The sequence below is a fragment of the Felis catus genome, chromosome A1 (genome assembly GCF_018350175.1).
Source record: "Felis catus isolate Fca126 chromosome A1, F.catus_Fca126_mat1.0, whole genome shotgun sequence".
Lineage (NCBI taxonomy): Eukaryota > Metazoa > Chordata > Mammalia > Carnivora > Felidae > Felis > Felis catus.
Window position 1 is genome coordinate 105,101,121 of NC_058368.1, and position 288,358 is coordinate 105,389,478.

General features: G+C 38.9%; 1 protein-coding gene across 4 annotated transcripts; it reads left to right on the plus strand.

Moving 5' to 3' along the window:
- Positions 1-22,232: 22,232 nt before the first annotated feature.
- Positions 22,233-233,947, plus strand: CCDC192 (coiled-coil domain containing 192). Of its 4 annotated transcripts, none has more exons than XM_019831645.3 (7): positions 22,233-22,372; positions 27,224-27,275; positions 56,840-56,947; positions 81,104-81,235; positions 82,357-82,413; positions 165,937-166,069; positions 233,620-233,947. In XM_019831645.3, exons 1-7 carry the CDS (start codon positions 22,269-22,271, stop codon positions 233,904-233,906), a joined length of 873 nt encoding a protein of 290 aa, XP_019687204.2. In that variant the 5' UTR covers positions 22,233-22,268; the 3' UTR covers positions 233,907-233,947. The 4 variants fall into 4 exon arrangements, with proteins under 4 accessions (XP_019687204.2, XP_044914516.1, XP_044914500.1 ...); XM_045058581.1 differs by lacking the exon at positions 233,620-233,947 and adding an exon at positions 217,699-218,515; XM_045058565.1 differs by lacking the exon at positions 233,620-233,947 and adding an exon at positions 171,622-172,252.
- Positions 233,948-288,358: the final 54,411 nt, after the last annotated feature.

Below are 288,358 nucleotides of genomic sequence, written 5' to 3' on the forward strand. Positions count from 1 at the left end.
GAAGGTGACCTTGCATGAAATAATCTATTCTTCATTAATAATTCCTTGTTCCACCTCCCTCTGCCTAGAAAAGTCTTCCATTTTGTGTAGTTCTTTGGAGCTCCTTCTGGTTAGACAGAGATGCTGCCCAACTCATGAATCACTGAATAAAGGCAATTAGGTCTTGAAATTTACTCGATTGGTTTTCAGGGATTTTTTTTTTAAGCATTGTATTTTTTCTCGTACAAGAAATATGTTACACGAATGTAGTGATCATGCCCTACACCGTGAAGTGTTTAGCATGGTGCTGGTACAGAGTTGATGCTAAATACTGATTCATTGTTCTACAATGGTTTAAAAAGAAACATGGAAGCCTAAGCACTGTTTGAAATTTTTTCCTAAGTTTTGACAACAGTTTGATTTCTGTTTCCTGGAGACATAACAGGCTTCTGAAAAACAGAAATGAATATTGCTAATTTTCTAAATTTTGACCACATGACTTATAACAAAATGATGATCACAGATGTGACAAGCTTTCAAAATTGCCAGGTAAACAGTCTGGTTGGCTTCTGTGTTTACTACTACTCTTTTTCAGCATGTTCAGCATGTTCACACTGTTTTCAGAGTCTGCTATCCTTGACATTTGCAAGTTCTCTTTATGAGATATAGGTATGAAAATATATTTTAAAAAGTAAAGAAAGGCCACTACAGCATTCATACGGAGACTTGTGCTAAGGAATAATTAGATACATTGCTGATACCAACCATAATAATTTTCCAGAATGTCTTTCTTTCAGATAAAGATAAATTCACTAAAAATACCACTGGGTAAATCAAAATTATGTTCAATTATAAAAAGAATTATATTAGAGGCGCCTGGGTGGCATAGTTAGTAAGGCATCCAACTTAGATCTTACCTCAGGCCATGATCTCACTGTTCATGAGTTCAAGCCTCACATCAGCTCTGTGCTGATGACACAGAGTCTGCTTGAGATTCTGTCTCTCCTTCTCTCTTCTCCCCCCTGGCTTGTGTTTTCCCTCTCTCTTTCTCAAAATAAACTTTAAAAAACTTTAAAAATGACTTATACTATTAATCTATAATTATTTGTACTTACTAATAAGATTTTGTCAATACTCTATTTATGCATCTAGCAAATGATTACTAATTACTACTTGCTAGGTATTGAGGTTATAGTGGTCTCTGTTCTCATAGAACTTACAAAGTTGAGTTTCTAATTCTATAGAATGACTTAATTTTCTATGTAAGAAAGGACTAGAATCAAATTAAGAATATTTTCAGGCATCTGAGAGACTCTCTCACTGGTTCTATTTGCGTAAACACTTTTTTTAAAAATCATTTTAAATAACAAAAAAACATTTTGTGAACGTGCTCAAAAGGGCATGGAACTTTAGAAATATATGAATATTTTTTATTTTGATTTTAAATATGTATTTGCATTTTCACTTGTGGCCACGAAGACACCTGGATTTGTGTTGAAAGACATAGCACAATGATTTATACTTTTTAAAGATAATTGCCTCTGAGATACTAGACGAGAAGAAATGATTCTCAGAAATCCCCTGGCTCACTCACTGTCATCTGAATTAAGAGCTTCATTTTAATATTAGCACTTGGAAGGTAAGCACCCGCAGCCTCCAAGGGAGGTGATGTTCCCTGGCTATCATATGACTCCAAGCGGGAGGTCAGAGAAACTGCTCAACTGTTGACAAGCAGAGGCAAGTAAACATTTCTGCCAGAAACATACAAACCTACCATTAGTAACATCACTTTTGCCTCTCTGCCCTGGTGGATAGCACACATTTAAAATTTTTTTTAACATTTGTTTATTTTTTGAGAGACAGAGAGAGACAGAACATGAGTGGGAGAGGGGCAGAGAGAGAGGGACACACAGAATCCGAAGCAGGCTCCAGGTTCTGAGCTGTCAGCACAGAGCCCGACGTGGTTGGGGGGCTCCAACGCATGAATCACGAGACCGTGACCTCAGCCAAAGTCAGAAGCTCAACCGACTGAGCCACCCAGGCACCCCAGGTAGTAGAAATTTTAGAGTCCTCCCAGAAAGATGCCATTTGTAGGATATAATTTCACTTTAAATAGCTTTCGGTAGGATGTCAAAAAGGATCTCTAGAAAGACAAACCAGATAGCTAATAATTCTTTGGGTGATTTAACAAAACCCCACCAAACATTCTTCATGGCCAAAGATGGTCATTTGACAAGGCTAGAATATTACCAGCATGTTTGTTCTTGGCACTGTGCTCTACTCTGCTAAGGTCTGCTGCACAGTGGTGCTCTGCTGACCTGGGAGAATATTACTAAATATTAGGAATGACTTGATATCCTATTTTGACAAATGAAACACAGTATGAGAGGGAAGAATGGGCCTTCTGTAGTTGCCTCTTCTGGGCAATTACCGAAGGCGTGGTGCACAAGATCCCGAAGACCTTCCCTTTCCCTGTGCTAGAAACAGCACATAAATTGCCAATCCATGTCCCTTGGAAAATTCAAAAGTGATCCCACAATTAAAATGTATCTCTGTTTAGACAGTGTTAGAGCCTAGCTGCTCGGCTTTTTTTTTTTTTTACTTCAAAGCCAAACAATGTATTTTCAAACAGCATTCTCGTTAAAGGAGATTTTTGTAAGCTTGCTTTGATGCTTTGCCTTTGATTCTTTGAATACTCAGTTGGGTCCTGGTGCGGATAGTTTGGTTTGCTTAGTAAAGCCCACATTATGGTTTTCTCAGTGCAGGTAAAGAGTTCTAGTAAATGAAACTGCATCCACGAATTGCTACCATCACACTTATTTTTGAGATGTGATATACTAATAATAGTTCCTTTTTAAAACCACATTAAATGGGTCATGAGTAAGTGCCAAACCATCTGAAACATGACTAAGTGAACGAGGAGAATATACTCTTGGAAAGGAGCTAATAAGTAGAGGGATTTTTCTTGAAGTGATAAATACTGGTTAGGTTCTATGGTGGGGAAGTATTAAAATATTAAGTTACAGGAGACTCAATGGGACCAACAATCTTTCTTTTACTGCAATCTTAGAAAGGCGGAGGTTCCTAATTCACATGGGGTAGTGTTCTGCATATCTCAGATGATCTGAACAGAACCACAGGTAGTTCTTTTCAATGAGATCTTCACGTTTGCCAGACATCTCAGAATGGGAGAAAACCACAGCGCAAGTCAGGGAAAAGGAAAAAGAGTGGAATGACCATTTTTGTATAAGTTGCTCTGAGCTTCTGTTTTTATAATAAATACCACATAATATAAAATGAATGGAAGAGAAATTACCAAACATCCCAGAAGCCCATCTCAGAAAATGTAAAATCAGAAAAAGTCTTTTGAAAACTCTCCTAATGTGTCTCTTAGGACTGAAAGAACTATAGCTATTTTAGCCTTGTCCTTCTGACCCTACTTTCCTTCTAGTGAGTCAACAGAATTCAGTAATCAAATGTTTCATGGGATGCCCAAAGGTCTGACATAATTCCCAGGCACAGTTGATGGAGTTACTACTGGTGAGAGGCAGAAACCCTAGGTACGTCTTTGTTGAGTCTAGGTCTGACTTAAAACCAGAGGAAAACCATAAAAGCATCAAGCCAAGAGGACAATTGTATGTTTGGCCTTCCTGTAGAGACAATGGTAGTACTATTAGACTTCCACATCATCTCAGAGCAAGTTTCTAGATTTCCTCTATCATAAATTCCCTTCCTGAGATTCTCAGAGCAGCCCATACTCAAGGACAAGGCGCCGTGCAAAAACAAGATTTAATTAGGGACCCAGGAGGTGGCAAGATTTAGCATTATGCAATCAAATTAAATATTCGTCTACAGCTTTTTGTTTTCTTAACAACTTAGCAAAGTTACTCAGAATATAATAAATCCAATGGAGAATAAAACCAAGTGATTAAATCAATGGTGGCAAACTCTATGACCTTTTCAGAGCGTTCTGAGTTTTCCATTTTTGTCTGAATCCATTCCAAGAACTAACTTCAGAAACAATGTGGAAAATTATTTGATCCAGTGTGCAAAATTCAGGGTTTTGCCAGAAAGAATCAAATTGTGCCTTTATGTCTGAGGATTTACTGAGAACTATTTCAGTGAGTTCTTTACCTTTAAAGGTTTTAGGTATCCACTGTGGAATAACTGGGAAAGTAATGGGATCTAGTTATGGCTTTATCATTAATTTGTTTATTCATTCATTCATTCATTCATTCACTCACTTGTTCATTCATTTGTTCACTCACTCACCCATTCTTTCCACAAATATTTGTTGATAACTACTGTGTACTGTGCCCTGTGCCAGGCACCAAGGACACCATGTTGATTAAAACCAAACAGCCAGGGGCACCTGGGTGGCTCAGTGGGTTAAACGTCTGAGTTCAGCTCAGGTCATGATCTCGCAGTTTGTGACTGAGCCCCACGTTGGGCTCTGTGCTGACAGCTCAGAGCCCGGAGCCTGCCTCAGATTCTGTGTCTCCCTCTCTCTCTGCCCCTTCTCCACTCACACTCTCTCTCTCCTTCAAAAATAAATAAACATTAAAAAATTTAAAAAAAAAAACAGCCTTTGTCCTCCAAAGCTTACTAGTCCAGTGAGGAGGAAACCTATGCTATCAAATAATAACTGCACTATAAACTTCTCTAAAGGGACATGATGCTATAGCAGGAGACCTTAACCAATCTGGGCACTAATGGAAGGTGTCCTTGAGGACAAGATTTAAGCTGAGACCTAAAGGATGATGAATGGGAAGAGTTCACTGTATGAGGAGGAAGGATGAGTATTCCAGATAGAGGGAATAACATGTACAAAAGCCTTGGGCAGGAGAGAGCATGGTGTTTTAGAAAAGTTAAAGAAAACACAACGTGATTGGAAGCAGCAACAACTCTAAAAATGGTGTGGCTCTTGTTTTTTAAATGTCATTCTTTACTAACAAAAACCAGGACTCCCTGGAAAAATGGCCGATTCCAGGGCTGGGGAAGGACAAGTACAAGAGGAGACCAGTAAGAAAGTGCTCAACAAATACACAGGACTTGTCAAAATTACACTGAAGCAAAGCCAGCTTTAAATAATGTGACCAAATTTCTGGCAATTTGAATATCAAAATAATGATAATAGTACATTATAAAACATTGAATGAAACAGGAAGCCATAAGCGCATAGTGATGTAATTACTATACATGGGTAAATTCAAAGTTTGGTGAAGAATGAGATATTTACATAGTCTCAAATTTGAGACCTTCTTACAAAATATTTCTCAATTAAAAAAGGAAAACAATTATGGAGAAACTTGGCAGATACTACCTTAAGGAATCAAAGTTAACATCATTAGTAATCATAAAAGTTGAAATAACGTGCTTTTTTCTAGCGATCAATCGGAAGAACACGATACCATTTCTGATTCTTGCGTGAACACACAGCCGTCATGAAGAAAAACCAGACCAATCCAAAGTGAGAAAGATTTTCCAAGATAATTAGTCTATAATCTCCAAATTTCAAGATGATAAAAGAATGAGAAATTGTTCCAAGTTGAAGGAGACTAAAGAGAGGTGATAACTAAACACAATGTGGAACTCCAAACAGGACCTTTGGCTATAAAGGATATTTTCTGAATATTGCAGAAAAATTGAATGGGACCCAAGAGATGAATTGAGATTTTGATGGTCGTCTTTTAAGTATGGAGGGAAATACCCTTGTTTATAAGAAATGCACTAAAGGTTTTGGGGGTAATGGAGCACCATATCAGAAATACACGCACCCCAATAATTACGGGGAAAAATTCTGTGTTCTGTACTTCCAACTTTTCTATAAGATCACTTTGACTGATTAAGATTGTTGCAAAATAAAAAAATAAATCAATTAATAAAAAAGAGAACAAAAGGCCAATATAGCTAGAAACCCTGGCCCTCAATTTCACCACCCAAACAATAGGGAAGGTATTTGAAACCCATATATTTCATTCAGCTCCATTTATACTACAGTGTGCTACCTAGTCTCCCAAAATGACATACAAAAGAAAAAGAGTATGTATTAGTTTTCTATTGTTGTGTAACAAATTACCACAAACTCGGTGGCTTAAAAATACTCATTCATTATCTTACGGTTCTGAAATCCCGAAGCCCAGAATGGCACGGCGGGATTCTCTGCCGAAGGCTGAAATCCAGATGGCAGCTCTCCAAATTTTCACTGTGTCCTCTTGGGGTGTCCTATTCCAAGCTCACTCCTGTTACTGGCAGAATTCAGTTCCTGGAGGTTACAGGACTGACGTTGCCACTTTCTGGCTGGGAATTGCTCTCAGCTGCTAGAGAACGTTCTCAGGTTCCTGTCCTGTGGGCCCCCTCTGTCTCAGCAATGGAGAAAGAGACTTCTGCACATCGACTCCCTCTCACAGTTTGAATCTCTTTGGCTTCCTCTTGTGTTACCATCTAGAGAAAACATTCTCCTTTTAAAGGGTTCATGTGACTATGTCAGGCCACCCTTATCATTTCTCTATCTTAAGATCACTTGATTGGTAATCTTCACTTCTGCAAAATCGCTTTCACCATAACACAATCAGGGGAATAATAATGGGGCGGGGGGTGGGGAGATTGTGGGGACCATCTTAGAACTCTGCCTGGCACAGGATGGAAGAGAGAAATATGTAGAGTCACTGTCAAACAATATGGGTAAAGAAGGAAGGGTAAGAATGTGCCTCTCGAGCGTGTGAATTGGGGGTTGGGGAATTCTGGACTAAAATATTTGAAACATAGTCAGCAGTGAAATGCTTTGATTTGTCTTTATTAGGCTGTGAAAACAGGCACTGTGTGTTTCTGATTTACTGTTGCATTCCCAGCACTCACCTTAATTCCTGGCACATAGTAGATAATCAGAAATGTTGAGGGTATGAAGAATAAACAATAAGTGAATGATTAGCTTTGACAACCAAAGATTTATTTTCTTATGTAACTAATCAAAGCCTTCAGTGCTGCTCCCTCAGTGACGTGTTCTTCCAGAATAGCCTTGTTAAGGGGAAACCTGACAGTTAATATTCAGTTCCCTTTTGATTGATGATATTTGTGTGTATATAAAAGTCCAGACTTCTTTTTTTTTAAGTGAGTATAATTTGCCAAGAAGACTTGGAATACATTCATTGATCAATAAAACCAGCTAATGCAGTCAGATTGAAAAAAATCTTATGATGCTATGTTTTAGTTAATGTATATTATGATGAAAGCTGAAAACATTCCCACATAGGAGTATAGGAGGAAATTATATTAAAGAATATTTTGGAAGTACTTTTATTGTTATTATTATAAAATGTGAATATGCTCAAAATACAAAAAATGAAAAATACAGAAGAGTAGGAAAAAGAAAATAAATATCACCCATAATCCCACAACTCAAAGATAATCACTATTAATATTTTTGATATATATCCTTTCAGATTTTTTTCCTCTGCAGCCCTGGGTAACAATATACCAGCACATACAGGCACAGTTCCTCGCAGATGATTTTATATAGAGTTTTTGCACTGTCTCTGTTGTTTAAAAGTATACCATGGACAGAGTTCTAGGACTATAAATGTACATACGAACCATTATTTTTAATAGCTGTAATATAGTTTTTTATGTGGTTGTAATAACATATTTTATTTAGTCAGCCCTTCCTGGTGGACTTTTAAATCATCTCCATTTTTCTAGAAGTATACATTTCATTGTAATACCACCACCTCCAGTCCCACCTCTACATAAATCTTTGTATTCTGTCTTCATTATTTCTGTAAAATAAGTATGTCCAAGTACTAGTGATAAATGAAAAAGCATGCCAAACTTGATATTACCAGGTTCTCCTCAGAAATAGTTAACCCACAAGCAGAATGATTATCAAGTACCTATTGACCCTCACCAACAATGGGTGTTAACAATTCAATATTTAAGCTTTTCCAACTTGACACGTAAAAAAATAATATGTTGTTTTAATTTGCCTGTGTTTTTAACATCTTTATTTTTCTGTTCAGCTTAAAAAAAAATTTAAAGCTGGCTCTTAGACATCATTATCTCTTATTCTTTTGCCAGAAAGTATATTTTTGACCTCTTATAAATATTTAAGTCATCATCTAAACAATTTCCAAAATGCATTAGTACGGTAAGCAGTGTGGCTCCCACTGATCTCAGCCCTCTGGTATTCACAACTTTCTGAAATCCCTCCCCTTAAGGGTGAGCTGGCCTTGTGACTCCCTTCTTTGTATTGCCAGTACAGTGTGGCAAAGGGGAGTAGACGTCACGTCTGTGATTAGGTTATGAGCTAACGTGACTTCTGTCTCGTGAGCAGTTCCTCCCTCCCTTGGCTGCTTGCTTTGATGAAGCAGCTGCATGCTGGAGAGGCAGTGTGACAAGGAACCAACAGGAGGCTCTGGCCAAGGGCAGCAAGGAACTGATGCTCTCGGTCCAACAGCCCTGGAGGAAGTGACTCCTACCAACAATCACGCAGGCTGGAAAGTGGATCTTTTCCCAGATACATCTTCAGATGCGACCTGAGGCTTGGCCAACGCTTTTGATTCCAGCCACAGCTATACCCGTGCCTTCTAACATACTGTCTCACAATGAGCTTCCCTCCGTGGCACGTTTTATCTCCCAAGTTTATAATGTGGACTTTCTGGTGCACAGAAATGTGACTTTAACATATTGTATCTTACAGTATCAGGATCAAATATTTATTTTGAAATTCCTATATAAACACGTTATCATAGACTATTATAACAATACGGCGATTTTAGAATAGCCAAAAGGAAATGTGGTCTGAGATTTATTTACTTTTCACAACAAATCTTGTGTTTGTGCCTGTTATTTTTGTTACAGGACTTATTGGATACCCTCTCAACATTTTGCTTTTCAGCTGTCGCTGGGATTCTTAATGACTCTCTTCTGCTTTGATTTCACAACAAAGATTGGAAAGTCTACACCAAATATATCTGCATGTACTTGTATTCATATAGGTTTGAACATGGACTTATATACGTCCAGACTTGTCTAGATTTTGTGAAAGATGAAAAAGGTAAATATCTTACTTCCTGATCCTGGGGTGATAATTCCTCTGGGAAATGTTTGTGGGAGCAACTAGATTGTATAAAGGCATACCCATTCTGTCTCCAAAGATTTTGAGGGCATCTCTGTTTTCTCCTATAGAATAACAATACTTGTCCCTCAACATTTCTATGTTAATGTGTGTGAAAGTGTTTAAAAACTTAAAGAGTTTTATTAATGTAAGGAATTTATCACAACTGTCTCATTCGGCCCTCTGTCTACGAGGCACGGTAAGGGATCTTGAAATTGTAACTTAGGCGGGGAAAGAGAAAGACTGTCCTCCCCTTCCACACTGTTTCCACCTCTCTTGACTCCTTGACTTCTGCCTTCACCACGTTAAAATGCCACTTCAAGGGATTCCTTTGTCATGGGGAAGGGTAACTATTTTTTTCTACTCCGTTAAATGTCTATTAATTATGAGAGTTAGAGGAAAATTTTAATAACACCTTATACGGACTATATTCACACATTCACTAAGTGAAAATCACAAAATGGCAAATTCAGCAGTGAACCAAACAAGTGTAAGTTTTTTTCTGCCAAGTATTTTTTTCTCATACAAAGGAAGGGGGCAACACATGAATTTGAAAGGTGAGAGCTACAGGTGGACTGATGTGGGCCAAGAGAAGAGTTCAGAAGGGAGAGGGATGAAGGGGGAACATATCACCTCATTCACAATTTTTATTTATGTATTTATTTTTAAAAGATTTTTTAAGTTTATTCATTTTTTTTTTTTTTGAGAGAGAGAGAGAGAGAGAGACAGAGACAGAGACAGAGACAGAGTGCAAGCAGGGGAGAGGCAGAGAAAGAGAGAGAGGGAGACACAGAATCCCGGCTCCAGGCTCTGAGCTGTCAGCAAAGAGCACCACACGGGGCTTGAACTCATGAACCGTGAGATCATGACCTCAGCCGAACTCGGACACTCAACCTACTGAGCCACCCAGGTGCCTCAACCTCATTCACAATTTTAACCCCAATCAAGCCATGTCTGAGTGACCACTATACATTCTGTTTTATTTTATTTTATTTTATTTTATTTTATTTTATTTTATTTTATTTTATTTTATTTTTAATTAATTAATTTATTTATATTTTAGAGAGAGAGAGAGAGAGAGCATGATGGGGGAAAGGGCAGAGGGAGGGAGAGAGAATCCCAAGCAGGCTGTATTCTGTCAGTGCACAGCTCGATGCTGGGCTCGAACCCGTGACGCTGGGATAGTGATCTGAGCCCAAATCGAGAGTCCGATGTTCAACCGACTGAGTCACCCAGGCGCCCGACTGTGTTTTAAACAAAACAGAGTGGTTGCTTCCTTTCTGCCCAAAGTCAGAGTCCTTCTTCTTCTTACCAACTTGTACCATCTTTTTTTGGTTTAACATCTTATTCTATTAAGAGAAGTCCAAAAGCCGGTGTTAGAGGCTAAAAGAGCTCTCAGCCTTGGCAAGTCAGAAGAAATAAAACCTATGATGCTTCCCATGGAAGAATGAAGAGATTAGTCTACTTGCAGATACGCCATAAGTACAAGGGGAAAGACTGGTGTCATAGGGAAGCTCAACAGAATACACATCTCAGAAGGAAGACGGGGAATGATCCACTAAGAGAGGCTGAGGTCCTCATTCATAGAGCACTTACAGAGTAAAGGATGGGCTTTCTGGGAATTTCCCTGAGGCGTCATTAATATCTAAGAAGGGACAAGTCAGGGTTTTACCTCTACTTTCTTCTTTTGAGGACTTTCAGAATGAACAGATCCGTCACGCAGGATGATGGAGACAGAAGACATAATTTGGAATCGAACACTTACATTTCACCCAGTATTTCCACCTCTGTGAGCAACTCATTAAATCTCTTGACACCTCAGTTTCCTCACCAGTAATAACGTCACCATGTTGTTTTGAAATCCATGGAGATAAAAAGTGTGAACTATCTTGTTCTCTACATTACACTTGCAGTTTTTATTGCTACGTGTGTATAAATTCCAGAACATTTTAAGAGAAGCAGCATGACTCAGTTGTCCAAACACAGATGCCGTGACAGAACTGTAACTCTGCCACTCATAGGCAGCAGGAAGGATTTGAATCTCCATTCCATTCCCTTAGGATACATCTAAAGATATGCCTGGCACAGAAGAGCCTTGCAAAGTTTTTTCACTTACCACACACACAACTAAAATAAGCCTGGCTAGATGTTTACATAAATGACAATCCTTTTTGATGACATGAGTCTTAGGAGAAACCAACCTTTGAATTAAGTGACCAAGTTTTTTGCATTCTACAGAAAGTAAACATAAAAAAAGGTTAAGTATGAGGGGAGACTAATATTTGTTCTGGAAAAGATGTGAGGCAGTCGGATGGGAGGGGAGGAGAATCTTGTCAGTTTCCCGAAGTATGTACTGAGACAGTCAGACCTTCTTATAAACACTCAGTGGATGAATTTGAGTACTCTATCTACTTCATGACCTACGATGTGCACATTATTTTGAGTGTGTGGTGGGCTAGAGGAAATGCACTATAGATTTTTGGTGAAAAGTATGGATTTTAGTTCCAGAAATGTACATGTTTGCTGCAGGATCTTTATTTCCTAGTTGTGAGATCTTGGGTAAAAGATTCGCGCAAGTCTTGGTTTCTTCATATGTGAAAGGGCAATAATCATAATGATTGTCAACCACAGAGTTTTAAGACTTAAAATGAAGTAATAATAAAAAGAACTAAGTCTGGCACAGTGTAAGATCTCAATAAATCATGGCTCTGCTTATATTGCTAATTTTGATGCACCTTTAATTGTTTAAAAATAGAAATCGTGGAATACATTTTAATGATATTTCTAAAGTTCTGATTCCATTCATTTTCATAATTAAGACACATACGTATTTCTCATTTTATGGCAGCATTTTCCTCTTTTGTGGATATATTCTCTCTTGCAAAACAAATCATTTTGATAATGAAGGCTGAGCATTACATTAAAGAAAGAGAATTTTTCAACTTTATTGAAACATAGAGTCTTTTGAAAATCTCATGATAGCTATGTGTCCTCTTTCCGACCCAAAGCATAAATCCTTATGTGCACAAAACTTTGTGTATAATTAAAGGGACACATGGACCTCCCCTAGCAAAGTTGAGATTTGTAATGAAATGAATAAACATTCAATATTGCAAATAAGTCAACCTTTAATTTTTCTGTTGTATAAACTCAAATTTTCAAAAAGTGAATTTTAGTGAAGTACCTTATATACACTATTGCTGTTTAATGGGGTCTGAAGCGAAGTTAATGTCACAACGTTTGCTAGATAAAATGATCTTAAACCCAGGCTTATTATTCATGCTGTACGGAGCAGATTTTTATCCAGTGAATACTCACTGGTATACTGTCAGTGTTACTGTCAGGGGCTACGATTGAAACACACAAGTTGATTAATACTTTCTGTTAATGCGTTTTCTATGCTAAAAAAGTGCAAAACACCGTGAAGTTTTTCTCTCAGAAGAGTTTTTTTTTGACTTTATATTTTCAGTAAGTATCTTCCAGAATTACAGTAAGGTATTTATTCTCCTAGCATATCAGTATCTCCTGGGAGTAATTGAACATTTGGATCTTAAAATCAATCAGTAAGGTGACAAGTTTACCACTAAATACTTGGCTTCGCTCCTGGACTGGATATCATATTAAAGTTAATGTAATCTGGTGGTTCAATATTTGAAAATAACAAATGGTTAATAGACTCTAAAGACTTCCCTGCCAGCAAAATTTGATACTCCTGCTAATAAAAACAAATCACAATGATACCTTTGAATATATGTCCAAAGCTATGTTCTGCAAGACATAAAAAAAATCTTGAGGCGATAGAGTTTAGCTATGAGGCAACTTTAAAATTTTCATTTCTGAAATCTTAAATTAGCCAGGGAAGTAATTTAAGGAGAGGTTCTCACCCTAGGATAACCTGAGTTATCATCTCATTTGTGATTTTGATCTCCTCTACATCTCCAAACGTCAACTAACGGAGTCTGATTGTTAGCTTCATTAAAAAAAAAAATTTTTTTTTTACATTTATTTCTTTTTGAGAGACAGAAAGAGACAGAGAGCAAGCAGGGGAGGGGCAGAGACAGAAGGAGACACAGAATTCAAAGCAGGCTCCAGGCTCTGAGCTGTCAGCACAGAGCCCAACATGGGGCTGGAGCCCACAAACTGTGAGATCATGACCTGAGCTGAAGTCAGACGCTTAACCCACTGAGCCACCAAGGTGCCCCCATTTCTTTTTTCATAAGCGATAGGAGTTAGATAATCCATATGATATTTACGGTGTTTTTGATTTTTTTGCTTTTAATGGCATTAGCTAAATCAAGAGGCAAATACAAGCAGTTCCGCAGCAGCAGAGAAATAACTCCACTGGCAGGAAGTTTGTTTGGTTGCTGACATTTTGCATCTGCCATGGTGAAATGACAGCAAGATCATTCAGGAAATTCGATACACCCGCAGAGAGCAGCCAAACATGACAGCTTATTTTGGGAACCATTCTATCATGAGGGTACTTTTGTTCTTGGAGTAGTCTCCAGAAAGCCTCCCTCTTATCAAACTGTGTTTTGATTAAAGGGACAGCTAATGTCTGCTACATAGAGAGGGGTCTTCAGTCGACAATGCTGTTTTATTATTGTCAATGTTTTCTATTGTAAAGAAGATACTTTACTGTTAAATATTTGATTGTTGTCTGTTTCCACCAGCACAGCTTGCAAGATGCTTCCTGGAAGGCTGGGCATAGTCAACTGATAAATTTTAAACAGTAAATCTTTGTAATAATGTATATGGCATTTTTATTTGTAAACAATATGCTTCTTTTATTTAAAAAGTTTATTTATTTATTTTGAGAGAGAAAGAGAGAGAGCATGAGCAGGTGAGGGGCATAGAGAGAAGGAGAGAGAATCCCAGGCAGGCTCTTCACTGTTAGCACAGAACTGGACATGGGCTCGAACTCAGGAACCGTGAGATCATGATCTGAGCCATGATCAAGAGTCCGGCGCTTAACCAACTGAGCCACCCAGGCTCCCCTACAATATGCTTCTGCAGAAGGATGCTTGGCAATATAACTGCTATTTCTCTACATATTTATTTGTGATCATTATACTTGTAGTAAAGTTTGCCAAAATTTATTTAGTAACTAAAATATAGAAATTAATTCAGAAGATACTGTGTTTTTACCAGAGCATTTACATGAAAGCAAATAATGTTAATTGTAGATAAAAATTAAGACTATGTGGCACCTAGGTGACTCAGTTGGTTAAGTGTCCGCCTTCAGCTCAGGTCTTGATCTCATGGTTTGTGAGTTTGAGCCTCACACCAAGCTCTCTGTTGTCTGTGCAGAGCTTGCTTCAGATCTTCTGTCCCCTTCTCTCTCTGTCCCCTCCCCCACTTGTGCGCGCACGCTCTCTCTCTCTAATAAATACCTAAAATTTTTTTTTAAAAAGAATGCACTTAATTATGCTTTTCATCTTCACTTCTCTTAAATTATCTTCTTTCTCTTATTTATAATTTCTACCCAATCTTCAGATTTACTATTCATGTAAGTTCTTTTGCTAATGCAAGTCAGAATGGCCCAAATAATCCTTCAACATATTGAAGGTGGGTAGGTAGCTCTATCTTACACACTTCTAAATTGCTGAATTGCTTTTAGATTTGGCAAGTATCTCACAAACCTTCTCATAGAATAATAAAATAATCATCAATGTCTTACAAGGACAAGCAATAATTCACTGGTTGAGATGTGTCTGGCAGACTGTGAGCTTTTTTTTCCCTGTGTGGTATAGGTTGAGTGCTCCTACTTAATGCTAAGAACAATGACAAAACTGATTTTTTTAGGTTGGACTATTTAAAAAATTCTTTTCTTGTTTCTGAACTGTCACACATTCAACATCTTGAGTTTCAAATTTTTTCTCTTTGGCTTAGATTGCAGTTAATAATTCTTTTCTTCCCCCAAATTAAAACCATAAATACATTTCTCAAGACTTTTTAGTCATTCAGGATTACCTGAACTTTTGAAAATTTTCCCAAGTTGTCTATGAATCAAATACTGCCTGATGCTGACTAAAATGAGCAGATTCTAAGAGGAATCATTTCTCCACCACTGTCATAGACTTTGGGTCTAAAGTTCTCTCTTGTGTAGCAAAAGAACGGGACTCAGGATGAGAAACGAGAGATGGTTAATGTCTGGGAAAAGACAAGAGCTCCAAATAAGGGTACTTGCCCGTTTTTGTTAGGATCAGAAGACTTACAAACATGGCAATGGATATGCACAAAGAGACAATGAATCTGTGAACATTAACCTGTGGACATGAGGGAAAGACGGTCTTAAAGATATTCGGGGTTAGGGGTTTGGGTTAATACAGAACAAAATCCTGATGCTGGGCAGTCTGAAAGAAGGTTGTTTACAGAAGACATGAGGCACCACACCTGTTTATCTTAGCTAGCCTAGGGGATGAAACAGGTAGGGGAAGTAACCTCAGAGTTAACAAGGCACCTTTCTTTTGTTAATCATCCCAGCTCTGGGCTGCTTCACCTGCAACTCAGTGGTCTATAGCCCAATTTACCTGTTTACCTAATTTGGTCCTTTCTTCCTGTTGAAAGCAGCTTTCTGCTATAGTACTAAATTGGGGGTGATTCCACCCTGAATATCTAATCTTGTTTGTTTCACATACCTATGTATTGGGCAGCTTTGCGCCCTTATTTTGGGGCCTTTGCCCCTCCCTCTCTATTGTGGGGGCTCTGTACCTTTCTATTTTTGGTGCCTTTGCACCTCAGTGTTCTTGGGGTGCCAATCCTGTTTACCCAAACTCAGGTGTGAGCATCCTATGGCTTTGAATTTCTTCATGCCTTGTTAATCCATTGGTATAAACTCAGGGAATTTCTAAGCTTATTCCCCACACACCACACTGATGTCTCATGTTGATTCCTACTTCTAGGAGAGCAAAATCTTCTGTCCCCTGCATTGAACAAGTACCAATGGAGCTGACTGTCTTTCCTACCTGTCATTTGCTTTTAACTCCCGTTCACATCAAGTTCCAAAGTGCTGTCTTCTTAGTGAAGGACAATGATGAAGATATGACCTACGGGTTAAAGATGTGACTTGTTTGTCAAGTTCAGACTCTGGTATATGGAGTTGAGAACTCTTTCCTGTTATTCAGTGGCCTAGTATTAGCACTTTGGTAAAGGAAATAGGTGAACTTTTATCACACGTCTGTTGTCTCCTGTCTTTATCCCAACTGAATCTTCTGACCTCTCCTTCAATGTTCTATGTACTTCAGAAAGGTTATAGAAACCTTTCAAAATCCTTGTCCATTTGTGCAAGCAACACACACACACACACCCAAATACACAAACACATACACACACACACACACACACACACACACACACACACACACAAATACATATTTAGTGCTGGGTGGAGAGCCTGGTGCAGAGGAAATACTCAAGTGAATGAATTCAGTGGATACTTGAAAAAATAAAGGAATAACTAATGAAATGAACTACACTGAAGTATGAAAGAATATGAAGGAAGATTTCAGTGAATTTTCAGGCTGATCAGGATGTTTTGATTTGTTATTGGTTTATGAAGGTAAACATGAATGTTCATCATTCTTTGGGATAGAGAGATTAAGACGGATGTCTCTTCTAAGTTAAATAAACACATTATTACATACAAAAATTTCAAAATAATTTCTAAGCCATAGCTACAAGGTGATTTGTAATTCTGTGAATGTACTTAGATTAGTGAGTACAAAGTATTTTAAATATAAATATATTCTAAAAATAAATTATATGTAAACCACCAGTTTGTATATAATTATATATAAATTATATATAAAAATTATATATACATACATTATATATAAATCACCAGTTAATATATATATAAATTATATATAAATCACCAGTAGGTGATTACTGCTAAACTTCATAGTTTTAAGACTGTGATTCTCCAATTATATTTCATATCAGAGTTTTAAGTATTTTCCTTACCTTTTCTTTAACACTTTGTTTCCCTTGCTGGTATATACTTTACCAAGAAATAGTAAAACTATACAGAAATAATGATCTTAAGTGTTATAATAGTAAATCAATCTTGCTGAATATTTTCCTAGTCTAGATCATATGAAAAACAATATGTGAAAAAGCACTTATATGGAAATACCCTATATTAGTAAGATGTGATTATTATTAATCCATCATAAAATAAGAAATACATTCTGAATTATATACCAATTATAGGCAAAGGTACACCTGAATTGAGTAGTGTTAGAAGCCCTCAAAAATCTACCACACTTCCCTACTATGTAGTACTCATGGCATCTGAAAGGCACTGATCCTACTCCCAGTTCTAAGGATGGGTTCTAAGAGATCTTTTTCCCACCGCGACAGTGCTTGGTTTGGGGGAGAACATAGAGTTTGTATTTAAGCTAATCAATATTTTCCCAGTGGCACCTGGGGAAAACAAAACCCCCAAACATTTCCCTAGCCATAGTGACCCAGCTATTTCAAATTTCCCAATGAGAAGAAAACATTGGACTTTTGTCACCTCAGCAGTGGACACAAAGTCACCTCAAGTCCTAGTCACTACTGGAGGCCGTTCTCTGCCCAAGAAGAAAACAAGCCCTCAGAAGAGGCCAAGGCAGTTAATAAAAGACTGGTGAGATGGAAACATACTGTGTGCTGATAACATCACTGATTGATCTTGAAGAACATTTAACCTCTGGACTTTCTAGTCACATGAGTGTGCAAATTCCCTTATGAGTTAACTCCTATGAGTTCCCTCTTCCGGTACGTGTAGCTGAAAGTATCCTGCAGAGTACAATATCCACCAAAACATGGCTATCCATTTGACTGTGAGCCAGGAGAAAATCCTGATGAAGATGGCTTTTCTGATACAAGCCTTCTTAGGTTTCCCTACTGTCACCTTGTTTGCTTTTACTGACTCGTGACTAAATTTTTTACGGGAAGTATAAGAAAATTATTAACTAAAGAAAATATAATGTTTGGATACATTATATTTACTTTTAGTGCTAACAAATCTCTAAGAAATTTTAATACAGACACAAAGGTCATGGATTCTACAGAGCCTAAAATAGCAAAGCATGAGAAAAACATGAAGGATTGTAAGGAAAGCAATGAATGTAAGCAAAAGAATAAATGAGGATTGTGCTGTAAGTTAAACAATTGGGTTTCCTAGGTAAAAATCCAAAAAAAAAAAAAAAAAAAAGAAAAGAAAAATGTAAATGCAAAGATTAGGTTTTTATTGGTTGGAAGCAATAGAAGCCAATTCTGGCTAAGAAAAGACAAAGGGAATGAATTGGTGTTTTACTAGGGCTCATGAAATCAGCCGAGGCTGCAGTTAGGGTTAGGAATGGGTAGCAATAAAGGGCCATTCCAGACACTAGGAAGCAGGACTCATACTAAGGACAATCCAAGTCAGAATGTAGCTATTTAAGGGAGGTGACAAGATGGAGGTGGGTGGTGACCTGAATGAAAGTCATTTCAGCGGAGACTATGAACCTTTGTTTGGAGGACATTAGAGAGGAATAGAAAAATAAGTGACTGTTTTTGATGAATTTTTCTATGAAGGGAAGCACAGAAAGATATTAGATCAAGAGAGGTTTTCTTATTTTTTAATGTTACTACTTAGTAAATTTCTATGATGATGAGACTAAACCATTGGCTAGAACACTCTACCCTGCAAGTGTCCCTAGGCTGGTTCCTTTTCCTCCTTTCTATCTCATTCTTACATTACTTCCTGCTCTTGATCATATTTTCTTGTTTCATCTTCTCTACACTGCTTGTCCCTATCTGAAAATATCTTCTTCATTTGTTTGGTTACCTTCACCAACTGAAATACGAAACTAAGAAGAACAGCAACTTTGTCTTTCTTAGTATTGTACCACCAGCATCTAGAAAAATGCCTGTCACAGAGCATACTCTCAGGACATCTTTGTGGGATAAATAAGTAAATCGATAACTAGAAATTCAGTGGTTTCTTTCATTCTGGTATCACCTGTTTGAGATTCAAAGTCTCAGGATCAAGTTGCCAAAGAGCCAATTGCAGACCCTTTGCCTGGACAGGGCCTGCCTTGTCTTGGGTTCTATGTTGGGGGCTGATTGCCTGAATTTACTGTCTTTTTACAACTGAATGTGAGAGGAGAAAGGCAATTCCACAGGGAAACCTGACACTATTTGGGATCCCCAAATGACAAATGCTTACTGCAGTACCTAACTGTAAGGAAGAAAAAGGAATGTTTACTTCCTGCCATAAAAAAAAAGCCATAAATGAAAAGTTTACACTCCTACTCACCATTGAACAGCTTTCAAATTTATTCCTGTGTTTCCTGAGGAAAGACTTTAGGACCAACTGGTAGGTGAGTCTTTCCGTTCACACAGATAAACTTTCCCCTCCATTAAAACAGGTTGGACGCCTAGAGATAATTAGACCCACTGTGTCAAGCAATCAGCAAACAGTGAAGAGGTCACAAAAAACAATGACAAGAGAGCTGGATAATTCTTGAGAGAAACAAAGGAAAGCCTTTGCAATCAGTAGAAAGATGCTTTGGTTGTTCTGGTTCATGGATTGATGTGTACTTGTTTCTGTGATGTTCCTTTGGTTTCTGTCTCATCTTCTCCCTCTCCCCTTGTCCTCTCCTAACAAAGACACACCCAGACTCTCAGACATGGGCACAGTCACCTTGAGTCCAACACCCAAGGTGAAAGCTTAGTGAACCTCCTTGGGTCAGCTCTGTGAGAGCGGTCATTTATCTCCACAGGATTGTATCACTGGAAGAGGAATAACTATGAGGTTTTTCTGTTTGCTTTCCTTTGTTTATTTACTTGGATACCTGGGATCTGTTCAGTCAGAAGAACCCTTTGGAAATCTAAGATCTGCTTCCTTTACTCTTTTCCCAATAGGACATTCATGCCTACTAGAACCATAACCTTGATAGAATGATCAGCTCCATGAGAACATGGACAGTATCAGTTTCATTTATGCCTAGAACCATTCCTAGCAGACAATGGGTTTTCAAAAAAAATATGTGGCAAACAAGTGAATAAACAGTTAAAAGTGAGGGGACTGATGAAGGCCAAAGGGCTATATCCCCAGCAGGGACTGTAAAGACCTCCATGGTGGCTTTCTTTCCGCTCTACAGCTGCACCACTTCTGTATCACTATCTGTTCGAGCTCTTTCCTCATTGCTATGTTTCCTCTTCTGCCCTCCTTTCTGGTCTTACTGGCACTTACTCATCAAAGCTGTAGAAGTCTTCCTGATAGGCGGTAGCACAAGAGCACATAAAGTATGTATAAGCATTAAGATGCCTTCTTGTTGTATGCGTATATATGATTTCTGATTCTAGGGAAAGATGCATTTTTGACGGATCACAAAGTGACTTTGAAAAAGGTCTGTAGTAGTCTATAAGAGCCCTGAGGAGCTTCTAGTTTTTTTTAGTTTAAAATATTGTTGCTGGTGGGAGCACGGATGATTTATATACATTTCTAGAAGTTTTGTTAAAACACTCCTTTTTTTCCTTGAAACTACAGGGCAAATCATAGTTTTTCTTAAAATTCAGTCCAGCTTTTAAAAATGAGACCATTTCAAGGACTTTCATGCATAGAGACTTTTCCTTAACTTAATCATAAAAACCAGGATCATTTTGTTGTTGTTGATATTTAGCTTGTTCACAAGAATTCTGCAGACCGATATGTCTTCAATAAACCTGCTAAGTTCTTCACCACCTCCTTCCGAAATCCTTCTCTGATAATATTCATTTACGGAGGATTAACAGTGGAAAAGTCACTTTGTTTTTCAAGGACTTTTCGAAAGACTGTTTTTGTACCAGCCATATCTCCCCACCTCTCTTTTTGATCAGTGAGATGTAAGATAAGATTAATAACCATTATAAATAATTAGTGCTTACACTGCCTTTCACCAGCCATCACTGAGATGACCTTCTTTTCATAAATTGGTATGAACCAACTACATGTTGAACATCTGCACATTCCTCTAAGGTGCACTTAAATATAATCCACCTTGTGGTTTTTTTTTTTTTAATAAGATAGGCTAAGGGAACATAACAGGACATTAGAGTTGGAAGGGATGACAGAAACAACTCACGTAAGTCCTCTGTAAATAAAAACCCCAAGGTGTAAAGAGAAAGGTAAGATTTTCTATATTCCACAGAGGCTATACACTGCATACAAAGCCAATACCCAATCTTTGTATTTCCACACCTACCTAGTTAGTGGTGATTTTTCCACCCAGAGCACCCATAGCTCCATAGTTTATAATTTTGCTCATAGTTACACTTTGTAGCTAGTTAAGTCCAACTATCTTCACTACTATTGCAATTATTTGATCCAATTTGCTCTATCTCTAGAAACAAATTCTGTGATTGGAAAAACCACAGTCTGTTATTTTGAGATGGGCTGTGTGATGAGGTTTGGGTAAGCCTAGGACATAAGGGATCCAAACCCCGGAGTGATTCTGATCATTAGACTGCCGAAGTCCTACATGTACTTCCTGCCAGAGCAGTAAGAGGAGTAAGTAAGAATACGGGCTAACCAGGGTCCACAAATACGTCCAAGGAGAGTTGTAACAACTGTCTGGGAGAAAATGGCTCTTGCCTTCAGACAAGCAAAGGAAAGAAGGAGGAGTGGTGCAGATGAGCTATGACAGTGAGCAGAATGCCAGCTAAGCAGGCACAATTTACCACCTCTGCCATCCTGCATCAGGAAAGAAGCCTTAGTTAGGAGGTGGCCAGGTGGGATCTTCTGTCTGGGGTCTATGGGTCCCAGGTAAAGAATATCATCACAAGCTGGGGGTAGTCTGTGCCAAAACTACTGCTAGCCTGTAAACCCATCCGTTTCTGTGTATGCACCCCTCTTAGACAAGCAGTGAGACCGTCAGCACTGATTCTAGATGCAAACAGGCCATGGCTTGAGCACAAAACCACTGCTTCTGGCCCACTTTGAATGCGTTTTCCAGAAATGATGAATATGTGGTGATTCCTCATGAATACTCATGCCTGGATCTGATTTGTGAAATGTTGTGAGGGGTTACTGTGGCTTTGTAATTGAGTTTTTTTTTTTCCTTTGGGAAGTTAACTGTTCTTCCCGCAGCCATTGTGGTTGCCTAGCAACAGGAAACAGTAGAGCAGTAACAGGGATTCTGAAACTAAGGCATGGAGATAGTTGATGTCTGTCCCATGGACAGGGTATCCCAGTGGCCCTGACGAGATGGGAGAATGTTACAGCAAGAAATCTGTGGCCCCAGGGTATGAAACCCCAGGGAGAAGCAGGTGAGTTCCCAGGTCCTTCTGTCCCAAAGAATTCTTGGAAATTTCTAGATAGAGTGGACTTTACTCAGTGCTTCAAAGGAAACCTTTCTTTAAAGCCTGGGGAAAAATATCAAACAGTCTTTTCACCTGTTCCAGGGAAATGACCCCTTTCTTTGAACGGTGCTTTCATAGGGCAGGGTCTGACATACAATAGGTATTCAATAAATATTTGTTGAATGAATAAAATGTCCCTTACTTGCTCTTCTCAGAATCACATACTCACCCCAACCATTTTATTGGCATTGAAGGGGAAGGCTGAGAACCACTGTAATGAAATGTCACCTTCACTGCTCCCTTGCCAGGAGATATCCACAAAAGAAGCTAGGTCATTCCAATGCTCCTCAAATAAAAACCCAAACCAACTCTGGCTACACATATGGAAGTAAAATTTACCTTTATAACTGATCTACAGTTAATCACTGGAAAATCTGCATGTTGGGACATTACTCATTTTCCCTTCAAATATAGAAATATCTTGTCAATTAGCATTTTCTTTTAAGCCTAGCATAGGAGATGACCACGCCTCCCCTGTAGAAAGAGGTGGACTGTGGAGGATGGTGTCCTGTGATATGTACACATGTAACTGTAGTACTGCTTAGGCTTTAAAACGTATTTTTATTGCATGAAAGGTGTGGGTCTTGTTTTTATTTGTTTTTAACCTTGGGTCTATGGACCACAGATGTTGTGGGATATTCACAAATCCCCCCAAACTTTACGTGAAATGTTTTTTCTAGGTGCAGAAGTTCTGTGACCTTCAAAAGATGAACAATCTTTGGGAGGAGGGAGTCTTTTGTCTGCTAAAGAAAATGAAATTTATCAAACACCTATGTTCTTTTAATTTCCCTGAACACAGCACCTAAAGAGATAATATGTCAATGTGCTGACAATAGGAGAGGTGAACATAATGTTACCAACTGAAGAGAAAATGCCCTGTGATTAACAACTTTGAAATGAACAGCCAAGTGTACAACCAGCAGGGAAACCAAGTAAAAAGCAGGACTTTGCTCTCACTGCAAATTATCATTGGTGTTTTTGTTCTCCTGGTATATGGAACTGAGTGTTCTGTGCAAGTAGAGAGCAGGGCTTTGATGTAGGACACAGCTGAGGACATGCTACCTTGGTTAACACTTAGATGGGTTCAGTCTAGCTTCTTCACTTCTAAGCAGGAGCAAAATGGTCACATGTGCCTGGTCGTCTGCCCTACTTTTCTCTCCCCTCTTCTTCTCAGGCCCTTGGGGGAAATCCTGTCTATAGTTTATAGACATCAAATGGGAATTTGCTCCTCTGCTTCTCTGAGAAAAGAAGGTTAGGCCTTGGATGCAATTAACCCAGGGACTAAAAAAAGGCATTTTCCCAGGAAATTCTTCCCCATAAGATTCGGCTGCTCAGTAGCTGTTTCCAAACCAGTTTTATCAACATCTGTTCATCACACGGACTAAGTGGTAACTGATCACTACTCCAACACAAACAAACAAACAGTGTACAAAGTTTGGACAACAGATAGATATTTCACTTAAAGGAAGGAAATACTTAACTTCTTATCAATTACTAAGAAAAAAAATTACTGTAAAGCCGAAATGTCATATTAATACTCCCTGCTGATAGAAATTTAAAGAATTTTCTCAGTTTTTCCATGAACCCTGAAGTAAAACAAAACCAGTGCAATAAAAACAAGCTTCATAAACACATTTGTTAATTCTAATTTGTTTTCTCTCAAGGCTAATAGGCTTTCTAAAGCTTTTTTCTCCTGAATTATGTTATAAACATGACTTGTGCTGTGTATGCCGAGTAGCTATGGTTACTCTGAGGCCATGACTCATGACCTTTAAATATTATTGTCAGGCAGCCAAAGCTCCTTCACTTTTAAATCAGTAGTTTTGCTTCAGGCATTATTAAAAGAAGGTGGTTTCAGTTGAACATTTGTTGTACATCTGAAGATGCACTTAAGGGTACTGTACCCACAATGTTTTGTTTGTTTGTTTTTGTTTTTGTTTTTATTTTTTTGGCTTCATTCAGTGACCAACTATTAATTTCTTGCTTGGTATATCATTGGGTGAATGAAAAATAAACAAGGATATTCCTTGTCCTCGAGGAGATGTCACTGAGATGTACAAAAACATAGGTAGACAAATAATTATTTACATGATTAAATGGCATCAGGGTTTGAAGAGACAGATATCCAAATACTGCTTGTGGACACAGGGGCAAGAAACAGTTTTGATTGGTAGGATCAAAGAAACGTCAGGAAGAGCCAGAATTTGAGTCATGGAATGAAGAACAGGTAAGATTTTCACAAACAGAGAAGAGAGTAAGAGCACTCTTGTCTGAGGAAACAACCAACGAAAAGGATAAACATATATTCTGGAAGTATTGAGGAGTACAGTTTGATGAAAGTGGCATTTTTGCAAGATCCACTGATAGATGATAAAATTAGATGGTAAGAGGGGGCAGTTTATTAAGGTCCTTCAAAACCATTTGTTGGTTTGCTCGGCAATATGATGGCAAAACTTTGTTTTCCATTTCGTGATAAAGAGATACTGTCAAGTACAAAGCACCAAAATACTGGTTTTTGCTGATTTGATATGATGTGAGAAGAGCAATTACATCTCTCAAAACCCCAGTGTGTCCTTCCACTGAGTGGGAATCTAATTAACTTTGTTCAATTGTCACTGATTACTTTGCGAACATTTTAAATGGTTTTATATGGTTTTGAAAAGTGAGAGACGTGCACAATAACATGGAAAAAAATAACACATTCGCGAGGGAGATAGTAGGACAGAAAATAATAAAAGTACCCTAGGATTTTAGAGTAAGGCTTATTGGTTGACAGCAGAAGAACAAGACTTATTAAGACTAGATATTTACTAAATCATCCATGGATTCATTCATTCATAAATAAATATTTATGGACCATTCTAGTCTTCTTCAAGATGCTAGAGAAAGGGTAACAAACTAGAAAAAAAATCTCTATCTTCAAGAGCTTTGTACTTTCAAGTGGGAGGAGGCACAATAAATATAATAAACAAACAAGTTCCACAGGATGCTAGAAGGTGGTAAGTACAGCAAAGAAAAATTAAACAAGGTGATGAGGATGGAGAGAAGGTGGAGAGGTCAATTTTAAAGGAGGCACATATGGGAGGCCTCAGCGAGAAAGCATATTTGCACAAAGACAAGAAGGGAGTGGAAAAGAGCCAAGCAGGCAAGTATGGAGTACGTGTTCCTGGCAGAAGGACTTGAAATGGGAGCCTAGATGAGAAGGTTGAGGAACAGCAAGGAAGCCAGCCTGACTGACTGAGGAGAGTATCAGATGAATTCAGAGAGGCAAAGGTGGACTTGTATGGGAAGGGGAAGGAGGGAGTAGGAAGTCCTACAGTACATGGGAAGGGTGGTTTGGTGAGACCTGTAGGGCCTCATACGCCATTGTACAGGTTTTGGCTTTTATTCTGAGTGAAATGAGATCCCGTACTTTGAGCAGAGGAGTGAAATGATGTTCGTTATTGTAGGTGTACTGAAAATAGAATGTAGACAGTACCATCTTGGAGGTTCATGCAGTAATCCAGGCAAGAGCTGACAGTAGCTTGAGGCTTGAACTAGGGTGTTAAGAGAAGATGGTAAGAGTTGGTCGGATACTGGATATAGTTTGATTGTAGAGCCAAGAGTGTCCTGTTAAAATTGCTTATGGGATCTGACACAGAAAGAGAGTCAAGGTGTCAGCCTGAGCAAGTGGAAGGATATTGTCATCATCAACTAAGATGGGGAAGAGTGTGAGCAGAAGATTGGGGGTAAGAATTAGGAGGTAGGTTAGAAAATGTTGAAACTTGAGATATCTATTAGGCATCCAGTGGAGATGTCAAGAAGGCAATTGCACGAATGAATCTGGAATTCGAGGGAGAAGTGTGGAAATGTGTCCTTGGCAGTGATCGGCATATTGATGAACTTAAAGCCATGAGGATGGGTGACATCGACAATGGAGCGGATATGGGTAGAGGAGAGAGGAAGCCTGGGAACATGCCGAAAGTGAGAGCTCAGAGAGAGACAAAGAACCATTGAAGCAAACTGAGAAGGAGCAGCAAGTGGGACAGGAAGAAAACCTGGGACCTTAGGAAGCCAAGTGAAAAGAGCATGTCAAGGAGGAAGTGATGAATCATGTCAAAACCTGTCATGTAATGTGAAATGTGACAAATGATCATAGCAGTAACAGCGATGTGGAGATCGCTGATGAACTAAGTGCAATTTATATGGGTGGTACTTAGGAGAATGTGAATGGAGCTGCAAGGAGGGAAGGAATTAGAGACAATGAGGATACAGCTTCGTTATAAAGGGGGTCAGAGTAATCAAGCAGAAAGAAAAGGGTTAAGAGACCTCGAGATGCAATAAATAACAGCATGTTTGTAAACTACTGGGAATGATCCCAGAAAGAGAGATTGATTGAGAAACAGTGTAGGAGACAAAGAATTCCCCAAGTCTGCTATTTTCACAGGACGGTATGCTTTCTTCCACTTTTTCTTTTTCTTTTTTTAGTTGAAAGAAGAGATTTTGCAGGTTTTCAGAACAGACTGTACTGTTCAGACTGCTTATTCTCAAGAGAACCTTTAAAGGCTATTTTATCTTCTTTGAGTGAAGTTTACATTCCATAGTTTTGATTTCCTTTAGAAATGTTCAGAAATTGACATTTGGAGGAAATACTTTAGAACAATTATCTTCAATGTCACAGTGTAGGGATCTATTTGATGTGGGGTGTGTATGTGTGTGTACAACTGTGTGCACTTCTGAAATAAAATTTTGGAATTCTAAACTCTTATTTTATTTCAGCACCACATCTGCAAGTTCAGAGTCAAATACACAACAAAGACACAGGACACTGGTAAGAAATGAAGTTTGCAGAAATTCTTTCTTGTTTCTTTGTTTTAAGCATTACAGTTAACAAAACTTTAACTTCCCTAATGAATGTTGAGATTTTCCTGACATAGTTTTGTTTTCACATTTCATTAGTAAAGATCTTAAAAACAAAACATGGAGTGTTCTTTATCTTGTAGAATGAGGCAAAGTGGGTAGAGTGCCAGCTAAGTGATATTACTGGGCAGTAGGGAAGTTAGGTGAGCAATGGTGTGGCCCCCCAATATCATGAACATCGTGGTTACCTCAAAGTATTCGCTTATACAGGAGGAAATTCTGGTATTCAAAAAAGGTACAGATTGGGTAAATCACATTATTTGGTTTATTTAGGCTAAGGGTTAAATCACAGTCTTTTCCAGATATTTCTAATTCACACCCTTACAAATCAGCAAATGACAGACCTAGCTCTGACCCTTGAGGTCCTGTCTCTTCTATGAGCTCTGTTACACCCTGGGATAGTCAGGTCCTTTTTACCTGAGCCTCAGTTAGTACCTGCCCAAGCCTCGGGTAGCCAAATTACAGGCTGTTGAGAAATGTTGAGGTTGGGTGATGGGGACATGGGAGTTCATTACACTAGTCCTCCACTTTTATGTTAATTTGAGGATTTCCCCTAAAGAAAAAAATAAGCTATCTGTGTACTCCTGACTCAGTTTTAGTAAGGGGATCCCCTAGACTCTACCATAGATGTTTCTAGAACAATCCTGAAACCCAGACAAGAACCCAGTCATAATGACCAAGTCATTTAAAGTCTCAGGATCTTATTTTTCATCCATGAAATGAGGATGATGAACTTTAATAGTCTACCTCAAATAAGACGTTTGGGATATGAAAATGGTGGGTGAAGTCACACAAGTAAATGGAAATAGAGTTATTCGGTAATGACAGCATTCAAATGGGCTCCCCTATGGGCTAGGGACCCCACTCTTTGGTTTCTCTATTTCTTTCCGGATTCACCAGTTCTACTCTACCACTCCCATCCCATCTCAGCATCCCCAGCTAAGAACAAATGATCTAGTGAACTGTATATCCAGAATCTCACTCCTGCAGTTATTTTTGTTCCACATTAACATCTCTTTTTTTTTATTTTATTTTTTATTTTTTAAAATTTACGTCCAAATTAGTTAGCATACAGCGAAACAACGGTTTCAGGAGTAGATTCCTTAATGCTCCTTACCCATTTAGCCCATCCCATCCCTCCTCCCACAACCCCTCCAGCAACCCTCAGTTTGTTCTCCATATTTATGAGTCTCTTCTGTTTTGTCCCTCCGTTTTTGTATTATTTTTAACATCTCTTTTCTAAGTCACGTTCATTTAACCTGACTCCCGACAGACTGAACTTGTCTCTCAAATCCATAATTATTTTCAGCAGGAGGGGTTTTGTTAAAGAAATAGAAGTCAAGGGAGACCAATCTAGATTGGTAGAATATGAACTTTATTACAAATCTTCTTTCTGAGTGTAGTTGTTATTTAATCTTATATTGTGTGTTTTCAGCTAGCAAAAAAAAAAAGCCTAATAATGAAGGTTTTTAAATGTATATATTGGAACTATTTATAATTCTGTTGCCCACAGAGAAAGTATCCCTCACTGGCACCGTGTAAAAACATTTTTTTCTCTGCTTGGAACCCTTGGGTTAGCAGTTAAATTGCAGTTTTGGAGAGACTTCAGCTCACCAATCTCTGTTGACTGCCTTTCCCTCTAACAAGGCTAATCAATTAGCACCCTAGAGGTAACCCTCTAGTTGGCTGCATATGACACTGAAAAGGACAAGGTGCCAATTACCACATTTAGGATTTCTGTTCAGGGCTCCCAATTAGCTTTGTGGAGTTCAGAATCTACTTCTTTCAATTTACATTTAATACAGTTGGGATCCCCAGGGTTGGAAGTAGTTGGTTCTGCTGTGTTCTGCTGTGTTTTTACATTTCTAAAAGAATACATTCAGCTGAAGGAGGTTAGAATTAGGGATCTCAAGGCCCTAAGATATCCGCAGTTAGGGCTGTCTCCTTATCAGACAATCCCTTTCAAATCTCGGAACTCTTGGACGGTCACTCAGCAGAACTGATTCTGCTATGTATCATGAGGAACCAAACTGCAAGTAGATCTCAGATGCCTCTTTAAAATTTATTTTGATGTTTACTTTTGAGAGAGAGAGACAGACAGACAGACAGACAGAGCACGAGTGGGGGAGGGGCAGAGAGAGAGGGAGACACAGAATCAGAAGCAGGCTGAACCAGGCTCTGAGCTGTCAGCACAGAGCCAGATGCGGGGCTTGAACCCACAAACTGTGAGATCATGGCCTGAGCTGAAGCTGGACGCTTAACCGACTGAGCTAGCCGGGTACCCCATCAGAAGCCTCTTTTAAAATAGCTGCAGTTTGCTGTAACAGAAGAGAAGGAAATTGAAGGATGAAACCTGTTTAATTCTGTGAAGATATCTTGACCACCCAAACGCAATGAAACCTGTGCTACCTATCTGAAAATGGTGGTTCCCTATTGGCCTTTACTACACTGTTCTCTGCGCCTTTAATTTTTGAACTCTTCTGGTAAACTGCATCCTTAGAGTATCAACTGGCCTTTGTTTATTCATCTCTGTGTCCCCAGGATAGAGTCTCTGCTGCCAAAATAGCACTCAGTCATTACTGTCTGAGTCCATTGGACTGAACAAATGGACTGAGCCCCAGGCATGGTATTAGGTGATGGACAGATGCTATCCCTCCAATTCCTACAGCACCAGATGGCCATGGTTTTCAGAATCATCACTATCATATTGATACCTTTCTTCTTATTATTAACACTGGAGAAATTAAGAAATTGTGATTTGGGGAGGTTGAGAAAGTTTTCAGATGTTGAATGACCAATGAATCTGTGTTCACCAGATAGGGGGAATATTATGGGATAATGCAGTGTTACTTTCTTTAGATCCACATCTCAGGTGCGAGGCTGTCCCTGTTTATCTGCACCTTATTCTTTTGGGCCCGTTGGAGGATTAGAATGTTATTTAAACTGTTGCCTTGCTGCATGTTAAGATCTTCTGGCAGAGAACAGCTAGTGCATATAAATAACCTCATTTGAAACTGTTTAGGAAACAGAAATTATATTGAAAGGAGGCTTGACCTGAGCCAGATACCTGGCTCCGAATTTCTCCCTCTGAACTATTCCTGACCCGCTGTGACACACAGAAATGAATTATGTAAAACACATGATGTCAGTGGTTATGTGGAGGGGCACATCCACAAGTGACGGTGTGGGTATGAATTCATTAATGCTAGAATATGTATGAAGTATTTCACTCATTGTGCAAAACTAAGCTTATTAGAAAACCTCAGAAACCATTTGGCTTTCAAGTCGTAATTTAGCGATGACTTCATTAAAGAATCATTATTCTAGGCGCCGAAACTATGAAAGCACTTTTTTATTTGTAATTGGTGAGGTCAAATTCATAGCACACTACAAAGAACGTCAGCTTTCCAAAACTAACTTAAAGGAGCTGAAATATTTTGCATCTGATAAATGCAGAAAGGCAAGCAATGCCTTAAATTGTGCCAAACTGTATAAATTCTGTTTTTCTTTTAGTACTTGGTATGATATAGTATTACATTCGCAGGAAGCATGTATTTGGTCTCATTATGATATTTCTAAATTTTTATATTCTAAAATGGCTTTCAGAAAATCCTTCGCATTGCAGAGAAAACTTTCAAATTATTTGTTAATATATCACGTGTGTTTGCAATGAAACTTTCAAGTTATTTAAAGGAAATCTTCCTATTTATTCTGAGAATAAGATCAATATAGAACTGCATCTCTATGCATATTTAAATATAAAGATTTGTGGATGTTCTAGAAAATGGAGTATTTAGGTATTTATTTTTCCCACTTTAATAGGTGAGAAATGATGTGTCAAAATTTTTGTTTTGGATTTCTTTCTTTCCTCTTCCTCTCTTTTTTCCTTCTCTCTTCCTTTGCTTGCTTCCTTTTCTTTCTTTCTTTCTTTCTTTCTTTCTTTCTTTCTTTCTTTCTTTCTTTCTTTCTTTCTTTCTTTCTTTCTTTCTTTCGTTCTCTCTAGTCTTTTACTGAAGCCAACTTGACAAATTTGAAATGTACAAGTTGAATTTGACATACACATACAAACCAGTCAAGAGAATGAAACTACCCATCACCCCCAGGAGTTTCTCAGGCTCCTCTCTAATCCCTACCACCCACTTCTCCACACCTGCCTATATACCATTCTCAAGGAAGCACTGATATGCCTTATGCCACTGTCTATAATTTTGCATTTCCTTGAGCTTTATATAAATGGAGTATGTGATATATTAATGCAGTTCTATATTGGTCTCATGATAAGAATAAATAGGAAGATTTCCTTTAAATCACTTGAAATGTTGATTTAAAGCATGAGTGATATATTAACATATCATACAGTATGTACCCCCTTTTACTGGCTTCTTTTACTTAGCAGAATTATTTTGAGATTCATCCATGTTGTAGTCTGTATCAATAATTCATTTTTATTGAATAGGACCCCACTGTATTGAACCCATCAGTTTGTCTATCCCTCTACCTGTTGACTGACATTTAGGTTATTTCCAGTGTTTGACTCTTACAAATAAAGCTGCTTTAAACATTCACGAACAAGTCTTTGTGTGGACCTATGCTTTCTTTTCCCTTGGGTGAATACCTAAGAGTGAAGTGATTGAATCATATGATAATTTAACTTTCTTAAAAACTGTCAAACAGTTTTTCCAAAGTGATAGCATCATTTTACATTTCCACCAGCAGTGTGTGAGAGTTTTAGTTGACCCACATTCTCTCCAACCTTGGTAGGGTTAGTCTTTTAAGTCTTAGCCTTTCTAATGTATTAGTAGTATCTCAGTGTGGTTTTAATTTGCATTTCCTTAATAGCTAATGGTGTCCAGTACCTTTTCATGTACTTATTTGCCATCTTTATGTCTTGTTTGGTGAAGGATCTACTGAAATCTTTAGTTTGTGTTTAAGTTGTTTTGTTTCTCATTATTGGATTAGAGCTCTTGATGTATTCTAGAGATAAGAAATTTTTCAGATATATGTTTTGAAACTATTTTCTCCAGCCTGTGGTTACTCTTAATCTTACGTGTCTTTAGAAGGGCAGGAGTTATTAATTTTTATGAAGTCTAACTTATCACTTGGTATTCTCATGGCTCATGCGTTCGCTATCTAAAAATTCTTTGCCCAAGGTCACAAATATTTTCTCCTGTTTTCTTCCTACAGTCTTAAAGTTTTAGGTTTTACATTTAGATCTAGGCTTTATTTTGAGTTCATCATGCTTGATGATGACTCAAAGCTTGAGTCTCTCTCAAGGAATCTCCCTCAGCTAAAGGAGCTCCAAGGCTCTAAGGCCATCCATCTTCATGGGATCAACCATTATCCAATGAATGGTTGTGGCAGGGCCTCAGGACCAGGTCCCCTTCTTTAGACAGAGGACAATTCTGAAAGGCCAGACCCCATCCACAGCCCCCATAGAATTTCTGAGGCTGCTGTTGCATTCTGCATCTCTTTTCCTTTAGAGGTGTTGCTCCCAAGAGCCGCCTCCAGTAAGCTGCTCCCCAGGGGCCCTAACCTAAAAAGTCAAAATAGGTCTAAGGGAACGAATAAGGTTTTGCAAATGGAAACTCATAAGAAATGCAAAACAGCTACTGTGCTGTCACTAAGGGCACGGCAAAAGATGTGAAGAGAAACTGTCACTGTGACTCTGATACCCTTTCAGAGAAGTCTTTCTTCATATAAGATTTAATGAATGTATGTTTGCAGACTTTAAGGAAGCAAAAGTTTGCATTTAATAAAGTACGATGCTGTCTATTTAGTCCATCTACAAAATTGGCTTTTTCCCACAAAAGAACACAAATAGTAAAGAAATTGAATGTTTACTTCTAGCAATATCTGCTAGTTATCTAGATGGTATCTAACATGACTCTGGAAGAGTGATGCTATCTCCCAGATGCTGGGATGTGAGATGTTAGTTGGAGTGTTTAGCCAGTGTTCAACCTCTCGTATAGCTTCTTTCATGTTGACATCTTGCAATATGGATATGCCGATCCATATCATGCTCTCCTGCTCCCATCCCCACTCTGTCCCTGGGCAATCAACTCTAGTTCATCTAACCTAAATCTATAGCCTAAATTCTATCACAGAAGCAACTTCAACAGAGATTTTGGGTCTAGCAGTACATAGAATGATGGTAATCATCATAGACCTATACCTGGTTAAAAAGGTATTTTTTCCTTTGGTTATTATCAAGAAAGATCAAAACTTCATTTTATTTGATGATCATTAAAATTTATGCATGTTATCAGTTGCAGTGGGCAAATGGCTTATTATTTTGTTTAGCTGAAGGATTTACTTCTTCACAACACTCTATTTGTCATAGTTATTAAGAGACCCTCTGGATGGAAGCTTCCCTCGGAATGCATTTCTTCGGTCTGGGCGGGCAGCAATGGAAGGAGGGGTAAATTGGAGTTTAGATGCACTACTTCCACTCCTATGCCATTAAGTCAAAGAAGACACAAGGCTTAAAACAGCTTCAAAAGCTGAGGAAGTAAAATCACATCATGAGCCTAGAAGAAGTTTCAAAAATGTTTTTTGATGGACAAAAATTATAGCACTATAAAACCAGATGTGAAAGAAAAAAGAATATGGGAGCCTGGGTGGCTCAGTGAGTTAGCATCTGACTTCGGCATCTGACGAAGCATCTGACTTCGGCTCAGGTCATGATCTAGCAGTTCATGGGTTCGAGCCCCACCTCGGGCCCTGTGCTGACAGCTCAGAGCCTGGAGCCTGCTTCGGATTCTGTGTCTCCCTCTCTCTGCCCCTCCCCAACTCGCACTCTGTCTCTGTCTGTCTCTCAAAAATGAATAAACATTAAAAAATAAAAAAAATAAAAAAAAAAGAATTAAACCTAAGGAAAATAAAAAGAAATGCTAGAGATAGATGCAAAAGAAAACATGAGTTCTAGAATTTCTTATTTTAATAATAAGCTCTATTTAACTTGAGAACAGAGGCCACGAAAAAGATGTTAGCAGTTCAAAATGAGGTTGGCCAAAGAACTAGGAAGTGTTCTTTAGAAAATGATCCTTCACAAGCAATTGGGCAGGATGACCTATTTCATTTTAATTTCTATGATAGAGTAAATGTATAAGAAACAAAAGGTCCTGTTTTCACATGCAAATGTGCTCCTTTGGTTTTTATAAATGTCAGCAGGCAAAGAAATTCAGAAAACATGTGGCACTGAAACAGATTGTTTACAGATAGGATGTTTTTCAGAATTTCCCCAAGAGGCATCAGTGGCGCAAAGGGCCTCTATAAACTAAAGCATTTGAATGTCTGCAAATTTGTTTCATCAAATGCCCATGACATTTTTTTTTCCCCTCCACTTGGCTCCTTTAAATGGCAAAAACTTTCAAACAACAGGCATTATTTGGGGAAAGCACGCCAATTTGTGCTGTGTAGTGCTGACACATTTTATTTTCTGTGAGGGTGGAAATGTTGAGAAGTTTGTATGTGTGGCAAGAAGGACGTTGTGAAATACCAAAAGGGGACAGAAGTTAAATGTATATATATTTAAATAGATACAAATTAAGTACATATACTTAATTTGCTTCCAGGTTTACCCTGAATTAATATTCTGAATAAACTCAAGTTTCACGTAAAATTTGCTCAACTTCCAAAACCTGAATGTTTAGATCAAAGGAAGACAGGCAAGGGGAAGTGTATTTTGGGACCATCTAATCAATGAGTCTGACTTTGAGAACACACTTCAGTTGCTGCAGGCTGAAGAGAAATACTTCTCACAACTTCAGATTTTCCCCAAGAGAGAATATCCTCCCAAAGGGCTAGGACAGCTACTCAATCTAGCCTTTCCCAAAGAAGTAAGTCTCCTTGGGACAGGGAGAGGGATCCGGGAGGAAGAAGCACAAAGGATTCAGGATCTCGGGGATTAAGCTTGGCCTCTGGCTGCCCTCAATCTCGTCAGGCAGATTAGATAACATTGGTTTAATTTGTTTTGATAACTGACATTTGCGGCTGGGAATAATAGCCCCAGGGCGTCATGTCAACAGCAGAGCTGTTTGTGTTAGATCAAGTATCAGAGTCAATTGGTTCTTTGAAAATATGTCTAATAATGTGAACCAATGTGATGTGCTATCTGTACTTAATGAGGCTTGGAGAAATCAAATATTTCTCCAAGTTTTGATTAGAGTTCGTTTCTTCAAAAAGTTGACTCTCCTTGGACAAATTTATGCATAATATGCAAAAATGAGAAGCTAATTTAGACTCTGAAAATTCTTTACCTTGTAAGAAAACTTACCACTTACCACTATTTCAATCCATTTATGAAGCATTTATAAATATTCAGAGTAAGTAATAGAAAATATTTGTCACATCTATTACAACATCCTTAAAATATTAAGGTCACATATAAATCAATGAGGAAAAAATTAGCCTTTAAAAAGAAATTGGACAAAGGACACATATCAAAATTTACAAAAGTCTTAAGACATACAGATATCTAATAAGCTGTCCAAACTTACAAATGTCAAATAATATGTCCAAATAATAGAAGGCAAACAAAGTAAAAATTTTAAAACTTAGATATCACATTTTATCTCTAAGTGTGACAGATACAAAGAGTATTTAGGAGGAAGGGGTCCAAGATGGAGGCATAGGAATATCCTGAATTCAGGCCCTCCTAAAGACACCCAATCTATAGCTACATATGGATCATTTCCCTCTGAAAAGATGTGAAAACTAGATGCACTGCTTTCTATAACAAAGCATCAAAGGACCACATGATGTGGATAGGAGAGGCAGAAACAGTCTCGTAAGCCCCGCACCCCTAGCCACAAACACAATAGGGAAGAATCTCACCAGACAGGAACATCTCCTAGAAGAGCAAGGTATTGGTGCCCCACATTGAGCACCCAAGCCCCTGGGATCTGCACTGGAAAGATGAGCTCCCAGTATATGTGGCTTGGAAAACCAACAGGGCAGACGTCCAGGAGTCCCAAAGCACCATGGGAAACTGAGGTTCTGCTTTTGGAGAGCTCACATGTGGTCTCACTCACCCCAAGACCCAATGAAAATATAGCTTGAAAAGTACCTAGCCTCTATCTGAGACAGATTCACTTGCTGACCTAGGGGCAGTGGCTGGAGGGGTAGGGGATGGCTGGGACGTCCCTCGGCGATGGAGGCACTGGGGGCACCATTGTTGCACTTACCACATGGCCCGCTAGTGCAGGTTTATTCTCCTATGCCCAGTGGTATAGGCAAGGGTGAGCAGTTGGGACATTTGCTGAGGCCAGAAAGCACAGTTGGTTGCAGGCTCCCTGACCTCTAGCTGGAGTAGGTAAGCACAAACAGTTGTACCGTTCTCTTACTCCCAGCCTAAAGGTAGCACACTCTCACAAACAAGGCACTCTCTTGCTGTATTGCTGAAGCCCATAAATGCATGCAGTTAAGACATTTTCCCATTGCCCTTCTGAAGCCCTGTCTACTACACTTTTGAGCAGCCATGCTAAAGCCTGAGAGTATGTGCAGTTCAGACAGGGGACACCTCTTGATCACCTGGGGCACATGAAGACTTATGCTCCAGAGCTCCAAGGGACTGTAACAATCAGAAAGACAGTGCTGGTCAGACACCATCCTCAGGGCACTGTACAAACAGCAGGTTGAAAGACAGCCCCAGTCGTCCCTGAAAAATGCCTATTTTCTTACTCTGGAGCTTCAGCCTGAAGAATAGACTTCGAGTTTCTCATCTAGAGCTAAGGAGGTATATCCAGGGAGTTTAAGCAAGGGGATACCATCCTTGGGTATCCCCTTGGCCTCACTACAGCTTGATAAGACTTCTCAGAAAGGGACTTAAATGCTTGTCTGGAGGCCTGAGTTTTGCAACTCTTGTCCAGGGGACACCTTTAGACCTCCTGGTCTGGAAGCCAGCAGAGTTTACAATTGCAGTCCCACAGGACTGTATATATTCGCATACTTTAAAACCTGCTGCTGAAGGGTCTGACTTCCAATCAACCCGAAACTAGGTGCTAAATAAGATTCCTCCCCTTGGATCACTGACAGGTCTTCATACACACCTAACATTGGGGGTGTGTCAAGAATAAATCAGGCAGTTAAGAGAATCAAAAGGTTCAAGAGACAACCAAGAGCTTGACAAGGTTGAAGGAGAAGGATCATCACCTTCACAGGGTCATCCCTTCAAGGCTGAGACATGTAGCTGTTTTGCGTCATACATAGAAATAAACACAAAGTGTAGGAGTGATTGGGTGGCTCAGTTAGTTAAGCATCAGAATCTTGGTTTTAGCTCAGGATCATGATCTCATGGGGTTCGAGCCTGATATTGGGCTCCATGCTGACAGTGCACAGCCTGCTTGGGATTCTCTCTCATCTTCTATCTCTGCCCCTCCCCTGCTCACGCTATCTCTCAAAATAAATAAATAAACATTAAAAAAAGAAACAAAAGGGTCAAACAAAATGAAGAAACAGGGAAATATGTTCCAAACAAAAGAAAAAGACCTTAATGAGAAGTAATCCACCTGATAAGGAATCCAAAGTAATGGTCATAAAGATGCTCAATGAACTCAGGAAAAGAATGGATGAATGCAGTGAGAGCTTCAACAAAGAAATAGAAAACATAGAGTACCAAATAGAAGTCACAGACCTGAAGAACACAATAATTGAATGGGAAAATACACTAGAGGAATTTGATAGCAGACTGGATAAAGGAGAAGAATGGATTAGTAAGCTATAAGAGAGGGTAGTGGACCTCACCTAAACAAAGCACCAAAAAGACAAAATAATTTTAAAAAATTAAAATAATTTAAGGTACCTTAACAACAACATAAAGAATAGCATTCCATTATAGAGGTCCCAGAAGGAGAAGAGAGAAAGGGACAGAAAACTTATTTGAAGAAATAGATGAAAACTTCCTTAAGCTAAGGAAGGAAACAGACATCCAGGTCCAGGAATTCCAGAGAGTTTCAGATTAAATGAACCCAAAGAGAGCCACACCAAAACACATTAAAATAAAAATGTCAATAGTTAAAGATGAAGACAGAATCTGAAAAAGTGTCAAGAGAAAAGGAAAACCCTATAAGGCTATCAGCAATTTTCTCAGCAGAAACTTTGCAAGCCAGAAGGAAATGGCTTACGACATCAAAGTGATGGGCAAACAAACAAACAAACAAAAAACTCCTCACCAAAAATATTCTACCCAGCAAAGCTATTATTCATATCTGAAGAAGAAATAGTTTTTTCCAACAGGCAAAAGGCAAAGGAGTTCATCATTATTAAACTGGCCTTGCAAGAAGTATTCAAGGGTCTACCATAAGCTAAAAAGAAAAGGCATTAATTAAAAACAAGAAAACATACAACAATGAAAAATCTCACTAGAAAAGGTAATATAGTGTCAAGGTAGTAGACTAACCACTTATAAAGCTGCTAAGAAGATTAAAACAAAAGTAGTAAAATTAATGAAAATTATAATTAGTTAAGCATTACATAAAAGAAAAAGCTGTGAAAAGTGACATCAAAAACATAAAATGTGGAGGAAGCAATAATATAAAGTTTTGGGATGTGCTTAAAATTAAATTGCTACTAATTTAAAATACACTGTTAGATACATAGGATGACATATGTGACACTCACAGTAACCAAAAAGCAAAAACTTATTTGTAAATCCACGAAAGAAAATGAAAACATAATCTAAAATAACACTAAAAATGTTATCAAACCAGAAGGGAAGAGAGAGAGAAAGAAGAAAGGAACACAGAGGAACTACAAAACATCCAGAAAACAACTGACAAAATGGCAGTAAGTACATATCTATCAATAATTACTTTAAATGTAAATGGACTAAATTCTCTAATCAAAAGACATAGAGGGGTTGAATGGGCAAATAACAAGACACATCTGTGTACTGCCTACAAGAGATTCACTTTAGACACAGAGAAACTGAAAATGAAAGGATGAAAAAATATATGTTGTGTTAATAAAAAAAGAAGGAAATCTGGTGTAGCTATACTCATATCAGACTAAGAAGACTTTTTAAAAGACTGTAATAAAAGACAAAGACAGGCACTACATAATGATAAATGGGTCAATTCAGTAAGAACATATAACATTTATGAATATATAGAAACATAGAAACACCAAAAAATATAAAGCAAATATTAACAGATCTAAAAGGAAAAATTTCCAGCAACACAATAATAGTAGGGGGTTTTAACACCCCACTTACATCAATGGATGGACCATCCAGACAGAAAATCAACAATAAACATCAGCCTTAAATGGCACATTAGACCAGATGGACTTAATATATAAATGTATAAAACAGTCCATCCAAAAGTAACAGGATACACATTTTTCTCAAGTGTACAAGGAACGTTTTCAGGATAGATCACATTTTAGGCCATAAAATAATTCTCAATAAATTCAAAAGGACTGAAATAATACCAAGAATTTTTTTTTTCATACCACAATGGCATGAACCTAGAAATCAATTATAAGAAAACTGGAATAACTACAAATACACGGGTATTAAACAACATGTTACTGAACAACTACCAGGTCATAGAAAAAAATCAAAGGATAAATAAAAAAACTACCTAGAGACAAATTAACACCAAAATCTGTGGGATAAAGCAAAAGCAGTTCTAAGAGGGAAGTGCATAGCAATACAATACAGGCCTACCTCAAGAAACAAAAGAAATCTCAAATTAACAATTTAACTTTATACCTAAAACAACTAGGAAAAGAAGAAGAAACAAACTCCAAAGTTAGTAGAAGGAAGAAAATAATAAAGATCAGAGTGGAAATAAATGAAATGGATACTAAAATGATAATAGAAAAGACTAATTAAACTAAGAGCTAGTTCTTTGAAAAGACAAACAAAAATGACAATCTACCTAGACTCACCAAGAAAAATTGAGAGATGGCTCAAATACATAAAATAAGAGATAAAGGAGAAGTTACAACTGATATCACAGAAATACAAAGAACATAAAGAGACCACTATGAACAATTAAATGCCAACAAATTAGACAACCTAGAACAAATGGATAAATTCCTAGAAATTTATAATCTTTCGAGACTGAATCATAAAGAAATAGAAAATGTGAAGAGGCCAATTACTAGTAAGGAGAGTGAATCCATAATCAAAAACCTCCCCAAAACAAAAGTCCAGGACCAGAGGGCGTCACTAGTGAGTTCTACTGATCATTCAAAGATTTAATACTTATCCGTTCTTAAACTCTCCAAAAAATTGAAGAGGTGGGAGAGCCTCCAAACTCCTTTTAGCAGGCCAGGATCACCCCAATACCCAAACCAGAGATTACACACACACACACACACACACACACACACACACACACACACACATTATAGGCCACTATCCCTGATAAACATAGATACAAAAATCCTTAGCAAAATTTTAGCAAAGCAAATTCAGCTATACATTAAAAGTATCATACATCATAATCAAGTGAGATTTATTCTAGCTAGGGATGCAAGAGTGGTTCCAATCCACAAACCAATTTGAATAAACGATAACAAAATGAAAGATAAAAATCATATGATCATTTCAATAGATGCAGAAAAAGCATTTGACAAAATTCAACATTCATTTATGATAAAAATTCTCTATGAAGTGGATATGGAGAATGTACCTTAACATAATAAAGGTCATTTATGACAAACCCAAAGCTCACATCGTACTCAACAGTAAAAAGCTGAAAGCTTTTCCTTTAAGATTAGGAACAAGACAAGGATGGTCACATTCCCAAAGTTACTCACAGAATATTGAAAGTCTTAGCCACAATAATTAGGCACAAAAAAGAAATAAAAGCTATGCAGATTGAAAAGGACTAAGTAAAACTATTTGTGGATGACATGATACACCCAAAGAGTCAACCAAAAAACTGTTAGAACCAGTAAATGAATTTAGTAAAGTTGCAGGATACAAAGTTAATATATAGAAATATGCTGCATTTCTACATACTAATAATGAACTATCAGACAGAGAAATCAAGAAAACAATCTGATTTACAATCATATCAAAAAGGGTAAAATAGCTAGGAATAAATTTAACTGAAGAAGCGAAAGATTTTTACACTAAAAGCTGTTAAGACACTGATGAAAGGAATTGAATATGACACAAAAAAATGGACATATTTCACACTCACAGATTGGAAGAGTTAATATTGTTAAAACGTTCCTATTACTCAAAGCAATCTATAGATTCAATGCAATCAAAATTACAATGACTTTTTTCACAGAACTAGAACAAAAAATTCTAAAATTTGTATGGAACCACAAAAGACCCCAAAAGGCCAAAACCATATTAAGAAAGCAGAACAAAGCTGGAGGTATCGTGGTCCCTGATTTTACACCGTTCCACAAAAATACAGTAATCAAAACAGTATGGTAATGGCATAAAAACAGACACAGAGATGAATGGAGCAGAATAGCAAGCCCTGAAATAATCCATATAAATATGGTCAGTTTATTTATAACAAAGAAGCAAGAATATAAAATGGGGGAAAGACAGTCTCTTCAATATATGGTATTGGGAAAAGTGGACAGCTATATGCAAAAGAATGAAACTGGGCTCTTATCTTACACAAAATACAAAAATCAACTCAAGGTAGATTAAAGATTTAAATCTAAGACCTAAAACCTTAGCACTTCTAGGAGAAATAAAGCGGGTAAGCTCCTTGCTATCATTCTTAGTGATTTTTTGGGGATCTGACTCCAAAGGCAAAGGAAATAAAAGCAAAAAATAAATAAATGGGATTACATCAAACTAGAAATCTTCTGCACAAGAAGACAAAATAAAAAGACAACCTACTGAGGAGGAAAAGATATTTGTGAAGTGTATATCTGATAAGGTTTTAATATCCAAAATATGTAAAGAACTCATAAGACTCAATTACAAAATAACTGATTAATAAATGGACAGAGAATGTGAATAAATATTTCTCCAAAGAAGAACAGAAACGTCCAATAGGCACATGATGATCATTAATCATCAGGGAAATGCAAATCAAAACCACAATGCAATATCATCTAATACCTGTTAGAATAGTTATTATAAAAAAGATAAAAACATCTGTTGCAAAGGATGTGGAGAAAAGGGAACTCTTGTGCTCTGTGTATGGGAATGTAAATAGGTGCGGCCACTATAGAAAATAGTATGAAGGTCTTCAAAAAATTACAAACAGAGGTGCCATATGATCCCACAATTCCACTACTGGGTATCTATCCACAGAAAATGAAAACACTAAATCAAAAAGATATATACCACCTCCATGTTCAGTGCAGCATTATTTGTAATAGCCAAGATATGGAAACAACCTAAGTGTCTATCAACAGATGAATGGGTAAAGAAAATGTGCTACATATATCCAATGGAATATTACTGAGCCACTAAAAAGAATGAAATCTTGCCATTTGGGCAACGCGGATGGATCTCAAGGCCATTATTCTAAGTGAAGTAAGGCAGAGAAAGACAAGTACCATTTGATTTCACTTATCTATGGGACCTAAAATAAACAATCAAAACAGGACCCAGACTCGTAGATAAAGAGAACAGATTGGTGGTTGCCATAGGGGATGAGGGCTGGGTGGTAGGTAAAATGGATGAAGAAGATTAATAAGTACGAGATTCCAGTTACAAAATAGATAAGTTATGGGGATGTAATGTACAGCATGGCGAATACAGTCAATAACATTGTATTAACTTTGTAAGGTGACAGATGGTGACTAGATTTATTGTGCTGACCAGCTGACAATGTATATAAATGTCAAATCACTTTATTGTACACATGAAACTAATATCATATGTCAATTATACCTCAAAAAAAGTATTGAAGATGTCATTATTGGCAAAGTTGTAAGAAGACTATGATTCTCATATACTCTTGGGGGGAGTGTTAATTTTGGAGATGTAATCAGAAATATGTATCAAGTATACACTCCTTAAAACCCAGTACCATTTCTATCAGTTATATTAAGAAAATAAAAAACAAATCCATAAAGATGTATAAATATGCTTAGTACAGGGTTCTCTAATAGCAGGGAAAACTATATGCACACAGTAAAATTTATTGTGACCTTGAAATATGTGGTCTTTTTAAATATTAGAAATTATGGAATATGGGGGCACCTGGCTGGCTCAGTCGATAGAGCATGTGACTCTTGTTCACAGGGTCGTGAGTTCAAGCCACATGTTGGCTGTAGAGCTTACTTAAAAAATATATGGAATATAACATCTATCATCGTTCAAGTATAGATTATACCTAGGACATAGTGTTAATTGCAAAAGATTCCAAATTAATCATGTCTAACCGTGTATAGCGTGAATCGATATTTTACACATTGTGCATATTACAGGTATACACACACAAGTCCAGAAAGTAATGCACCAAAAAAAAAAAAAAAAAAAGGAAAGGAATGTGCCAAATGTGGTCTTCATCTGCTTGGGCTGTCATAACAAAATACCACAGGCTGGGTGGCTTAAACAACATTCATCTCAGTGTTGTGGAGGCTGAGAAGTCAGAGACAGGTGCCAGCATGGTTAGATCCTGGCTTTGAAGATCACGGCCTCGTGGCTGTATTCTCCTACTGTTGGGGTGGGGAGAGGGAAGACGGCAGGGGGAGAGAAAGGAAGGAAGGAGAGGAGAGGGAGAGAGAAAAGGTACAAGAGGGACAGAGTATTCTGCTTTCTTCTTTTAAGGAGACTAATCCCATCATGAGGACTTCACCCTGATGACTATGTCTAAATCTTTTGACTTCCCAGAGGCCCCACCTATTAACACTATCACACTGGAAGTGAGTACTTCCACTTATGAATTTGACTGGGCAGGGGACACTTTCAATCCACAACATGCAGCAATCTCTGGGTTGTAAGAATCTGGATAATTTTCACTTTATTTTTATACCTTTTCTAATGTCTGAAGTTTTAGGACATAATATATAAAAAATCCATGGCAGAGATGATCTCAATACATGTCTTTTCTCCTTTCTCCTTTCTTATTCCATAAAATTGAACTCCACCTTCTCTCTCCTCCTTTTCTCACCCTCTATCACATGATGAGATCCTGCAGGGTAGGGAATTTGATTAACTCATCTTTATCCCCTGGGGTTGAGCTCTGGGTTCTACATAAAAGGAGCTCAATAAATATGTGAATGATTCTCATGTGTTTGTTATTGAAAAACTGGACATATAGTTTCTTTTTCACTTAGGGAAGAAAATGTTCCTGAATCATACACTCAATGCAAAGGAAAATTAAATTGTAAGATATTTTTAAACTAAATGTGGTTCAGAAACATTCTTTGGAAAGGAGTAAGCTCTGTTTTGCTTCCCTCAAATGCCTAAGGAAAATGCTATAAATTCTAGAACAGCCCGCTTTCCCTAGGGGCTATTTCTACTTGGAATCTTCCTTAAAATAGAAATATCTAGGTCCATGGTGACTATATTCTGAATCCTATTAATTTTTCTCCTTCTGAATAAAACAGCATTTGGGATTTTTGCTTTCAGATGTGTTCTGACATTCTTTTCTGATGATCATGTCTCTGAAAATCCAGAAAAAAAGCCTCCCATAATAACTTTCTTTGTGACTGCTTAACATGTAATGCTGAGACTCAAATGGTCCAATCTCAAAACTAATTTGTGGTTTAAAAGAAACAGTCTAGTACCCACAAGGTAACTTTCAAATTATTCAGGTTCCTAACCCTTAGTATACAAGGAAAATAGTCATCATCATTTACCATCTGGATCAAATAAACCCAACTAAATTTTTTTACTTTTAAAGTCATTTTTTAATATTTATTTACTTTTTGAGAGAGAGAGAGACAGAGTACAAGCTAGGGAGGGGCAGAAAGAGAGGGAGACACAGAATCTGAAGCAGGCTCCAGGCTTTGAACTGTCAGCACAGAACCTGAGTTCAAACTCACCAACTGAGAGATCGTGACCTGAACCAAAATCTGAGGCCCAGCTGACTGAGCCACCCAGGTGCCCCTAAAGTCATTTTTTGAAGAATTTACTGAAGAATAAAGAAATACTTAAAAAACTCATTAAAATTTTTGATAAAAATTTGAACATAGTCAATGCCTTTGTTATCCAGAAAAAATTTTGGCATGTAAAAATCATAAAAGAAAAATATGGTTGCACATATTTCTTAACAAAAAAGGAAAGTCCAAGTTGTCACAAGACATTGTGTGATATTACTCTGTCTTTTATGAGAATACTCTATTTCCTATTTTGTCCTCAGAAATGTGGTTTATCGTTCACTGATTCATGAGTTTGACGATATTCATCTGAGTCTCTAGAAATCACGACCAGACAACGTACAGTCTATTTCACTTACATGATTAATTCCATTGTCAACATTAGTGTCCAGAGCTACATTGTCCAATAGAAATATAGTGCAAGTTATCTATGTATTTTACATTTTCTAAGGGCTACATTAAAAACTTAAATTGGTGAAAGTAAATTTTAGTAATATTTCGTTTAACCTAACATATCCAAAATACCGTCATTTTAACACGTACTCAATTAAAAACTTCATTACGAGGGGCACCTGGGTGGCTCAGTCAGTGAAGCGTCCAACTTCGACTCGGGTCATGATCTCACTGTTTGTGAGTTCAAGCCCCGCGTCTGGTTCAGGGCTGACGGCTTGAAGCCTGCTTGGGATTCTGTGTCTCCCTCTCTCCATGCCGCTACCCTGCTCTCTTTCTGTCCTTCAAAAATAAATGAACATTAAAAAATTATTTTAAAAATGTATTGAGATATCTTACATTCTCATATATTGGGCTGGGTCTTCCAAGTCTTAGGTATATTTCACACTTACATCTCATTTCAAACTAACCGCATTTCAAGTACTCAAAAACCACGTAGTGTTAGTAGCTAGCGCAACGGACAGCGCTGATCAAGAGTGCCGCTCTTTATTTCATCTTCTAACTTGTCTCAGAACTAGGAAATGCACTCCTCTGTCAAGTTTCTTTTGTTTGGGCATTATGAATGGACAATGCAAAATTCAGCATTCTCAACCATGTTTAGTTGAAAGCCAAAAATAGGGGCGCCTGGGTGGCGCAGTCGGTTAAGCGTCCGACTTCAGCCAGGTCACGATCTCGCGGTCCGTGAGTTCGAGCCCCGCGTGGGGCTCTGGGCTGATGGCTCGGAGCCTGGAGCCTGTTTCCGATTCTGTGTCTCCCTCTCTCTCTGCCCCTCCCCCGTTCATGCTCTGTCTCTCTCTGTCCCAAAAATAAATAAACGTTGAAAAAAAAAATTTGAAAGCCAAAAATATAGAAATAGCATCTCTCCTTTCATGCCTTGAGAGATGATGCAATGATTTTGGCATCACAGTAAGAAATTGAAGGATGATTATTAATTCTACCATTGCATTGTACCTCCAGTTAATTCCACAATTCTTTGGCTTCCTTTTTTAGCCTTTTCTTTTTTTAAATCATAGTTGGAAGTAATTGATAAATGATGATAAAAAATAACTCCCACAATGATTCAGTAGCAATATGTTTAAAATGCAGGAAAAACAAGATCACTAAGATCACACAATATATGTTAGCTTTATAAAAGGCTCCAGTGGATGTGTTGATAATTGCCAGATATAATTTTATTATTTTAAAAATTAATGTACATATTCCCTTTGTTCTTTGTAAAAATCTCTAAAAATAGGATAAAAACCATGAAGTATAGATTTTTTAAGAATAGAAGAGCTCAAAAAAAGAAACTCAAAACTACTATTGGGTCTAATGAACTCTGATGGTATATTGAAAATGAAATTGCATTAATTAGTATATATGGAGAAATTTCACAGATAAATATATTTTTTAAATCTTTCTTTTTCCATAAGTTTCTATCTCACAAGACAGCTTGTCTCAAGTTTTGCCCCCAAAATTCCTTGAGGGGTGCCTGGGCTGGCTCAGTCAAAAGAGCATGTGACTCCTGATCTTGGGTTATGAGTTCAAGACCCACATTGGGTGTAGAAATTACTATAAAAGATAAACTTAAAAATAATCCTTGGAAAACTTTTTTGCATAGTCCTAGTCCATATTCTTGCTCTTCTTCTCTCTGCTTTTCATCTCAAAAGAGAAAAGGCTAGCAAGAAAGTCAAAAAAGAGAAGAAATGGAGACAGCCAAGTAAAAACCTGCTTTAGCAGGTGGAAGAGGGTATAGAGGCTGAGCCTTCTTCTACTACATTTTGAATTTTTGCTCTTACAGTATGCATACTGACTTATTTTTTCTAATGAGGAGTAATCAGGCTAGGTACAGTCATATAATAGGAAGACCAGTCAAGTTTCTAAGACTTTCTGGCCTTCATAATCAAACCTCAGCATCTTACCTAGGCTGCAAGCTCCCAGAAGCTACACAAAAGAAACATAAAAAACAAACAAACAAACAAACAAAACAAAACAAAAAAAACCCCAGAGATTAAAAAGGGGAAGATTTTTGAAAAAACCTTCTTCTATGGCTCAGGGGTTACACTAAGTATTTTTTCTGAATTACCACATTTAATTATCACAGCAGCCTCCACCAAGTTATCATTTTCTCCCCTTTTATGGATGAGGAAATGGAAGCTCAGAATAATTAACTTGCTCACTTAGTCATGCACACAGTAAGTAATAGATCCACATCTCACATCAACAAAGTCCATTCTAGTTAATGTTAAGTGGAAAATGAATTACTGAAGGATATTAGGTATTTCAACAGGTTGTCCATGAGAGTCAGAGAACTAGGTGTGGAAACCACGGTCAGTTAATCACACCAGATTCTGCTGAGGTACCTACTATTGCTGCCACTGGGCACAGGCCCCACCTCACCTGTCATTTCCCCTGAATATGAGATATTACTTCTAAGTCTTCTGTCACCTCAGCCTCTGAAAACAGGATGACCCTGTCTACCTGCCCAGACTCTGTTCTATTTGGCACCTTTTTCATACCACTCTCCTCTACGTTGAAGGCTCAGGCTGGTGCGTCTAATTGGTGGAGCCTAAGTCACACGCCTACATCTTGGATGCAAAGGATGTTTGGGAGGGCGTTCCTGGCTTTTACACTTTGGAGAGATGGGATTCGTGAGATGGGAAATTTTCCAAAAACAGAAGGACACTAGGCCATCGAGACAGCATGATAAATGGCTACCTCAGGGTGCAAGATGAATTAGCTATAATGGTCTTCTCATTTCATAGATGAGGAAGCTGGAGCCTACTGGGTAGCTAATGTTGGCCATGCTGTGCCCTCTTCTTAGATATTCTGGCCATGCTCCTTAGTCATATTTTGACTGAGAGGCCTTAAAAGAAGTGGAAATTCACAGCAAAAGAGAGCTCTCCCATCTGTCCTCTGCTTACCTTATCATGTTGGAATGTACTATGGAAACTGTTACTGAACTTTTATCTGATCTAAAAGGATCTGTGAGACATTTCTCCTTTAGATCTTGGTAAAGAGAGGAGTGTGTACAAATGTTGGGGGCAGGGGAAGGCTTCTCATGGAAAAGGTTTCTCATGGAACATCAAGTTCAGCTGAGGATTTTCTAGCTAGGTTCTGGAACAATATCATTAGACTACTGAAGTTCTGATCATTACAGTTACTTTTCTGGAATTTTTTTTAAAGTTTACTTATTTAGAACCTAAAATTCACCGGTGGAAAAAAAACTACCTTCACACCCAACACTTTCAATTGTGAGACAGTTGTTGTTTGTTTTACATGGTATGGCAATAATTTATTCACCAAACAGTGTGAAAAGCCACAATTAACTTGGGCAGTAAAAGGCTATCACCTCCCCTATAAGCTAACCCAAAAATCCTAACCAGAAGATGCAAGTGCATTTCCTAAAACACTGGGATAGAGTGGGGACATGAAAACGTTGTTGGTTAATATTTCAAAGTACTCAAAGTCTAAACCTACATCTGATGTGCGAAAAAATTAAATAATCCTGTTACAGAAAGACTCAATGATTCAAAACACTATCTTTACTGTTGGGAAAGGTATTTGTTTCATGTCCCACTTAACAAAAATTTTATTTAGAAACAAACAGTATCCCCTGAGCACTTTTTCTTAAAGAAATAAACATCCAAATTTTGTCATTTTGTTCTCCCAACAATCCTGTGAAGTAGGTAAACAACACTTGAGCCACTTTTAACATCAACTAATTTCTTTACTCCATTATTTATCTGTTTATACATTTGTTTTATACTATTTTTAACTGTGGTAAAATATGTATGACATAAAACGGACCATTTTAATGATGTGTAAAGTGTGCAGGGCGGTAGGGCAAAGCATGTTGAGATTTTTGTGCAACCAATCTCCAGAACGTTTTCATTTTGCAAAGCTGAAACTCTATATCCATTAAATAAGTCTCTATTTTTTCTCTCACTCATTTTTTTTAAGAAATCAAAATCCGTTTTTAATAGCAAATTACCTATGTTCTTTAAAATTTTTTATTGTGAGTGAAATACGATGTCATTATTAAACTTAAAATGTTCGGTAGGATAGGTGAACACTGGCTGCTGTGAGTCAGCAGTTGCCAGAACCAGGCCTCCGGGGAAGGTGTGCTTCCTGCTCTACCTTCCAGAAAGACAAACTAGGTTTTGAGTTTGGGGCATTTCCCTAGCCCTAGGAAAAAAAGATTATTATTTTTTTTTAATTTTTTTTAACGTTTATTTTTGAGACAGGGAGAGACAGAGCATGAACGGGGGAGGGTCAGAGAGAGAGAGGGAGACACAGAATCTGAAGCAGGCTCCAGGCTCTGAGCTGTCAGCACAGAACCGTGAGATCATGACCTGAGCCGAAGTCGGCTGCTTAACCGACTGAGCCACCCAGGCCCCCCATTAAAAAAAAAGATTATTTTTTTATTCACCTGTGTGATGTACAGTAGAGGCAGCAAGAACATAGTGATATTCTCATTCATTAAAATTTGGTATTTTATTTTAGAATAAAAATTAAAGGTAGCTAGAATATAAATCAATTCCTAAACAAGGAATCCCTAATTTGGGCTATAGGGATGGCATTGAGAATGTGGCTTCAACAGTCTACAATTACATGCAAAATGGTGGTCATGTGTGCTGTGTGTGTGTGTGTGTGTGTGTATGTGTGTGTGTGTGTGTGTGTGTTTGCGTGCACATGCATGCAAAACATGCATGTACACTTTTCTTTCTAATAAGAGAATTCATAGATATTATTAGGTTCTAAAAGAGGTTTGTGATGCTCTCATATCTAAGAAATTGTCCCATAAAATCAAAATGGTGGAGGTCACAGAACAAATTCTGTAACATAATATGAACTCAAATTTAGGTATCCTCATACCCAGTCCCTGCTTTCCGGCTAATTTTCCCTTAAACAATGGTAGATACACTGTTTACTAGGGACCTTTTCTCCTCTGATGGTAAGAAGCTATAAAGCAATGTGATTTCTGATGGATCTAGAATCTTTGAAAAAGGTTAGGACTGCCACTCACCTCCTTCTAACATCTATCAGAGTCCTCATCAAAGAGAAAAGAGCAAGTCCCCAAGGCAAAGAACTGTATATTATGAGTGAGCATAAAAATATTGAACTAACTACCAAACTTTTGACATTCTTTGATTTTTACATTAAAACTAAAATCCTTCAATTTTTGTATTGGAGAGAAATTCTAAGCCTAAGAAATCTGGTGAGGGTATTAATCCTGTCGGTCTTGTTACTACCAGTTTCTCCATTGCTTAGCATAGTATCCAGCAAATAGTGAGTCTTTAATAAATATTTTTTGAATTTAATGAATTGAAATGCTTTGAACTGAACTAAAATGACACTTTAGCTTGTTAAGAGTTTCAGGTAAGCCATTATTTAGTTATTTATGAAGCTATCAAATGTCACATGGTCATTTCTCTTTAACTTTCAGGGCAACAGTCTTTTTATAAGTTAATATCTGAGTCAACAATTCCTTTTGAATCCCTCTTCTTTTATTCTTTTTTCTATCAGTGATGCTATAGAAATGAAAAAATAGTGAAACCTTACACAGGAAGAAAGGTTGACCTTTAGAAATGTGTTTTTTTTTCTAGAAAAGTAGTATCCTGGAACTTTGCGATGGCAACTTGATCGACTGTACAGGTCCATGTTGGACTTAGACCTGGGGAATTCAGAGACCAAAGTTCAGGAAAGGCTGCCTTATAAAACATTCAATTCATAATTTAACAAAGATGACTTAGACAGAGGGTCTCTATACTTTTAGATTTCCTAAACCCACACAAATTTCCACCTCCAACATAATTGGGATTAGTTCTCATAGCACTGCCAACTTTTCAATTTTTCTGAAGAAAAAAACACTAAAAGAATAATTTCCATATATTATCACCATCATTTGTTAAAGAAACATGCTCTTAACACCAAAATATATAGAATGATCAAAATCTCAGAATAAAGGACAGTTCTTTAAATGGAATACATTTGGCTTCATGAAAAATTCATATTTTTTTAAAGAATTTTACTTCCGTCTTTTGCTTGCTCCTGGTGGAAATGTTATCACAAACCAATACTGATCAATGGGCTAGCATTTGGGAAGCGCTAATACAATTAAACTCATGTGGTCTGAGGTTTCTTCGTTTCCACTTCCAGATCTACTCTCCACCCTCCCCCCACTCTGCTCTTTTCTGGGGAAGCTGGTCTCTTTGAACTTGTCATTCAGGAGCTCTTGCCCTCTGGTTTTATGGTAGACTCAGCCCAACGGAGACAGAGAAGAGCACAGGGTGAGAGAAGGGGAGGTCAGGCTATTTATTCCACTGGTCCATCTACTATTATGACTAAGCACAGGTTGGCTGTGGTTCTATTTCTCTACCCAGGCTGTCAGCTCATAGACATGGCCCCCTGCTCAAGCTCTCTTTCTAGCTTCTCTAATAATATGCTGCCATTATCTCTTCAGGCTCTTGACTCCCTTCAGGTCAAGATGAGGCAAAGGTAATCTTTGGCACTTCTTGGGAGTGTCTCACCATCCTTTCTTCATGCCCTTAACTGTGCCCACATGTTTGTAAATAGTCCCTTCATTAAACTCCCCTTAATCGCTCCTTTGGAATGACTTTCTGTTTCCTGCTGAGATGTGCCCAACACATTTTTCATTTAAAAATGAAAAACTGAGGCCCCAAGAAGTAAAGCCCAGATGTCACACAGCTCAGGTCACGTGGTCAGGTCCAGAATATGGCCTTCCAGATTACAAACAGTGTTGTCCTTAGTCAGTGCTCATCTGTCATCCTCCCGATGGCTATTTTCTTCCCAGTCATACTGATAGGCACTTTCTGGAACCATCTTTTCACTGGACTTTGGCAATAACTGTAGTTTGTCCAAGTTTTAAATAAAAAAACCTCGTATTAGACTATTTCAGCAACTCGAAAACAGAGGAATACTGTTTCCATTAGAATGGATTGGAATCAGGAAAAACTGAGTTTTTTAAATTGCTGCTTAAGTAGAAATTGGCAAATGAGACTAAGAAACTATTGCAAAAGCTAAGCACAAAAGGACACAAGGATGATGAAATTTCCACTGTAAAATGAATGCTGATCACCGAAGATGGGGTTGGGATGACATAAACTGTCCAGAGTAAGGGGCTGAGGTGGGAGCCTACGGAAAAAGTTTCATCAGCATGAGAGATACGAGCAGGTTGTAGAAGGGTAAAGAAGTTTAGAGCCTCCAGTGCCTGTTAAGCAGGGGGGAAAGCAGTAGTAAATAGAAGAGACGTTGAGCGGAAGCTTGACCACTGAGAAATGTGTTGAAAGCATGTTTTATCGGGCATGAAGTTACTGCGTCACTGAGGAGAGGCCGCTGTTGGAACCCTGGACATTACAACTTTTAGACTGCTGGAAATATTTAATCGTCTTAACTGGACCCATGTCAAAAAGCTCTTCTGAGAAAGTGCTATTTGCTATAATCACACCTTTAATCAGCCATGTTACTTTTAAATAAACACACATGCACATATTTAACCTATTAACTTTGTTCTCGCCGCATACTTGAATTTCCCACTGTTATCATTCCATCATTTACTCTTACTTAAGTGTCTCTCTGAGGACATTCTCTTTATTAGGGTTTAAAAATAAGCTAGAAAGTTTTAATAGCACATGATTCTCTTTAAAGGAGTTGGGGCAGTGGAATGACCAATAATCACTTTAAGTGAGCGTTTCATCTGTCTAAGCTACCTGCTTTACCATATTTAGTCTGCACAAAAACCATCACCCAATTCCATGGCCATCTCCTTGCATTCTGCTACCCTAGCTTGTACCTGGCCTTTGGCAAACAGAATTTCCCCAGTGCTCTGATCCCTGTCAGCGTCCCAGACCAGATACATGGAGAATATTCCCCAAAGAAGCCACTGTTAGCAGAGAGGGCTGCCCCTCTGGTGTAACCACCAACTTTGCCTGCTGCGGCTTCATCAATGACTACTTACTGGGCTCCTACTAAATGCTCCGTGCTGTTTAGTCTGGTTTCTGCAGGCATGGGCCTTTCTACATATTGCACATGGATTCAGAGGCCGGGGAAGGATTTGGGTCAGAGACCTTGAACCAGTCCTGAGGAGGGGAAGGAGTGTGTATGGCTGAGGAAGAAGAGGGAGGTCATCCGAAGATAAAGAAATACTGACGTACTTAAAAGTAAGGAAGGGGATGATGAAAAGATACTGAGATGGCTTAGTGACATCGAGAAGTTTTAAAGTAGAAAAAAAAGAATAGATTTTCCTCTAGATCCTCAAGTGAGGAAACTCTACAACTAAACAAGAATTGACTGTTATAATTTTGTATAAGATTTGTCAATTAGAAGACTGTTAACTTGAACACACATGCATAATGCTCTAGTGTCTTTACTGTAATCACAGTTTAGTGGATTTTTAAATTTATGTTTTATTTAAAAATTTTTTTAAAGTTTACTCATTTTTCAGAGACAGAGAGACAGAGCATGGGCAGGGGAGGGGCCAAGAGAGAGGGAGACACAGAATCTGAAGCAGGCTCCAGGCTCAGGGCTGTCAGCACAGAGCCTGACGTGGGGCTCAAACTCAGGGACCGTGAGATCATGACCTGAGCTGAAGTCAGACGCTTAACCGACTGAGCCACCCAGGTGCCCCCAAAGTTTACTGGATTTTTAATCTGTCCCATTCTTTTAGTTTAATCATCTTGGTTATCTTAGTTCCATGTACTGAAATGACTGGTTTGATATTTAGGTAGACATTCTTAAGGCAAAAAGCTGAAGTTAAAAACTGGAACTCCCATTGAATTGCTGGAATTCACCACTTGAAAATCCACAGACAGGTTCAAAACCCAAACACCTGTATAAATCATACATGTGACAGCATTTAACAGACTTTTGACTTGTATAATTCACTCATCAATTACTTTAACCACCAAGACAGATTGCGTTCATAATAAACACAAATGGCTTTAGATGGGGTGTGCCCAGAAGTGCCTGAAGAATAAACTTAATGGTAGAAATCTCATCTGCTGGTCTTCTGCCCTTGTATCCTGCAAAACTAGGATAAGGACTAATGACACCTAACTTCTTTAGGGTCCTTGAAATGACACACACACCTCTAAAACATCTAACCCTACGTATGTGCTTATTCCTGAAATTATTCTTGATTGAATTTGTATTCCTTTGTTTAGTAAGTGGGGGTTGCCTTCCATTAAAGACTGCTTACCTTTATATAAACCATTTTTACCTCTGTGTAGAAACACTTATGGCTCTTTCCCTTAAGGGGGAAGTAGAATAGGAACGCAGGAGAGTGACAGCTTATACTGGAGTACGGATGCAGACGATAGACTGCCTTCTTCACAGTTTGCTCAGGACTGTCCCTACTTCACAACACATGGCAATTTCTTAAATCTATCTGCATAAAAAGTCCTATGATACTTAATAACAGTCTTCAATCAATTCTGTTTCATTTGGCCTTGACTTACAATGCTTTTATCTTACTGGAAATGATTGTCCTTTTTGGCTGGGGAAATTTGGGATGTTTGGAGAGAAAGACCCAGAGAAACAGATTAGTTTGATCTCACTTGATCTACTCACAAAAAATTTAAGAAACTACCTTTTGAGATCAAACGTTAGACAGGAAGAGTTTCCCTGGAAATGGCAACTAGATCTGGAAACCCCAATCTTTTTGGAATATTTGGGCCTCTTGAAATTTCCCCTTTCTGCATAAAATGTTTCACAGCATGAATTATCTACAGCTGTAGATATATAAGAATATTGTTTTGAGGCTAATTTTTCAAGATTTTTTTTCTGGACTGACTTTTGAAATGTATTGGAATCATTATGGGATGCTGAGGATCAATGATTCATTCCAAATATCATTGTTCTAGCCAAAGATGTTCATCCCCCAAAGTCTGATTGGTGCAGGGGGTGTGTGAGAGGGGGATTACGCAGCCGTGTGTGATCTAGGAACCAGGCTGTTTTGGAACATAGCACCATTTCTTTGCCCTGCATCCTATGGAGTTTCATTTTATCAAAGGCCCATGGCAGGGTCCTAGGGTTGAAAGTACTGTATGAACAATTGTACGATCTTTATGGCTGGTTCCATTTACCACCAGATGGCTCTATTGTATCATTAGGAAATGCACACACATATAAAAATGGTGGGATCCTAGACCAAAGGAAAAATACAAAGCACCAGTCCAAAAAAAAAAAAAAAAAAGAAAGAAAGAACACAGTTCTTTCTTTTTATAGGGTTAATTGGAGGCAGTTAGAGGAGCCTGCGCATTCATAAGGAATTCACAAGGAAGGTCACAATCCTAGCACATATGAGGCCTCCCCTTTCAAGTTTTCATATTGCTGTGTAATTATTAATTGTTGGGATAGCCAGAGTAGTTAGGAAGTGCTCTTGTCTGGGAAGGGCCTGTGACTGATACTTCCTTACCAATTGTGTATACTCTCCTGCTTGTGGATGAGAAAGGGCAACTTCAGAACAACTTGGAGAGGCAAAGTCTACATATACCTCTGCTGACTTGAATCCTATTAGCCATATTCTGGGCAAGAATGAGCCGATTCCAAACCCTGTGGTATCTTTGCTTGAATGAACCTTGGGATGGGAAGGTGGCAATCAGAGGAAGCAGGTTTCTCTGAGTTTACATGGTTCTATTCCTCAGGAGAGGTGAATGCTAAAAATAGAGGCACTCTAGGTGACATCTCTCACTAGGAATGTGAAATTTTGGTCTTAGCCTCTTGAAGAAAAGTTCTGTTTGTATCAAGAAAAAAAAAAAGCTGCAAACTAACCAAACTCCAGTGTGGATAATTTTAGTCTAACTTTCTAAAGCTGTTCATTGTCACAATTTAATAAGCATTTTTTTTACCCTCCTTTTAGACACTAAACTCTTGAGTAAGACCATTGTTTTTATAACATTTCACTCTTTTAAATTACTGTGTTGAAGAAAAAGAGATGATTTGTGTGAGTTTATTAACTCTATCCTTAGCCCATAAAGTTGTTTGAGATGCACTCAGGAAGCTATCCGTATCACAAAATAATATTTGATTATTGTTTTAAAGAAAGAGTCCCTGGAAACTGGACAGATGGCGTTTACTTTGGCGCAACTTGAGGCCTTGGAGATTTGCCTGAAGGAAGCAGAAGAAAAGGCTAAAACCTTATCTGAACAGGTAATACCTGTCGTTCACACTAGAAATATATGTTCCTTAAGGGTGCAGGAGAACAAATGTAAATCTAAATACTTGTTTAAAAAAAAAAACAGGAGAACAAACTGTTAATTCCCAAAATAAAGTTGGGGGGGGGGTGTTGCAAAATGGTACAAGCTTCCAGTTATAGAACAAATATGTCATGGAAAGAAAAGGCACAGCATAGGAAATAAAGTCAGTGATATGGTAATAGTGTGGTATGGTGACAGAAGCTAGCCATACTTATAGTGAGCACAGCATAATGTATAGAGATGGTGAATCACTATGTTGTACACCTGAAACTAATGGAACATTGTGTGTCAACTATACTCAAAGTAAATAAACAAATAAATAAATCTGTTAAAAAAAATTTTTTTATGTTTTATTTTGTATCTGAGAGAGAAAGAGAAAGAGCGTGAGCAGGGGAGGGGTAGAGAGAGAGGGAGACACCGAATCTGAAGCAGGCTCCAGGCTCCGAGCTGTCAGCACAGAGCCCGACGCGGGGCTCGAACTCAACGAATTGGCAGATCATGACCTGAGCTGAAGTCGGATGCTTAACCGACAGAGCCACCCAGGCGCCCCTAAATCAGTCTGTGTTTTGACCTCTGCCCCTATTGATGCACATACATGCATGCATACACACACCAACACACACACACAGAGGGCTTCATTCATTTTAGGTATAACAATAATTACTTCAGTCTTCATGGATTTTTCCGGCCTTTAAAACTCCTTTTACGTTTGTATTTTGATTTCCATTCACCCTAGCCCATGAGTTAGGCAAGCCATCTTTAAGCAAGTAGTTCTCCTGAATCAGTGAAGCGTATTTGCATTGCAAACATCAGATAAGTCCAGAGGTCAGATAAAACCTCCAGGGAGCACAGAGGAGCAATTTTCTCAAATTGTTGGAGGAAACAGAGATTTGGCTTCCCTCTTGGGTCTTTAAAACTCACAGGAGCGGTGGAGCCCAACCAGTAGTGGGCTGTACTCGACGCTCTAGAGATGACCTAGCAGGGCTTTCATGTCAGACACGGTGACTGTGGGAATCAGCAAAGCTCAGATCAGGGACTGGCCCATTTCCCAATATTATACTTTGTAAACAGTGTAGTGCACAGCACAAACTCCAATGTTAATTGTTGCCTCTCCTCCTGGGCAGTGGGGTTTGGCCCCTGAGAGCAAAGTCACTCCCGGAGATAGTGAGTAGAGGAAAAAGGACAGAAATGTTATCAACATTTATTGATTTATTGTGAATTGATACATTTTGTTATATAATTTTAGAAACTTTTGAAGAAGTTTTCAGTTTTTTTTGCGTACTAAGGTCTGTCTAGCAAAGTTTGCTTACATCAGAATTTTATAAGAATTTTTGTGGAAGGGCACCTGGGTGGCTCAGTAGGTTAAGCGTCTGACTCCTGGTTTCGGCTCAGGTCATGATCTCACAGTTTGGGAGTTCGAGCCCCACATCAGGCTCCTCGCTGATAGTGCAGAGCCTGCTTGGGATTCTTTCTCTCCCTCTCTCTCTGCCCCTCCCCTGCTCATGCGCCCACATGCGCACATTCTCTCTTTCTCTCATTCTTTCTTTGTTCTCTCTCAAAATAAATAAATAAATAAATAAATAAATAAATAAATAAATAAATAAGATTTTTTTGGAGAGACTAGGGTAGATGGTGCTTGTGTTATATATTACAAAAAGTATAATTAACATGTAATGTAATGACACACACAAATGGCCTCCATTTCTTTTTCCAATTTATCGAAAAAGTGCATCTCTTCCTTAGGGATGTGTTTATTATTTACTAAGTGTGGTTGATGTAAAAACTTGCGTCAGTTAATGAAAGGGTGTTGCCTTAGGCCCAGATCCATTTGGAAAAGTTTCTATGTCAGCCACATGCCATAACCCTGGCTTGCCAATGGGTCTTGCTTCTAAAACAAATAAAAACAAGTCTCAAAGTGTAGCAAAATTCTGAGTTATAAAGAATATAATGATGGACAAGAGCCTCCAAACCTGGAAGAAATTTTGAATGGCTAATGAAAAGAGGGCACCCTGGCCGGTATTAGGTTGCACGGAGAAGATATATATGTTTATTTTGTAACTGAAGGCCTTTTAATGTCTTCACATTTAAACCAATAAAATTTGATTCGCCCATAAAAGTAATCATTCCGTTTGTTCTTTATAAAATATTTTTATTTTACAATAAAAACAACCAGCCCCTAACACTGAAGATTGTTAGCTCCATGATCCTTTCTGTAATATCAAACAATTAGTTTCATTTTTTAAAGTATTTGCAGATTAAGTATATAAAATGCTAACTGGATTTTACTCAACTTCTCTGTACCTACAGTAAGTAAGATGCTACTTAGATGTTTGGGGAAGAAAGATATATAAACAGGGCTTCTGTACCCAAATAGCTCACAACCAAAAGAATCATTGAAAGAGGAAGTAAGGGGTGCCTGGGTGGCTCAGTTGGTTAAGCGTCAGCCTTTGGCTCAGATCATGATCTCTTGGTTCATGATTTTGAGCCCCGTGTCGGGCTCTGTGCTGACAGCTCAGAGTCTGGAGTCTGCTTCAGATACTGTGTCTCCCTCTCTCTCTGTCCCTCCTCCACTTGCACTGTGTCTCTCAAAAATAAATTTTGTTTTTCCAAAAATGAATAAACATTAAAAAAAAAAAGAAAAAGAAAGAGCAAGTGAGTGAAAATACGTACTTGTATAGCTCCAGATAAACTCTACAATAGCACTAAATTGCAGGGTCTGTGTGTATTCCTTTCCTGAAGTATTGCCTTTGGAGTTGCCAAATTTGTATAACCAAGTGAATTTCATTGAAAAAAAAAATAACCATATTACAGGCATTTTCAACACTACTTTTTTAATTGAGTATTTTATTAGATTTGGCTGTCTCTACTATTAGAGTTGAAGAGTTAATCAAATAGAGACACTGCTGAGAGGATTCAATCCTGAAAATTTTGCTTCTTCCAGTACTTTAGTTTTTAGTCTTATTCTTGAAAACATAAAAAATATGAGAACATTCCCCTCCCCCATATTTAAATTCAGTAGACAGTTTTAAAATGTGATGACAGAAGAATAGGGAAAGACAAGGGAAGTAAAAGACCTTCCGTGAGGCTGAGATAGGAAAATATTTCAGAATCGAACACCTGTGTCAAACAATCAAACATTTGTCCACTGGGTGCCACTGTCTTCCTTACCAGGCTATGCCACTGAGTGATTACAAAAACAGAAGTTGTCATTAGTATTCAAGACAATGATGTGTGTGTGGGGGGGGGGGGGGTGGCTATTTTCTCCTATATCCAAGTATGCCTATTAAAGCTTCTTTTAAATATCATTAATTTAGGACTTGTCATAAGGATAGTGGAAAATACTAGCCGGCTTTCACTGGTAGTCCAAATTATTTTTGTCAGTCCTATGGCTGAATATTGGCCAGACAGGCTGGTCTGGTGGCCCAGAAACAGGTTGAGGAAGCAGAGGTAATGGAGAGGACAAAGATTTGTGCTGGAACCAAGGAGTGGAAGCTCATGGTATTGTCAACTAATAGATCCTGCCTTTGAGAAAAGGGTGAATTTCACCGTTAGCCAAAGTGTTACCTCCTGGCTTTGCCTCTTAGAGAAGAACATAGAATTTGCTGAGAATGGAAAGTATAAATGCCTAGGGCTTCATCTACACGAAAGCATCTTTTGGTCCTGTGCCTCAGTTTACTTATAGTGAAACTTTCTAAGGTCCCTTCCAGCAGAGTTTCTACTGGTTCACTATGAAGAAGAAACCTACAAACAGTGACAAAATGAGAAGATTGTGTCCACTTCCTCTGTGACATCACACAGTAAACAGAATTCCTTGTTGGTTTCCCTCTAGCTAACAAGTTTTCTTTATTTCTCTGCAGTCATGTCTCTGTTATAAAAATAAAAGCAATATGAGATCAGGATAATCGGCGATTGAGATTTATAATCTGAGCTATTTACAGGTGTAAGAAGTTTGCAGCAACTCAGCTGGCCAGAGTGAGAAAGGGGCATGAGAATCAAACTTTTGTCCTAGGTAATACAGTAAATAACTCATCATTACCAAGTTTTGCTGAAGAAAATACTTGATTATATTTCCAGTAGGTTGAGATCAGTGGGAGGAAATGCCTGGAAATTGGGTAGTAGATAAAGGACCAAGAGGACCAAGTAGAAGCAAGGGAAAGTGTTAGGGACTAGAGACAAAGGAGTAAAAACGCTTCTGGAGGACCATAAAAAGCAGTTTTTGCATGTGTGCTGGTTTCTATCAGCAGTGCAGATGGGAGGGATGAAAAAAGGGGCTTGGGTGGGCTGCAATTTGTGACCACACACAAACAAATAGATCCCACAACTTTTGTGCTGAGGTCCAACTGTTTCCTGTGCAAAGGAAATGTCAGGAAAAGCCACAGTTTCACAATGGAACCCAGATCCAGAGGTCTCCCAGTGCAGAGCGACTCGGCAGGGCAGTTCCTGAGACACTTCCTCAGGCAACAGTTTTGGCCCATGTCTCTCCCATTCATCAGCAGCTTCTAGTTCCCAGCTCCTAGCAGCAGACCCAGAAGAGCCCAGGCTCCACTACTTGCTAGATTAATGACCTTGGGCAATTTATATAATCTCTCTGAGTCGCAGCTATCTTATCTAAAAGGGGGTAAACAAACTGGTATCATAGGGCACTTGTGAAGAGGAAATGAGACAAGTGTATCTGGCTCTTAGTAGTTTCCCAATAAAGATTCATTTATCTCCACTTTTAGTGGTCATAACAAAACTATATAGGGGCTCCTGGGTGGCTCAGTTGGTTAAGCCTCCTCTAACTCTTGACTCCTGATTTTGGTTCAGGTGATGATCTCTCTCCTTTTCCCTCCGCACCTCCCCACTACCTCTCAAAAGAAAACAAAACTGGGTGGTTCTCTGTGTCACATGTCATGGGCTAACGTGTGTGTGTGTGTGTGTGTGTGTGTGTGTGTGTGTGTGTATAAGGAGCTTCTTTTTTTACTGGTGTGTCTCAAAAAGTTCGAAAGACACCCAAGTTGCAACATAGCAGTTCTTCAGCATTCACCCTCTTAGAGTCTCTCAAGCAGGAAACCTCCCCTCCCACCCTAGTTCCCTTGTCCTAGCTTGGCTCTCTCAGGATTGAGCTTTCTCTTCCACTCTTTTCAAGGTATTCTTGTGGTAAAGGGACTTTAGTCCTTTAACCTTTTCCATCCTTTCTGCTTCATCTCTTGGGTCTTTTATTTCCGCCCATTCTCTGATTTTGCTCAGAGTGGGAGCTGAATGGGCAGTGGTGGTATGTGGTCATTGCAGGGTTTTATGGGGAAACTGAGGAATGGGGGAAATCTGTGATCATTCCTTCACCAGGGAGGTGAACCCACTAACAACTACATAGTCAGAATTAGCTTCAGGTGTCTTAGGGATACCATACCTAGAAAATATTGGTTGCATATGAAGTGTGCCATACACTCTAGCTAGTAAAGAGATGTGATTTGATGCAAGAGCTAGGAGGCTCATGACCTGAGCCAAAATCAGGAATTAGAAACTCAACTGACTCTGCTACCCAGGCACCCCATCATGGTTCCTAGTCATAAGAACATATGGTCATAAGCCAAAACCGTTTAAAAGACATTTCCTGGGGTGCCTCAGTTGGTTGAGCGTCTGACTCTTGATGTGGGCTCAGGTCACAACCCCAGGTTTGTGGGATCCAGCCCCAAGTTGGGCTCTGCACTGAGTGTGAGCAGGCTTAAGATTCTCTCTCTCTCTCTCTCTGCCCCTCTTCCCCACTTGCGCGCGCGCGCGCACACACACACACACACACACACACTCTCTCTCTCTCTCTCTAAAAAATAAAAAAAAAATTAGAAAATAAAAGAAGTTTCCTATTCAAGCAGCACTGAACAAAAACTTATCTCAGTTCCCAAACTGGAACCTGGAGAGCTCTAGCCAATTGCTGGGCACTACCCCCCAGAGTTTCTGATTCAGTAGATCTGGGGTGGGGCCAAGGATTTTCCTTTTTACAAATTCCCACTCTAAGCTGAAGTTCCAGGCCTCATCCAAATCTGCGGGCAAAGGGTTCTCTTCATCCCTGTCCCATGTCCCAGCAGCAAAGAAACTGATTGAATCAATTAGGATTAATCTTGGGTACATAAAACAAACAACCCCCCAAAAGAGTGGCCTAAACAAGACTCATAGAATATAAGTCTAGACACAAGCAGCCCAGGACAGGCCTGGTAGCTTCACAACCCTCAAAAGCCTGGGCTTAGTCTCTTCATGCATTCACAAACACGGCTTCCAACATCCAAGATGTACTTGCAGAGGCAGCCATTCTATACACAGGTCAGGCAATACGAAGAAGGAAAAAGCAAATGCAAAATAGGGCAGACAAGTGCCACCTGTGCAACCCCTTTTAAGAACTTTTCTCAAAAACTCAGTTAAAAAATTCTTATATCCCTAACCACTGCTATTTACCTGGGGCTAAGAAATATGAATATTTAGCTAGATGCATTGCCACCCTAGGAGTATGAGGATTCTTTTACTAAGAATGGGAGTATTGGAGATTAGGCAGGCAAATGGAGATCTCTGCCTTGCTCATCCAACCCCTTAACCATTCTGTTGCACATAGTGCTTTGTCCTGTTAACTTCAATGTTCTACATCTGGATATCAGGTTTTCCAGCGCCGTTTGTTGAAGAGCTGATTCTTTCTCCTCTGAGTGGCCTTGATAGCCTTGTCAAAATCAATTGTTCATAGATGTATGAGTCTGTAGACTCTCAGTTCTGTTCCACTGCTCTGTACCTCTGTGACTTTCAACAGGGACTCTGGTTGGAAACCCCAGGTAAATTTTTGAGTGGAAACTTAGATTCGGTCTTCTGGGTACTTTACCAAGATACTTTCTTATTGTGAGAAGGTAGTGGACCTCTCTTATTTATGCAATAGCTGGAGATGGAATGAATCGTCTAAGTGATCCTTCACCTTAAGCATTTAGTATAGCAAGCAGGCAAGCAAAGACAAAAGACTAGTATGTTTCACTCTAATAACCCAAAATAATTCATCATTTTATACCTAAGACTCTAAAATAAACTCCCATTATTTGCTTCTTAGTATTCAATCTATATTTTCTTTAACTTTGGGAATAGAAAAAGAATAGAGATCTTCAGCAAGTTTTTAGAGGCTAGATATGTGTTTGAATGGCTAAAAGTGATTCAATACATACTGAGACTGCTCTCCCAAAATGTTCTGGTTCTTTTTTCATTGTTGAAATGCAACAGTAGATCCCTTGATGTCAAGTTTATTTGAAATAAGTAATGTGCCCTTGGTAGGAGTATTCATTTCTGCAAATGCTCAGAAATTATGCTTGATGTGCCAATCTGAAATCATGAGTTTTTGTGAATGAGTTTTTGTTTCCTAATCTATTTAGAAGTCTACTTTAATGCCATAAAGTCACAAGCAGTCTGTTTAACCTGGAATGGGTTTCTTTACACCATGAAACCTAGTTACTGGAAATTTCATTTAACACTTCGCTTCTGGTTGATTTTACAGCAGAATTCCCTCTTAACACACAACCACATTCCCTCTTACTGAAGCAGATGCCAATTCCCCCCCACCGCCCGCTTATTGGATTGTTGGGCATTAAGTGAGAGCTTCAGAGAATGTAAGGGAAAAAATATGAGCTGGTGAAGAGATGTGTTGTTTTGAATAGAGTCAGGCACAATGAAAAATGGGCTTCTGTTACTATTGTTGTTACAGGCGGGACACAGGGACTGCTGGCCTGTTACATAACTAAAGACTTCCTTTTGCTTATAAATGTCAAGATCAAATAGAGGTCAGTTTTAAATAGCTGACCGGGCACTAATAAATGTGACTTTCTTGTCTAAGAAAAAGCAAAATGCCTTATCCCTTATGAGTCATGGCTCCGCTGATAAGAACAGGTGTTTTTTGTGTGGACATTTTCTTTATAAGGTTTCGCAGAGATGGTAAACTTTTACTTTCCTTAATCTTTATAAGAAAATTAGTAAATCAGGTATATGATTTTGGTAAATTATTCACTTAATGTTTACTAAGCCTGTACTGTGAGCAAAGCATTCTTCTAGGTACTCCCATGTATGTTAGCCAAAGGCCCTGGAAAGTCTTATCCCCATTTTTCAAATGATGAAAGCTCTTTTGTGGGACTGCAGTCCCTTACCTGCTCTTTCTATACATTTCTTCCTTGGTGACTTGCCCTAAAGCACACAATGTGCCAAGAAGAGCAACCTCCTCATCATTAGTCCTGATTTTCTTCATGATCCCAGACCTGACCATCCAACTGCCTACTGCATAGTGCCATGCAAGTTCTCATTCAACTCAAAATCTACCTGTTAATTAGCTTCCTGCTTCAAATTTGTTCCTTCTCTCAAATTTGTTCCTCCTTGTCCCTAAGCTGGGACAGGTGCCCCCAGCCACCCTGTGGTTCATATTAGAAATCTAGACAGCTTTGATTCTTTCCTTTTCCTCATTCCACACATCCAGTCAACTGCTAAGCATTATGAATGATGCCTCTCAAATAGTTCTTGAATACATCTTCTTTTCTCTATCTCTCCCATCATCGTCCTGGTTCAGGCCACCAACTGCAGAAACTTTCCTTATGGTCCTTGTTTCATTATGGTCCTCAGTACCACACCCAGAGGGAAGATTCCACAACGCATATTTCTCCTTGGCTTAAATCTTAAATTAGTCCCCTTACACCATCAAGGGCAAATCTATATTCCTTAACAGATCCTTCCATCATTAGTAGTCAGATACCCCCTACTTGTTTCTCCGGTTTAATCTTACACCACTCCCTGCATACCACGTTTGATTCCTTGTACATGCCATATTCTCCCTTACTTTTCTCATTTAAGAAGAAACAAAAGGCTTTGTTCCTCAGAGCCAAGTTTTATTTAATATATTCTTTTCCCTCTGCTTCTAACTATAATTGCTCCCGCTACTTCCTCTTACCCTCTTTCCCATTATCCACAAAATCCCAACAAACTCCTATTTTAAGATCTTCAATTAGATGCTCCTTCCTCAAAAATGCTTTTCTTCTTCCTTCAAGTTTGGGTTAGATGTCCTTCATAGGTTCTTTCATAGTCCATCACCCACTTCCCCACCACCACCAATTATAATTACCTTACTTTACCATATGCCTCATGGAACAAGTCCCGACAGTGACTTCCCTGAAGTCTCAAATCAAGTTACAATCCATCCACTTTATCTCTCTGATGTCAAAGCTCATGTCCTTCCCAATATAGCAATTTGAGTTGACTGATAGGCAATGGGGAACCTTTAAGTAGGGCATATTCATATTTGCACTTAAAAATTCTGAGAGTACTCATAAGGACAAATTTGTGAGGAGACCAGAGCCAGGCACATTGGTGTGTAGCTCTTGAAAAAATTCAATTTGGAAATGGTAAGTGCCCATCAGTGGTGAAGAGAAGATAGACTCAGGAAATACTTAAGAGTTGGATTTAGTGATTAACTAATGGAAAAGTAGTACCCAAGACAAATCTCAAGCTTTAGGTGACTGGGTGATCAACCGTTACCCCAACTACCTTAATATTTGAATCATTAAATATTAAAGGTGATTCATTTCCTTTGGAAGGGTCTATGTAAGCTCAATTTGCCCCACGTATGTTCTGGATTCTTCTCAAAGCTTTGTAATTTGGATTTCCTCACTTAGGTCTTATGAGTGTTGTAGTCCTTTAATATTACATCAGACCCTTGATCTATGTCTTTGAAATAGGTTTTTCTTCTCATTTGTCAGTTCCTGGGATTTTAAGGTGAAAATATCAGATGGCCATGTGGTTTGTGTATGAAGATCTTATTTATTAACCTCAGGAACAGTGTAACGTTTAAACTCCAAGTTGTATAAATGCAAGTCTCTTGCCATCATTGAATGGATGTATAGTCACAGGGCAGTTCTGGACATTCCTTAGAGGATGTTCAAAGTCAAAACTATGAGCATAATAATACTAACAGATTATTGGCATTTTCCATTATCGTTCTTTAACAACTAGATGTTTCCCAGATGTTACAAGAAAAGATTGAAAGCAGAGCAGGTATGTGAAACCAGCTGCCCTGTATTAAACTAGACATTGAGGAGGTCAGGGAAGAAAGGGAAACTCCTGAGAGAAACTCAATAATGGCAGAATGCGTTTCCCCCAAGCCAGAGAGCAGAGTCAACTCTGAGTCCGACCAGCAGGGGGAGTCTGAGCTCTGTTCCATGAAAGAACTCCAAGAATGTGCTGGAACTTGGACAGACTGGGGGTATCCTAGGAACGAGTCAGTCCTAGGCCACTACAGCTGTTGACTTTAATTTCTCAGAACCTGATATTATTGTTTTTTGACTTTTACATCCAAACATTTGACCTTTATACCCAAGTCAATGATTAATTGCCTCACTTTTTCCCATGTCTCATTTCTCTCTGATATTCTTATCCATTCATAAGACCCAGAGAGTTTTTTTGGAGATTAAAGAAATCTTAGGAATCTCTGTGCCTGCAACCCTAACTTTATATTTCAATTATTGATTGATCTTTGGCAAATATTTCTATTTTCACTCAGAGCTTAAACTTTCCTCTATTATTCAGAGTTTCTTTCCCCCCAAAACTTGGGGGTGTTAAAGGTTGAATTATGTCCCCTCCAGATTCAACTGTTGAAGTTCTAACTCCCAGGACCTCAGAACATGACCTTATCTGAAAGTAGCGTTGTTGCAGATGTAATTTGTTAAGATGAGAACATAGTGGAGTAAGATGGGCCCTGAATCCAATATGCCTGGTATCTTTATAAAAAGTAGAAATTTAGACACAGACATACCGGCAGAAAGTCACAGGAAGACAAAGGCAGAGACCAGGGTGATGCATCTACAAGCCAAGGAATACCAATGATTGCTAGCAAATCACCAGCAACTGAAGGAGAGGTGTACAAGAAGTTCCTCGGAAGGTTCCTTAGAAGGAACCAACCCTACTGACTTTTTAATCTTGGGCTTCTAGCCTCTAGAAATCTGAGATAATAAATTTATGATGTTTAAGCCACACAGTTTGTGGTACTCTTTTACAACAACCCTAGCAAATTTATATAGGGGTAACTATGCTTCTAAATTATAGGCCTTTGCAGATCTATTTTAAGATGTGCATGAACCTAGAAGTGGCTGGAAATAGATTTTTAAAGGCAGAAATATTAATAAATGTAAAAGTCTGTTTTGTCCAGGATGGAGGTAGGATGAGGAATGTGTTGTTTGTTTTCAGCTATAAAACTGAAACGAGACAAAACCAGTTTTGTGAACTAAGTGTATCTTCAGACATAGGGGTTCCTGCCCATTCCACAGGTAGAAGAGGTAATTTATAAAGTGCTTACATCTGTTATTTATTGCCAAAGAATTTCATAGTTTTTAGTACTAGTCCAAGTCAGCTTACAGAGCATTTAGCACAAGGGAAGCCTTTGTTTTTAAATGAAATCACTCCTCTCTCTGTAGTATGAGCTCTGCAAGATTTGTTGAGACTCAGTTTGTTTTTGAATGACCCTGGAAACCCATCCTGCAGTATTATTTGCTGTGTGTCTGTGTGTGGGTTGTGTCGGAGATCTAGGAGAAAAGACAATGAGAAGAGATAAAGATGAGAATTCAAATTAATTAATGGGGTGGTTTCCATAATTGCACTCTCTGATGGATTGGGTGGATGATGAGAGTAAGGGAAGTCTGGAATATATTTGTGGCTTACACATATAGATGGGTGATTCAAGACAGAAGTCTGGGGAACATATAAAATATGTGGACTTCATTTTGAATACATTAATTTTTAGATGACTAGTGTACATTCAGGTGCCAATATTAAGTAGGTTGTGGATATACATATACTTTAGCCTGAAGCTAAGTGGTTGTATGTAAAAAAAAAAAGGGGGGGGGGAGTAACCAACATGTTTAAACTATGGCACCTAGGGGTGCCTGGGTGGCTCAGTTGTTTGGTCAGTTAAGCAGCCAACTTTGGCTCAGATCTTGATCTTGCGGTTCGTGAGTTTGAGCCCCACGTTGGGCTCTGTGCTGACTGTGCAGAGCCTGGCGCCTGTTTTGGATTCTGTGTCTCCTTCTCTCTCTCGTCCCTCCCCCACTTGCACTCTGTCTCTCTCATAAATAAACATTAAAAATATTAAACTATGGCACCTAATGGCTAGTGTTTAAACCATAGCATCCAATGAGATCAGCTGGAGAATGAGCATAGATAAAGGAGGGAGTTGGGCCCAACAACCAAACTCTGAGGTTGCAATATTTAAAGAATTGAAAGGAAAAAAAAAAATGTTGCCAAGGAAACTGAGAATCAGGAAGAAATCCAGAGAATCATGTCCTGGAAACAGAAAGAGGAGAGTGTTTCAAGAAGTACTTAGATGGAGTACTAAGATGTGTAATATTTGACTGGGAGATTGAATGAGATGGCTAGAAATCTGTGCATTATGTTTGGTAAAATGAGGATCTAGGCAATCTGGACAAGATCAGTGTCAATAGCATAGTGGAGGGCAGAAGGCAATTTAAAAAGAGATTAGGAGAGAAATGTAATTCAGAGTAGTCTTCTTCCCAGCCCCTGGGGAAATTTTTTCCCTGTAGTTTGAGACAGAGAGAAAAAGAAAGAGAGAAAGAGAAGGCACGCCAAGGATGGTGAAGTGAGAGAATTCTGAGAATCTAACGTAAGACTCAAGAAGTGCCTCTACTTTCTAGTTAAAAAACCAATTAGTTCTCTTTTTAAGCCAATTTGCATTGGGTTTCTGTAACATAACCAAAAAGGTTCTGACAAATACAGGAATTTGGTGACATACTCGAAACACACACTCAGTACCACTCCCCACCAAAGCAACATCCTCTAGATGTTTTCTTGATTGTGGTCACGGAAGAAAAGGACAATGAACATTCCCAGGGGTCAGAAGCAGACACAAACACATCAGAAACGTTCACTCACTGCACGGCCAGGACAGGCCTTGTTACCTCTAGCCAGTACAAGGTGGTGTTTGCAGTGGCCAGTGACAACTAGACGTTGTTTCTCCTTTTCCATTTTTTTAAAAAGGAGAATTATATTGTAAATACCCTGTTTTTAGGGAGGGGATGTTTTCTATTTAATCTTTAGGTATCATATTATGATGTGTCTCATCTGCATGCGATTGAGGGAAAATGCACATAATTTGGAGATCTAAATGTGGAACAAATGAAGTAACTTGATATGACTCTGGGTTATCTCCTTTTGGTGGAGAGGTGAGTGCATTTTAGGATTCATGTAGAACAGATGCATCATATTATGCAGGTACATTTTGGGAAATGCATATGCTTCTGAGCATAATGGTATAATTGTGCTTACTTAACACCTACAGCATGGACTCGAACTGGCCTCTGTTTTTATGTCTCCCTTTTCTGGAGAAATGTTTTCCCTGGCTCCAATCTTATAATAATTCTGTGGTTGTCAATCATAGTATTCTTACCTACAGGAAATGATCATTAAGCACATGACCTACGTTCTAATCAATTATGGCACTCCATTTTCCTGGCCGTAAAGACTGACCCAGGGGAGGTCACATGAACTAAGATGGGCTAAACAGAGTCCTTTTTCAGTCTGTTGCTAGAGGAAAAATTGTCTTACTATTGAGGTCATGAACCTGGAAGGCTTTAGGTAACATTTCTTCCCACTGTGTGAAGAAAGATTGTCTGCACTGGGAAATAATGAGACCAACATAAAGGCACAGCACCAAGATACAGAGGTAAAAAGAGACAGAGTATGATTACCTCATCTGAGTTTGTGGATCTAGTTGTGAGTGAAACAAAAATCTACTTCTGTGTCCCCAGTTATATAAGCCAATAGTTTTTTTTTTTCCTTACAAAAATCGTTGGAATATTCTAAGAAAGTGACAACAGGGTAGGTAGGCAACTATTTTAAGAAAAGTCATTATTTTAAGCTATCAATGCACATCTTTTGTTCACGAGAATTACTATTAACATGTTTATATGCTAAAAAGGATCGACCAGAAAGGGTGAGATAGATAATGCAGAAATGAATGGGGGTGGGGGGGGGTGCGCAGTTCAGAAATTACAGGGGTCAAGGCTTTGTGATCTAGAAGATGGGCTTCAAAGCCAAGTGAAAGGGCTGGGCTTTGACAAAAGAATATCCTCTCCATTTGTTTAATAAGGATGCTTTTCCCAGTTAAAGTCGTATAATAAGGCCAGCACAGAAGAGCCGTGCAAAACATAAGTTTATGTGCAAAACATAGGTTTTGAGGTAGAACAGTTCCAAGTTGGTTAATTCAGTGGCTCAAGAAAGTCACCAAGAACAGGGGTGCTACCCTTTGCCCCATCATCCTTAGTGTTAACTGTGTCCTAATTCAAGAATTAAATGCAGTTAAAAGATACTGAAAAAAAGAGACATACTTCCTCCCATGGGTCTTTAAAAAAATCTGGTAAAACCCTTTTCCTGGGGCTCCAAGGGCCTCTCCTGGATGGCAGGCTCATGCTTAAAATAATCTTTCATACCTGGGAATGAGACCAACATGGCTGGTTTAGTTTAATTGTGATTCATTCCCTGGAGCTGGACAAGGCCAAGCTTCCCTAAACACATGGCTGCTAGCTAATCCAAATTGGGTGCCTGGTAGCAGGGGATAAATGGGTAAACAACTGTCGGGAAACAGATTAGCAGTGCCTGCTGCAGTAAGGTTCATAGAGTAAGGCTGGTGGGAAGGTGAGGAAGTAGCCATCTGGCAGCTTCTAGTTCTTCAGTAAATTATTGATGAGGTAGCCATTTGGGGTGAGGGGGGAGAGTGGAATTTTGAAGAGAGAGAAAGTAAGAAATGATATTTGAGGAAAGCATAGAGAATCACACTATCTCGGAAAAGAGGAAAGAAAATTTACTAAAAGAAAAATAGAATGATATTTTGATTTCAGGGGAGGGGTACTCAACACCGAGGTTTATGTTCACTACTTTAAAATGAAAACGGTCAATCCAATTTTGTTAGTTTTCTCTAATAGCATTCAAGGAAATGACATAATGCTAATAATTTCCTTGACCGCTGACAGCTAACTAGAAAGTCATTTTATTTTGTGAAAATCAGATAACATACAATTAACCATTTTGAAGGATGAAATTCAGTGGCATTTAATGGATTCACAATGTTGTGCAAACACTACCTCTCTCAAGTCTCAACACTTTTTCTTCACCCCAGAACACTTTGTACCTTTTAAATAACTGCTCCCCACAAACCCTCATCCTATCCTCTAACAACCATAAATTTCCTTTCTGTCTCTAAGGATATACCTCTATGGATATGGATATTCTTGATATTTTGTATGAAAAGGATCATACCGTAGGTGACCTTTTGTGTCTGGCCTCTCTCATCTAGCCTAATGCTTGTGCCGTTCATCCAAGGTATAGCAAGTATCAGTACCTCATTTCTTTTATGACTGAATAATATTCGTTATATGTCTACAACACAGTTTCTCTATTCCTTCATCTGTTAATGGACATTTGGTTTCCATCATTAAGCTAGTATGAATGATGTTGCTGTAAGCATTTGTATACAAGTTTATGGGTAGATGGATGCTCCCACTTCTCTCAGGTGCGTATCTAGAAGTGTAATTGTTAGGTCATATTGGTAATTCTCTAACTTTTTGGTAAACCACCAAACTGGTTCCCACCACAGCTGAATTATTTTATGCTCCCAAAAGCAATGTACAAGGTCCCTGTTTCCCCACATCTTCACCAGTACTTTCCATTTTCCATTTTTTAAATTATAGCCATCACAGTGGCTTTGAAGTGGAATCTCATTGCAGTTTTGACTTGCATTGAACAATGCCATGCTCTTGAACTTTTTCCTTTTCTTTCTTTTCTTTTCTTTTTTGGAATTAGGAAACATTTCCATGTTTTCCCACACAATTATTAACCAAAATTACAAAAGCAGATGTATAAAGTCACATATCAATAACAAAAAAGGAAGGAAATGAAACATATGACATCTTGAAAATTTCCACTGGCTAAAACTCTTACAGGTGAACTGTGGTTGCACAACAAGCTATATTCATTCCTGCATTTTCTCAGTAAGTTCTTCCTTATATTTGTTAGAATGATTCACTCTCTTGTTCATCAGTTGAGATTTCCCACTCTTTCTTGACTCAGTTTTGTTAATTTGTGTCTTTTTAAGAATTTTCCCATTTCATCTAGATAATCTAATTTGTTGGCATCCAACTGTTCACAGTACGTTCTCCTAAACTTTTAAATTTCTGTAAGGTTGGTAGAGATGTCCCTACTTTTACTTCTCTTTTTAGTTATTTTTGCCTTTTCTCTCTTTTTAAAAAAGTCAATATAGGTAAAGCTTTGTCAACTTTGTGGATCATTTCCAAGAACGAACTTTTGGTTTCATCAATTCTATTATTTTTCAATTCTCTGTTTTGTTTATCTCTTCTTAGTCTTTATCATTTGCTCCTTCTACTGGCTTTGGGTTTGGTCTGCTCTTTTTCTTTCAGGTGTGAAGTTAATTTGGTGATTGGATGTGTTTTTGTTTTGTTTTGTTTTGTTTTAATGAAGCTGTTTTCAGCTATACATTTCCCTCTGGTACTGACTTTGCTGCATCCCCCAAGTTTTGGTATGTTGTGCTTTTCTTTTCATTGGTCTCTAAGTATTTTCTAATTCATCTTTTGATTTCTTCTTTGACCTGTTTATTCTTTAAGAATGTGTTGTTTATTTCCTTTCATTTTCAAGGTTTCCAGTTTTCCTCTTGTTAGTGATTTCTACCTTCATTCCATTCTAGTTGGAGAAGGTACTTTGTATAATTTGAATCCTTTTAAATGTACTGTGAATTATTTTATGGTCTAAATGTGGTCTATCCCAGAGAATGTTCCATTTGCACTTGGGAAGAATGTGTATTCTGCTGTTGTTGGGTGAATTCTCGTGTATATGTCTATTAGGTCTTCTTAGATTGTAGTGTTGTTCAATTTGATTTCCTTAGATCTTCTGTCTAGACATTCTATCCATTATTAAAAGTGGGGTAGTGAAGTCTTGAACTACTCTATTACTGTTTATTACTAATATTTTCCCTTAAATTTTGTTAGTTTTTTTCATATATTTGGGAGATCTGCTGTTTGGTGAATGTATGTATATAATTTTGATTAAGTGGCACTTACCAATATACAATACCCTTCCTTGCATTTGGTAATAATTTTGATTCAGCATTTATTTTGTCTGCCACCCTAGCTCTCTTCTGGCTACTATCTGCATGGAATATCTTTTTTCATCCTTTCACTTAGAACCTATTTGTTTCTTCAAGTCTGAAGTTAGTCTCTTGTAAGCACTGTATAGATGGATCATGTTTATTATCCATTCCACAAATCTCTTTTAATTGGTGGGTCTAACCCATTTCCTTTTATTTTTTTTTCAATATATGAAGCTTATTGTCAAATTGGTTTCCATACAACACCCAGTGCTCATCCCAAAAGGTGCCCTCCTCAATACCCATCACCCACCCTCCCCTTTCTCCCACCCCCCATCAACCCTCAGTTTGTTCTCAGTTTTTAAGAGTCTCTTATGCTTTGGCTCTCTTCCACTCTAACCTCTTTTTTTTTTCCTTCCCCTCCCCCATGGGTTTCTGTTAAGTTTCTCAGGATCCACGTAAGAGTGAAACCATATGGTATCTGTCTTTCTCTGTATGGCTTATTTCACTTAGCATCACACTCTCCAGTTCCATCCATGTTGCTACAAAGGGCCATATTTCATTCTTTCTCATTGCCACGTAGTACTCCATTGTGTATATAAACCACAATTTTTTTATCCATTCGTCAGTTGATGGGCATTTAGGCTCTTTCCATAATTTGGCTATTGTTGAGAGTGCTGCTATAAACATTGGGGTACAAGTGCCCCTATGCATCAGTACTCCTGTATCCCTTGTAACCCATTTACTTTTAAAGTACTACTGATAATGAAGGATGCACTTCTGCCACTTTACTATTTGTTTTCTATATATCTTACTTCTTTCTTACTCTTAAATACTCCAATGATGCCTTCTTCTGTGTTTGATTTTTCCCAGTATATCATTTTTTTGGTTGTTGTTTTTTGTTTTTAAATGTTCATTTTTGAGACAGTGTAAGTGGGGGAGGTGGGGGGGAACAGAGGATCCAAAGCGTGCTCTGCACTGAAGGCCGTGTGCCCAATGCCGGGCTTGAACTCATGAACTGCGACATCATGACCTGAAATGAAGTCATACACTCAACTGACTGAGCCACCCGGATGCCCCCCTTTTATACCATTTTGATTCACTTTATTTTGTATCTTTTTAATTTATTCGCTCCTATAATGTGTGTGTTAATGTGTCTGGTAGTATCCCACAGGCCCCTTAGATCTCTTCATTTATCTTCCCACTTTTCTTTTCCTGCTCCACAGGCTGGGAAATTTCAGTTGGTCTACCTTCAAGTTTACTGATTCTATCATCTGCCGCTTCTATCTCCTGTTAAACTCTTCTAGCGAATTTTTCATTTTAACTATTTTTCTTTTCAACTTCAGAATTTCTAATTAGTTTCTTTTTATAATTTCTGTCCCTTTTATTCATATCTTCTCTCTGCTCATACATCACTCTTGATTTTCTTTACTTTTTCTCCTCATTTTTTCTTTCAGCTGTTTGAGCATATTTAACACAGTTAATTTAAAATGTTTGACCAGGGGCACCTGGGTGCCTCAGTTTGTTGAGGGCCCGACTTCAGCTCATGTCATGATCTCGCAGACCATGGATTCGAGCCCCCTGTTGGGTTCTGTGCTGACAGTTTAGAGCCTGGAGCCTATTTTGGATCCTGTCTCTCCCTCTCTCTCTATCCTTCCCCCACTCATGCTCTGCCTCTCTCTCAAAAAATAAAATAAACATTAAAAAGATTAAAATATTTGTCCAGTAAGTCCAAAATTTCAATGTCTGAGTTTCTTCAGGTACAGTTTTAATCGTTTTTAAATAAATGCACCATACTTAACTATGTGAGGTTTGCAATTTTTCATTGAGAACTAGACAAGTATTGTAATGTGGTAACTCTAGAAATCGGATTCTCCACCCACTCCTCTCTAAGAATTGCCATTGTTGCTTGTTGAAGACTGCAGTTGTATGTTTACTTAGTTTTCCTAATTAATTTTCCAAAGATTATATTTCTTTTCACATGTGGTCACCAAAGGCTCCTGTGCCATTATCTCTGCAGTTAGCCAGTGACCTGACAGAGATTTCTTTCAATGCCAGTCTCTTTCTTCCTCCAGTATTTTCCTGGATGCAGGTGTCCTACTAGACTCCAGAGTCCTGAACTGATTGGCTCTGACAGTTCTTGCCAGCTTAGTAGTTATTTACATGGAAGGACCACCATGCCATCTTCTGTGAAGTCCAAGTCATTTTGCTTTAACCACAATCTTGAATACAATTCTAAAATATATCAGTACCCTTTCTTGACTCCATCAATAAACTGTACAATGGATAAAATTTTACCTTTCTTTCACTTTTAGCTATATTACAATACTTTTATAATGCTTTTTTACTTAACTTTGGGGTAAATATTGAAAGTTGAATTTTTTTTTTTTAGTGGATTTACACAGCCTTGAAGATATGACATGGAAGTTGCTTCTTTGTTTTACCTAATTCTGAAGACAAATGTTGTTGTTCATACTTTTTAAGTCATTTCTTCCCTCCAAACTTTTTGACACTATTGGTAGAAGAGAAGGGGATCTGCTTGGCAAAAAGAGTCAGAGGTAGAAAATGAGGCTTCCAGCATCCTGTGAACCTATGTTCCAGCAAAAGTGGCTAACTAGGGGGCACCTGGGTGGCTCAATCGGTTGGACGTCCGACTTCAGCCCAGGTCACGATCTCATGGTTCATGGATTCGAGCCCCACGTTGGGCTCTGTGCTGACAGCTCAGAGCCTGGAGGCTGCTTTGAATTCTGTGTCTCCCTCTCTCTTTGCCCCTTCCCTACTCACACTCTGTCTCTCTCTGTCACTCAAAAATAAATAGACACTGAAAAAAAATTTTTTTAAAAAGTGGCTAGTTAGGATATATGAAGATTAGTCATTTCAAGAACAGATGTCCAGTATTTCTAATCTCTTTTTGTGAGTAGATACTAAGTTGGGCTAAACTTTTTTTCTATCCGTCCCCAAACAAGGTTCTACTCTATAAAACCAAGCCATTCTTATGAAAAAAGAGAAAAAAGAAAAAAAACAAGAAGAAGAAGCAATGACCAAGGTCCCCAGAGTTTTAAAATTCAATTATGGTATTTTTCAGGCTAACTTGGATTTCCTTTTACTTTGATGCCTTTTTTTTTCATCTCATAATTTGAATTTGGATTTAGGCAGCATTCCTAAAGGCTTCCTGAATTGAAAATTAGATATTAAAAAGTCCTAAAACATCCATCAAAACAATGGAGTGAAAAAAATGGCAACTAACATCTTGTGACTCAGCAATAGAGCACAATCTTTCAGACGGTGCTAAAATAGAATAATAAAAAAAAACTGATGTATAATTTTCATTTTATTTTATTTTCTTCTCATCTCTTTTCTCTTCTACCCTTTTGGATTATGAGTCCTATTTGATGGGTTATTTTCAAAGGGGACTCAGTATCACCTTATGCAAATAAATAGTTTCATCATTGTAAAATAAAATGCAACAAGAAATTACTAGATCTTGCCCCTAATGTATCCATATATGGAAGAAAGAATACGATCCCTGTATCAGGCTGCTGTGAGGTGATGATACATACATATGAGAATTAAGTTTATAAAATTAATAAGTGGAATGATCTTAGCAAAGATTGCTCTGGACCAGTTTGAGTGTGTCTTGTAAGTTTTGACAGAATTCTCCATTCCTCCTTCTGGGGAATTTACAGTCCAGTTTGAACACATATGACTGGAGAAATACTCTGTAAAAACATAGCAACATAGCATATAAAATCCTATTATGGGTACCAAGGTCCTAGGGTCCGTGAGTTGTAGAATTGAGACTAACACATAGATCCCTGACTCCAAGTCAAGATTTCTTAGAGGAAAGCTAAGCCTGAGGTAAATATATCTGAATCAAAGGGATATTGAGACAAAGACCTTTTATAAGAGGGCAAGAAAGAGATGGGGTTGATGTCTATATAAAAAGGAAGCAAGATGTTAGGACAGAATTCTTGAGTTTTAGGAAAAAAAGACAAAAATTTTCTTTCAGTTAAATAGGTAAACATGTGAGAAATAATGCTGAAGGCCATGTAGTTATTGGAGGGAAAAACCACAGACCTCATCTTTATAGGCAGCCTTAGAATTAGGGTTGGAAATAATGTAAGACCCAGAGTTGGAGGCAGTCCATTGAAGATCCAAAACCAACCTCTTCTTATTAGCTATGGGCAAGCTAATTCACTCCTAAAAGCATCTAGTTTCTTATTCTTTAAAGTGGTTATAATTAATAAAAAATATAAACCAAACTCCTTATAGAGTTTTGAGCATTGGACTAAGGTAGCTTGTGTACAGACAGCACCCAGAATGAGTGGTATGGTGTAACTACCAAATAAATGTTAATTACTGCTGTTTTTCCATAGAATTTACTTATTTGTGGTCAAGAGCATGGGCCTTTGGAATGTGACAGTACATCAGTAGAATGCTTATGGTAGTAAGTAACAGAAAATTCAATTTCTAGATAATAAGGAAACTTATTAGCTCACTATGTGTGAGTCCAAGGTAGGATGTGCTTCAAGATTTGTTGATACAGTATTTCAATAATGTTGGTCACTCTTCCATTCAGAGTGTAGCTTCATTATATACGGGTTTCCTGGATGTTTGTAGGATGGCTACATCAGCATTCACATCTGGTAGGTGAGACAGAATGCTTCCCCCAATCATCAAAATTCCTGCTGAGCAGTACGAGTGGATCACATATCCGCATTTATTAACTGTGGCCAAAGAAAAACCAGTCTCTGATTAAGACTTTGATTCTTGAACCAATGAGCAGAAAACAGGATGGGATTTTCATGATTCTCAGGTCCCACTTCAGGAGCTGGGGTCAAATTTGGGCTTTAGGGAATCAGACCCAGTGCCCACTAGTGAAAACCTGGGCTGTAACACATAACTCGCTATGTGCTTGGGCAAGTTACACAACTTTACTAAACTTAGTGAATTCCTTTATCTGCAAAAGGGGAATGAAGATGAATTCAGATACACAAATAATAATGAAAACAAAAGGTTCTGCAGAAGGCTTGGTGTATAGTAAATACCCAGTAAATTGTTAGGGTCATTACTATTATTCAACTGTATACTTTCATATTACATAATAGTTTTAAAATTCTCTGCCTTTCTGGGTAAAGTGCAAGCTTTTTGAGCATATAAGCAATGTCACTCTCATTTTTTACCTTTGAAGGCTTACTTTTAATAAATGCCCAACATATTTCTATAACAAATGAGTGAATAAATGAGTGTTGAATGAATGAATAAAAGCTTGAAAATAATAGAAGGCAGATATAAAAGAAAGACAACCAGATGGGAACTGGATGAGTTATAAGTCAGGTAGAATATGGGAACAAAATTGACCAATCTGAGAAAGACTGCATTTGAGAGAAAAAAAATGCCAGATGTAGAGAGGACTTTTCCCTAAACACTAGAGTGGTTGTAGGAAGTAAGTGAACCGAATACAGTTTGAGTTTAGGGTAACCAGCTCAAAGGTGTTGTGATGTCTTCAGACACTGTGTTTTATAGTTTGATAAATATTTGAATAAGACTTTTATCAATACTGTAATCTAGAGGAGGTAGAAGAAATAATAATAATAATAATAATAATAATAATAATAATAATAGTTACTAAGTACAGGAAATATTTCAAGCATTATTCTACATAAACTCATATAATCCTCAAAACAAACCTGTGAGTTAAGTACTATTCTTTTCATCCCCGTTCCCATTTACAGACTGGAAAATCAAGCCCGTAGAAACTGAGAAACTTGCCTCAATCACATAGTGTTTAGCCATTACACTCTGTACTGTGTAATAAAATAGAAGGGTGCCTGGAACAACCAGGCTACATCTCCAAGCTCTCATGTACTCGGTTGAAATTTGTCACTGTCCATGAGGAGCCCAACAGGTCTCCAAGGTCACTGAGAGCTGAGAGGCACAGCCAACAGTTTATGACATATGTGTTCCCTCTGGCTCTCACATTGTGCTTTTATAATCTCCAGAACATAACAGAATGGCTGCGAAGCACCAACTAAACAAATAATTGCAAGTGAATGATTGTGTGGATCAATGCCACTTTATATATGACGTTCCCGCTTTATTTCCGTGACGGAGCAACTTCTTTAGGCTTCCCCATTTGGTAAATTAGCTTTAAAAACTTACTGCGCTTTTCAAGATGAGACAGCATGCTTCGCAAGAATTTTTGGAATAGTATGAAAGAGATACTTAAAGGTAATTCATGCCTCCAAGGACACACTGGGAACTGGAATGAATACAAGGTGTGTGTCCCTTTCCAGAGACTCTCAGAATTGTTGCTGAGCTATAGAAAAAATGCACAATAAGCTGTCTGAATGAAAGGAAATGCTAGTCCAGGGGCTCTCCAAGGGAATTCAAGAATGAGACACTATCAAACTCCCCTTTCCTCAAGAGGAATCTACAAACAGTAAAACAAAGCTCATCATCCTTAGACATTTTCTAGTGATGGTTTAGCCTAGATCTGCCTCCAATCAGACTTTAACTTGAAATTCCTACATTTCCCTTCAGCTGCTTAAAGGGTGAACATGCAAGGGTGTCGGTATTCCTATTTTTTCTCAAGAGCTGTAGGTCCCCCAAGAGTTAAGTTCCAAGAACTATATACAAAAAAACAGTACAGAATGCACATGTAAAAACAAAGTACATTCTTGAAACATAAAAGGGTGAGCATTGAGGCTGTTGCATTAGAAATCTCTCTGCGTGTTGTAATTATGTAGTCTCATCTCTTGCCCAGAAAGATCTTTATTACTGAATATAAAGTCAACATTATTTTATTTTCTCTCTATACTAATCTTTTTCAGCTATGAGGAATATTCCAGAAGCCATTTTCATGTTTAATAGATATTGGTGGCAGGTAATTCATGTATCAATTAGACTTTTGAAAGGAGCTTTAAAAAAATCACTGTACTTACATGCCCTTACAAGAAATGTCTTTAGCTTGCAGCCTCTGAAGGAACAAAATCAAGACTGCTTGAGCAAGTTTCCTGGCTGGAGGAAAAACTAGGGGCTCTGGATCATAAGGAAGACAGTGGTGAGCCATATGAAAAAATGGTTCTTGCAAAAGACCAGGTAGGTTGGAGAAGAAAAAAATAATGTTTATCTCAAAAAGTTACCTAAACTTCTATGAAATGACAATTCTGCAGTCATTTCTGGCTAGGTTGGAAGTTCATATTTAAGTTCAAGATGGTAAATAATATTTGTGTCGGCTAAATAGAACTACTCCCTGATGAATATTCACATAAAATAATTAATTTTGTTAGTAACATCTTAAAAGTTTGTTTGATATGTATCCTTTGAATCATATTATATGAATATGCTATTTATTTTGTAAGTGGTATTAACTATGCAAATGTCTCCTCATTAAAAAAAATATTTCAATGTTTATTTATTTTTGAGAGACAGAGAGAGACAGAGGGTGAGTGGGGAGAGGCAGAGAGAGGGAGACACAGAACCCGAAGCAGGCTCCAGGCTCCTAGCGCTCAGCACAGAGCCTGACAGGGGGCTCGAACCCACAAACAGGAAATCATGACCTGAGCCAAAGTCGGACGCTTAACTGACTGAGCCACCCAGGTGCCCCCAAATGTCTCCTCGTTTTTAAGGTTGAACTTAGTCAAGGAATAGTTTCTTTCAGTGTAGTAAGATGAGTGGATCAAAAATTTGGCATATGCTTTAATCAATTATTTTATAAAACGTTATTAATCTCTGAATCTCTGGGCATTTACATAAATTTTTTTCTTGGTCAACTCAAATGGGTTTGTAACTACCTTTGAGATATCTATCTATCTATCTATCTATCTATCTATCTATCTATCTATCTATCTATCTATCCCTATATATATTCACATAAAAACATATGTATATGTTACAAAAACAGTATCAGACCCATCTGATACCATATAGATATGTATATATGTTATAAGATAAGTTGGCATTACCTTCCGTACATCAAGGAAACATTATTTTCCTACTCATTTCCTAAGTCTTAACATATTTGTGTTCTTTGTTGGTGGGCTCTTCATAGAATCAAAGGGAGATAGGGATGGGAGCGAAGATTTCTCAATGATGATTTCCAAAGCACCTAGCAGAGACAGTGCTGCCATTCACAGGATTTGAGAACTGGCATATATCTGAAATACTTTATATTAGACGAAGAGTTATACATTTTGTTTCTAAATGTGTCTCCTTTTCAGTGCATTGAGAAATTACAAGCTGAAGTGAAAGCTTCCCAGGAGCAACTTACAGCCCATGTAAGTGTTTTTCTCCTTTTTTTTTTAATCCCTGCATTTATACCACTGTTACCCTGGGAATGAAGGGTAATTCCTCAGAAGTTAAAACCATGGTCTTCTTGCTGCTAACCAAATCACCAGGCTAAAAATCAGTATTGTTATTGCCTCTACAAAGTTGCTTTTCCATAAGTAGAATTCTGATTTATGCTCAGGATAAAAATTACAAAACTTATCTCTCACATACAACCAGATGGTCTAATCGGGTACCATCAGGATAAGAGAACCAGAAACTAAGGGTAGAAAGACGTGGAAACCAGGCTAGTGGAGTGAGTGAAGAGAAGTGGAAATGACTGGCACATCGAATACACGCCTAGAAGAGTGCTTCTTAAACTTCAGTATATCAAGAATTACTTAGAAAACACTTAGAAACAAATCGCCTGGACATTCTGTTTTCTGCATGCCTAGGATATGACCTGAGAACTGACAATTCTAGACGATGCCACATTCAGGTAATGCTGATGCTGCCAATTTTGGACCATATTACAAGCAGCACTGCGTTACATGTATTCATTCTGCCCAAGTCTTGTGATTTTTAGGCAAATTACCATATAAACAAATCAGGTACACAACTGTTCATTTTCCTTGCAAGTACTCCCCTGAGGGAGACTCTATGAACTCCTAGGGTATATTTCACTGATATTTTAGCCTATCTTCATGCAGAGAGCAACTAATGAACATCTGCCACAATACCCTTGTGTGTTCACACACATAAACCACCTGTCACCCTGCCTCTTTCCTTTCCCAAGGATCTGAGCAATCCCGATGCCTCAAAGACTCGCTCACCTTCTTTTCAGCAATCTTCTCTATTTATCTTGGGTGCTAAGAGATGACTTATTTTGAGAGAGACAGAGAGAGTACAAGAGAGGATGGGGCAGAGAGAGAGGGAGAGAGAAAATCCCAAGCAGAGTCCTCAGGGTTCAGTGCACAGAACCTGTCACTGGGCTCCAACTCACGAACTGTGAGATCATGATCTGAGCTGAAATCAAGAGTCAGATGCTTAACAGACTGAGTCACCCAGGCGTCCCAGGGGGGATGACTTCTTGATCAAGAACATTGGCCAGCCAGGGGCGCCTGGGTGGTTCAGTCAGTTAAGCTTCTGACTTTGGCTCAGGTCATGATCTCACGGTTCATGGGTTCGGACCCTGCATTGGGCTCTGTGCTGACAGCTCAGACCCTGGAGTGTCCTTTGGATTCTGTGTCTCCCTCTCTCTCTGCCCCTGCCCCACTCACACTCTGTCTCTCTCTTTCCCAAAAATAAACATTAAAAAAAAAAAAAAAACAATGGCCAGTCATGTTAAATGGCCAATTTGAACCATAAACTTTTCAGACCCATTTGAGACCTGAGGGGCTACAGTCCAGAAGTCCTGCAGAAAAAGTCTGCAAAATAACAAATTCTGGTCACCATCCCTTTGAAATTTGAAATGAGCTAATCAGGATAAAATCACAGTAAATGCCTTTTTTTTTTTTCTGGGATAGACAAAAGCTAATCTGCTTTTAGCTCTGACCTCAGAATGTCTTTCGGCCTTGTATGTCCAACTGACCAATAGTAAAAATGATTAAAGCCTGCATTTGTGACATGGTGACATATTCAAACACAAGTATATCTCATTAGCTCAGTGTTCTGTTGCAGATGCCTCCCCCAGCTGACCCTGAGGGTGACAGATAATTACTATTGCCAGAGGATGTCTCCTCATGACAGATTGATACCTACAGCCATTCGCCCAGGGTGGGTTGAGTTCAGAAATTTTTTAAGGAGAGCAGATTGTTCAGTAAGGTTCTGATATTAGCTTCCAGCATCTCTTCATGAAAAGCTGATTAAAGAAACATAGTCACAGACGCCTTCAGGAAATTCCTGTGGTGTCTTCCTCCATTGCCTAGCTTCTGCAGATTCTATTCCTGTACCATGCTGTTCCTGGCCCAGGTTTGTCTGAGCTGGGATTTCTTTCTTGTATTAGGGTATTAACATCAACAACTGAGATCTCTTCTGTGTAAGTGCTCCATGTTCAGATTTTAGCAGTGTGATCACAGAAGCTTTGCTTCAACTCATCAAGAAGATTTAAATGAAAATATTAGTTAATAGTGTTTATGAGAGTAGATTATGTGTCTAACTGTGTGGTACATGCTTCACCTATTTTCTATTTTAAATCTTGACACAACCCAACAAGGTGGGCATTATTTTCAGGTAATAAAACTGAATAATCAAGCTTAGATCACTTGTCACACATGTCAGTTCTGAAACCCATGCTTTTGCTATTACAGTTTGCTGTCTTTCCAAATTATGTTCTCCACATGCCATTTCACATATCAAATGGTGTTTATAGAGGTTCTTTCTGCAATCTTCCTTCTCTCTCCATTCACTCTGAGTGATTCATCAGTTCATAATGCTTCAACTCTCACTTCCATGCAAATAAACAACCCCCACCACCCCCATCAAATTCTTTCTATCTTAATCATCCCCTAATTACACCTCCTTAGTGCTGTAATGAGCATTTCTTAAGACAGTGTTCCTGAAAATAACATTCCAAATGATGTTAAGAGGTATTCTGGAAAATAAATGGGAGAGACATTGGAAATGAAGTTAAATTAGATGGGTTTAGTTGTAAGACTTACCAGTGTATAATCAATCTTAAAGAAAGGGCAATAGTATGTTGTTTTCCAATGACCATAAATGCTGATTTAATCACACAAGTTTGGAGACTGCTAGCATATTGCATCAAATGAAAGCACTGTGCTTGCTAAATATGACTTGAATATCTTGCTGACACCCTAGGCTCAGCATATACAAAGTCAAATTTATCATCTTCTACTCCTATCTCTTAAATGTGCCCCTCTTTTTGAAAACCTAGTCACTGCAAATAATATCGTACGACTGTAATTTATTCTAGATCCAAACTACCAAACAGTATTAAAATCCTACCTTTCTCTGTCTTCATTCCACGTTTAGTTAGTCGTCAGGCTGTGAGTATGTTTCTAAAAGTTATCTCACTTTTGTGTCTGCTCTGCCATCAAACTGCCCTATCTCTAACTCTTCACGATCATCTTATATCTTACTGCTACTGACCCCACATTATGAACATATTCGAGTTCAGGACCTCCCACTGTTCCTCACCACAACCCAAATCACCACGTAGCCCTCTTGCTTTCACACCATCAAGTTCTGTTTGCAGAGGAGAGAAAGGATAAAATCCATGCGTGAGTCCGCGGGGTGGGGGCAGAAAACCAAACAGAGCCAAAGAGTAACACTGAAAGGGAGGATGAAACCATTTGGAGTACCAGAGAAGAGAACAGGGAGTGAAGGACCAAGGTGGTAGAATGGAACTCTGTAGATGGGGAAGGGTCCTTCTGGAATAGGACACTGGAAGTTTCTTGGAAGTTTTAATATTGAGAATACAGTATTATTAATACTAAGAATACATTATTCAAGTATGAACTTGAATCGCCCTGTTCAGGAGTCATGTGTAAAGTGTGGAATGTCTGTTCAGACCATACCTCCTAAACGTAACACTACTGTAGGATATGATCGTGTAGTAGTCCACTGGCTTCCCTGCCTCTACTCTGAAAGAGGTTTCCAAAGGACCATCCCTACCCCCTCGTCTCCCTCTTTCTTTCCCCAGCCTCTCTCTGCCTCCCACTGAATGAGCCAATAAAATGGCACTGCTGTCTCTCTTTACACATCCCATGTCAGTTGGTGCCCTGTGAGTTTGCTCTCTGTGTTGTCTTGGTTTTGGACTATCCTTCCCTCTGCTCTTTATCCAAATAATTCTTACCTTCTTGCAAGACTGATATCAGGGATTAAGCTCTCCCTTAGCCCCCAGAAAACCTTTTCTGGGCTCTGACAGCCTCTTGTATATACAACTATTTTAGCTCAAAATACTACTTTTTATTGACAGTATCTGTTGATATTTCTGTCTCCTACTAGACTTGAAGGTCACTGAGGGCACCATCAAGAATGGTTCTCTGCATCCATTATCTCAAGTAGAGGGCCAGGCACATTGCAGCCACTCAATACATTTGCCAAAGTGAATTGAATTTTTCTCTAATCATGTAATTTCCCCTATTCCAAAGCCTAGAGTAAGACAATGGTCGCCCATTACTCCAGAACAAAGTCCATCCTCCTGACCGTGGCATTTATCACACTGAAAATGAGAGCGTGTCCCCTTTTCCTTCCTGCTCTGTATCACACATCTATGACTCCCAGGAATGCCCATGCATTCCTGCCCTAGGGGTTCTGCTCATGGTTTCTCTCTGCCTGGAATGTCTGTCCCCACCAACAATTTTAATGAAGAATGACAGATTTTCCCCATTCTTCATCAAAATTTTTCCTTTCAGGAAGTTTCTCCTGACCATCAAACCAGAAGTAATCTCCCTTTCTTTGGCACTTTCATAGCACATCTCTACACTTCTTTTTTGTTACTTGTCACACTATGGCCCACAAGAGAATTGAGTGATGAGCTAGCTCTTCCCCAAGACTGTGAGCTCCTGGAGAACAGGGAGCAAGTCTGTTTATCTTTATGCTTTGCATAGTGTCTGGTTCAATGCCTTGTTCATATTTCACTGAAGTGAATTACTAAAATGGCTAAATTAAAAATAAAGTGATTTTTGCATTGATAGCCTGCTTTGAAATTGTATTTCTTAAAAAAATGCCAGTTACATAAGGTGCTACTGTAACCTGAAATTGATACTTTCAAGGTGTAACATGGATGGGACAAAAGGTAATGATATCTTAGAATGGAAATAGAATGAAAAAGCAGCAGCAAAAGTAAACACCATTCTGGGAAACCCCTATTTCAAAAGAAGTAAAAAGAACACCTAAAGGAAATGATGATCTTTACACGAAAAGTAACAACCTTGCGGCCTCCTTTTATTCAGAGTTCACTTGTCTAAAACCCAAGAGTTGAACTATATTTTTGTATAATTAAATTCATAGCTATAAAATGGAGAGAAGACAGAAGCCTAAACATTTCAGACTGAGTTGTCACTGCTAATATTTTGAAGGTTAAAATCTCATCGCGTTAACTTTATGTAGTTACAGCTTATACTTCTCAAAGATTACAAACTGTCATGAGTGCACACATAGGTACCTACTCAGAGGCACCCACAGGGCTAGTCTGACCAAGGTGTTTTTATCAATCCTTCCCACACGATTACTTATCTGTTTAGAAACCTACATAGGATTAACAAATATTTGAAGCAAATGTTTATAACTGTTCAAAGGTACTTGTTCATGTTAGGGCAATTTGAGCCAGGACTAGGTATCTTAAGGAAAAATATCCTTTTAAAATGAATGTCTTCCAAATTGTTGAATCTATTGCTTCACTATTTTTAGTATTTGAGAGTATAAGTAGTCATCCTTGTCTATCCACTCTGTCATTGATGCCCTGAATATCTGCAGTAACCCAGAGGTTTGCCCCTTTGCCTTACTTCCATCTCAATGGCCCGCCCATCTCCTGATCTGGTTACTCCCCAGCCCTGACCATGGCTAAAAGTTCTACAACATTCAATGGGATTATTTCGAAAAGAGAAATCTGGCTAACTGGGAAATAGGCACTTGAGTGTTATGTTATTTTTAATACTATCTTGTATGCTTGAAATATTTCCAATAAAGTAAAAGAGTTACGAACATCTAGAAGAAGGAGCCATTCCAATGAACTGTACAGCATGATTCAAGCTGTAGGTTAGATGAGTGTGTCTTTGAAAACAGAAGCTCCTGATCTATAGTTCCTGAGGACATACTTAAACCTGGAAGCAATGGTCGTGAAGCTCAGAGTCAGGAAAATAAAAGCATGGGGTGGGGGGGGGTGCCAACATGAGTGCTTAAGAGAATTTTCCTGAAGACTTTATTTCATTTCTTACTTTCCTCCAGTAAGGAAGCTATCAACTACTTTCTAAGAATCTACAAGAGTCCTCAGTTTAGATCAAGTGCAAACTCCTCTTCCCTAGAATTCCAGGCCCTCTGTTAATTGATCTTTTCCTACTGTGATAGAAGACATGGACTGTTTTCATTATTAATGTTGTTTCTTGGCTACATGAGCATACATTAACATCTCTGGAAACAGTACCCTGATATCCTTTTCAGCTGTGTCTCTTCCATGATGCACCGTCTTGGAACTGTAATTCAAAGTACCCTATCATCTAGTAGCTGAGGAGTGGGCATGTTCTCTAAGCCAATTGGATTCTGAATATTAATTCAGGTGAAGCAAGAGACGAAGAACATTTGGAAATGATAGATCCTACCAGAGATGCCCAGGCATCATGATGAAGGGGTTTGTGCTCTTGGGACCAGAATTGTTCTAGTTCCAGTCTACTTATGAATCTGATTCCTGTCCATTTTAGGAACCGTCCAACAATCCTAATTAGCTTAAAGGAAATTCCCTTTTCCTTTAAACTTGTGAGAATCAGATCAGGGTATTAGAGGCGAGAAGCTGTAATTCTTATGCTGTCCATGTAGTTCTCAAAGAGTGGTCCCTGGACTAGATTCATCAGACTCACTGGTACTTGTTTGAATTGCGAATTTTGAGGCCTCATCTCATACCACCAGAACCGGAAGCAATGGGAGTGTGATCCAGCAGTATGCATTTTTAAAGTCTTACCAGTAATTGTGATGATGGCTGATGTCTGAGAAGTGCTGTATTGTCCAGTAAAACCCCCACTTCCAGCCTAGACCCTCTGTTCTTACCAAAACCATGGGTCCTGACTAGCATCTTGCTGTTGGGGGTCAGCTTCTCTGTCCTCATGTTCCTGATTCTAAGAAACATCTCCAGGCCTGATTCTTAGTACAGCAAGCTGGGAATGTGGCACACTGGACATGTTTGTTCAAATGATGAGCCAAACAGAAACAGTCTCCCTGCTCTTCTCAACCAAAGCCCAGACTTCCATGTACTCTAAAAGTATCACTTCATTCCTGAAGTTTGTCATGACTAATGCTACGATAAAGTGACAGTAATGAATAACAGCTTCGAGTCATTTAACAATTTATAGTTTCCTAAATGCTCCCACCACATTATGTCCATTTATTTTTCACAACAATCCTGTGAAGCAGGCATTACTACTCTTCTATCAGATGAAGAAAGTGAGAGTCAAAGACAGTAAAAAGCCTGCTCACGGCCAACAGTTAGTAGGTAGTAAAGCAAACACTCAAATTATAGATATTTTGACTCTAGGACCCCTGTTTCATAAGTTTGATTCCACTATTGATTGATTGATCAATTGATTGAGAGAGAGAGAGAGAGAGAGAGAGAGACAGAGAGAGAGCGAGCACACACACACAAGTACATGAGCAGAGAAAGGCCAGAGGGAGAGGGAGACGGAGAATCCCAAGCAGGTTTCATGCTCTCAGTACGGAGCCCCACGCAGGGCTCAATATCATGAACTGTAAGGTCATGACTTGAGCTGAAATCAAGAGTCAGATACTTAACTGACTGAGCCACCCAAGCAGCCCTAATTTCACTTTTTTTCACTTTTAATTCAGAATTTTTGCTGAATACGTATGCACATACACATAAGCCAGTGTGTCAACAAATTGGTTTTTACGATCTTTTAACTTTATTGTACTCTATCGACCTCGTGGCTGTTAATCACCCTGAGGGAGTTTGGTAGTAGGATCTAATGGTGCCCTACCTGAAGCCAATGAGGAATGGGGAAATTCTTGCCCTATGAGCCATTCTTTTAGAGGCAGACATGTTTATCAAAATGGAAGATCCCTCAGTGATTATTTATGAACACAGCATGGCTCCATGTGTGATAAGTCTCAGGAATATTTTTATTGCATTAGTTGATTATATTTTACTCAACCCCTCTCTACAGTCTACCTTCTTTGGTTAGTTTGTCTGGAATGGATGACTATTTGGCCCCTCATCTGAACCCCGTATGTGGTTATTCCATGGTTCATCTCCTATATGCTTGATCTGGAGAGGTTAAAAGAAAAGAATAACAGAGGCTTTCAAATCCCATTGGTGAGAGTTACTGCCAAACTTCTCTGAGGACTTGGAAGAGGAAAGGGTTTGAGCTCTCATTTCATACCAGCAAGTTGCTCATAACTTAGAATTGGTGCTCTCTGAACTGTGAGCCATTTAGCAGACGTGGCCCAGTAAGATGTGGCTAAATAGCTAATTTCTAGCATACTGACAAAGCAATATTCAAAATAAAACTTTGGAACTCTATCAGGATGTTATTAAACTTATCTCTCTCTCTCTTTTTTAAATTTTGCCTAGAAATCCAAGGCACAATAAATTACTGTGGGAGGCACTAATCTTAGCTGTTGGATCTCCGAGTGAGGGCAGAGGCAGGCACGTAGACCTATGGCATGAATTTGGTCAATCACATCTTCCAAGCCTAGATTCTGGCCAACACCCAGGAGGTTCACTTTCTCCTCAACCAGATTTGCATGCTGTTTCTTCATTTTCTATAGATGATGACTAAGTTTAAGCTGAATAAACACCCAAACCACCCTCGCTCTTTAGGACCATTGCATGTGCCTGATCTTTGTCTAGCCACCTAACTGGACACAGAGTATAGTCCTTTCACTTTTTTGTGAATATTTATTAGTTACCTATGCATTTCTTCAAGTACTTATTTTGGTGCCTTACTTGATAATCACAGGCTTCTCACACCAACATTTTATTAAAGGAATGTACAAATTTTATAGTCCCAAATATTCTAGTACAGATCATTACTATAATCTCCATCTGCTTGTCAAAAAAATTAAATTAGAGTGGCACCTGGGTGGCTCAGGAAGTTAAGTGTCTGGCTCCTGATTTCAGCTCAGGTCATGATCCCAGGGTCATGGGATCAAGCCCTGTGTCAGGCTCCACTCAGAGTGTGGAGCCTGCTTAGGATTCTCTTTCTCCCTCTCTCTCTGCCTTTTCCCAACTCTCTCTCTCTCTCTCTCTCTCTCTCTCTCAAAACAAATACACATTTTAAAAACTTAAAAAAAAACAAATGAGAATAGTGCAAGATTATTCACAGTATTTCCCCCTTTTTGATTCTGAGCTGCATTAACCTAGCCATTAATGCTCACACAGAACTCATCCTATGCTATTGCTAAAAGAATCTGATACAAGTAATATTTTAATCATTTTTTTCTTAAGAATTAAAACCACTTAAGATTTAAGATGAGTATCATGCCCTCCCACTGTAGAGAAAAGAAAGATAAGCTATTATTATAGATCATGAGGGCAGTTTAAAAGGTCCTATTATCTGTTTCCTGCCAGAGACAAGGGTAGTAATGGAGAACTAGGCACTGGGCTTGAAGGACCTGACAAAGGTTCCACAAGTTCTGTTCTTCTTATTTGTGGTAAGAAGATAATAACATTACTTAGCTTCACAGGGTGCTTTAAGAAGGTATACAAATGTGTGAAGTGGGGTGATACACAAGAAATAGCAACGTGCCTGACACAAAGGTTCAAAAAACTTATTAAAAGTTATTACAAAATGAACTGTTTCAGTAAAACTGATCCACAATTTTTATAGGGTTGTGGTTAATAAACTTATGGAATAAAGTACCTCATATTAGCCTACATTCAGTTTATTTTATAGGAAGTTAAAGAGAAAATTACTTTCTGAAGACAATCTTATATCCTATCAACATTTATTCAGCTCATTTCTTCCCCTGGTGAATGTCTTTTTAAGCCTTTGGTAGAAACATCTCCTTGTAATTTTTCTGTTTCTCTGTCTTTATCCAACATGATAAATTTCTTAATAGTAGAGCCTGCATCTAATTCATGGTGTCTTCCTCATAGTATGTTCTCAATAAGTATGTGTTAAATGACTCAGTCAGTCAGTCAATGACTGAATGGATGAATGAAAGTGGCAGAAAGTGGCAGATACTTCTTTCAATTCAAACAGTAGCATTTCAGGGCCCGCAATTTCCAAAAGCAGATATCAGTTCTAGCCCCAGCCTACCTGGCCATTTCTACCAGAGAGCTCTGTGCTTAACTGTACTCTAGGGTCTAACCTGGAGTGTCACTCGATATTTCGCTTTAAAAAGCTTGGATGAGAGAAAGTATATCACAGGGTGGTACCTGAAATGTAGTTCATGTTTTCTTTTACAGAGCTACCCTAAAATTCTTCAAGTAAATGAGGTCAGCAGAGAGCCAATTCCCAGACTGTATCAAGTTGCTCTAGAATTGCTTTCATTGAATGTGGGAGAAGTGGTTTGACATGATGCTAATGACTTAGTTTTGGAATATTTATAAAATGTCCCATTCCATAGAGTATCACCAGAAACACAGGTAACACAATGGCACTAAATTCATATCTTTCATTAATCGCTATGAATGTAAATGGACTAAATGCTCTAATAAAAAGATATAGGTTGTCAGAATGGATAAAAAAACAAGATGCATCTATATGCTGACTATAAGAGACTCATTTTAGACCTAAAGACACCTGCAGATTGAAGGTGAGGGGTTGGAACACCATCTATCATGCTAATGGACATTAAAAGAAAGCTGGAGTAGCCATACTTCTATCAGACAAACTAGCTTTTATTTATTTTTATTTTTTTAATGTTTTATTTATTTTTGAGAGACAGAGAGACAGAGTGTGAGCAGGAGAGGATCAGAGAGAGAAGGAAACACAGAATCTGAAGTAGGCTGCAGGCTCTGAGTTTTTAGCACAGAGCCCAAAGCAGGGCTCAAACTAATGAACCACAAGATCATGATCTGTGCTGAAGTTGGGCACTTAACCGACTGAGCCACTTGGGTGCCCCAGACAAACTAGATTTTAAAACAAGGACTGTAGGTAGAGACGAAGAAGGGCATTGTATCATAATTAAGAGGTATATCCATCAAGAAGATATAACAATTGTATATATTTATGCCCCCAACCTGAGACACCCAAATACATAAATTAATTACTACAAACATAAACAAACTCATTGATAATAATACAATAATAGTAGGGGACTTTTACGCCCCACTTACAGCAACGGACAGGTCATCTAAGCAGAAAATCAACAAGAAAATAATGGCTTTGAATGACACAATGCCCATACACAAAAATAAATTCAAGATGGATGAAAGAACTAAATGTGAGACAGGAAACCATCAAAATCCTAGAGAACAAAGGCAGCAACCTTTTGACCTCAGCCACAGCAACCTCTTACTAGACACATCACCAAAGGCAAGGGAAACAAAAACAAACATGAACTATTAGGACTTCATCAAGATAAAAAGCTTCTGCACAGGGAAGGAAACAATCAACACAACTAAAAGGCAGACTATAGAATGGGAGAAGATATTTGCAAATGACATATCTGACAAAGGGTTAGTATCCAAAATCTATAAAGAACTTATCAAACTCAACACCCAAAAGACAAAAACAAATAGCCCAGTGAATAAATGGGCAGAAGACATGAACACTTTTCCAAAGAAGACATCCAGACGGCTACCAGACACATGAAAAGATGCTCAACATCACTCATCATCAAGGGAATACAGATCAAGACCATGATGAGATACATCCTCACACCTGTCAGAATGGCTAAAATTAACAACACAAGAAACAACAGGTGTTGGCAAGGATGCAGAGAAACAGGAACCCTCTTGCACTGTTGGTGGAGATGCAAACTGATGCAGTAACTCTGTAAAACAGTATGGAGTCTCCTCAAAAAACTAAAAATGTAACTACCCTGCGATCCAGCAATTGCACTATTAGGTATTTACTCAAAGGATACAGAATATAGATTTAAAGGGATACATGCACCCCAATGTTTATAGAAGCATTATCAACAACAGCCAAACTATGGAGAGAGCCCAAATATCCATAAACAGTAAGTGTAGAAAGAAGATGTGTGCGTGTGTGTGTGTATGTGTGTGTGTGTGTGTGTGTGTGTATAAAGTATTACTTGGCAGTCAAAAAGAATGAAATCTTTCTATTTACAATGATGTGGATAGAGCTAGAATGTATTGTGCTAAGTGAACAAGTCAATCAGAGAAAGGCAAATACCATACAATTTCAGTCATATGCGGAATTTAAGAAACAAAACAGATGAACATATGGGAAGGGTGGGGGAGGAAGAGAATAGAGGAAAACAAATCCCAAGAGACTTTTAATGATAGAGAACAAACTACAGGTTGACAGAAGGAGGTGGGTGGGAGATGGGATAAATGAGTGATGGGTACAAAGAAGGGCACCTGTTGTGATGAGCAGTGGGTATTGTATGTAAGTGATGAATCACTGAATTCTACTCCTGAAACCAATATTGCACTAGACGTTAGCCAAGTAAAATTTAAATTAAAAAAAAAAGAAAAATAAAGAAAATTGTCCTATCAAGTTTATTATTACTTGGTGTCAGACTGCTATTGAGGACATTTATTATTATATCAGAGAGGATGCCTTCTGCTGTATGAATATTGGTATCTTCACTAAGCACTGGGCTTGCTTTTACTCCATGGATCTTGTTTCCATAATGGTTATTTTAACTACCAAGAAAGTCTAGGGTCAAGTTATTTGTGCCTCATCTCTAACAAGTATTTAGGTAGGATGTCAGGACATGAACAATGTGAACCAAACTTCTCACTTGCCCCGTCTTATTTTCTTGCCGTTAAATTCATTTAACTACATCTTTCAAATTTATTTTAGTGGCCTCTAATTTAATATATTTACCTTTTCAAGCTATTCTACGTTTTTTCTGATATGCATAATTACCAAGTTAAATCAACGGATCATAAAGGAAGTTATCAGACTGATTCCAGAGTTGGCTCCATTGACTACACCGATCCAATAATATAAGTATTTTACTTAAATCTCTCAATGACTGCTTATTAACAGTAACAGGGTATTGGCCATCATGTCAAGAAAGGACATTGACCAGATCCCTACCACTTTTCTTTTGATGGTTTAACCTCCTGACCTTGTCCCCTGCCTTCTACTGACAATTGACATTCAGCAAGGACATGCTTTGAGGATCCGGGATTCACTCAAGATTCTCCTAGGTTCTAGGTTCCATCCCTTCCCAAGGTGGACCCTTCCCTGTGCTTCATCCACTGCATGCCTTTCAAAACCTGACGTGCGTCTCCCTCAAGTGACATGCTTCTCTTGACTCCTCAGGCAGAAACTGTCTTTTCTTCCAGTGCATATTCTACCCATCTTTTCTTTACTCTTTATTCCACTGTAATAGTTGAGTCCCCAAGTTCCGAGACTTGGCTTTAGTCTCACATAGTTCTTGATACAAAGTAAGTGTTCAGTAAATGCCTTGTTAAACAAATGACCAAGTAAATAAAAGAATCTATCTATGTGTATATGATAGTTGCTTCTCTATGTGCATTTTAGAAAACAAATGAAACAACAGCAAATTAAGTATGCTCCTCTAGTTGGCAGCAAATCATCTAGAAAAGATTCTAAGAAATTATTTATTAATATTACCCTATTTTCAAAAGCAAAGAAACAAAAACAAAAAAATGTATCTCAAATGGATATGAATATTAAACTTTATGTTCTCCTGATATAGTTTTATACTGTTATTAAACATTAACGATAATGTTTAATTTAACTATACTTATTTATTTATACTCTATTTAACTTCACAAAGAATTTGAGGTGGCCTATAATAAATGTATGTATGAAACAGATGAATTTTAAGTACACAACTAACTATAAATGAGAACAAACATATTGAAATAAAATAGCAATGAAAGGAGAAAAAGTAGAACCTGCAAGTTTAAGTCATAACTTTCCATAGAGTATACTTGAAAGAAATATAACTATGATGCTCTTAATGCTAAAGGCAAAATGGAGAAAATAACAGATGAGTAGTTCTTATTGTATTGGTGGAGGACATATTACTAATTATTTTCTAGTGAGCTAATTCTGAAAAGAGACTTTATGTTGGATTTCATATAGGGAATACTGAGAGAGATAGTTATGAGGCAAAAAATATCAGTAATCTCAAATCAACAAATGCAGTTATAAATTTTATGTGACTGTTTCTAGGACTCCCATCAAAAGAAGCCAAGGATATAACATGTAAATGGTTCAAGTAGGCTCTCCTCATTGTAGTTATAGTCTAGTTGGTATTGTGTGTTTTCTTTTTTTTTTTTTTTTAATTTTTTTTTCAACGTTTATTTATTTTTGGGACAGAGAGAGACAGAGCATGAACGGGGGAGGGGCAGAGAGAGAGGGAGACACAGAATCGGAAACAGGCTCCAGGCTCTGAGCCATCAGCCCAGAGCCTGACACGGGGCTCGAACTCACGGACCGCGAGATCGTGACCTGGCTGAAGTCGGACGCTTAACCGACTGCGCCACCCAGGCGCCCCCGGTATTGTGTGTTTTCTAAATCCCCAGCTATTTCTGATAATCCAGCAGTAACATACAACTACATTCAAAGGCCAGATAAGTAATGCAAAAGAGGGAGTATGGCCAGAACAAGTCATGTGGGTCTGCAGGGTGCATATCATACATAAGAAGGAGAATAAAGCTCAACTTACCAAGTTTTTCAGAAGATGAAAGTCTAGATTTTTGTGGGAAATTTTTCCACTTATAAATGTTGGCAACTAATTAAAATAGACTACTTTGTGTGGCAAATGAAACAGATTTATAAGTATCCTAAGTATGAACCTTACCTTGGATTTTGACTTTAAACAACTCTTTTCTTACATCTTTTCTATAATTTGAAAGATGTTCCCTACAGAGGACGTGGTTGTGTGGTGACTGTAGGTGGGAAGGAGTTAGTTTGTTTTTGTAGTTGTTGTTTTAACTACTCAAATTTTATTACAACAATGCTACCTGTTGTCACAAATAGACCCCAGAATTTCAGTGGCTTAGCACAAGAGAAATTTCTTGCCTATTCAAGTTACATTCTATTGTGAGTACTCTTTTTGGTATGTAGGCTCTGCTCATTCATTGTTCTTCAGGGTCACTTGTTGAAAGACTGATGAAGCCCCTGACATCTTCCACATGTAGATTCCGATTCCGATTTGGGATCGTCTCTATTCTAGTGGGCCAGAAGGGAGGAGATCATGCAGGTGTGTGCTTCAGAAGCTTATAATGGTCTACAGAGTAATCCCACCCCCACCCCGCCCCTATCTTGTGGAGGATATGTTTAAAGACCACCCCCCTCCCCGCCGTAGATGCCTGAAATCACAGATAGTAATGAACTCTATATATACCACGTTTTTTTCTAATACGTACATACCTATGGTAAAGTTTAATTTATAAATTAGGCATAGCAAGAGATAAACAACAATAACTAATAGTAAGAACAAGAGCAATAATATAATAAAAGTTATGTAAATATGGTTTCTCTTTCCCCCTCTCTCTCTCAAAATGCCTTATGGTACTGTACTCCCTCTTCTTGTAATGATGTGAGCTCATAAAATGCCTCCATGATGAGATGAAGTGAAGTAAATGGACATGGGCATTGTGATGTAACGTCAGGTTACTCCTGACCTTCTGACAATATGTCACAAGGAGGATCAGCTGCTTTGAGACCATGGGTGGCCACAGGTGACCGAAACCATGGAAAACAAAACCACAGATACGGGGGAACTACAAAACTGCAAGTGGTGTACCTCACTTCTGCTCACGTTCATTGGCTAATGCTTAGTTGTGAGGCCACAGTAATGGCAGGGAATGCCAGGAAAGGTAGTCTGGCTCTACACCCAGGAAGAAGTGGGAAGTATGGATCAGATTCTGCCACACCAGTGTTTAAGTCATTTGTCTTCACCTGGATCTGTAAGTATTTACAATTGGACCCCAGAGGAATCAGAAATTGGTTCATTATTATTACTACCACTACTATCACCAAACCGGGTAAAAGTTGAGATTAAAGTTTAGGCATTAAATAGCAGACAATCAAAAGGTCTGAAAAGAATGTACAATTTGCCTCCATGTCTAATTTCACGATGTTCAATGTACAAAATATATATATATATATATATATATATATATATATTTTTTTTTGTTTAAATAAAATCAAGTCTGATTCAGGCCCCTACTGTGATTGTGAGCCAGAAATTTGGTCTCTGTTATTGTTAGGAAGAATGGTCTTCTTTCCTCCCTGAGGTTTGCACAGGTACCCCAAGGATTTTACTATCCAAAGTGGAGAGGGGACAGACACTATATTCTAGTTCATTGTGGCTGCTATATTTTTCTGTTCTGAATGCCTATGGACCCATTCAAAGACTTATGGTTCTTGTCGTTCAGTGCTAAGTTTTAACAGAAGATTTGTGGGAACTCTTGTACTATATATAGCACTCAGGGCCAAGTCTCCCTTGGCACACCTGCCTATTTGAGGTCATATTACCCAAAGGACCTAGGTAGAAGTGGAGTACTCTCCCTGCCATCTGAAGAACACCCAATACCTCACCCTCTTTGTTTTGGATGAATCAACTTCCTGCTCTCAGGTTTGTTTATTTTCTTTTCCATTTCAAAGCACCAGATTCTACTCCTTTTCTACTTGAGTTATTTTTAGGTTCTTTTATTAATGAGACCAGGTTTCTCAACCAAAAGCTTTCCAGATGCTCAAAACTTCATCAATGAATGTTAACTTCCTCTCTTTCTATAGTGATCAAGGGTATTGTCGGTGTTGGCATAGTGGTGACTTCTCTTTATGAGAATGAATGAGTTTTCAGTTTGGATTTATTGAAATTTATAGACTACCTAAAGAGTTCTAGGGAAATGTATATTTGGATAGTTAAGTAGAAAAGTCATGAATTGTGTAGTTTATTTTGTTGCTAAATGTGAAGAAGTATGATGATTACTGATTAAAATAAAATCTGAACTGTTAACTGTAGCTGTTAGCATTGAAATTGATTTTGACTGTTCATTCATATCTCAGATAGTTTCTAATCCCCAGAGATTAGTCTTTCAATATTCCTAGGTATACTAGGCATTAACATCCAAAAGAGAAAATGTGAGCTCTCACACCAATCATGAGGTGTGATAGAGTCACCAGCAGGGTCTAAGGAGAGAGAGAGAGAGGATAAGCACTCATGCTTCTCTCCTCAACTTCTCCTTTACATGACCCACACACTCCTCCTCCCTCCAATAAATTGGGTATGTTGGCTAAATATTCAAGAAATGCTTAAGCATCACCTGTTTCTGTAAGGACTTTTTCCCACTGCACACTCAGAACAGACTACCTGGGATTAGGACACCACGCTATTAGCTTTCTAGTCATGTTACCTTGGGTAAGTTGCTTGATCTCCATGAGTCTCAACTCCTACCACTTCAAAAGGGTTCTAATAAATGAACCTAGCTCATGAAATTGTCATCAGGATTAACAGAGTTAGTGTCATATTTAGAAAATTCTTAGATCAGTAACTGCCATGCTGTAAATTTTATATAAGTGCTTGCTAACTAACAAAACACAACAAAAACAACACCAGCATCAAAAAATGAAAACAAAAAACAAAACCCAGCGACATTCTTCTGGCTTCTTCAGTGCTAAATTTTAATGGCATTCTTGGTGGGAAAATTCAGCATCCTGTTTATCTATAAAATGGAATAATCACAGAACCCAACTTAATAGGGTTATTGAGAGGACAAAGTAAGTTGATAAAAGAAAAGGACTTAGAATTGTGCCTATGGCATAGCCCACCCTCATTAAGGTTGACGTTAATTACTGCACCTGCTCTTGTTGATTATCCTATCATTACTTGCAATATATGCTTTTGACATTTATCTAACAGTACCAGAATCCATTTTGTTGAGTTTAACTCTTAAGTACTCCCTGGTATTCACAATAAATACATGTCTCTGTTGACCCAAAGAAGTATTAATGCATATAAGAACTTTTTCTTGGGGTGCTGGGGTGGCTCATTCAGTTGGCTGAGTGGCCGACTCTTGATTTGGGCTCAGGTCATGATCCCAGGGTCATGGGATGGAGCCCTGTGTCAGACTCTGTGCTGAGCATGGAGCCTGCTTAAGATGCTCTCTCCCCTGTGCCCCACCTCCGCACACACACACGTGTGTGTGTGTGTGTGTGTGTGTGTGTGTGTGTGTGCATGTCCATGAAAAAAATAACTTATTCTTACAAGGACTTGTGAGAACTTATTCTTTGTGCATGAGGAGGGCATGTAGGAGACCCTCTTCATGTGCCTAGAGAAGCCCAGAGGAACTAATACAGGCATTTCTGTTCACCATTGCTTGAGCAAGAACACAGTGATTGTGTTAGGCAGATGTCAACACCACCGGGAATGGAAAACTACTGCTGAGAAATTTTGCAACTGAAAAGATCATCTATGAAGCTTAGAGGCGATTCTGACCACACTCTTGTCCCTCCACCTTTGACTTTCTAACTGTTACTTTCTCAGCCCCCAAGGAAATGCCATCCTACCTGATTCTGTCCAATTTTTGCTTGACCCCTTAAGGAAAAAATCCCAACTGGGAGTTTTGAGTATGCATATTCCTCCTGTGTAGTGCTAAATGAAATGCAACTGCTTTAGCCAAAGTTTCTTTGACATTCATTTTTGGATGCACATTTCTGGAAACATTAACGTAAATCTAGTGGGAAAACCAGTGGAGGGGAGAGGAGAGTCAGTGAACACACACCTGTTTGATGTTATATTCTTTACTTTCCTGATTTCACCAGTTGGCCTTGTTTTAGTCTGTCCTTATTCTGTTTAGCCTTCCCTTTCTCAGAAACTGCCAAGAATTCCGCTAGAACAGAAGCACCCACAATTGAGTTGAATGAGAAACCTCAGAATTATTAAGAATTTACTTTTTAAACATAAATTTTAATATAGTTCCCGAGAAATTACTGATGATGTCAATAGCCTATTTTGAAAAATAAAGGGAAGTTGTTTCTAATTTTAAATGGTAATTAAAGTAACTGCTTATGTGCAGATGTTTATCATTCGTAATGTTTCAAATATAAATAATTTTATCTTTTGCCCAATCTCTTCCCTTTGTTTTAAATGTCATCAATTGAGAGCTGACATAAACCCCACTGGGAGATTGCAGGGAGGAAAAAATGTCCAGGAGAGTTCTCTTTAGCCTTTATAAATGAAAAGGTATTGTCATAGCCTTGGAACCTGTAACAACAATTAGCAACCATATAAATAAATGATTTACACAGACTCATCTAAATGGATGTGATTTCTCCAAGAAGGATAACAGGCCACAGAGTTGCTAAATGGTTTAGGTATGAGTCATTTCAAACATGAAACCTAAAATAATAACTCCACACCTTTTAAACTTCTTTCATTAAAAATGTATGGCTATATTGTGTTACAGGATCTAAGGAGGACTTGAGCTTCTCATAGAAAGGATACAAGTAAGTCACAAGACTTCAAGAAGAGGTTAGGGGATATAAAACCATAAGAAATAGTTATTAATTGTTCATTCTTCAACTATTTTTGCTAATCGTACAAGCCAGTCTCATATGCTTCAGGCTTCATGGGTGCAGGGAGCCCTGGGTGCAAATTGTTATGGTTTGTCCTCATGGAAGAACTGGTTAAGAGGAAGGATTCAGAGAAGCAGGAGGAGGGGGCTTGGCGATCAAACAGGGAGGCTCTTGCTGGCCTTGGGGAAAATGCATCATACACCAGGGTAGAAGTGGGGGCCAGAACAATGCATACAGTCAGACTGGAAGCTCTGAGGAGGGAATAGGTGGAAATGAGAATGGGAGGCATTATTCTGTTTTGCAGAATTGCTAATGAGAATACAACTAGATGTTTACATTAAGTGTTAAAAACAAGTTATGTCCAGCTTGAGCTCATGGGAATGTTTCCCCCTCAACAGTATTCCATGCCTGAAACACACTCATCCCCAGAGATAGAGCTCATGCAGTAACCAAAGTAATTAAAGAGCTGGATCACAGTAACCCTTAAAGGGCCACTATGTTCAGCCAGTCACTGCTGTAGATAAAAGTTACCCTGGATGGAAACCTAGGATTGAAGTGGATTTTAGCCTGACCAACTAGCATGTTAAATGCTCAGAGATGTATGATTTGGACAAGGTCAAAGTTTAGTTGATGAGGGACTCAGAGGATGCTTCCATGACCTCTCCAAAAGTGTGCTCCCTAGGGCATTAATTTGCCATTTGGCCATAGATCTTAGGATAAGTAAGAACTTAGTCTTCAAAATGACTTCCTAGCAAATTGATCTTTTGCTGGTCGGTTTCAAGTCTGACCCCTTTGGAAATTCATGCCAATGAGATCACATGCTACTTGGCTCCCACTGCTCTCCCATTTATGTCTTATGTATCTGTGTGGCCTCAAACAGTATTAAGGATAAACAACCATATTCAAAATCTTCTTTAAGTATGGCAAATTCATTTTATTAAGATGCTTTCATTTTGATTACTCTTCACGGATGGGTTTTTATTTGTTTTATTTTTATGTCTGAGACCATGATCTGAGAAACTTTTAGCCTAAAAACATAATTTCCTACAGCCTTATGAATAAATATTATGACAACAGGGTCTCTCTTCTCGCAATGCCCACATGTCACCCTAAAAATGCATGGTAGTAAGACTTCAGGCAAGTGTTTCTCACTCTGAAATGGTATGTTCACAGGTGTATTCTTAGGCTTATATGGTATATGCATATGCCATGTGCCTTGGAAGCTATTGTATCATCATCTTCAATATATTTTAGGAAGAGCTGATTGATATTTTTGACATTTTCTGTGGACTGTCACACATGCCAAAGCAAAATAAACCTAAGGTAGATAAAGGGAAAATACCAGAACATCAACTGAAATACTACCTTCCTCCTCCTGGATTTCATTTCTGAATGCTCTAAGAGACTCCAAAGGTGGTACATAAGGCTAGATCAGTGCAGTAGTCCATTTGAGGATGGAGGGGGGGGTGGAGAGATAATGAGGTTTAACATAATTTCCATATACTGACAGGTTGCTGCATGGAATTTATCTTTAGCATCACAAAAACTATGTCCTTATAGGCCTTCTACATTGCCCACTGGAATCTGGGGAGTGTCTTCATATAGAAAAGTATAAGAAGGAATTTGTCAAATTCAATGGTTCAGCATATTCTTATCAGACGTTATTAACTACAAAACATGTCCATACAAAGTTCAAAAATTACAGATTTATATTTTTTCTCAAAACTTTCCATCCATCATTGATGCTCAGATATAGCAATTAGACAATGCATTTTAAGGCCATTGTGGTACATTCCATATGTGTTTGAGAAAGGTAGTGGGTCGAGGAGGGTGATTAAGAGATAAGACTACCTGAACTTATAAGCCTGATGGACTTGGCAAAGAAATTATGATTCAGAGTTAGTGGTCAGCTGAGAGTATCTCAGAAATCAATATACTGTTGTGTGGATTAATACTTTACTAGTGTCAAACATCACAATCACAATCATTCAGATTGCACCTTTGAAATTTTTTACATTCTGAGAGATAAAGAGTATTTGTCAACTTAAGCCATGCAAACAAGGGCTTTTCTGCAAAAGAGGTCTGTCATGGCCCTAAAGCTAATCAGTGAATTAGGGGGCAATCTTCTCCTCACAGTTCAACACCAACAGGGTTTCGAAGGTAGAGTCCTGCGATAGCAATCCTACTCTCATTTAACAGAAACACATTCTAATGAATTTAAGCAAAAAAAGAATTAACTGAAGATCAGGAGTAACTCCCAAGACTCTCCGGAAGGTTCTCTCCAGAGGACCAGGCTTGGAAACTAAAGTTGGGGATGATGCTCTAATCATACCACAGAACTGTCCCAGTGGAAGTGTCCACCACTGCATCACCCCACCTAGTAACTCTGAGGCCAGCCCTGGAAGCTTCCAGTAGAACCTCCTTCTGTACAGGATATTTCTGCTGTGAGTGGAGGGCATCTTAAACATGAATTGTGGCATGGATGCTTCTAACTGGTGAAGAGGAGGTCTCAAGTCTGACCTGAGGGTGCAAGGAAAGTGGCAAGAGAATTTTAGATTTCCAGCTTGAGGTGAGGACCCATAAAGTTGGGAAACTTCTACCCTAAGGAAATTGTTCAAAATGCCTGGAAGGCAAAAAGAATAGCACAACACCTGCCAAACCCAGAATCTGGGTCCTTCGGCGGGCTTAACTAGGTCAGCTGTAGGTTCTGAGACACAAAGAAATTGAGGGAGATTCAACCATAGCCTGGGAAAAGTGATTGAGTTACTCCTTGCTATTTGTTTCTTTAAATCTTGTCCTTTGCGGGGCGCCTGGGTGGCTCAGTCGGTTAAGCGTCCGACTTCAGCCAGGTCACGATCTCGCAGTCCGTGAGTTCGGGCCCCGCGTTGGGCTCTGTGCTGACAGCTCAGAGCCTGGAGCCTGTTTCAGATTCTGTGTCTCCCTCTCTCTGACCCTCCCCCGTTCATGCTCTGTCTCTCTCTGTCTCAAAAATAAATAAACGTTAAAAAAAAAATTAAAAAAAAAATCTTGTCCTTTGCTATGCCTGAATTTAATCTGTTAAAGAAAGGCAACAGTGTGATATTATCAGTTATTTATACTAATTTAGTAGTTACCAGTTTGGTAACAGCCCTAAAAAAGAGCCCTAAAAAGAGATGAGGTACTGATTCATGCTACAAGAAGGATGAACTTTGAAAACACTATGCTCAATGACAAATGAGCCAAGAATATACACTGCAGGAAAAGACAGTTTCTTCAAAAAATGGTGCTGGGAAAGATGGACAACTACATGTAAAAGAATGAAACTGGACCACTTTCTAACACCATACCTACACAAAAAAACTCAAAATGGATTCAAGACCTAAATTCCTGAGAGACCTGGAATTCGTAAAAATCCTAGAAGAGGACACAGGCAGTAATTCCTCCGACATTGGCCACAGCAACATTTTTGTAGATATGTCTCCTAAGGCAAGGAAACAAAAGCAAAGGCTACATCAAAATAAAATTTTTTTGTACAGCAAAGGAAACCATCAATGAAACAAAATGGCAACCTACTGAATGAAGGTTTGCAAAATCATTTGCAAATAATATATCCTGTAAGGGGTTAATATCTAAAATACATAAAGAATGTATACAACTCAACAGTGAAAAAATAAACAACTAGATGATTAAAAAACGAGCATGGGTCATGAGGCCAGGAATCACCTCCAGGTCTGCTGTCTGTCCATGTGGCTCGCCTGCCCTCCCAGCATCCCTCACCACTGCAGTCTTAGAACGTGCAGGTGGAGACTATCTCCCCCAGAGATGGGCTACTGTCCCAAAGCATGGCCAGACCTGTGTGGTGCACGACACAGGGATTCTTGAAGATAGAAAGAAATTTGATCCATTCCAGAACAGAAAGAAGCTCTTTAAGTTTATGCTAGGGAAGCAGGAGATGATCTGAGGCTAGAAAGAAGGCGTTGCCCCCATAAGTATGGGTCAGAAAGCCAAAATATCTCCCCAGACTATGACTACAGTGCTCCTAGGCACCCAGGCATCACCCCACCAAATGCCACTCTTGTTTTTGTCCTTGACATGGAGCTTCTGAAATTGGAATGACAGGAATGGCATCTTCCCTGAGCACCCCATTCTTGGATGTGCCATGGAGGGATGTGGTGTCTCCAGAGGTGCACACATGAATCTGCCAGTCGTGTGGAGCTTTTCCTGATTGTTCCACTACATTTCTTTCTTTCTTTCTTTCTTTCTTTCTTTCTTTCTTTCTTTCTTTCTTTCTTTCTTTCTTTCTTTCTTTCTTTCTTTCTTTCTTCTTTCTTTCTTTCTTTCTTTCTTTCTTTCTTTCTTTCTTTCTTTTTAAAAATTTTTTAATGTATGTTATTTTTGAGACAGAGAGAGAGCATGAGCAGAGGAGGGGCAGAGAGAGAGGGAGACACAGAATCTGAAGCAGGCTCCAGGCTCTGAGCTGTCAGCCCAGAGCCTGATGTGGGGCTCGAACTCACGAACTGTGAGATCATGACCTGAGCCGAAGTCAGACGCTTAACCGACTAAGCCACTCAGGCGCCCCATCCACTACATTCTTTAGATAAGCACTGATACCGAATGAAAGTGTTCTGTCCCCATGGCTTTGCTCTTTCTCTTTCTCCTCATACGTCTGTTGACCTAAGCTATATGCCATAAACCTCAAGTTATTCATTTTCTTTCATTTTCTTGTTGGGGTGAAGTTTCAGTTTCAATCTTTTAGATCTAGGTTTCCATTTAAGTATTAGTCAAGTATTAACAGCACAAGTAATGGGTTAACTTCAGAATAGGAATTGGTGGGGGAAGGAGGATGCAAGAATCTTTATTTTATTTTGTTTTTCTGAGTGAAATTTTTATCTATTATTCATTAAACATTCTTGCTGCTGCCATACAAAGCTGTAGTAGATTTTGAGATGCTGTTGAGGGACAAATTCCTCTTTAAGTTGACAGATGTACATAGGTTGAATTAAAAGCCCTACCCAAAACTGAAGCAGAGAGGGGGAGAGCCTTTGCCTCCATTGCCCCACCCGAGCCTCCCCTTAAACACTCTGCCTTTTTTTCTTTAAAGTTTATTTATTCATTTTGATAGAGAGAGAGAGATGGAGGCAGGGAGGGGCAAAAAGAAGGAATGAGAGAATTCCAAGCAAGCTCTGTACTCTCAGCTTGGAGCCGGTCATAGGGCTCAATCTCAGGGACCATGAGATCATGACCTGAGCCTAAATCAAGAGTCAGATGCTTAACTGACTGAGCCACCTAAGTGCCCCAAACCCTCTGCCTTTTGAAGACAGATAGTTCTCACTGCAGTGTTAGAAACTACACGGATCTGCACCCTGGCCTTCAGGGACCTCTGAAGCCGCCTTTGTGGCCTCACTTTTTGTTTTATCTCCCACCTTGTGGTTTTTCTAATGGATATTCAGGACTTTTGTAATCTCGTAGCTATCCAAGATCTGCTTCCTAAATTTTAAGAACTTTAATTGAAAGTTTAAATTGAAGGTGCTGTTTGTAGACACTTAACACCCGATGAAAGCCCAGCCATCCTGACACACCCTTGAGTGTTGTCTTGAGGAAATGATGCTGGTCATCATGGCTTCAGTATCTCCTGGTTTTTGATATTCAGCTCCCCCTGCTGATTTCAGTGTTTCTTGGCTTTTCCTCCCTCTCTCAACACTTTGCTCTCCCTTGTAATGATTTGGTGAGGAAAATTTTTGCTGCCTACCTCCCACACCCACCTCCCTGAACTACACCAGAGTTTCAAGTTTTAATTACCACTATAAAAGTGCTTTATTCTGCTTTTCTCAAAAACAAACAACCAACCAAAAAACAAACAAACAAGCAAAAAACCTGGGCAGAGGCCCTAAACACACATTTTTCCAGAGAACACATAAAGATGGCCAAGAGACACATGAAAAGATGCATAACATCACCAATCATGAGGGAAATCCAAATAAAAACCACGAGATATCACCTTATACTTGTCAGACTGGCTAAAATCAAAAAGACAAGAAATAACAAGTGTTGGTGAGGATGTGGAGGAAAATGAACGCTCATACACTGTTGGTGGTAATATAAATTAGCATAGCCACTGTGGAAAACAATATGGAGATTCTTTGGAAAACTAAAAATAGAAATACCATATAATCCAATAATTCTACTAATGGGTATTTACTCAAAGAAAACAAAAACAGTAATTCAAAAAGATTTATGCATGCCAATGTTTATTACAGCATTGTTCATGATAGCTAAGATATAGAGGCAACCTAAGTGTCCACTGATATATCTGTCTGTCTCTCTCTCTCCCTCCCTCTCTCTGTCTCTGTCTCTCTCTCTGTCACACACACACACACACACACACACGCACACACACAATGGAATATTACACAGCCATAAGAAAGGATGATGGATGGACGGGTGTTGTGCTAAGTGAAATAAGTCAGACCGAGACAACTACCATGTGATTTTACTTACATGTGTAATCTAAAAAGCAAAACAAATGAGTAAACAAAGAAAAAGCAGAATCAGACCTATAAACACAGAGAACAAACTGATAAGTGTCCAGAGGGAAGGGAAACAGGGTGATGGGCAAAATAGCTGCAGGAGAGTTGGAGATACTGACTTCCCACTCTGGAATGGGTAAGTCACGGGAATAAAAGGCACAGCATAAAGAATGTACTCAATGACATTGTCATAGTCTTGGGTGGGGCAGATGGTAGTTACATGTGTGGTGAGCCCAACATAATGTAAAGGGCTATGTACTGACACCATCCTAACATATAACCCAAATTCAGAAGCACTGCTTTAAGAAAGAGGCTAACCATACCTAGGATATATTGCACATTATGCCATAGGGGATGATGGCAATCATCAAAAATTACTGTAAGAACTCAGAGGAACCATCCCCTACCCAGGCTGGAGATGAGGATTCCTCAGGGAAGCCTTCAGGCATGGCGTGATAGCTGAGTTGATGATTCCAATATGGGGAAGTGAATGACGATTCCAATATGGCCAAGTGAAAATGGAGGTGAGCACGAGAGAGATCTAAGCAGAGGGAGCAGCCTATTCAGAGGCAAGGAGAGGTGAAAGATCCTGAGTGTTATCTTGAGGAAAGGAATAAGTCAAAGAGTACAAGACACATGTCATCTATTTTGTAGCCGGTGACAGCCACCGGAAGTTTCCTCTGAAACCAACTGGAGCTGGAAGTACCAGCACTTTCGGGTCACAGCATCTTCTGATTTTCTTGCATTTGAGCAAAGGTGGCAATATCCTACCACTTTGCGTATGAACTCACAGTGGAAAGGGACAATCCAGCAGTGCTGGGCTGTTCCAGGGAGGTTATTAGCAGTTGCAAGGCATCCTGGAGTTGTTTGTTTTGTAAAATAGTCAATACACATCTACTCGTCTCGGGTGCAGGTGCACAGCCACTTTTCCAGAAGTGTTTAAGCCTATGGCACCAGGTAAAAATCCTCTACTGTCCCTAAATAAAGTAACCACTGAACAGCAGGAAGGGAATAAACTAGGCAATTACTAGAAAACAAACTGAAAAGGAGTTTCCTACAGAGCAAGAGGTGTCTCTTTCTTATCGTCAAAAGAACTTTGGGAGTTGGAGAGTTACCACCTGATTATGTCAACAGACCCTGCCTTTGGGGCTCGGCCCTGTACTCTTAGTATCTTTCAAGTGTGATTGCTATACAAATACAGGTGGTTCTCAGGTAGGGTAAACAGTGTGCGTGTTATTTCCAGAGGAATATCTGAAGTTGCAGGGAGATTGCCTTTATCTCACGTGGTGTAGTCATTGGTATGATAATCCATATTCTCTTTTATTGAGGCTGGGTGGTCACTTCTATAACGTAACTTTAAAGATCTGAAGTGGAAGAAGCTTACTTCTTGGCAAATATTTAACTCTACAGTGAAAGTTAGCAAAGGCCTTCTGATGGTGGTTTCTTTTCAGATCGATTCATAGTATGTGTATATTGTATACGGCCTCATGCCTGCTGATACGTTTTCACAAAGACGTTTACTCTCTGCTTGGATCCCCAGAACTTATAGGGAGATTCAACAGCTGGTCTAAGATTGAAAAGTCACTGGTGTCACACCTGGAGTATGCGGAACGATGGTTAGGCTCCAGTTCCTCAGCACAGATGAATAGTCCATTGTCTATGAGGTGTTTGTACTCAGGCAACTTTCATCTCCATTTTCTGGGAAACTTTTATCATTTTTTGTTTTTACAAAATATTTTAAATATTTTTTATTTCATGTGTATATGTACACACACACACACACACACACACACACACACACATCAGGCAGGCAAAGGACTTCTTGCAGTGTTGAAGGATACTGAGGGCTAGTGGTGTGCTAGTGAATGTTTAACAACCAGCTCCCTGGAGTTCTGGAGGAACCCTGATTCCCAGTGTTGGCCTATTTCAGTGGTTTACTTCCTCCCGCCATGGCCCTTTTTAAGCTACTGCTGTTAGATCAACCAGCTCCCAACTTTCCTGAAATTCTGACAACTTGCTCTCACATGCCTGTATGAGCTGCCTCCACAATATCACAGACGGAGGCTATGGTACTGAGAGTAGAAAGGACTGTGGTTTGTATAGGGCATCCTGGGGCTGTTAGAGAGATTCATTTAAAGACCAGCCTTTTTAAGAAATCCAAAAAGTTATCTTAACTCCTTTTCTTGATCCACAGTTGACAAAAGATTGGAGAACTCATTTTTCTAATGATCCCATGAATCTCTTCTAAATTCTGCAATTAATGTGGAGTTGGCAAACAGGTGTTCACAGACTTGATGTGTTTATCTCCATTTTATTAGTGTTGAATCTAACTTTGTCCAAGAATCCCACAGTAGGTCATAAAACCCAGCTCAAATCGATTGTCCCTGACATCTGGAATTTGGAGTTACCGAGAAGAAAGAACGCGAGAGATCAAATACCTACTCAGGTGGTCCTCAAGCCCACTGATGTCTGAAGAAGCTTTTCTAATGGGTGACAAGTTTTCTCCATGGCAGAATGCAACTGCCAGAAAAGCCTTCAGATACAAGATGATACTCAGAAACCATGGAACCGAAGGGCTAACAGTCAATTATGAATCTTTCTGTTAACCTAATTTTAAGATACTAAGTATTTCCTAAGCTCTCTTGGCTGCCTTGGTTTCAAAGGACAGTAACAGGATGATTTAAAGGCATTAAAATCCAGAGACAAGTCAATCATTACTAGATGCTGGCATGTGCCAGAGGCACCTGTGAAACAATTGTCTTGTTACTTTTTCCTTAAAGACCAGAAACTTGTCATGGCCACTCCAAAGACAACATTCTGGACTTGGTAGGACCCTGCCTTGGAAAGATAATCAAGAAACAATGACTGACAACTGTTTGTCCTTCTCAGAGTGAAGAACTTTCATTTTGTGCTTGGGTACATTAATTAGTTTCGGTTACACCCTTCGCAAAAAGCCCTTTCCATCTGTTACACCCCCATGGGGCCCAAACAGCCCACAGGGCTGAAGAAATTGAAAGAGACCAGATAAACTTAAAACCTCTGCTTAAGGCCTCATTCATTTATTTCCAAAATATTTACAGGATACCTGTGGTGGGACGAAGCAGTAAACAAAACAGACAACATTCTGCCCTCGTGGAACTTATATTCTAGTGGGGCAGGAAAAACGCCAAGCAGATAAACTAGCCAATATATAAAGTAACAGAGGGTGAAAAGGCTAAAGAGTCAAACAGAATATGAAAAGGGGATAGGGATCCTAGGAGAGAGGTTTTATTTTATACAGAGTGACAGGAGAAGGCCTTACTTGGTAAGATGTCATCAGGGCAGAGACAGCAGGTGATGAGCTCTGGGACTGTCTGGGAAAGGACACTCTACTAGAGGCTCCAGGAAGTGACAAGGCCACATGCCTGGTTTCAGAGCACAGACCTCTACAGATGAAAAGTTCTGAAGCGTGACAGATAAAATGGCCCTCAAGTGTGAAGTGCTCCTGCAGAGTCAGAGAATGTTCAAACTCCCTTAGGTCTCCAAGCACAGTGAATGACAGTTTCAGGTTTAGACTATGTCTGTGGTGCATGCTGGATGCTTTCCTTGGTGCTGGGCTGGAAGGTAAAATTTCCAAGGAGAGGGGGAACCAGTGTCTGTCAATATTCCTCAATAAGTCCCGAATCCAGCAAAACCCCTTGCCTATCGGCTCTGCATGGCCATAGAAAAACCCCCACACCCGCCCTCCCCAAAAGGTGACTATTATGGTGTTTGGTTGGTTTATACTTGTCCTCTGGGTAGTTCCTGACAGCAATAGTAGATGGTAATCTGATCATACAGATGTCTCTCTCACATTTTGTTTGGGCAAAGTCAGTCTTTTCAAGTCTGTGGATACAGTTGATGTTGAAAAAGCCTTGGGCTGTTTGCAACCACACCTCTTTCCCCCTACCATCTGCCAAGGTCTTTGGTCAGAAAGAGTCCCTTTGTTTTTTATTACTGAGTGCCAGGTTGGTTGATCCATATGCCCTTGGGATAGTCGAGAAGTCTCCATTAGGCCACCTTAGTATTGAAATTCACATTCTACTGTGTCCTTAACATATTCTTCTTCTCTCTACTTATTTTCCCAATCCCATATGAAATATGATTTTCCTAATGAACCAGCCTCTTTCCACTACATGGATTAAAGGCTACAAGCCTATATTTGTCTAACTTTGCCCCATGCTAGCCAATAAATTCTTTTAATTCTTTAAGTCTCTGCTTTATTTCTCAGTCAATGAGCTTGTAGGATTGCTCTCATTAGATCCATCCCCAGAGCTCCATTCTCTCTCTGACCACCAGGGTCACCCTGAGAGTCCTTCTTATACATTCCAAATAGGTCACAGGATTTTCCCCAATGCCCCTTTACAATTACGTTTCAGAGGTTTTATTAAAATTGGTGAAAGGCATTCCTTCCCAACTGTGCCCACACAAAAGAATCATTATTGATTTGACCCTCAGTTGCCAACTAGCCAATATTTTCTTTGCTGATGGAAATCATGGGCATTTCCAAAATTCTGACTCCTTGTGCCCCTCAGCACCTCAGGCCAACCAGGTCGTCAAACTAGCTGTGTATACCTCCACCCAAGAGCAAGATACCTAACCATAATCACACTCCGGAAAGAAATGAGAGCAAACTAATGGAAGACTAAAGACTTCTATTCCCATCCTTTACTCTTTGAGAAGTAGTAGTAACACCTAAAAAAGCCTATCTTCAAGGGCATTTCCAAGGCCGGGAGCTCTGCTTCACTTAAGAAAATAACTAGCAGCTATAGTTTTCCTTGAAACATTAACAATAATATCAACAACTTCCTTCATAGCCACTCAAAAGGAAAGGATAGGGAGAATAACATAACCTTTAAGTTTTCATTGAGAAAGGTACTGGAATTGCTCAATGTCCCATGACATTCATCTGAATGGATCCTGTCTAAGGGTGCCAGCTGGAGGAAATATTATTTATAAAAGCAAACAAGCAACATTCAGTAAGGAAGCAGAACCTGTGAAGTAATGTGGAAAATTTTTATTTCAAAATTCCCATTCTCAATGCTTTTCTCACCGGGGGGTTCATATAAATTAAACTGGTTTTGTTTGAATAATTCCTCAACTCCCCAAATCCTTCACTCAATGCAGCTCTTTCTGAACACTTTTCTCATGGAATTTCACAGACCCTAGGACAAAAATACTGTTGCCAAGATTTTGGACACCATTTAATTTCACCACTGTCTTAGATCGATTAAGATGATATCCAAGTCTGCGTTAGGAAATCTATTGTGATTCATGGAGACAGAACCCTTGTGCGCTCTGTAGAATAAGGGGTCACCTCATTACTCACCTGCCTTCTCTCCTCCTGCTGCCATGGGAGATGCTGTCCTCCAGTTAGGGTCACTTCCTCAATGAAAAGAGAATGTTCAGGAAGTCGCAGAGGTCCTTATGAAATAGCCTATTTTTTCACCACCTATGTTGAGATAAATGAGGTTGTGTTAATGCCAAATCTTTGAAGCCAAACACTCATTTCCAGAGAAACAATGAATGTTTTCATGAGAAGGTTTTAATATGGGAGAGGATAAGTTTGGTAGTTTTTCAAGCACATGAGGAGGTTCTTTCAGATAATCTGGAGATCTAGACAGGAACACCACAACAGAGCTGTCCAGCTCTTTGACCAGGTTTTGATACTCTTATAAAACTAAAAATGGGGTGCCTGGGTGGCTCACTTGGTTAAACATCTGACTTTTTTTTAATGTTTGAGAGAAAGATAAAGAGAGAGAGAGAGCGCACACACACAGGAAGAAGGGGCAGAAGGAGAGAGAGAGAGAATCCCAAGAAGACTTCATGCTGAGCCTGACCACGCTGGCCAACCAGGCTCTCCACGCATCCAACTCTTGATTTCGCCTCAGGTCATAATCTTGTAATCATGGGATCCAACCCCATGTCAGGCTCCACACTAATAGTGTAGAACCTGCTTGGGGTTCTTTTCTCTCTCTCTCTCTGTGCCCTTCCCTCGCTTGCATGTACTCTAAATAAACAAACAAATAAGCAAACAAACTTCAAAAAAAAACTTAAAAATCAAAGTATCTTCATTTTGAGCTCTTCATTAGCTTGAAAAGCCTTATGGAGGATTGACTAAAAATGTTAGTCACTCGGAAAGGGATTGCTAATAGCACTTACCTCTGTTTTATCTACTAAAACTCATTCCCAGTTCAGAATGAATATAAAAACCCTCATTGGCATCAGAGTAACAGTTCAGAGACACAGCCCAGAAGCCAACAAGTCATATTAGTGGTAACTCTTTCTAAAACATAAAGAGTACTGTCTTTGAAACAAAATGTGTACCTGAAACTCTGAGCAGAAACACACGTCATCACCTCCTCATCAGTCATAAACGGTGATTTCCAGGGTCAGCAGACACTTAGAGGCCATCCGGTACAAACTCCATGCTCTTGAAGGATCCCATTCCGGTCCTTGAAGGATGACCAGATATGATTCAATAGGCTTGTCTCTATTCAATAGGCTGGTGCTCAGCAGTTCAGCAGCCCTTCAACTCAAAGTCAAAGAAGCTACAGCTGTTGCCCAAAGGAATGGCTCACACCCCCTGGTGCTTTGGGGAGGACCTTCTGGTGGGCTTCCAAGTGATCCAAAAATGAAAATCCTTTCTTTCATTTGCAAAATGTGTAATTCTATATATATTCATCTTTACATAGAACTATGATTTTTCACTAGTTAAATAAAAAATGAGTTATTATAGATAACTAATATTAGCAGTTCATAAACTCAACTCAGCACATTGGTATAATTTAAGAAAGGAGGTGAGGCACCTGGGTGGCTCAGTTTGTTGAGCATCCAACTCTTGACTTTGGCTCAGGTCATGATCCCAGGGCGTGAAATGGAGCCTGGCCGGTTTTGCGCTGAGCGTGCGTGGAACCTGCTTAAGATTCTCTCTCTCTCTCTCTCTCTCTCTCTCTCTCTCTGCCCCTCTCTCCTACCTCTCTAGAAAATGAAATAAAATAAATAAATAAAATAATTTAAGAAAGGAGGTACTTTATAAGTAGTCTGTTACTGGAAAGCTACTGGTATGCATGAAAACAGTCAGGATGCTTTGTCCTCAGAACTTTGTTAATCTTGTGGCTGATTTTTGGTTTTTGATGGTTGCTTTTTTTTTTTTTTGCTTTGTAGTTAGAAATTGATATTGATTTATCTTTATCATTTTCAATTTACTGAACATTTTTTTGGTTATTGAAGATCATTTGGTTGGAGATAATTTGCTTATTATTTGATAACAAGTATTTGCATTAGTGGTATTTTCGGCTTACAACATCTTTTAAAGAGATAGTTACGAAAATATGTGCAAGTTAAGGTTTAAATAAGAATCATCCAGGTCACTAATGCTAAAGAAGATGGATATAACCCGCACACCACCACTTTAGCCAACATTCACCAAATGGCTAATAACATATACATTGTTTGGTAGATGCACTAATTGAATTTATACAGATGAGTGAGTTTCAATATACTATCAAGATAAATGTGATAAAATGGATTTTTTGTTTTGTTTAGGGGGCATTGTTTTATAGCACACATGTATAAGCTCAAGCTGAAAATTGTTCTTTTTTTGTTATCAAGGAGTTATTTTCAGTTGAAAAGGAGGAAGCAACCAGGTAGATGGACTAGAAATTTTAGCTTCTCTCTATCCTCCATCATTAAAGTGGGCCATGATTAAAAAAAAAAAAAGTGGAAGAACCACTTTTCTGAATCCTTCTTTCAACCACAGCACACCCTGAAATGTATTAAAGTCACAGACGTGTAACCATGAGCCTTTTCCTTTTTTATCAAGGACATCATCAGATTGCCAAAGAGCATTTTAGCATAGGTGAAATCAAGTAAGTTGCAAAATTCTTCTCTTCTTTTGGTTGCCCTGTGCCCAAACTGTGTGTCTTCTGAAAGTCATTCTCCTTGGGGAGTTTTGGCCCATAGTAATCATTTTTTTAGCACAGGTGACACACAGTGTGACATTCATTTAAGGCATACAACATATTTGTCCAACAAGTTTAAACATTATGCTATGCTATGCTCACCACAAGTATACCTCCCATATGTCACCATCCATTGCTATTACGATATTACTGACTATATTGTCTATGCTGTGTCTTTTATGCCTGTGACTTACCCATTCCATACCTAGAAGCCTGAAACTGCCACTCCCCTTCACTTCTTTTTGCCCACGCTCCTACCACCATCACCTCTGGCAACCATCAGTTTGTTCTCTGTGTTTACAGGTCTGATTCATTTTGTTTATTCATTTGTTATGTTCTTTTTTTTAGATTCCACATATGGGTAAAATCATATAGTATTTGTTTTTCTCACTCTGACTTATTTCACTCGGTATAATACCCTCTAGGTCCACCCTGTTGTTGTAAATGGCAAGATTACATCTTTTTTATGGCTGTGTAAGACTCCAGTGTGTGTGTGTGTGTGTGTGTGTGTGTGTGTGTGTGTGTGTGTGTCTTCCTTATCCATTCACCTATTGATGGACTATTAGGCTGCTTCCATAGCTTGGCTATTGTATGCAATGCTGCAATAGACAGAGGTGTGCATATATCATTTCAAATTAGTATTTCACTTTCTTTGATAAATATTAAGGAGAATTATTGAATCATATGGTAGTTCTATTTTCAGTTTTGTTGAGGAAACTCCATATTGTTTTCCACATTGGCTGTACCAATTTATATTTCCACCAACAGTGTGTGAACATTCCTTTTCCTCCGCATCTTCCCCAATGCCTGTTATTTCTTGTCTTTTTTGATTCTAGCCATTCCGGCAAGTATAAGACAGATATCTCATTGTTGTTTTGATTTGTGTTTCCTGATGATTAGTGATGTTGAGCACCTTTTCTTGTCTGTTGGCCATCTGTATATCTTCTTTGGAAATATGTCTATTTAGGGCCTTTTCCCATTTTTTAATCAAGTTGTTTATTTATTTTTGGTGTTGAGTTGTATAAAGTCTTCATATATTTTGGATGTTAACCCATTATTGGATATATTATTTGAAAATACCTTATCCTTTCAGAAGGTTGCCTTTTTGTTTATTGATGGTTTCCATCACTGTGCAAAAGCTTTTTATTTTGATGTACCCCAATAGCTTATTTTTGCTTTTGTTTCCCTTGCCGTAGGGGACATATTTAGAAAAATGTGGCTATGGTCAATGTCAGAGAAATTACTGTTTGTTCTTTTCTAGGATTTTTATGGATTCAGGTCTCACATATTGGTCTTTAATCCATTTTGAGGGTGTGTGTGGGGGGGTTTTAGAGAGTGGTCTACTTTTATTCTTTTACATGTAGCTGTACAGTTTTCCTAGCACAGTTTATTGAAGACACTGTCTTTTCCCCAGTGTGTATCTTGCTTCCTTTGTCATAAATTAATTGACTATGTAATAGTGGGTTTATTTTGGGGCTCTTTATTCTATGTGTCTATTTTTGTGTTAGTCCCACGCTGCTTTACTACAGCTTTGCAGTATGTCTTGAAATCTAAGACTGATATCTCCAGCTTTGTTTTTCCTTCTCAAGAGTTCTTTGGCTATTTGGGGTTTTTGTGGTTGCATACAAATTTTATTATTATATGTTCTAGTTTGTGAAAAATGGTGGTGTTATTTTGACAGGGATTGTATTGAATCTATAGATTGATTTGGGTAATATGGACATTTTAGCAATATTAATCCTTGTAATCTACAAACATGGAAGATTTTTCCATTTGTTTGTGCAATCTTCAGTTTCTTTCCTCAGGGCTTTATAGTTTTCAGAGTACAAGTCTTTTACCTCTTTGGTTAAATTTATTCCTAGGTATTTTATTCTTTTTGGTGCAATTATCAATACAATTGTTACTCTAATTTCTCTTTCTGCTACTTCATAATTAGTATATAGAAACATTACCAATCTCTGGGTGTTAATTTTGTATCCTACAACTTTACTGAATTCATTTATTATTGCTCGTGGTTTTTTGGTGGCATCTTTAGAGTTTTCTATGTATAGTATCATGTCATCTGCAAATAGTGACAGGTTAACTTGTTCTTTACCAATATGGATGCCTCGAATTTATTTTTCTTGTCTGACTGCTGTGTCTAGGGTTTCCAATACTATGTTGAACAAAAATTGGCCCACGGTAATCATGAACTGAATTTTGTTTTTAAAATTTTCTGGCATTTATTTGTTTTTGAAGGAGAGAGAGACTGAACAGGGTAAGGGCAGAGAGAGAGAGAGACGGAGAATCTGAAGCAGGGTCCAGGCTCTGAGCTGTCAGCACAGAGCCCCATGTGGGGCCCAAACACAAGAGCTGAAGTCAGATGCCCAAGAGAATGAGCCACCCAGGGGCCCCATGGACTTAATTTTTTAATGACCTTCGAGATAAGTTCCTTTTACTAGAGAACAAGAATAAAGACTGCTTCTCAGGATTTTTTTTACCTTTTACGTCCTGATGACATCTCAGTGACAACTTTAAGGAAGTAATATTTTTAAAGAAATATGATAAGTGTACTTTTGTAAAGATAATTTGAAATCAAATATTAAAATATTTATATTCATTTTTAAGATATGGTGAATCAAGGTAAAATAGAAAGGCTGAATACATCATTATTAGTGAGGTGGATGAACAGAGTCACCTATGCAGTCTCTCCAAGGCCTGTGCTCCAAGATGTTGGCAAGGGTAGAGGCAAGATATGTGTGGGGCTGGGAAGCTCCACAAAGTAAGCCATAAAATTTCCTCAGGTGCAAAGCCTTTTCCAGGAAAGTCAATTTTTTCCTTCATTTCTTCTAAGAAAGAAGGTACCAGGTACCACCTACCGATTTGGTCTGTCAAGATGCTGGATTCTGGTAGTAAACTTCAAAGAGTAATTTTTAGTGCTTTCAGTTTTTGAGGCCCAACAGAATAGTCACTGTGTCCTTTGGGAATAAATCCTGAAAGAAGAAAATGTTGCCCTGAAGTTCTTTCCACTTCAGATGTTGTTAACGCAGCATCTACAAACTCAGTTTCAGTTTAGGAAAATTTTATCTTTCTACTGGTGAATGATTAGCCTCAAGTCTTGGAGTTGTCCGACGGTTTAAAACTTTGATTTAGACTGGCATAGTTTACTGTGTTTTTAAACGCAGAACCTTTCTGTTCTTAAATATTTAATCAGGGTAAAAGAATTAGGTGTGGTCAGCAGAAGAGAGCCTTGTGCTGGTAATTGTCATTAATGCTGGCAAGTTTCCCTGCACTGGACACAGCTGTGCAAGACACAAGGCCTGTCTTAAAATACTGGACCAACATATAAATGTCAACACAATAAAGGATAAAGGGATTCTTGCCTCCAACTTGATCTTTCTCTCAGATTGTAACTTCTTACTCCTTCAGAGTAATCCCCACTGCTCCAGACAGAAAAACAAGAGGTGTGTATATACCTTTATAATCAAGTCATTTTAAAATGTCTACCCATTCCTTTTTTCGAGAAATTTAAAGTATCCTTCACCTTCTATACATGAACTTTGGAAAAGGCTTCACTTCTCTTGGGTAATTAGAAACCACTGGGAAAAACACATTACACTGGAGAAGAACAATGAGTCACGGCACTTACTTATTTGCTCTATTATTAAGTAACAGAAATGGCCTAATGAGTCAACGTTTTGATGCATTTGGAGTCAGTGCCGTTTAACTTTCCTTCCCTATCATCATACTATCCTTGAGAGTTGTAGGAGGAATTGGGTAAAGGTTCACTTAAGGTAACTTTTGGATTTTTAAGCATATTTGAATAATCGCTTATATTAATTAGTAAAACATTCAAACAAAAAGTGAAAATAATAGGTCCATCAGAAAGAGTGTAATCTCTGTTTACTGATTAATTTTTATCTCTTCATTTCATAAATACTTACTAATCATCTATTACGTGGAGGCTCTGTGCACATACAACAATGAACAACATAAAAACTGCCTTGGTTTTCTGGCACTTTCAGACTGGTGGAAGACACAATTAAGACATTTTCAATGCAGTGAAAAACGGTAAGATAGGGTAAATATGCATCTTTGTGACAACATCCGAGAAGAACCCTTAACTGAGGCTGAGGGCAGGTGAGAGTTTTCCCGGAAGAAATGTCCTAACAATTGAGATCCAAAGTGTACATAGAAATATAGGTGAGACAGACTATCATGCAGATAGGTATGATGTTCATTTCTTCAAAAAGGACAATGGTCATTTTCTGGAATAGAAAGGTGTCCAGAAATAAGGCCAAAGGCTGGCAAGAACCGTTGGTAGCTACTGAATGGCTTTAGACATAATCAGACCAATATTTTAGAAATGTCAAACTAGGGGCAGTGTAGAAAGTGAACTGGAGAATCCGGCCCAAAGATGGAAGCTAATGGTCTTCCTCGGACAGGAGCCATGGGGATCAAAAATGGAGGCAACATAGGTTGGACCGTGAGAGACTGGAAATGTACAGAAGGCACACAGGAGAAAATGGTACAAAGTGAGAGCTTGGGCAAGGAACTAGCAGCTGGTAACAGTCACTGGAGGAGGAAGCTGTTGATGAACAGGTTGGGGGCAAGATGATTAACTTGATTTTAAACACACTGCCTTTGATTTTCCTGTGGACATGTAAAATGCACATGGTTAAGATTGAAGTTGAGAAAGCAGGTCTAAGGTGAAAAATGAGAACAGGCCTGGAAACAGTTTTAACCGCTAGTAATCAAAATGAGAAATTTAGATCCTCTTTTTATATGTATTTTTAGAATTGTCTTATGGTAGTTAACTTTATAAACTTCTGAATCTGCAAAGAAGAAAACAATCTCCCACCTTTGTCCTTCAAATATCTGTGACAGCACTATAATTTCTCGTGAGTTTATTTGTTTATTTTTAACATTATTGCTGTAACCAAAGAGAAAAAACAGCAGGGAACAAGAGAGACTGCTATAGGAGAACTAGGTGAAAAACAGCTACCCTGTGAGATGTATTTTAAAAATATAAAAAACGAAATATTTCCAATTTCATAAAATATTTGCAATAAAAATTATATGCACGAAAGAAGTACAATATTTTACTGGGTTTTTATTCTTCAGTTTTTTAAAGGTTACTCTACTTCTCAGATTAATAATTTTCAGAATCAGTGCTTTGTATCTTTGTCCATTTCTGTGGTGGTGACTAAACCTACTTAAGGAGGGTAGCAGTAGCCTTTCTGTAGCCCTCACAACAGTTTACGAATGATAACTCAGACACAAACGGGGATCTGTGGCAACGGAGAATAACATATTGGTGGCTTGACTAGAATCATGAAAAAATGGACTTTCTTCTCAGGACATTACTCATTTCCTTGAAAAATTTTAAATTTACATTGTGAAGTGGAATGAAAAATAAACTATGAATTTGTATCTCTCATCTACCTTTGATTCACTCCAAATTTAAAAACTCAAACAGTTTTTAAAGCAGTTTACAATGTCAGATAAGTAATATATTCTATATAGCAAAGAAACAAAAACCAAAAAACTGCTCATATGCAAAAGATACACAGGTGCCTTCTGCATTCTCAAGAAAATAAAGGATTCTTTTAGTGCGCTTGTATGTTTAGTCTTGTTGAATTTTTTTTTTTCCCAAGAGTTTGGTAGATACATTCTTGTCTTGACCAGGCCGCTAATGCCACTAAAGAAAGTGACATCTGGCAAGGGTTTTCATTTATTACTACAGAGACTGAACAAAAGGGGTGATTAGTTTGAGTAATACTTTGCTAAGGCTCCCATTTAAAAAGAAAATGCCACAGACTGGGTGGCTTAGACAACAGAAGTTTATTTTCCCATGGTTCTGGAGGTTAAAAGTCCAAGATCAAGGTGGCATACAGTTGGTTTCTCCTGAGGTCTCTCTCTTTGTCTTGCATTGGTCACCTTCTCACTGTGTCCTCATATTGTCTTTCTTTTTCACAAATGCATGTTCTTATAAGAACACCAGGCAGACTGGGTTGGGGTCTACCCTAATGGTCTCATTTAGCTCAATTACCTCTTTGAAGATCTCATTTTAAGCCTCAATCCAGTTACATTCTGAGATACTGAGAAGATTAGGACTTCAACATAAGAATTTTGGGAAGATAGATTTGAGCCCATAATACCTTGTTTGCCTCCAATTCTCAGGCAGAGGAGTAAGAACACCAACAGGCAAGAAGAAATGAACACTGTTTCCTCCTATGCCTGTAACTTTACAATCCAAAAATTAACCAAAAAGATTCTTTTTAAAACTTTTGTTAATATTTATTATTTATTTTTGAGAGAGACAGAGAGAGACAGAGAGGGAGAGAGAAAGTTGGGGAGGGGCAGAGAGAGAGGGAGACACACAGAATTCAGAGCAGGTTCCAGGCTCTGAGCTGTCAGCACAGAGCCCAGTGTAGGACTCCAACTCATGTACCATGAGATCAAGACCTAAGCCAAAGTCAGACACTTAACCAACTAAGCCACTCAGTCTCCCATAAAAACATTTGTCTTTGTGGAAAAGTAAAACTTTAAATTTATATAAATACAGAATGCTAAATGACAGCTTAAGGACATGGTTTGGCAACCTATGGAAATCATATTAGAGTATCTGTTAATGTACGGTTTTCAGCAAACTCACCAAGCAAGCTTGGCAAAGAGGCAAAACCTCCAGGGCTGGTGAGTTGTTTACATTTAGTAATGAGGGATGTCACTTCTAAAATTGTACAAACTGGACCTCATGTTTTTTGTAAAAGCACTAAAAACTTTCTAAATCTCATTGACAGTTTGGAAGGTAAGTCCTAACAGCAAAATAAATATTTTTCACCTAAAACTTCTATTATTTCTTATGTCCCAAAGTTTTTTTATTTCTTGTCCTGTCAAATATTAAGAAATGCTATTTTTTTCAAGTTCACAAGTATTTAGCACTAAATGCAGTTAAATAGGAAATAAGTTTAAAATAAAATCTGTAATTATGTAAGAAATCATGCTTTCAAATTAAAAAATATTGTGCATGCGGGACGCCTGGGTGGCGCAGTCGGTTAAGCGTCCGACTTCAGCCAGGTCACGATCTCGCGGTCCGTGAGTTCGAGCCCCGCGTCAGGCTCTGGGCTGATGGCTCAGAGCCTGGAGCCTGTTTCCGATTCTGTGTCTCCCTCTCTCTCTGCCCCTCCCCCGTTCATGCTCTGTCTCTCTCTGTCCCAAAAATAAATAAACGTTGAAAAAAAAAAAAAAGAAAGAAAAGAAAAAAATATTGTGCATGCATTTGTGTATGTGTGTGTGTGTATGTCTTCAATCATGGAATGAGCAAATAATGTTGCATGTGAGGCATTTTTACAGTAAGAGCTTTCTCACATACCTTTCTTCTCATCAAAATCAACACTCCTATATTGTGTGCATGTGCATGGTTTTTGGACAGTTACTAGAAAATAATCAGATAATGCCAATAAGGAAAATATTTAGTGAGTATTTATCACTGATTATGACATAATGATTTTTAAGAATCTTGGAAATAAAAAAATAACTATGTAAAAGTACTTCCTAGTGGTAGAATTTCAAATATTATGGCATACTGGAGGAAATTCTATCTTTGGTGTCCTCCCTCTGTCAGTGACACCTGTCAAAGCTTCAAGTTTCCTAGTGCTCCAATGAAGATTTCCCTTCATTACAAAAGGATATTGAATTAGTAAAGATGGGCATTATCAAATAAGTAGATACTTAGTCCACCTATCTTAGTAGTAACTCTCCTAGCATATTCTAAGGCAAAGACGTAGTCTGTCAACCACAATGACCCAGGGCTTTCAGCATTTGTAGATGACATACTGGATAAGGAAATCTCCCAAGCTGCTGTACAGAAGTTGAAATGTTGGGTAATATTTAACAATCTCCCCACCCTCGCAAAAGGGTTTAAATACATAGTCTAGATTGAAACCAAAAGAGGGAAATTCTCAGATACCAGACATGCTGAGTGCCTCAAAATAAGAATGCTAAGTTGGAGTCAATGCCAAGAGGCTTAAGGGAAATGAGGAATAAGTTATCGATTAATGGCTAAGGACTTGGATTACATGGGGAAGGGACACTAGACCGCGGAATCCTGGGAGCAGGGACCTGTAACTAGGCTTCCTGCATAAAGCTAGAAGTCAAGTAATACTGTTTAATAAATGAAATGGAAACAAGGAATTCCTGGAATAACTAGAAGGAAGTTTGCTATTTACCCACTGCTGTGTGTTGAAATATAACCAACCACAAGAAATTGAAAACCTAAGCCTAACAGAGTTCAAGGATAGAGGTCTGAATTCATGTGATACAGAAGGTACTAAATCTTCAAACTGAGAAATTAACATAAAAAATTTACGAGAGATCAGCGCAAATAGGACTGCCCTGGGCTGAACCCCATGGAAGAAGAGTTTATAAGTGAAAAAAAATGACCACCTCTATGAATAAATTAACCATATAAGAATGAGTTAAAAAACAAATGAAAGATTTATATAATACATTGGTAACGGAGAAAATGAAACAATTTTAAAGGGACTTCCAAGTATTTACAATGTTCAGAAAGAAAGAAAGCTGTACGACAAAAACAGGGTGGTATAAAAAAGAAGAGGAAGACTTGAAACATAACAGAAAGTCTAGAAATAAAAACAGTTATTATAATTTCTAAAGTTCGAAAGGGCAAATTTAATAGTAGAGTAATATAATTAGATTAAGTGAATTAGAAAGAAATCCAGGAGAATCATGCAAAATCCTTCACAGAGGAATAAGTAAATGAAAAAATATAAAAGAGAATTTAAGATATAAGGCAAAAAGAATGAAAGAGCTCACAGCATTTAAAGAGAGTAGAGAAGCAATATTCAAAGTAACAACGCATGGGAATATCTTAGCATATAAGAAATGTGTACATCTCCAAATTAAAAGATTTCGTCAAGTTTTTGGCCAGAAAATATGGAAGTCCCCATTGTAGTGGCATGCCAAAAGATAATAAGGTGATCTTTTAACATATCAATGTCAAAAAGAGAAAATCTCAAAAGCCACCAGAAAGAAAAGATATATTGCCTGCAAAGAAACAAACTGATAGCAGACTATTCATCAATGACTATTGTAAGAAAACAATGGGAAAAAAATCCTTAAAGGGCCAAGAGAAAATAATTGTCATCTCCAAATTCCAGACACAACTCAATTATCACTCAAGTGAAAGTGAAATAAACAAGATAAATGGAATCAGAAAGATTATGTAATTTTCCCATGGAAAGAACTTCTCAAGTTCCACCTCAAGAAGAAAACTAAATCAAGAAAGCAGTAGCTGAATGAAAACATGAATGGTGACAGACATGATTTTGGCATATACAATTTAGTACCGACTGTTGAAAAATGTTTTTTTTTTAATGCTTTTTTATTTATTTTCAGAGAGAGGGAGTGGGGAAGGGGCAGAGAGAAAGGAAGAGAGAGAATTTCAAGTAGGCTCAAAACTTAGTGCAGATCCCAACATGGGGCTTGATCTCATGATCCTGAGATCATGACCTGAGCTGAAATCAAGAGTCAGATGCTTAACCAACTGAGCCACCCAGACACCTCTAAAAATGTTTTTCATTAGACTAATTTAGAGAGCTTTAACAGCGAGCTACTACTCCTTTTTATACCACCACCCCCCCCCCCCAGAATGGCTAAAATTAAACAGATCAACATCAAGTATTGACCAAAAATAAAAAGTAACTAAGACTCTTAAACACTCCTGTAGGCAAGTAAATTAAAACCATCACTTTGAAAAGTGAACTTAAGCATTCCTTGTGACCCAGCAAATCCATTGTGCTAGAATATATCAAGAGAAGGAATTTTAACCAGAAGGAATGTCCTAGAATGTTCACAGAAGCTCTATTTATAATATCCCTACTGGAACTTCACAAAAACATATAACAGGATAATGGATAAATAATTTCTATATCCATATGATGGAATATTAAACAGTAGTAAGAATGAACAAAAATATAGCCAGCATGCAACAATACCCAAGAGCCTCACAAATATAATGCTGAGCAAAAGAAGTCAGACACAAAAACATACATCCTGTGTGATTACATTTAGTCAAATGTAAAATCAGGCAAAATCAACTTCTGATATTAGTTCAGACAGTAGTTCTACTTGAAGGAAGAAATATCTGAAAGATGGTATGAGGGGGGCTTCTAGAATAATGGAGATATTCTACAACTCAGGGTGGAGTCCAATGAGTTGCACAGTTGCACTCAGTTTGTGAAACCACTAGGCAACATACTAATAAAATACATACTTTTCTTCCACACAGTTTTCTGCAATAAAAAAAAATAAATAAAAGGATAGGAGCTCTTACAGATGACTTACTTACTTCAAATGGGGAAAAAAGACATTTACAGTAATGCTATATCTGGAAAACACCACTTTGGCCAAGTATATGATCCAGTCTAGCAATATGAGTAATTGGACTATATGTTATTATGTGCCTCCTGATAGAAAATACAAAACTTTATGTATATAGTCTTCTGGTCCAAAATGCTTAATCTAATCATGAGGAAAAATAAATGAGTCCTGACTGTCTGACATTATACAAGCCAATTATCTCAAACTCTTGAAAAATGTCAAGATTATGAAAGAAAATAAAACAGGGACTGCTCCAGATTAAAGCAAACTAAATAAATATGACAGGGCACCTGGGTGGCTCAGTTGGTTAAGCATCAGACACCTGATTTTGGCTCAGGTCATGATCTTATGGTTGTTGAGATCAAGCCCCGCATCGTGCTCTGCACTGATGGCATGGAGCCTGCTTGGGATTCTCTCTCTCTCTCTCTCTCTCTCTCTCTCCCTCTTTCTCTCTCCCTCTCTTGCTGCCCCTCCCACATGCTCACAAGCGCTCTCTCTCAAAATAAACCAACATTAAAAACAAGGAAATATGACAACAAAATCCAGGGTATGATCCTTGAAATGATGCTGGGTTTAGAAAAGAAAATGTTATAATGGCTATTTCCAGAGCCAGGGGAGAAATTAGAATATGGACTGGATAGTGGATGATATTCCTACATCGCTATGAATTTCCTGGATGTGAGGGCAGCTTTGTGATCATACAGAAGGTTGTTTTCTGAGGAGATGCTTGCTGAAGTTTGTGTGAGGAGTATTCCATGATGTGAGCAACATACTTGAGAGAGAAAGTCTAGGTGGCAAAATGCTAACTTCTGAATCTACGTGAAGAGTATATGGTGGTTATGGCACTTTTCTTTGAACTTTTCTGCAGGTTTGACATCGGTCAAAATAAAAAGTTGGGGACGTAGTGAACCAAGATGTACTATCATTTTATACAATCTGAACACGAAAGGTTGTAGGCGCTGGGGTGAGAGTTGGGTTCGAGAATCCTAATGTGCTCATAACATTTGGAATGTGACATAAAGAAAGCAATAGACTTTGTTAGCTTAGGTAAATGTGTTTTAAAAAATAAGAGTTAAAAGGAAAATAGAGAAACTGCTGAACTAGTAACAAGACAAAAAAAGTGAGAGATGAGAGAGAATCTCATGAGAGAATTCTGAGAGGAAAAAAAAGAGGGAGAAAAAAGAAATAAATAAACTCAACCAATCCAGCATAAGGCCTGAAACGACAACAGGAAAAAAGAGAAGCAAAGATAAAGTAGTAGAAAATATCAAATAAGATGAGACAAACAAGTCCAAATATAAATCACAATAAATGGCAAACATATTAACGTCAGTATGAAATGTCAGAGATGAACAGACTGGATTTAAAAATATAAAACCCAGCTCTGTACAGCTCACCTGATACACACTTAAAGCAAAATAGCATGGAATAAGTAAATATAAAGAAATATATAAAAAAATACTAGGCAAAGATAAAACCACAAACTGTAACTGGATAATAGTAATAATGAGAAGAAACAAAATGGAACTTAAGGCAGAAAGTTTTGATACTGAAAGAAAAAGACAGTGCATAATGATAAACCATCTTCCAAGAAGATCTTAACACCCAATGAACACGAACAGTCTTTCACTGTGACCGAGAGAGAGAGAGAGAGAGAGAGAGAGAGAGAATATGAATGTGTATACTGATAGAATTACAAAGAAAAAGAGATAAATTCACTATTACAGTTGGGTATTTCAATACACTTCTTTCAGAAACAATGGGTAAATCAGAAAAAAATGTTAGAAAGAGTACAAAACATTTCAAAAATATGACTGACACACTTTTTCTTTCTTTTTCTTTTTTAATGTTTATTTTTATTTTCGAGAGACAGAGAAAGACAGAGCCCAAGCAGGGGATGGGTAGAGGGAGAGGGAGACACAGAATCTGAAACAGGCTCCAGGCTCTGAGCTGTCAGCATAGAGCCTGATGGGCTCAAACCCACCAACCACGAGATCATGACCTGAGCCGAAGTCGGATGCTTAACCAACTGAGCCACCCAGATGCCCCAACACACTTTTTCTAATATGTAGAACTCTGCATCTATAAATTAGCAAAAGTATTTCAAACATGCACAAAACATTTTGAAAAAGTGGCTAATGTTCCAATGATTCAGTTGTCATGTAGGCTATGATCTCACTGAAATGGAATTAAATTCAAATATATTAATAAAAAAAAGTTAAAAACAAATTTGAAAACTAACCACACACACACATGCACATTGACATCACACACTCACTTCCTCCTCATCAACATAGGAGATTAAAATAAATCACAGAAGACACAAAACACTTAGAAAATTATTAATGTAAGAATAGTATACTTAACAACCCATGAATATAACTTAAAGTGATATTTAGAAGGAAAATCATAACTTTAACTCTTTATTTCTTAAAAACTAAAAATAATATCAGTTAACTTTTAATATTAAAATGCTAGGTAAAGAATAAAATTGTAAATTCCAGTAAAGAGAAGGAATCAAATAAAAAATAGAAAAAAAATGTGAACTCCTACATGTCAATTTTTTCTTAAAGAAAAAGACAACAAAATCAGCAAAGGTATGAAAAAAATTACAAGTAAAACTGAATGGCCAATAAATATATGAAAATATCTTTAATCTCACTAGTAATTAGGAAAATAAAAATTAATACAATAAGATACAATTTCATCCTCATGTGATTGGATAAAATAGAAAAAGCATCAGATATTGGAGAGGTTGTGACAAACCCAACATCTCACAAAATGCTGGCAAGAGTTTACATTGGTGTATTCATGCTAGAAGCATCAGGCAATACCTAATACAGATGAAAATGCCTATGTCCAAGTCCCTCCCATTACACTTCCGGGTATATTTCTTTAAAAAAAAAAAGTTTATTTATTTATTTTGAGGTGGGGAGGGGCAGAGAGGGAGAGTGAGAAGAGGGTAGAGAGAGAATCCCAAGCAGACTCCATGCCTACTGCAGAGCCCTATGGGGGCTCTATCTCATGCCTGACTGTAAGATCATGACCTGAATAGGTATAAAGAGTCAGATGCATAACTGAGCCACCCAAGTGGCTCCTCCGGGTATATTTCTTTTTTTTTTTTTAATTTTTTAATTTTTATTTATTTTTGATAGAGACAGGGCACAAGTTGCGGAGGGGCAGAGAGAGAAGGAAACACAGAATCCAAAGCAGGCTCCAGGCTCCCAGCTGTCAGCACTGAGTCGAATGTGGGGCTCAAACTCACAAACCATCAGATCATGACCTGAGCCGAACTTGGAGGCTTAACCGACTGAGCCACCCAGGTGCCCCCTCCGGATATATTTCTTAAAGAATCTCTTGCACCAGGAAAATCACTGAAGATATAGGAGATTCACAAAGATAGAGCTATACATATGCTTTTACAGATAGTATCACAGCATTAATGTGGAATTTAAAAAACCACATAAAACAGTGGCATAAAAATGCTTACAGTAAAAGTACATGTAAAAGAATAAAATAACACAATAAAAAAATTTTAATCTGAAAGAATCACTAAGATATTCCAAGTTAGTAGTTGCATCTGGGGAAAACAGGAATTTGGAACATATAACTAGGGGGTTGGAACAAGGTAGATTTCAAACTTGTTGGTAATATTCATAAATGATACATCCACCTTGATGGTAATTTATATTGCCTCTGAACCAAATCACAAAAAACCAAGCTACATATTTATGTCTTGTTCATATCTAGCTGAACACCAGAGCCAAGCCAGGCCAAGGCTGGGGTTCCAAGCCAAGCCAGGGTTCTTCAGAGTCTAGCCATCTTTGAATTATCTTGGAGACCACATGTGTTATCTCAAATGTGCCAGCATGTTCTGTCCAAACCCCAAGCCACTGTGGGCCCTCTTAGGGCTTGAGCCTTCTGACTGCTGAAATGGAGGCCAAATAGCTACCCTTTTCAAGCAATGATTCTCAATCAGACAAAGAAAGGGGTTATTCTGCAGGCAGACAGAATTTGAGGGAAGAATTTAATTATGGCTTCATTAAAAGGCTTGCCCTTTTCTTTTTATTTATTATTTATTTTTATTTTTTTAATGAAATTTATTGTCAAATTGGTTTCCATACAACACCCAGTGCTCATCCCAACAGGTGTCCTCTTCAATACCCATCACCGACCCCCCCTCCCTCCCACACCCCATCTACCCTCAGTTTGTTCTCAGTTTTTAAGAGTCTCTGATGGTTTGGCTCCCTCCCTCTCTAACCTTTTTTTCTTCCCCTCCCCCATGGGCTTCTGTTAAGTTTCTCAGGATCCACATAGGAGTGAAAACATATGGTACCTGTCTTTCTCTGTAAGCTTTGCCCTTTTCTTAAGAGATAATCTTATTCTTCAGTTGTTCCTTCTCCGCCCCCACCCCCTGTACTTCTTAGTGAGAAAATATGGCTTGGAGCAAAATTCAAGTGTCAACATTCTCATCTGCCCCTTCTTTCTCGTTGCACATTCCTGCCTTGTTCTCTTTTACTGATAAATTGGTAGTAGATGATTCAGCTAATTAATTCTCCCATAGCACCTAATTTATCCCTGTACTCTAGTACTTTTATTATTTGGATTATTTCATTAAAATTGTATTTTGTTAAAGTGGTCATCTCTCTCAAAATGATTTAAGCTTCTGGGGCGCCTGGGTGGCGCAGTCGGTTAAGCGTCCGACTTCAGCCAGGTCACGATCTCGCGGTCCGTGGGTTCGAGCCCCGCGTCGGGCTCTGGGCTGATGGCTCAGAGCCTGGAGCCTGTTTCTGATTCTGTGTCTCCCTCTCTCTCTGCCCCTTCCCTGTTCATGCTCTGTCTCTCTCTGTCCCAAAAATAAATAAACGTTGAAAAAAAAATTTAAAAATGATTTAAGCTTCTAATTCACTGTCCTAGAATCCAATATTATGCACATTAGGTGTTCAATAAATACATAATGATTTAAGATTCTATGATTTACTTCTTCTGGTCTCTGTTTATACTACATTATAAATACAGAATAGCAAGCTGTTGGAGGGCAGGGATATTATCTTCTTTGTACTCTGCTCCCACGTTTTACTATTCCTTATCTACATACCAAAGCAAAGCTCTCTATCTACGGGCGTTCAGAGAGTTCTGGTGCTTAAAACCAGTACGTTTTTTTTGCAGATGATCTATTGTTTGTACTCCTAAAATTAATAAACCTGTTTTAAAAAGCTGATATTTTAGCCATGTAAGATCAAATCACTATACTTAGCTTATAATAGCGTTAGAATAAAACTGTGTAAAAACAAATTGAATTCTTTGTCAGGAAATGTCTTAATTTCCAACCAAGATAGAGACCTTGAAAGCGTCTTCTGTGGCTCAATCGGTTAAGCATCTAGCTCTTGATTTCTGCTCAGGTCATGATCTCACAGTTTGTGAGATTGAGCCCCATGTGGGCTCTTCACTGTTCGCACAGAACCTGCTTGGGATCCTCTCTCTCTCTCTCTCTCTCTCTCTCTCTCTCTCTCTCTCTCTGTCTCTCTGTCTCTCTGTCTCTCTCACTCTCTGCCCTCCCCTGCTCATGCACAAGTGCTTTCTCTCTTTCTCTCTCTCAAAACAAATAAACATTTTTTTTAGATAGAAAGTGTCTCTTCTGTCACAAACCAAAACACTTACACGTATTTTAACATGCGGTCAAAATTAAGAGAAAAATAATTAGAAACCAAGAAATGGAAATCACTGTAACAAAAAAATGAACCTTTAATGTCAGCGAACTATTACGCTGCTCAAACTTTATAAACCATACAAACATGTTCCCTTTTGTAACCATAGCATCTTTGCAGGCAAGGATTTCAAACTGAAAAACAATACAAAATCATTAGCACAAGAATTTTTTAAAGGGATAGACTGTTTTGTGCAAACAACTCCCTCTCCTGGGTAGAGTCAAACAATCCCAACCCTGAGGGTCAGCAGCTAATTGCTTGAGTCTCCAGTGCAAGTACAACAGCTGTGAGTGTCTTGAACCCATAAAAACATCATCATCTAATGAGTGAAGAAAATGTGATTGCATAATAATAAAATGCAGGTAAACGTGTTGTTCAGCATCCCAGTAGCCTAAAGGAGCCCAAGTACAATTTTCTTTCACAAAGCAGAGAAAAGCAGATTTTAAATTACTGGTGAACTTGCTATAAAAAATTTAAAACTACATAGTTCCAAAACATTTTCTCTCTCCAGCCAGTCTACCAGCTGTCTCAATAAGCATCTGCAACTTGAAAGGAGAGATTATAAATAGTGATCATGCCTTTAAATCCTCTTTAAGCTAACAGACATAATAAAACAAACAAATAAAAAAAATCATACATGCACACAAAACCTTACTTCTTTTTATTTGGTCCTATGATCCCTATTAGGTAAACATACACCCCCAAATCATTCCACAGGAAATTCAGAGGGATTTCCAAATAGGTGGTACACTTACTTAAATTAAAATATTAAAGAGAAAATTCAGATAACACCTTGGATTATGGTGCTTCTGAACAAATCTTTCTCCCCTTATTAGAATGTAAATACCTTGCGCATAGGGATTACACTTTTGTTTGTGTTTAAGAGTCACCTTGAAAAATGGCATCCACATCGCAAAACAAATTCATTATTTGATACTGAAGAAGAAGAATTAGGCCAGAATCCCTACTGAGGCTTCTGAAATGTGAACTCTAGAAAGCATTTCGTACACAAATTCATGTTACCTGACTGTCACCCCGACTTAGGTAAGCAACTCCATTCACTCTTCTGGTTCATCTCTCTGATACCTAACACACTCTCAAACTTCGCCTCACTTGACAGCCTCTGGGGAAGAAGTATCTGTACTTGTTAGTCCATAGGCCACCTAGCACAGGGTCACACACAGAGGTGACATGTAACAAATGTTGACGAGAAAAGAATAGAGATAATGCAGTGCTTTACTTTCATTTAGAGGAATTTAGGGCTAGTTAACTGCGTACAGATCATTCAGTTGAAAAATAAAAGTTGTTACTGAAGACTTTCAATTAGGGATACTGAGAAAATACCGAAGTCTTCAAGAGACATTAATTTTCAAGATACACTGTAATCACGGGAGTAAACGTGAATGTACCCAGGAAATAAAAGCCACAATTGAAGTGGTTATTTTCTGAAGGTGGGACTATGTACAAAATGTCTTTCTGGGGATTAGTGGATGTGCTGTCAGGAAGGCTCAGTCCTCCCGTGGGCCTTTTAACACCTCTCTTTGTTCATTTCACTATGACCTTTCTCAAGACCAAGCTTGGCTATGATGATTTATTGCTGATTTTCCTTCTCTCTTGTCAGTACTGAGAAGAGGGAAAAAGGAAATGAGGCTAAGAAAATGAAGAACCCTAAAAATATTTACAGCAGACTGCCTAGTCACTAGTTCCCATATCTAGTTTCTAGAACCCAACACTGTAAAAGCAGTGTCATTTGTAGCCTCCACCTCAGGGATACGACCAGAACTTGGATAGAGCAAAGACCCTTTTGCTATGGTAACTCAACCTCAAACACACTGACCACCTGGGCATTTTCTAGTACTGATGAAGTCCCCTCCCAAAGAGGCCAAACAATGCCAAGTATTAGCTCTACAAGAAGCCAGCGGTGTTCTCTTTAGGGAAATGTTTCCCACTGAGCTCTGGTGTTTTCAGATACTTCAGGCTCCCGTCTCTTCTTCTGTATAGAAGGCAGATATCCTTCCTTAATTCTACTGATAAGCTAGGATAACATGATAACTTAACAGGAAGTGTCAACAGTTCTTGAAACCCTAGGGCAATAATAAGGCTGCTCACCACATGTATTACAGTGCAACTTGGCAGCAATATAAGTGTTCAATTATAGTACAACCGTACAATAGTAAGATAGATGGCCAAAGTCATGTGCTCATTGGACATGTAATAACATGCTCACCATGTAATGCTCACCATATAATGCTAAATGAAAAGACAGGGACACAAAATTGCATCGCTGGTATGTTACCAATGCTATATATAAAAAAAAAAAAAGCCAGAGAGATATACACCAGAGTTGGCAATAGCACTATCTTAGTAGGATTCAAGGCGATTTGTAGTTCTTCCTTAAATTTCTGCTTTTTAAATGTTTACAATGAATGTATGCTCACTTTTAAATCACAAAATGAAAATCACTGGTTTATAACATTATACACTTGAATCTGATTATGAAAAGGAAATTAGAGAGAAAAGAAAAAAAAAACAAAGGATCATTGCCCTAGTTACAGAGAAATGGTCAAGAGATTGGGCTCTGCAGTAACACCCTACAGCTTCATTACCTTAGATTAACTTCCCTGAATTTGTGTTTCCTTGTCAGTTGAATGAGGATACTATATTTCATCAAATTTAAGATTCCATGGACTCTGAGACACATACACCACCATTTTATGTGCCAATATTAGGTTTTAAAATGCTGCCAATACTCCATTTTTAAGCCATACTCCTATTTAGGAAATTTCAAATAGTTGGGCAAGCATCCGACTCTTGATTTCAGCTCAGGTCATGATCCCAGGGTTGTGGAATCAAGCCCCATGTCAGGCTGAGCGTGGACAGCCTGTCTGGCTGGCTGTCTGTCTCTCCCTCCCGCTGCCTCTCTCCTCCACTTGTGCTCTCTCTCTCTCTCTAAAAAAAGAAAGAAAGAAAAGAAAAGAGTGTGAAACAAATGTCTCAGAGCACCGAAGAAAGTAGTATTTGTACCTACTCCCTATACCTTTGTTAGGATTGAATACCATCTACATAAACTTCTTTAAAAAAGTCAATGACACTTAATAAATGCTTAACAAATGTAAGCCATTATGGCAGACTCACTTAAGATAGCCAAGACAGACCCTGAGAGGGAAGGCAGAGATTTTAGTTTGAGAGGTCTGAGGATGGCAAGTACACGGACATGGAGAAAAGGGTGCAGGTAGCTGAACACTAGGGGAGAGTGACCCCAGTCATGAAGACTGGAAGCCAGGTGCCTTATTCTTGCTTAAGTAGGTGTGAAAGCCACCAGTAGAAAATAGAGCCATTGTTTTAGAAAGCAATATTACACAGTGTCCTAAAACTTGAATCTCTCAAATAACTGTGTAAGAAGTTGAGGTTTGAAGAGAGAAAAGGGGGACGAGGAAGAGGCAGAAAATTTGAGGTTGATTGGCTTTAAGTACTGCAGTCATCAAATTGTTTTATTCATCCCTAATATTTATTAAGTCACCACAGGACACAGAGAGCCTTGCAGTTGCATGGGTGTAGTGGACAGAAAGCCACAAGAAAAAAGTATGTTCATGGTCTCTATTCCTAGAGACCTTCGAAACAAACGAACAAAATTAAACTATGCATGTAGGAATACTTGGAATTTACATGCCTAGTTGTGTATATTACAGTAGTACTGAATAAAGACAAATGCAAAAACGGAGATAGGTTGAAAATAAGTTTTTATTAAATTGTCACACATTTCTGGAACAACAAAGCTCTAGGAAATTAATACTTTTCTTCAAATATTTCTTAACAGAACCTATAGTGACTTAACGTAAAGAGCATTCATAATGATGTTGGCCTAAGAGCAAGAGTAACAAAAGAGAATTAGTAAACACATTAAACACCAATATGTTTCATCATTTTGGTCACTTGAAGGATAAACCTATTTGTTTTTATTTACTCACATATAAAGTACTTAGCAAATATTTACCATGCAAACGCTTAAGTTACATGAGTGCAAAAGTGCAGGCAAAAGCTACTGCCAGGAAAGAAGGAATGTTGACCAAGTGGGAGAAATCTGGCAGAATGAGTCAACCAGAACCCTGACCACTGAACCTTTTCAGGTTTTGTATAGAAACAAGGCCTGGCCTGGAAACGGTCCAGAAAAATGAAATACTCTGTGGTGCCAGGAATCATATCGAGGTCAAACAAAGGGAAAAACGAACTGCTGATAGAAAGATATTCCTTCAGTTTTTGTGTGCATTTAGCAGCCACGTGAGTTTTAGAGTGCAGAACAGCAGCTATAGTGGGATCCATAACAAACTTCAAGCTTGGGGTGAATTTTGAGGCTCAAGAGATCCAAACACATCATTTTGGTATATATTACCATTTGGGAAGAGCTAAGCCTTACATCTATCCTCCAAGTTCCCAAAGAGCATGATTTCTTCTTTTCAGAAGGAGAAAGATTCATCCAAGTACATCAGATGGGGTCAACGGGAATGACTAGTATTCAACACTTTGTATGGCTATTGATCCCAAAAGAGTAATGTTTAAATCAAGTATTTGTACTTGGCTTTTTTTTTCTTTTTTCCTTTTTTGCTCTTTTCAGAACAATCTTGAGGGTCTTCATAAAATGAGAGATTTTTGCAAATCTGAGAGTGAAAGGGGCTTCACCCATCTTCTAGTCTTACATTGTTCCCTGTGATTCTCCTAGAGGGAGAAAGGCATGTTGAGGCTATGGAGGTGGGAGGCCACTGTGGGTCATGCTGAGCTCCTTCTTAAGGTATATTCTCACCCTCCTCCCTCGGCTGCACTGTCTGACAACAAAAAGAGTTGTCCAACCTGTATGTGGGTGACTCCCATTCTCAATTAGCAATACAAGCCTTGTAGTGGGTCACTGCCCCCACTGGGTGATCAGTAAGCATGACTTTGTGTGGGCAGTTTTAACCTTTGGACCAGAGGATGCAAACTCATTATTTCTACAGTGCCTAGGCCAGTTGTACAAATGAGCTCAGTGAAGTCATGGTTAAAAATTCAATCGGGCAAGGGCAATGACAAACGTTAACTAACACGTGGCCTCAATGGAGAAGATGAAGAGGCTGAAGGAGGCTGTGGTGGCTGGGAGAGGGCAGGCTCCATTTTAAAGGGGCAGCCACCCCTTGGCTCTTCCTGGTTGCTGCCTGAGGAGTGTGCACCTGTTGTGGACTCCTCTGAATTCTCAACTGATGCCAGCTTCCAGGGCATGCAACCTGTGCGGTCACCCTGGGCCTGCTCTGAGAAGGGCCCACACCTGCTTTCACACTCTGTTTGTCCCGGTCATGAATTTCGTAATAATTTTTGAATAAGAGTGTGTTCTTATTCGTTTGAATAAGAATTTTCCTTTTGCTCTGGATTTCCAAAATGATGTAGCATGTCCTGTTTCCAAGAAAATCAGTGTGTGCATCTATAGTTTTCTATAATACATTCCAGTATTTAAACACTGGCAACTGAAATTTCAAAATGTAGTGAATGGTACACATTTGCAAACTAACTGGTCCTAGGAGTGGGCAACAGACTTTAATCCTGTAGAACCTCACCTCAGGGATTATCCTAGACTTTTAGCACTTGCAGCAGTGAGATCTTTGATGCAACCTGGTCAATCCCCTTATCCTCCGGATGATGGAACAGTCCCAAGGACTGAAAATAGAAACACAGGCTGTCATATAGAACACCCACTCTACTAGGTCTGTTGGGAGCTTTTCCTGGACATACTTCCCATACTCAAGGAATGTGAGTTTTCTGGCATCTGTAAGAGTGTATACTTTCTGCTTTGGAACTTCGGTTTCTTGGATGGTGGATCTGCCAAGAAAGTTTGTTTCATCTTTGGGTGACTTATACTTTTTCCTAAGTGATTTTAAGCCACCATCAATTTTTTTATGATTTACATACTCATTTTTCCAAGTAATACCTCTTGACTTAGCCAAGTCAAGTCCAAGTCCTAGTCTGTATACTTCTAGGACCCAGTCTACTGCAGGATGAACACCACCAGATCCTACCCAAAGGCTGCAGACTTTTATGTGGGCAATTTCTTGTTTTCCTCTTTTTTTTTCACGCCACCAGTTTTGGTAACACTCTATGTGATGTACGAGGCAGGGAAAATAGCATGCGAAAATGTATAATCATTTTCCACCATGACGTTTAATCTCTGTTATCATCAGTACATTAGAAAAGAATGCATTCCTAGGTTGCCAGACAGTAAAGAGACTGACTATTTTTAGGAATTTTCATTGTGTGTGGATCTAGACTTATTTTTTAAGAATGTGAAATAAACAACGTCCTCTCTTTTCAAGAGTTCCCCAGTTTCTATTTCTTTGCTTTAATGCCCCCATTTCTAGATCTTTCTCCCTGTCCTGTTCTGTGTTGTTCTGTGGCCTACAAGAACTCTGGTGGACTATTAGTAATTGCATATGCACTTGGACAGATCCTGCAACAGGCAATGATTACATTTCTAATAGTGAAATTTTATATCTGAAGCCACTAGCATAACCAGGTCATCCCTGTATACCTCAAAGTCTTAGTTTCAAAACAGATTAAACAACTTAATGGAGTAGTAGAAATTTAAAGGTTGTGGTGCATAAGAAAGGTGTTTTTAGGAACAGGTGTCATAGACTACCAAGCAAACTCTCAAAACCAAGCAACCTGTGCTTTAAATATAATGGAGGCCTAGTCCCAGCCAGATTAAGGGTTTGATTTAATTTAAGCAGGTGTTGTTTTCGTTTTTTGGTGGGGGGGTTGTTTTGTTTTGTTTATTTTTTGGTATGTTCACCCTACCCTGCAAGGGTGTCTGTTCTTCCCCAGGTCATTCTAAGCAAGCCAGTGGATTTTTTATGCCCAGTGCTAGACTGGATTTCCTTCTTACAGAGACAAAGGTTGGGGAGGAAAGGCTGTGTGGCAGACAAGTGAGATGTTTGGGAACACAGCAGGATGTGGATGGCGTGGCTACTCTTTGTGCATTCATGGTGGCAGACTGCCGGGCCACCAGGCCAACAGTGCCCTATGTTTGCTCCTTTGTTGTTTCGTGCCATGCAGTGCCAGCAATATTCTGCCAGCTGATACCGTCAGCAGGTGCCCCTAAAATACCAAGTAGGCCTGGGAAGGCAGGAGGAAGTAATGTTTGCGGTCACATAGGGCCTCGTGCCATCATTTCACAGGGCATTGGCTTTTGTTATTTGTTTATTATTTTTAAACCAAAGGGTGCCACCCTATTCTTTGTGGTTCTTTGAAGACAGCAAGATTCCACTGCTTTTCTCTGTTCTTAAGGGTTATGTGTAGAAGGTAAATAACCCCAAGATACTAAGAGGGAGCTGGACTGACTTGAAAAGACCACTTTTGGAATAAAACAAGTGAACGTCAACATCCAAGCAAAGCAGAAAAGAAGTTTTCACTTTAAGGAACAGCCACTATCTTCGCTATGGCACCTGTCTAGGACCTCTTGGTGTAGCAAGTGTGTTATTCCTCAGGGAAGCGTGGTGTTCGCACACAGATCGTAAGAAAGATTGCATTCAGCATCCGGCTGCGATAAGGAGATGGAAGTCATTGTGTATATGACCAGCAGACTCTTCCTATCTACCTACATGTTTCAGCCTTGTTCTGTTGGTGAAAAACACCACAGTGCAAAATAAGAGCATCCTGTGGTCTTATCTGTGACTTCTACTAGAGAGGTAATCGCTTGAGGTTGAAAGCAATTTTAACCATTCACAGTTTAACTGCATTTCCATATTTACTTCAAAATACTGGGTCTATGGAATGGAGTCAATTTTCAGTCAAAACCTGCTCTATCAAAGGATAGTCTCCCTCACCCCATTTGAATTTCATCAAATGAACAGTTCAGAGAGAAGAAATGGTTTAGATAAAAGAATGCAATGGAGTATTTGGGACAACTTACCCAATGTAAATTGTCCCCAAGGAAGAACGATGTTCTTGTATACTTTATATGGAACAAGCTCGTTAACTTAGAATCTTGTCATTTCTTTTAATCTGAAAGTAACCAGGGATATTTAATTTCATTCAATCAAACATATCTTCATGTACTCAACACCTATGGATGGGTCATGGATTGTGGAACCATTCTGGAGAGGGTTGAGGACTGAGTGGGAGATGTCAAGTACGAACAGTAAGTGTGGGCCTGTCAAGAAATTTGATTGTGGAAGAAAATAGAAGGTGACAGGTGGAGGGAGATGTGGAATGAATAAGATGGTTCATTTGTTAATTTGTTTTTAAGAAAGGGAAATACTATCCATATTTATAGCTGTTAAGGATGACCCTACAGAGGGATTGTCTGAAGATGTGGGAGAAGGAGCATGGGAGACAGCAAGAGTCCCTGTGAAGGTGGGAGGAGATGGGATCCAGAGCATATAAAGGCAAGAGGAGGGATGAGCTATGTACAGATGGAGGGCACCTCTTCCTCTGTGACTGCAAGGTAAGGAGGGAGGGACGGATGCCAAAGCAAGTAACCGTGGACTTTGGGACCTGAATTTGAGGTCTGAATTGGTGCCTGAATTTAAGACAGGCACCTCCTGTCTCAGTTGTTTCCCTAAGTGAGTTTTTTCTTTTCTCTGTGTAACAGATGAGCAAAGTCATCTGTGGAGAGTGAGAGTAGGTCAATCTGTTTAGGAGATTTGTGACTAGTAATGAGGGCCTAACCTAGCCACTGTTGGAGATGAGAGCAAGCTGCAGAAAGGGCTCTGAAGGATTGTTAGGCTATTTTGAGAACTCACTGATACTAGAAACCAAGATTACGGAGTGTCATTAAAATGCAAGGTGGGGAGGTTCTCCTCCCACAGAACTCAGCAGCACGAATGTTGGTCCCAGAGGGACAAGGACCAAGGGAAGCATGGGATGATGGAGGAAACGTGTGGAGGACACTGAGAAGACAGGTAAAGTGACAGGACATGAAGCCACACTCATCTGAGCTCAGGGAGGTAGGATTTGCAATCATCTGTGCACTCAATCCCCTTACTTAACAAATAAGGAAACTGAGGCTTAGGGAGGTTATGTTTAACCTCTGATTTTCTGAAGATTGTCATCAAATCGTTACAATGCATTTCCCAGTTTCCTATATGAACTTTGTAATAAATGAGGATTTCATTGCTGAGTAAAACCGTGGCTTCAAAGACATCAACAGGTATGGAGAAGCAGCATGTAACAAAAGGAGATAAAACTATGAATCTTCCTAAACATTTTAATACACAAAAAAATATGCTAAGTCAAGAGGGACATATATGTGGTATACATATTACCTATACAAAAGGCTTCCATGTACCTCCATGTCCATAGGGAGTACACTGTGCATCTGAAATTAACACCCTAGCTACTTTCACTAGGATATAGCCTCTGTACAGGCCAAGACTTTGTCTTTTCTAGAACGGTATCCCAGAACCTGGAACCGAACCTGGATGAGTAGGCATTCCAATATCTGTTGAATGAGCAAATACATTAAATAAAGCTGAGTCTTCCCCGTGACCTCCTATAGATACCTTCAAGTCAAAATGGGTCTCACTTTGTACTCATTCTCACCTCCCCACACCTCCACCCCCACAAAAGAATCTGCTATTTCTCTGTGTTAGTTATTTCAAATAATGATGTTGCCATCTACCTAGTCAACAAAAGTGACAAAACAGCGAAAGACCAGTGAACCACCCCGTCTGCCATGCCTCATTTCTAGGACTAGCTGGTTCCTATGTCCTGTCAATGTTATCTTGGAAAAAGTTTGATCAACACTTTCCCCTTCTGGCATTCCCACAGTCCTGTTCTGTGCAGGCCTTCATCATTTCTCAATTTGATTATTGCATTGCTCCTATATTTAGGTTCACTGACCCAAATTTTCCCCCCTGCTGGTCCAGTGTTATTTCCAAATAACCATTCACTGACTAAAAATAGGACCCATTATTTTCTACAGAATACATTTCCTTAGTGTGGCCTTTAAGAGTTTTCAAACTCTAACCCGTTGCTACACTTTGGGTTTTGTCTCTTTCCATTTTGCACTTGTGCGGTACAGAACTGACCCATATTTTCATAATTGTATGCCTTTTCTTGTACGGCTTGCTCTGTTGAGAATTCTTTGCCTTCTACCCCGTATGATAAAATCATAATTATTCTTCACATTTTCCAACCATTATTAATTCATCTTCCAACAAACTTTGTCACTCGAATTTCATGCAGTAACTAATTAGATAATGTTTTATGGCTGATGGTATTGCTCAAAAAAAAAAAAAAAAGAAACAACCCTACTTTTAAAAGATATATAACAATAGTAGTCAAAAAAGATTAAGAGAAAATGGCAAATCAAAATTAAAATTAATATTTAAACCCAGAATAATGGACATGAAATATTAGCAGATAGGATATTTGACTTTATAATTAGATTTCAATAAGACAAAAAACTCTTTCATACATTTCCTGTTGGCAAAATATACAAGTTTGAATTAAAAAACAGGATGGGGTGCCTAGCTGGCTCAGTCAGAAGAGCATGTGACTCTTGATCACACAGTCATGAGTTCGAGCCCCACAATGGGTGCAGAGATTACTTAAATGAAGAAACTCAAACTTAAAAAAAAAATTAAAAACAAGATAGGCTAGGAGATGGGCACTCTTAAATGGCTTGCAAGAATGTAAGTTGGTATATGCTTTGAGAAAGGAAAATTAACACCCTTAAAATGTTTTGATGCAGATATCGACTCCGTTTATGAAATTGCCCCTTGATGGGCCCCAAGTGTCTAACTCCTCAATTGTCCCCATGTTTTCCTTATTAGAAATTGAGATTCAGACAGGAATGGGCTCTTAATGGGGTCTTAATAGGAATGGTAGGTGCTTCAGTAAATAAATCTTGGTTGTGTGCCGTGAATTTGTTGCTTCTGGACAATGTAGTTTATGATTCAAGGGAAAAAAAAAAGGTAAAAGGCCCATTAAGGGTTCAAGTGAATAAGTTATCCACAGCCAGAACATTTGTAGTGGCTGGTCAGGAAACATGAAACAGGATTTGTCTTCAGGCAACCTGCGTGAATACATATGTGCTGACCATATTTGTGAAGATTTATGTGAAGCCAGGGGGAAACTAAAGATGCTCCTTTCAAGGTATGCTTTTCAGTTGAAGCACCAAAGGGTAGTTTGGGGAGTAGTTTCCTCACCCTCAAATCCTCCATGAAAAATACATGAGCTAAAAGAGTGTGCTTTCCATACAAACAGGCTTAGACCAGTGTCCTGGCCAAAGACATCATCTGGATTACTGTCCCCAAAGTCTCTAAACTAGAAATTCTGGAGCCAGTTCTAAGGCTCATCAGGACCTGAGTTTGACATCTTCACCAAAGGGTCAAATCATAGGAAGTAAGAGAAGCGGCAGAGGGAAGTCTGACCTTTTTGGTTGTGTTTTATTTTTAACTTGACTTGCACAGAACACAGGGGCTTTCACTTAGAGGGAAAACATGTATCAGTGTAATTGGTTTTCCTTTACTAACTTGACTGTAAAATAAAACAAATATCTTTTATTCTTTTCTATTCTAAGTGGATCGTCTTCTCATACATTTGATGGCTCAAGTGCTCAGTGATTGCTCAGTCACCTCACCCTGGCTTCTCCTGAGCACAGACCTGATTCTTTCTTGTGATTACAGACCAGGAAACATTTCTAGGTCCTGTAGAACGGTCCTGTAGTAAACCCTCAACATGGCTGCACACTCCCAGTCTTTTGTTTTGAGGCTCATCACACAACTTCACAACAGGTGGGCTGTAGAGGAGTTCAGTCATCATCCAAGTGGACAGTGAACTTGACAGTGAACTCTAAATCCCCTAGCTCCCAGAGGGGGTTTCCATTTCAAGACTCTCCTTTTCTTTGTCCACATTTACCACACATCTTTTGGCTATCCAGCACCTGAACTCACCTCCGTTAGCCTTCATCCTTTCTTCCTGAAAAACCTCAGGTGCTTTCTTTCCTGGAGTCAATCTGGCATAGCAATTAAAAGTCTAGACCTTGAGCTAGCCTTCTGGGGTTGAAAACCCATCCCTGCCACTTAGTAGGTATGACTCTTAAACCTAAACTCTGCCACTCACTTTAGACAGTCTTCTGTGCCTCAGGTTCCTCAAGTGCAAAAAAAAAAAAAGGATGATTACAGAAGTGTCTCTACCATGGAGAATTCTTAGGAGGTTCTCACGAGTTAATATATGTAAAAGGCTTAGGATAGTACCTGACAGAGAAAATAATGAAGAGATGTCAACTCTCATTATTACTTCAGAGACACTTAGTTCATCCTGGGAGGAAAGGCAGTATCCATTGTTTAAACTGCAATAACTCCAGTTATGTAACTTTCACATGGAATATACAATAGGGGCAATTTACCACCTACCCAGAGATAAAGGCTTCTGGATAAACATTAGACACCCTTCTCGACATCTTGTATTGAATTGAGTTGAAATCAGTTAAGTATACATTACCCTACTGTGCCCTAGTGCTATAGACAGAATTTCTAGCTACAATTTCACCTGCATACCCTTCCAGTTCAGTCACAGCCCGTAGTGGCTGGATACTGACTGAATCAGGCTCACTACTGGGGGGCCCAATCTGATCTAGGGCAGTCACAAGAGTCCAGCCAGCCCATGGTATACAATTAATTTACACTCGACTTGGTTTATATACACATAAGACCCATGAGGGGCGGGGAGACATAGAAAGTGGAGCAAGTGGAAACAAATCTTCAGGTTCTCAGCATACGTTTTCCTAAAGCCAGTCCTGTTTCCCAGACTCAATCAGTTGATAGCTCAGGGTTTCCTAGGCTAAAGAAATTGCTTGTAAAGAAGACACTGTCAACACAGACTCAGAAAATTCAAATAAGACCGTTCAAATCTTGAGTGAAAACAAGACCACTTGGATTTATCATACTTGGCCAGATTTCTGCACTTACTCAGATCAGGACCTGGGAAACAGCAACAACAAAAGGAAAAACAAAGGGAGGAGAGTTTATCTGCCTTTTGTGATTACATCTGCCAAGTGACTGTGAGCAGTTGTTTATGGCTGTAAGGACAGTTGTAAAATAAAGGCCTTATTGATTATACAGTTTGGGATCAGTGCTGTCACCTAAACTTGCCACTTCTGTGCATGTGGTTTTGTGATCACATTTAATCTCTTTGTCTTTGGCACTTGTGGAGCCTTGAAGAACATCATATACAGTCGGGGAGGTTATGCTGTGAACAAGGACGCTGAGCTAAAGGGCATGTGGGGACTAACTTCCAGTTATATTCTGCTTATCTGAGCACCTTGGCTCAGGAAAGGACCCTTCTAGAGGAAAGCATACTTTAAAAAAATTCATTCAGGGGCGCCTGGGTGGCTCAGTCATTTTAACATCCAACTTCAGTTTGGGTCATGATCTCGTGATCCGTGCGTTCAAGCCCTGCGTCAGGCTCTGTGCTGACAGCTCAGAGCTTGGAGCCTGCTTCGGATTCTGTGCCTCCCTCCCTCCCTGTCCTTCCCCTGCTCACTCTGTGTCTCTCTCTCTCAAAAATAAATAAACACTAAAATAGTTTTAAAAATCCATTCAAAGATACTCCATCAGCTGATGCACAAAGATGCATCTCCCTCCGTAGGCATCTTTATTTATCTCCCATACAGGTAGGTACTCCATGGGATGTAGCAGCAACCTTGGGGGACATTTTGCACTGCTCAGAATTCTGATCCCCTTACCTACAATGGGGGAATTCTCCAGTACATAGATCTTCAAGAGAAATGGAGCCCACCAAGCACAGCAGGCCAGATAACTTTCCAGGCCCCCCTGCAGCCTGGGTGAAGTAATATGACAAATCACATGCACATTTCCTGTACTGTGAACTCGGGATTGGAGATGCACAGAAAAGGGCAGGGAGAATTCCTCAGAGCAGGAGCAAAGTCCAGTTTCCAAAGAAGCAGAGGCAAAAGTAGCAGGAGCTGTAGGATGCATTCAACACCCAGTGCCACAGTAAACGCTCTGTAAGAGGGGCGCTGCCTACGACTCTAGCCTAGTACTGCCAATGAGTTTGGTTGTTGTGCCGGCTGCTGCAAAGCCTCCCTCGTGTCCAGGCTGTTTCACAGTCTGATTTTCTCTAAGTTTCTCAGTAGTAAGCTTTTTGTATTTACATTGGTTCTCAATGGTTTACAAATAAGATTGTTGAGCGGGGATCAGGATGGGGAGTGCTTTGATGCTGGTACATCCATCATATCGAACTAAAAATTATACTAGATGGGGTGCTTGGGTGGCTCAGTTGGTTAAGCATCCGATTTTAGCTCAGATCATGATCTCCTGGTTCACGAGTCTGAGCCCCGTGTCGGGCTCTGTACTGACAGCTCAGAGCCTGGACCCTGCTTTGGATTCTGTCTCCCTGTCCCTCCCTCCCTCCTTCTCTCTCTCTCTTTCCTTCTCTCTCTCTGTCACACACACACACACACACACACACACACACACACACACACACACATAAGTAAACATTAAAACATTTTTAAAATATATCCTAGAAATGTTATCAGGCAGGACTCTACCTTTCTACCAGCACACACATAGGCATCCCTGCTTCTTCTGGGCCAACACTTACCTGGTTTGGGAGCTAATCCTCACCCACCATCTCAGGAATCTTAGAAATTCAACTATTCATTATTTTCCGGTAAATTTAAACCACTCCTCTCAACTACATCCTTTCTTTCAACATTTGCATATGACCACAAAGCTCCTGGTTAAATAAAATGATTTGCCTTGAGCCCACATGACTGAGCTAATGATCTATTTACCCACCATTTACCCACTGGAGTGCCAGAATACTAAGTGTTCCAAGAATGGGTTCCCGGTGTGCCATGAGATATTGAAGGTTACAAAGATTTGTGTTAATACTTGTTTGTAAATTAGAACCTCTAAGAGTAGGACCCAAGATGCCCATTTTAAACTTTTTCTTCCAGAACTCAATGTAATTTGTAAGTCTGGAGAATTATGTCTTCCTTCATTTCTGGAAATTTCTCCACATTTTACCTCAAATACCTCACATATTTCAACAATGACCTCAAATATAAAATTTATTACCTCTCTTGTCCTTCTTTTGGAAACCATCTTAGACTTAGAGATTCCTCTCTGTACTCTATGTCTCTTAAAAGTCTTCCATATGTTCTATCTCTTCACTTCTGTAGATTCTCATGATTTTCCCTTAGATTGTCCACAAATGTCCTAGATCTTTTATCTGCTTTATCTATTCTCTGGTTTAACCCATATATTTTTTGATGATTTTTATTTCCAAATTTTTACTTGTTTTTTTTTTTCATACTTGTTCTTTTTTCCCCATAATGACTTATTCTTGATTTTTAAAATTATTTTTGGACATTAAAACCCTTTTAGATTCCTCCATTATTAAGAGTTTCTAGGTATGGTTCTTCTGTTGGTTGTGTATGCTGACACTCTCCTTCTTTCTCACTGCAGGGAGTCAACTTCTGTGTTTTGTAATTTTAGACTGTGAGCTTATCTTTAGTGGGGACTGTTTCCATGGGAGCTCCTAATACACTGTTCCAAGTTTGCCTCTCTTCATGCTTCATTAATTCTGAACCATTTTTAAAATATATTTTTGGCTAATGGTTTCTGTATGACAAGATAAATACGAATCAGAACCACAAGCCATACACAACATGGATTTGAGATGTAAATTTCTCCAGGATGTCTTTCCTGCATTCTTGAGATGTCCCTGAGTTGATGAGGGATGTATTTTTACCCATTTTTGCCAAATGAAAAGCCTCTTCCTAGCTCGGTTTGCATGCAGGAGAAGGGCAACCCTATCCCAGCCCCTTTTAGGCAGAAGGCCTATAGGGTTGACTCCCTTTCTTAAATGACCATGAAAACTGCTACCCCTAAGGCTGAGGTCTGCTTACAATACCCCTGTAATCTGCTTCATTTCCACTCTTATTCAAGATTACTTGCTTTGAGTTTCCATTGCATTTTTAATATCCAGATAGTTCACATTTCTCCTTTGGGGCTTTTACATATGTGTTTGGATCTGTAATATATTGTTTTGTGTTACCATACAGTTTGTGTGGGAAGGGTGTCTCCCCAAATCAATCCAATCTGTCATCTTGATCAACAGTCTCGACTCACATTTTTAACACTCACTAGGTAAATCTTACACACACTACAGCTTGAAAATCACAACATTATGGAATCCAAAACTTTCCTTTTCCCCACTCTCCCACCCTCCTCACTTCACAAATACGTAACTAATCACTCAGATTCAATTTACTTCCTAAATATTCTTGTCTTTCAGTCCCCAATTTACTGGAACAACTGAAATGTTTTTATAACTGAAATTCCTGCATCTAAATATTCTCTCATGAAACTGTACCCACCTCATATGACCAGGGTGATCTATCTATAGCATGTATTTCTCCAAGCCTAAAATTCTTCCATTTCCTGCAAGATAAAGGCCAAACTTCCTAGAACCATATAAAAGATCTTCTATTTTCTAGGCTATATGTCTCCTGCTTTTTATCTTGAACTTGACCTCATGAGGTTTCCAATATAGACAATATTTATGAATACTAGTCTTATGCATACCGGAATGACCTTGTCCTGTACCTCTTTCTTTCTAATCTATCCAATACATGTATTAAGATTCAGGTCATGCAATATTTCGCCTAGGAAACTGTCTTTGACCCCCTCCCCCAAGGGAGGGCTAAGGACCCCCTCCGACTCTATACATGCTCTGCCACCAAATATTACACTAGAAGTTAATGTACTTGTCTCTCTCACAAGACAAAGAGCTTCCAAAGAGAAGGGATTATGCTTTACTCCATTCCCAAAATCTGCCTCAGAGGCTGGCACCTAATACAGTGTTTATTGAACAAAACTAAATTATTGAGAATCACAGAAAAACAGCTCTTTCTAATGAGCTGGATTCTCTCTTAAATTTTTATCTGATTTGGAATGTTTAACCTGGTCAGAAAAACATAGCCTCAAAAGTCTTCATCTAAGAAGTTTTTTAGTAGATTATGTGCTTGGAAAATTGGGATCAGGCCAGTAGAAATTTTCAACTCTTGTTGATATGCTCTCTTGGCTCTGCCAGGTTTATAGAAATAGCATTTCTAGTATAATTCCTTATCTAATTTACAGTTTTTTCTCCATTTACTCTATCATAGAAAATAGTAATAACAGTCCTATGGAAAAATAAAGCAATTGAGAAAAGTAATAAAGAAATAATTAGATACAATAGATATTTTATCTCCTTAAAAATATGCACAGTGTGACTCCAGTTTGTGATATTATAGAAAAAAAAACTTGAAATAACACAAATGAGCCAAGACGTGATAGTAACTACATTCCACATCAAACCTTTTTAGACTACATTACATTCCTCTTTTTCATATACTGGAATACCTTGGAGTACTTTGAGGTCCTATAAAATTTTCCACCCATAATGGACAAAATTAGGCTACCTCTTAAAAATCTTTGAGATATTTTATGCTGCAAAAATGACAATTCTTTTCCTTTTCCGCTCTGTGTGTGTGTGTGTGTGTGTGTGTGTGTGTGTGTGTGTTAAGTGCTCACAGGGATTATCAAGGAACTTAAAGCATTTAATAAGCACGAGTTACCTTTTGTAAACATCTTGAGTTACTTTTATACACGAAATATAAAATATGACTTCAAAGATAAAAAAAAAAGGTTTTCTGGAAGTATCCTTTTTATTGTCTCTGTTCCCCATCTCATTTTGAACATTTGAGGCTCAGAGGTTTTAATCAGGATGAGTTAATTCATCCATATGTAAACCCTGAGGTAGTTTAAAAATTTCCATTTGTCATTAGGGAAAGTGAACACCAGGCACTCGCCTCACATTACTGTGTTGTTGACAGAATTGAGAACAGGACTTAGAATGTTCCTGCTAGAACTCTTTGAAGCTTATGAAAGTCATTGAAATAACTTTGAATAATGCAATGAGTGTGAAAGCAGGGATGGGAACTTTCCTTAGTTTTGTGACCTGAAAAGAGTTCTAAAGGACTCAGGGGTAAGAAATAAGGATCAGAAAGACTGAGGTTTTTTTTTCCAAGTCAGAGAGAGAAGGAGTGCTTGAACTTCTAATGGCTTGGTTGAAGTGTGGCATTGTGATTACAATCTCTTCACATGTACCCCAAGGAAGGAAGCTGATATACTCCACAAATTCTTTAACTGCACTGCCATATCATAGTATTATTCCCAGAACCTGATACTCTTTTGCTCCAATTAATTCCTTTCTTTCTACAGCTGAAATTAGTCATCTACGAAAAAAATAGCAGACATGTTACATAGACCAAGCCTACATAGACCAAGCCTCCACATGTGCAACTTTCTGGAGTTTTCTCCATCTTTCTGGAGTTTTTCTGCTGTTTTCCCCTTTTTCCCAACTCACACTCATGCCTGTGTCATGCATACAACACACATATGTCCTTAGGACACTCATACTGTCTTTGTAAACAGCACCTGGCTCTTATCTGTAGATATTCCTCTAGTTGACCTTTATAGATGTGCACATCAGAACCAACCAAAAAGCTTAAAAGCTGGATTACCCAGCCAGTTCCAAATTCTCTCAAATTTTGATTGAGTAGACCTGGAAAGAAACTTGAGCTGAGCTCAAGAACTTCTCAGGTGGATTTGATGTGCAGATGTCAAAGTATAAAACAGGAGGTGAAGTCTTAACAGCCCCCTTCTGCAAGGTCAGTGAAGGAAAAAGAGCAGCTCATCACTGACTTGGCTTCTCCGATAATAACCTTCTCCTGTGTGTTTCTTTTCTTTTTTCTTTTTTAATGTTTATTTTTGAGAGACAGAGAGAGAGTGTGTGTGTGTGAGCAGGTGAGGGGCAGAGTGAGACAGGGAGACAGAGAATCAGAGTAAGTCTCCAGGATCTGAGCTGTCAGCACAGACCCCAACATGGGGCTCAAACCCACAAACTATGAGATCATGACCTGAGCTGAAGTCAGACACTTAACCGAGTGAGCCACCCAGGCGCCCCTATGTGTTTCTTTTCTAACAACAACTGATATGTATCAACTTTTACCCATTTCTTAGGCTATTGCTTTCTTGAATTATGTATGCTAGTGACTCCAGGCCTGTTTGTCTGCCAGGGGAATTTTCCATTTCCTAGTAAAAGAATTGTAAGTCATAATGATACTAGTATAGACCTTTCCTTCATAAAAAAAAAAAAAGACCCAATGTCAGACATAAAAGGAGTGATTTTAGGGTTGGAAAGGATTCGATTTCTAATTTTAGAGATCTATTATAGAAATTGTCTTACCAAAATACTTTGTAAGACCTGAGATGGCTTCTCAATGTCTTCTCACTTTAGAACCACTGTAGTTTGTTGACAATAAAAACAAAAGTAAACAGTTTTTTGGAGACAAAAATGCAATCTGTAATGAAAAGATGAAAAGTTTCAGTCACCTAGGAAAGGCAAGTATTATAATTATTGTATAGCTATGATCACTATTTCAAGAAATGTCTTCCATACAAGACCCAAGAAGTGTAAGCAACCCATGTGTCCATCAAGAGATGAATGGACAAGCCAAATTTGATATTGACATACAATGGACTATTATTCAGCCCTAAAAAGGAAGGAATCCCACATTGGTCATGGAGCCTACTTAAAAGACAAAAAAAGGGGGAGGAAATCCTGTCACATGCTAAAACATGGACGAACCTTGAGGACACTAGACTAAGTGATATAAGTCACCAAAAGATATATATTATATGTTTCCATTTATATGAGGTATGAGAGTAGTCAAATTTACAAAAAGGAAAGTAGAATGGTGGTTTCCAGGGTCTGAAAAATGGTGAGCTGTTATTTAATAGGTGCAGAGTCTCAATTTTTCCAGAAAAAAATTTCTATGAGTTGGTTGCACAAGGTACATGCACTACTGAACAGTACATTTAGAAATGGTTTTATGGTAAATTTCATGCCATGCGTTTTTTTTTTTTTTTGCAGTAATTAAAAATTTTTAAAAAAATATCTTCAGTGGAAAAGCCTAGACTCAGTAATTGATATTGTCAGTTGACATAAGGCACTATAGAATTGAAATTAAAGGAAGGAGAAGTCAGCTTAGACTCTGATACATGGTATGTGAGCAAAATTAGGAAGCATATTATTTATCTATTCATTCTTTCAAACTGTCAAAAAGATTTATTTCTTGTGTATCTCCTGAACTTTAGTTTTATAGAAGTTTGTCTGGCTCCAGGTCAGCCTCATTCTTACCTGGGGGTGGGGATCAGATTCAGTCCAAGGTGTCCCAAGTATTTATTTTTCTGGGGTCCTGACATTTTCAAATCTGAATGGTTTCCTATCAGTACAACGTTGTTCCTATTATCACTAACAATGACCTGAAAGTTCCTCTCTAAAGCAGAACTGATCAAATATGGCTCCTGAATGTTTTCTGGGTCAGGACTAGAATAGACAACTCACCATTTGTCTACCTTGGGACACCTTCAACCTGTTCCTGATTAACAACTCATCTGATTACTCCTAAATCTTACAATCTTAGACTCTGGGAAGTTGTGACACCACTAGTCACTAGCAAGACATGAGGCAAAGTGGCTTTAAGCCCAGTCCACATATTCCCCTCCCTACCCATTATCCTTGCATATCTGAGATGCAGGTATGTTGATGGGAACAGGCTTGGAGGTCTACCAGATAGGACTCTGAAATCTAATCAAAGATTTCTGTTTGAGAGTTCAGATTCAGGTGCTGTCTTTTCACTGCTAGCTTTCTTAATGGAAGCAGAGAAAGTATTTTGCTAAAGAGTGAAATGAGAGTAACAGATTCTTGAGTCCAACAAAACCAAGCAACGATCTATATTTGATGACTTGTTTTATGACAAGGACGTTTGTCTAGACTTGTTAAAATATGCAATATGAAACTTGCTAATATCTACATAGCAAGAGTTTACATAATCACCACACCTTTGCCTCCCTCTCTGACTTTCTACATATGATTCACAAGCATCTAATATTTCCTTCACTGGGTTATGCCTTTACAACCCTGTCTTGCACACATATAACCCAATTCACGCATAAGGTCAGATTCTGAAATTAATCTTTTGTTCTAAGGAATATTGAAAAGAACCATAAATAAATCTAAATATCTTTGTCTCTCTACCTGTGAAATATGGCTTCATGACATAGATGAGACAGCTTCTCTAAATAGTGAAGAAGGACAAGATAAAAATATTTAACTAAAGTCACAGCTGGAACATTGTGTATGAGGAATGAAACTAGATTTAGGTTGCAAATACTGCTTAATGTTGAGACCATTTCCTCGGGTCTGTGAAAAGATCCCTCCACAGAACAGGACTGACACTTTTCAGTATGGAAGTCTTCGGATGTGGCAAACCACTGCTATTTCTTCTTTCATCTTTAAAGGTTTATGGTGCATTGCCTCAGTGGTGAAGGGGCAGGAATTGCAGGAAAACCCTGACAGAGATACTAAGCTAACATTGTCAGATTGAAAGGTTTTCTCTGAGAAAAGAAAATAGAGATTTTGTTGCACTGTTGGAAATGAGTTTTGTGTGCGTGGGATCAAATGGACACAGTCTACAATGTCACCATTACTAGATGAAATGTCACCTATTATGCATGCCTCCTCAGTAGACATTCATCAGATAGCATGAATGTAAACAGAATTGAAGAGGAGACTACAAAATGTCTTTGCAGTCAGACTACCAGAGTGACCTTGCCCTGCAAATCATGGGCAAAGGAACTTCAAGATAGTTCAGTTTTAGTCACTGGGTTATAGTTATAGGTGTTGTCAAGACTGTATGTTTGTAATTTATATGATTACCAACTGTTTGCTCTGTATCTCCAGCATCTTGAGGAACTTGGTTTTTCTAACTGAAGGCCAAGACACTGTTTTAGTGATCCTTGCTATGCTGTCGGAGTCTTTCTTATAAATCACCTCCTCTTTATAACAGTGACTGGGTGAGAAGAAACTGAGACGAGGAAAATCAAGAAAAGAGAATTTTTAGAGTAGCAGTATCAACTAAACTGCTAAACACTATCTTATGTTCTAGATAAAAGTAGTTGGTGTCAACATAGGCAAGACTTTCTATCATTGGTTCTGGTCTGTGGGCCAGTAGTGCTAGATGTGTGTGACTTCCCACCATCTGCTTCATGAATTTATTCCATTCACTTGAATTTATATTGCCCAATTAGTCTAATATTCAAGTGAATCTTTTTTTTTTTTTTAAATGAAAGAGTCAGAAAGGTAAATCACATCTTGAGCAAGGAGCCAAGTTCAATGCTTTAATTTCTGGTGATTTCTCCACACATATTTCAATGTCCTTGATCAAACTAAGTGTCAAACATTGTTAACAACAAACCTAATTGGATGCTTCGAAGTTTCTTAGGGGAAAACTTGGCTTGAGATTTTTGACTCTTATGAAACCACTTCTGTTTCTAGACACACACCACATTAAAGCAACTGAAAAGTTGAAGAATAGGGGTGCCTGGTGGCTCAGTCGGTTGAGTGTCCAACTCATTATCAGCTCAAGTTGTGATCTTGTGGTCATATGATTGAGCCCTGCATTGGGCTCTGTGCTGAGCATGGAACCTGCTTAGGATTCTCTCTCCCTCTCTCCCTCTGCCCTTTCCCTGCTCATGCTCACATTCTCGAAAGAAAGAAAGAAAGAAAGAAAAGAAAGAAAGAAAGAAAGAAGAAAGAAAGAGAAAGAAAGAAAAGAGTGGCATCTGGGTGGCTCAGTGCATTGAGTGGATGACTCCGGGTTTTGGTTCAGGTCATGATTCCAGGGTCATGGGATCAAGCCCTGTGTTGGTCTCCATGCTGAGCATGGAGCCTGCTTGAGGTTCTAACTCTCTCTCTCTCTCTCTCTCTCTCTTTCCTTTTGCCCTTTTCCACTGCTAAAATAAAAATATAAAAAATAAAAGAAAAAATTAAAGAATAGACAAATTACTTATTTAATTGCAGCTATATAATACTCAACTAACAGATATTACTGTAAGGACTTATGTTCGATAATTAATTTTTAAGAACCACTAGCTCAGAAGTTCTCAGAGTAAAGATTCTAAGATAATAATAGCAGTAACAATATTAACTAATGTCATGCCACTCAACAACGTACAAAACACTCAGCCATGCACTCACTTTATTAGTTTTAACATTGTTATACATGAAATCAAGTCCATTTAACTTTAAACTTACAAGTTTATGCTGTAAAAATGTGTTAATTCTGTATTCAGAGAGCAGTTTTTTGAATATGGTATTTCATGGGAAAAATACATATTGCAGAAATCTTCCCACTTTGCTGCTTTCTCTATTTTCTTACACACTGTACAAAGCTTGATCATGCTATATGAGAATCATTTCTCCTCTTATGACTATTCTCCTTTCCTCTATTTAGAGTTCCTTATCATTTTTGTCAGTTATCTTAAGGCCAACTCTTACACTCACTGAGCTTGTATCCCCTGTCATTTCTCTGCTTTCCAGGCAGAGAGGGATTTCTGAAGGAGAGATTTACTGAGAAGGTTAACTTAATTAGGTTCTCTTTACCACACCAGAAAACCCTTCAAGGTGATTTAAGCACCTTGGTGCTTCAGCATCTCAATTTTCCAGTCTTCAAACACATGTCTTTGCTTTATGATTCAGGGTAAGTCATATATGGCCAATAGCTGCCAATTTCCACTCAGAAGGCTGCCTTAGTCAAGTTCAAAAGGAGTTCTGGGCACAGAACAGAACAAAAGAAAACAAAAACACGCATGTGCCCCATTATAAAGTCATTGCAGAGAAAAGCCTTTTCATAATTTTTATAATCATGTTGGAAGAGCTTAGCAGCACTTTCACAAGGCAGACAGGGGAATTCTTTTTCCCCCACCTATATATTCTGTACTCTGGCTTCTGTTCTCTTCCACCCACGTCACTTTCTATAGCAGTTTGCCAATGATACCAATACCTGTAGAGGTGGGGCTGAGAAAGTCAAATTGCTTCATGTACAGCTTTGGCCCTTTAGGTTCTCTCTGTCCCCGGGGAAGATTGGACTGGAAAACAGCTTCCTAGGAGGCTCTGTTAGGTGTGACAAGGCACTTCTCTCTCTGTTCTCAGGGTGTGATTTGAGACTCTAAGACCAAAAATCGGATTTGGGCTTTACCAAGCACTGGCTACACTTTCTTTTTGAGAAAGACCTTGTGAACACTCAGTTTTATTTTGTGCTGTGCTCAGCCAGTATGAAAATTTGTTTATTGAATTGTTGCACTGTAGGTTCTTTCTTTCTCAAAACTCTTGGTTGTCAGCCTGATTAATGTTTACTGGGTGAGAATGATAAGGCAGGGTTACACTCACACAAAAAAGAGCTTACAGGCAGGCAGCACCCCTTAATCTTAGGAGTGAGTTTGTCTGACTGAGTACAGATATTCTAATGCTATATGAGGGCAAGTTTCTCTTATGGGTCCAGCTTGTTTCTTTGAAGTGAAAGGGATCTCAATTATCTAACAACTCTGCTTTCTTTTCTTTTTTTAAAAAAATATTTAATGTTTATTTATTTTTGAGAGAGAGACAGAGCACAAGTTGGGGAGGGGAAGAAAGAGAGAGAGAGAGAGAGAGAGAGAGAGAGAGACAGACAGACAGACAGACAGACAGAAACCAAAGTGGGCTCGGTTCTGAGCTGTCAGCACAGAGCCCTATGTGGGGCTCAAACTCACAAACTGTGAGATCATGATCTGAGCTCAAGTTGGATGCCCAACCGACTGAGCCACCCAGGCACCCCTAACAATTCTGCTTTCTGTCAAATGTAACCCCAATATGTACTGTATAGAGTGACCTGAATCCAGTCCTTTATAGCTCTCTGTGTGACAAGAGACTTAAGGTAAAGTACCTACCTAAATAACTGCTATTTTTGACGCTGGGATCTTATACCTTGGGGGTTTTAGTTACTGCTCCAAGTTTCAATCATATACTCATTTCACTGCCCTTCAGCTTGTATGGCCAAGGAGCAACATGATATAGTGGGGAAACACACACACACACACACACACACACACACACACACACACACATTGAAATGAGGAGTCAGAGAGTCTGACTTTGAGTCTTGCCTCTTGCAGTTTTATTAGCTATGATACTGGCCAAATCATGTCATTTTTCTCTGCTTATACTCCCACATCTTTAAAATGCTAGGGTTGGGCAATTTGGTTTCAAAGATTGTACTCAACTCTGTGTCATGTAGGATTCAGTGATTCTGATTTCCTAAATTGTGCTAAGGGGTCAGCCCATGTCTCAAAGCTTCATGATCAGAAACTGAACACTTCTTGCTTTAAGAAATGGACTTATAGAATATAAAATGCCGTCTCATTTACACAGTTCACAATGTAGGACCCTGAGTAAGATATTGAGGCATGCATGGCATAGGAATGGAAGGGACAGTCTAAAGCTGGACTGCTCAGATTTGAACTGTGAGTCACCATTTGACTTTGGGAAAGTTACTTAAAGATCTATGTACTTCAGGGTTTGCCTCTAAACATGGAATTGATAATAGTTCTACTTCACTGGTTTGCTACAAAAAAAGAAATTAAGTAGTAACGTATGAATGTACCAACTTCTCAGAACTATGCCTGGCTTATTATACACGGTAAGCATTAGCTTCTCTCTTGAACGTTCTCATTAGTCTGTGTACTACATGCAAGGAAGGGTAGCTCATGGTCCTTGGCAAAATTTTCAACTTTTGGACAGTTCTATTGTTAGACATGTCTACCTTATCATTGGATTTCATTTCAATTCTAAGTTCTCTCTTTATCTTGTATTAATTTGTTACTTGTCTTACATAAACACGTGCGCAGGCATTTCTGTAAACTAGGACATCTACTGGCAAACTTTGCCTCTGTCTCTAAGAATTATTTATCCCATAGAGGGAAAGAACTGAGACTTGGCTCCAACTATAGGTAAACTCTTCTGTAGTGACTCAAGATGTTTGTCTAATTAATTACTGGGATTTTGTTTTCTTTTTATTACAACTTCCAAATCCTCTGGGAGTAGGAAACAGAAATAAAATTTATTTCTATAGCATGCTTTAACACAAAATAAGCTATTCAGATGGGAGGAATACTTTAGAGAACTGTAAAGTGTCAGCTATGATTTCCCAAGTCTGACTATTGGTCATGAAACATCAACAGTGGTTACGTGGGGCCGGACTCTTGGTCAAGGCTGAGATGAGGCCTAAAGGTTTGTGTATTAACTAATCCCCGAAACCTTGTTAAATGAATGGAGACTATGCTCTGTTTCGCATTTGTGATTGGTCTTTCATTCAAAGTGTTTTGTGAATAAGTTTCATCTGATCTACTCTTTGTCACTTCAGTTGACCTAACAAAATGGTCACAATCACCAGGATCAATCCAAGATCCTTTTCTGAAAGACACTAAGAGAGCTCAGAGCAACACCTGGCACAGACAGCCCTTAGTTGGGTTCATTACATCTTTCCTTTATTTCTTAGCTTCTCTAGTGATATCATAGCAATCCATGTTGTAAGTGCCTCACCATCACACTTCAGCATCACTCTTTTATAACCAAGTCTGTTTTGTTGCCTTTCTACTTCCACTAAGCAGAGCCACTCACACTCAGTGTCACTAACAAAGTTAGCTTTAAGTAACTTAAAAATTAATGGTGCTATTGATTAGTGAACCTTTATGCTACCACTGAGAAGAAAAATCAGTCTTTGGAATCAAAAGAACTCAGTTCAAGTCAAATTAGCTACTTACTAAGAGATTATGGTTACCATGATCTACTCAAGTTCTCCTGGGCCCTCAACTCTCTTACCTACAAAACAGAGACAAGATCATAAATAACAATTAGGTTTCATCAATGAGCAGTGGCTGCTGGGAGTGTGGATTAAGGATTGTGAAGTCACTGATGCAAACTGGGGTGAAAAAATCCCCAAAGTGAGGGCCTGCCATGGAGTAGAAAGGAAACTACAAGGCACCTATTTGCCATTCCTAGACTTCTAAAATATTTACCTAAGGATGGCATAAATACAAAACAAGAGATGTAAAATTGATTTTTTTAAGCCGAGTTGTACCCAAAAGCTACTATCATCACTTTAGTTTTGTTATTAACAATGGGCTATTACAGAAAAGGCATGAAAGGGGAAGTCTGCTTCTATGTTCTGTATTCAAACCAAATTCTCTTTTATGTTCTTGGTAGTGAGCATTTTATCAGTGGCCTCTGGAGACAAAACCTGTCTTTGTTATCTCTGCTAAGTAACGAAGGGGACTGAATGGGGTGGATTTCAGACAAGGTGGGAAGAAGCTATGCTCCGGCAAGCCTGACATAGATGCCACAGGCAGCAAGAGGTAGGGCTTTAGAAAGCTGCTCACATCATTCCACCAAGGCAGCCACCTACTCTGCCAGGCATCCGGCCAGCTCTGGCAGTGGAATGGATCAAGGTTATTTGCATATCTGTTTTCAGGACATTAAGTTTTGTCTACCCATCCAAAGTGAGGAGAAGATCACTGCAATTATGCAGAAAGCTTGTTTTAGAAGAAGAAAGAGGAGGAAGTGGAGGAAGATGGGGAAGGAGAAAGAAAAGAAGACAAATCTTGAAAGAAAAGAAGACAAATCTCGCTCTTGTTAAAGAACAAATTTCATTTTCTAAAGTGTGACAAAGACATCTTTAGAAAGGATACCTTAGTGTTTTTAGTGGAGGGTTGAGAGTTTCCCTGATGTGTTTCAAGGAATAACGACAAAAGAGGAAAACCTATCTACTACTTTGCAAATATAGAACTGGATACTGTCATTTGTATGCTATGTCAATGACTCTCCACCAGCTATGTGACATGGGATTAGGGACCTGGAAATGTCATAAGCCCAGCCCAATTTCTCATGGCCAATAGTTGACAAAGCCTGGGCTTAGAATCTGAGGCCACAGTTCATAGTATGTGCAAAGACCAAGAAATTTTAAACAATGCTGGCAACTTTGTGATGAAACTCATCTATAAATAGTTCCCTGATGATTTCTAATTCCCGATGACTTGGTATAATGCAAGCTATTCAGCAATGTGATATGGATAGATATTTCCTTTTCAAAACATTGCACAAATACATGATTTCCTCCTTCTGTCCGCCCTGTAGGAGAAGTAGGAAAAGAGCAAGGTAATAGGAATTTACCTCCAAGCTATAAAGCCTTCCTGTCCTTTCAGTAATCATGGACAGGAGTTCCTAGTTACTAAGGAGACAATAACAGACTCAATTACGTTCAAGTACAACACTTGGGTTGCCTGGCTAAAGAATGCCAAAAAAGCAAAGGAAAATATTATCATTGCTGAAATCATTTGATGTCTATGACTAATAAAAAACATGTTGGCAAACTGAATTTTTAGAAATGCCCAAAGGGCTTGGTTAGATCTATGAATTAATAGCATACAGCAGTTCTGTCTGGAGAAAAGAAAAAAAAAGACAAAGTTGTTAAACTCTTAACAACTGGTTTGAACAACCAAAAGATCCCAATAGAACAAATCAAGGTTCTTTTTCAATTTTTTGTTTAAATCTAAACTTCCCTTCCCCTTTCCATTATAGCTAAATAATGAAGTTTGCACATTTTGGGTCACATTATCCTGAATAAGGATATCCTTGAATAAGGATAATATCCTTGAATAAAGGCCCCACAGGCCTTTTTTGGCCTTCCTACAGAACATCTCACAAATTCCAGAGCTGTTTTTAAGGGATCCCTGAAAACTGTACCCATCTTAGAGACTTTGAGGGCTGAGGTGTCCATTCATAAATGTGCTGTGCCCCTAAGAGACTGGAGGAAGCCAGAGGTGGAAAGAATTGGGGGTAAGCCAGACCTCTAATTACCTCCCGACCCAAGTCCCAGAGTTTACCATGGGCCTGCCTGAAGATGTTCATCCAGTCTCTGCTTGATCATTCCCAGAGCAGGAGGCCTTTGCCAGGACCCATCCTACCTTGTTATGAATGCAGCCCTGATTATTGGAGGGTGCTTTCTCACGTTGTGCCAAAATCTGCCTCCTCTTGACTTCTTTACTCATTGTTCCCCAGGTATCTCTAAAATAATACTGTTTAACTCAACTTCCTCTCCTCTTGAATAGTACCTTAGATCACTGAAGTCACATGTCATGACTCTCCTATATACTGTCTTCTCCAAACTAAATATCCTCACTTACTTTTTCAGATCATAAGGCAAATATACAAATATCATAACAATAATAAAGGCAAAACATACAATCACCATAAGAGGAAGATAAAAAGGTAGTCTGGAAATTTGATTTTTTTTAAGGAATGAAGTTCTTTTAACTGAAAAGGTGAAATGTTGAACTGATACTGAGGAGCATTATGTCTTTCCACTGACACATATTCATCAAGTCACTCTATCCACCAATTCATCCTGTCAAAACAGAAATGTAGTTTGATAAAGACTTTTTCTTGGTGACACCATGCCAGCCCCTGTAGGCCACCTCACCGAGTCTTTCCAAGTTACATTTAGTTTTTGCTTAGGTTTATTTACTATCAATGCCTACTTTGAGAAAAGTTTCAAAAAATAATACTTATCTGCATATGAATCATTGCAAAATGAATTTCAGAATGTGAATACCATCTATTAAGAATTAAGGGAGAAGCCAGCAAACCATCAGAATCCTAGAGGAGAACACAGGAAGCAAGCTCTTTGACTTTGACCACAGCAACTTCTTACTCAACACGTCTCCAGAGGCAAGGGAAACAAAAGCAAAAATGAACTATTGGGACCTCATCAAGATAAGAAGCTTCTGTACAGTGAAGGAAACAATTAACAAAACTAAAAGGCAACCAAAAGAATGGGAGAAAATATTTGCAATGAAATACTGGATAATGGCTTAATATCCAAAATCTATAAAGAACTTATCAAACTCAACACCAAAAAAAAAAAAAAAAAAATCCAGTGAAGAAATGGGCAGAGGACGTGAATAGACACTTTTCCAAAGAAGACATGGTGGCTAACAGACCCATGAAAAGATACTCAAGATCACTCATCATCAGGGAAATACAGATCAAAACCATAATGAGATACCATCTCACACCTGTCAGAATGACTAAAATTAACAACTCAGGAAACAACAGATGTTGGTGAGGAACTGTTTTTACCCTGTTGGTAGGAATGCAAACTGGTGCAGTCCCTTTGGCAGAGAGGATGGAGGTTCTCCAAAAGATAAAAATATAACCACCCTATGACCCAACAACTGTACTACTAGGTATTTATCCAAAGAAAACAAAAATGCTGATTTGAAGGGGAACGTGCACCCCAATGTTTATAGCAGCATTACCAACAACAGCCAAACTATGGAAAGAGCCCAAATGCCCATCAACTGATGAACGGATAAAGATATGATAGACACACACACATACACACACACACACACACACAGGAATATTACTAGTAATCAAAAAGAATGAAATCTTGCCATTTGCAATAATGTGGATGGAACAAGAGTATATTATGCTAAATGAATTAAGTCGGGGAAAGACAAGTATGCTATGATTTCACTCAAAGGTGGAATTTAAGAAGCAAAATGTGAAAATAGGGGAAGGGAAGGAAAAGTAAAATAAGATAAAAACAGGGAGGCAAACCATAACAGAGTCTTAACAATAGAGAACAAGCTGAGGGTTGCTGGAGGGGCGGTGGGTGGGGAATGGACTAAATGGGCAATGGTTTGGGCACTTGTTGGGATAAGCACTGAGTGTTGTATCTAACTGATGAATGCTTAAATTCTACTCCTGAAGCCAATACTACATTATATGTTAACTAACTCTAATTTAAAAAAAAGATGTTTTCCAGTAGGACAGAGACCAATTTGACAACAGTGGAAATCCATTCATTAGCACAACCTTTACCTTCTTTCTATGTTATATATCTTCAAAGTGTTGCTTCTCATTACCTCCCAAGAAAACCACCTGCAATTCTTATTAGAGGATTTGTGGGGTGTTTTTTTTTCTTTGGTGGGGAGGGAGTGGGGGGGGCACAAAATAAAACAACCTAAAGCGATAAAAAAAAAAAGAATTAAGGGAGAAGCAATGTGATGAAATGAAATCTTTTCTTCTTACTCCTCTCAGTATTTCCTTATAGAAAATTCCAAGCACGGAAAAGTTGAAGGACTTTTACAGTAAACATCTATATACTTAATAACTGGATTAAATTACTGTTTTGCTAACTCTGATTTGTCACTTGTCTATTGGTTACTCTTTCTATCCATCACCCTAACTTTTTTATATAGGTCAGTGTAAGGTACATTCACCCTCACACTTAATCTCTAATGTGTCAGCACGCATGCCATTATTGGTTCTTTTCTGACACTTTTTTTTAAGTTTATTTATTTTGAGAGAGAGAGCATGTGCGCTGTGAAAGAGTGCGGGGGAGGGGAGGAAAGAGAGGTTAGAGAGAATTCCAAGCAGGCTCCCCACTGTTAGCACAGAGCTGGATGTGGGGCTTGGTCCCACGAACCAAGAGATCAGGACCTGAGCCAAAATCAAGAGTCAGATGCCTAAACAACTGAGCCACCCACGTGTCCCTTTTTCTGACTCTTTCAGTTAACACTGTCTTAAGAATCCCTTTGCCATTCTTTCCCTCATTTCCTTTACTTTCTCACTTTCAACATCATCCCTCCCACTTTCTAGCCCCTAAGTTCTAAATGATAAAAACAAAGGGTGAAAAATCTGAGCATGGAACAGTCCTGAAGCAGCATCAGGACAGGACATGGAAAATCACACAGGGCCTCAGAGGCATTATCACCTCAGACCTGCAATGGATGAAGTCCTCACGAACAAATAGAAACCAACTGGTAAGATAGGGAGGTAACAATGAACATGCCAACCTAATAACTTACTATGGGAAACACAGCTATCAAATACCCAGGCATTTCTTGATCGGCTCAGTTTCTCCCTGAACTAACCCTAAGGGTGGGCCAGATGGTGAAGGCTTTCAATGAATAGACTCAGAGGCATGGAAGTAGTTAGAAGCTGTGAGTGCCATGGAGCCTTATCAGCAATGATGTTTCAACAACTGGACAGCATCATGACTGACACCACAAGGGTGCTTCATAATTAGCATAATGGAATGAGTCTATGATTACTAACTACACCTTAGGAGAACTGCTGAACCAACCAGGAACTCACATTGTGGATCAGGGCACCTCTCAACTGAACCGTGCTGGGGAACCATGCCAGATTCTACCCTTCCAACTCCCTAGAAGTTCCATGACTACCATGCTCATTTGAATAACACATTCTGTCTTAGCCATATGTATGTCGTTAATTCAGCTTTTGTGAAATCCTAATCCTGCTTCAGTCTAAAAGACGATCTGTCTTTAAAATGGGGGGCTTAGGGGGGCCTGGGTGGCTCAGTCCATTGAGTGTCCACCTCTTGATTTCAGCCCAGGTCATGATCATAGGGTTGTGGGATCAAGCTCTGTGTTGGGTTCCAGGCTCAGCGTGGAGCCTGCTTGAGATTCTTTCTCTCTTTTTTTATCTCTTTGCCCCTCTCCCCAGCTCACTCTCTAAAAAAACGAATGAATGAATGAATGAATGAAATGGGATGTCCATGACTATCTAATCCCATATTTGAAAAACTGATTTTACTGGCTTCACTCTCAAAAAAAAAAAAAAAAAAAAAAAAAAAAAAAAAAAAAAAGGAAGCCATTCCCTATCACCTGATGTTTTCTATGTGAAGTCTTCCTTGGTGTGCAAAAGCCATTCTTTTCCTCTATCTCAGGATTTAGGTCTGATAAGAAATGTTAGTCATTTATTTTCTGGGATTCCTAATTACCAGTCCATACAGACTTGGCAAAGTGAGCCCATCAGTGGAAAGATAGCATCACCCAAGTGCAAATACGAAACTTTTCACAAGAGACGGCTTCTCTGTAGTGACAGCTACATCTGGTTTTGACAAATCAAATTCATTTTGCCACCCATAAAAGGAGTAGTCATAAAGTCTCAAGGTGAACCCTTGGGTTATGTAACACCTTCCTAAAGTAGTTCTTTCAAAGGTTTAGATGTCATCAATCAGATTATTTCATAGCAAGCAATTCCTGTCTTCTACCGCTTAATCATTTGTACCCCTGATCACTTTCCCTGTATAGATACCATGGTAAATATCTGCAAACATCAGCATTTCATGCTAGCATCACACTCTTCAGAGTTTATTTGAATGCAAACCATTATGGTGTTAGGGTGGAACATGACACAGAAACAAGGCTCTATCTCATGGGAGTTTACTTGCAGACTGGGAAAAAAAAATCAGACCCTTTTAGGCACTGGCACCTCAGTGGTAAAATGCCAACCACCAACTAAAGTTGATCTCCAATTGCCTCTATTACAAATGACCAAAATACAAGGTTCGGATGCACATGAAAACCTTTCAAGAGGGTAAAAGATACTCGAATGTAGAGAGTGGCTTTTATTACCGCAATGCTTCAACAGGGTCACAAGCACTCCACGTCACAGACCTCAGAAAGGGCTTCAGCTAGATAATCCAAGAGCAGTTCATGTAAGCTGGGCTTTGAGGCCATGTTTGTCCTGACTTCATTAGTTCTTTTTATTCCTTTGATCCATCGGTCTCTAGTGATGGAAACTTTTTTTTTTTTTTTTTTTTTTAAGAAACTAAAGCACAAAAGGAAACTGAAAAAGCTGCAAACTGATTTGGCAACAGCTAAGCAAGAGGCTGCCATCACAGTCCTGGAACTGAATGAGAAGATAAAGACTCTGTGTGAAGGAAAGCCAGCCCCTAGAGGTCAGTATTACCACGTGACAGTTGCACGCCGGCCCTCTATCCTGCAAGATATATGGTTTTATTGGCAACAGAGCTACAAGCAGGGCCACAGTGCCAGGCAGCAGACTGGCCCAACAGCATGCAGGTCTGGCCTGGCCTGACCTCCTTTCCACATGAATAGTGACATGACACAAACTACTGACTCCAGGCTCGGTTCACTTTCACTGTGAGGCAGAGAATGAATAAGCAGTTCCTTAAAGCAAAGTCTCTGAGGCTGAGGAGCTGGACTTGGTAGAACTGATAAGCATCTCTGCACAAGCTGGGCGGCAGTGAGGGAGGTGAGCCAAAGGAGGACCCGATGGATGAAGCTCTTGAGTGGAGCGAGGAGATGAGTGTGGACAGGCCTGTAGGCTAAGGCAGGCCCAGGGAAGATAAAAAAAAAAAAAAAAAGCGTTTAAACAATAGGTGAATGAGCCAGAACCAAGCAGGCAAGGCTGGGAGAGGAGGAAATCTGGGTGGTTTAGAAAGATTTTAATAGCCGCTTTGGTGTAGATCTTTAACAAGTCTTCTCTAAGAGACTATAAACACACATTGCGGGAAAAAGACCCCTCAGACCGTCATCTTTAGCCATGATATGAGTAACCATTTAATACTTTGTGCCAGGCATTTTGCTAAGCACTTCACATGAATTTAAGTCTCAGAATAAGCTCTGAAGTAAGTACGTTTATGGATCCCCAAAGAATAAACAGAGGCATAGGGATGTTGGTTACTTTGCCTCAGATTAGTGTGAGCAACACCTAAGGCCATCAGCCTCCAGACAGCCACTTACACTACCCAGTGTGCCTATGCACCTCTGAAGAGAAGGCTATTTTGTCTCTGTTCTACAGAAGTGCTATCCATCCTCATTCTGCCTGGTGGATCTCTTGCAAAACCGTGGGCCCCTGGATAAATGTCTTCCTCTCCTGTGTGGCATTCTTGTAAAACCAGAAACATGCCCTTATTCTTCCTCTGGTTTCCTTTATTATTCATAAATAATTCTGGAAAAAGAGGAGGACCGTGGAAATAAATGGAGGAGGGGAAAGTAGGCGATGTGGTGGCTTCAGAAAGGGAGACACATCAGCATCCCGACCATGTGGTAAAGCTTTTAATATGAGTTTGGATTTAATTTTCTATTTTGAAAAGTGCTATCCTGGGGATGAAATGGCATGGAACACAGTCATCTTGAAAAAAAATGCTGAAGGTCAATTTGTTTTTCTCTTTCCACAAAACATAATGATAGCTTATGAATTTGCTTTGCCACCATGAAAACCTAGGGAATAAAATCCACTCAACGATATTATCCATTTAAAGGTCTTTATCCTAGGGCACCATAGCCAGATTTCAGGTTAGTTGTGTAATAAGAAACTGATAATAATTGTACAGCACATTGGAGAAAGTTCTCCAATTCACCTGAGAGAAGCTTTCAACTTATCGACTATATTTTTCATCTAGTGAAAGAGATAATACTGCAAGGTATATAATTCTCATCGTTGACAAAAATATCATTTGCTGTTTAATGACAAATCCTGTCTAATGAAAAATCCTGTCTAATTTTGTCCTTTTGATATTTGAGTAGGTCAAAATTAAATTATCCTCAGGTACTGGGACTCTCACGGTTCAAAGAGGGTAGAAAACATTAAGTCCCACCTTCTGTGACCATTTTTTTCTCTGTATTTGTTTTTTTTAAGCTACTAGAAGGAAAATCCACAAAACCTGAATGCATTATGAACAGCTACAAATTTAAATAAGGGCAGATATTCCAAGGTCAATCAGGGATGAAAAGAGTGACTCGTTTTGGACCTATATGTTGCTTCCTTTTTTGGCTGAAAAAGTGAGTCAGTGGACTGACTTAAATCAAATATTTGCACTTTCTTGCTCTCCCATTACTCCCATGTTCCTCAACCTGAATTCAATAGTCCAGGAGACTGTCAAAGCACTTGTGGACCCAGAGTCATATTGGCTTTCATTCGCAGAGACTGTGGTCACCTTGTCCTACGTCTTAACACACTTGAAAGTAAAATCTGCAAAGATGTCGGTAGCTTTAACACACAATGCCCTCCATTTAAACACACACCAGTTAGGGTTGACCCACCTCCCACACACATGTCTAGACCAGAACAATAGCCCTCCTCTAGTTATCTTGTATCCTTTTATAAAATGTTTGTTTTCAGTTCTCAGACCTCTGTTTGCAAATGACAGATGTCCCAGTCATAATAACTTAAGGAGAAAGGGTGATTTATTGGCATAAACAAACTAAGAAAGGGCATGCTATTAGCCTTATAGTCCAATGGATACAGAGTCTCAGACACTATCAAAACATTCTGACAACACTCATCTCTGCTTCTGTCTCCATTGAGACTTCATTCTCTCAAGTGGGATGTCAGAAGAGACTGGAAACGTGGCCATAAGCAACTAGAGGCTTAGTTGCTCTATCTTTCCTCCAGAGAGAAAAGAAAGCATTTTTCCACCAACTCCCAGTTAGAAAAAGTACAATAAAGCATTCTTTCCTAGCTTGAGTTGGATACCCATGCAGGGACATGACCCAATCTTTGTGGCCAAGGGTGGGGTACTATGGTTGGGCAAGGTTCCGGTCATGCACCCTGCCACTGGGTGGCATGATAGAGGGAAATCAGGGTGGAAAAGAAGAATGTTCTGACTGGCAACTCCCAACAGAAGCACTGGGCTGGTCTGGGAGAGAAGCACTCCCTTAAAGGAAGGGATAACCCATTACTAGAAAGAAAGAGTAAGGGACAAAACCAACGTGTCCAATAGAGTCTCAACTAGTGGTCAAGTTAAAATATAATGCAATGCTTGCCTCATGAGTCACCCACCCATGAGTAGTGGCAATTTTTAAGTAGATTCTTCTTGATGAACAAAAGGACTTCATGATCCAAGAAATAAATGCCCAATGGTACAATTTCAGACCCCATAAAAATGGAGAATGAACCAAACTACTATGGGAAAGGAATCCCCTTCCATCCTCCACCAAGTGTCATCATGGGTGCCTACTCTAAAGGCCTGCCTTATTGTAACAACTGAAATTGCAAGAGGGCAAAACAGTTTTTATTTTAAATGACATGCTACTTGGATTGACGTAAACCTACTTCTCTGTTATAATTACAGATTATGTCTGTAGTTCTAACAAGCAGATGGAGATATTTCCAAATAAATTAGAATATTTTTTACCCAAGTGTGCATTTTTTTTTCCTCGTTTGGTTCATTTTCTAAGTAAGTCTGTATCTATAGTAGGTTGGCATTCAGCTCTTCTGATCAGAGGGATGTTCCTGATCAGAATATTAGGACTACCTTTAAGCATATTCTCACGGATCAAACAGTGAGTTACCAAACTTTTTCCTTTTCGTTTTACATCAACACAGTAAACTACTTCATTGGCTATGTACTTAAATTACCTCCAAGGAAATAAATGATTTAAGTCAATGGAAAGTTCAACCGAAAAGAAAAACACCTTTCTTATAAAACTGGCACAGCAGGAAACTTACAGCCTGAGCGTTGTTTGTGGATTTTACTTTGTGCAAATAATCACAGCCCAAGGCAGATTCCTTCCGTCATTTCCACAGCCTGCATCTGAAGTGCTTACAGCTTTATTTACCACCATAATTCACTAAAATGCCTACTGTACCCCTTAAGACTCGCCTTTGGGTAAACCTTAGTACACAAGAACCTAAAGTTAAGTTTCAGAAACAATCTTTGTGTCCTTTGCTTCCTTTGCTTAAAAGGACAAAGCTCCTATGCAAAAGACATGGGTGACTAAGTCCCCTTGTTGGTACATGAGCATGAAATCACTTGCTGTGATGGAACACCTATCTTTTAACAGAACATCAGAGACCTGGTTCAGAGATTTGAAGCCAGTGTACAAATGTACTGTTCTGGATTTTTTTTTTCCTTTTCATTCTTTTCTCCTAATATGCACAGCTAGTATACCAAGTAAGGTATCTAGCCTACACATACAAGTTGCCATTGCCCCAGTGACAGCAGTATCAATTCTAAGTCATCTCTCAATTTTACTCCTGTTCAGAAGATTCTCCCAGTTAGTGCAGGTAGATCCCAGGACAAGCTTATCCAGGACTCAGTGTCTGAATAGAGCTAGCCATTGCGTTCAAGCAGGCATGGAAAAGGAATGACATTTCAGTGATATTCAGTGACACAAAGATGTTTTTGTTTGTTTTTTTATACATGAAATTTATTGTCAAATTGGTTTGTATACAATACCCAGTGCTCATCCCAACAGGTGCCCTCCTCAATGCCCATCACCCACTTGGCACAAGGCTGTTTTTAAACACTAGTCATTTTAATGATTAGACTATTGCTGTTCTATATTGTTCAAATAAAATTTAAGAGATTTATCTCTTTATCAACCAACTGTATCAGTCAACTGGGACGAAAATTTTCAAGAGTATCTTTTATCATGATGTCCACCCCAAGGACTCAACCCTCTTATTCTCTCTTTTCCTGTAAACTTCCTTAGGATCAAAGCTCCTATAGAAACTTGGTGTTAAAAACAAAACAAAACAACAACAACACAACACAAAAAAAACCCTGGGATTTGAGGCTGATAAGAACATTCTGGAATTAAATAGTAACAGTGGTTATACAACATTGTTAATATAGGAAAATGAATGAATTTTACACTTTAAGGTGGTTAATGTGGTGTGTTTCATGTTCTATGAAATCTCAACTGGGAAAAAAACAGTGATTAAAACAATCCTCACTGGGATGTAATGACTAACACCTTGTCAAGTTTAAGTGTATTTTAATGAGAGTGCTTTGGGCCCAAATAAAATCTTGACTTGGTGGAGTTCCAAGCATTTAGAGAGAGGTTATATTCCGATTTGCTGGAGTAAGGCCAATCTTGAGTAGCTGTCCATTTGTGTCCAGATTTTTTTCAACAATGCCATCCTGCCCTTTTTGACTTTCTCTCAGCACAGCTCTTCATAAGCCTGTCCTTCCTCATATTAAGAACCAATTACTTGATCCATAGTTCTACACCAACATTCTTTCACTACTGAACACAGATGTTTATCTTACCAGAATTTTCAAAGAATGTAACAAAGAAGGCCCTGGGATCTCACTGTTGCAAATGCTCGAACATTGTCGAAATGCACTGTTCACCACCCATTTCATCAGGCTGCATGGGGTTCAGTCTGATATTTGGTCAAAGCATAAACAGACTGCCTGTACTTCCCTACTGCTGTCAAGGGTGTTACTGCCATCACAGAAACTGACAAGAACTTGGGAAAACAAAAAGTAGATATCTTCCCCCTCAAACATACACGATTATCCCCGCATCTGCAGAAAAGAGTATTCTGTTAAGCACTCCCACTGAATCCTCAAATACCAGAAGCTATTCCAAGGTGAAATATTTTACATGTAGACCAGGAAACACCAGCAAGTCATAATAGGGACAGCGAGAGAGTGTAGGAGTGGTAACTTCGAGATGTACTTTCTAAGAAGTTCCTAAGGAGTTTTAATATTTATGGCAGAGAATAGCTTATATTCATCTTTATAATCTCTAGGTCTCATTCAGAGATTGCCTGTCAGTTTGTCTCTTCCTTTGTCCACTGAAGTCTTCCTGAAATAGGCTGGCTTCCTTAAATAGAACTCCACAGCCGAAGTCTGATTTCAGAAGTCCCCTCAAGGACAAGCAACTGCGCCAGGAGTCTGAAAAGCTTGCGGATGCATCATGAAGATCCCAACAAATGTGACTTATTAACTATGTGCAAATTTAGGGTGGTTCTAATTTTCAAAAGGACATTCTAGAAACCTCTAGTCCTGAAAATCACTCCCATGAAAACTAGGTGTTGCTCCGGACTCTGTTGGGTGCAAGTGACAAAAACCAAACTGTAACTATTCTCAGCAGGCTGAAGCACAGGGTTCGTGGACTGCTCATTCGGCTCTTCTCTGATACTAGCTCTACTTGAGCTACTGCAGGCACAGATCCGGAGGCGCCCTGGCTGCCCTGGTCTATAGTGAACATCTGTTTCTGCCTGCTCACAGCCACTTCCTTCTGTCTTTGATAGAAGCATGATTTTCCTTGGGAGATGTGTTCCTCTCCCATTCTCTGAAGTCCTATGGGACTGTTTAATCACAATGTCCCTTTCCTCCTGCCCAGGAAGATCCTTGTGACTTGCCATCTTACTCTCCTAATAAGCATTCTTTTTTTTTTTTTTTTTTTTTTTTTTTTTTTTTTTTTTTTTTTTGCTTTTTTGCTTTTTTGCTTTAAGTAGTCAGTATTGGCTTATAATACTTGCAGCTAAAGAACCTAAATTTATTTCCAACTCCAGGGAACAGAACTTCTTTCTCACAGAATCTATTCAGAATCTTACACAGGAATTTTATCGACCCTACTTATATCATATTCTTACCCATGGATTGATGGCTATGGCCAAGACAGTGGGATCTTTTCATGGACCACAAGTGTGTCACATGCCAGAGCTCAAGGGTTAGGAAACGGTATCAGAAAAAAAGATGGGAAAACATTCTGGACAGAAGACCAAAAAAACCTCTCATTGTCCTCTTTAATCTACCTTAGTTACGCTTACAAACTTGTAGAAAATATCCAGGAGATGAAGATAAGATCTATCTTGTCAGTGAAGTACAAAATGTATCTTCTTTCTCTCTGTATCATTTCCCAACTGTGTATTTAGGCCCTTCCTTTGCAAAAGGTCTGGAAATATATTTATTTTATAATTAACAAAGGGTAAGAAGATCCATTCTGAAATTTTTGGTAGGGGTCCAAAATTTGGACCTTTGTAGCTATACCAGCTGTGGGAATTCAATGATGTCAAGGTCCCCTCCCTCCTTTGTTTATAAGACTAATTTTGGAATTATACTATTATCAGGAAATGGTATCCTTCCTTCTATCCATCCCTTAGGATTTTTTTAAGTCTCCTGGCTTCTGTATCCTGAGAGGTGGGATAATAGTGCAAACACCAGCTAATGTCAAACAAGGCACATGGGAATTGGAACTTGATCAACTTCAAAGTTTTCCTACTTAACCATGGAGACTGCTATGATCACCAGAAGGGCATGTGCTGTTTGGCAATGCTGTTAAAGAACCCAGACTAGAGCTGAGAAGAAAGGTGTTTCCTCCTAGAAATTTGCAGAGAAGTAGTTGAACCCCTATCAAACACTGGCAGATGGACATTTGTCAACATAAGATAAATGGGAGAATCTGTAGGTTACAATTGTCAGACAGTTGGAACACCACTGGAGCTGTTCCTGGTACAAACATCTTGATGCCAAAGTAGAAAAAGTGAATGATGTTCTCTCCCACATTCCCCAGAAACCTCAATATTATTTCTTTTGATGACTCAGTGTTTCCTGATACAAGGCTGAAGTTAGAGAATAACTATATTGGTAATATGAATAACTTTGGAGGAATGAATGAATACTGTAGAAAGAATGCATAGAACAAGAGTCTGCTGAACAAAGTGGGTGTCTTCTCTTTGAAGGCACAGGATTGATTTCTGGTAGTAGGATAGTGTTAGATATATACGCTTGTGTATATATTAGATATATACCCCCATGCATATTGTGGTGGTCTGTAAGAATATTTATTTTTAAAGATATACTGTCTTATACCAGATTATCCTACTAAATCCTCAATCAAATAAAACCACAATTTGATGCTAGACAAAAACAACAGCAACAACAACAACAAACCCATATAACTGAGAAGAAATAAACAGTGAATGTAAGAGGAACAGCATCAGTCCTGATTTGCTTAATATGCAACTGGAACCAGGAGAAGTGTGTTAATTATGCTGGCATAATAATTGGTGCCTATAAGATCTGAAAACATTATAGCTCTTCCATAGGTGCTTTTCTTCATCCCAGAAATTAGAGCTGAGAATGTTGCTCTGCTTTTCTGGTAAGACCCGGAAGTCCTGCAACGTCAAGCTGCCATCTTGACGGAGGCCCGCTGTTAGAACATCTGCTCCAGAGGGATTAAAGGAAGATGGCGGCGTAGGAAGACGCTGGGGTTACTGCGTCCTGCAGATCACTTAGATTCCACCTACACCTGCCTAAATAACCCAGAAAACCACCAGAAGACTAGGAGAATGGATTCTCTGGAGCCAAGCGCAGACGAGAGGGCCATGGAAGAAGGTAGGAAGGGTGGAGCGGCGGTGCACGCTACACAGACTGGCGGGAGGGAGCCGGGCCGGAGGGGCGGCCTGCCGGCAAAGCAGAGCCCCCGAATCTGGCTTGCAAAAGCGGAGGGGCCAGACAGAGTATGTTCTGACAGCAAGAGGGACTTAACATCTGGAAGGTTATAAGTTAACAGCTCTGCTCAGAGAGTGGGAAGGCTGGAGGACAACTGGAGGGAGAGTTGTTGAGCCCTGGACGACACAGCTCAGTTTGACAGGGAACAAAGGCACTCGACAGCGCCATCTCCCTCACCCATTGACCAGCCAAAATCCCAAAGGGAACTGGTTCCTGCCAGGGCACTTGCTTGCACCTTCCGAACACCCAATGCTGTGCTTCTGCGGATCCATCCCTCCGGCAGTGGGTCTGACTCCCTCCCGGTGCCACAGGGCCCCTCCCAAAGCAGATCATTGAAGGATAAGTGAGCTGAGCCTGCCCCTCCCACCCCTGTGCACCTTGCCGATTCACTCCAGCTAATACGCCAGATCCCCAACACCACAAGCCTGGCAGTGTGCAAGTAGCCCAGATGGGGCACACCACCCCACAGTGAATTCCGCCCCTAGGAGAGGAGAAGAGAAGGTACACACCAGTCTTCTGTGGCCCCAGCGGTGGGCTGGAGGCAGACATCAGGTCTGATTGTGGCCCTGCCCATCAACTCAAGTTATTCAAAACAGCACAGGGGAAGTGCCCTGCAATTCCGCACCACTCCAGGGACTATCCAAAATGACGAAAAGGAAGAATTCCCCTCAAAACAATGTCCAGGAAATAACAGCAGCTAATGAACTGATCAAAAATAATTTAAACAATATAACAGAAAGTAAATTTAGAATAATAGTCATAAAATGAATCGCTGGGCTTGAAAACAGTATAGAGGACAGCAGAGAATCTATTCCTACAGAGATCAAGGGACTAAGGAACAGTCAGGAGGAGCTAAAAATGCTATAAACGACATGCAAAATAAAATGGAAACAACCACGGCTCGAATTAAAGAGGCAGAGGAGAGAATAGGTGAACTAGAAGATAAAATTATGGAAAAAGAGGAAGCTGAGAAAAGAGAAATAAAAAAATCCAGGAGTATGAGGGGAAAATGAGAGAACTAAGTGATGCACTAAAGAGAAATAATCTACGTATAATTGGTATTTCAGAAGAGGAAGAGAGAGGTGAAGGTGTACTTGAAGAAATAATAGCTGAAAACTTCCCAGATGTGGGGAAGGAAAAAGGCATTGAAATCCAAGAGGCACAGAGAACTCCCTTCAGACATAACATGAATCAATCTTCTGCAGAACATATCATAGTGAAACTGGCAAAATAAAAGGATAAAGAGAAAATTCTGAAAGCAGCTAGGGATAAACACACTCTAACATATAAAGGGAGACCTATAGGACTCATGACCAATCTCTCTACTGACACTTGGCAGGCCAGAAAGGAATGGCAGGAAATCTTCAATGTGATGAACAGAAAAAATATGCAGCCGAGAATCCTTTATCCAGCAAGTCTGTCATTTAGAACAGAAGGAGAGATAAAGGTCTTCCCAAACAAACAAAAACTGAAGGAATTCATCAGCACTAAACCAGCCCTACAAGATATCTTAAGGGGGATCCTGTGAGACAAAGTACCAGAGACATCGCTACAAGCATGAAACCTATGGACATCACAATGACTCTAAACCCATATCTTTCCATAATAACACTAAATGTAAATGGACTAAATGTGCCAACTAAAAGACACAGGGCATCAGAATGAATAAAAAAACAAGATCCATCTATTTGCTGTCTACAAGAAACTCATTTTAGACCTGAGGACACCTTCAGATTGAAAGTGAGGGGATGGAGAACTATTTATCATGCTGCTGGAAGTCAAAAAAAGCTGGAGTAGCCATACTTATATCAGAAAAACTAGACTTTAAATTAAAGGCTGTAACAAGAGATGAAGAAGGGCATTATATAATAATTACAGGGTCTATCCAACAGGAAGAGCTAACAATTATAAATGTCTATGTGCCAAATATGGAGCCCCCCAAATATATAAAACAATTACAAACATAAGCAACCTTATTGATAAGAATGTGGTAATTGCAGGGGACTTTAACACTCCACTTACAGAAATGGATAGATCATCTAGACACACGGTCAATAAAGAAACAAGGGCCCTGAATAATACATTGGATCAGATGGACTTGACAGATATATTTAGAAGTCTGTATCCCAAAGCAACAGAATATACTTTCTTCTCAAGTGCACATGGAACATTCTCCAAGAGAGGTCACACAGTGGGTAACAAAACAGCCCTTCATAAGTATACAAGAATTGAGATCTTACCATGCATACTTTCAGACCAAAATGCTATGAAGCTTAAAATCAATCACAGGAAAACATCTGGAAAACCTCCAAAAGCATGGAGGTTAAAGAACACCCTACTAAAGAGTGAATGGGTCAACCAGGCAATTAGAGAAGAAATTTAAAAATATATGGAAACAAACGAAAATGAAAATACAACAATCCAAGCACTTTGGGATGCAGCGAAGGCAGTCCTGAGAGGAAAATACATCGCAATCCAGGCCTATCTCAGGAAACAAGAAAAATCCCAAATACAAAATCTAACAGCACACCTAAAGGAAATAGAAGCAGAACAGCAAAGGCAGCCTAAACCTAGCAGAAGAAGAGAAATAATAAAGATCAGAGCAGAAATAAACAATATAGAATCAAAAAACAAAACAAAACTGTAGAGCAGATCAATGAAACCAAGAGCTGTTTTTTGGAAAAATAAACAAAATTGATAAACCTCTAGCCAGGCTTCTCAAAAAGAAAAGGGAGATGACCCAAATAGATAAAATCATGAATGAAAATGGAATTATTACAACCAATCCCTCAGAAATACAAACAATTATCAGGGAATACTATGAAAAATTATATGCCAACAAACTGGACAACCTGGAAGAAATGGACAAATTCCTAAACACCCATACGCTTCCAAAACTCAATCAGGAGGAAATAGAAAACTAGAACAGACCCATAACCAGTGGAGAAATTGGATCAGTTACCAAAAATCTCCCAACAAATAAGAGTCCAGGACCAGATGGCTTCCCAAGGGAGTTCTACCAGACGTTTAAAGCAGAGATAATACCTATCCTTCTCAAGCCATTCCAAAAAATAGAAAGGGAAGGAAAACTTCCAGACTCATTCTATGAAGCCACTATTACTTTGATTCCTAAACCAGACAGAGACCCGGTAAAAAAAGAGAAGTACAGGCCAATATCCCTGATGAATATGGATGCAAAAATTCTCAATAAGATACTAGCAAATCGAATTCAACAGTATACAAAAAGAATTATTCACCATGATCAAGTGGGATTCCTTCCTGGGATGCAGGGTTGGTTCAACATTCACAAATCAATCAATGTGATACATCACATTAATAAAAGAAAAGATAAGAACCATATGATCCTGTCGATGCAGAAAAAGCATTTCACAAACTTCAGCAACGTTTCTTAATAAAAACCCTCAAGAAAGTCGGGATAGAAGGAACATACTTAAACATCATAAAAGTCATTTATGAAAATCCCACAGCTAACATCATCCTCAATGGGGAAAAACTGAGAGCTTTCCCCCTGAGATCAGGAACACGACAGGGATGCCCACTCTCACCGCTGTAGTTTAACATAGTGCTGGAAGTTCAAGCATCAGCAATCAGACAACAAAAGGAAATCAAAGGCATCAAAATTGGCAAAGATGAAGTAAAGCTTTCACTTTTTGCAGATGACATGATATTATACATGGAAAATCCCATACACTCCACCAAAAGTCTGCTAGAACTGATACAGGAATTCAGCAAAGTTGCCGGATAAAAAAATCAATGTACAGAAATCAGTTGCATTCTTATACACTAATAATGAAGTAACAGAAAGACAAATAAAGAAACTGATCCCATTCATAATTGCACCAAGAAGCATAAAATACCTAGGGATAAATCTAAACAAAGATGTAAAAGATCTGTATGCTGAAAACTATAGAAAGCTTATGAAGGAAATTGAAGAAGATATAAAGAAATGGAAAAACATTCCGTGCTCATGGATTGGAAGAAGAAATATTGTCAAAATGTCAATACTACCCAAAGCTATCTACACATTCAATGCAATCCCAATCAAAATTGCACCAGCATTTTTCTCAAAGCTAGAACAAGCAATCCTAAAATTCATATGGAACCACAAAAGGCCCCAAACAGCCAAAGTAATTTTGAAGAAGAAGAGCAAAGCAGGAGGCATCACAATCCCAGACTTTAGCCTCTACTACAAAGCTGTCATCATCAAGACAGCATGGTACTGGCACAAAAACAGACACATAGACCAATGGAATAGAATAGAAACCCCAGAACTAGACCCACAAACATATGGCCAACTACTCTTTGACAAAGCAGGAAAGAACATCCAACGGAAAAAAGACAGTCTCTTTAACAAATGGTGCTGGGAGAACTGGACAGCAACATGCAGAAGATTGAAACTAGACCACTTTCTCACACCATTCACAAAAATAAACTCAAAATGGATAAAGGACCTGAATGTGAGACAGGAAACCATCAAAACCCTCGAGGAGAAAGCAGGAAAAGACCTCTCTGACCTCAGCCGTAGCAATTTCTTACCTGACACATCCCCAAAGGCAAGGGAATTAAAAGCAAAAATGAACTACTGGGTCCTTATGAAGATAAAAAGCTTCTGCACAGCAAACAACCAACAAAACTAAAAGGCAACCAACAGAATGGGAAAAGAGATTTGCAAATGACATATCAGACAAAGGGCTAGTATCCAAAATCTATAAAGAGCTCACCAAACTCCACACCCAAAAAACAAATAAAATAACCCAGCGAAGAAATGGGCAGAAAACATGAATAGACACTTCTCTGAAGAAGACATCCGGATGGCCAGCAGGCACATGAAAAGATGCTCAACGTCGCTCCTTATCAGGGAAATACAAATCAAAACCACACTGAGATATCATCTCACACCAGTCAGTGGCCAAAATGAACAAATCAGGAGATTATAGATGCTGTAAAGGATGTGGAGAAATGGGAACCCTCTTGCATTGGTGGTGGGAATGCAAACTGGTGCAGCCGCTCTGGAAAACAGTGTGGAAGTTCCTCAAAAAATTAAAAATAGACCTACCCTATGACCAAGCGATAGCACTGCTAGGAATTTACCCAAGGGATACAGGAGTACTGATGCATAGGGGCACTGTACCCCAATGTTTATAGCAGCACTCTCAACAATAGCCAAATTATGGAAAGAGCCTAAATGTCCATCAACTGATGAATAGATAAAGAAATTGTGGTTTGTATACACAATGGAGTACTACGTGATAATGAGAAAGAATGAAGTGTGGTCCTTTGTAGCAACGTGGATGGAACTGGAGAGTATGATGCGAAGTGAAATAAGCCATACAGAAAAAGACAGATACCATATGTTTTCACTCTTATGTGGTCTGGAGAAACTTAACAGAAGACCCTGTGGGAGGGGAAGAAAAAAAAAAAGAGGTTAGAGAGGGAGAGAGCCAAAGCATAAGAGACTCTTAAAAACTGAGAACAAACTGAGGGTTGATGGCGGGTGGGAGGGAGGGGAGGGTGGGTGATGGGTATTGAGGTGGGCACCTTTTGGGATGAGCACTGGGTGCTGTACGGAAACCAATTTGACAATAACTTTCATAAAATGAAAAAAAAAAAAGAAAAGAACATCTGCTCCACAAAGATGGTCTAAACATGGTCCAAGGGCCCATTTTTTTAATTGGCCATCCCTATTGAATAAGTAAAGAGCTCTGTTCCCATTCCAGGGGATTCTGAAAAGAACTTGGCAAACAAAGGTGGGAAGATCCCTCAGTCACAAACTGAACTTGTATTGTTATAAACTGATTAGAATTCAAAAAGGTCAATTTCTGAGGCCAAGGAAATAAAAAGATGCAAGAGAGATGGTGTAGAGACACATATACACCATGTATGGACAAAAACAAGAATTATTATGAGTCCTCAAGAGCAGAAAAAGTGCTTAAAAGAATCAGGTCAATAGGATAAAACTTTCTCAGTTGTATAAAATCCTAACATTTCTTTAACTCTAATATTCCTAAGTTTATAACACAATAGGTAATAAAAGTTTTATCACACTGAGCTAGTATAATAGGATTCTGACTTCAAGTAAAAGTCTCATCCTCTAAGCCAATCCCAGTAGGTCAACAAACCATTTGACAAACAGGCCCTTCCAGTCTCTTTATCCCAGCTCTACAGAGAAACAATTTTGATGGCACTGTATAGTAAAAACGTCTTTATGACTCTGGATGAGTGCCAAAATCTTCGGTCTTATCCTAGGTTGCTAGGTACATTTCTGATAAAAAGGTAGATGATTTTCAATATGCTTTTATTTTTTATAAGGTATGCCACAACCAGACACTAGTTTCATTTAAAGACTACATATAATATTAATCCATATATTAATTTTGTTTACTATCTTTCAAAGATTACCTAGAGTTTTAAAATAAACTTTTAACTTCAAAGTTGTAAGATCTCACCTATCTATAATGATCGTATTACTAGAACTAAAAATCAAGATACTGACTGACATAAGATCTAGTATATAAATTTACATTCATACTCAAAAAATATGCGAAATCAGGATTATGCTATGGAATCCCAGGTATATGATCACTATACCTAGGGTTCAAAAAGGATTTCATGAGATAGTGGAAGCCACATTTATCTAATTGATTTTACTTGAGGACCTTCTCAGCTAACAGTAGTGGGGTCTTAGAAGAGAAAGTTAGTGGAATGTAATTAACACCGCAAATCCAGGAGAATGTCAGGAGACACTGAGAGAAATACAGAGTTCCCTACTCTACAAGTGAGGCTTGGGCTTTTCTTTCATTAATTGTATCCTAAGAAGTTATTAGAACCAGACCTTATACAATCCATCTATCTTAATAATATAAACATTTCCAGATGCAAGCAAATTATCTTTTCTTTTTTACAATCATAACTTTTCCATATAAGTCCCAAGAGCCAGTAATTGAATTTGAGAAAAGATGTCCTTCTTTTGAAGTTGCTTTTGATCTAAAGCCAAAGGGAAGTAATTTATTTAGCAGAAGCTGTGGCCTCTAAACAATGATGTATATGTGGGAATATTGGCAAACAAAATAAAGTACCTTCATTTATTTGTCAATAAAGCAGTACCAAGATGGTAAGAATTCAGTTCAGAATAAATTCTTAAGGAAATAGAAACTGGTTTGAGGTTTTATTTTTTCCTTCCCCATGAGCACATGCTGACGAACACTCTTATTTATGTTATATCAAAGGCTTTGGTTCTTTGAAAACATTCCCAAAGAAAAGTGATAGACCTACAGTCTTTTATTGCCTCAATTACATGAGCTTCCCTTCTGGTTAATTTAAAGTAATAAATAAATACTCTTACCATTTCTAATGACTGGTTTCACATGTATATTTCTATTTTGGTGAAATTTTATTTATATTATTCCTGGATTTATTATATGCATCCATTATTTTAAACATTATTTGGTGCTTATGGAAGTTAAGCAAGAGTGAAAAAAATCTCGATTGAACTTCAAATCAAGGAAGGGAAAAAACATAATAAAAAGATTACACTAGAAAAATAAAATCTACATGGAATGAGCCAAATTTGAACATAATTGAAATCCTATAGCCATATACAACTACTAGGAATTTCCCTCCCTCCCCACAAATTACCATTGTGCTTGTACCTAAAGGCTTTGCACCAGCTATATCCTTTTCACAAGATGTCATAACCTTTTACCCAAATCCCTACCCTTGCTCCCTTTTTCTTCTGATCCTTCTTCACAAAGTCTTTTGCAACTATTTCCATCATCATTACTATCTCCCCAACCACTCCTTGGCCTTCCCATAAATTATGTAACCAATAAAACTTGTGTACACCAAAGTCATAACATCTATTATAAACATCTCTTTGCTTATTCTTTTTTTTTTTTTAACTAACAGACTAGAGCTTTCTTGAAGAGAAACAAGAGACAGTTATTTTTCTTTGTATCCATAGCCTAGCACAGTGCCTGATGCCTGATAGTCATGAAATGTTGGATGGATGAATGGATCCTGAATAAAACTTAATGGGAGTCTGTCCTGGTGTTCTATTGTTTAGTATGTTCATGAATTGCTAGGTTATGGAATGAGTTTGCTTATTAAATGAAAAATTCAAAACCAACCTGCATCACAGATTTGCCAGAAAATCAGTTGTACTTTCAGATTGCCAGTGATACCCATGCGGACACTAGCTCAGCTTCTGGATTCAAGGTTGAAATAGAGTGTCAAATCCTAGGACTGATTTGAAGTATTACTGATTGTTGAACACTGTATCATAGCCAGTTGATTCTGACGTATCTCCAACTGTGCTCTTTTGTGACTTTTCATTTTAGCATTTCAACTGTTACCGCTAGCATGTGCATATACTTAGATGGCTTAAAATCTGGCACACTCATGGTTCACGTCAGAAGTTTGTCATTAAATTGGCCAATCCTGTACAACTGAACTGAACGTTAGTTCCAAAGTCCCTTACATCTACTCTTTAACCTGGCTGGTCTCCCTGCTCCACTTAGCACTTTGGACCAGTACCCAGCATTTCTGTGTTAGCCATACTCTGTGCCTTGAGCCACCCTGACCCTGCCCATCCTGCATACCATTACCTGAATTCTTTCTGACATCCTGTGGCTTCATTACTGGTCAACAACTGTATGATTTTTTAATTTTGTTTCAATACTCCAGATGACATCTTGGGCTCTCATTCATTTAGTGATTGATCAATATACCACTTGATGCCTATGTGCTTCCACACATTTGTTTAGTTAATAAACAGACAGATTCCAGACAGATATTTAGATAATATCCTGCCTAATCCTACCCTAGCCCTTATGATTCTCTCCCCAGTGACCTAATGCTCCCATAAAGCTGGTCTTAGATACCAAGATGTAAAATAGATACCAAGATCTCTTAGGAATTTATCCTTCAGTGGTCTGGCTCAAGTCAACTCTTGCTTACTTTCATTTAGATCATGATTATCTAATCTTTGGTCCTTCACAAATGGTCTTATTTATTCCTGTCCTTCAACCATCTCAGCACTTTACATTAAAAGAAGATTTAATTATAAAGAAGTACAGTTTGGGTAATGTCACTTCCATAGTCAGAAATAACATCAATGGCTTCCCATTGCCTATGAAATAAAATTCATGTTTTTAGCCTGACATTCAGAGCACTCCATGAACTGGCCTTAGCTCATCTTTCTAGATTTATTTCTTAAAACTTTCTTTTACGTACTCATATTCCCTCTCTCCATCACTTGCCTGACAGAACTTGGGATCGAAGCCCTCCATCTCTGGTTTCTACTCCTGCCTACAAAGTAGCAAAACCTGCCTGATTGGTTTCACTTCACCTGATTATAGACCTTACTTGAGCATTTAACTCTACCCAGCAAAACAGCCACAATTCTTTTTCCAGGAGATGGCTTTCTCACTCTCCAAGACAACTATTCTGTATCCTCTTATCTCTTCTCAAACTTCACTCCCCTCCTCCACATGTAAACCCAGCTGATGACCTCGCCTACAATTCACTGATGACACAGGTCGTCAAATGGGGACTCCCTCCTCTTTCCACTATCAAATCTAAATTCTTGCTTCATATTGTCACATGTTCTGCTGGTTGCCTTCTGTATCAGTGGAAAAAGCGTGCTTCCTCCCATTCAAGGCTCTTTTCTCCTACTAGTGCTCCCAAGCCTGTGGCTGTCACCTTTCTAGGTATGTCACTTATTTACCTTACCTCACACTTGCAGCTCCTTCCTCTCATAGGAACAGGTTGGTGTCTCACACCTGTGCAAAAACCTGTGATTTCTCATCACTCACTTTTCCCTACTCTTATTCTAAGGTAAACAATTCCACACAGTCTTCCTTTCCTTACCTCCTTCCGATTTGCTTTATACTGCACCATGGTCTTATTCTGTCCACCGTATTCAGATGATGGTGTTCTACTGAAAGCACTCTAATCAAGGTCCACAACAATCTTCATGACACTAGACTGAGTGTAAACTTTGCTGTGTTCACCTTAATTGAATCCAGAGCTTCATACAACACAAAGGACCACTCCTTTCTTCTTGACACATTTCCATTCTTGGCCTACATCAAACCACAGAGTTCTGGGTTTTGTTCTTAATAGTTACTTCTCTAATTTGTTGAATTCTGCTTTATAGAATCTCTAAAGATCTTCAAGACCTAGTTCAAGGCCTCCTCTTCTTCTGAATCTTCAGTTTTTCTCTGGATTATTTTGTTCATTCTCGTGGCCTTAAATATCACTGAGAGTTTAATAATTTTCACATTTGTATCTCCAATCCATCTTTTGCTCTTTGAACTCCAGATTCATATATATGCAGGTGAACTTTATCCTTCCTTTTGTTTATCTAACCTTCCAACTTAACTGTGCATCAAACATGGTCTTTCCCTATCTCCTCCCATGTTAGGCAGTGGCATCACCACCTTTTTGGTTACTCAAGCTAAATACATTGGTAAAAAGAAAAGCTACAGAATGAGATCACTGAAGTAGTAAATGGAGTTCTGTGATATAAAATAAAGGTTGGAAAAGAAGTAGAGAACACATTGATGAGGTAGGTCAGCAAAAACCTCCTTAAGAAAGAAAGGATGTTTCAATTGAAATACAAGTTATGCTAAAGAGTCAAGCAAACAGAGAGGCAGAGGAAAAGCATACTCCAAAAGGAAATGGCAAGTTTACAACTGTTTCAGAATAACAGTTTTGTGCATTTTCATAATAGTAACAAATTGAGTATCCCTAGAGAGAAGTAAATGAAGGGAAAGGTAGCAGACAATGAGTGTGTACAGATAGGTGGAGACTAGATCCAATGTGAGCATTTCGGTAGTCCAGGTGAGAGGTAGTGGTGACTGGGACCAAACAAGTAGAATTTCAGAGAAAGGATTTTAATTAACTTTTTAAAAATTTTTTGATTGTGATATAATATACATAAAATATTTGTCATCTTAACTATTTATAGGTGCACAAGTCAGTAGCATTTAGTACATTCACAATGTTGTGTAACCATCACTACTATAAATATTCAAAACTTTTTCACTGTGTCTAACAAAAATTCTTTACCTATTACACAATAGCTGCCCTTTCCTTCCAGCCCCTGGTAATCTCTCCTCTACTTTCTGTTTCTATGAATTTGTCTATTATTAGTACTCATATAAGTAGAATCATGTGATATTTATCCTTCTGTGTCTGGCTTATTTCACTAAGCATAATGTTTTCAAGGTCAATCCATGTCATAGAAAACATTAAAATAAAATTCTTTTTTATGGTTGAATAATATTACATTGTATGTATCTGACACATATTTTATCTAAAATTTATTTAATCTTTATTTTGATATTTTTATGTTTATTTTTATTTTTGAGAGAGAAAGAGAGAGAGCATGAGCAAGGGAGGGGCAGAGGGAAAGGGAGACATAGAATCTGAAGCAGGCTCCAGGCTCTGAGCTATTAGCACAGAGCCTGACCTGGGGCTCAAACTCACAAAACTTGAGATCGTGACCTGAGCCAAAGTTGGACGCTTAACCAACTGAGCCACCCAGGCGCCCCATTTAATCTTTATTTTGGAAATAGAATTGTGAGACATATGTTGAACTGGATGTAGGGATGGAGATGAAGGTAAAAAGGATGATTCCTAGGATTCTAGCTTGTGAAATTAAGTTGTAGAAGACTAATTTATGGAAATGGAAAACACTTGAGAAAGACATTCCTTAATCCCAAACTGAATTCATAACCTACTGGATGGAGGAGGATTCCAGAAGGATGAGGTCTCCATTGAGTCTGAAATGCTAAATGTGAATTAACCACGTAGAGAGCAATGCATGGGAAGAGGTTGGATACAGAAGAAAATTCAAAGAAAGGATCAAATGGTAAAATTCATGATATTTTTTGCTTTATTTCTTTTACCAGGAACATCCTTCCCTAATTCCTCATTTCCCTGTCTAAAATTGTCCTGATCTTCAAGTCTCAGGTGAAATGCCAACTCTTCAAAGCTCCTTAGGCACTTACTTATGTTCTTTTAATAGCATTTACCCTCCTTTGGCTTATATAACAGTTTTTGCCCATTTTTTACCTATTTACCATAAGCCCTTTGAAGGCATGTATTACATCTTTAGTATATTTGTATCCTCCCACCATACCCAGTATTGTCACCCTGCATAAAGAAGATGGTCAACATGTGTTGGTTTTAGCAGAATATCATTGTTAAGAAAAGGAATAAAAATGGTTATGCCAATCACTAAGCCTAAAACAAGGCAAGAGGCTATAAAGGATGGGTTCCAAAAATTACTATTTGAAGATTTTTAAATTTTTATTTTAGAGACAGAGTGTGTGTGAGCAGGGTAGAGGGGCAGAGAGGGAGTGAGAGAATCCCAAGAAGGCTCCATGTTCACTGCAGAGCCCAATGCAGGGCTAGATCTCATGACCCTGGGATCATGACCTGAGCCAAAATCAAGAATCAGATGCTCAACTGACTGAAACACCCAGGCAACCCAATTTGAAGTTTTTGAGTTCTTTATATCAGAATTAAATAATTATCTGATGTTATTACAGTTTTGGAGCAGTGGAGACAGCCCCCAAGTGACAGAGTAAACATCATAGGAACTTATTACATCAAAAGAAAAGGTAGACAATACTGAAATAATTAAGGGGTTGGTTTTTTTTTTTCCTATGTCCGTTGTTTAGTTTTGTGACCATGTAAATATAATCATCACAAAGAACAATTCCTGAAATGAAACTAGCAGTAAAGAAAATTATTGATGTAGTCATTTCTAACTTTTATCAAAATTGGTTTAGTATCTAAGCTGCTTACATTAGTTGAAGATGCAGCTTAGATTTCCAAATGCCTTAAAATAATCTATGGGAACTTAAAATGTGTTCCTATTATAATGAGAAGTACTTCCAAGTGTGTATGTAGATTTCAGTTATGTCTGTGATATACAGAGAACTTAATCTTCATTAATCTAACAGTTCACTTGACAAGTAGCAGTGGTCCTCTGACATCATGTTATCATTTGTGTCCAGTTTTATGAAGATGTGGCATTGTCTTACATGATGTTCTAAAGAGAACCTAGATAATTATGGATTTTGTTTAAAAAAATTAGAAATCTTTATTAGAGTTGGTCAAACGGGCACATAAACATTAAAAAAAAATAAAAAACAAACTCAAGCGTCTAGTTAAATATAAACCCATGGCTCAGGGTTAGGAAAAGAAACAGTAGAGAGTAGGTTGACGTGAAAATAAACCAACAGAGAAAATAATGCTCTCCATTGTTCAGAGTGACAAAGAATTGGCAGACATCCAAATGCCACGGGAGACAAGATTAATACTAAGTACATCTGTCAACATCCTGTTTGAAAATCTTAGCCAGGATCAGAGGTATCTGAAAACATCCAAAGGGGGTTTCGCCTAAGAATGAGTCATACTCTCTGCAGCAGAAAGCCCTAAAACATCAGTATAGGATGTTAGAAGTCAAACAGAAGGTAGTGATCATCTTGTCCAACTCCCATATTTTACCAATGAGAAAAATGGGGCCGAGAAAACCCTTTCCACTCTGTAGCACTGGGAGACACCAGCAAGTAATGGACAAAATACGGACTTTGGAGCCATACAGAATTAGATTTGGATCCTGGCTTAGTGACTCAGACAAGTCACTTACTTTCTTTGGGCCTTACTATCTCTGAGCCCCATTTTCCTCAACTATAATATGGGAATAACTGTTTTGGAAGGTGGTGATGAATTTAGAAATAAAATTCATAAAATATCTGGTACAGAGACAACCAACAAATGCTAAATCTTACTACCCCCATGCTAGGATTACTGGATCACCTCAATCTAAGTGTATGTTCAATATACCTTCAGAGATGCCCAGTCAGGTTTCCTCCCCCCAGTAAAGAATAGTGGTGAGAATGATACCATTCATTCACTTGGGCATTTAATAATCTGGAAATATTTAATGAGTCAGTATTGTATAAAATGCCAAATGGAACTTACGAATTTTTCCAGTTCTTCAACATAGCAAAGTATAGTTGAAGACAAGGAGCAGAAATCTAATAACTTGGTGAAAACATTCTAAATACTACTGAAGGAATCTTTCTGAACTTAATCTTTCATACTTAAATATGCGTGGGGATGGAGTGTCAATGTTGCATATATGGATGTCAAACTAGGTTTTGTAAGTACACTATGACCTTTTTTAAAAGATTTTTTTAACATTTATTCATTTTTGAGAGACAGAGAGACACAGTGAGAATGGGGAAGGGGCAAAGAGAGGGAGGCACAGAATCTGAAGCAGGCTCCAGGCTCTTTGCTGTCAGCACAGAGCCCGACATGGGGCTCAACCCCACAAACTGTGAGATCATGACCTGAGCCGAAGTCGAAAGCTCAACTGACTGAGCCACTCAGGCACCCCACATGGCCTTTTTTTTAATTCAACAAGACTTTAAAAAAATCTTTTTATCCTTATTTTTGAGAGAGAGAGTACAGCGGGGAATGAACAGAGAGAGAGGGAGGGAGACACAAAATCCAAAGTAGTCTCCATGCTCTGAGCCAGCAGCATGGAGCCCTATGCGGGGCTTGAATTTGCAAACTGGAAGATCATGACCTGAGCCACAGTCAGCTGCTTAACCTACTGAGCCACCCAGGTGCCCCAAATTCAGCAAGATTTTAATTCAACAACATTTAAGATAGAAAAACAAAATCTAAAACTTCAAAGATTGAATGAATTTATAGGGAGGTAAAGGAAGATTCCTGAAGACTTTATGATTTGCCAAAGAGTGAGACACAGCTGAAACATTGATCTTTAGCTATCTCCATTGTAAGTGTACATAAAGTGGAAATATAGGCCCTACCAGTGACACAATAGACTTAATCAATCACAGCCAACCTGGTTGCTGAGACCTTTTAGTCCTAATTCTAATTCACCTGTACAGACAGAGTCATTAGCCATGACATGTTAAGTGAGGAGGGACAATTTAAGTTTCTACAGCCAGGCTTATGCCATGTTGAATGCACTCTTAGGATCATCCCTTCAAAAATGAATATGAATCTGGGGCACCTGGGTGGCCCCGTCAGTTAAGCATCCAACTCTTGATTTCAGCTCAGGTCATCATCTTGCAGTTTGCGGGTTCTAGCCCCATTTCAGGTTCTGCACTTATAGTGCAGAGCCTGCTTGGGATCCTCTCTCTTCCTCTCTCTCTGCCCCTCCACAACTCATGCTCACTTGCTGTCTCTCTCAAAAAACTAATTAGTTAAAAAAATAAAATAAAATATTAAAAAAATGAATAGGAATCTGAATAGGAATCTTTTATGCTGAGACAGGGTTAAGTCTTTAAGGAAATACCCTGTTACTGGTTTCTCCTAGTTACCATTTAGGTTGTCTCCATGTATGTGTGCCTAGAGTTGCCGATATGATAACTTAGATCTAGGGAGAGGTGAGAAAGGTATGAGATGCCAAGGATTTTATAACTAGAAAGGATGTTAAGGCCTATGGACTAAATCAAGGGAACCAACGTGCTCTATTTATCACTTAAAGTATGGGCCTGTGCTATATGTTAGATATTTTGTGTTAGTTTCAGCCATTTCACAATCAGGATATTTCACATTATAAACGGGACCTCCGGCTTCTCTGGAAAAGTTGGACACTGTGGCAATCCTGGGTCTCAATTCTTGCCTGCCAACCTTTGGTGAGAATTGGACAGTGGTGGCCCACTTCAATGCAATGAGTTTTCCCCAGTGTCCCCATCTCCACTTCTCCTCAGGGGCTTCATCAGGCCAGTTCCACCTGCTGACTTTACCTTCACAGCTCCTGATAAAGTCCAAACCGTATCTGAGAGATGAGAAAAACCAAAGCCCAGAGAGATCAAAAGACTGATGCGAGCTCCAGAACCCAGATCTTCTATTTTCCCCTTTTAGAAAGTCTTTCATGACTACTAGTGTGTTGGCTACTTCCTAAGAGATCATATAAAATACTATCCAGAGCAGTAACCCTAAGAAACACCTCGGTAAAAAGTAATGGCACCAGAGAAAAAATACTATTGATTATCAGACGCAATTTGGCTTAATCTTAGGTTACAAATATATTCTTAGAAGGAGTCCTAATTATTATCAGGCAGTTGGCTCCCATAATTTTTTTTTAATCTCTAAACTGGCTTTATTTGGATGTCAAATGTCAACATACATTAGGAGTCACATGGAGAATTACTGGAATTTTAATTCCTAGGCCCTTTTTCAAGGAGGCCCTGACTTGGTGTGTCTATGGTGAAATGCAGGAATTTGCATTTTTGATGACTATCACAGGTAATTTATTATACTTACTCATCAGAGTAAAAGGTCACTTTCACATATTCAGTTCTGGTCTCAAGCTCCAGACCATCATCACGTGCCTCTGTCCCCTTCACTCAGAGAAAAGAAGTTTACTGTGGTCCCTACATTCTTTTCCTTATTTTTTCTGTGTTCTCTGCCTGGTGGTTTATAAAAGAAAAACCCAAAGAAGATATGACTGACAGAGTATGAGGGATCTGAATATAATTGCCTAAATGTAATTGCTCAATTGGAATGTTTTTTTCCATGGTGACTAGGTTAATAATTACAGTATCTCCCACCCACTCTACTAACTCGGCTCCTCTTTCTAAAGAATGCCTCCTTTGAATTGAAAAAGTACAACTCAAGTTGAAAAAAAAATATCCTTTCTGAACCAAGTGGACCATGACTTTTTGAAACTATGCTTTGAAACTTCATGTCAACTTGTTTTGTGTTTCTTCCCTAAAATTTGTGTCCTTTAAAGGGTTCATACTTTGTCTCCTACACCTCTTAAATAGATTAAAAAAAAACATTTGAGAGGGAGGGAGGCAAACCCTAAGAGACTCTTAAAAACTGAGAAAAAACAGGGTTGATGGGGGTGGAAGGGAGGGGAAAGTGGGTGATGGGCATTGAGGAGGGCACCTGTTGGGAGGAGCACTGGGTGTTGTATGGAAACCAAACTGACAAAAAATTTCATATTTTAAAAATGGGAACAATAAAAAATAAATTAATAAATAGAAAATAGTTTTTATAAATAGTTTTAATATAACCACACAAGCAAAATACAAACTGCTATACAGTACTTCTCTCGCATGTAACCACCATTTGATTCCACCTAGTTGCACGAGATTTCATATGCTATATTATAGCAGAATGCACTTAAGCTTATCTTATTTGAAGCAGTTTTAAAGAGAAAAATTCTATATGCAGTCCAAAAAAAAAGTAAAGAATGAAAAAGAAAATAAAAAATTAGTTTCTTGGAAGAGGTTGCCAAAAAGGGATATAGTATCCATCGCCAATTAATCCACCCTGAAATTCCACAGAAGGAACACCACATTAAAGCAGATAAGGAGAAGAAGAAAAATTTCATTGAAGCTGTATTCCCAGTAGGGTAGTTCTGAGTGTAAATTCAGGTTCTCAGGTTCTAAATGCTAACAACAGAGCAATTCTGGATGTAAAAGCAGGCATATCTAATCAGGCCACCCTTCTAAGGAGAGGAAGGCTTTGGAGGATTTTTTAATATCGTTTAATGGAAACCAAACTTATGCCTGCATGGAATTATAGAGTATTAAGAAAAGGTCATATGTAATGTTTTCTTTTCTCAGTTTTCATCCTAGGAGTTGACTTTAGAGAATTTTCTCATTCCCATGTTACCTTTCAAACATTTGCATTAGAATAGATGTTTTACTTTAGGAAAGCCCTTTAAGAAATTCTTTGAGAATATGAAAATACTGGAGTCTTTCAACTTCTAATGTGTTTTACTTCAAATGTAACTTTTATAATACTAAAATATAGGGGAGTGCCTGGGTGGCTCAGTCAGTTCAGCCTCCGACTAGCTTTTGGCTCAGGTCACAGTCCCAGGGTCTTGGGATCAAGCTCTGAGTCAGGGTCTGTGCTGACAATGCACAGCCTGCTTAGGTTTCTCTCTCTCCACCCCACCCCTGCTTGCCCACTCTCATCCTCTCTCTCTCAAAATAAACAAACTTAAAATAATACTAAAACAGGTTAACGTGCTTCAGAATTCATTACCTGACATGATTCTATCCAGTAATTTAGCCCTCCCTAATGTCAAAGGAGAAGCTTCAGGTATTGGGTAGTATGTAATACTTTTGTAAAAAGGTTAAAAAAATTGGGGCACCTGGGTGGTTCAGTCGGTTAAGTGTGCGACTTCCGCTCAGGTCATGATCTCATGGTTTGTGAGTTAGAGCCCCACATCGGGCTCTGGGCTGATAGCTCAGGCCTGGAGCCTGCTTCGGATTCTGTATCTTCCTTTCTCTTAGCCCCTTCCCCACTTACACTCTGTCTCTGTGTCTCAAAAATGAATAAATGTTTAAAAAAACCCACAAAAACAGACACATAGACCAATGGAAAGAATAGAGACTCCAGAATTGGACCCACAAATGTATGGCCAACTAATCTTTGACAAAGCAGGAAAGAATATCCAATGGAAAAAAGACAGTGTCTTTAACAAATGGTGCTGGGAGAACTGGACAGCAACATGCAGAAGAATGAAACTAGACCACTTTCTCACACCATTCATAAAAATAAACTCAAAATGGATGAAGGACCTGAATGTGAGACACGAAACCATCAAAACCCTAGAGGAGAAAGCAGGAAAAAACCTCTCTGACCTCAGCCACAGCAATTTCTTACTCAACACATTTCCAAGGCAAGGGAATTAAAAGCAAAAATGAACTACTGGGACCTCATGAAGATAAAAATCTTCTGCACTGCAAAGGAAACAATCAACAAAACTAAAAGGGAACCAACTGAATGGGAAAAGATATTTGCAAATGACATATCCGACAAAGCGCTAGTATCCAAAATCTATAAAGAACTCTCCAAATTCCACACCCGAAAAACAAGTAATCCAGTGTAGAATGGGCAGAAGACATGAATAGACACTTCTCTAAAGAAGGCATCCAGATGGCCAACGGGCACATGAAAAGATGCTCAACGTCCCTCCTCATCAGGGAAATACAAATCAAAACCACACTCAGATATCACCTCACACCAGTCAGGGTCGCCAAAATGAACAAATCAGGAGACTATAGATGCTGGTGAGGATGTGGAGAAACAGGAACCCTCTTGCACTGTTGGTGGGAATGCAAACTGGTGCAGCCGCTCTGGAAAACAGTGTGGAGGTTCCTCAAAAAATTAAAAGTAGACCTACCCTATGACCCAGCAATAGCACTGCTAGGAATTTATCCAAGGGATACAGGAGTACTGATGCATAGGGCCACTTGTACCCCAATGTTCATAGCAGCACTCTCAACAATAGCCAAATTATGGAAAGAGCCTAAATGTCCATCAACTGACGAATGGATAAAGAAGATGTGGTTTATATATACAATGGAATACTACTTGGCAATGAGAAAGAATGAAATCTGGCCATTTGTAGCAATGTGGATGCAACTGGAGAGTATTATGCTAAGTGAAATAAGTTATACAGAGAAAGACAGATAACCATATGTTTTCACTCCTATGTGGATCCTGAGAAACTCAACAGAAGACCAGTGGGGAGGAGAAAGGGGGGGGGGGATTTACAGAGAGGGAAGGAGGCAAACCATAAGAGACTCTTTAAAACTGAGAATAAACTGAGGGTTGATGGGGGGTGGGAGGGTGGGGAATGTGGGTGATTGGCATTTAGGAGGGCACCTGTTGGGATGAACACTGGGTGTTGTATGGACACCAATTTGACAATAAGTTTCTTATTAAAAAAAATTAAAAAAAATAATTTGTTTTATCATTAACATAGGAGCTTAGCAATCAGATAGCTTTAAAACATGCTAGCAAATATTTTACTGGCCTGAAAGAATCCTAATATGGTCCAAAATATTAGTTAATACAGAAGGAGAGGTGGGTTAGTTCCTAGAATCAGAGTTCCCTATGTAATAGAGGGCTTACTTATAGGTGCAGAAATTTAAGAAAAGACAAAAAAAATATGCTCTACTTTAGGCAGCAATAAGTAATCCTGGTTTGAATGATGAAGTGGGGGAAGAATGGACAGGTAGAATAGACACAGGAAGGAGATGGACATTAACACAGCACACCAAGCATGAGAGGTTAGACCCATGAAATACCCAGGATACAGAAGGACCAGACTTACAGGGGAGCCCCCTTCCCAGAGCTTCATCCTCAGCATTGTCCTACCAGCTGACTGGGGAGGGCAAGGAGGGAGAATGATGGAGGTCATTGTGACTTAAAAGATTCCAGGGTAAGTGTATAGCAATTCAGTACTTAGATCAGAATTATGGTTTCTAAACAAGACTTGGGGTTCTCGGGCACATGGGTCATATTTACGGAGGACAGACTCGCTCTGTGAGTAGGGGTCCCTGACCTCAGCTGTGCCTTCTCAGTGGTGCCTGTTCTGGATTCCAGGGAAGTGATAACATCCAGAGAGTGGGTTTCATAGAGTCAGCTAGCTTTTTAGGAAGAAAGCAAAAATTTTATGAATGAGTCATGAGTCATAGACATGTTTTGAAATTTAGTTCCAAATGTTACAGAATGCTGGTGATTTTAAACACCGGAGTAAAAGAATTATGTCTTTATTTTTCTGTTCTGCATTTTTTAGAGGAGGGAGGTAGGGTAGGGGAGAATTCTTTCCATTAAAACAAATGAAATGCTTTCAGACAGAGGTTAAAAGAGGACTAACAAGCAACCGTTCTAAATAGACATTTGCCTGAGGAGAAAAGATGTACAAGACAAGCAGTGGGAAGATTAAGATACCTTCAGAAACAGAAACACAGGCCCTGCTCTGAGGCTGCTGACTGAGCCCCCATCACCTCACACAATGTTTGTAGAAAAGGAAATGTTTGGAGAGAGTATCTGAAACAAAAAAGGGCTGGCTTAGTCATAAAGCTCCAATGTCAACGAGCATAAGGCCTGCTTCTGAACTTACAAGGCATATACACAGCTTCTCAAATGCCATCCATAAATATGAAAGGTCGCCATACACACCTTCCCACAGAAAGAAAGAAAGAAAGAAAGAAAGAAAGAAAGAAAGAAAGAACAAAGAAAAAGGATCAATGAGAAAAAAGGGACTTCACCTACTATCCATTCAAGCCCAATCACCTAGCAGAGAATTTGCAGATTCAAGTGTCACTTGTGGGCTTGTGATAACCCAGCTTGAAGACTCAGCTCTGATCGTGATCTTGCAGGAGCAGCCTCACTATTTGCAGTGGTTTCAAAATTATAGTAAGTTCTCAAAATAACCTGCATGTTTATCTTTGAATATTTACCCAAATCCCATGGATGTGTGTGCATCGCAAAGGGATGGCAATGGGCATAACAAGGGGGCATGGGCTCTAAATTCTGGATGAGATAGCAGGTCTCCTTAGTGGTTACCCTGAAGTTCATGTTTCCACTGATGATCAGTAGTGGCTTAAGATCCCCGGAGAAAACTGTCCATCCAGATCCAATAAGCACCTGCATTCACAGGTGTTTAATATGATGTGAAATTTTACCTGTTATTTGCCAGAGACATTTTAACATTTGCCTGGAATATCTAATTCTCAGGAGACGAATAGAAAATGAAAAACAGGGATCTGAATCCCAGCTGTGCTAATCTTAGTATTTTGGTTGTGCCTCAGGTTCCTCATTGCTCTAAAACTGCAATAGTGTTGTAAGAGTTTGTTGGGAAAAAAAAAACATATGGAAACTTCCACACCACTTCCTTTTCATGGAAGTGTCTCTTTCTCCTAGAGATGCTACATCTATACAGTGGTGTGGTTTATTTCAACTCATCCCAAACTCAGTGGTACAGGTCAGGTGGAATTATGTTTATTCTACTAGCTACAAAAGAGGCACTAAGGCCAGTACAGTTTCAAGGGGAGGAAAGTGAGATTCTACTTGAGGGGGGTGGCCAGCTTATGTTTTTTTTTTCTTTTAATGTTTATTTATTTTTGAGACAGAGAGAGACAGAGCATGAGCAGGGTAGGGGCAGAGAGAGGAGACACAGAATCTGAAAAATGCTCCAGGCTCTGAGCTGTCAGCACAGAGCCCAATGCAGGGCTTGAACCCACGAACTGTGAGATCATGACCTGAGCCAAAGTTGGACGCTTAACCGACTGAGCCACCCAGGCACCCCAGTCAGCTTATGTCTCAGAAGAGCATGTGGGATGGGACATACTGATGTGGCCATCTTTGGCAAATATGGTCAGTGGTACATGACTTGTTGCATAACCAAAGTGTGAAGGTCAAAAGCTGAGTATAGTCTGTTGGCATTTTCTTTTTAACAAATTCCAAGTTCTCCTCGGGAAGATAAATACTTAGAGTGAATGAGTACAAGGATTTTGGATTCAGGAAGACAAAAGAGAAAAGCATATTAAATATTGTAAAACATTCTCAAAAATGGACCTATGACTCAGATAAACTGATACGGATTCTGAGCCATGACTTCATGGACATAATTCCTTGGCTTCCTACAGACTTAGGTATCAAATACGAGAGATAGAACATTTCCTTTTATTTAATTAGGTTTTCTTTCAAATTACTTTTTATTAAAGCAGTACTATATAAAAGCTGATATTGCTGTGTGGCTCAAGTCTTAACTAAACAATGGGTATCTCTTCTGCATAAGGACTGATTTGAGAAAAAACTTTAACTTCTGGGTTCAGAATAAAACTTTTCCCCAGACAACACATGCTTTGGTTAAAAATATGTTTAAGTCTATATAGGTTATTTTTTTAAGCAGAAATATAAATAGTCCAAACAATGAGACACGATTATCATCAATTTTATTTCACACAGTAAAAAAGAAAATCTACTTGAAGCAAACAAAACAGATAAGTTCCGTGCTTTCATGAAGCTTATGTAGTGAAACTCATTCCGTGTTGTTTCACTGAAATATTCCTCAAGAAATTAAACTGTTTTGTTAAATGACAACATTGATAGGTAATGGCATGAAAAATCGTTCCATTCCAAATGGCAGAATCAACCATTCCAAAAACTGAAATGGCATGAATAATCATCCATGATTTGTCATTCTTCTGGCTAGACCTAGGCCAAATAAAGACTGCTTAGGAGGTTGTTGCCAGATTGATGTCTCCTTTGCATTTTTATTAATGATTTGTAAAAGTTTTTGCTGATGAAAAAAATATGTGTGTGAGGTGCTGCGTATCTTGTAAAACTATATTGACATCCCTACTGAGTTTGATTAGAAAAGTAAACAAATATAAACAGTCTGAAAATTAACAGAGAAATCATAATCATTAGTTTAGATATGAAAAGCAAACACGATTAAAAATAAAGCCAAAAATAATGAAAACTTCTGTTCAGTCGTTCAGTCTGTATCTTTTAAGACTGCCTTTCAAAGAATGATTCTGGAATCACCTTCATCAAAATTACTTTGGATATGAGAGACACAAATGTGGAATCCTGACTTGTCCCAGACCAGAAAGAATAAAAGAAGAGAAGGAGGGGGTTTGTACACCAGTTTTAAAGAAAGTCTAAGGCAAGAAGAGGCTGGCATCCAAGAATCTTCCTCCATACTCTAAATCAGGCCCTCCTCACCTTCTATGTATCCCCACCACACACAATTTTGATGGCTCATCTCAAACTCCACCACCCTGAAGCTATTCCAACATTCCAATCCTGTTTTAACTTGGTCCCTCATTGACCTATAGTCCTGATCCTATGCTTCCTATTTAGCCTTTGATTATGCTGGATTCTCTATCATTCCATAACTGTCATATCTGTAAGCTTCGTGCCAACTCCCCAGGGCCCAAAGTAAGCAGTCAATCTTTAGGACTAGTTGGTCAACCACACACAGTCAGAGGAGCGATGAGCAACCTTGTTTTCTAAACATGGAAATGTGTCAAGTGGAATGAGCTACAAATGAGAGTATCAGGGCAAGCAGGATGAAATCTGCTTCATGAAATCCCTTCAAGGTGTTCTGTATAAAGATTCTTGGAGCACATTCCTGCACCAAAGCCATAGATTTAAATGCACAATCCCAACCGGCACCATCTCTAGCCTTAGACCAGCAAAAATAAAGAAAATTCAGTTTTTCCTGACCTCCCTGCCTACACACATCTTACTCAGGTAGTTGGAGGCCCGGGGCTGCACCAAAAGTAGACAATGGTCTTAAATGGTTTAGGCAAGGTGGCCAAGGAGCTGGCAGATAGCTTACTCCTTAACTAGGTGAAGATTAGTATAGGGGAGGAAAAGCTATATCTCTACCCTCTTAGATTTTGTAACTGGAGGGTGTAAATTTAACTGAAACAAGATAGGGGCACCTGGGTGGCTCAGTCAGTTAACCGTCAGATTTCGGCTCAGGTTATGATCTCGACTCCGTGAGTTTGAGCCCCACATCAGGCTCTGTGCTGACAGCCTGAAGCCTGCTTCAGATTCTGTGTCTCCCTCTCTCTGCCCCTCCCCCATTTGTGCGTTTGTCTTTCTCAAAAATAAGTGTTAAAAAATATTAAAAAATAAACTGATTAGTTTCTCAGTAATAATTGAAAGACAGATTAATAGGGGAAAGCATACAAATGTATTTTATGTTAATGTTTTTACGTGATACGGGGCTTCATAGGAAAGAAGTGAAAACCTGAAAGTGGTTAGTCCTGAGAGCTTTGATATCATCTTAACAAAGGTTGATACACTGGAGACGAAGAACAATGGGTTTGGGCCTTTAGAAGCAGTGAATTGTGGGAAGGTAAATATATATGGGAAACTAATGAAGGATTAGGGTCATGTAGTGAGTTTTTTTTGTACAAATTCAGCTTAGCATCAACTCCCTCCCCAGTGATAAGGCTGGTACAAGGAAGGGACCTTTCTCATGGGATATTTACACTCTGCTCTTAGTGAGAAAGAGGGAGAGGACAAAGCCCTTCCTCCATCTGCTGTTTCTCGACTTCCTTCAGTTCCAAATAACCAACATGCCAAAGCAGTGTTCACTAGCTACCAGTTAAAACCTGAAAACTCCTGTTCATTCGTGCAGTCTGTATCATTTAAGAGTGTCTTTCAAAGAATGATTCTGGGATCGTGTTCATCAAGGTAACTTTGGATATGAGAGACACAAATGTGGAATCCTGGGCCTATCCTAGACCAGTTAAATTAGAATATCTGGGGCGGGCCTGGAATCCACCTGTTCAACAAGCTTCCGAGCAATTCTCAGATTTTGTGTTTTTTCATGCACGAGGCTGCTTTCGTGCACAGCAAGGCATGGCTGGATAGCCCCCTTTCTTTGGGTCTGTGTTCCAGAGTTCACTACAATCCTCACTGGCCCCTTTGACTCACTCACATTTATCTGACTGGTCCATATAGGAGTTTGTATTTTCAACCCACGGTTGAAAGCCTTCCCGGTTGTGTGATGAGAGGTACGTGATCAGCAGCCTCTGATAAATCAGACTTGCTAGAGATGTTTCCGGAAACCTCTTCTGCCCAATTTACTTCAGTTCAGGAAAAAAAAAAAAAAAAGTTAGAAACGTAGTGACTCTAACATGACAGATGGCTACATTTAGCCTCTTGGGACTTGGGGAAAGCTTATGACCCTTCTCTCTACACCAAACTGCTGTCAGGAAGCTGTCTAAGAAGGGACTCCCAGAGCCTTATCCTTTGATGGCTGGAACAAGGGGATCAATATAAACTATCTTTATGTCACTTCTACAACTGCTGAGAGAGAAGTCATCAGGGAATATCAGAGGTGACCTTAGGATTCTTTCCCAAGACCATGTTAATTCTGACCCTTGGGAAACAGAGGTCAGGAGAAAATGTCATAGGAGTAAGAGAAAGGCAACACTGCTTGAAAATTAATGGTAGTCCACTTAAAATCAATTACCCATGAAACTCTTACCTATATCCACACAATCAGAGCATATTTAGATAAGCATTCTACAGATAAGCTGCTTATTCTTACCTCTACCAAAAATACAGTACCTAATGACTATTTCATTAATAATATTAGCTAAATTTTTAAGATAAAAATAACCCATCTTATTGTCCCAAATTATTTGTTCATAATACCTTTCTAAGTAAATACACTTATATACATATATAGTTTTATAATCAAAATGCTCTATTTTGTATTCTGCTATTAAGATCTTTTTTTAAGCTCTTAATGTTTGTTTATTTTTTTGAGTGAGAGACAGAGAGATTGAGTGAGCTCAAGGCGGGGGGGGGGGGGGCACAGAGAGAAGAGGGAGACACAGAATCCAAAGCAGGCTCCAGGTTCCAAGCTCCAAGCTGTCAGCATAGAGCCTGACGTGCGGCTCGAACCCACAAACTGTGAGATCATGACCGGAGCCGAAGTTGGACACTTAACTTACTGAGCCACCCAGGTGCCCCTTTAATAAAATCTTTCCAACTTTAGTACTATGGGGATCCCAAATATGGTGAATAAAATGTACATACAAGAGCATAATAGTTGAGGAATATAAATCTTTCTTTTAACAATAACTTAAAAATCTAGTAACAGCAGGAAGCTATAACAGTTTTTTTCCATTATTGAAGCTGCATCCTGACAGGGACAACATGCTCACTAAGGGAAAAAAAAAAAAAAAAAGCAAAACAAAACACAAAAAAACCTTTCTGCCATCATTCAGTTTATTAAATGCTTTTCAAATGACTTTCATAAGCATTGCTTACTTGATGATTCCCCCATTTTCACATACCTCTATATGCCTTTGTGGAACACAGATCATACGTGGCAGTAAAAGCCAACTGATGTATCTATTGTTGGACTGGTTGTCTACGGAGCATTCAACACCCGGCATGACTATTAAGTGAGAAGTAAATACCCACAAAGATTGCTGCTTGTCAGGACTATTAGCAACATTGGATTTATGTGGCATTGCAGAGAGAATTATAAATGGTAACACTAGTTATTCTGGGCAGGCAGAGGCTATGAAGTACCCCAGTCCTTCAGGGCTTATTTTAAGGGGGTGAGTCAATGGGGACCTGATGGGCTCAGTCCCTCATGACTCAGGGTCATGAGTTCAAGCATAGATTTTTGTAATAAAAATCTCAAGCGTGGCTAGATCGAGATGTTTGGATAATGTCAATGGGATTCAGGATTCTGTCTCTGTCTTCCAACCCTACTTTCCTCTACAGTGGGTTCGTTCCCCACTTGCTGGATTGAGGGGGACACCAGCAGCTCCATACCTGCAACATCTATGTTCAGCAACCCCAGTCGGACAAGAATTCCTTTTTCAGAGCCGTCTCACCTAAGTCCTGCAATTCACTCTCTGGAGGGAATTTTTTTGGATAAACAGTTATGATTGGATAATGCAAATTTTTAGATGGGTATGATTGGTTTATGTGGGCATCAGTGGACCCTTCAGCAAGGTCAGCTGCACCCAAGTTATATAGCCTGAGAGCAGAAAAGGGGAAATTACCCCAACAAAGTTGAAATGGTTTTCCTAATAGTAGCACTAACAGGAACAGACAAACACACAATAGCTAGACAGTGCAAGCAGACACGATAAAAACTTGGTCTCAAGTCCTGATTTACAGGACCATATTTAAACCGATCGTTGTTAAAAAGAAATAAAATCCAGAGGAATGGAAACTTCTATTGAAAACTGTTTTGTTCTAAGATGGCAACCAGTTATTAACATTAAATTCAAATGAGTGAATTTCATCATGACAAAAAGTGGCCGGAACAGATAATGAATCATCCCCACCACCTGCCAATTGTATTCTAATCCTAAACGCTGGATCTTGTCAATATGTTACTTTGCATGGCAAAGGGAATTTTGCAGATGTGATTAATATTAAGGAGTTTGAGATGAGGCGATTATACTAGATTATCCAGGTGGGCCATACGGACATGACTCCTTAAAAACACAGAACCGTGCCTGGCTGTGGTCAGAGAAAAATGTCATCATGAAGGGTCAGAGAGATCTAACATTACTGAGGATGAAGACAGAGAATAGCAATCAGGAGCCAAGGCATGTGGACAGCCCCTGGAAAATGGAAAAGGCAAGAAACCGATAATCTTCTATAGCTTCCAGAAGGAACATAGCGCTACCATCACCATGATTTGAGCTCAGTGAAACCTCCATTAGTCTTCTGACCTCTGAACTGTTAAGACAGCAGTTTTGTGTTGTTTGAGCTGCTGTTTGTGACAATTTGTTAGGCAGGAACAGAAAACTAATACGGCAATTATTCTGGCACTCTGACATAGCCTGTGGCCTAAGTTCTCAGGACGTGGTCAGTTCACACCACTTGGAATAGCTCAGAATGAAGACCTCATTTTAGCAGACACATTTCATGCTCACTGAATGCCCATGTGTCACCAAACTTTTCCAGGCTCTGTGCAGTCAGAGAGAGTCATATGATTTTGAGTTTAAGTAACATATTCCACGTCTTAGGCTGAGACAACGAAATGCCCCGCTCTTCCCCTGCCCAGCTCTTTAGTTCTCTTCCCCGGGCAAATTGGAAGGCTCTTGTTTAAACGGTGGTGCCCCAAGACACAAACATATGCCCAGATACCTGAGATTTTGCTAGAAAGGAGCTGCCTGGAGAACCACTAGACTTGCAAAAGATTTTGCACGACTGAAAAATAAAGTTCTGTATTTTAAATTATCGGCATTTCCAGGTTTGTTTGTTTCTGCAGACTTATCAAGACTATCTTGACTGGTAGAGTTACTTGGAATAATGCTATTTCAGGAAACAGAGGATCCAACCTATCCAGTTTATTATGGAAACTACTTTCTAATTCCCTCTCTCTTATTAACCTATTAAGCTGTATCATTTATGTTTCAATTTCTCTGTACATACAATTAGGAGATATATAATTTTATATAGCATGTGGGAAAATATTCCTCTTATTTGTGTTGTTTTCATCATACAATAATGTATTTTAATTTAGAAAATAAAAAGAAGTTTTGTATTTTTTTAAGTGAGAAATAATATTCTCATTTTCCCGTCATTGACTGGTAATGATAATGGAGATTCTATGCTTTCACGGTAAGTTTATACGACGAAGATTTGTATTTGTATGATGAAAATTGCTTTTGTTCTACCAAAATTTTACATTTAAGACATTTGCCAAGGGGCACCTGGGGTGGTTCAGTCAGTTGAACATCTAACTCTTGATTTTGACTTGGGTCGTGGGATCGAACTTGGCATTGGAGAGCTCTGAGCATGGAACCTGCTTAAGATTCTCTCTCTCTCTCTCTCTCTCTCTCTCTCTCTTACTCTCACTCTTACTCTCACTCTCTCCCTCCCTTCCCCTGACCTTTCCCCCCTCTCAAGCACTCTCTCTCTAATAAAATTAAATAACGTTTTAAAAATTAAAAGACATTTACAAAGATATTAATGAATTTCAGGAAAACTGCACACTTAATGGCCATCAAAAGGTCTTAACTGACATGAAAAAGTAAACTCTCAATCTGAAATGCTTTCCTAAGAGAACCAGAATGTAAAAAAAAAAAAAAAAAAAAAAAAGAAGTAAACCCAAAATATAGTCAAGTTTAAATAGAGTAATGACTTAATATTTTCCATTTAATCATCCAGGGTGATAATAACAGCTTAAGAAGAGCTAGAGAAAGATTGCCCAATTCCTCTCCTTCAGTGGATGGAAGACAAAATTGAGAACTATTGGGTAATATATGCCAGCAACCAACAGGAACAGAGATTATACCTGAGGGCAAATCTCAGGGCAGTCAGAAAGTAGTTATGTTGTTAAGAGTAAGCAAAAGTCATATCTTTTTAATTGTGGTAAGATATATGCACTATACAATTCACCATTTTAACCATTCTCATGTGTGTAATTTGGTAGCATCACAATACATTCGCAATGTGGTGTGACAACATTCCCACCATCCAGCCCCAGAAGTTTTTCCTCATCCCAGACTGAGACTCTGTGCCCACTAACTGCTCACTCCTCTCCCTCAGCCCTCGGTAACCACTATTCCATTTTCTGTCTCTATAATTTTGACTATTTTAGGTACTTCCTGTAAATGGAATCATTCACTATTAGTCCTCTTGTGACTGACTTGTTTCTCTAAGCACAGTGTCTTCAAGACTCATCCATGTTGGAGCAGGTGTCAAAATTTCCTTCCTTTTGAAGGCTGAGTAATATTCTATCATATGCATCTACCATATTTGTTTAGCCATTCATCAGTCAGTGAACATTGGAGTTGTTTCCATGTTTTGGCTGTTATGAATAACACTGCTCATGACTACTTGTGTACAAATATCTGTTGGAATTTCCCCCTCAATCTGGGGGGGGGGTAGGTATCTAAAATCACAATTGCTGGATCATATGGTAATTTTCTTTTTTGCCTGTTGAGGAATTGCCATACTGTTTTCTGCAGATGTTGTGCCATCTTGCACCCCCACCAACCATGTGCAAGTGTTCAATTTCTCCATATCCTTGCCAACATTTGGTATTTTCTGGTATTTTGGGGGGTGTTTTTTCTTTGTTTCATAACAGCCATCCTAACGGGTATGAAATGTTATCTCATTGTGGTTTTGGAAAAAATGACATCTTTTTACCATTGAGAAATCCTACCACTGGCTGTGTGTGTGTGTGTTCCATTTTTTTTCTGAAATTAAAAATGTCTGACTTGCTGCTTACAAGAGGAATCCTACCAATGAACAATATTGAACTAATGTACAAGTTAGCATTTTAATCTTTTTAAAACGAGACAAATAAATAATTCATTTATATCGGGGCAACATTCGTTTTCAAATATTCTCTTTTAGAACAAATTGTTTCATCTAACCTAAAACCTTAGATTTAGATTATAAATTTATCTAATTTACATTGAAAACATTTTTTCAACTATTTCTTGTTTTTACTTTATTTTTTTAATTTTTTTTAACGTTTATTTATTTTTGAGACAGAGAGAGACAGAGCATGAACAGGGGAGGGGCAGAGAGAGAGGGAGACACAGAATCTGAAACAGGCTCCAGGCTCTGAGCTGTCAGCACAGAGCCCGACGCCGGGCTCGAACCCACCGACCGTGAGATTGTGACCCGAGCCGAAGTCGGACACTTAACCGACCAAGCCACCCAGGCGCCCCTTGTTTTTACTTTAAATTGGCTCTCTATTAATTAGCTATCTCAAATAAATATTTAACCTCAATTTTACTTCAAAAGATTTTGAATTTCCATTAAATCTATTACTAGTGGTGAAAAATGAAAAAACTAAGTCACCAAAATCTTTGGTATTGTGGTGACTCTTCTCTAAATAGCATGGCCAAGGAAACCTATAATAATCCTTATACTTTTTTGTTTAACCAGTTGAGTTAATATGAAGTTAGAATCTAGATATTTGATTCATAGTCCACAGCGCTTCTAGACATAATAGCAACAGTGTATAAACTCTGCAGTGGGGCGCCTGGGTGGCTCAGTTTGGTTACGCTTCTGATTTCAGCTCAGGTCATGATCTCGCGGTTCGTGAGTTTGAGTCCTGTGTGGAGCTGTGTGTTGAAAGCTCAGAGACTGGAGCCTACTTCGGATTCTGTGCCTCCCTCTCTCTCTGCCCCTCCCCTGCTCACACTTTGTCTGTCTCTCTCAAAAATAAATAATAATAAACATTAAAAAAAAATTTAACTCTGCAGACAAGGCAATCAAATTGTAATAACTAGGAAGTGTATTTGGGAGGGAATATAGGTGCTTCTTGTCTACTCAGCGTTGGTGTTTTGTAAGAATATACTCACAATTCAGGGTGGCTTAATGTCATCATTTTGCTCTTCTGAAGAAGAGTCATGCCATCTGATGCCTCGTCTTACACACACACTGACTATACACATCTCACTGCTTGTTCATCCCTAGAACAGCAAACTTTATGGTTCTTTCTCAGGACAGATGATTTTAAAGAGGGAAATACTTAAAACATGCTAATACTCTAAGCCCAACCATTTCCCCTGGTGATGTAATTTGAGAACTCTTTGATTTGGGCCAGGTCAGGTTTTCCCTTAGAAACTTGAAGGTCTAAGGATTTCTATTAAGTACTAAATGAAATAAAGTTTACAAGAAGAGGTTTTCTAAACTCAATTTTTACTGAAGTATAAAGGAGAATTATTCCTAAAACATTATCAGTCATTCTTGTCTCATCTTTCATTTCACTTTCCCAAAACAAAATAAAAACTTCAAGTAGATCACAAATAAGTTTTAACATCACTACACCCTGATAAAATTTAAGTACATTAGTGCTATCATATCACTTGCTCAAGGAAAACTTAGAAATATCACACTGGTTTCTGATTTGAATTTTTGTAGTACTAAAAAAGTGGCTTGAAATACCCTGATATAAGTGCTAGTTTTAGTAATTTACTTTTATTTCTCCTCGGATTTCCTTTTGCCATTAAGTGTAGACCTTGAGACTAAGACTTATTCCACAAAATAGGCAGTGGCAACTGTATAGTACAAAGAGTAATTGTTTAACTTTGGCTTTCAAACTGAGATTTAAAAAAAAAAAGTCTTTATTTCTGAGAGAGACACACACAGAACATGAGCAGAAAAGGGGCAAAGAGAGAGAGAGACACAGAATCAATATGAAGCAGACTCCAGGCTCTGAGCTGTCAGCACATGGCTCAAACTCACAAGCTGTGAGATCACAACCTGAGCCAAAGTCAGATGCTTAACCAACTGAGCCACCCAGGTGCTCCCAAACTGAGATTTTTGAAAGCTCCATAAGAAGATAGTAGTTTTGAAAATCACGCTTTGAATACGAAGAGTAACTTTCTCAATCTCTCAAAATCCTATTTTTTCAAAGGTTGGAACCTCTAATATTCAATCATTTTTTACCAATAAGAAGGGAAATCTATTATTTTTCATCCTAGAACATATATTAAGCACAGAAGCTTGGAGAACTGGCTCAAGATTGCACCAAAGAAAAGAAAAGGAGATTAGGTTATGTGGCATAAAAATAATTCTTACTTTACTGTCCTGACAAGGAAATGCCAAAGAGAGAAGAGAGAGAAGGATGTGTGCCCAAAGACACAAGGCCAAACCCCTGGGAGAAAGCAATGGGCAGTAGTATAAACACCCCACTGAACTGTGGTGAATTCAATGCTATGCTACATAGCCTGATGAGTCTGTCCTCCTAGGTATCCCTTACTGACCGGCCAGCATCTCTGATTCCCCATATCTCAGATACTAGTCCAGGAAATACAGGCATTCTCTTGTGCCCCATCTGGGGTGAGGAGGGAGGGACTAAAGAGCTGAAACTCCATGAGAGCTAGGGTTGGGGCAAGGAGACTGGTTTGAGACCTAGAGAAGACACCAGGGTCCTCAATGACCAGTTCCACTGCGACATTTGAAAAGCAGCTGAAACCAGCTCAACCGAAAGCAATCAGCAAAGGATACAAGAAAGCATGGGGACAACAGTGACCTCACAGCAGGACAACCTAAGTATCAGGCACCTTTTTGTCAAACCTCAGCAGTGTGGTGTTTACTATGGCAAAGTATCAGATAAAATGGCGAGAAGACCCCAGAACTGACTTAAATGCTGTGGGGACAGAGAGGCGACAGTTTTCAACTAGAGGGATGTAAAAACCCTGAGCGGGCAAGTTCAGGTTCATTATCTTCCCCTGGCTTCCAAGTGACAATGGGAGATGGATAAAAAAACAAGAAATCAATTAAATTTTGAGGCATACCACACTAGACATGGATAAATAAGTTCTTCAAGATGGGTTGCATATAAGAAACGTTTTCTTTTTTCCCTTTTGAACCTGTTTGCAACTTTTTGATTTTCTGCCTTCTTTGTAGTCTTCTGTGCCATTAGTATTCGATGGGCCCAATCTCAGCAGCTGTACATGCTGTAAAGTTAAACAATTTGTCCCTCATCATATGGCTGCTTAACGAAAGAACTGGATGCAGCACTTGTATTTTTCTGACACCAGAAGGTCCAAAGGTGCCTTCTCATAAAGAGAGGCTGTTTTGTTTTGGTTTTAAGTTTTAGTTATAAAGTGCAAAGATGATGATACACTGAATTTTATTGTACTAATGACAAATGGTTTCTTTTATTTTTATTTTTCTGGTCAAGAGAGAGAAATGGAAAAGCTCAAGCCTTGATAAAATGGCTTATAAATATTATTTCATTTCTTACGGAAGACCATAATCTCAATTCATCTCTGAGATGTTTTTTATTAGCTCTCCTATTAAAGAACATCTGTACAAGGATCAAATTTCAGTATTTTCAAAACGTGCTCATTTTAATTTTGGCACAGTTTCCTTACTTCCGCTGGGTCTGCCAAGCCAAACACCTGTGTGAAAGAGACACGTCAAACAGATCACACAGAGGGAGTGACGCTAAGATGATGGAGACAATCAGCATGTGCTACAAAGACAAGCTGACCTTCCTGCGTCTCCAGAGCCCCAAGGTGATTTCAGGTCTGCACCTGCTCCCTGAAGCTAGAGGCTAGACCCTTTCTGTCCTGCTTGTCCATCTGCAAAATGACATATGCCTGTATGGCTTTCAAGGTGATGTGCAGTAAAATTCTCTGTTGATTTCTCTTTAAACTGGATCCTGATGTACTGGGTCCCTAGAAGCCTTTGGCAACCTCACCGAACAGAAAATTCAAAAGCTCAGAAGACAAGAAGGGTGCCAGCATTTGATACTGGCTTCCTAAGTCATTACAAAGAAGTCATGTTCAAATGAACCAATGCTGTACCTTTCTCAGATTTGCTGGTTAACGTATCCAACTTTATTATTAGCAAGGGAGTGGGGCAGAACGATGTAATATAAAAGGAACATTCCATTTGTGCTTCTAAATGATTCTGTGTGTAATAGGGAAATCTAGACAACAGTAAACTCCCAGCATTGATCTAGTAATTGTTCAGAACCGAATAAATATACAGGAGTTTAAATAGTTGTATGTAACACAACTCCCCCTACCATTCCCATTGTTTCCCCATTGCGGTAAACATGGAATTTTCTGTTCTCATGCAGGAGCCATAAGAAAGGTAGTATCCAGTAGTAAACAGTGGACCAGTGACTGTCCAGATCACAGTATTTCACATGACCCCATATACAAGCTAACATCAGTGTTCTGCCAAAGTATAACCCATGGGGAATAGGCCTTTGAGGTTGTTTAAAAGTGGTAGGCTGTGAGAGAGAAGCCTATTTCCTTTCTTAGAGCCTAATTTAGCTGGAAAATGAAGATAGAATATGAGTTTCCTGTAGCTTCATGCATTGTGTAATTTTATTGGACATAAACAAACTTGCTCTGAATGGCTTATAGGAGCCAGCTGAGATATTTACTTTTATGCAAAATGTGACCTTCAAGCTATATATAGCACATCATCCAACAAGGACACAAAATAGTTCTGAACAATGCCCCTTTACAACTAGTCCCATCATCAAATCCGACAACGGAGATCGCTTTCTTAAATTTCACAAGGCATACGTTGAGCCCTACAATATTGTGAAGACATCAACCAACCTTTGTGAAACACCAGTGTGAGCCACTAAGTGTGCAAGCCCTGAAGACAGGGAGCCAGGTGATAATGTATCTCCATCCCCAAGGAGCTTACATGCCAGAGGAGAGGACACAGATGTAGATGTGCAAATACTAAAGATTGTCCAGTGCATTCCGAAGCCTGAAGAAAAACTGGACAATAAGCCTGCTGCTATTATTTAAACTTGGGAATTCTTCATGATTCCAGAGGTAGTCACTTACTTGTAATTGAAATGGACATTTCCTACACCTTCTCCCATACACTGATCGTAGGAAGCTAAAAATGCACGCATGTACGGTATTCCTCTCAGCCTAAGTTGGAATGCTCCATGATTTATATTTATGGACGGATATTCACATATAGAGAGATTTTGTCTTCTTGGAACATAGAAGGGATGACTACATAGGGTAAAACTGAGAAGGAGGGAGTGTATTAATACCACAATTCCCTATTCTTGCCTCATTTTAAGTGCTTTACCCAGTTATTTTAAGCCCTATGCCCACTTATCTCCCACCCTCCACCACCTCCTACCAAAAAAAAGTTTTTGTCAGGAAACAAGAAAATATCAAGCAAGGAAATGCTACTAACATAAGGTGGTGTCTTCAGGCTGCCCTTCCAGTAGGCTCCCTATCAAGCCTAAGTTGTGCATTTTCGTGGACAGGGTCTACCAACAGGTTGTATAGCTGTTCTCCTGTTATGACCAACGGAAACAAGTTCCTGGGGATAGGAAAAAAAATTGTACTCCCCATTTTTTTTTCTTTTAAGTATGATATCTAAACTCTATATAGAGGGATTGTGGAACTTGAAGTCTTCCAGGAACCCAACGGCTTGTGCATTTACAGAAAGCACAGGAAAAAACTGTCTCCTTGATAATGGGTGCAGCCTCTTATCTGGATCAGATCCCTTTGGGTAATAAATAAGGTGTTCAATGGAGCTGTCATATCCAGTATATGTGGTATTTTCGGGAAGAAGGATTTTTCACTCTCTGATTAGATTTTTATAAGTAACTAAAATCTCTGGTACGGTTTCTTCTCCCCTGTTCAGTTCTCATTGAGTTCCGCAACGCTTCCTAGAAGACTTGCTAAGGCTTGCTCTGTGGTACCACATAACCAGGTTGACACCTAACCGTGAAAGAACCACAACCAGCTCCAGATTGTCCCTCCTGTCAGCTTGTTACTTAGGACAAGGTAGTCTTTGAAATTTAAAAGCAAATTGAATTTTAGTAAAGCCGTGTTCTGCGTGTAGCCTTCATCAAATACCTTGTCCTATCATCAAAAGCTACACTGTCCAAAAGCTCTTTCATGCTACATTAATACCTAGCTATGGTGTTTAGCAGCAGAAGAAATGTTCTGTTTCATGTGTGAACCTTCCAGAGATAGCAAGATGCAGGAACGAGATCAGTGGTTTTGGAGTCAAAACAGATCTAATTTGAATTCCAGCTGAGTAATTTTTTGTTGTGAGGGGGGGTGGGTTTCTATAAAACCAGTATTATGATGGCTATTATATAGACCAAGAAAATGAGGTCCGAAGAAGTCATTTACTCCAGGACACATAATGAGTAAATGGCCCAGGAAGTATTCAGATACAGACAACACTTTACCATACTTCTTTCCAAACTGAGTCTTTACCTCACTGGGACTTGAATGCTTCACTATTTTGAATTAGTATCTGTTATAAGCCTACATTTACCTCTTTACTGTTGGTAAGTAAGTAGTTCTACATCCTGAGGCCTCTCTGAACACAAAAGACAGAACACCTCCTAAGCACACTGGAACAAAAAGATTTTCAGGTTCAGTTCCACCTAGACTGCTGCTTCCTATAAGAACTATGAGATCAAATTTTGAAACCTAGCTGTAGTTACTGTAGTTAAATCCGATGTGGAGATGGTCTATTTTGGAGACTTGTAAGTCACATGACTTTAGGTCCCCTGGAGACACAGAGGAAGGAGGTGTAGAATTTTCTCCTAGACGTCTCTGAAGATTTTAGGAGTCATTAACAACTACAGGCCTTTTAGATTGAGATCGCCAGTCAACTTCCTGAGATAAAACCAGATGAATTGCCTGAAGACCAGACAATTCTTCAACCAATGGCTCGCACTAATAGGACATTTGCTAGAGGGCAAAATGGGAGTTAATATGGTTAGCAAGACCCATCCGTCTGAAATTCTTCACTTATCCCAAGTTGAGGAAGGTGGAAAAGGCAATCAAGAATACGGTTGAGGGAATATATACCTACCACCAACAATTTGAGGTGTTTTTTTTTTCGTTTTTTGTGTTTTTTTTTTTTTAGCGAAGTATAGTTGACATAAAATATTATATTAGTTTCAGGTGTACAACCTAGTGACTGCACAACATTTGAATTTGTTTTGACTTGTACTTTTTCGTGTGTTTGTATGAATATGGACGGAGGTTAGAGAAGGTAAGGAAGAGAAGAAAACAATTGGAAGGAGTAGAATTATTAGAATAAATGTTCCAATACCAAAATAACTGCCCCTTGGAAATTACAGCAGAAAGGACAAGTAGGAGAGAAGACTGATCTAGTGATAATGAATGTCATGGAGGAAATAAGTTTCACATTTTTTGGATGTGGAAGGCTGATTGGTTCAGGATGTTTATAATTGGAGACACTCACAACCTTGCTTAATAAATCTTGCCTTGCAGAGCCACAGATGGAAATTTCTTCTATACTGTCTATCCTGACTAGTATAGGTCTACAATCTCTTATCTGAAACTGGGAGACCAAATATGTTTCAAAATGCAGAATTTTTCAAAGTTGAAAGGTAATCCCAACAGGGACAATATTCCACAATCAAATATATTCATACAATATTTACACTGAATGGGTTATCTAAATACTATAAATAGCTTTCCATCAGCTAGCATCAGATTTTGCTGCCAAATGAATTCAGATCAGGTCAGGTCAGATTTTGCCACCAGATGAGCTATGAAAAACTTTCTTTTTCCAGAGCTTCTAGGATTTTGGGAAAAGAGCTATGGAATTGTCAACCTATACAAATGGAAACTTCTATTTGACTGTTCTATTAAAGGGAAACATCAGCTAATTTATAGGAAGATAATAATCAAGGAAACTTTCATTCAGGGAATGTGCTTAGAAATTGCAGATATACAATAATACTACTACAGTTAACATTTCTTTAGCAACTATTATGTACCAGGCACTACCTTAAGAGCTTAATATTTATTAACCCACATAATTCTCTTACAGTTCTATGAGGTACTTTATTTTTTTTAACGTTTATTTATTTTTGAGACAGAGAGAGACAGAGCATGAACAGGGGAGGGGCAGAGAGAGAGAGAGACACAGAATCTGAAACAGGCTCCAGGCTCTGAGCTGTCAGCACAGAGCCTGACACGGGGCTTGAACTCACGGACCCTGAGATCATGACCTGAGCCGAAGTCGGATGCTTAACCGACCAAGCCACCCAGGCGCCCCTATGAGGTACTATATTGGTGTATTGATAGGCCTATTTACAGATGAAGAAACTGAAGCACGGTAAAGTTTTAGTCATTCTGCCAAGCTCATACAGCAAGTTCATTGGAGGGGTCCCAGTTTGAAGAAAGATTGCTCCTTTCCATAAATACTCACACTATAGTGTTATGTTCCACAGAAAGAAAACAATTCTTACATATCATTCTACCCACAATCCTGTTTAACTCTATAGGAAATGAAGGTGGGTATATTACATGTAAAATTATTCTAATACTTCTCAAAATGCTTGCTTTCATCATGGAGTGTATGTGGTGTTAGAGAATATTTGCAATTCTTGGTCTTGCAACTTAGACAACTAACAGATTGTTGATACAAACAAACTTCTTACACATAACAGAAGGAGAAATGAGCATTTATTTGTATTTTCCCCTGAGAGTAGACTAGTTTCTAGTGACTGTTTTATCCCTAAGGCCTAAGAGGCACTTTTCAGGATAAACAACTTTGTCCAAATCTCCAAAACAAATAAGCCCCATTCAGAAATGCTGATTTATATTATTCCATTTGTTTACACTTCTCTCCTCATCAATATTAATCCATTACAATGTTTTATGAAATCAAACTTTTATGTTAATTTGTTTTTGGGTAGAAGTATATAGCACTGATGGAAAGGCAGTTGACAACCTTGCATTGGGTGGATTGTATTATTCTCCTGGTCTCTACAGACTTCTGGCCACGCTTATCTGTATGTGTATATAGAATGTACGTATGCACACGGAATGTGTGACACATCCAGATAGGATCACAACTGATTCCACCAGCACTTGGAAAATGATGCTGCTCATCCAGTTCTACCACTCTAGATACTTGATTGCTAGAGTCAGATGCTTCCACCTGGTTCCCATGCCTATCTCTAACAACATCTAAAGGGTTCTTTGACTCAGAACATTGTCAAGATGAAAGATTGGGAAGGCCTAAAGCCAAGTATGGGACACACTATATACAGTTTTCCAAAGTCACTTTCAGTAAACCATGTAGTTCTTTTTTTTTTTTTTTTAAAGATTTTATTTTTGAGTAATCTCTACACCCAATGTGGGGCTCGAACTTACAACCCTGAGATCAAGAGTCACAGGCTCTAGTGATCAGTCAACCAGGCGCCCCCCCCCCCCCCGCCCCAAACCATGTAGTTCTTACATTACTTTCCAATCCAATTTAAGGAATTTGTGGATAAGGAAACAACTCCTTCCTGTTCCTGCCCATATTCTGCACCATTACCATTGACCTGCAAGATTCCCTGTTCTTTCCTACCCCTTGCACTGTCCCAGTTTCAGACTGTACATGGTAGAGTCACTCTCTCGTATCACAGCTTCTGTGCACAAAGCATACAATTCCCAGTCTCCCTATCTCCAGTTGTACCAGGTTCTCTCTCAAGGCACAGAGTCTTTTTGTCACTGAAGTTTTATAGCAGATTCTACTTTGTTTGCTGCACAAGACTGTGCAGGGACTTTAAACAGTCACTATTTTCTTTTTTTTTTTAAATATGAAATTTATTGTCAAATTGGTTTCCATACAACACCCAGAAAGAGTCACTATTTTCCAAAGCATCCTCTGCAAAATTTGCCCAGCAAATGCTCAGTCCTGTAGCTTTTTCTTTTACTAGGCTCCTTTTCTAGGTCTCATTTTCCTTCTCTCCTTCTTTCTGTCTATTTCTCTGTCTCTCTGTACTTCTATATACCCTGTACTACAGAGGCAGCATGGGCTATTTAGACAGAGAGTTCGACTTTCAGGTGGGCTAAGTCCAGATGAAAGATTCCCCATTGGATAGCAGCCACTTACCCTCTATTACTTCCCATGTCACGTTATCTACTTCCTCTTTGGTATTTTTGTACCATACAGACATTTGTTTATACAAGCACAGATACACACACACCTGCACCCCTGTATCATCCTTGCAGAGAGAAGATAATCTGAAGATTTAAGTTTTAATAACATTTATTATAGCAGTTATTAATATAGAACCAATTTTAAAAATGTTTTTTTTACAGTTTTAATTGAAATTCTTACTTGGCAGCATTCTTATTTTCCACATTTGAGAGACTCATGCTCATATGCAAATATCTAACTTTGTGGTTGACCATGAATAGGGTTCATAATTTCCAGGAAGCTGGAAACCTTAAGAAGTATTTTTTCTGCTCAACTTTGGCCCTTTTGGCCATTTTTCTATAAGAAAAGACTGATGAGAAGTTTTGGGGTCATCGTGACATTAGAAGAATACTAAATAAGCCCTTCACTCCTACCCATCCATTTTTAAAGAAGACAGAGTCATAGTCACCATAATTGTTTCCAATTTAACTCAGCAAGAATCTGGCACTTATCATGGACCCGCTACTGGGCAATACAGATGTAGTATGGGCTGTTATACCAGGCATAAGGAGCGTAAATGGCAACATGTAAACTAACAACATGTAAACAATGCAAAATAAGTTTAGAATTTACGCCCAGAAGTTCAAAGTCCCTAGTACAATCAGAGGACTCTAGAATCAAAAAAAAAAAAAAAAAAATTTCATCGATCATATAGATTAATATTTTTGTTTTATAAATGATGAGGCTGATACAAAGAGGGGCTGATTTGTCCAGAAGTTTAAGTACTTATTACAGTGAAGATCTATGTAGGTGTAGGCTCCAAACCCTCCTCTTGCATCTTTCGGAAGCTACTCTCCCTTCCCATCCTGAATTATATAATTCACTTCCTGGCTCTTGGACACTATTAATTTGTCCAAGGGTATATTTTAGAATGTATAAATATATATATGAATATAATATACTATAAATATATCTGTATTTTTACTTTGTGATGTGTGTAGCTGTCATTTTAGAAATGTTGACATCCTGGGCATTAAACATCACTGTACACTAAAAAATATACACTATTAAAAATATCTCTTATTATTTAGATTTAAAAAGTCTCTTCGAATGATAAGTATCCAAGGCAAATGTAAGCCTAAACTAACTGAATTCTGTGTGTGTTCTTTAGCCAAGAAGTAATTAATTCAGTTTCCTCAATATCAAAATGTCACAATGAGTAACATCATCTTTCTCAAAACCAACACATTGCATCCAGAACAACCAGCTTCTTCTTCTGCTAGAATTTTGATGCTGGTGTGCTTTTACTAGATATTTCCTATCCATTTGATTTTTTATGATGTGTTTAATTTTAAGCTATCTTCCAGACAAGAATTATTCAATTTATTGAAACTCTTGCCAGGGAAATGGCTACAACATTAAACTCCTAATAATTGAGAGAGGTCTTTCTTTATTCATCGTTGATTCATACATTTTGCCTTCCTGACTTTTTTCCACTTCTGTCAGAAAATTAATATTATATGGGGCAACTGGGTGGCTCAGTTGGTTGAGCGTCTGACTTCAGCTCAGGTCATGATCTGGCAGTTTGTGAGTTTGGGCCTTGTGTGGGGCTCTGTGCTGACAGCTTGGAGCCTGGAGCCTGTTTCAGATCCTCTCTGTGTCCCTCCTCCACTCGTGCTCTCTCTCTCTCTCTCTCTCTCTCTCTCTCTCTCTCTCTCTCTCTCTCTCTCTCAAAAATAACTAAATATTTTTTTTAAATAAAGAAGGAAAATTACTGTTATAAATAGCATTGCTTTAAATGTACTACAATGTTATAAGCTTAAACATCAATTGCTTAGCCCATCCACTGGTTGAGAGATCAGCTAGTAATCCAAGCCAATGGGATGTGAGGGATATTTGCTTAAGATTAAGGGGGAAAAAAGCCTCCTATTTTTCTTTAGTAGATAGGGTAGAGACCCTAGACAGAAGAAGGAGAGTCATCCCAAGAAGACAGTGGCAGTCATCTGGCTACCAGAGTAGTGCTAGGCTTAGGAAGAAGCAGACATTGTAAAGAAAGAGCAGAAAGACCAGATGATCTTCAGTTCTATCACTGGGACTACTAGCTCAATTCTTTTCAGAAACTAGCCCTATATCTGGAGTGAATACATTTTCTTTATTACTTAAGCCACTTAGAGTTAGGCTTTCAGCTTTTTGGACACATAAAAACTACTGAATAATACACTATTATTAGCTTTTTTGTTTTTTCTTTAAGTAAGCTCTACGCACAATGTGGGGCTTGAACTCATGACCCTGCGATCAAGAGTCACTTGCTCTACTGACTGAGCCGGCCAGGAACTCCTCTATGGCATTTTTAACAATTTTGTTAACTGTGGTAGATGCTATTAGTCACCTGCATAAAAGACATTATTCGTCATCCTTCTTAATACAACTCCAATTTTATTCATCATTTAGGCAGATAATGTACTTCAAGAAACATGTATGTTTATTAGTTTTAACCAATCATAGTCATTCTATTTCCTTGTCAAGGGATTCTTTAGGAATATGATATAACTATGGACTAAAGTGAATAAGGTAAATTCTGCTGACAGCATCATGGAAAGTTTAATACTTAAAAAGGGCAGACCAAGACTCCTTTCTCTTCCAACTTTTAGACAACATCCTGTGAAGAATATAGCCATCTTGCAAATAGGAAGGACAAACAAGAGAAGCCAACCTGGCTTTCCTGAGCCACAAAGTGAGCTAACCCTGCAATTCCGCAGATTTCACCTTACATGCAATAATAAACTCTCCATTGTCTAAGTTGGTGATAGTCACCTGATCTGTTACTTGGAGTTGAAATCACCCTGACTCATGTACAGATGTTCCTTGGCTTATAATGGTATGATGTTCTGATAAATCCACTCTAAGTTAAAAACATTGTTAGTCAGAAATGCATTTAATAGAACTCACCTACAGAATATCCATCATAGTTTATTTAGCCTAGCCAACCTTAAATGTGCTCAGAATACTTGCACTAGCCTACAACTGGGAAACATCATTTAACACAAGGACTACTTTATGACCAAGTTTGTAATATCTCATGTAATATATTAAATACTGTACTGAAAGTGAACAACAGAATGGCTACATGGGTAAAGAGTGATTGTAAACATATCAGATATTTACCTTCATGATTATGTGGCTCACAGGAAGCTATGACTCACAGTCCCTTGCCCAGTATCATGACAGAGTATCATACTCCATATTGCTAGCCCCAGAAAAGATCAAAATTCAGAATTTGAACTATGGTTTCTACTGAATGTATATCACTTTCACACCATCATAAAGTCAAAAACTGTAAAGGTGAGCCATTATAACTTGAGTACTATCTGTATTCATAATATAATATTAATTCCTTGAGTCTAATTCCTAGTAAAAATAATCTTGCATAATTGATTAAATCCAAACTTAGTCTTAAAAAGTAACAGATACTTGGGGCAACTGAGTGGCTCAGTCAGTTGAGCATACCACTTCGGCTCAGGTCATGATCTCATGGTTCATGAGTTCAAGCCCCGCGTCGGGCTCTGTGCTGACAGCTTAGAGCCTGGAGCTTGCTTCTGATTCTGTGCCTTCCTCTCTCTCTCTCCGCCCCTGTTCATGTTCTGCCTCGCTCTGTTTCTCAAAAAATAAATAAACAGTGAAAAAAAATTAAAAGAAAAAAGTAACAAATACTTTCACAATTTTGGGTATACTTTGCCACTTGAAGATTCACTTCAAGTGGTGTGAAGAAAAGAGCTAATTAGTTCACATTAAACAATTTAAATAATAATTAAATGACATATCTTAAGCTAGAGACAAAATGAGAACTTACCCTGATGAAAATTAATGTGCCCCTAAGCTTTTATTTATCCAGGTGGTTAGAACCAGAAGACACTGGGAGGGCCATCTTGGAAAGTAGCCAGAATAAATGCCCACAAATCTTAATGGTAATCCTGCTGCCAGTTCCTAGCATTCCTATTATCTTAGCATTTTTCTGGATCAGAAATTAATAATAGATGGAAACAAAAATGAATGAGACACCCAGCCTATTGTTTTCTTATTTCAAAGCTAGGAATATTCCATAAACAACTGAGAAATGCTCAGAATATTTCCCAAAGGATAAGTTGTGACTCCAGACCTGGAGGAGATGCCAATAGGACAGGGCTTACATTGGGCTTGCATGGGTACCTGATGGTAAGGGTAGGTGGGTCGATGAGGACAAAAAGTGGCCAATGTATTTCATACCCATGACCTATCCATGAATTGTGGTGGTATTGGTTGTAATAATGAAAACCAGATATAAACATTTATTGCGCTTTGTGTGATTTGCTGAGCAAGTTCTTAGTAAAGTGACACAGTAGGTGCTATGTAAATGTTTATTTCCTTTCTCACTTACCTTTTCTCTCTCTTTCCCTCATTTCTTACAATTATGAAGGGGAGTGATATGGAAAGAGGAGACAAAGTGAAATCATAGTTATGTAAGTTATTTGACACCTCTAAAAATCATATATATTATTTTTCAAATACTAATATATAATACATTTAAAAAATATTACAAAACTTTCCAGTATCAGAATAGAAGCATTTTGCTAAGAATTTCAATAGTTGCCTTGGCATCTTTTTGTGCTTCTCTATAGTGCTTTCAGTTTAAGCCCACCCTGAAAATAACTCCTTTGCCATTAGCTTTGATAATGTTTTGAAGGCATATAAATTATGTGATGAAAGAGGTAACTAGTGGGGGAAATATCTATGAAAATTAACATTTGTACCAAATATCAAAAGATTTCCTAATAAAGAAAAGTTTGTTTGAATTCCCTCATGGGGAATTTCTCCATCACTTTTGAATTATGTTTTGTAATTTGAAGATGAAATTACATCTTGACATTTCAAAAAATAAAATCAAGCTGATAAAATTGGAATGGCATTCCATTAGGAGGAATTGAAAGAACCTCGTTCCATACACTGTCATCAAGAATAGAGATTTTTTTTAATGTTTATTCATTTTTGAGAGAGAGACAGAGTGCCAAGGAGGGGGCAGAGAGAGAGAGAGAGAGAGACAGACAGACAGACAGACAGACAGACAGAAACCAAAGCAGGCTCCAGGTCCCAAGCTGCCAGTACAGAAATACCAGCACAAAGCCCAATGCAGGGCTCAAACCTATGAACTGTGAGATCATGACCTGAGCTGAAGGCAGATGCTTAATTGACTGAGCCACCCAGGTGCCCCAGGAACAGAGCTTTTTTATGCTTCTAATTTACCTTAGCAGAGACATCCCTGGGCATTCATCCTTCCCTGAGTCCATTTCTTACTGCTATCTTCTTACTGTGAAATGTAAACCAAAGGCAAGTTACATAAAAGTAAAAAAACAATTAAAAAGAAGTTACACTTGTACAGGAGGTAAGATTGATAAGCAGTGCCTGTTTCTGTGAACTATTCCTCTCAAGGGTGCACTTTGATATTTTCCTACCCACTTCAACTCTGCCATTGCCTCTCATGCACTTCAACTAACTACAGGACTTCTTCTCTAAAACCCACATTTTTCCTGATCTCTTCTGAGCTGAACCTTGGAGATCCCAACAAGAGAAGTCCAAATTCTCAGGTGTGTCACTGTAAAGTCCATTTGTATCATCTGAAAAGTGAGTACCACCAACCGTTATTTCCTTATGGCCATCTATTATATTTCCATAAAGTGACTAACATGAAGAAATAATGGAGTCTAGGAAAGTTCTTCATAAAATAGTACTCTATGGAAATTAAGAACACAGTATTTGAATGACAAGTACAAGCTGAAGGATGTTACAAGCGTATATTGCCTGATCTAATGGGTATGGAGACAATTAGACAAAGTTAAGAGCTATTTAGACATATGAATCAAGAGGACTTAGTGACAAGAGAGATGGAAGAGGATAAGAGTAAGGGAGAAATCCAAAATAATGCTCAGATTTCTGATTTTAGTGGAAGATGTGTGATGTTGCCATTTTACTCAGGGAATACAGAAAGGAAATTAATTTTGGAAGTTACATAATGAGTTCAATGGAGGGAGCCCCAGGTTCAGAGCTCAGGTCTCACCTCGTGTTGTAAACTGGGGCAGCATTCACGCAAATAGATTGCAACCAAGGCCACAGAGAACACCCACAGAGAGTAAGAATAAAGCTTAAGACCAAGAGTTCAAGGATCTCCAAGCAGTAATTACTCTGAAGAGGAACCCACAAAATGAGACTAAAGGAGTAGCCAGAAAGTTTGGAGGAAAACAGAGTGTCCTATTACAGAAGTCAAGGGAACAGTGTTATGGGAGCCTGTCAACAATTGCAAATGTTCAGAGGCCATTCAAGATGGACATTAAAGCAAGTCCGATGGATTCTGTAACACCAGTAGGCTCAGCAAGGCCAAAGTGAATAATGTAATGGAAAACAAAAGCTAGAGTGCACTGGGTTAACAATGAGAAAGGTATGCGGAAAGGGAGTCAGAGTATAGACAACTCTCTGACAGTAAAGGGGACAATAGTGATAGAGCAATAGATGAAAGGGCATTAAGCACTGAAAGGGTTTTATTTCCTTTTTAAGATGGTACCAAATGAGTACATTTAAGCGATAATGGCTTGGAGCCAGTAGGAAGGTTGACATTTGTAAGGAAGAGAGAATAACAATGGTATAGGATTCCAGAGGATGCAAGAAGGTCTGGAATCCAGAACTCTCTGGGTGTTTGGACACCTTCAGTTGCCCTTTGTGGACATCCAAGTCTTTGGTGACTTTACACCTCAATGAGCTTTCTGGGAATCCTATAATGGATAGATTTTTCTCATTACTCAGATACTTGTTAGTTTTCCCTTCTATATTTGCTTCCTATTACTGCTGTAACAAACTACCACAAGTTTAGTGTCTTATAACAACACAAGTTTATTATTTTATAATTCTGGAGATCACAAGTCCAAAACAGATGTTACTAGGTTAAAATCAAGGCATCAACAGACTGTGTTCCTTACAGCAGCTCTCAGGTAGAACCTGTTTCTTTGCCTTTTCCAGCTTCTATAGGCCACTTGCATCCCTTAGCATGTGGTTCCTTTCTCTGTCTTCAAAGTCAGCAGTAACATCTTCAGGAATTTCTTTGTCTCTGACTTTCTACCTCCTTCCTCTAAGGAACTTTGTGATTATGTAAAATCCTCCCAGATAATCTAGAATAATTTTCCCATCTCAAAATCTTTGACTTATACACATCTGTAAAGTCCCTTTTGTCATGTAAGATAGCATATTCACAGTTTGGGGGACATCTTTGGGGTCACTTATTCTGTATAACTTTGTGGACACCTTTGTTGGGGGGAGGGCACTATTCTGTCTACCATACCTCCCTATTTCTAAAGTACTCTGACAAGCTTGCTGAGAATTATGGATGGAGCCCTCAGAGCTTCCTCTGGTTGATGCTTTACATAATTAAAAATCTCAGTAATTAAACTCATCAATGTCATTCTCTAATGAAGGAACATTCACTGCTTGGAGAACTATTCTGCATGATGTAAAGATTCAACCTGGCCAGTACCAGCAGCAGGTGATTTTATCATTTTTAGTGTTCCAGGGTGAAATAAATCAACAATTTAAATCAATCCTGTGTGATCCTTCAACTGGTATTTTTTAAGGGGGAAAAAAAAACTATCCTGACATTTGTTAAAAAAAAATAAGGAAGACTTTATTGAGGACTACTGAAATTAGTGTTGAGAATAACACAATAGGAGGAGAGAGGATGCTGAATATGACAAGCACAAGTTAGGATTTATAGCAGAGGGGTGGCATGGTGTTGAGAGGAAATGAATGTGAGGGAAGGCAGGCCAAGGCGATGGGATGTCACCTGGGCTGTGGTGAAGGATGAGGAATTTGATCAGATATGGAGGATGATCAGACACAAAGGGTGGGGATTCTCGATAAAGTGATTTAGCAGAATTCTCTCTGCCACCGGCTCTTGAAGACAAGGTTTAAGGATGAGGAATAATAGAGAAAAGGGATCAGAAGAACCTAAACAAAGTTTGGTCAATAGAGTCTTTGTCACTATAGTATTTTTTGCAATTTATTACCTCTTAAGCATACATTTCTTATCTTCATCCAACAAGGGCTGAGTCTAGATCTAGGAGGCTGGTAAAATTCAGTGATGCAATTATGATCATTCCAGGGCTAATAAAAAGGAAGAAAATGAGGGCCACAATAAAACTTAAGGAAGAGAAGAAGCCATTATGTTATGAGGTCTAGCTGCCATGTTACTCAAAATTTTACAGAAAAATGACTGCATCCAAGTGTCCTTTTGTGAGGGACATTTAATGGCACCGTCAACTCTATCAAAATGACTTGCACCTCCTGTCCACAAAACCCATTCTTCTGCATAGTTTATACAAGCAAAATCCTGATCTGCAGAAATGAAGAATTATTTATCCTTTTTCCATAAAAAATCACCAATTTTTATTGTCATTTTCCAAGAATAATACTGCCAATACTATCCTTACTATGTCACTATATAATTTCTAAAACCATGCAATACTAGAAACTATAACAAAGAACTATTTGAAAATCAATATAAACTACTAAATTGGCATTCTACATTCTATAGAATTAGCCTCATATAACCTCTGTGCATCAAGAAGAAAAGTAGGGAAGAGTCTCACTGTTAGACCCTAGTGCAACAATGTAGTCCAAATGATATATAATCATCTTTACACTGATTCCTCCAATTAACTTCGAGTCCATACTGATTATCCTGCAGATAAGCACAGAAATAGTCCTTCAAATATTATCTCTTCTTTTTCTTCTTTTCTCATACTCTCCTACATATCTCCCTCCTGTGAATTTCCTTTTCTCCTACCAGGATCCATTTTCACTTTTGGGCCTCTAGCCAGGCTGCCGGTCATTGTGCTTAACCCACTATCCTCTTCAAAGGAGGCAGATTTATAGGAGGGAACTTCAGATCCTACTTGTAGGAAAAGGTAAAAGAGGTTCCAAAAAAAACCTTCCTTCTACTTAGATTGACTATCTGTTGGCATAACTCACATGCATTGTGATGCTAACAGTGTTTCTGTTGTTTCCCCAATCGTGTTGAAGAACTCCTTCTTGTAGAATAATCTGGTATGATCTGAGACCCTGAAGAGGGTGGGAAGGCAACCTGCCCTGAAAGGCAGCAATGGACTAAGTTGTCCTACACTGTCCTCCCTTTAACCGGATATAACAATTTACCCTAGTGGTATAGACGGAAAATGAGACACAGAGCGGCACTATGCCTACCATCCAACATCTGGCCACTGGGTGTTTCCCCCATCTCCCATCACGTAGCAGCCTATGTTCATTTTGTGGCATCATCTTTGAGATGTCCTCACTTGCCTTTCCACACCAACAAGTTCCTCCCACCTCCCAAGCTAGTACCTTCATATCTCTCTAAGTCTTCTTGGGCATTATCAATTGACTCCATCAAGTTCCAAGAAGAAAATCCTGGATTCAGATCTAGAGAAGGGGATTTTGCTTGCCCCCCTCTGTGGTGGTTGCAAATGTTAAACTCTTAAGAAAGTTTGTGACTCACTTTATTTGCCCCCAAGGGAAGATCTCTCAAGCAGAGAAATCTCCTACGAGAGACTTTTCCTTTCCAGGTCAATTTTTGAAGAAATACATCCATCTATCCACTGAGAAACAGAAACAAAAGCAAAAACAAATACAAACAAACTTCCAAACATTCATCATTTTCTCTGGATTCTGGAGATGACTCAGCCAAGTGAGAATTGGCAAGATGTTGCTGAGATTTAAGCAAATTGTGGGGGGAGGGAGGGGAGGACCACGGATACAGCCTGTCAGCTGGTAACATTCACAGGCAGAGCCTTGTCAGGTAACAAGGGAGAGGCAGTGAGAGTATAAAAGATGTGATTGCTCTTCTGTTGTGTGTACTGCAACCTTGTCAAGAAGAGGCATGCCTGGGAGATTTCCGACTTACCTTTTAGGATTTAGCCAAAAATTTAGTTTGCCATGCCTATTACAGGTCAGCAGAAATTCAACTGTCAAAACCTGGCCGATCATCAGAATCACCTAGGGCGCCCTGTAAAGCCACAGATTCCCAGACACCCTCCTAGATTTGCTCAAGCAGAATTTCAGCAGTGAGACTTTGGCTTCTCTGTATTGATGCAAGTCCCTAGGTGCCAGCATGGAGAACCATTTTTATAGCTCATAGAAGCTAAGTCACAGATCTGGAAGAGATCTATTCTAACTTTTCCAACTTTCTATGTAAACAAAAACTTAAATTCATAGATGTTAAGTGCAATGTTGTCCAATCACAAAAGTTTATTATCTGGGGAAAATGCAGGTGTGAAAATCTTTGTGCGAAGAAAATAGGTACCTGGGGAGGAAATCTAGGAACCATCCTAGTGATGCACCAGTGGAAACATTTGGACTGGCCATTCCTACAATGGTTTTGTATCATATATACACTTAACTTTCATTCATTTATTCACTTAACAAATGACCTAACACATGTGCCAGGCACTGCTTTAGGTACAGAAATTACAGTAATAAACAAAGCAGTCAAAGAATTCTGCCTTCATGGAGCTCTTGTTCTCGTGAGGTAGGGAGACACTACCAAGAAGATAAAAATGAAACAGATATAGCATGTCAGAAAAAAACAAAGCAGGGAACAGGGATTTGACTTGTCCAGTACTGGGGGCTGGGTGGAAATTAGGCTTTATTGGGTGAAGTTGACTTTGGAGAAGAGAGACTGGAAGGAATTGAGGAAGCTAGTCATGTATGCATCAAAGGTACAATTATCCAGACTGAGGAAATAGCAAATATAAAGGCCCTGTGTAGAAACATGCCTGGTCTATTAGGAACGATGAAAGGAAGGACAGATGTGTCAGTGAGGCAAAAGAGGACCAGATTATATAGTGTATAAGCAGGTGGGTTTTGAGTCTGTATGAGATGAAAAATCATTGGAAGATTTTAGACAAAAGACTATTAAGACCCACCTTGTATTTCAATGAGACCTCTCTGAGCAGAGAAGAAACCAAATTGAAAGGGCAAGTAGCAGAGGCAGTCTGACCAGACATAAAGCTATTGCAATACTTAAACTGTAGTACATGGTGCTGGGCAAGAGAGAATTAACCATTTCAGTAAACACTAAGATGGGCAGGGGTGCCTGGGTGGCTCAGTTGGTTAAGCATCTGACTCTTGATTTAGGCTCAGATCATGATCTCATGTATAAATAAAAACACTGAAGAGAGGAAACTTCAAGTAGTAAGACTAACCTGATTTATTTTTTATTTTAGAGAGAAAGAGAAAGCATGCAAGCAGGGGAGAGGGACAGAGGGGAGAGCTAGAATCCCAAGCAGTCTTCACTCTGATGCAGGGCTTGTTCCCAGGACCCTGGGATCATGACCTGAAATCAAGAGTTGGATGCTTAATCGACTGGGCCACCCAGGTGCCCCAAGACTAATCTGATTTTTAAGACATAAAAACATGTGCTGTAAGAATGCAAAAAAAAAAAAAAAAAAAGGTGGCGGGAATCCTTTATTTTAGAGACTTACTATTCTCAGATGATAACTGTGAACATCTACAGAAGGACAGAAAACTATGAAGGTTATTGTTGAAGTTTTGTTTATTATTCAAGTAATGATAGAAATATATTTACAAGGATGAGCCAGTTTGCAAGTCCAAGTATGGCAGTAGATGAAACTGGACTCCCGTGTGGTTACTGAGAAATATATACAGCTTCCAAAACCACATGAAGGTGAGTCAGAGTGATGGGCATTCGTACAGAGGAGGAAGCTGACATAGTCTTTTAGGCCAAACAGTAATCCTGGGTGGCTCTGATGAAATAAGGTATTTAATCACCTCACTGGGAAGAGTCTCTCTTATTGAGTAAATACTTGGCAGCTTTGGTCATTAGCTTGAAAAGCAGAGAGAAAAGTAAACGTTCACGTGGTAGTATCCAGCGGAGATGTTTGTTTAGCTAAATCCTGAATGTCCTTTTGGGCCTAACTCCTAGCCGCCTCTCCCCTACCCAGCCGTGGAATGGTGATTACAGGAGTCAACAACACATCTGACTCATTCTCTATGTGCAGGGTCCCAGAGACTAATTACAGGTGAATTAATGTTTAAAATGACCATGGGTACCCGACCAGGGAGAAATGTGCTTCCCATTGTTCGAGGCATGTGAAGCAGAAACCAGATCAGGGGTGCCTAGGTGGTTCAGTCAGTTGAGCGTCTGACTCTTGATTTTGGGTTAGGTAATGGTCTCACGGTTTGTGAGATCGAGCCCTACATCAGACTCTGTGCTAACAGCACCGACCCTGCTTGGGATTCTCTCTCACTCTCTTTCTCTGTCTCAAAATAAATAAAGAAAAGAAAAAGAAAAAAGAAACTAGATCAGTGGTTCTTAGCATTTCTGTGTTCATTGAATGCTTTTGAGCAGTGGCATTAGCAAAGGGATCGAAAGGCGAACATCCCTTTTTAGATACAAGTATTTAGAAAATCTAAAAACAGCCTCCCAGACATTCACTGGGTCAACCTTCAATAATTTATCACTGTTGACATGAGACTATTAACTTCCCAGACGCACGAAGCCACGTTTTCACATGATGGAGGTCTTCTATCCTAGCGTTACACCCCATGTCCTTTGTCTAATTAATGAGCTGTATCCTGTTCTCTCCAGTCTGTCCATTACAGCTTTCTACCCACCAGATATTTCTCTACCAACGTGCAGCTGCACTGAAGGTAAAATGCAAACTTTGCTCATTGATTACAAGTGGCAGCTGACCTACAAAGAACTTGAGGGACCCCAATGCCTGAGAGCCACTCCCTTAGAAAAGCATAAATTAGGGATAATGCAGATATAATTCCTACACAGGTGAGATCGGATGGACCCAAAATACACATTCTAAGAGAAGTCTAAGTTTCTAAGCTACTCAAACTACAGAATTAATACCTCTGCTGTTATCTACTTAGTTATTAGCATTTAAAAAAATTTTTTTAATGTTTATTTATTTTTGAGAGCAAAGAGACAGAGTGTGAGTGGGGGAGGGGCAGAGAGAGGGAGGGAAACCCAGAATCCCAAGCAGGCTCCAGGCTCCGAGCTGTCATGTCAGCACAGATCCTGACGTGGGGCTCGAACCCATGAACAGTGAGATCATGACCTGAGCCAAAGTCAGATGCTTAACTGACTGAGCCAACCAGGCGCCCCTAGTTATTAGTATTTTTGACATAACTTGTCATGGGGCACTTTGCTAAGAGCATGAAAATTTTAAGGGTATTAAAAAGGAGAAGTTGGAAATAGCCAAAGGCAAGTGTCACATTTTCTTCTGGGCCTTTTGTCTTTTCAAGGCTACGTGGAAAAGTGAACATATATATGTGGAATTTAAGAAACAAAACAGATCCACACAGGGGAAAGAATGGAAAAATAAGATAACAACACAGAGGGAGGCAAACCATTACAGACTCTTAAGTACAGAGAACAAACTGAGGGTTGCTGGAGGGGAGGTAGGTGGGGGGATGGGCTAAATGGGTGATGGGCATGAAGGAGGGCACTTGTTGGGATGAGCACTGGGTGTCACACCTAAGTGATGAATCCGTAAATTCTACTCCTGAAACCATTACTCCACTCTATCTTAACTAGCTTGGATTTATATCAAATTTAAAAAAAAAAAGAAAAAATAGTGAGCACAGTCTGCCCCAGCTCAGCAAAGAATGCTCCTGTTGTCGGTCTTCTTTCTGAACCTTTTTAAGCACGCATAACTGTCACCATCTTTTCTCTGGCCTCCTCTTTGCCATGACCCTAAGCCATCATCCTCATTCACACTTATTTTAAGTTGAAGCAGAAAAACGGGAAATCATGAAAAATGGCATGTGCTGGTAAAAACCTCTACAACTATAGCAATTATGATTTCATACCCTGACTGTGGCTAATCAGGTTTGCTCCCTCCCTTTGGCAGAAGAATTTCTCTTTGCTCTCTGTCTCATGGAGCCCTTGGGTATGGGGATAAACCTTCAATTATCTGGTCAGGTGACAGAACCTTCCATGCTTCAGGCAGACCCAACCTTGGCAAGACTATCTGATCTGCTAGTGAAAATCTAGGAAAGACCACCAGTGTTCGAGATGTGGGGACGTGTAGAGCTGTGGGGAGCTTTCAGATAAGGGAGCCTGGACTCCAGGAGAACAGAGCAGGTCAGATCATGCAAAGGTTAGTGGTGGACTCTGGACAAATCACTGGGTGGCCTTGGACTATTTCCACTACAAATAGGATGTGAGACTCCTGGAGTCCCCCACTTCACTGAAGAGGTTTTAAACACTTTTGTGATTTGTAATGTGTTTAGAAATGGAACAAAAATATTTTTATTCTATGTGTGAAGAGGTCATTAAATGATAAAATACTGAATGGTAAAATACAGCTGTATGAGAAATTCCCTTCTTGGTATATATACTCACCCCCATCCCAGTTTTATTGAGATATAATTGACATAGAATATTGTGTAGTTTAAAATGTACCATGTGTTCACTGGATACATGTGTATTTTGCAAAATGACTGCCACCATAGTGTTAGCTAAGGACACCAACCCATCACATAATTACCATTTCCATTGTGTGGAGTGAATATTTGAGATCTATTCTCCCAGCAGCTTTCAAGTATGCCATACTGTATTATTAATTATAATCATTACACAACACAATAGATACTCAGAAGCTTCTAACTAGAAATTTGCACACTTTAACCAACACCTCTCCATTTCCTCCACTCCCCATCCTGTTAGTAACCCCCGCTCAATTTTTTTCTATGAGTTCAGCTCTTATGTACATTATTCTTGGTAAAATATGTCAGATAGAGAAAGGCAAATACTACGTGATATCACTTAAATGTGGAATCTAAAGGAGCTGGTGTATATATGTACTTTGGCTTATCTCCTTATCGGCATTTTCACGTAATGCATGAAAACAATACAGAGGGAATCAAAGCCCTCAGGTTCTCTCTCTTTTTTCGGTTGTCTTTTCTCTGTGCTACAGTATGAATTGTATCCCCAACAAAATTCCTAAGTCGAAGCCCTAACCTCAATGTAATAGGATTTGGAGATATGGTGCCTTTGGGAGTAAATAGGTTTCAATGAGGTCATAAGGGTGGGGTCATGAGATTAGTGCCTTTAAAAGAAAAGATCAGAGTGCTTGTGGTCTCTCTCAGTACCAAGTGAGAACACAGTGGGAAGGTGGCTCTCTGTAAACCAGGCAGAGTTCTCACCAGAACCCAACAATGCTGGCACCCTGATCTCAAACCGGCAGCCTCCAGAACTGTGAGAAAATAAATCTCTGTCATTTAAGCCACCAAGTCAATGGTGTGGTTCTGTGTTATGGCAGCCTAGGCTGACCAAGACACCCTGCTTCTCTTTCTACCTTCTGTCTACACTATTCTCTCCTGGGAGGGCAGAGACAGAGGATATAGACTTAGTAACAGTGATGGCCTATGTAATGGCATCCTGTTGCATTTTTACCCCTTTATCACTGAAATTAGATGAACACATTATTCCACCTATATTGCATTATTAAAAACAAAACAAAACAAAACAAAACAAAACAAAACAAGACAGGCACTTTTGACCAGTTTGCCTTTTGTAATGGCACTAAACTCCTTTCTTTATTATGCAAATTGGTGGAAAATAACTCTTCTGGAAAACAGAGGAACAACTAGAGCAAGAAATGATTGAAGAAGAGGTCAAAGAGAAAGGGGACAGGCACATATATCAGGGAGGGAGGCTCCTGATTACCTTCTCCATCCCTGAGCCTCACCAATGCCCAGCCTTCCCTATACTGCCCACTGTTCCTTTCCTTCCTGTCTTCTCACTGTCTATTACTTCCACTTCCTGTCTTTTCTTTCCTCTTCTGTAGGAACTCACCTCAACCCCTAAGAACGTATTCTCCCAGCCCAGATTTCCATGCATCCACCTTCAATGGTAACAGAGAAATGATCTGTATGCTAATGGTTGAAAGCCTCAACAGCCCTCACTCCCAAATAACAACTGTACATGTTAAACAGGACCATCTACGAGGAACCCATCTATGTGGGTTTTAGAAAGTGTTCCTCCAAAAGAAACTCTAGCCCAACACTAATCAACAGAAATATGAGAGCCACAAATGCCTGCCACATTTGATACTGGTATTTTAAATTCTCTAGTAGTCACATTTTTTAAAAAGTAAAAATAAATGAGTGAATATTGTTTTAAAATATATTTTATTAGGGCACCTGCATAGCTCTGTCAGTTAAACATGTGACTCTTGATTTCAGGTGAGGTCATGATCCCAGGGTCATGGGATTGAACTCCACATCAGGCTTCACATACTTAAGATTCATTCTCATACTCTCTCTCTCTCTCTCTCTCTCTCTCTCTCTCTTTCCCCCGTCTCTCGGCTCCTCTCCCCCACTTGTGCTCTTTCTCTCTCTGAAAAATAAGATAAAATTTATTTAACACAATATATCCCCCAAATATTATTGCTTTAATATATAGCCAATTTTTAAAATATAATGGGATATTTCACATTTCTTTCAAATTAAGTCTTCAAAATCAAGTGTGCATTTTATTTTTTGTCATGTTTATTTTGTTTTTGAGAGAGAGACAGAGTGTGAGAGGGGATGGCAGAGAGAGAGAGGGAGAAACGGAATCTGAATCAGGATCCAGGCTCCAAGCTGTCAGCACAGAGCCCAATGTGGGGCTTGACCTATGAGTCGTGAGGTCATGACCTGAGCCAAAGTCAGATGCTTAACTGACTGAGCCACCCAGGATCCCTTCAAATGTGTATTTTATACTTCCAGTACATCTCATTTCATATAGCCACATTTAATTGCTTAATGCCACATGTGGCTAGTGACTACTGTATCGGACAGCATAGCTCTGGTCAGATGAAACAAAAGGTGAGGCCCTGGTGTAACGGCAGATGATGAAGGCCTCCTGCCAAATGGACTAACTCTCCTGGGCCTAAAAGCACAAGCCTATTGCAGAGGCAACAAACTAAATGCTCCTTTGAGACAGGGAGATATTTTTCATTGCTTTTAGAGAAAGGTACATCAACTACCATCTCCGTCAATATTATGGTAAAAGTTCAAATATTCAGAACAAAAACATCTCCATGGAATCTTGAAATGTAGTATATTGCTAATAACAATTTCTAAGAGCAGAAAACATCTCATCTTTCCTCTTATCTCTTTTGTGAGGCCAAAACTATCCTGCCCACTGTGTAATTCCATGCTCAAGCTTTTGTCTCATGATCATTTGGGAAAATTACAAAAAAAAAACCCTGCAAATTAGTTTTATTTGCTGAGAAGGGGGTGATTCCCCACCTACATGGAAAATCACAGCACAGGTGCCCTATCTTTAGCAGGTGTATAGGTATACAATAGTAGCAGGCATTTGTATCCTGGACTGGCAGTTATGTTGCCTTCGGGTGCAGCTGTGGGGTTGGTTTACACTGAGGACTGAGTAAATGCTGAACCTTTAATTATACTGATTAACTGTCAATACCATTAATTCATACACAATTAGTTCAAGTATTCCTACAGTGATACCCAAGTCGTTGACATCCCTTTTATAGTTGATGTCTTCCCTCTATATAACTCAGAGAAATGATTTTATGGTGGAAATCTCACTCTCTGGGCGAGAGTGGTAAGGAGGGTGGTCTTGCTTAAGTCTAATAGGATTTACCTGCTTCTTTGAGCAGGTAAATTTTGTGATGGTCTACCAGAATTTTTTTTAAGGATTCCCTGCTATCAGCCACTAATATTTTATCTCTTTGTTGAAGCCTCTCTCTCTCCTTATTCAGGCTTTTATCCTTATCTGAAAGGTCAGAAATTATAAAGCATAAACTTTTATATACAGGGGATATTTGAGATTTTATGAAAGAAATGCTATAAACCCTTCAGACCTAAAGACAAAGAGAAAGAAAGAAAAAGAGAGAGAGAGAGAGGGAGAGAGAGAGAGAGAGAGAGAGAGAGAGAGAGAGAGAGAGAGAGAGAGAATGAATCTCTATGGAAGATATTAGGCTAAAAATTTTCCTAAATCCCCTCAAATTATACCTCTGCCAACTTTAAAGCTGACTTGGGTTAAGTAACATGTCTTTTTTCATGACTTCCCCCAGAAGGGGCAATGACAACTTTTTTTTTCCTATTTGAGTTAAAATTCAATTTAAAGTCCATTTCTACTTGATTGTCACTCTTGTGAGATTCTTAGGCAAAAGGATACCATGAAACTTGGGATGCTGTTGTTTACAGATTTGATTTTCAAGGACACTTCATTCCCATGGTTAATTAAAAGTTAAATGTGTACAAAAAAGAGTTGGCAAAGACTGATTCTCCTCCCTCTCTAGAGGTTTCCAAGTTCTTTTTTCATGAGCACCCAGAATCTTTTCCCTCACCGGACCCGGATTCCATTCTCGGTCTATCTGACCAGATGACGCAACATCTGTGTTCCCTTTTAAGAACGTGAGAAATAAAGCTTTTCCATCTTCCCTGTCTTTGAGTTCTGGGAAATCCAATTAAAACTGCTCAGATTTTGTTTTTCTTGTTTGCTTTAGAAGACAACCCTCGGGAAGAGTCCTGTGGTGGTCTCCCGCCTGTGGAAGAAGGTGATCAAAAAATTAACCTGATTATGGAGTTGTCGATGCAGGTTTCCCTTCAGACTGAAAAGATCACCCAGCTGGAAGAAGTTTTAGAGGAGAAGGAAAGGAAGATTCAGCAGCTGGAAGCCGAGCGGGGATCCCATCCTTTCCAAGAAGTTGAGGAGTCTCCAGAATGTTTACAAGAAGCCCCAATTTTCTTTAACAATAATGTCACCCCTGTGGTCTCTCATGAGGATACGTAAGGATTCCCAATAAGAAAATAATAAATGTTTATTAAGGGTCACGTGTGTGAAGTCCAGAACCCAGCTAGTCTCGTCTTTGTCGAACTCAACTTCAAGATGATGGGTTTGAATGTATCCTATAATGTGCCTATTGGAAAACAAAGGGAACTTTTCAGAACCAATGCCTGAATGTTTCCCCTTCAGACATTAGCAGTCAGGTAACCCACATAGTTGTGGAATACTACATTTTTAGACATCCCAGATAACTGTAGGAGAGAGAGAAAAACACACAAGCAGACAGATGGCTAAAGAACATAGTTATCATTTTCTTACCAGAGGTTTGTCACACTGCAAGGTACCACCAATCCTGTATCTGTAAGTGGCTCATCGTGAACAGAAAACTGTCATGGAAGGCAAGCTTGCAACTGGGAAACTGGGGAATGTTAGGGTAATGAAGAGTGGAATCATTGCCAAGAGAGTAAACAGCCATGAGGTCTGTTTTTTCATGTCCTCTAGAATATATTTCTTCATGGCATGTAATTTATTAACATTTAGCGAGAGTAGAAATGACATAAAATCAAAGCAATAAAAATAAATAAAGAATGGATGAATCAGTACTGTGGTCCTTTGGGAAAATTGTCCTGGGACATCTCCTTGGGAAAAGAGACAACACTGATTTTTCCTGTTGGATCAAAACTAAGACCAAAGCAAAATATACTGTTCTGTTATTATCATAACAAGGAGGTGTGGACAGTACAAAATCATGTCAGGAAAAATAGAGGATAGGCAAAGGAAAGCTACCCTATAATTAACGGGCTACAAGAAATCAAACCATATACCTCTTTTATGCAGCCCCCTCAAATAAACTTTCCCACACAAAGGGAGCAGCTAGGCACTAACTTTGGGGAAGACTTTGGTACTTAATTCTTACTGTTTTGGAACTGTATGATTCAGACAAATAGCTCCAGCTCTCCCGTGAATCTGACTGTATCACTATTTCTTGATTTAATTCAACCAGTTCAACAAATACTCCCTGAAGCCCTTCTATCTACAAGAGACAACAATAGATGTTAGAAATATCATAGCAAATATGAGAATCACCATCTTTATCATCCAAGAATTTATAGACACACAAGAGTCTCCTCAAATGTAAGGGAGTTATGAAATGGAAGAGGGAATGTGGGTGAACACAGAGTAAACCTGATTAGCACTGCTTTAGTAAAAGTCCTCAAATTTACTGAACATGAGTAATCACTAAAAATTCATATTCCCAGTCTTTGGTAATCCCGGAAGGAGATTTTTCCTTGCAAACCAGTGGGAGGAGTCTCTTACCAAATGCAACCAGCCCATAATCTAATTATGGATCTGACTATCAACAAAACAAAGATTCCAAATGTGACTTCAAAAAAAGAAAAAAGGAAGTAATTGAGTTTGGGGCTCCTAATAGCTTTATGATATTGACTCTAGATGTTCACTGCAAAAAACAAAAAAACAAAAACAAAAACAAAAACCATAGATTCATACAAAGCTAGAATCTTCCTATATTTGTATGTAATCTCAGAGTTTCACATGCAAGGTCAGCAAGTATGTACAGGTGCACTCCATGATCAGAAATAAAAGCAATTTACAACTCCCAGATCATGAATACACACCTCCCCCAAAAAGTGACTCAAGGCACTTTTCCATGGTCCCAAAAGAACCTTTTCCAGAGAGTGTGCTTCAGCCCTTACCGAATTCATTTCAGAAATCCCTTTTCTCTGCTCCCTTCTCCTTTTCATCTCCTCCACCCCAAGATCTCTTTGATCTATGTATCTGGCCCTGACTAGGTCTCTTTTTTCCAGCCTTGAGGTTTTGCCCATTGTTTTTTACAACATGGCTGACAGTTGGCAAGTCCTCACTGTGCATTTCTGTAAGAAAGCTTTAAACCTTTCAGTTTCTAAAGAGTGGACTGTCTCGAAGGTAAACCACTATCTCCATAATTTTGATCTGTTATCATAATCAAGTTTCCGTCCCTTTATTTTACCAGAGATTGTCTTAATCCCAAGGGATATGGGGGGTGGGGTGGGGGTGTAACATAGAAGGAAAATATGGAAAGAGAGAAAAGAAAATCCCATCACATCCCAGATAGGCAGATATTAACGTCTAGGTAAATTTCCCATGGCTAATGCCCTGGCTAGCCATCAGTATGAAAGCAGACTGATAGTGGAGATAAAATAATAGATGGAACTGGAACTTCTGTTAATAATCAATTGAGCCTGTCCCCTCTAAATATCTAAGACAAGTCAATGAAGAAGAAAGCATCAAGGCAAAACCATCCTTTCAAGAAGCTGATCTGGGTTACCTAGACTCAGATCCAGGGGATCTCCAAATCCGAAGTGGGGAGAAGATTCCACCCAAAGATGAAAAGACTAATCTCTACTAGTGACATCTTAGTAACAAGGATTCTTTAAATATCCAAATTTTATGGGGTGGTATGGGGATGGCTGGGGGAAGGGGTGTTTTAAGATGGGGTATTGCTGGCTTCTGATGCATTCCTAAGTAAAAAATTCATATTCCTAGCTGGATATTTATACCAGTGTATGCCCTCAGAGTTCATTTCCATTTTCTGCCATTCCTCCAAAGAGCCAACCCCTGGTTCAGATGAACTAAATATCAGATTATACCCCTACACTGGAGCAAAGTCTATTTGCTTACAAACACGCTAAGTTGCTGAAATAGCCTGATAATCTTTCAAATATCTGGTGTAAATATCATGAGACAAGTAGCATGCTGAGGACTTTATTCCTTAATGGAAATGTAATGAATCATCAGGTAACATACCTGCTTGAAAAAGTAATTTTCTAGATTTCAAAAAAATTAAAACATTTAACAAGTAACTCAAGCCATTCTCTAACATTCTAAAGACATTCATGGAAATGTATGCATAGTTTTAGCTCTTTTTTCCACCAGTCATTAACTTTTCTCAGAGAGAAAGTACAACTGAATGTGTGGCATGTCTAATTTAAATAAATGTTGGCTTTCATAATTTAGTGTCATTATTATGTGGGTGTGCTCCCAAATACTTTCATGGCCAGCTGCAGTGACAGCAAAGGACTTGTTAAGGACTATCAAGAGGGCAAGCCATTGGAGAAACCAGCCCAGAAATGTGAAGGCGGGACCCTTGGATTCAATGAAGTTCAGCAAAAGCAAAGAAACGATAATGCTTTCTGCCTAAATGTATTTCTGGCAAAGAATGAATTGAATCAAGTTTTCATTGTCTCCTACACTCTTCCCTGCTTATCCCCAAATCCAATCATTTTCTTCTACATTACACTGAAGCAAAGAATTTTTGGTTTAATGCAGCAAGTAGAGAAGTGTTGATGAATGTTGCAGATTAAGTCAAATTAATATTTATTGGCAATTATCAAGTATAGGGATGCAGGGACAAAACTATCCCAAAAGATATAAGAAAACTATTTTTAAAGGACTTGGTAAATCAACTGCCTGAGATTGACTAAGTGTGACTCTTAAAATCTGAAAAAATTAGAGGGAAAAAAAGGGAAAAGGAAATTGTAAAGAGTAAATCTTTATGAACAATTTCCCCTGCTAGGACAAAAACATCTTTTATTAAGATTTCCCAGACACAAGAGACCTTTTTGCTTAACAGAGGAGAATCAAGTTCAAGTAGGAAATAACCTTTTTAAAATAAAAGCACTAGCACACTGGGATAAAGTTCACAGCCAAAGATAGGGCTGGCCATGACATTTTCCTTACCTAATGAAATGAGAACTTTTATGGTAAAACAAAACAAAACCAAAAACAGTTCTTATTCCCAGCTTCCCAAAGAAAATGAACATCTGGAGTCAGATCCTCTATACATTCCCAACATGAAGCTGCAGCAAAATGACACTTAATTGTCTGATCATTTTCACCTATAAGGTTTATATTCATTTGCTTTTTGTTTAACCAAGAAGGACCTTTGGGACTCAAATCCCAAAACACCCAATTCTTTATTCCTGGATGGGAAAATCACATGACATATTATCTAATAACTCCTAAATCCCTTTTCCTAAATGTCACAAATAAGTCTCGCCAAGAGTTTTTAGCTGGTATCACCTTTTCCACAGTATGATGCTAGCATAGGCAAAGGATGATAGAATAGGAGAGGAAAGACTTATCCTAGCACTAACTCTTTGTCACATGGGGTGCAAACAATGGTAACAGTGAGTTCTTGTTAAAAGAAAACAAGCTGGGGTGCCTGGGTAGTTGAGTTAGTTGAGTGTCAGACTCTTGATCTCATGGGATCAGCCCCTGGTGGGGCTCTGCACTGACAGTCCGGAGCCTGTCTGGGATTTTCTCTACCTCCCTCCCTCCCTCCCTCCTTCCCTCTCCCTCTCTCTCTCTCTCTCTCTGCCCCTCCTTTGCTCACTCACCCCTGAGTGTGCACATGTGCACACTCTCTCTCTCTCAAAATAAATAAACTTTAAAAAAAAGAAAGAAAAGGAAAAAAAAAGCTGTTAACAAAAGTGTTGATCTTATAATAACAAGGTATGTCTTAACACCTAGCTGCTATTTAAATCAAATTGGTATGAAAGAAACCACAAACAGTGGAAGCCCTACTGTCTTGTTAGGGATCTGCATTCACTAGCCATCCATTATGTGTATAGGAATATACCTAACATTTACATTACAATTTATAGTTAAAGTATTTTCAAAAGGATGATTTTATTTAATCTTCATGAGGTAGGTTGTAGCTAAATAATCTCAAATTTACAACTAGGTGATGTCAGAACAAAGACCTGTGGCCCCCAGGACCGCAGAACTTTCCCAACACTCACCATCTCTGTGTAGTTACAGAAACAAACACATTCACCATCTATACCTCTTTCCCAGGTCAGTCTTCATTTCCATTTATAGGAAAAAGAATTTTCTACAGGTACCTTCTTTCTCAGGTTTATTCCACACAAAGAGTCAAAAAGCTGTCTGTATTCAACTGACCTACTTACTGGGTTTAGCCAGAACAGGGTTTTGAGTTTTGTTTGCTCATTTCCTTTCCTTCTTTCTCTCCCTCCCCCTTCCTTCCTTCCTTTGTTTCTCTTTTTCTTTCTTCCTTTCTTTCTTTTTCTTTCTCTTTCTCTCTCTCTTCCTTCCTTCTTTCCTTCCTCCCTTCCATTTTTTTTTTTTTTAAATTAGGCTTCACACACAACATGGAGCCCAACGCAGGGCATGACATCAAGACCTGAGCTGAGATCAAGAGTCAGATGCTTAACTGACTGAGCCACCCAAGTGTCCCTCTTTGTTTCTTTTAAAGTAAATGCTTTTAAGAAGATGAGGCTGCCTTCTACAGATCCCCCTAGGCCTCACCATTTCCAGTTGTCACATACCTTAAGGCTGCTTAATATCTTTATCTTACCTACCTGGCCTATAAGTAAATGGGTTTAGAATTCCTACCCAAACTACAGTGTGTATACCAGGTGAATTTTGTAATTTGTGGTTGCCACCAAAAATTACAGCATCTTGGTCTTTTGATTTATAATCTAATATATACATTCAAAGTATTTTATAGCCCACTTTCAGTTTTAAGGCTTGTTCTCCTCTGCATAACAGAGACAACACAACAAAGACCTAAAGAAAGTAACTAACCCAGAGTCCACTGCGTTTTCCTCATGAGGTCAAGACAGTTTCTGAATCTTTCTGTTTTGATGTGTGTGCTGTATAGATAAAGGAAATACTGATGGTAAAAAGTCATCTTTGGGGCGCCTGGGTGGCACAGTCGGTTAAGCGTCCGACTTCAGCCAGGTCACGATCTCGCGGTCCGTGAGTTCGAGCCCCGCGTCAGGCTCTGGGCTGATGGCTTGGAGCCTGGAGCCTGCTTCCCATTCTGTGTCTCCCTCTCTCTCTGCCCCTCCCCCATTCATGCTCTGTCTCTCTCTGTCCCAAAAATAAATAAAAAACGTTGAAAAAAAAATTAAAAAAAAAAAAGTCATCTTGTCCACACCACCAACACAATTAAGTAGGTAAATGATTATCAGAACTGAAATTTTCTAAAGGAAGGAATCCCACACATAGACAGTCTACTTGCTTTTTTTTCTTTAAAGTTTATTTCATTTTGAGAGAGCGACAGACAGACAGACAAAGAGAGAGAGGAAGAGAGAGAGAATCCTAAGCAGGTTCAGTGGTGTCAGTGTAGAGCCCAATGCAGGGCTCAAACTCACAAACTGTGAGATCATGACCTGAGCCGAAATCAAGAGGTGGACACTTAACCAACTGAGCCACCCAGGTGCCCCTAGACAGTCTACTCTTTAAAACAACAAAATTCTCCCTTCAACTCACTGGCATGGATTCTATTGTACATGGAGAAAGAAAGAAAATCAGTTCAGTGACATCTGCAAAGATTACTGGTTGTAGCCCTACCTGCTTTTGTCTCCTTCTTCGACAAAAAGGTAGGCTTTAGGTCTCCTCAGCACATTTAGCATATTTAGCAATTATGCCTTAAATTTATAAATCAAAGTAAAAAATTATGCTTCTGTTTATCCTGACAACCCTGTGAGTTATGGGTTTCTCATTTACAAGTGGGAAACACAACTCTAGACTTTAGAATTACAATCTTAGAGTCCACAACAGAAGTCAGCATGCCTAATACAGTTTCCCACCTTTGCTAGCAGGGCCAGTGAGTTCAGAATAGTTTTCGTATCTTTCAAGGATTGAACAACAACAAAAAATCAAAGAGTAAGATTTGTGGAACAAAAATTCTATGATGTTCAATTTTTGCTGTCCATAAATTTTACTAGAAAACAGTCATGTTCATTCATTTAGATATTGTTTTGGTTCTTTTTCTGCTATAGTGGCAAAGTTGAGTAGTTACGATAGAGACCTATGGCCAGCAAGCCTAAATATCTGAGACTTTATAATAAAAATAAGGTAAATTTAAATAAATACTCCAAGTCATATAGCTAGTAAGTTTCAGAACGAGGCTTGAGTCTGATTTTCTCACTCCAGTTGGAGTATTCTTTGTGATCAGAGTACTAATGCTTTTACACAGATTCATTCTCAACTTGGCTTTATAAAAAATGTGTATACACACACACACATACAGTGTATATATATATGTGTGTATGTATATGTATATATGTGTGTGTGTGTGTGTGTGTGTGTCTGTGTCTGTATGCACCCAGGAGTCCTCAAATCTCACTAGACTATGGCTAAAAATATAGGCTCATATGTCTTTTATTGTCCTGTAGCAGAAAGCCTTTTCAGATTATTAATACATTTTTCTCCAAGTATGGATCTATTTTATTCCCACAATAGACAGGTAGCTTGCTCTGTGTGAACTTGCCTAGGACCCAGAAGCTCTGTGTAAAAGGAGCAGAGTATAAGGAGAAGCTGACCTTGAGATACTTCCTTTCTAGATTTTTCTTTCCAAAGACTAAGCCCACTGAAGAAAGAATGACTGAAAATTTGCCTCTGACAGGAAGTTGGGAGACAGGGAAGGCAGTTCTTGTCACTGCTGAAAGGAGAACAAGAGAGTTATGTGCGTCTCAGCAGCAGCAGGAGCCTGACCCTGCTCTGGGACATTGCTTTAGGGATGCAGCAGAATCTCAGAAGGACCAAGGAGGTTGGGTTCTGAAGGCCCAGGATGCTAGGCCCTGCTAAGCGCCCATACCAGTGTGCCTTGGATATGACCAAGCAGTAGACCTGAGGAGACCAAGCTGACTGGGAAGACAGGGAACTCATATCATCAGGTGACAGAGAATGATCTCAGAACCAAGAATCCTGGCATAGGGCCAGGGAAATGGAAGATTCAAACTGACTGAGGTTGGGGGGCACCTGGGTGGCTCAGTCGGTTAAGCATCTGACTTTGGCTCAGCTCATGATCTCGTGGTTCATGAGTTCAAGCACAGGCTCTGTGTTCACAGTTTAGAGCCTGGAGGCTGCTTCAGATTCTGTATCTGCCTCTCTCTGCCCCTTCCCCACTCTCTGTCTCAAAAATAAATAAACATTAAAAAAAATAGTAAAATGACTGAGGTTAAACTTCCTGCCTCCCTAGTGGGTTAAGGACTTAGAGTCAACATTCCAATAATTTATAGAAAAGAAAGAAAAGGAACTAGTCCAGACATGAGTTTGCAGACTGAGATTCACATGAGCCATACTATTAACAGTCCCCATTAAAAATTCAAATCACAAAGCCTCCATATAGCTATCCAAAAATTCCTGCTGGAGTCAACATTCCATTGAGTTCTGTTCCCCTAACAATTTATGAAGATCCCATCATTCTCAACACCTCAGTCTGTCATCCTCACCCTGAACCTCTGCTGCTTCAGAGAATGGCTGTCACCCCCTGCCATGTTATGACTGCCTGCCTCCTGCCCCCAGGCCTCCACTGGTACCGGGTTGGGCTCAGGCGGCAAAGAGAAGCACCTTCCTCAACTCTCCAAAACACAAATATATTAGGCTGGGGTATTTAACAAAACTTCATTAAATGATTGGGAATAACCAAAACATGGTGCAAAATACCACACAGTTATTTCAAGTTCTTGCTATGTTCTTTCCAAGTGGTGGGCATCAGCTTTGCTACCACTGTTGGCATTTTACTACAGACATTCTGTTCCTTCCTCAGGGAGAGGAGCAGGTCACCAGCTCACCCAACCCAAAGCTGTTCATTTGGAATCCCAGGATGATTAATGGTGACAATATTCTTCTTCTGGACATAACTCCATCCACCTACAAGGTGTGGTCTGACTCCAAGGACTCCAACCGTATGTCCTAGAACCTGAGTTATTCAAGCTTAAATAACACTCTCTGTGGGATACCGACAGGCTTATAACTTTCTATACCTGAGGAGGAAATGTTCTCAATGTACACTACTTTACAGGGTAAAGTAAAGTTTTACTTTTACTTTAAAGGGGTTTTTTATAGTAAAACAAAGTCTCTTTCTCTGCCATACCATCCTCTCCCATTTCGAAGACGATACAGAGCAATACCACTGCTCTGTCAAAATCTTCTCCCCACATTTCATTTTTGGTAAAATTTCCCATTTTTTAATAGATTAATATCCAAAGTATATTTTCCCTTCCTCAACAGACACTTACTGCATGCTTTTTATGAATTTGTCCTTGTTGTATGCTCTATCAGTCACATCAGATGTGGAGATTTAGCCCAAATTTATATACAGAAAAATACAGAGTTTATTACTGCTTCAGAGGCATTTGCTGTACCTGTTAAGTTTGTTAAACAATAAGTTCAAGAAATGGCTGGTAAAAAGAAATCAGGAGAGGGGCGGGTTTCCTATGCCACAGTTCCTTTTCTAAATACATTTGAAATTGGTGGGAGGTATTTTTTTAAACCCTCCATGGACTTTCTTGAGTGGATGAATGCTCCTTTGCAGGAATGAACGACCTTCAGAGAGGCAGGCCATGTGCAATCTCAACTAGATTACAGATTCAGAAGCTTACAGGAAAGTCTCCAGATGGAGAAGGGATGTGGTTCCCTTTGTTCACTTTACCTCCAACCTCACAAAGATGCCAAGAATTTAAATTAATCTGATTATCCTCTGGGAGGATAATCAATCCTACTATTTTACCATAGAAACTTAGACCCATTCCACGCAGTTGTTTTTTTAGATTGCTTTTTGCTAAGAACTGTAACAAACGGATATCCTAAGAAAGAAAAAAATTTTTTTTCCATCTTGTTATTCACTTTACAATTTTGGAACACAGCAGTTATCTCCTAAAATATCAGAATCAGGAGCTCAGGCTCAGAGAAGGGGGTATCTGTAATGGTGGGAGCTGTTTCAAGCATCAGAGAATATTGACAGATCCTTGGGACCTAATCAAACATTGAAATTGAATAGACCTCTGGAGTGATGTATAACTTCAGGGAACAAATTCCCATCTGTTAACTTTTTTAGTAAGAATTGGAGAACTCAACACATACTAAGAAAAGAGAATTAGATTTAAAAAGTAAGCCTGTGTCTATATTGAAATTTCTTTTCTTTAGTAATGAAAATTGGAAAAAAAATACTTGAATTACAAACCAAGGATGGAAAGCCCTTTCAGAGGATGAACCCCCTCCCCCAAAATCCTGTTCTCTTTTGTACTACTGTTAACCGTTAACAGGTTGTAGTATTTGTGTTATTTTTCCCCCAAGAAAATGTGTGGCAAATCTGTAAGAGTTTTAAGTCCCCACAAACTTTCTATTGCTTTAATAAAACATTCTGTAGGAGTAATAAGTCCTTAGATGAAATGAGAAATTCTAGGTTACTAAAGGACAAATTGAGATACAAGTCCCCCCAATTCCGAGCCAATGGCACTACCATAGTTAGCCATCTATATGTTTGATTAAGTTATGGGTCTTTCAGATGTGTCTTGAATATGCATAATTAAGTATGATAGCTAAAGACTGGACAGGCAACTGCCAATCTGAACTTCTTAGCCCTTCCCCACATATAAGGAAAGAGAAAACTTTATGTTTTATATCACTCGCAGCCAACACTAGTAATAGTGAGGTTTGCCGTAAGAAGAATTTGGTGGAATTTTTCCCCAGAGTAAAGTTAATTAGAATTTTCCATAAAGTGAGACGACTTGAGAAAGAACATGTCTTATATATATTAGGTCATCACAGATGCTTTTTCATTCTTCCTGGTGACCTCAGTTTTATTGAAATTAAAAAAGTATTATGGAAGCTTTATAAAATAAACAACTTAACTTTCCTTCCAGTTGAAGTACGAGAGTCTTCATTCTGTTTCATTTCTTCGAAAGAATTTTAGAGAATCACAATGGATAAAATTTCTTTGAAAGAATTTTGAACCCACAATGGGTTCAATAATGAAATGGCACTCATACTTCTCACTTTGAAAATAATCCACACATGATTCAGAGAACTATCATCTAAAATGCATTTGATACTGTGCAATACTTTCCCCCCTTCAAACAAAAGAATTTGTTAAGTTATATATATAATGTAATATGTAGAGTGACCACTAAAAAAGCTATGCAAAGAGGTATACTCAAATTCGTACAGATGAATCAAAATGGAATTCTAAAAAATGTTCAAATAACCCAAAGGAAAGCAAGAGAAAGAAAACAGAGGAGTGCCAAAGTGTTCACCAGCAAATTCTATCAAATATTTAAAGAAGTATCAATACCAATTTATGCAATCTCTTCCAGAATACAGGAGTGTATCAGAGTTCTCCAGAGAAATAGAACTCACAGGGTGTGTGTGTGTGTGTGTGTGTGTGTGTCTGTAGGTGGAGGGATATATTCTAAGGAACTCAATTATGTGACTAAAGAGGACGGCAAGTCCAAAATCTGCAGTGTAGGCTGGCAATCAGGAGACCCAGGAAGAGTTAATGTTGCAATTAAAGTTCAAAGGCAGTCTACTAGCAAAACTCCACATCCTTTAAAGATGGTCAATATTCTTTCATTAAGGCCTTTAACTGTTTGAATGAAGCCCACCACCCATTTATGGAGAATAATCTGCTTTCTCAAAGTCTATAGATTTAAATGTTAATCTCAGTTTTTTAGATGTTTATTTATTTTTGAAAGAGTGAAAGAGCAAGCAGGGAGGGGCAAAGAGAGAGGGAGACACAGAATCTGAAGCAGGCTCCAGACTCCCAACTGTCAGCACAGAGCCCGACGCGGGGCTCAAACTCACAAACCGTGAGATCATGACCTGAGCTGAAGTCGGACACTCAACTGACTGAGCCACCCAGGCACCCTAATGTTAATCTAAGTTTTAAAACACTTCCACTGAAACTTCTCAGATAATATTTGACCAAATACCAGAGTGCTGTGGACTAGCCACATTGACATAGGAAATTAATGATCACAAGGAGGAACACTTTCCAATTCATTTTATAAAGTTCATACTTATATGAAAATGTCAAAACCAGACAAAGAAAACTATGACCAATAGCCTTTATAAATAATGACTCGAAAACTCTTACAAAATATTGGCAATGCAGTATTTAGCAATAATGAATAATAATTATGCCATGACCTAGTGAGATTTATTCCAAGGATTCAAAACTGATACAGTATTGAAAACTCCATCAGTGTAATCCACCATATTAATAAGCCAAAGAGAAAACTACACAACCATATTAACCAATGTAGAAAAAACATTTGGTAAAACTTAATACCCATTCACAATTAAAAACTCTCAGAGATATAGTGATAGAGGGTAACTTTTTCAACTTGATCTCTTATGAAGAATTTATTCTCTTGATTAAGAGCATCTACAAAAAAAAACTTATAACTTTATACTTAGTCATGAGAAACTGGACATTTTTCCCCTAAGATTGGGAACAAGACAAGACTGTCCAGTCTCACCACTATTATTCAACATAGTGCTGGAAGTTATAGCCAGTATAATAAGGCAAGGAAAGGAAATATAAGACCTATAGACTGGAAAGAAATAAATAAAACTGTCCTTAGTGCAGATGTGTAGAAAAGTCCCATGACTAACTAATACCTGGGTTCAGCAAGGTTTCAGGATACAAAATAAAAATCGAAAAAAATTACTTAATTTTTAAAAAATTTCTACATGTAAATCTAACAAAACATGTATAACACTTATATGCAAAAACCAAAATGCTGAGAAAACAAATCAAAGAAGATCTAAATAAATGGAGGGACACACTGTGCTTATGGATTGGAAGATTCAACATAGTAAAGACACCAAATGGGGCGCCTGGGTGGCACAGTAGGTTAAGCGTCTGACTTCAGCCAGGTCACGATCTCGCGGTCCGTGAGTTCGAGCCCCGCGTCGGGCTCTGAGCTGATGGCTCAGAGCCTGGAGCCTGTTTCCGATTCTGTGTCTCCCTCTCTCTCTGCCCCTCCCCCGTTCATGCTCTGTCTCTCTGTCCCAAAAATAAACGTTGAAAAAAAAATTAAAAAAAAAAAAAAGACACCAACTCTCCCCAAAATGATATACAGGTTTAATGCAATTTTGATCAAAACTTAGCAAGATTTTTTGGATATATAGAAAAGATTGTTTTAGGGGCCTCTGAGTGTCTCAGTCAGTTAAGCATTGAGCTCTTGATTTTGACCCAGGTCATGATCCCATGGTTCATGAGATCGAGCCCCGTGTTGGATGCCATGCTGGAAGCATGGAGTCTGTTTGGGATTCTCCCTCTCTCTCTCTCTCTGCCCCTACACTGCTGGCATGTGCACTATCTCTCTCAAAATAAATAAATAAACATTTAAAGAAAGAAAGAAAGAAAGAAAGAACGAAAAGATTGTTCTAAAATATGTAAAGGGAAAGGAACTGGAACCATTTGAAAATGACTGAAGTAACAATGGGCAAGAAGTTTCCAAAATTAACAAGAGACACCATATCACAAGTGCAGTAAGATCAGAGTATGCCAACCAAGATAAATGTAAAACATACACATGTGCATGCATGCACACGTGTGCGCACACACACACACACACTTCATATCAAACTGCAAAAAAAAAAAAAAAGACAAAACATTGAGTGAAGCCAGAGTAAAAAAACAAAAACAAAAACAAACAAACAAACAAAGAAACACCTTACCTACAGAGAAACAAGTAGAATTACACTGGGCTCCTCAATAGAAACCACACAAGCAAGAAGAGAGTAGAGTGCAATGTTTAAACTGTTTAAAGAAACAAGTTTCCAACCTAGCATTTTGTATCAGCAATATTATTCTGAAAAGTGACAAAATAGCAAAATCATAGAAATGAAGAACAGATTAGCAGTTGCCAGATGTTAAGGATGGGACAGGAAAGTCGGGATAGTTACAAAAAGGCAACATGAAAATCCTTATGGTGACGGAAATGTTCTGCACCTTTGCTGTACCAATGTCAATATCCTGGTTGTGACATTATACTAGCTTTGCAAACTGTTACCACTGGAGAGATTGCGTAGAAGATATACAAGATCTCTCTGTATTATTTTTTATAATCGCATGTGAATCTTCAATTATCTCAGATAAAAAATTTAACAGGAAAAAACCTCAGTCTGCTCTGGATGGTTTCTTCTTTATCCTCCTCCTGGGGCAGATGCTAATGAGCCCTGAGAGGATGTAAGCAGCAGGAGGCAATAGGCTTCTACTTCTGTGTCAGGCCCATCCGGCCTGGCTTCCTGCTCACCCTATCTTATTTCCATGGGGCTTAGAGGGGCTGCAAATGTTGATCTGGCTCCCACATAGCAACCTGGCATCTATCTGCTAACTGTGGCCTCAATCTCCTGGTAATGAAATGACCTCTCATTCCTGCCATTAGACCTACAGAACCTAAGGGCTCCCCTCAGCTTACAACAGTGATCTCCTCTGGAGATTTGGGGTACTTTGAGTATCTTCATCCACAACTTCAAGTGCACCTAAAACTGAGGAAACTGTCCCCACCATGCCCCCGCTCCTACCCAGATCCGCTGTGCTGCCAGTTTTCACCGATACCTGCCAGCTGTCACATGAAAATGGCATGGTTGGGGGAAAGTGTCACTGCCCTGACAATTTCTGTTTCCTGGTCCGAATCCTGGTTCTAAGTCTCTATTTTCCAAACTGCACATTTATAAGTGGTTCCTTCATGTCTGTATCCACCTAGAGTTGGTCTCAAGAGAAACTGGTTCTACATGGATGCTTGTAAATTTTTCCATTTTCCATCAAAACCAGCAGTTTTGAATATAAGAAATAAGAATATGTTACCTTTGTTTTTCAGGTTCTATATATCTTCCTTTCCCCAAGGCAATAGGCACCTTATTTCTAACTTATCTAGGCTGAAGGGGAATATGTTTGAGTCAACAAGTGAAGAGATTTAAAGAACCTAGCAAAAAGGACAAAGTACATCAATTAATGCATTGGTGGGTGAGGATCACACCAATACAGTAGCACTGTATCGTATCAAGGGTATAACTCAGCAGCGCTCCCAAGACACCATCCCTCTGAAAGCCGGCAGGTCTTCAGCTGTGAATGCTGTATACAGTTTGTCTTTCAAGAATAATCTAACCCTGCCAGGAACCTCAAGACAGAAGAGACTCTTTGAAATACCTATGAATGTGAATGTTTTCATGCTTCTTGAAGAGAAAGGAAGAAATACATGTTGAAAAAAAAAAAAAAAAAGAAAAGAGGAAAACCTTGAACACAAACCCTGAGGGAAATGGGCCATTTGCAAACCCTTGTCTTAATTTTATCTTGACAGTAAGACTTTCCTTTTCCTTTCGTCTGTGCTGTCCTCCAACTTCCTGACATCATTCACTGTGCACTGAACCTCTATTTCCATGTAGACCCTTTGTGATGCCTTTGCACCACACACACAAAGGTCCTTTTCAGAAGTTCCAGCAACATATTTGTTTGGTGCTAACCAGCTGCTTGCTAAGTCACCTCACATCCCGGTGCACAGAGTACTATAGATCATTAACATTGCGAATTCCCTATAAAAATCCAAGCCAATGTCCCCTTGGTCAAAGATTTCAAACACAAGAAAATCCTTTGTCTGAACAGGAAACTGATTTGCGTACTTACTGTTAACTAGACAAACAACTTGTAAGTGAATTGTATTTGTTCTCTTGGCAGTTCTGTTTGCATAAAGAGGCTTAACTGGGAGATTAAAACAAATTCTATCTTAAAATATTGCGCTGTAAAACCATACACCTGCTCAGAGTTCAAAGGACTGTGGTCTTATACAGGTTTGTATAAGCATCAGGGGAATTTTACGTGGAAAATGGTTCATAGTAACAAACTTGGAGGTCGAAGGCAAATCCTCCCCCCAAGTCCAAGTTTTCTTTCTTGGTCTGACAAACTGGAAAGAGAAAGCCAGGCCTACCAGCTTCCTGAAGGAAAGCCATTGAGACTGACAGGGTGAAGCGTTTTTGTAAACTTCCAAAGTACTGCTGATGAGAGAGACTGATGAACTTTAAAGAGCAGGGAAAACATGAAGTCATTTTTGGGTTCTGTGACAAAAGCAGACTTATGATTTTGCTAAATCCAGCAATAATCGTGGTCATAAACAATTGCTGCTCCCTAGCCTTTGCAGTGATTACCCTTTCTTTTCTATCAAAGATAAGGGTAGGCTGGGAAAAATAAAAGATAGGAAACATAGGAGAGGTTTTAGAGAAAGCAACAGGCTGTTCAGGCTGTCACCAAGACTGAAACTTTCTGGGGAAACTGCTCACACACAAGGTAATATTAAAATAAGCCAGGTGTGCAGAGGGTGATACAGGGAGAAAGCCATTCACAGAGGTGTTAAACCGACTGCTGTTTTTATTACTACCTGCAGTTTTCAAATTCATGACCTAATGCTGCCCAGGATGAATAGACCACCTCTTAGAGGATGGTTGGGTTTATTTTTTTAACCCAGAGCAGGAAATGCTCTTTCTGAGCTCGGTCCCTCTCCTGAAGCTGCTCTGGGCATCCTGCCAAGGATTGCTCACCAGGCCCCTATTGTTCTTTTTTGATCTTTTCCAGTCCTTTTGCCTCATGCTCTCACTTCTTTTCTCATTTTTCTCTTTCAGGTTCCTCCTGCATGTTAGGTAATAGAAGCGACCTGCACAGAGACCTGTGTTTCTCTTAGATGAAACAACTGGTGTTTGGAAACTTGAGTTCTTCCTGTGGATCCTTCCTGTGTGGCGCGCAAACCAGTGGGCCCCTCATGGGCCCAACACCAGGGAGTCCCAGTGGCAGCTTCTAAGCTCTGGTCCCCTACAGAGCAAGGTAAGCAAGATCCTGCTCAATTAGGCTCTGCTGTTTTCACTGAAAGAGTTTTGTCCTCACAGCACTTTCCAGAGAAGCTTTCTTTACCAAAGTTCCAAAGCGTAAGCTTCTTAGAAGTTTCTTGTCAGTTTTCACAGACGTTTCACATGAGCCAGACTCAGAGACACATTCGTTATTCAGTTCTGTCTCTCAAGCTCTCTTTCTCTTGGAGTATCTGTTCTGCTTCTGAGTAACTAGTATGGTTAACTTTTTTTTTTTATGGTTAACTTTTAAATCCAGTTGAAATGTCCCAAAAATGAAACTTGCAGAGGCATGGTTCGGGTTGGTGGAATGCCAACAGCTACGTGGGATGGTACCTGTTGCTGTCTTCTTCGCTGTTACTACTATAGAAGAAACCACACCGCATGAGTGGCTCTCCAGAAGGCACCCCCACACAACAGCACCTAGCCCAACCCTTTCATTTCCTGCTATTTCGGCAGACAACAGAGCAGCCAGGTTCAAATCTCGACGGCACCACTTGCTACCTGTGTGACTAAGGGGATGGTTCTTTTTACGTCTCCGAGCCTTTGTTTCTGGCTTAGTACCATGGCAAACAGTCTTATCTGGTCTTCCTCTCTGGGTTTTCCCTTGGAGTCAGAGGCCATTTCCACCCAAACTGAGAAAGACAAAGCATTGCCACGCAACTAGCAAAGAATTAATGCCTGTTCCTTGACCCTCCCTTTATAAGATTTCCTATTTCCTGGTGCAGCTGCTGAAATTAGCGGTCCACTGACATGAATGGTTACTATTGACTCATTTCTCATCTTCCTGTGACATCCACAATACTTATTTTATATATTTATACATTTTTAATATTTTTACTTGCATGTTATATATATTTATATGTACCTGTGTATATGTTTACCTATACCTATCTATGTAGATATCTATAGACAAATGTAAATAGAAAATACTTAACGTGGTGAAAACTTAGTAAATACTTGTTACTGGTAAACAGAACTTACTTAACGGAAATGTGACAGCACGTAAGTTTTTTAAAACTAAGACGAACACTCCTGGACCCACAAATGCATGATTTAGCAAAATACTCTGCAACATCAATATTGCACAGCAAATGATCAAATGACTTTAACAAAATGATTTAGTGTTGTGAACGGGGATGTTCCCTTGCCTATCAGGTTTTCCTATCAATACTGTTCAATGATGAACCAGAGAAGCCTGATACTCCCAGGTGAGGGAGAGTCAAGTTTGTCTTTCTGGTTTGTGACAGTTATCAGGTGTTTCCTTATGTCATGTGTCAAAGGCTATATTTATGCAGGCTCAGAAGTCTTTTGTTCCTAGAGTAAAGAATAGTACAACACAATCTCAGACATGAAATGATTTCAAAAAAACTCCAAGTATAGTAACTGATAATAGCAGCCCTTTCATATGGTCATGGTAAAGATTAAATGACATCATATATATTACATACCTAGCACAAAGCCTAGTACATCATAAGCACTCTACAAACATTAGCTGCTACTCTTTCACCAAAGTGTAAGAGGGCATTTTGATCTCTCCCCGAGAGTGCCACTAAACTAAAAATATGCATGCGCCTTCGTTTATAAATACGTATTGATGGTGAGGGTCGGCTGTCTTTTATTATTGTATTTTATTAATATTATCATGTTTTATTAACATCTATCCTGGGAGGGACCCCTAGATGCAGGGCCTGAGTCAGGGAATTGGGAGACTGTGATAAACCGAGTGAGTACTCTTCATGAGAAATATGCCAAGGGACGAAGAAAGTACGACAGGGAAAGGGTAAAAGCAGAGCAAAAATACGGTCTCAGGTCAAGTCTAGTCTTGCCTCTATAGGGAGGTTCTGAAGCTTACATCACACTACAGAGTATTTGCAGCGTGAGGTGAAGGGGTTGGCCTTTTGTGTTCCAATGTCCATCAGTCATTTGCTGAGGACCACATCTCCTTCCCCTCCCATGAAAAATGGGGCATAATCGGTCGAAGGAGGCAGACCCTCAGCCGAAGGCAATTCTCCAGAAAAGGAGAGGCATCTGCAGGCCTTCAGCAGCAGAGGCACTGGTACCATGGCTGGGGAGAGCAGGTTGCATACAAATGTTATTGTTTTTGCTTGCAAGAAGTTACTTTCCTCTCTGCGTCCGCGCTCCTTTCAATATGACTTTGCAGCTCTCCACCCTGTCTATCTGGACTGGCTTTCGGGCTTATTTTGACCAACAAAATATAGTGGAAGTGACACTGAGCTAGTTCTAATCCTAAGGCTGAGGAAGCCCGGTGAGCTTCCACAGGCTCTCTAGCAATGCTGATGCCACCTCGCGAAGAAGACTGTGAAGGCCCAAAGAATTAAAGACACTGCTCCAACCAACAGCCTGCCAGCCGGTCGCCAGTCACGTGAGGGAAGCAGCCAGCTCACAATCAACACTCAAGCTCAACAAAGACACCACAGCCAGCCCAGCTAAGATCAGCTGAGCTTAGACACGTCAGCAGAAGTGCCCCGTGGAAACGGTTAGGCTCCGGAGCAAGAGTAAATGGTGGTTGTCCTAAGCCACAAACCTTGAGGGGTTTAAAAACTTTAAAAGCTTTAAAAACAACAATAGGGACACCTGGGTGGCTCAGTGTGTTAAGCATCTGACTCTTGATTTGGGCTCAGGTCATGATGTCTGAGTTTGTGAAATCAAGCCCCACATGGCACCTGCTTGGGCTTCTGTCCCTCCCTCTCTCTCCCTCTCTCTCCCCTCCCCTGCTTGTGCTCTCTCTCAAAATAAATAAATAAGCTTTAAAAAGTCATTTAAAAACAACAATAAATAACTGATACACTCAATAGAGGGAAAAAGAACAGAAATATGAACTTAATTGAACATCTTAAAATAATTCCTATAGTCATGCTTGAAATTGTTTTTCTCAGGGGAGATTTTTAAGGAATAATTGGTTCTATGATTCTTTAGAATAATATAAAAACCTAATCTGTCATAATCAGACACATTGCTCTCAATAAATATTGAATTCAACCCCTACAGTCTAGTTTAATTTCCATCTAGCCTAAAGAATACTTATCTGGACTTGAAATCAGTTTTTGTCTAAGGGCCCTGGTCTCATCTTGGTCATTAAAGAAATCAACATGAGGAGGACTCAAGCAAAGAATTTCAGTGTTTGGGGTGCCTGGGTGGCTCAGTCAGTTAAGCATCTGACTTTGGCTCAGGTCATGATCTCGTACTTCACAAGATTGAGCCCTGTGTCAGGCTCTGTGCTGACAGCTCAGAGACTGGAGCCTGCTTTGAAGTCTTTGACTTCCTCTCTCTCTGCCCCTCCCCTGCTCTGTCTCAATCAAAAATGAATAAACATTAAAAAATGTTTTTAAAAAGAATTTCAATTTGAGGACAGAATCCTCATTTTTGTCTAATTTAGGGAATAACTTGCCTGAATCAATTTCCTTATGTGCTAAATGATAATATTCCATGTCTATGGAGAAAATGTGTCAAAATGCTTGAATGACATATCATTGTGGAAGTCCAGACAAAGTGACAAGTGTTGCACAAGCAGAAGTGAAGTAAGGGGACATGATCTGTATAGCCTCCTCGGAAACTCTGGGATGAAAAGATAACCAGGAATCCTTGCTTTATAAAGGTCTTGAAACTTCCTGAGATAAATGTGACGTAGATTTTCAATGACATTTTCTGAGTTTGAGCCTTTGTAATCATATTCCTTAAATGGTGAAATAATGTAGGTCTCCAAATTCTCACCCTGAGGAGGAAGACATCTAAAATGTGCCTCAGAAGGGACTCTGAGTGATCAAGACCAGGGAAGAGATTCAGGAGCAAACCCAAAATAATTCTGACATGACCTTGAGACATTTGTTATAAAGTCTTCTACAGAGGGAACAATAAAATGGAAAATCGTGGTTACATACTAAAGGCTTAAACAGAGTTGGCTTTCAGGTTCAAGACGGCTAACTAAATGCTAGGTTTACTCTCATTAAAAAAAAATCTCATTAAAATGACAGAAAAACATGTGTACATATAAAAAGAATAGTTCTTCGATTGATAGATTTGAAAGAGATACCATCATCTCTATTTTTGGAAGATCCCCACCCAGCACTTCAGACCAGGTTGAAAGTAAAACTTGAGAATTAAGGAAGTCACAGCCTCCTATGGAAGAAAAGGTCAAATACCGTGTGTTTTTCCTAACTGTGCCCCAAAATAATCCAAAGAGCAGTAACAGTGGGAACTAGGGGAAAGAGCAGGATGAAGGCAGTTGGTAAGGTGACTAATTAAGAATGACAAAACATTTACATCAGTATCCACCCACGTCCCTGTTGTCATGAAGGGAGTGGTTACTTCTTAGAGCTACAGACTCTTGACTGGTCTGCAGATTCAAGTTGAGGCATAGGAAATTCCAGAGTGGCAGAGACTGGAGAAGCAGAGCAATACTCCAGTCAGCCTGTGGTTACTGGAGGGACGGGGGCTCCTGGCACTAAGATCCCACACACGCTTCCCCACCATTCCACCAACACTGCTGGAGCTAGGCTCCTGTAATCAGAACCTGTTTCATTGCTACATAAGCAGTGATTTTCATTCTAGTTAGGACTCACTTTTACAGCTGGGAACAGACAGCCTGAATGTCTACATGTTTGAGGAAGACCAACAGAAAAGACATCAAACGTAATTTTTAAAAATAATAATAATCACAAAGTTCTGAACTCAACAAGTAGGAGAATGAACCTTGGGGAAATGATGGAATTGCAGCAAATTAAACTATAATTATATATACACAGGAAATCAAACTGCAAAATAAACGTAATTAATTTCCTCAAATTGGTTGGAAGGGATATTATGTTCAAAAGAATAGATTGAATTGAAAAAGCAATGATGGAGATCTCTGAAAATATGATCAAAATAGGATGGCCCAAATAGGAAAAGGTACATAGCTCAAGAGTCAAAAATCAGTGGTAGAGACAAGTAATTGCCCATCCATGTAGTGTGGAAAAAAATAGAGAGGTGGGTAACATGGGGGGAAACCTAAGGAACATGAAGAAGAAGAGATTTGGAAGAACAATCAACCATTTAGTAGGAATTCTAAATTTACAAACCAACTCAGAAGAGTGAGAATGGATGGGAAGAAACAATAAAAATAACAAGAATAAAAATATACTTACCAAATCTTCAGAAGAAAAGCCCCAAATTAAAACAATGGCAAAACTTACCAGGCTCAACCTACTCAAATTTCAGCACCCAAAAATAAAGATATTATCTGGAAACACTTCAGAGAGACGTAAAGCATATCAGTAAGATGACAGAATCAGATTAATACTGAATTTATCTGAAAATAGGGTTGCAGGAAAACAAAGGAAGAATATCATCAGAATTCTGAAAGCCAACTGAACCTACAAGTCCATACCTAACCTAGGTCTCACAGAAAGGTAAGAACAAGGTACATTTTTGGGAAGCACGCACTTGTATTCCTACTCACAGAAAAGGTACCATTGAACAAACTCTTTCTAAAACAGTATCTGAATATCACCATGAATGGGCACAGGAGAAAGGTGTGGTAGAGAGAACAATATCCTTAACAGTAAGAGAAAATACATTCTTTTTAAATTTCACGGAATATTTTCAAAAATTGGTCATGTGTTAAGTTGACATACACACATATACTATTCAATACATTTCAAAATGGAGAATTTCAGGTGCATTTTTTAACCCTAACGCATAGCAAATGAACAACAAAAGAAGAGCAAAAAAGGAAAAAAAAAGTATCTTTCTATAAAAAATCCTGAGTAAAACCAAAGTAAAACTCAAAGGTATAAACAAGTCAGAGCTGAATGCCAATGACCTGTAGGATGTGGCCAAAGCAACATGCACAAGAGAATCCAGAGCCTTGAAAATATTTATAACATTAAAACTGAAAATAAATTATCTAAGTATCATGTTTAGAAAATTATTAGAGGAAAAATACAAATAAATTAGGAATGTAAGAAGATAGTTATAAAATACAAAACTGCAAATTAGTAAATGAAGACTTGAGTAGTAAAATAAATCACTGTTGTCTTTCTGAAAGGCCAATTAGTGAAAACTGCAGCAAATACAAAAATGAGTAACATGTCAACACCTCTGGAAAGACAGGCACCGATGAATGACAAGAATCTTCATGCTGACCTAAGAGGTCTGACATGTATTTCGAAGGCAATGGGAGAGTCACTATAGGGATTTGTAAGGAGAGGAATGACTGGGTCAGATTTGCGGTTTGAGAGAAATCCCTCATACAGCAATGTGCAAAGAAGATAGGAAAATGAAAATGAAGTCAGAGATGGCAGCCAAGCAAGTTTTGTAGGAACCTGAATAAAGCAATGACAATCGGGATAGAAAGTAGCAGGAGTCACAAAAGATTCAAGAATGAATAAAGTGCAGGCTTTGATGACTAATTGGAAGGTAGGTGTAAGGGAGACAGACGAGAAGCAGGTTTGCCGGTAAAAATGAGGATTTCATGTTTGGGCATGTTGGAATTGAGATACTCTTGAGTCATCCAGGCAGAGATGGGCTGTTGAACATTGAGATACACAGCGTGGAGGAGGTCTCAGTTAGATAAACAAGTTTAGCGTATTCTGGGTGTAAGATTAACTGTGGTCCAAGATTCTATTTAATGCCCATTCTGAGCAGTCTGTAGTGTTTCAGGCTGAAGGCAAACGCTTGAACGGATGATGAGACCAAGTCAAGGTTGAGCAGGAATGGGTATGAGGAGCGATCAGCCATGGGTGCCATGGGCACAGGATAAACGTGTGGTAGCAAGCAGGTTGTACACTCACTCACCGTGTTATAAATGGTAGTTGAAGTCACGGGTGAAGATGAGAAGAAAATGGTGGTTAAGAAGACTCCAACGGATCACCAATAGTTAAGGAGGAATGAAAGAAGGCGTTCACATAGGTTAGCAAGTTTTAACAACCATTTTATGAAAGGGTTTTGAAGCATTTCATCCATCCTTATCACAAAGAGCCACAAGAGTTGCAGGAGGTGATCTGAAAGGTGCATTTATCAACCGCCTTCACTACTTATACCTACGTCCACAAGAATTTGAGCTGGAAGAATTGTTAGTAACAGCACTGGGGTTAATTGTCCTCATTTTTATTAATGAAGAACTCTTATCCATTGTCTTATGCCTTTTATCCAAGCCTTGTATATTTTAGACCCCATAACTATAGGCCTAAATGAATTTCCAGGACAAATGCTTCCTTTGGCTATCCTCAATATGCTTCATTGATTTTTTTTTTTCTCCATCCACTAAAGACAGAAATAGCCTACTATCCTTATTAAATTTAAATTAGGTTAAAAATGTATGTGCTAATGCTGAGTTCTTAGGGATGAGATGATCCAAATCAGAAGTGGGAGAAATCTTTCCTAAATATCCTAGAACATAAAGTAAAATTGATCATTATATTCCAGAATCTTAATAAGTTTCTCATGAATGAGGAAGTATTTTTATTGCATTATGCTGTCATGGGAAAGACTGTATACCAGAAGTTAGAGATCATGGATTTTATTCTGTAGTGTATCAACAATTGCTCTGAGATTTTAAGTTCGTTACTTGGTTGTTGGGATAGCCAACTTCTCCCCATTGGCCTGAGACTTTCCCAGTTTTAGCATTTGAATGCATTGCAGCTGAGGGCAAATCATAATGGTTGGTTGGTCACCACAATAGTTGCTATCTCTGAACTTTAATTTCTTCACATAAAATGTAATGACTAGAATCAATGACCTATAAAGTCTGTCAGGTCTAAAATGTCAAAAGACAGGTAAATTATACATGCCCAAAAAAAAGAAAAGAAAAAAAAAAAGGAGGCTGCTTGCATGATACAGTCTTCCCTGCAGCAAAAGAGCAATCTATTCAAATATACAGCCTCTGCCATAGAACACTTTTTTTTAAAACTTTAATATTTTATTTATTTTTGAGACAGAGTGTGAGCAGGGGAGGGGCAGAGAGAGAGGGGACAGAGGATCCAAAACAGGCTATGCACTGACAGCAGTGAGCCTGATGTGGGGCTCAAACTCACAAACCGTCAGATAATGAGTCAAGCCAAATTCAGACGCTCAACAGACTGAACCACACAGGCAACCCCAATATCTAAGACATTTTTAAATCACTGAGCATCAGTTCAACAAAATTACATAGATGGGTTATAGCTTCACTATCAAACAGAGCAGGGTTAACGTTATTCTAGAACCTGAAGCTTAGGAGAAACTAGATGTAGAAGCAAGAGGCAATGCTTGGGCTGGGAGAGGGCACATTTTGAGACCAAGAGGCTTCCACTTGATGGTACTGGCCTGGCCAACATCAGATTTCTGTTCTTTCTTTCGGTGGTCATCAACAACAAAGGTCCTGAATAGAGATCAGCCTACAGTAAGAATGAAAGCAGGGCTTTGTGAAGCCATGAATACAGGATGCAGTGACCTGGTTAGTACAGGGCTAGTCACATAAAAAGGAAGTTTTCTCTAGCTAAGACCAAGAGGTTGCTTATCTCTGCGACTGCCAGTATTGAGTCACTGCAAAAGATAGCAGGTCCAAAAGAGTGTATGCCCTTGTTTCCCTGCCCCCCTTCCCATGAACAACTGCTTTCAGACAATTCTGTTCTTCTGAGACACAAGAAGTTTTCAGTTGGGCCATCTGAGTTTCACTAGTATCATCAATATGGGAGGATTTCACAGCAACCAAAGAAAACGGATTTGTTACTTTCCAATGAAGAGTTCACCAAATCTTCAAAAAGCTTTCCTTTTTCTATTTTGTTTTTTTTAATGCCTATTTATTTTTTGAGAGACAGAGACAGAGTGTGAGTGGGGGAGGGGCAGAGAGAGAGGAAGTCACAGACACTGAAGCAGCTCCAGTTTCTAGGCTATCAGCACAGAGCCTGATGTGGGGCTTGAACTCAGGAACTGTGAGATCATGACCTGGGCCAAAGACAAACACTCAACAGACTGAGCCCCCAGGCACCCCCTTAAAAAGCTTTCTATAGAATAGGCTCCCATGGGGGGGATCAGTCAGTTGAGCATCTGACTTAGGCTCAGGTCATGACCTCTGGGTTCGTGGGTTTGAGCCCTGCATCGGGCTCTGTGCTGACAGCTCATAGCCTGGAGCCTCAGATTCTGTGTCTCCCTCTCTCTCTGCCACTCCCTCACTCACGCTGTCTCTCTCTCAGAAATAAATAAACATTTATTTAAAAAATAAAAAATTTTTTAAAAGTTTTCTTTATTACAAAACAATAGTAAAATAAAACTAAATACCAGGCATTAGGATCCTATGGTTCATGCCTCAGGGACACTGACTTATTGAATCAGCTTAATAACTGACAGTTGAGTCAAATATTCTTTTTTTTTTAATTTTTTAATGTTTGAGAGAGAGACAGAGCATGAGCGGGGGAGGGGCAGAGAGAGAGGAAGACCCAGAATTCAAAGCAGGCTCCAGGCTCTGAGCTATTAGCACAGAGCCTGATGGGTGAACTCATGAACCGCGAGATCATGACCTGAGCAGAAGTCAGACGCTTAGCCGACTGAGCCACCCAAGCGCCTTGTGACTCAGATGTTCTTACATGAACACCTCCAGCTGCACAACAATAAATATAATGCCTTCTCAAGGCTCTCATTACGGTGAATGTACCCTTAAAATAATAGTCGAGATGGATTCAGAGATGCATCTAATTCTAGGAACAGATAAACAAAATTTAATAATAGGTTGCAGGAAATGAAGATTTTAGTACACAGAAGACCAAAGAGCAATTTTTTGTCCACTGAGAATGCTACAGAAAGTGGGTTTAAGTTTATCATTTTCTCTTCTGCTTAAAAATAGCCTCCTACATCTCACACAACAAACTCCAAATCCCCTGGACTATTAATATTCAAGATCCACCACTGTTTATTTCACTTCAGATTTTCAATCTCATCTCCCAATTTCTGATCTTGCTCTCTAGCTTTTCTGTTCTTTTTTTTTAAAAAAAAATTATTTATTTATTTATATTGAGAGAGAGAGTGAGAAAGAGTACAGCATAGGAAGGGCAAAGAGAGACGAAAACAGAGAATCCCAGGCAGGCTCCACAGTGTCAGCACAGAGCCTGATGCAGGGCTTGAAATCACGCACCCAAGATCATGACCTGAGCCAAAATCAAGAGCCAGACACCCAACTGGCCGAGCCACCCAGGTGCTCCTCTCTAGCTTTTCTGTGCCAGTCATCATTTCCCAAGTACTCATATGCCTTTCCCTCTCTGTGCCGTACTTGTGGAATGCCTTCCACCTGAACTGCAGTCCTCCAGTCTTCATCTCTTCACAAAAACTTTCTTGAACGCTCCAACCGTCACTGAGTTCTCTTGCTTTTAAATTTCTATAGCACATGGGGTGCCTGGGTGGCGCAGTTGGTTGAGCGTCCGACTTCAGCCAGGTCATGATCTCGCTGTCCGTGAGTTCGAGACCCGCGTCAGGCTCTGTGCTGACAGCTCAGAGCCTGGAGCCTGTTTCAGATTCTGTGTCTCCCTCTCTCTCTGCCCCTCCCCCGTTCGTGCTCTGTCTCTCTCTGTCCCAAAAATAAATAAAAGTTGAAAAAAAAATTTTTTTTTAATTTCTACAGCACATATATAAAAGCCAAAGTGAGGTACTTAACAACCTAATGGTCAGCTGTTTTTTCCATACACATGTGTTTTGCCTTCCCAACTAGATGCTTGCACTTTGAAGACTGAGATTTTCAGACTTTGCATGTCCCCTCACTATTAAATGGGAACAGTGCGATTTATTGCCTCCCTGGATTAAGTCCCAAGACCAAGTCCTTCCCTTGAGATGAGGAGACTTGTCCATTGGTCTGAAATAATCTAAAGAAAGAATAATTAAAGCTGGAAGCATAATAATCGACTCCAGAGGAGTAATAATAGGTAACAGATATCCAATAATACCAGACTCCAGAAAGATGCTAAAATTCTCAAATTAGACACAACTGACAAGCCACTTCTCCTAGGCCAAACATAAATTGGATGGAAAACGTGGGTTCATATAACAATAACCATTGACTGAGGAATGGAAACATTTAGTCAAGGAATCTTCTGGGTTATTATCATGTCAAACACTGATTCAGAGGTTTATTAATTTTTTTGTAATGAATAAGCATAGTCAGCTAGTATTAGAGGAAAATCAGATTGAGGCTCTCCTGCAACCAAGCCAGAGCTAAAGTAAGTTCAATTTCCTGCCTTCACTTTTATTCTTATCTTCACAGGGGACTATGTTTTGGCAGAATAATTAAGTGTATTTACTGTGAGATTGAGAGAAAATTAAAAGCAGCAAGCAGATGATGAAATTTGTTCAATGGATGTTAGAAATCTGTACTTAAGACATGAATACATGAACAACGTTAAAGAGATGAGAAGTTTTTAAAGGAACCTTCTCAACCTTCCAGGAGGGCCTCATTATGAACAAAGTTGTTTCACCTAGAGCCCCATAAAGATCCCATATGTCTTGCTTTCCCTCTTCTTCTCCCTCTATTTTTAGCATCTCATTTTCTACAAGACATACGGAGCTGTGCCGCTGAGCAAAAGGAAATTTAATATGCAAGCTCACTAGCACCAAATATAAAACAGAATTACCAGCGGGAAAGGATTGTTCAAAAGGGTAGGACCAGCAAGAGAGAACCACTTTCAGGAAGGCACACTTGGCTTTTTTAAAGACTCGATTTTTTTCTAGAGCAGTTATTTATAGATTTACAATTCAATTGATAAGGATGTACAGAGATTTGCTATATACTGCCTGCCCCCACATATGCACAGCCTCTCCCATTATCAACAATTATCAACAGTATCATTCATTAGTACGGTATTTATTTTTTTAACCAAGGATGAGCCTGCACTGATTTATCATAGTTTACTCTAGGGTCTACTCTTGGTGTTGTAAATTCTATGGGTTTGGACATATATATAAGGACATGCAAACACCACTATATTATCATACAGAGTATTTTTTCCTGCCCTAAAAATCCTAGTGTTCCAATTAGTCATCTCCCTGCCCCTCCCCCTACACCAGCAGCCTCTCATCTGACTGTCTCCATAGTTTTCTCTGTACCAGCCTATCATATAGTTGGAATCATACAATATGTAGCCTCTTCAGACTGGCTTCTTTCATTTAGTAATATGCATTTAACTTTTGTCCGTGTCTTTTTATGGCTTGATAGATCATCTCCTTTTAATGCCAAAGAGGATTCCGTTCTCTGGATACACCACAGTTTATTTATACCTTTGCCTACTAAATGACATCTTGGTTGCTTCCAAGTTTCGGCAATTATAAATAAAGCTGCTATAAACAGCCATATGCAGGTTTTATGTGAACATATGTTTGCAACTTCTTTGGGTAAATTCCAAAGAGCATGATTGTTGGATTGCATGGTCTAAGAGTATGTTTGGTTTTCTAATAAACTGTCAAACTGTCTTTCACAGTGGTTGTACTATCTTGCATTCCCACCAGCAAAGTGTGAGAGCTCCTGTGTCCCACGTTCTCATCAGCATTTGCTGGTGTGAGTATTCTGGATTTTGGCTATTTTAGTAGGTATGTAGTTGTACCTTATTGTTATTTTGATTTTTATTTCCCTAATGATGTATTACATTGAGCATCTTTTCATGTTTACTTGCCATCTGTTTATCTTCCTCAGTGAGGTGGTCTATTAACGTCTTCAGCCCCTTTTTTAATCGGGTTGTTTATTTTTTGAAAGAAACTAAAGCAGGCTCCAAGCTCTGAGCTGTCAGCACAGAGCCCAATGCGGGGCTCCAACCCATGGACCATGAGATCATGACCTGAACCAAAGTCAGACACTGAACCAGGTGAGCCACCCAGGCATCCCACTAAAGCTGTTTCTAAAAAGAGGAGGCTTGAACACAGGGGTGACATACTGGAACGATAAAGAAAACACATTCCCCTGAACTCCCAAGAACACGGCTTATCTTCTAGTTCTCTTCATATTGTCTTTTGTGGAGCAAAAGTTTTTAATTTTAATTAAGTCCAGCTTATAAAGTATTTCCTTCATGGATAGTGTCTTTGGTATTGCATCTAAAACAGCATTACCGTACCCAAGATCATCTAGGTTTTTCCCTATATTATCTTCTGAGAGTTTTACAGTTTTACGTCTTACATTTAGGTCTATGATCCATTTTGAGGTTTTTTTGTTGTTTTTTTTTTTTTGAAATGTATGATGTCTTTTAGATTCATTTCTTTGCATATGGATATCCAGTTGTTCTAGCACCACTTGAAGAGATCATCTTTGCTACGTTATATTGTCTTTACTCCTTTGTCACAGACCAGCTGATTATATTTATAGGGGTCTATTTATGACCTCTCTATTCTATTCCACTTATGTATTTGTCTATTCTTTCATCAATACCACACTGGTTTGATTACTGTAGCTTTATACTAAATCTTAAGGTCAGGTACCATGTATTAGACCTCCAGCTTCAAAACTGTGTTGATTGTTCTGGGTCTTTTGCCTCTGCACATAAACTTTGGAATCAGTTTACCCATACCTGTAAAATAACTTGCTGGAATTTTGATTAAGATTTCTTTGAATCTATAGATTAAGTTGAAAAGAAGTGACATTTTGACAACATTAAATCTTCCTATCATAAACATGGAGTATCTCTTCATGAATTTAGTTCTTCTTTGATTTCATACATCATAACTTGTACGTATTTTGTGACATTTATACACAAATATTTCATATTTTGGGGTGCTAAAATAAATGGTATTGTACTTTTCATTCCAAACGCCACTTTTTTGTTGCTGGTATATAGGATTGGCAATTGACTTTTGCATATTAACCTTATATCCTTCAACCTTGCCAAAATCACTTATTAGCTCTAGGTTTTTGTTTTGTTGCTTTCTTTTTGGTCAGTTCTTTGGGATTTCCTACATAGACCATCATGTCATCTACAAAGGCAATTTTGTGTCATTTTTCCCAGTCTGTATTTTCTTATCTTCTTGCATTAGCTGTAACTTCCAGCACAAATTGAAAAGGAATTGTAAAAGGAGATATACTTGCCTTGTACCTGATCTTAGTGGCAAAGCTTTGAATTTCTTACCAGTAAGTGTGATCTACATTTTTTTGTAGATAGTTTTTGATTGAGAGACCTCTATTTCTCGTTTATTGAGAGATTTCTATCATGATGGGTGTTGGATTCGTCTAATTTTTCTGCATCTATTAATACAATCATGTGAGGTTTTTTTTAGTTTGTTGATGTGATGGATTACATTAATTGAGTTTTGAATGGTGAACCAGACTTGCATACCTGAGATAAGTACCATTGGGTCATGGTGTAAAATGATTTTTGTCCTTTTCTGGATTCACTTGACTGCATTTTTATATAATTATTAGACCTACATATAAAAGATTATAGAGAAACTTGGAGCTCATAGAACTGCAGCAAAATTTCTCTATTGTATTTCCAAAAATATATTTTTGATTCCCTTCTTGAAATAGAGAATGTCCACAATGCCATAATAAAGTCTGAGTCGGCCATACCTACATAAAATTTCCCATAAAAAAAGAAATAGGGCTTCAAGACGTATGGTTGCCCATAATCAAACTAACTCTAACATCATTTAACACATTTGCTCTTAGGAACTTTGTATACTTCTTCTGCTCTTGAACTTCTCTTTCCTCAGGATACAGTCAGACTTTTTGTCTGCCATTTTATTGGTTTTTTTTTTCAACAGTTGATATTCCTCATCATTTTGCTCTATACTACTTTGTCTACCTGTTTAAGTGCTCACATCTACACTAACCCCCTTCTTTCTCCTTATCTGAAAAGAGGTATTATGTATGGTCTGGCCAGTGAACCCATGGGTCACCTTTTAAATTACTGCCCTTAATTTCTGATGGACAGTCCTTTCCCTCATCTCTTTCAGACTTACGGTTGCAATACCTCATCTTCAAGTTCCTAGTCCAACTATGCTTTTTTCTGTCTCTACAAAGGCTTATCCTATACTTTACTGACTACAGAGCCATTTGACAGGATATCCTACAAATTCCCTTTTCTCTTTCAATGTATTTCTGTATTTTCACTTTTCCCTTCTCTACCTCTTTCTCTGGTAAAGTGCCAGGTATCTTTCCTAAATAAACCCCATCTCTATCTCCTGGATTATCTCTTCCCACTTCATCCACGTGGCTCCATCAGTCATTCACCTCTCATGAATCTCTCTCAAGAGTCTTTCCCATCACTCTCTTTTTGTTCTCTGTCTACAACCGTGTATAGGTCTTTCCATTCTCTTTTTTAAAAAAATATTTTCTAACCCCATGTGATAAGAAAACATTAAAAATTTTAACTCCTAATTGCTCTATACTCCCTGGCCTTTCCTCATTTTAATTAGCAAAGGCATCTTATGTTTATTTTCTTCAGAGGACAGATGCTACAACAATCTTCAAAAAAGAAAAATTGAATTCTTAGCTTCTCTATTTCAAAAACCTAAATTAATTGAGGATGAAACATAGAAATAAATAGCACATAGCAACAGATTTGGGAGAACACCAATGAGAAAAAGCCACATACTGGGAAAAAATATTCACATAAGTATTTCCAACTTAGGACTTAAATCATGGTATGTAAGTGTTCATAAAAACAGCCATAAAAAGATTGACATACAAATTCTTGGTAAAGATGTGGAGCAACTAGAATTTTCATACAGTGCTGATGGTAATGTGAAATAACTATTTTGAAAAACCGTTTGGCAGGTTCTTATAAAGTTAAACAGAAACCTATTCTATGACCCGGGAGTCCCATTTTACATCTTTACCCAAGAAAAATTAAAATAAAACAAAAATAAAGTCCACAAAGAGACTTATATGATAGGAAGCATTACTGTAATAACTAAAGACAACACCAATGTCCATCAATAATTGGATGGATAAACAAACTGTGGTATATCCAAATAATGGAAAGTTACTCAGAAGAAAGGAATATTGATATACTGAATGATATGCATGAATCTCAAAAACTTAGTATATAAAGGAAAAAAACAGAAACCAAAAAAGTATATACTATCTTGATTTTATTTACATCAAGTTGAAGGACAGATAAATCTAATCCATGGTGAGAGAATTTGGAGCAGAGGTAGTTTCTGGGATTGGGAAAAGGTAGAGGATTGACTAGATTGAGGAAAGAAACTTTCTGGGTTGATGGAAATGTTTTCTATCTTAACAGAGGTAGGCATTGCATAACCATATGCATTTATCAAAATTCAAAATGACAACTTAAAATGTATCCATTTTGTTGTATGTAAATTGTATCTCTAAAAAAAACTTTAAAAATGAAACTAACTCAAAAGGAGAAAAAAAGTAAAAATACATACATGTATATGCCATACATACATTCCCCTAAAATTGTATCTGGATTTTACTTGGGGTGTATCTTACCATAATCAGTGATTCGCACCCTTTTTGTAGATATTTTACAAAGCTTGATAAATCATTGATTTCAAGGTATATTCTCACAAGCCAAACTGTTCCATCCTCCAAGTAATATTCATTGAATTTGGCAGAATGGCATTGCTTTGTCTGAAAGTCTTGATATCCAAGTCAAGGAATGAGCTTTTTTTAATTTGAAGTCAGTGAGATGCTTTAAGAAACAATGCACTGGAGGCAACACGTCAATGTTAGCCATTTCTGCCTGCTCACCACTCTATTACTAATGCCCAGCACAGAGCACCATGTGCTGGCAGACATTTAGCATGTGTGAAATAAATGAACAAGTCAGGTTGGGTAGAAAAAAGAAGTGAACAAGGTTACTGGGAAAGAGAAAAGAGTATAATCCCCAAAGACAGTTACTCAGCCAATAAAAGAATAAATAGACGTGCAGTTGTATTATGGAGACTATATTATGGATTTGGCAACATAATTAGGATTTTGCCTAAATATGTCATAGAAGGAGATGAGGGCTTGCTGATAGGAGAATGCCAAATGCTTTGGTTTAACTATGCATGAATAATTTAAAGTTCGTTTTAGGTACCTGGGACTAAGACATGAATAGAGATCTTTCAAATTCTTATTAAACTTGATAATTATATTATGAAGGCACAGAGTTGATAATTTACTCAGCTGCTGTCTTCACAGAAAACATGTTCAGCCCCATCTAAGTTACACTTCTATCTTCTCTAAGGCTATCAGAGTACCAACTGACGACAAACTTACTTTACCTTGCTTGGGATCTACCAAGATCTCCAGTGTTCGGATGCAGAGGCCCTCCTTTTGCTACACCCCAATCCGTATTAAGTTATCTCAAAAAGGATTCCAATGGAAAAAAAAAAGTTTTCAGAGAAGTATTCTTTTAAATTACCTCTAAAAAAAAAAAAAAACTCTTGCATTTAACCCTTTGGGAGAGGTGAAAAGGGCTATCACTAAAACTATCAAGCTTGGAAAGTTTAGCAAGAATGTATTAGGGAAAAAGAGAAGAATGGAAATTTAAACAGCTGGAAAAGGGGCAGAGATAAGGAAAGAATAAAAGAAGATGGCAGCCAAAAGGACAGCACAGAAAGTAGCCATGGAAATGAGACACAAACACAGCAGACATTCCCCCCCCCCACCTCATACTGCTACGTGATGTCATCCTGTGGGAGATAGGAGACAAATGGGACTTTGTGTTTACTTTCCTTTTCCCATTCCTAAATCCCATTCCTAAATCTGGCTTTAATACCCGTCATCTCAAGGGGAAAACATTCCACTACAGGCCTTCTTTCAGCTGTTGGATTCGCCAAGCCAGTTTAAGAGATCCAGCAACGGTGCTGAGTCTTTGGGTGACGACAGTGGAGGGAACAGGAAAAGAGGGGAGAGCTTGTTTCCCAGTCTGGGGAAGTGTGCTTCAGTTCTGGCTGAGTGTCCTCTTGGGGATGTAACATTCTCTTCTGGATTTGGACTGCAACACGCTGCAAACTCAGAGCACCGCCCTCGTGAGCCAGAGCAGCAGCTCATAAGCAGGTCTTTCAGGGCCCCTGTCTACGCTTCCACATGCATCCTTTTTCTTTTCTTCCCAACTAAGGTCTTCAAAATCACTTCCCAAATCAGCTCCCACTGCAGGGCTCAGCTCAGGTGACAGGCTCAGGACTAGGCAACACAGGTGACCCCACTTTCAAAGAACTCCCCACTTAACTCTTTTCCCCACAATCCTCTCCTTTCCTCTTCAGTCCTAGACAGGCTCACATGTTGTTTTCAAAGAAAAGGGTCAAAGGCCTTTCCATTAAATTGAGGAAGCACTTTTTTTTTTTTTTTGGTAAGGTATATTTTCAGGTAAGTATTTTTAGCTCCATAAATACAGTTTTTAAAATCCAGGTCCTTAAAATGCAAATCCTTTGTAATGTTTAATTATAATCCCCCCTCTTAATAAAAATTCTGAAAAGGCTGCCTTCCTTAACCTCAAAACAGCGAGGGCCTTCGTACATCACCTACAAAGTTTCATAACCTATTTAATTAGGCTCTAATCCAGCATCCACAACCCCTCAGTCAGCTTGGCCTTTTTTCCATCTACACGAATGCCAGCATTATCTCAGAATATTTTACACACAGGCTGAAATATCTGCAAAGGAACATTCATACCTGCAGGAGAACAGTCAGTACAAATTGAGTACATTTGCTCCTCTATAAGCTAAGGCCCTTGTCCTTGTTCAGGCTTTGCCCTCCATATTCTCCTTGAAAAGAAGAGAGCGGACAATTTTCTTGCCTACTCACAAAACTGGGTGACACCGTCTCACACTGCATAGAAGAAAGAAGTAAACTATTACTGGCTGCTTGCTGTGTGCAGGACATTGGTGCTAGATACTGTGTCTACATTTTTTTCCTTTTATTCCTCACAATACCTATATGAAGTAAATATACTTATTTCTGTTTTACAGGTGATGGGACAGTAACATTGAGATGTTGAGTTCTATCTCATTCTACCACACTATGTGCTGTTATCTCTTCAGGTCACCTAGCTATATTAAACCCAAACAAGTAGCAATGACAGCCCTAAGGACCTAAATCTTCTTGCTTTGGCTGGTGACTTCAAAAAGCCTATGTCAGTGTGAAGGTAGCCACATTTTCTTCTTCTGAACGGAACAAGGTCACATGACAGCCATACTGCCTGAAACCATGTGCTGAGGCTGCAAAAAATACAGGTGTTGGGTCAGACAGGTGCATCTGGGTCCTAGTTAGCTATGCAACCTTGGGGCAGTTTGTGCATTCATTTGTTCCTCTACATGTTCTGCAATATTTATTGAACATCTACTATGAGCCAGGCATTCTTCTAGATGTTGAAAGAGTACAGCGGGGAACAAAACAAGTCAGGCTCTCACAGAGCTTAGCATACTCAAGGAATTTAAAACACGCCTCTATTTTCTCCTTGTGTGAAATAAATGGGAGTAATGTCACCTCCCTCATGAGGTTCTGTGAAAGATTATGTAATATATATACACAGTATTTGCTATAATAACAGGCACACAGTAAGCACTCAATTGATGTCAGTCATTCTTGTTATTTTAAAATGGAAATTCTTATCTCTGGCACAAATTGAACCAAAATCAACACAGGTGATAACAGAGTGGGACTTCCAGTAGATAGAGATGGGTAGGGGGTAGAGAACAATTGTCCCCTGAAGTATCAGGGGTAATTTCGTATCACATTTAGTGGAGGCTGGAGGGCTCTAATGTGAGCTGCTTGACTATCACTCATTTGAACACTAATGGAAACGTCAGGCTGAATGGAGAGTCTCGTTTCTCTGCAAATTTCAGCATACAAAGTGGACCTGGGATTTATTTTTACCTAGTACAAAAAATTGAAGTCTCCTTAGAGAAAGCAAAGTGCAGGTGTTACAGTAATTATTTTAAATAATGCAAGCATTAAGAGGGAGAGCTTTTCTATAATACCTTTTGAAATGAGACTTTTTTTTCTCTTTTTTTCAGAAAGCCGGAGCTGTACCTAATCTCCTTTATAAGCTTCAGGAGCTAAAAGGAATGCTTAGAACAATGATTTCATTGGTTAACACTTTCCTAGCCATTCGAAGGATTTTCTAGTCAAGACAGCACAAGGAGAGTTGTAGAAGTCAATCCAAATTTCAGATAAGCAACTTCTTGAAGTTGGGGCACTAGCAAGAAATGAGCCATGGCAACAAAAAACTTACTAATCTTCCCCCGTCCCCAGTAATAGGATGTATCATTCTGAAAGCCTAAGCAGGGATTCCAATCTGTCCCTGTGATTACAGACCTTGGAATTAAAACTCCCTGTGTTTTGTTCAGTTAATTTCTGAAAATATTTTGATGTTCTTGAACAAAAGAAAAAATTAAACCCTTTCATTTCACCTGTATCTGAAGCAAATATTGATTGAACGATCTATCTTTGGTTCAGGGTTAGCAAGTTTGTTGGTAGTCATGTTGGGTCTTTTTTTTTTTTTTTTTTTTTTTTTTATTTATTGTTGAGAGAGAATGAATGCAAGCAGGGGAGGAACGGAGGGAGAGGGTGGCAGAGGATCTGAAGCAGGCTCCGTGTTGACAGCAGAGAGCCCGATGTGGGACTTGAATGCATGAACCCTGAGATCGTGACCCGATCCAAAGGTGCACACCCAACTGAGCCACCCAGGGGCCCCACAAGTTAGGGTTTTTGATGCAAGTTTCAGTTTGGTTTAAATTCCTGCCCAAAAGTCTAAAAAGAATCAAAAACTAAGTGGCATCTTATTATAAATGAGGAAGCGCATACATAAATTCTTCAGAAGACATTTCCTACCAAATATTCCTAATAATAAACATCCTGGTTATAACTTAATAGTTATATGGTCTTTCCATTCACACAAATCCTCTTTCTTCTCACACAAAGTAGTACAAGTGAGATTTTTTACTAAGTTCTCCGAAGTCCCCAGGACAGAGCCAACAGCTTTATGTCGTTTTCTGCTGCCTGTGGTCCACACCTTCCAGAGGTAGAAAGTATCTGCCAGAGACTTGGGGAGGCCTGCAGATCTCCCGCATAAGAGGGGCTTGCAAGGATTATTTTAACTGACTCTGCATCTCTTATGACAGTTTGACAGTTACTAATTTCTTTACTAGAAAGGAATGCTCTATTGATTTGCAACCTGTCAGTTTCCCCAGTTACAGGGCAGTGTTCTTGAGAGTCAGCCGGCTTCTTAGCTAACTCCTACAAACGCTAACTCCATGTCATTGGCACCTTAATCTGGGAGCCAGCTGGTCTGCTCCTTTGGTTGGGGGGAGGGTCAAAAAATCACCAGATGGTTTTATATGGATGTGTGTGACAGCACTACTTAGCTTCTCTGCCAGCGTTCCCCAAAAATATCCCAGCAACTTTAACAACACGTAAGAGGAAAGGGAAAGTATTGAACATGAAATCCTAGGAGGTCGGCTTAATTTAAGCCATGACTCTGCCCATAAACGGAAACTGAATACACAATAGAAATCAAACACAAAGAACGGTTATTTACTCAGGAAAAGTACACTCACATATTTGCTGAGACTGAAAAATAAAGATGTGATTTTTTTTTTCCTACTAAGAAGGTGTCACAGGTTTTTCAGGGTGACCTTTAGAGGTCAGTATCACAGAGGGCAGCTACAAGGCTAAGCCTCAAAAAAGACTCAGAATCTACTGACACAGAGTACACTCTTCCTAAGTCACAGATGACAGAAGGGCTGATCCCAGCTTTGATGCCGGGCAATCTAGCTCCAGAGCCAACCCTGCCTATCAATGAGGCTTTGTGGTTATCCCAAGACCGGAGTTTGAATTATTACTGCGATATTAGATGGGTCACTTGGCCTTTCATGGGGTGAAAAGAGACAATGTGGGAGAATCTGTGTGTCAGGTGTCCCAGTAAGCCCAGGTCAGGATTCAGGGTCTGATTGTGCTCAGGAACTGGCAAGTCTGGTGATTCTCAAGTCTATATCATGAATTGATTTGCATACAAGTAAGAGGGAGTTATGAATACGAGGATGTAGGTAAACAAGGAAGGAAAAGGAAAATAGGATTATGGAGAGGAAATTATGTCTAGTCTTAGGCCTTAAGCCTATGGTCTGAGAGGCTGAAGCTGAGAGACTGTTTTTTTCTCAACTTTATGAGGCCTGACATCGATGCATGAGCACAGGTACAAACACCCAAGAAATTCAAGAAATATCCAGAGTAAAGCGAGAAAGAGGAAGGAGACCATCAGAACACTCAACACTAGTGTTTGTAAAGGACCTGATCCAGTGAAGTTGGAAAAGAGATGTTGACATGACTTGGCCCCCCCAAATGAAAGACGCCATTTAATCCTCACAGTAGGACAAGGAGGGAAACATTACCCCTGTTTACCACATTTCTGAGCTTCTAAGAGTTTAGGCAGATAGCTGAAGTTCAAGCTACTGTGTGTACAATATGATCTGAACCAAGGTCTTGCTAAAAAGCAAATGTCCTTTCCAGTATGTGACACCACCTATAAGCCTTAAATCCTTTTCATTTGCCTATTCACAGCTGGAAAATTTCTAAAATGAACCAGCAACTAGCAAGGATGCTCCATTCATTTTCCCTTTTAATTTTTTAAAAGTATTTGTTTAAAGTACTTATTTATTTATTCATTTGAGAGAGGGAGAGAGAACTTGAATAGGGGAGGGACAGAGAGATAGGGAGGGAGAGAATCCCAAGCAGCCTCTGTGCTGTTATTGTGGAGCTGGATATGGGGCTCAATCTCAGGAACTGTGACATCAAGACCTGAGTCAGAATCAAGAGTGGGATGCATAAATGACTGAGCCACCCAGGTGCCCTGCTCCATTCGTTTTAGGTATAGCACGGTTAATAGCATCAAAAAGAGGGTTACTAACATGGGGGCCTGAAAACAACCTAGGCATTAAAATCAGCAAGTTCAAGTCTTTGTACTTTTTGTAAACACTGTCCTTTCTTAGATTCACAAGAAAACGGAGTCCAACCAAGTGGGAGATCCCTCTCTCACTTTTTCTAAAAGTCAAACGCTTTCTTTATGAACCTCTGATCGCCTCGGGAGCATGGCTCCGTCAGTCTGGCACTTCTGTCAGACATTCAAACCATTCTGGCTGGCCTTGATTGGCCATGGAGTAACAACGGTAAGCAGCTCACCTGATAAGTGGTTTTGACCGTTTTTTAATGCGGTGACCTTAGTTTGTAAAGAAAAACCTCATCACGGGTGCCAGTCTCTCTAGCAGTTTTGGTTTTAGCTCAGCTCATGTCTGAGATGTCTGGATTTCTTCAATCCTCACACAAATCTTAACTTTCTCGGAAGAAATGTCTGTGTTTCACTGATACCCTGAAGAGTTCTTTTCACGTTTTGGAGACACAGCATTCAGTTGCGTGGGACCAAAGTCTCCCGTCCCATATTGTTAGGCCAGCTGTGCCCAGGGAAATCAGTAAGCCTGTTTGAGCTTAGAAAAAATATCTATATAATTGACTCAAAGTTAGTCTTTATGTTTACGCATCTCTTCATGTTTATGGAGAGCACTTCACACTGTCACATCCATTTTTACAGAGTGCTTTGACATCATTTTATCACTTGATTCTCACCAGTTCTCTGTGCTTTTGGAAAGGCGGGTAACACTGTCCCTAGTTTACAGATAAGAATGCTGGACTCCAAGAAAGTTTAATTGATATGATGAAGGTTTTAAGGCTAGTAAGTGAAAAAGGTATTATAACTTCTTATTCTATGCACGGATTCAGAAGTGTTTTGTTTACTTATTGCTGTATAACAAACAACCCCAAACTTAGTGCTCACAGATTCAGAGCATCAGGAATATGGACAGGGCACAGCAGGGGATGACCTGTCTTTGCTCCTTAATGTCTGGGGCCCTAACTAGAAAGAATGGCTGGAGTGACTAAAATCACTGGGGTTGGAATTCTCTAGAAGCTTCTTCACGCTAGCAGCATAACTACAACACTCACCTGAGACTGTAAATGAGAATATCTATACACCATGGCCTCTCCATGTGGTTTGGCTTCCTCACAGCATACCATCTATGCATTGATGAGCATCCCAAAAGGGAATATCCAGAAGAAGGGTGTGTCAAAGAGTTAGGCAGAAGCTGAATGCTTCAGATGGTACACAGCGTTTTTTGTTAGTTCCAACTGAGTCATTAAGCCTAGATTCAATAGAATGGGACTCTTAGAGTGGTAAGGTCACATTCTTAAGAGTACACAGAATGGGAGATGCTATTGTAGCCATCTGTGAAAACTAACGTCTTCCACAGTCACCACAAATATATTCTCTACACAAATAACATGAGATGAAAGACATATCTGAAGTGGGGCTCTAAATAATTATGAAACAAATAAGCAAATATTAAGAGTTTTCCTACATATCAACTATAATAGGTAAAAACATTAAGAGGAAAAAATATGGCAAATTTAGATCAGTTAAAATAAAAGTTATTAATTATACAGTATTCATATAAGGATAACGTTAAATATTCTGAAATGTGCTTGATAGCTAAAATAAAAGGGAGCTATATAATGTTGTGGTTCTTCATAGTGTCATTTCTGAGCAAATTCAATACATCATGTTTCTTAATATTTTTTCTCCCAAAAATCTAACTTAATTCCAACTAAAAAAGGCTCAACATAGTTATATGAATTCAATAATATTAATGTAAAGTTCATAATGAAGAATGTAAGTGTTAGAATAGACAATAGCCTTATTAAATGAAGACTAAAGGAATTAAAAGCATACCAGATATAAAAAATGTTATGAAGTTTCAGTAATTTAAATAAAATAACTTCTCATAGTTAATTAGATAAGTATATACTTAACACAGTTGCAGGTTACATCTCTTGTACCAGTGTAATTATAATTTATTTTACTCTCAAAGTGTCCCGGTTTGAATGATGAATGATCTGTCCATCCTACAATGAATCATATATACTTGGTTCTACTCCTTCCCCAAACCCCACTTAAATTGCAGTAAATACATTTTTTAAATATTAGTCACATGGTCCAAGAGAAGAGATGGATGAATAAATGAATGGATGGATGGAGAGATGGAGGGGTAGAGGGAATGAGGGATAGGTGGACAGATGGAGGGTGGATGGATAGATGGAGTGACGGATGAGTGGATAAGTACACAGAGAGGTGAACAGATAGATAAATAGATGAATGGACAGGTAGTTGAATGGACTTATAGGTAACGAGTGGTATTAAGCATGGGTTTCATTCGAAATGTAATGTGAAGCAGTTGAAGAATTTCAAGAAAAGGAGTAATATCAGACACACATTTTCAAATGGAACAGGTGTGGAGAATGAGCTGCAGAGAGGCAAGAGTGAAAGCTGGCTGCTCAGGACTACTTCCCTGGTTTGGAAAGAGGGGAGAGTGTCTTAGGCAAGAATGGGAAAAAGAAAAAAGAAGAGAAGGTTTGGATTTGGGAGAAGAATCCATGGAAAGAAGATCAATGGATGTGGCTGTATGAGAATGTCAATCTTGTATATCAAAGGGACCATCAACAAAATCAAAAGCTAAATGATAAGTTAAGAGAAAATATGTATGTAATGTATACAACAAAGGATTAAGATAAAATATATTTGGAGTGTATAAAAAAGATTAATATCCAAAATAAAGAAGCTATATACATCAGTAAGAAAAATATAAACTACCCAATAGAAAAATATGCTACATTATAAACAGATAGGGTAAATTAGAAAGGGTAATAACATATGCCAAAATATTCAGCCCCACAAATAAATAAAGACAAAGTATCACTTTAGTCTTTCTGACTGGAAAAAAATGTAAAGTTGTAAAACTGAAAAGAAAAATAAGCGAATCTCTTCTGTAATAGTTGAGATTATGAGGAAATACATACTCTCATACTCTGTGAGAATATAAATAAATATTCAAATTTTGAGGGCAACATATCCATGCTTTGATTTTCTTAATTAAGTAAATTGAGTAAGTATCTGGAAAATTCTTAGAGATACCCCTTCAAATGTGTACATGGAGATAAAAAAGATTCATTTCAGGGCACCTGGGTGGCTCAGTCAGTTAGGTGTACAAATCTTGGTTTCTGCTCAGGTCATGATCTCGTGGTTTCGAGGGTTCAAGCGCCACATCCAGCTCTGTGCTGGCAGTGCAGAGCTTACTTGGGATCCTCTCTCTCTCCCTCTAGGTGTCCCTCCCCCACTCACACTGTCTTTCTCAAAGTAAATAAAAACTCCTTAAAAATTTTAAAATAAGATTCATTTCAAGAATATTTGTAATGGGGGGAGAAAGGAAACCATCTACTTGCCCATTTTTAGTGACACATCATAAAATATAATAGAAATATAAGGAGCACATAAATAGTGACATTGATATATATGTACTTGCTTGAACACATCTCTATGATGTTGGTAGGAGGGAGAAAATCAAGTCATAAAATATTGTGAGGAGTCTGGCTTTTTTATGTGGAGCAGAATAAAACTATATGTGACCATATGTAGATACATAGAATACTATCTGGTAAGCTGTATGTTAAATGTTTAATAATGGTTCAACAGTGAGGTAGGGACTTGGTGGTAAAGAAGCACTTTTACTTTTTAACTCTGTACATTTTTACATTGTCTGAATGTTTCATAACATATACTTATGTATTGCTTCAGCAATTCTCTTAAAATATTTTAAAGATCCATTCACCTTTTTAAATTTCAATATAATGATCAATGACACTTAGAGTCCTGGTATAATCCTCAATGTCTTACAAAGAATTATGTCAACACTCATAGACAGGCTTTAATGCTAGATAGTTGTCAAACTTTTGAGGGAATTTAAATTTCATCAATCGTGACTGAACAAGGATTCCATGAACACAGTTCAACATAGAGTCTGGTCAAGTGGCATCACAGAAGCCCAAAGGAAGAAGGCCAGGGGGGAGAGTCCAGTGACTTCGCAGGGTGCATGGAGCAGGGTGGTGAACTCCAGCCTCTCTGAATCCCCTTTTCCTTACCTACAAAATGAAGTTACTGGCCAAAGCAGCTTTGTCAACTCTTTCTTTCTCTTGAATACTTTTAAATCCTAAAAATGAAACTTATGACGGCATCTGTGTGGCTCAATCTACTAATCCTCCGACTTGGGCTCAGGTCATGATCTCGCGGTCCGTGAGTTTGAGCCCCGTGTCGGGCTCTGTGCTGACAGCTCAGAGCCTGGAGCCTGCTTCTGATTCAGTTCTCCTTCCCTCTCTGCCCCTCCAAAACTCACTCTCTGTTTCTCTCTCTCTCTCTCTCTCTCTCTCTCTCTCTCTCTCTCTCTGCCAAAAATAAACCAACATTAAAAAAAATTTCTAAAAAATGAAATCTTACAAAAATGTCACTATTTAAAACTGATGAAAACAAGGTTTCTCTGGTCAAAGGAAGTCAAGGGCCAGAGAGCCCCATCACCACTACTTTTTGGGCATTGCTGTAGGCTTCTCCCCAGGCACCTGAGGCCCTGTGGAATACTCCTGGAAAACTTGTCGTCTCAAGACTTTTCATATCCAGGAAGACTTCATTTTCATTTACTAGATGAAATTTATGAGAGCTGGCCTAAGGAAAGCCCCAGTGAGTATAGCGTGCTGTGCTGGTAGAATATTACTGGTAGAATAAGACATGAAGGAGAGGTACAAGAGAGTAGCATTTGTTTTGCCATTAACTTGTGCTAGGCGTTGCATAAGACACTTCAATACTTTACTCGACTTAATCCTCACAACCACCGTGTCATTTTAGCCCCATACAGATGAGGAAACACAGGAGACATCGAACTTGCCACCGGTCATGCAGTACGTACTGAGGTAAAACTCTAACCAGATGTGCCTAACTGTAAAGGTCATACTGGCTAAGCTGGAGTTTGGTGTCCTACTAGAGGAAAGGGGACGCAACTAATGATATTAAGCCTGGGAGACTCAGGGCATAGCGGAGGATTCCAGGAGAGAGAAGGGAAGACTGTAACACGAGCTCCCCACAATTCCAAGTTTTGCCGCCAATGATGCCTTCTAACTATCTATTTGGAAACCAAATATTGTCCTATGTGGAACAAGTTAAGGAAAACATGACACAGCATGTAATTTAGCTGTTTAGCCACATGGTATGTCCTAGCATTTGGAGAGCTGGGAGTTATTTTTTAGGATTGATCATAAATTTATACTTACCTTGTTCCACCCTCTCCAGAGCTAGCAGAGCTAAGGTTGTGGTCAGCGCCTATGGTCAAGGCATTGTGAGGAGTATGGAACATGATACACTCACACACATGCATACTAGTATAAGCTCATAACTCTGCCTCCACAGCATGACCAGTTGACCTAAATGCCTACCTTAATAGATAGGCCTTTTTCTGCATGCTAATGACCTGTTTGCTAGTTGTCCCTACTTGTACCTTACCATTGTAAGAATCATTTACATTATTTTCCAGGTAACTGATTCACCGAGCTGCGTCATCTTGGAAGGCAGCCCCAAATCTCTGCTGCAGAGCAAGCTTTACAAAAAATCATCTTTTGTGGAAGGCCAACAAAATGGCCTCCATTGTTGATCAATCTTCACAAGAGTTATTATAAATCCAGACATTTTGGGGGTGCCTGGGTGACTCAGTCAGTTACACATCCTGATCTTGATTTCAGCTCAGGTCCTGAGACCACGATTGTGAGATCAGCCCTGCCTCAGGCCCCGTGTTGGGCATGGAGCCTGTTTGAGATCCTCTCTCTCCCTTTCCCTCTGCCCCTCCCCCACTGGTGCTCATTCTCAAATTAATTAATTCATTAATTAAATCCAGACATTTTTTTATACTCAATTGAATCTACTTATGCAATGTGAACAAGGTTATCAGTTCACAAGTTACTCAGAAGCAGCCTGAGGTACAACTTAAGTCTCCAGGTCCTGTCACATATAACTAGGAACACTTTGTCTTCTAAGATGGAATGTTAGGCAAGGTTTACATTGAATTCAACCACAATAACCAATAACTGGAGGTTATGCTAGCTAGGAGGCACATTTTTCTGTGTCCTCACATTCTTCTCTTTGAAGGTGAACAAAACATTGGCCTATCCCCAGTCCAAACCATTACTTCAACTGCTGTCTATATGAAAAGAAATTTAAAATAAGAAGAAAAAAAGAATTCACTAAGGCACCAAACATAATTTTAATATAATTTAAGGAACACCAGCAATTTCACAGGACAAACAGCAGATGTAGAAGTTGACATGATTTTTTATTCAAAATAGCAGACAGGAACTGTATCTATTCATAAATGTATCACCCCCACCCCCCCCCCCATACACACACACACTGTGGCTGGTATGACCTAGCAGTAGTTGTTGCTCAGTAAATGTTGATTACGTAAATAAAGAAGACTTAGTTGTGGGACTTTGTTTGAGGAGTATAATACCCACTCCTGTTTGAAGACAAACCCTCATTTTTCTGTGGAGGTTTACAATTTAGTACACTCTTGTCCATTGTAGTAGAATGACCACCATAGATTGAATTTTTTCCTTTTCCTCAATATTCAAAGAAGTTTATAGTGACCAAACATCCCAGTTTGCCTTGTCTATGACTGAAGACTTGATGTAATTATTAATAGTACCCTTTCAGAAATGTCCCAGTTTAGGAAACCGATTAAACTATAAAATCATCTAGAAAAGTGCCATAAAAATCAACTTTAATATCACTGGAGATTGTGTCCTGGGGACAACGATCCTCCCTCAGCTATGCATACCTTGGAATCACTCTAAAAACTTGTTAGAGGATAAAACACCTTTGAGTTAATGAGGTATCCTCAGAAGAGAGGTTGAGCATTGTTCTTAGTATGAGGAAATCAAACTCTTTCAGTGAATCCAAAGAAGAGTAGGGAGCTATAGTTGTGGGGCTTTAAGTGGCAAGATGTCAGACCAGACCAAGCCTGCACACCTGAGGCCTACTAATACCCTGAAGGGTACCTGTGGGAGCGAAACTTAGTACTCAGAGAGGTGGACTCTTTCTAAGGACTCAGAGTCCTAGGCAAGTTCTAGATTAGAACAGAACCACAGAGCCATCATAGGTACAACAAACACCATCTCCCCTGGGAGCAGTCTTCAACGATGACATCATGTGACAGAGGAAATGTGGGCTGATCAGACTCATTTTTTCTCCTTGCTAGGATATTAAAGTCATATTCTTGCCTCTTCCTTGCTCCCCAGTGTTTTTGGAGACAAAAAAGAGGTAAACAACACAGAAAGGGTTCAAAAGATTGTTTGCAAGGAATAAAGGAAAGATGGCTTTAACTTAATACCCAGATGCAGAAGAATTCAACCAACATGGATTAAAAAAAAAAAAAAAAGGACCTAGATGATAGTGACCTATTTTAAGTAGTATTTTGAGAAGATGCCTTCATTACAGAATATCCATACCTGGAGTTGTTCAAGACCCATAGTGGCTTGCAGTCAAATAGACACATAATCTATTTGGTCCCAAGTCAGGCCATGATTAGGATCTTCCACTTCTAAAGCACTTACTCTAAGTTAGCTCTAGGCTTGATAACGAAGACTGGAGGGAAGTCTTTCCTTTGTCCAGGATGAAATCTAGGATGACAGGGAAATATTAATTCTTAGAAGTTTCAGGACAGTGGCATGATTTATACAACTTAGAATTGTTTGTAGGACCACCTGAAACAGAGAAGTTTTCTCTACACTCAGAGGTCTTATCAAAAAGGCTACCAGAAAAGTTAAGACTCTGAAGATCAAAAGTCAAACCTCACAGTGCCACTGCAAATAAATGCCTCTTTTTTTTCACCACTTGTCATTCCAAAGAGAGGGGCACCTGGGTGGCTCAGTCAGTTAAACATCCCTCTGTGGTTCAGGTCATGATCTCATGGTTCATGAGTTCGAGCCTCATGTTGTACTCTGTACTGGCAGCTCAGAGCCTGGATCCTGCTGTGGATTCTGTCTCCCTCTCTCTCTGCCCCTCCCCCACTCATACTCTTTCTCTCTCTCAAAAATAAACATTAAAAAAATAGTTAAAAAGAAAAATCTCTGAGTGAAAATAAATAAGTAAAATAAAAACACCAGGAGACTCAGTGAAGAAGATTATAAAGAATGGATAGAGGAACAGAACAGAGAACATAGAAATGGACCCACAAACATATGCCCAACTAATCTTTGACAAACCAGGAAGAATATCCAATGGAATAAAGACAGTCTCTTCAGCAAGTGGTGCTGGGAAAACTGGACAGCGACATGAAGAAGAATGAACCTGGACCACATTCTTACACCATACACAAAAATAAACTCAAAATGGATGAAAGACCTCAATGTAAGACAGGAAGTCAACAAAATCCTTGATGAGAAAGCAGACAAAAACTTCTTTGATCTTGCCCTCAGCAACTTCTTACTCAACATGTCCCCAGAGGCAAGGAAAACAAAAGTAAAAATGAACTACTGGGACCTCATCAAAATAAAAAGCTTGTGCACAGCGAAGGAAACAATCAGCAAAACTAAAAGGCAACCGACAGAATGCAAGAAGATATTTGCAAATGACACATCAGATAAAGGGTTAGTATCCAAAATCTATAAAGAACTTATCAAACTCAACACCCAAAAAACAAAAAATCCTGTGAAGAAATGGGAAAAAGGCATGAATAGACACTTCTTCAAAGAAGACATCCAGATGGCCAACTGACACATGAAAAAAGGCTCAGCATCACTCATCATCAGGGAAATACAAATCAAAACCACAATGAGATAACACCTCACACCTGTCAGAATGTCTAACGTTAACAACTCAAGCAACAACAGATATTGGCAAGGATGTGGAGAAAGAGGATCTCTTTTGTATTCTTGGTGGGAATGTAACCTGGCACAGCCACTCTGGAAAACAGTATGGAGCTTCCTGAAAAAACTAAAAATAGAACTACCCTATGACCCAGCAATTGCACTACTAGGCATTTATCCACGGGATACAGGTGTGCTGTTTCGAAGGGCCACATGTATCCCATGTTTATAGCAGCACTATCAACAATACCCAAAGTATGGAAAGAGCCCAAATGTCCATCAATGGATGAATGGATAAAGAAGATGTGGTATATACATACAATGGAGTATTACTCAGCAATCAAAAACAATGAAATCTTGCCATTTGCAACTATGTGGATGGAACTAGAAGTTATTATGCTAAGTGAAATGAGTCAGAGAAAGACAAAAATGATATGACTTCACTCATATGAGGACTTTAAGAGACAAAACAGATGAGCATAAGGGAAGGGAAACAAAAATAATATAAAAACAGGGAGGGGGACAAAACAGAAGAGACTCATAAATATGGGGAACAAACTGAGGGTTACTGGAGGGGTTGTGGGAGGTGGGATGGGCTAAATGGATAAGGGGCACTAAGGAATCTACTCCTGAAACCATTGTTGCACTATATGCTAACTAATTTGTATGTAAATTTTAAAAAATAAAAAAATAAAATTAAAAAAAAAAAGAATGGATAGGAACCAAGAGCACTAGAAAATTTATACAAAAGATACATGTGGGGTACCTGGCTAACTCAGCCAGTAGAGCATGTAACTCTTGATCTTGGGGTTGTGAGTTTGAGCCCCATGTTGAGGGTGTAGATTACTTAAAAATAAAATCTTAAAGAAAGAAAAAAGAAAAAGGAGACATTTTCAAAAAGACTGACAAAAAACAAGGAAAGAAATGCAAGGTAATATTATATAGGAGAACAAGGAAGGTAGAAAGAAAAAGGTACCCCAAACATGACACATGCATTGAGAAAACTATTGATATTATACTATTTTAAGGGGAAACTCCTCAATCCAAGAGATGTAAATGTATTTAGTATGGTAAAAGATAATGAGTGAGAGTCTAGAAATAAGATCCTAAGTGTAGAGCTAATTGTTTTCCATTTAGGTACAAGGCAAGTATTTATATAGCCAACTGGTGCATTCATAATTAGGTAAAATGGAATGTGGCACAGTGAGTCAACCACATAAGCAGTCATAGATCTGGTCAGAATATATACTGAATTCTCTCAGCACTAATTCAACAGCTCCACAAGATGGCACATGGAAATTTTCCACAGTGTATAGTTAGGGCCAGGTCTTCATTTCCATGAAAAGTAAATTCATTTCTTTACAAAGAACATGGAGCTTCAAAGGAAAAACTACAGATTTGATCTCTGCTCTTATCGCAATTAAAGTTGAAAAGGGTCAGTTGCTGCCAGTTATGAAATCCTTCCATTGTTGGCTATTTGGTGGTGAGGTATTATTTTAAAAAATGGTTTCACTGATAATTATGGAGCCTAAGGTTTATGTTCTAACTTCTCTGTGACTTGGTCAGCGGTTTCCCAGGTTTGAAACAGAAGTAGTTTCTTTGCAAAACTGTATTCTCCAGTCCCTATTCACTGCATCAAGTTTGGATTTTGGAAACCAAAACTCTCAGGACATCATGATTGATCTATTTAGTAAACTATATCTCTTTAAGAACTGTTTTGAGTAACACAATATGGAATGAATCATTTCTTTAACAGCCAAACAAAAGAGCTTGTAGAACTTCAGTATCCTTACCCCCACCTCCCAATCCTATGAACTGATTGGGTTATTAAACATGGTTATGAAACATATTTGCGAGAACTATACAAAGTCAAACACAGAAAGGAGATGTTAAGCATCCAGCAGGTATGAAAAAGTAACCCTTGTGTTACAGAACAGAAGACAAAAAGAATAATTGTGAACTAATCCAAGTAAACAGGACATGCTGTCATAATCAATTTAAAGTCAAACACAAGGATCTGTCAACCCGAATCAGGAAAGAAAACAAGGAAAAACTTCCCTCAGCCAGCATTCAACTCAACAAGACTGCCAGCGCTGGTGGACACATGTCAAGGGAACAGAGTGGGGCTTCTTTGTTGCATGGACCTTCATTTCTATTTGTCACCTTGTTAAGGCTTTGCTCTCTGACATGGGCAAGACATTCATTCATTCGACAGGTAAGTATTGATTCATTCAAGGAACCAGGTTCCTAGCACACTGTATTTAATGCTTTTTTTCCCTATAAACTGAAGAACAGTAAGTACTGTTGCTTGCCTTGATTCAGAAAAATATGTATAAATAATCTCTGATGAGACAAAATGACCCACTACTAGTTTGATTAGCTGTTAAATATGTAACCACTGGCAGCCTAGATCCCAACTGTTCTCATTTGTAAAATGGCTTGTAAACAACTGCCCCTGTATTGCCAAATATAAGCTCTTGTAAAATTTTAAGTGATGTTAAACACTAGGCAGGTTGCTATGTTTTTCATCCAGAAGGGGGTGTTGGTTGGGCTTTTCTATGTCAGAGAAAATTTTGTTATAGAAAGGGATGGTTGGTTTTTCCATCCTCCTCTTTGCTCTACTACCCCACAACAGGCTCTGGTAATACCTCCCCACTCCCCTTGACAGTGATGGGCACACAGAAGCCAGCTTTATTGTGTCACATAACCAGAAAGCTGTAAGATCCTTCATCTAGAGCTATGGTAACCATGTCCCTACCACCTAGAGAATGGTTTGGAGAATTAAGCCAATGCTATGCTTCTCTATCAGAGATGAGAGGCAGACAATTCTAATGAAAGGTGAAGTGCTTCTAGTCTAGTCTTTTGGAGACCTCTCAAGGCACATCTTATAATTCTAATACATATTTCTGCATAAGCTAATTTGGATTGGTTTCTGTCACCAGGGCAATGGCTCATCCATAGAGAAAAGCTGAGGAACTCACATTGTCTTGGTGCTTGGATTAAATGCTAGCTCTAAGAATGCTTGGGGCTGGGAAAAGTGGTCACGACTCTTTTCTAAGGGGCATTCAAAGGCACAGTAGAATAGGGATCGGTGCTGATTTGCGGACAGGGCAGTGAGCCTGAAGTTCTCTGGCCTAGGCCTGAGCTCAGGCCCCCCAAAGCTATGCCGTTCTGACCTTTAAGCCACAATTAAGGTATTAGAAGCATAAACAGGATGTTAATCCTGGCAATGCAACCAAGTGAGTTTTTTACTTTGAGCCACTCATATAGCCTCTCCAGGGCTGGTCTGCATCTATACAATAAGGGTTTCACACTGTAGAGTGCTGTAATTCTTGAAGCTCTCATGAAAATTTGCTTTAAACATACTAAAAAATTAACTCTAAGAAATACTATGAGAAGCATGGTTGGGGAGAGATTTCTGTTTTACATTTTATGTATTTATTTTGTGAGAGAGAGTGAGTGGCAGAAGGGCAGAGAGAGAAAGAGAGATCCTAAGCAGGCTCTATACTGTCAGCACAGAGCCCAACACGGGGCTTGATTTCATGAACCATGAAATCACGACCTGGGCTAAAACCAGGAGTCAGTCGCTTAACCAACTGAACCATCCAGGTGCCCCAGTTGGAGAGAGATTTAGATGAAAACATTTGATTAGCATTATGTTTCTTTTTAATAATATTTCTATTATCAGTAATAATTAAAACCTACAGTAGATGACAGGCCTTGTTCTAAATGTTAAGTCATTGAATCCTCATATCAACTCTGTGAAATAGATAGTATTACTATCCCCAATTTATAGCTAAAGAAACCAAGGCACAGACAAGTTGAGAAACTTGCCCAAGGCTACCCAATTAACGTGTCTGAAATAAAAACCTAACTCATGTAATCAGTGTCCACAATCTGAGCTCTTAATCACTGTGCCATACATCTCTTGTTAACTGTGCCTACTTCTCTGCCTGGCACAAAGTAAAATTCACCAACAGCTCATTCAATGTTAGCAGATGAATAAAGTAACCTTTGTAAAGGTCATTTTTTCAAAGTGGCTAGAGTGGAGGGTCCTGTCCATAGGACAAGAAATCCTCTGTTAGGGATAGTATGCTCCTGTACTACTAAATGAGCCTTCCTTTCTGTCATGTTCCCAGTAGAGTTCTTAGAGTATTATGTGCAAAGGCTATTTAATTTTTGTTAAAGGTAGGGCCATCTCTGTGTATTTCCTTAAAAACTGGATTATACGAAACACACTGGCTTTTGATAAGCAGTTTCACCTCATGCCAAGGGGTAAAACCAGGAAATAAACTCTCAGAGACAAAGAAGAACAGAGAGAAAAGAATACCGTCACCAAAAATATTCATGTGTATTCCTTCCCATTAAATGAAGGCACTATTTTCGCTCATCAGAGACCTACATAAAAAGTCCTTAAAATTAAAACTTTCTCTGCTTCCAGTTGGCAGAAATGGCTTCTAGAAGTAGGCTGCAACTTGGACTATGTCCTTACATTAAGGTTTACTGAAGAGTAAGTATTAAGTACATTGGAATTTAGATCCCAGGAAACTTTGATGAGGGATCTCACTATCCCTTTAAGCAAGAATCAGATTTTCCTACATTAACTTTACTGTAAAGAATTATATTGCTTGAGTCAAACTCAGTGATTTAATAAAACTACTTCCTCATCAGAACGCTGAGATAAAGTTTATTAGTCCATACCAGCAGCGCTTATCTAAACAAATGGAAAAGACCATTGTAATTATTATCTACTATGTGGTTTTACAGAACAGCTAAAGTTTAGCCATTTGTGCTTCCATTGTGTAACAGCCTCAAGGATCTAAGGAACAAAATGGTTCAAAGGTTAATTCAAACTCAAGCCATGACAATTACCAGGGTTTGGAAAATTTGGATTATAAGGACAACCAATAGCTCTCATGTGATCAGAACAATAGCTGTGGAAAAAAACTATTAGATCACTCCATCTACTGATCCCCCTGTCGGTTCTAGAGAAGCAATTAGAGACTCCCTTGCTCCGTTGTGGCTTTCCTGCATGCAGAGGGACAGCTTTAACTCCTTGTGGTGTAGCCAGGCCTACTGTGGGGAGAGACGGGGCAGCACCCACCCAGACAGTAGGGATGGGGTGGCAGCAGGAGGGAGGAAACACGATGCAAGCGGAATCCGGGACTTAGTCCGTGTGTGTGTGCTCAAACATGAATCTGAAACAGGACATGCCAGGAGTTTGCAGAACTTTCCCACCTTTGGAAATGCAGGCGCAGGAGCAACACCTCACCAAGCCAGGCCCATACATAACATTCCTAACAGGGGACAGCCCCCCGAGTTCAGCCCATCGAAGCACCCTGAATATTTGATCTTAGAAGTCTCTCCAGCTGCACCAGGATACAGGTGCAAGTCTAAACCTGTCTGGTGACTTCTGAATTATTTGCAGACGAAGTGAGATACTGTCGTGACCTTAACACTCTAGATGGAGATACAGCTTTTCTTTGAGACTGTACTAGAGATTTGAGGAAGTAGAGGGAAGAGTACAGGGAAGACAGTAATCCCAATATCAAAAAGAGGTCGTGCGAGCTGGAAAAGGAGGGTTAGGCATGATCAAAATTATTTACCTGGCCTGCCCAGAAAATTAAGTAATAAAAACTGAATTGAAAAGGGGACTCCTTTCTGCCCCTTCTGACCATTTGCCCAGATAAGAGTGATCCAGAGATGCTAGACTGAAAATAAATCTCTGACCTTGGGCCCAAAATTAGATGGCTTGAGAAGAATTCCATTTCAAATACAGTAGCAGAAACCGGTAGGAGGAATCTTTAGATTTTATTTTGATTTCATAGATAGCTTACTTTCCTGTTTATTCCTGTAGCCTAGCATCAACTGTTGGCTCCTTGAGGGGCGAGATTAGGCCACTCTTTGCCCTGTGGGGCCACACACATTCTTGGAACAATGTCTGTAACTAATACTGTCGCCAGGCTCTAAAATGCCCCCTGAGGATCCCTGCCTCCTGATATTCACAATCTAGCTTTCTAGTTCTCTGACACTTTGTTCCAAAGTGGGAACAACTGAATACAGCGCAAGTAATAGAATGTCACTTCTGAGATTAGTTTATAATAGACTGTGGCTTTCCTTG

Coding starts and splice junctions, on each gene's coding strand:
- CCDC192 (XM_019831645.3), top strand. CDS start 22,269: ATGTCTGTCCCATGGACAGGGTATCCCAGTGGCCCTGACGAGATGGGA. Junction 22,373..27,223: donor GAAACCCCAGGGAGAAGCAG/GTGAGTTCCCAG, acceptor ATTTTATTTCAG/CACCACATCTGCAAGTTCAG. Junction 166,070..233,619: donor AGGAAAGCCAGCCCCTAGAG/GTCAGTATTACC, acceptor TGTTTGCTTTAG/AAGACAACCCTCGGGAAGAG.